This window comes from Podarcis raffonei, chromosome 7 (assembly GCF_027172205.1).
Source record: "Podarcis raffonei isolate rPodRaf1 chromosome 7, rPodRaf1.pri, whole genome shotgun sequence".
Taxonomy (NCBI): Eukaryota; Metazoa; Chordata; class Lepidosauria; order Squamata; family Lacertidae; genus Podarcis; species Podarcis raffonei.
Window position 1 is genome coordinate 11,828,230 of NC_070608.1, and position 288,358 is coordinate 12,116,587.

At 43.9% G+C, this 288,358-nt stretch overlaps 2 protein-coding genes across 8 annotated transcripts; both read left to right on the forward strand.

The window, feature by feature from the left end:
- Positions 1–48,644: 48,644 nt before the first annotated feature.
- ASAP1 (ArfGAP with SH3 domain, ankyrin repeat and PH domain 1) lies at positions 48,645–198,074 on the forward strand. 3 transcript variants are annotated; one of them, XM_053395298.1, is made up of 30 exons: positions 48,646–49,138; positions 90,134–90,220; positions 116,503–116,632; positions 134,955–135,027; positions 136,670–136,815; positions 138,469–138,543; positions 138,880–138,929; positions 140,924–141,053; positions 141,597–141,682; positions 142,783–142,858; positions 144,030–144,116; positions 150,602–150,702; positions 151,617–151,686; positions 162,267–162,354; positions 162,690–162,738; positions 167,015–167,178; positions 167,375–167,508; positions 169,840–169,931; positions 171,949–172,135; positions 172,741–172,826; positions 174,238–174,353; positions 175,208–175,275; positions 175,752–175,859; positions 179,673–179,904; positions 183,337–183,507; positions 188,529–188,595; positions 189,687–189,745; positions 190,576–191,081; positions 194,191–194,313; positions 195,661–198,074. In XM_053395298.1, exons 2-30 carry the CDS (start codon positions 90,162–90,164, stop codon positions 195,733–195,735), a joined length of 3,408 nt encoding a protein of 1,135 aa, XP_053251273.1. In that variant the 5' UTR covers positions 48,646–49,138; positions 90,134–90,161; the 3' UTR covers positions 195,736–198,074. The 3 variants fall into 3 exon arrangements, with proteins under 3 accessions (XP_053251275.1, XP_053251273.1, XP_053251274.1); XM_053395300.1 differs by lacking the exon at positions 183,337–183,507 and having other exon boundaries at positions 48,645–49,138; XM_053395299.1 differs by lacking the exons at positions 48,646–49,138; positions 90,134–90,220 and adding an exon at positions 114,756–115,189.
- Positions 198,075–205,478: 7,404 nt separating this feature from the next.
- On the forward strand, positions 205,479–275,856 carry CYRIB (CYFIP related Rac1 interactor B). Of its 5 annotated transcripts, none has more exons than XM_053395303.1 (13): positions 205,480–205,593; positions 251,246–251,322; positions 254,090–254,123; positions 264,536–264,618; positions 266,847–266,968; positions 268,389–268,494; positions 268,910–269,046; positions 269,719–269,796; positions 269,913–270,029; positions 270,657–270,736; positions 274,070–274,196; positions 274,627–274,697; positions 275,011–275,856. In XM_053395303.1, exons 4-13 carry the CDS (start codon positions 264,546–264,548, stop codon positions 275,072–275,074), a joined length of 975 nt encoding a protein of 324 aa, XP_053251278.1. In that variant the 5' UTR covers positions 205,480–205,593; positions 251,246–251,322; positions 254,090–254,123; positions 264,536–264,545; the 3' UTR covers positions 275,075–275,856. The 5 variants fall into 5 exon arrangements, with proteins under 5 accessions (XP_053251280.1, XP_053251278.1, XP_053251279.1 ...); XM_053395302.1 differs by lacking the exon at positions 205,480–205,593 and adding an exon at positions 224,804–224,979; XM_053395305.1 differs by lacking the exon at positions 254,090–254,123 and having other exon boundaries at positions 205,479–205,593.
- The last annotated feature ends 12,502 nt before the right edge of the window (positions 275,857–288,358 follow it).

The window sequence follows — 288,358 nt, forward strand, 5'->3', positions numbered from 1 at the left end:
CATCATACTGGGTTCATAAGGAAAGGGTTAACTAATTGTAAAATGACTAACCAATGGGAACCCAAGGGGAGGAGTTAGAGTTAGAGTTAGGGTGGTTGAGAAGTCAGTCTGGAGTTAGAGAAGAGACAGAGAGGATAAGTCTGTGGGTTGGGCTAGTCTGATGTGAGAGAGCGAGAGAATCTGTTAAGAGGGTCAGTCAAACAGTTGATATAATCAGTCAGAAGGTATTAGGAAGGTACAGGCCGGTAAAGAAACTAAAGTTAAGAAACTGGCAGGAATATTATCTGAGAAACCATAAACTTGTTAATACTTATAAAATAAACTTGTTTATTTGGTTCACTATTAACAACTGTCTGGACTCAGTGTTTTACCTGAGAGTAACGGGCTGGTGGCAGCGGGGAAGCGAGCACAGTGGTGGCACAGGAATCAATAGACCGTTAAACGTCCGGGGACCCTGTGTGATCGCCACACATTTTAAATGTATTTTTTACAGACATGCTGCGGACTGCTTGAATGAAGGAGCCCTTGCATTTAAAATATATATCTTATCATGGCAATATCAGGGTTGTCAACTTGGAGCTGAGGGCAGAGAGAGCGCAGTCTGCCTTGTTGCTGTGCCTTTAACAGGGTTGATCTGCAAGAATCAGCAGGCGATGTTTTGCATAGCATGGTGCAAAACACGATAATCTGCTAATTACAAGTGCTGTGCTGAAACCTGTCCTCCAATTTCTCAAAATCTTTTTCCACCTGCAGGACTGTCTTAAGCATATGCTGCGCTGAGGTGCAAAGATTTGCCCAGCACGCACACACACCCACCCTGGTTGCCCAGTCCCAGGCACGCAGGAGGGCAGAGCTGGCCGGCCGCCTCAGCGTCTTGCTGGCTCAGTCACCCCCGAACACGCGGCACAGAGCTGCCCGCAGCAGAAGAGCCTGCCGCAGCACTCTGACAGGCTCTTCTCCAGACTCAATTCTCAGGCCCTGGACTCTCGGCCTGGAGCCCCTGAGAGCCTGGCACCCGGGTACCCCACACCTCTAGCACCTATGGGTAAGACGGCCCTGTCCACTTGCAAAAGACACATTTTTCTGCCTCTTTCTCTAGGAATTTATTTATGCTTTCTAGCGGGCGCAGCTTAATTTATTACCAATTAATGCCTGTGGTTATTGTGGGGCTCCACCCCACTCCAATTAAACATTTCTCCAACTATCTGCAGCCTCCCCAGCTGCCATGACTTGCTCCATGATATGCATCATTCCTGCCTTTACAGGACAGCCCAGTCCAGGATGGCCTAGGTTTCCCAGGAAGCCAAGGCACCCAGGAAGGCTGCAGAGTGCAGACTACCAAAGAAATGGGATTTTAGAAACAATCAACATGCCCAACCACCCTGAATATTCGCTAAGTGCAACAAAATCCCTGCACCCCTCCTATAAGAATTTCATCCGTTTCCACCCTTCTTTTGATAGTTTTTCAAATGCAACTGCATGTCACTGTAGTAATTTAGGTCCTAGCCAAATTTGAAGTTAAATTCCATTTAACATAAAGACAAAATGCAAAGAGCAGCTGCCGGGTTACAACCGGGGGAGAGGAGAGATCTAACCCTTTCATCACCTCTTCCTTTATAGTCATAGAATCATAGAATTGTAAAGTTGGAAGGGACTGTGAGAGTAACCTAGTCCAACCCCCCGCAATGCAGGAATCTTTCGCCCAACATGGGGTTCAGACCCCAAGATGGGGTTCAAACCCACAACTCTGGGATATCAGAAAAGTCCCAATACTTCTGATTGAGCTATCCAGTCCTAGTGAAAGTCACTTATTTGAAGATAATAATAATAATAATAATAATAATAATAATAATAATAATAAATTTTATTTATATCCCGCCCTCCCCAGCCGAAGCTGGGCTCAGAGCGGCTAACAGTAAAATAAAACAACATCCTAAAATCATTTCATTATAAAATCAATTCCAAAAAATTAATGGCAACCATTGGGCTAGAGTTCTGTGAGGCTTGCCAAAGGAGGGGGTCAGGCTGTGCCCTGACCAAAGGCCTGGTGGAACAGCTCTGTCTTGCAGGCCCTGCGGAAAGATGTGAAGTCCCACAGGACCCTAGTCTCTTGTGACAGAGCATTCCACCAGATTGGAGCCACAGCCGAAAAAGCCCTGGCTCTGGTTGAGGCCAGCCTAACCTCCCTGTGGCCCGGGACGTCCAAGATGTTTTTGTTGGAAGACCGTAAGGTCCTCTGTGCGACATACCAGGAGAGGCGGTCCCGTAGGTACGAGGGTCCTAGGCCGTATAGGGCTTTAAAGATGCTATTTACACTAGGAGGAAATCTCTTGTTGGTGCCAATGGAAGCTGTCCTCTGTGCAAATAGCAGCTTCGGGGGGGTCAATTTTTGTTAGGACTATGGCATGTGAGGAGATACTTGAATGCACAGGTTCACCTCAGGTGGCAAAATGAGACAGGCCATCCCTAGAGGGTTGTTCAGAAGGGAATGTATCCCTCAGTCCTAGAAAAGCTCCCATACCCTTGCTTTAAGCAGCTTTCGCCAACCTGGTGCCCTCCACATATTTTGAACGACAGCTCTCGTCAGCCACAGACAGCACAGTCAAAACATCTGGAGGGAGCATGTCTGGGAAGGCTGCTACAGATGCTTCCATGGACCCTGGGGAACGCGGGATCTGAACCACAGAGAACTTGAAACCAAGCCATGATGCGGTGGGTGGGTGGTATTCCACCACCCCCACCCCCCGACTCTAAAACACCCATCCTGCAAGTGGGTGTGTTGGTCCTGAGGCAAAGGCTGCTGGTTTCTGGTACCCTGGATGTGAGGAGATCGAGATGCATCACATCAAGCTAGAGGCCAAGGGGATGCTGGATCCTGGCACCTGTGTAAAGTAAGTCTCTAGCTGGGAAACAGTTTTATTAGGAGTGGGAAGGGAAACGTCGGTGTTTTGTTGGTGCATTTTTGAGCACTACCTGGCTTCCAAGTCCTCCGGTGACTCACACCCAATCCGCTCCTGCCGCTGCCAGGAAGAAATGGCGATTCAATCAAAGAGCTCTTTTTTTAAAAGAAGGGGGAAGCTAATAGCAATCCAGAGTCGTGTCTGAAACAGACGCTTCTTAGAGGGCAGTCAAAATGCAAAGGTTTTGGCGCTGCGTTTGTTTACCATTTCAACCTGTAACCTGTCTCCTGTTCCTGTTGCCTTTCTACTCCCACTCTCTGTTTCTTCCCTTCCTGTGGGAGTTCACAGTTTTGGAATCTCATTCGTGCTTATGCTGCGAAGTGCCACGTTTATGGCACCATGTGACACCAGCGTGGATGGCTATAAAAGGGGATTAGACAGATTCGTGTAGGGATAAAGGCTTTTGGCTGCTGTGCTAGCCATGATGTGCTAGCTATGCTTTGCCACCAACTGCCAGAGGCTGAAATGCTTCTGAATACCAGTTGCTGGAAGCCACAGAAGAGGCCAATGTTCTTGAGCATGGGTAGGCAAACTAAGGCCCGGGGTCTGGATGCGGCCCAATTGCCTTCTCAATCCGGCCCGTGGACGGTTTGGGAGTCAGCGTGTTTTTACAAGAGTAGAATGTGTCCTTTTACTTAAAATGCATCTCTGAGTTATTTGTGGGGCCTGCCCGGTGTTTTTACATGAGGAGGATAATTATTATTATTATTATTTATTTATTTATTTATACCCCGCCCATCTGTCTGGGTTTCCTCAGCCACTCTGGGCGGCTTCCAACAGAACACTAAAATACAATAACCTATTAAACATTAAAAGCTTCCCTAAACAGGGCTGCCTTGAGATGTCTTCTAAAAGTTTGATAGTTATTTTTCTCTTTGACATCTGGTGGGAGGGCGTTCCACAGGGCGGGTGCCACAACCGAGAAGGCCCTCTGCCTGGTTCCCTGTAACATGGCTTCTTGCAGTGAGGGAACCGCCAGAAGACCCTCGGCGCTGGACCTCAGTGTACGGGTAGAACGATGGGGGTGGAGACTCTCCTTCAGATATACTGGACCGAGGCCGTTTAGGGCTTTCATGGTCAGCACCAACGCTTTGAATTGTGCTCAGAAACATACTGGGAGCCAGTGTAGGTCTTTCAAGACCGGTGTTATATAGAATGTGTCCTTTTACTTAAAATGCATCTCTGGGTTATTTGTGGGGCCTGCCTGGTGTTTTCACATGAGTAGAATGTGTGCTTTTATTTAAAATGCATCTCTGGGTTATTTGTGGGGCATAGGAATTAGTTCATATATTTTTTTGCAAAATATAGTCCGGTCCCCCACAAGGTCTGAGGGACAGTGGACCGGCCCCCTGCTGAAAAAGTTTGCTGACCCCTGTTCTTGAGCTTGGGTTCTGCTTTTGGGTTTTCCTTGGGGCCACCTGGTTGGCCATGTGAGAACAGGATGCTGGACTAGTTGGGGCATGGGCCTGATCCTGCAGGGGTTGTTTTCTGTTCTTGATGCATGCAGCAGGATGGGTAATGGGATTTTTTATTAAAAAAAATGATACAAACTCTGATAAAAGGTTTTTTTGAGATTGTATCCAAAAGTGAACCAATATACAGTGGTACCTCAGGTTACAGACGCTTCAGGTTACAGACTCCGCTAAGCCAGAAATAGTACCTCGGGTTAAGAACTTTGCTTCAGGATGAGAACAGAAATTATGCTCCAGCGGCACGGCGGCAGCAGGAGGCCCCATTAGCTAAAGTGGTGCTTCAGGTTAAGAACAGTTTCAGGTTAAGAACGGACCTCCAGAACGAATTAAGTATGTAACCAGAGGTACCACTCTAATTCTCTCTCTGAAGCTAAACAGGATTGGTTTCATGAAAGACCAAACTTGATGTGCTAGGGATTTATGTCAGGTGATGAGTTCTAGCCCAATCATCTGATATCTTAGATGTCTGTGTAGAATTATTTTGCTCTGGAGGATATTCCATTCCATGAATCCCAATTGTATGGAGGTTGTCCTGGACTGCCTTGTAACGTTAGGAGACCTGAGTTCAGATAGTGGACCAACAATGAGAAGTCTTTTTCAGTTTGTTCTTGGACAACGTTTCTTTCAATGTGCTGAGCTGCTGGCAACTACATATTGAGATATCGTCTAACACTGTTAGAAGAGGGTTGAGTATAACCTTTGTCAAACTGGTGCCCTCCAGGGGAGAAATCCAACACTGGGCTCTTGTTATTGTTCTATTATTTCAGCTTTCCAGGCGGAACCACTCCTCCCCTTTGCTATTTTGGGGGTTCTCCTGACCCATCCTCAGAGCCCATCTGCAGGGTGCATGGGGCCAGGAGTGAGAGGGAAAGTCTCACTGGGCTAGTGAGACTTGCTGATCTGGCTCCTGGTATTTTGTACTGTAAATCCCATCAAACCTAGTCAGTATGATGGGAGTTGTAGTCCAAAACCACCCAGAGAAGGCTGGCTCCGTAGTGGATGAATTTAAGAATTGAGAGCAGGTCCTGGAGGTAATTTCATTGCGTTGATCAGAATCCACTTCATTACTTGAGCAGCCAATTTGGAAGATGATCTCTACTGCCAAGTAAGGGCAAGTCGCAGAAAACATTATTTGATTTGTGTAGAATTATTGTTAAATGTTGTAACATGGAAAAATCGGAAATAAAATATATTTTTTTTAAAAAAAAAGTAAGGGCAAGTTCAAGTTGGCCCTTTCCCCTATTTTGATCCTCTTGGCATTTTATTTACCGTATTTTTTGCTCTATAAGACTCACTTTTTCCCTCCTAAAAAGTAAGGGGAAATGTATGTGTGTCTTATGGATAGCAGGCTGCGCAGCTATCCCAGAAGCCGGAACAGCAAGAGGGGTTGCTGCTTTCACTGCACAGCAATCCCTCTTGCTGTTCTGGCTTCTGAGATTCAGAATTTTTTTTTCCTTTTTTTCCTCCTCCAAAAACTAGGTGCGTCTTGTGGTCTGGTGCATCTTATAGAGCGAAAAATATGGTAAGCATTTTTACTGTACTCTCATGCCAAGAAAGACTCCCATAAGGTCAATAATGAGCCATATAATAGGGCAAGAACTACCTAAAACAGGTGTGGGGGAACCTCAGATATGGGGGCCAAACACAGTCCTCCAGGCATCTCTCTCTCACCCCAAGCCACACCCTCTTTTTCAGGCCACACCCTCTTTCCCCAAGCCACGCCCCTCCCTAACAATGCCTTACAACCTCCTTGGGTGTTTTTGCCTGAGTAGGTTGTGTCTTGGACCCCGGTTAATGCTTCTAACTTGTCCGGATGGAGAATAGGGAGGTTGTGTGTGAATGAGTTGGAACTAGCCTATGGTTCAAAGGTAAAGACTTGTATTTATTGCTCTGCTCACTTTTGCCTCTGGGTCCACCCACCATCAGCATGTGGGCCAAGGAAAGAATGGGTTCCCCATACCAATCTAAAAGGCACCACACAAAAGGATAAATGGATGATGAGGGAAGAGGAAAACCATGCATTTCATACTTCTGCTGTAATTATTGTCAAATATTACCTGTAACAGTAATTATTTTGGTCAGGTGTCTCAACTGCCCTTGACTTTGGGAATAGCAGGAGTGTGGCAGTGCGGGGGGCGGAATCCCCAGTTCATGGGAAAAGACGGGTTTAAGACATGGATAAGGCCCGGGGGCTGGGTCTGACCCAATCGCCTTCTTAATCCGGCCTGTGGACGGTCTGGGAATCAGTGTGTTTTTACATGAGTAGAATGTGTCCTTTAATTTAAAATGCATCTCTGGGTTATTTGCGGGGCCTGCCTGGTGTTTTTACATGAGTAGAGTGTGCTTTTATTTAAAATGCATCTCTGGGTTATTTGTGGGGCATAGGAATTCATTCTTTTCTTTTTCAAAATATAGTCCGCCCCCCCCCACAAGGTCTGAGGGACAGTGGACCGGCCCCCTGCTGAAAAAAATTGCTAACCCCTGGTTTAAGATTTAGGAACACACAGTTACTTAGAGGGCCCAGCTGAGTCTATAATGTATGTTCTATGCCCACACCTTAATCCCAGTGGCGTAGCGTGGGTTGTCAGCACCCGGGGCAAGGCAAGTAATTTGTGCCCCCTAACCCATGGATTTGCGCCCCCGAACCCGTGGATTTGCGCCCCCTAACCCTAACCCCCAGATGTTGCACCGGTGCGGCCGGCCCCCCCTGCACCCCCCACGCTACGCCACTGCTTAATCCCATTAGAACAGCAAACTGAGATCTAGGCTCCTTGTAATGAAGGTGCAACCCGGAGGGGAAGCATTTGTTAAACACCCAGCAGGGGAAAAATTAGAAGTACATCCTCTTCCTGCCGATAATTGAATGAAGAGCTCCCAGGTATTGCCTTCTGAACAGCAGGTACCAGTCCTTCATGCATCTTTCAGTTCCAGCTCTGGCTCTAAAAGGCTTCTGCACTGACTGCACTGCATTTAAATTCAAACCTCTCCAACTGGGCCCATTCGAAGAAAGCTCTTCAGAACATTCGGAAGCACCCAACTGCAAGCGTTCAGGGGGGCGTTTGCTAGTGAGTCAGGATTAAAGCCTATCTGTATGCAGCCTGAGTCTGCTCCAGTTTGTGCTCCTGGTGCAACTTAACATCTCTGGGCGTAAGGAGAGGCTTTGGAGCTCCTTGCTGCACAAACAGATTGATTTTGCAGAACCTGCTGAGGTTACTCTGCTGGAGAGAGCCAGGATCTCAGCAGAAAAGGGGGCGTGCCTGCATGAATATTGGATCAATTCGCTATTTTTTATTCCCCGCTCCTCCCTTGCTGTAGCTTCATCTTACCCAGAGATGGGAGAAGAAGATGCAAATTGTTCCAGCTTCAAGGATTGCCTTGCTGAGATCAGCGACTCGCAGGAAATTAAAATTTAAATGAGCCAGCCTCAGCATCTATCTACAGTGAGCATCTCAAGGGGTGGTGGTGGTGAGCAAGGCACATTTCTCTAATGACACATCAGTTACAAAGGGGTATCATCTAGGCAAATAATGAACACTTAAGAGAAACCCACTTGTCAGCTTGATCCGTAGCCTTGCTTAATGTGAAGTAGCCAATTGATCCCATTGGGCTTCACAGCAAGTAATATGCTTAGAATCCAGACAGCCCAACTTGGTCTGGGGTTCAGCAGAAGGGCTTCAGAATCCTCCAAATCAGACATAATCATGGCAATTTTCCCTTTTGCACTGGTGATGTTCACCTATGTGAGCAGACAAGTCCCATGGTCAATGCCAATGTCGTCGTCGTCTTCTTCTTCTTCTTCTTCTTCTTCTTCTTCTTCTTCTTCTTCTTGTTTAGTCATTTAGTCATGTCCGATTCTTCATGACCCCATGGACCAGAGCACGCCAGGCACTCCTGTCTTCCACTGCCTCCCGCAGTTTGGCCAAACTCATGTTCGTAGCTTCGAGAACATTGTCCAACCATCTCGTCCTCTGTCGTCCCCTTCTCCTTGTGCCCTCAATCTTTCCCAACATCAGGGTCTTTTCCAGGGAGTCTTCTCTTCTCATGAGGTGGCCAAAGTATTGGAGCCTCAGCTTCACGATCTGTCCTTCCAGTGAGCACTCAGGGCTGATTTCCTTAAGAATGGATGGGTTTGATCTTCTTGCAATCCATGGGACTCTCAAGAGTCTCTTTCAGCTCCATAATTCAAAAGCATCAATTCTTCGGCGATCAGCCTTCTTTATGGTCCAGCTCTCACTTCCATACATCACTACTGGGAAAACCATAGCTTTTAACTATACGGGTCTTTGTTGGCAAGGTGATGTCTCTGCTTTTTAAGATGCTGTCTAGGTTTGTCATCTGCTACCAGATGCTGTAGGTGAAAACGGGATGGAACTCACCTTGTAGCTGTTGGGAAATAACTGGGGAATACCAATTAGTCCTGAGTCCCATGTGTGTGGGAAAGTACAACAAGAAAAGATGACTGACTGACTGACTGAAAAGGCACAGGGCTTGAGTCACTCTCTAGCCAAAAGAGCCCCCAGTATTTCAAACTGAAGTACATGCAGCATTTGAAAAACATAGGAAATACAAATTGTTAGACCTTTAAATGTTCCAGCGCTCGCATTGTGCTCCCCCGCCTCTACGCCTCCCACAGTGAATTGGCCACAAACTTAAGTAAGTTTAAATGCTTTACTTACAGTAACCGGAGGTCTCCATGCATCAGTCATTGCTACAGCAAAGGCAACACAAGTAAAAACTTATTCAATAGAAAATAGAAAAAGTATCTGCAAACATGGATTCTGGGCATGGAGCACCAATCTCATGTGTCCACTCAGTTATATGGTTCAAAGATGAGAGGGGGGAGAGAGAGAAAGGAACAAGAAAAAAGCCTTACTTCCTCCCTCCTCAAAGATGAGGAGGCATTATTAATATTATTAATTATTATTAATTTATTATTTATACCCCCCCCACTCTGGCTGGGTTTCCTCAGCCACTCTGGGTGGCTTCCAACAAAACATTAAAATACAGTGACCTAACCAAGTCTTCTTTAGCAATTTACAACTCTGTGTTCCTTAACCCCTTCATTTACTAACTAGCAAAGGCATGCATTATTAGGTTTGACTACAAAATCTCCCACAATAGCATCATAGGAAGCTGCCTTATATTGAATCTGACCATTGGTCCATATAACTCATTATTATCTGCAGTGACTGCCAGAGGCTCTCCAGAGTTTTCTTTCTAGCCCAGGGGTAGAAAACCTAAGGCCCATGGGACGGATGCAGCCCAATCACCTTCTAAATCCAGCCCACAGACAGTCTGGGAATCAGCGTGTTTTTACATGAGTAGAATGTGTCCTTTTATTTAAAATGCATTTCTGGGTTATTTGTGGGGCCTGCCTGGTGTTTTTACATGAGTAGAATGTCTGCTTTTATTTAAAATGCATCTCTGGGTTATTTGTGGAGCATAGGAATTCGTTCATATTTTTTTTTCAAAATATAGTCTGGCCCCCCACATGGTCTAAGGGACGGTGCACTGGCCCACAGCTGAAAGAGGTTGCTGACCCCTGTTCTAGCCCTAGTTGGAGAATCCGGGGACTGAACCGAGAGCCTTCCACTTCTAAGGAAGATCTTCTACAACCTTCTCCCAATCTCTTTTCATCATACGCAGATCAAGTGCCCCCCATCTGCTGCACTGGTCAAGAGGAGACTTGATCCTTAAACCTTTTCTTTCTTTCTTTTTGCTCACCCTACCATTTCAAATGACTTCAGTGCTCCTTTTCCATTGTGCCCAGATAAGCCAGGACAACTTGGGTTAAGTCACCAACATAAGAATAATAAATTTCTTATTTATACCCTGCCCATCTGGCTGGGTTTCCCCAGCCACTCTGGGCGGCTCCCGACAGAATATTAAAAACACGATAAAACATCAAACATTAAAAACGTCACTAAACAGGGCTGCCTTCAGATGTCTTCTAAAAGTCAGGTAGTTGTTTATTTCTGTGACATCTGATGGGAGGGCGTTCCACAGGGCGGGCGCCACTACCAAGAAGGCCCTCTGCCTGGTTCCCTGTAACCTCACTTCTTGCAGTGAGGGAACCGCCAGAAGGCCCTTGGAGTTGGACCTCAGCGTCCGGGCAGAACGATGGGCGTGGAGACGCTCCTTCAGGTATACTGGACCGAGGCTGTTTAGGGCTTTAAAGGTCAGCACCAACACTTTGAATTTTGCTCGGAAGGCCCTCAAAGCTGGACCTCAGTGTCCAGGCTGAGCAATGAGGGCGGAGACACTCTTTCAGGTATACAGGGCCGAGGCCAAACTCTGCCAAAGATGCATTGGTGTAACTTGCTTAGTTTCAAAGACTTGTTTTCCCTCTGCCAGGCAAGGAAGAGTAGCAGCTGTAGCCCCACTGCTGAAGGATTTGTTGTAACTTTACACCGGTTTAACTCACACTGGATAGCTCCCTTACACTGTTGAACCAGTGTTTGCTCACAAAACCTTCTAGATCTCCTCCTGCCTTCCCCCTCTTATAAATTCCATCGCAGGCTTCTAGTTGGGCATCTTTCCCAGGTGCAGATCAGTGAATCAATGCAAGCTGTTCTTTTGGCAGGCAGCTTGTTCCCAGATTTTTGTTGAAAATTTGGAGTGGGAAGGAAAAGAAGAACAAGCTTCAGCAACTTTTCTTTGGGCTCCGAAGGCCACGCAGGTTCAATCTGCACGCACCTTTCCTTGTTTTGCACCTTTTCTTGCTCACTCACTGGGAGATGTGGAGCTTTTGAACAGGAGCAGAAGAGAGAGCTTTTGTTGTTGTTTAGTCGTTTAGTCGTGTCCGACTCTTCGTGACGCCATGGACCAGAGCACGCCAGGCACTCCTGTCTTCCATTGCCTCCCGCAGTTTGGTCAAACTCATGCTGGTATCTTCAATAACACTGTCCACCCATCTTGTCCTCTGTCGTCCCCATCTCCTTGTGCCCTCCATCTTTCCCAACATCAGGGTCTTTTCCAGGGAGTCTTCTCTTCTCATGAGGTGGCCAAAGTATTGGAGCCTCAGCTTCACGATCTGTCCTTCCAGTGAGCACTCAGGGCTGATTTCCTTAAGAATGGATAGGTTTGATCTTCTTGGAGTCCATGGGACTCTCAAGAGTCTCCCCCAGCACCATAATTCAAAAGCATCAATTCTTCGGCGATCAGCCTTCTTGATGGTCCAGCTCTCACTTCCATACATCACTACTAGGAAAACCATGGCTTTAACTATACGGACCTTTGTTGGCAAGGTGATGTCTCTGCTTTTTAAGATGCTGTCTAGGTTTGCCATTGCCTTTCTCCCAAGGAGCAGGTATCTTTTAATTTCATGACTGCTGTCACCATCTGCAGTGATCGTGGAGCCCAAGAAAGTAAAATCTCTCACTGCCTCCATTTCTTCCCCTTCTATTTGCCAGGAGGTGATGGGACCAGTGGCCATGATCTTCGTTTTTTTTGATGTTGAGAGAGCTTTAGGAACAACAATAACAAAAAAATGACTTTTACTTTCCTTTATTAAATTTATATACAGTCATACCTCTTGTTACGTTCGGTTCAGGTTACTTCTTTTCAGGTTGTGTCCCGCAGCGGCCTGGAAGTACCAGAAAGGGTTACTTCCGGGTTTCGCCACTCGCGCATGCGCAGACACTCAAAATTACATCGGGCGCGTGTGCAGAAGCGGTAAATCGCGAGGTACCACTGTACTGAAGATCTCAGGATGGTTCACAGCATAAAAATACGAAATAGAAACACAGAATGCATAATAAAAACAAAAACAAAATCATAACAATCCCTCCCATAAAACTCACATATATTTAAAAGGACATAGAACGTTAATCAGCCCATGACCTGGCTGAAGAGGAACGTTTTTGCCAGGCACCTAAAGATGTATAATGAAGGTGCGAGGTGAGCCTCCCTGGGGAGAACATTCCACAGATGGGGAGCCACCACAGAAAAGGCCTCTTCTTGTGTTGCACCCTCTGGACCTCTCATGGTGGAGGCAGACGAAGAAGGACCTCAGATGATGATCGCAGGGTCTGGGCTGGTTGACACAGTGAGTCCTGTACTACATTGAGTACATAGCTTGTTCATTGCCAGGGCCAGCCCTAGCATTAGACAGAGTGAGGCAAATGCCTCAGGCATAAAAGAATGAATAAAAATATGTCTAATTAGGAGAAATTCACTCTAACATGGTGTCAAAGTTTCACAAAAGAAAATTATTATGTTTTGCAGATTGCAGCGGAAATGTGGAGTTAATAGTGGGTTTAACACTGGAAAATTGTAAACTTAAAGAACTGAACTGGACATTTTTGTCCACCACCAATTTCAGTGTAGGCAAACTGTGAGTCTGACCTTTAAGAGGTGTGATTGACCCTTGAGATCAATGGTAGATGGTGAAACTGAGTTGCTTAATGTTAAAACCGGAATGATGTAACCGGGGCAACAAGAATAAAAAAGCCATATCCCATCTATCAACCCCTGCCAGACGCATTGCTCAGGGCGGCGACAACATAACTCTGCTATTTTAACTTTTCACCTTTGTTCTGGCTAAATGGGTTGAGAGAGAGGAAGGGTGAAAAAGGCAAAGAACGGTGATGGAAAAGGAGCACTTAGCTTGATTAACGTTTGTTGGCTCGGATCACCTATGCTGTGAAAACGGGCAGGGTGAGGAAGATTGATACCTGCACAAACATTTGTCTCTGCGTTTTTATTTTTAAAACATTGAGCTTCCTTCAAGGGGGAGAGAGAGAGAGAGAAAGAGAGATTTGTCATAGGGAGAAGGAAGAGCTGCAGCTGGTAAAGAGCTGATGTTCAGTGGCAGAGCAGCTGCACTGCATGGAGGTGGTCCCAGATTCGATTCCTAGCATTTTCTGGTGCCCTCCTGGAGAAGATCCTTCTCTAGGTTTTCACCTAGAGAGCTTGTGCCAGTAAACACAGGGAAAGCAGAATTAGATGCTCCAATGGACTGACTCCATGTAAGGCAGATTCCTATGTCCCTACAGAGCTGGAAAAGCCTGGGATTCAGCTAGATCAGCCTTTCCCAACCTGGTGCCCTCCAGATGGACTGCAGCTCTCATGAACCTCAGCCCCGCCAATTCAGTGAATCTATGGCCGTAACACTCGGGTTGGACTAAATGAGTTTGGGGGGGGGGTACTGTTCCAGCCCTGTACCTTTGGTTGTAAAAAAAAGGCTACTAAAGAGGTAAGGGATGCGGGTGGCACTGTGGGTTAAACCACAGAGCCTAGGACTTGCTGATCAGAATCCCCATGACAGGGTGAGCTCCCGTTGCTCGGTCCCTGCTCCTGCCAACCTAGCAGTTCGAAAGCATGTCAAAGTGCAAGTAGATAAATAGGTACCGCTCTGGCAGGAAGGTAAACAGCGTTTCCGTGCGCTGCTCTGGTTCGCCAGAAGCGGCTTAGTCATGCTGGCCACATGACCCGGTAGCTGTACACTGGCTCCCTCAGCCAGTAAAGCGAGATGAGCGCCGCAACCCCAGAGTCGGCCACGACTGGACCTAATGGTCAGGGGTCCCTTTACCTTTTACTAAAGAGGTTGGGTTGGATGGTCAATTTATCCCTGAGGAACCCCTTCTGTTGATAGAAGAGGCAGTCATATTGTGGGATGTAATCCGTTAGTACAGTCAAATGCAGCTTTCCTGATTTCCCTAGAGTGGACACAGGCAGGGGGACATCCAGTCAGAGTAACTTCCTTTTCCACTGGTCTGGAGTATCCTCCCCCTGCATGGGACCTGGGAGATGGACATGGCTCTGGCTGACTCCATAAAAGAGCCAAGTCACACAGCCATTCTCCTCTCTCTTGATCTCTCTCTTCCTATCATCTCTTGCTTGCTGCTCTCTTGCTGCCATGCCTCTGCAGCCATGCTCTCTTGCTGCCATGCCTCTACAGCCATGCTCTCTTGCTGCCATGCCTCTACAGCCATTTTGTTCTCTTAATATGATTTTGCTGTCTGCTGGCCCTCAGCCAGCAGCACATGAGTTCAGTCTCCATATGAGATGAACTCACACTCTGTTTATTATGTAACTACTAAGAAAAGCCTGCCTTTCAAGGATTATATCGCGAACTGAAATGTGAGCAAACTTTTTGTTACTTTACTCAGAAAGACTCTTGTGTCTTTATTCTTTTAAGAGAGGACACCAGGAATAAACTTAATAAGAGATTCAAAATGAATCTGCAAACTAGCTTCCTGCTATACTGCATGTGACCTGGAGGATGGACATGGCTCTGGCTGACTCCATAAAAGAGCCAAGTCACACAGCCATTCTCCTCTCTCTTGATCTCATCTCTTGCTTGCTGCTCTCTTGCTGCCATGCTGCTCCTCTGCAGCCATTTTGTTATCTAATGTAATTTTGCTGTCTGCTGGCTCTCAGCTAGCAGCGCATGAGTTCAGTCTCCATATGAGATGAAATCACACTATGTTTATTATGTAACTACCAAGAAAAGCCTGCCTTTCAGGGATCATATCGTGAACTGAAATGCAAGTAAACTTTTTGTTATTTTACTCAGACTCTTGTGTCTTTATTCTTTTAATTGAGATTAAAGGGGATACCAGGAATAAACTTAATAAGAGATTCAAAATGAATCTGCAAACTTTTGTTGTTTAGTCGTTTAGTCGTGTCCGACTCTTGGTGACCCCATGGACCAGAGCACGCCAGGCACTCCTATCTTCCACTGCCTCCCACAGTTTGGTCAAACTCATGTTGGTAGCTTCGAGAACACTGTCTAACCATCTCGTCTCTGCCGTCCCCTTCTCCTTGTACCCTCAATCTTTCCCAACATCAGGGTCTTGTCCCGGGAGTCTTCTCTTCTCATGAGGTGGCCAAAGTTTTGGAGCCTCAGCTTCCGGATCTGTCCTTCCAGTGAGCACTCAGGGCTGATTTCCTTCAGAATGGATAGGTTTGATCTTCTTGCAGTCCATGGGACTCTCAAGAGTCTCCTCCAGCACCATAATTCAAAAGCATCAATTCTTTGGCGATCAGCCTTCTTTATGGTCCAGCTCTCACTTCCATGCATCAATACTGGGAAAATCATAGCTTTAACTATGTGGACCTTAACTATCTGCAAACTAGCTTCCTGCTATATTGAGGGGAATTTGCTCTGCTACATCACTCACTAGTGTGAGTGAAGGAAGAATAATATTTATTCAATATATCCTTTCCTACACTCCTTAACATTCCCACACATATTATAAATGGTCAAGTACAGGTGATATGTTGCCAAAGAAAGTAAATAGATGGAGATCCTTCAGGAAGGGCATGTGCCTTTCTTTCCTTCCCCCGTCATGAACTGGCAGGATTTCTGGGAGAAGGAAGAGGATCCTGGCGAGAGGTGCAGCTGGGAGTGGGACACAAGGGAGCACACTGGGGAAGGAGAGGTTGTTGTAGACAATACTCATGGATGATGAGGGGGCAGGGGCTAGTGCACAGGAAGCCATAGCAACAGGAACCCTCGCCAGAGTGGCCTCCACCCCCACGAACACAGCAGGTCCTAAGACATAGGGAACAGCGAGTGGGGCACTCCAAGAAGCAGAGGCAGACCAGGGCCTGCAGCCTCATTCACTAGGTGGCCAGGTGGGGAAGGAGGCATGTGATGCCTCAGCTGGGGCAAGTTGAGAGCAGGTGAGGGTCACTTGCCTCATCAAGCCCAGATGCTGCAATCAGCAGGCATAGTATAAGAAGAAAGCAGAGCTGAGGTGCTGTGTCTGCTCAACTGCCCATGTTGACGGACATCGCCTGGGATTCTCTTTGTACCTTCATGGGTTTCTACTCTGACTCTGGACCAGGCTTCCTCAACGTCAGCCCTCCAGATGTTTGATACTACAATTCCCATCATCCCTGACCACTGGTCCTGCTAGCTAGGGATCATGGGAGTTGTAGGTCAAAAACATCTGACCACTGGTCCTGCTAGCTAGGGATCATGGGAGTTGCAGGTCAAAAACATCTGGACGGCCGAGGTTGAGGAAGCCTGCTCTGGACTGTATCCTGACTGCTGAACTCCTATCTTGGCTTACTTGGACTGGCCCTGGACTGCGTTTCCTGATCTTTGGACTTGGCTTGCATGGATTGGCTTCTGGTCTTGGAACTTTGCCTTCCCCTGGCCAGAAGAGATATCATCATACTGTTTGTTGCTGGCATCCATCTTCACCGCCTTTGGGGGCCAAGTCAAACCACTGCATCAACAGCACCAAAGTGACCTCCCCAAGGCACAAACCTGGGCAGTGTGCATGGAGGTCCTGAGTCGTCCAGACAACAAGAGCCCCCCCCCCTCAGCCTTGCTGATGTGCTCCAAAGATGAGCAATATGTTTGGCATCAGCCTGGCTGCAGAAGTTGCCAGAAGGAGGTGTACAAGGCACCATCCAAACATCTTAAGGACTCCATTCTGGATTTGTGTAGGGTTTACTGAATTGTTTCACCCATTTCTGTTGTGGGATCCTCTACCCACAGGTGATAATGCTGGATACATTGGCTGGCTCCTGCAGTTCTTGAATATATAGTGCTCCAACAATTCTGCGGTCTCTACAGTGTCTCAAACTGCTTGCCAGGAGCATACTTCCATAGCCTGAAAGATGGAATCTTAAAGTGGTGCCGCATTCTGCAAACTGTGCCGCTCCGAAGCCCATCAGAAACACTCTGCATTTGTAAATAATGGAAACATTTGTACATTTACATTCTGGCATTGCCTTTTAGCCTCTTCAGACTCTTGAAGATACCTTCCTTGATATAGAACTGGAGAGGCCCTGCAAGTGTAGAAAAAGGAGGTGGCAAGGTAATTAGAAATATAGCCAGATTCTCAGCACTGTGATTTGGGGGAAAGAGTGGTGGAGAAGACTTTGGATTTCAATAAAGCTCCCTTCCATGTAAATGTGTTTGCAATTGCAGTCTAATCAGCGGAGGGCTTGTGTAATCGAGTTTTCTGCACGCAGCCAGATACAGATGCTTCAGCAGGGAGGTTTGCCATTTTCTCGTCCCTGCCCCAAGTAAAACACCAGAGTCGTTTGCATTGTCCTCCAGCATTTTTCGGCAGCGGCTGTGCTTTGTGGCCGAAGGCTTCCTTCCATCCCCACTGAGTTCTTGCTTTATAGCAATTGTGCTGCACTTGTGGAGAATGTCAAGATGATGTAGGGGGAGCAGGAAGGAACGGAGGGGGGGTGAACTTTCGAACTCTGGTTGGGGGGGGAGGACTTTTAAACATTTTTTTTCAATTCATTATGGATCATTTCCCAATACTCTTTTACCCTTTTAAAGGTAAAGGGACCCCCTGACCATTAGGTCCAGTCGTGGCCGACTCTGGGGTTGCGGCGCTCATCTCACTTTATTGGCCGAGGGAGCCGGCGTACAGCTTCTGGGCCATGTGGCCAGCATGACCAAGCCGCTTCTGGCGAACCAGAGCAGTACACAGAAACGCCGTTTACCTTCCCGCTGGAGCGGTACCTATTTATCTACTTGCACTTTGAGGTGCTTTCAAACTGCTAGGTTGGCAGGAGCAGGGACCGAGCAACGGGAGCTCACCCCATCGCGGGGATTTGAACCGCCGATCTTCTGATCTGCAAGTCCTGGGCTCTGTGGTTTAACCCACAGCGCCACCCGCTTCCCTTTTACCCTTTTACAAGTCCTCTAATCTTGCTCTTCTGCTTCCTGAGAGTATCCTGCTCTGACCTTCATTATCTGGCTGGTGCTTTGTTCCTGGCTCAATAGCACTGTCCTAGGCATGTTCAGCCAGAAATAATGGGGCTTACTCTCAGCAGGCCTCTGCACATTTGGGCTACAGCAGCTGCAGTCCTAACATGCACTTATCTGGGAGTGAGCCTAGTTGAATGCAATGGCATTTGCTTCTCGGAAAACACACATAGGCTGGCATTGCGACTTGCTTGCTTCTTTGGCAGAGGCTTTTGTCTTCTTAATCCCAGCTGCCAATTTTGCCTTGCTCACTTCTGGATTTTTTTGATTTGCTTTCCTGCTTTGGACCTTATGGAGTTTATTAGTTGGCTTAACAAAAATGATTACATAAAACAGAGATGGGGAACCTTTGGCTCTCCAGATGTTGCTTCGCCACAACTCCCATCATTCCTGATCGTTGGCCGTGCTGGCTGGGGCTGATGAGAGCGGTCGTCCAACAAGGCCTAAGGCAGTGATTTCCAAAGTGGGTGGGATGGTGGGTTTCCTTAAGGGAGCAGTGGAGATGGCAATTTAAAACTCCTGCTAAATGACTTCAAACCCAGAAACCAGGACACTGGAATCACTTCATCCAGCCTATTCATTGCATTAAGAATTTTGTGTACATGTTAACTAATTGTGTTATCTAAGACTCTTGCTCAATAGGTTATTGTGCTCTGAAAAGCTGGTACCACCGAATCAAGTTGATCAAATTTGTTGAATTAATGTAACTAAACAGTTTAAATTGGATTTTGAATGAATGTGCAATTAATTGTCACTGTTTTGAATTTTGCTGTGTTGCTATCTTCCTTAGTGGGCTGTGCAAACCACTGTTTTGAATAATGCTTTTTATAGGGTAGGGGGGCACTGGGATGAGTTTTTTGGAACCAAGGGGGTGGTAGCCCGATGTCAGGAGTGAGCCAGCAGTAAATCACACCATGTAAATTGGAGTCAACTCTTTATTAGCAAAAACATCATCTGCCCAGACTTGGCGGCGTGTCAGGCATTCCTTGGGTTTTCCCAAGCAATCAGAGACTGGACCTGCATGCAGCCAACCTCTTCTCCACCCTCTTCATGCCTCTTCTGGTTCTGCGAGACTAGCAGGGAGGGGAACCTGATGCAGAAGGAGGGAGAGATGCCTGTGATTTTTCACCAGCCTGAATCATCTCTGCCTCTTGGCCTCCCTCCTCTCCTGTGTCAGCTTCTGCCTCTGATTCTGGACTTTTCTCTGCCACAGACTGGGAGACCAGCTCACTAATCTGTGTTACCTCTTCATCTTCCAACACCTCCTCTTCCCAGTCTTCTCATCCTCCACTCATTGTTGTCTCACCACCACTTCCCTGGCTCTGAGCCTTCTTCCCTTGGGGGTTCCCCAGCTGGTTCCTCCCTTCATTCTTCTGCATCCAACTGGTCCACAACATCGATCTAGAGAGCTCCTGTTTCCCTACACCCAACATAAAAGATTGGTCTATTAATGACTATTATCCACCATATCTGTCAATTGATACTCCATATTAAGGGGAAATATACCTTGGATAACCGGATGATGGAAACAAACCCATAAGGGCCTTAATCCTGGATTCAAATCTAATATTCATAGAATCATAGAATCATAGAGTTGGAAGAGACCACAAGGGCCATCGAGTCCAACCCCCTGCCAAGCAGGAAACACCATCAGAGCACTCCTGACATATTCTATCCACTACTTTATCTTTTGTTGTCTTTCTTCCCATTTAGAGTCTGATCCTATTTTGCAATGAGTCCAATGAACTGTAACTAGCAAGTGAGAGATGATCTCATCCAATGATGTCATTGGGGAGAATGCATTGCTGCCAATGTTCCAGTTAATAGCCATTTTTTAAAAAAATGAATGAAAAGGGGGCATAGAATCAAGTACTTTAGGAACAGATGAGGTTAGTTGAAGTCTTGTCTAAATTTATGTCTGTTTACGAGGGACGGATGAGATGGTTAGCTGGAAGGAAAATGACTTTGTAGGTTGATGTTGGGTAAGTCTAAATAATTAGAATTCCCCTTGTAGGCGCCAGAAATAGAGACACTAAAATATAAGCGTCAAATAATAATAAAAAGATCTGCATGATGCTGCGGCTCAGGATGAGGCTTAGGAATTCTTCAGAAGCTGCCCAAGAATCTCCAACCCTTGAGCAACTGCACCAAGAACACAATCTTCTGTAGGTAGGGCTGCCATATGTCTGGATTTTCCCGGACGCATCCAGGAATCAGGCAGCATTTTGGTGTCCGCATGGATTTTCGCAGAATCAGCAAAATGTCCGGGAAAACCCAGGCGTATGGCAAGGGGGTAAGAAAAAAGAAGAAGAAAAAGAAGTCCCAAAATATAATTTTTTTGTCTCGGTTTTTACTTTGGGGTATATGGCAACCCTAAGTGTAGGTGAAGTTAATCAAGCTTTCAAGTTTGTTTTCTAAGTTTGAAATGGAGTCCATCTAGGAGAAGTAAACTCTGATCCTAAGACTCCACTGCCTTGAGGCTGTACTCATCTGTGAGAAAGACTTCAGGATTAAACCCTGAGAAACAATCAGTACCTACTGCCTTGTGGGACGTCTTCAGGAGCAGAAAAGACTAAGGAGTAAACCCGACACAAATCTGGAGTGGAGTCCCTAAGATGGTTGGGTGGCATATTGTATGCCCCCTTCAGGCAACTCCTACAGCCAAGCTGGTGCCAAACGTCTTGCTCTGCTTTCCTTTGGACCACATCAGCAAGGCTGGGAGGGGGTCTTGGGCAGCCCAGGGCCTCCATATACACTGCCCAGGCTTGCATCCCAGAAAGGGTAGACGGTTGCATGTCTATTGGTAGCTTCTGTCAGGAGCTCGTCCTACACTCGAGTAGGACCCTGGCAGAGACACATGCCCGACTGGCATGTTCCCTCCCTCTTGGTAGATCGTTCGGGAGCTTCAAAAGCTTTCTTCTGCCCGAACATCACAGTGACCGATGCCAACACATCAGCACACTTAGGGATCCGCAGAGTCTTTGCAGCTTGCATGACAGACCTCAGCAACTCAGCATTTTGGCTAATCTACTTTATTTACATATAAACACACACAGAGTACTGCAACATGGCTCCCTCTCTCTCTAGCATCAGACAGCAAAGAGTGAGAACAAAGGACAATAGTCCCACTTCACGGAACACAGTAACACAAACATCCTGTCTCCGTCACTTCCCACTCTGTGGAGTCAAAACATACACCGTCATGTGGTAGACAACAATCCCATGACTGCAAAGGGGAGGTATGAGGAGGTCAGTGAAAGATGTTATTGAAAAATAAGTTATGAACTTTATGTGTTTTTATTATTTTTTTCTTTTTAAAATTTTTCTTTTTTGTGTTTATATAAAATGGAAAATGCTAATAAATATCTTATAAAAAAAAACAATCCCATGACTGCAATCATGGAGCAGGAATTCTAACAGCTTCCAAGAGGCAGCTGTACTTGCAGATGATGGTAGCATTCCCACGAAGAACAGTTACCTTCAAGAGCCTTCCTCTGCAGCACATAACCTCAAGACATTGGCAAACGCGCAGCTTCTTTCTCCTCCTCCTCCTTTCCCACATCTCAGATGCAACTTGCTACAGAATGACAGGATTCATTGATACCTTCCCACTTGCCTCTGAAAGCCGCCAAGAAAGATGCAGCCTGTCTATATTGCGCTGGCACTGAAGAAAAGAGTCTCTGCATCAATGCAAAATAGGTCTGGACAAATGGAATCTTAAACAAAATGTTACGGGGAGCAAACCAGTCGTGCCCTGTTCCAGGGTGTTCTATCGCACCATCAGGATTTCTGATCCACACACACCCTCCCCACAAGACCCTTAGCTTCCTAAGCCAGTGTGGTGTAGTGGTTAAGAGCCAGTGTGGTGTAGTGGTTAAGAGCGGTAGACTCGTAATCTGGGGAACCGGGTTCGCGTCTCCGCTCCTCCACATGCAGCAGCTGGGTGGCCTTGGGCCAGTCACACTTCTCTGAAGTCTCTCAGCCTCACTCACCTCACAGAGTGTTTGTTGTGGGGGAGGAAGGGAAAGGAGAATGTTAGCCGCTTTGAGACTCCTTAAAGGGAGTGAAAGGCGGGATATCAAATCCAAACTCTTCTTCTTCTTCTTCTATGTCCACTGATAATAAGACAGTGCTGTTTAGGGTTTGGTTTTAGTTCACTTTCCCCCACCCCCCACCATACTTCTGCAAAGCTTAGGGTCCCCCCAAGCATATCAATGGCTCCCCTATACAGTGGTACCTTGGGTTAAGAACTTAATTCATTTTGGAGGTCTGTTCTTAACCTGAAGTACCACTTTAGCTAATGGGGCCTCCCACTGCCGCCGTGCCGCCGCCGTGCAATTTCTGTTCTCATCCTGAAGCAAAGTTCTTAACCCGGGGTACTATTTCTGGGATAGCGGAGTCTGTAACCTGAAGCGTCTGTAACCTGTAGCGTCTGTAACCCAAGGTACCACTGTATTTCTCAGTAGCCCTGTTTTAGTTATATAGCCATTGGCACTCAGCACTTGAGTTTTCTATTAGAGGGAGTTACATATTACAAGCATATTTCCCCCCCATTCCTTTTCCAATGTGGAGATAACTCACATTTCCAACTGGGATCTAACCCAGCTGGAGGCAAAAAGAAAGGAATGGCAACATCAGCATCCAAAGTAGCTGTAACAGCAGACTGTTGGGTCAAAGTTCAGTTCCCAGGACCATCCTGTTGTTTGCTCTGTACAGCAAGGGATTCTGGTTCTTTAAAAACATTTTCAAGCCCTCTGGAAACACCCGAGAGATGCTTTGTATCAGCCGAACTTCCCCAGATGCGCCTTTCCTGGACTTCCCCCTTGCATATCTTCCTAATGGCTTTTAAAATATAAATGCATCGATGCCTTCGCAGCCCTGCGCCTTAGATCAGTTTAGCCGAATGCCAATTCTTTGTGGCACAAAATCTCTACCGCTGTGATCCTGGGATTGCTTCCCCGCTGATCTGCAAAGGAGTAGCTAATGATGTTGGCTCTCTTCCTGGCTTGGCCTGAAGACGGAAACAGCAGATGGGCGGGAGGAGAAAATAGCTCGATGGCAGAAGCAGACGTTGGCCACGATCCAAGGCAGACTTGAGCACGCTTAAGCCCATTGAAATCGACGGGCTTATGCGTGCTTAACTCTGCCTTGGATTGCGGCCATTGCAATTAGCCGGGAGGTGGGACTGAAACATTTGAGGTTCAACTCCTTGGAAGGCCACGGTGCCAAGCTACACATTAAGAAGGATCAGCTGATACAATCGTCTGGGAAGTTGAGTCCTAGCTCTGGGTTCGCAGCAGTTTCTTAAGGGCCTAAGAACCTATGTGAGGCACAAAGCAAAATTAAAACCAGCCAACTCTGCCTGCAGGTATACAGTCTAAAAATACACGCAGCTCCAAGATGGAGCTTAGTTCTGCAAAGCACCTGAAAACAAGGGAATCTTGTCTCAAAACAACATAGAGACTGGCTACATTCACAGCACAGTTTATTCCATTTTCCCTGTTATGGTCTGCATTACATTTGAGCTTTCACAGCAGGTAAAAGCCATTTCTAAAGCTATTTAGTTGCTTTAAATTGTTTTTAATGTTGCATTTCAAATTGTTTTTAATCTTGTGTTTTAATGTTGTAACACACACAGACACCCTGGGTCCTTAGGGTGAAGGGTGGGTTCTTCATCTGACGAAGAATGCAAGTTTAGCACTCGTTTCCATGGTATTGGCTTCCGGGGGGGGATGTTTCAAATAATGTGGAAATTGCGCTATATTCCACTAGAGTTCCATGGTATTCTACTATAGTTCCAGAAGTGGTTGTAACATGGTGCAGAAGCTCGAATATAATGTCATGAAACACCATGAAATGGAATAAACTGAAGGCAGCTTGCATTCAATAGGCAAAGCTTGTAATAAATGCATTCAGTAGGCAAAGCTTGTAATAAATGATGGACAGGCAAGGAGAAGAGGCAGAGCAAAACCCGGTGAATCTTGTGCCTCCTGCTCCTCCCTGCCATGATCACAGGAAGTTGCTCCTTCTCCTCCTCCTTGCTGCTATTGGCTTGCTTGCCAGGCAGAGAGAGCCAATCAGCAAGCAGGCTGTGGGAGCTATGTGTGTTCCTTCTGTCTACTATCTCATGGCTTTCTGTTTGAGAGCAAGAAGCAGAGGAGATCAAGCAGGTTTCGATGGTGAAGAGAAGCAGATCAAGGGGCCCCTTCTAGGCTGTGTCAGTGTTTTGCAGGAGGGATTCAAGTGCATAGCAGGAAATATTAGGTTTCATGCCACAAAAGTGAATTAAATTGCTTTGTCCACCCAAGCAGAACAAATCCACTTTGAAAGAGAACCTTACTTTGTGCAGTTAGTAGAGCAACAGGAAAATGCATTGCAAATGTGAGGAATGAGAAAGTGAAATATCTGGGGATTAATATGACATCTAAAAATGGGAATTTATTTAAAAATAACTATGAGAAATGCTGGTTAGAAGTGAAAAAAGATCTTGAAATATGGTCAAATTTGAAGCTTTCCTTGATGGGTCGAATAGCAGCTATAAAGATGAATGTATTGCCTAAAATGTTATTTTTGTTTCAAACATTACAAATTGTGGACAAGATGGATTGTTTTAAGAAGTGGCAGAAAGACATTTCTAAATTTGTCTGGCAGGGCAAGAAGCCCAGGATAAAATATAAGATTTTAACTGATGCAAAAGAAAGGGGTGGTTTTGCCCTGCCAGACTTCAAACTTTACTATGAATCAGCAGCATTCTGCTGGTTGAAAGACTGGCTGCTTCTTGAAAACACAGACATTTTGGACTTAGAAGGTTTTAACAACGTTTTTGGATGGCATGCATATTTGTGGTATGATAAGGTTAAAGCTCATAAAGCATTTAAAAATCATATTGTTAGGAGATCTTTGTTTAATGTTTGGATCAGATACAAGGATTTATTGGAAAATAAGACCCCAAGGTGGTTGTCACCAATGGAAGCGAAAGCCCAGAAAAATCTTAATATGGAGGCCAAATGGCCGAAATATTGGGAAATTTTGGAACAAGAAGGAGACAGATTGAAATTGCAGAGCTTTGAGAAACTAAAAAATAAAGTGCGAGACTGGCTTCATTATTTTCAGATAATGGAGGCTTACAATTTGGACAAGAAAATTGGCTTCCAGGTGGAAAAATCTAAACTAGAAACAGAAGTGCTAGAACCTAAAACTAAGATCATGTCAAAAATGTATAACTTGCTGCTGAAATGGAATACACAGGATGAAACGGTTAAGTCAGCTATGATTAAATGGGCACAAGATGTTGGACATAACATTATGTTTGCTGACTGGGAACACTTGTGGACCACCGGTATGAAATTTACGGCATGTAATGCCTTAAGAGAGAATATTATGAAAATGATATATAGGTGGTACATGACACCAGTCAAGCTTGCAAAAATATACCATTTGCCTGATAATAAATGCTGGAAATGTAAGGAGGTTGAAGGCACATTCTTTCACCTTTGGTGGACGTGCCCATAGATTAAGGCTTTCTGGGAAATGATTTATAATGAAATGAAAAAGGTATTTAAGTATACCTTCTTGAAGAAACCAGAGGCCTTTCTCCTGGGCATAGTAGGCCATTTGGTGCCAAAGAAGGACAGAACTTTTTTTATGTATGCTACAACGGCAGCAAGAATACTTATAGCAAAGCACTGGAAGACGCAAGATCTACCCACTCTGGAAGAATGGCAGATGAAGTTGATTGACTGTATGGGACTGGCAGAAATGACCGGCAGAATCCGCGACCAGGGAGAAGAGTCGGCAGAAGAAGATTGGAAGAAATTCAAGGACTATTTACAGAAATACTACAAAATTAATGAACTTTGAAAGATGCTGGATTGAATTTATGTGGTCTCTAGCTGTTATGATAATAATAACTGGGATTAAAATTGTTTAAGTCATAAAATTTAAAAAGTTGATTGGAAAATAAGGTGTTAGTTAAAAGGAATTTTAAGAGATTAGGATTTGCTGGATTAACAATTTGAACTAGAAAACAAGAAGGGGAGGTATGAGGAAGTCAAAGAAACATGTTATTGAAAAACTGTTATTGAAATTGATTTGTTTTTAATATTTTTCTTTTTCTTTTTCTTTTTGTGTTTGTATAAAATTGGAAAATTCAATAAATATTTATTAAAAAAAAGCAAATGTGAGGAATGAATGAATGGTTAATGGCAGGAAATAGACAATGAGCTTTTTAGGAAGAAAGCATTAAGAGTTAAGTGAAACTTGGTGAAACTAAGAATGTTTTGGTGCACCATGTTAGGAAAGCATTCTTTAAGAAACAGATAAACGTTCCTGGAAGCTCTACCTCTCTATCAAATCAGAACCAGTGAAGGCGGTGAAGGTCCTGTATGAGTGCCTGGAGGCGGTTGGAGGATGGATGGCGGCTAACAGATTGAGGTTGCATCCTGACAAGACAGAAGTACTATTTTGGGGAGACAGGGGGCGGGCTGGTGTGGGGGACTCCCTGGTCCTGAATGGGGTAACTGTGCCCCTGAAGGACCAGGTGCACAGCCTGGGAGTCATTTTGGACTAACAGCTGTCCATGAGGCGCAGGTTAATTCTGTGTCCAGGGCGGCTGTCTACCAGCTCCACCTGGTACGCAGGCTGAGATCTTACCTGCCCACGGACTGTCTTGCCAGAGTGGTGCATGCTCTAGTTATCTCCCGCTTGAACTACTGCAATGTGCTTTACATGGGGCTACCTTTGAAGGTGACCCAGAAACTGTAATTAATCCAGAATGCGGCAGCTAGACTGGTGACTGGGACTGGCCGCTGGGACCACATAACCCCGGGCCTGAGAGATCTGCATTTGCTCCTAGTACATTTCCAAGCACAATTCAAAGTGTTGTTGCTGACCTTTAAAGTCCTAAATGGCCTTGGTCCAGTATACCTGAAGGAGCATCTCCACCCCATCATTCAGCCCGGACACTGAGATCCAGTACCGAGGGCCTTCTGGCAGTTCCCTCATTGTGAGAAGTGAGGTTACAGGGAACCAGACAGAGGGCCTTCTTGGTAGTGGCGCCCGCCCTGTGGAACACCTTCCCATCAGATGTCAAGGAAATAAGCAGCTATCTTATCTTTAAAAGACATCTGAAGGCAGCCCTGTTTAGGGAAGTTTTTAATATTTAATGCTGTATTGTTTTTAACACTCAGTTGGGAGCCACCCAGAGTGGCTGGGGATACTCAGCCAGATGGGCGGGGTATAAATATATTATATTATTATTATTATTATTATTATTATTATTATTATTATTAATTTATTAATTTATTTATTTAAAGGGGGTTCCAGAATTTTCTTTAGTGTATAGAAGTGGCACTCTAGGATTGATTGGTGTCAGGTGGAGGTGCAAATAAAGGGAGGAAGTAGAAGGCTGCAATTTCTGCACAAGGAAAGCACACACACACATTCTGTCAGCACACATGCTGACAACAAGGTTGGAAGTAAGACAATGTGTGCTGCTGCTACTGTGAGTTTTGCTGTGTCAGGGCTGTTAATGACTGGACTGAGATTATACCGTGCTGGAGAGATAGAGAAGGAATGTAAATAGCTTGTATATAATAGTAACAGAAGTGCTTGTGCATCCAGTCAGGCAATAAAGAAGCTCTTGACTGGAGTATGACTCCTGTTCTTGTCCTCAGCCTCCAGGGAAAACTCTACTTCAAACAGTAAGGTTTAACTAGGTGCCACCACACAAGCGGAAAAGCGCAGCAGAAATGCGTGGGCAGTAACCTCTAATACACCAGTCAGCATGGGCTCAATTGGGATCACTTGTCTGGCATGAAGAACCTTAGGAGTGTGTGTAGGAAATCCATTTATTCCTTCCATTCCATCAGTAGTATCAAAACTCAACAAACACCACTGGTAGGCCCTCTGCTAAACCATTTTCTAGACCATTTGCTATCAACCAATCTATGCGGCCTTTGAAAGTACTTGTTATGTACTGAGTTGAATAGGATCCAGAATGCAGCAGTCTGATTGGCCCCAGAACAATAGGATCCAGAATGCAGCAGTCTGATTGGCCCCAGAACAATAGGATCCAGAATGCAGCAGTCTGATTGGCCCCAGAACAATAGGATCCAGAATGCAGCAGTCTGATTGGTCCCAGAACAATAGAATCCAGAATGCAGCAGTTTGATTGGTCCCAGAACAATAGGATCCAGAATGCAGCAGTCTGATTGGTCCACAGGAGCCACCTAATCCAACTCCAGGTGGAAGTGAATCCACAACCTGATTGGCCTACAGGAGAATCCTGGAATTAGCCAATCACGTAGGGCGCATTGTGTAAATAATGCATATAAAGCAGATGCTTCAGGGGCATTCCTCACTACTATAAGCTGAATAAAGAGCATGAAATCCACACTCAACTCCGAGTATATTTCAGTACTTACATTTGACTTAATAATAATTGCTTTTAAAAGAGTTTTGTTGTTCTGTTGGTTGATGTTCAGCTGCCTAGAACTCCTCTGGGAGAAAGGACGGGATGTAAAAAAAATTTTTTTTAAAGCATCTTTAATCAATGGAAATATGTGCTGCAGCTGCGATGAGAATATTGTGTACCGTTCTGCTCACCTCACCACAAAAAGGATATTGTAGAGTTAGAAAAGACTTCAGCAAAAGGGCGAGCAAAATGACCAAGCAAGTGGATATGGCTGTATGCACAGCATTTGGGATGTTTTAGTTTGGAGAACAGGCAAGTAAGAGGCAACATGATAAAAGTTTATAAACTATATGGAGAAAGGGGATAGAGCCGATAAAGAAACGTTTTTCTCCTTCGTAACTCTAAAACTCTAGAAGAATGATGCTGAATGTTGGAAGATACAGGACAGGCGAAATAAAGTATTTCTTAACATGGATCATAGTTAAACTATGGAACTATGGAGGCGGAAATAAATAAATAAATAAATAAATAAATAAATATAAATAATTTATACCCCGCCCTTCCCGGTTCAGGAAACCAGGCTCAGGGCGGCTAACAACAAATTTAAAATACTTAATTGATGCTTTTAAAAAAACAGCATAAAATACGATATAAAACATAGATAACAATAAAATCAAAAATCAATTTAGGGGGGAAATCCATCCAATAAACATTAGATGATCACCAGGGCTAGCTGGCTAAATCAGTCCCACTTGGGCCAGCGAGGAGACCAGGGGAGAATTAGCTGTGGGATCCCAGAGTGGGTAATCTTCGTAAAAAGGGGAGAGGGAGGGACGGAAGGGGAACAAAAGATCAGGCAAGGTTCAAATTGAAAGCCAGGTGGAATACCGTAGTTCTGTCTTACAGGCCCTGTGGAAGGAAGTTAAATCCTGCAGGGCCCTGGTCTCATTGCTTTTTGTTTGTTACTACGATATGTATTTTTGTGCTTTTTATATTGTAAACCAGCCTGCGATCCTCGGATGAAGAGCAGTATAGATATTTAATAAGTAATCATCATCATCACTTCCTCTCACAGTGATGGAAACCAAGCTAGGACTCAGCTGTGCAACTGCAAATGAAATGTTTTCACTGTGTTTTAAGTGCAATATACAATGTCACACTAGAGGGCAATGGTGAGCCTTATGGAAAATTCAATGTATTTTTTAAAAGCATTTTCAGAACCTTTTTTTATATGTGTGTGGATTTCACCCGAGATAGCTTTAAAAGAGGATTAGACAAATCCATGGAAGAGAAGGCTATATACTCTGCCTCTAGAATTGGCAGCAGCAATGCTTCTGAATACCAGCTGCTGGAAATGGCAGGAGGGGAGAGGGGTCTTGTGTTCGAGTTCTGCAGGCTGGTTTTCCATAGGCATTTGGCTGGCCACTGTGAGAACAGGATGCTGGACTAGATGGGACACTGGCCTGATCCAGCAGGCTCTGCTTGTGTTATTAAATGTTAAATACCCATCAAATGGCACTGTGGGTTAAACCACAGAGCCTAGGACTTGCCAATCAGAAGGTCGGTGGTTCGAATCCCCACGACGGGGTGAGCTCCCGTTGCTCAGTCCCTGCTCCTGCCAACCTAGCAGTTCGAAAGCACATCAAAGTGCAAGTAGATAAATAGGTACCACTCTGGCGGGAAGGTAAACGGCGTTTCCGTGCGCTGCTCTGGTTCGCCAGAAGCGGCTTAGTCATGCTGGCCACATGACCGGGAAGCTGTACGCCGGCTCCCTCAGCCAATAAAGCGAGATGAGCATTGTAACCCCAGAGTCGGTCACGACTGGACCTAACGGTTAGGGGTCCCTTTACCTTTACCTTTTTACCCAAGCTTTTATTAAGCAAATCAGGATGAATGTAGGATGAAAGTTCATGGCTTAATAGCTGAGGTCCAGCACGAAGGGCCTTCTGGCGGTTCCCACACTGCGAGCAGCAAAGCTACAGGGAACTAGGCAGAGGGCCTTCTTGGTAGTGGCACCCGCCCTGTGGAACGCCCTCCCATCAGACGCCAAAGAGATAAACAACTACCTGACATTTAGAAGACATCTGAAGGCAGTCCTGTTCAGGGAGGTTTTTAATGTGTGCCATTTTAATGTATTTCTAATCTTTGTTGGAAGCTGCCCAGAGTGGCTGGGGAGACCCAGCCAGATGGGCGGGGTACAAATAATAAATTATTATTATTATATTATAATAGGCTCCCTGCAAACAAATCAGAACAAATGCTGAGCAGAGTCAGTCCTAATCTAACTTCCGCAGCAGCTTTGTGCAAGCAAATCAGGATGGATGCTCAATAAGTAGGTCAAGAGGAGGAGCCCTCGATTGCATTACACGTCATGGAGGTAAATGGAGACAAGGCTGTTCTTTTTCAGCCGTGCGTTTTTGATCAAATTTACTTCTGCTCTGAATACGTAAAGAAAACGAGAAGAAATGAAAAACCGTGCTCGAACGCAGAGCACTAGAAGCCAGTAAACAGACACCAGGCAAATGAGGAGAAATGAGAAAGAATAGAAAGAGGAGGAGGATTTTTTTTTATTTTTAATCTATCTTGGACAAATTTAATTTTAGAAAAAGAGCAGTCATCCTTGAAGAAATGGCAGAAAGGCACGCCGAGAGGCTGGCAATAACAGATGGAGAAAGAAGTGAGCCTCTTCCAACGCAATGTTCAGGCTTCGTGGATGGATTTCTTAACGCAATCAGGAGAACGCCTCCATGTTGCAATATTCCGTGGGGATTAGTCATCGCTGCAAAGATGACTTTGTCAGCGGGATCCGAGTCAAGGGATCCCGTAGCTTCAGCAGAGAAGTGTCTCCGTCCCTGTGTAACATGAGGCATTAACATAATATCTTCTCTAAAGTCAATTCATGAGGTCCAAACATTCCCCTCAGTGAGGACATTAAAAACCACCTAGACCTGAGGGCACCAACATTTAACAACTCCCATCCTCCTTGGCCATTAGCCATCCTGGCCGGGGGTGATGGGAATTGTAGTTCAATTACAGCCAGAGGGCACCACTTTGGCTACAACCAGAGATTATAACCATGTCTTGCAAATAAATATGCAACTGAAAAAAGAGCACCCTACGGAACATTGAAACCTTTTTCTTAAGAAAAGAAAAGAAAAAAAGAATTTTATTCTTCCAGGGAATGCACAACTTCATTAAACGTAATAAATGTTTTACTATGTTTTTATGTATGTTGGAAGCCTCCCAGAGTGACTGGGGCAACCAGTATTATTATTATTATTATTATTATTATTATTATTATTATTATTATTATTAAATAGGATGTCCCCACTTTCATCTGAGCAATGTTGGAGCGTATGGGTGATGATGAGAGGACTCCAATAACACCTGAAAGGCAAGAGATTGCCAATCCCTGAAGAAGAAGAAGAGGAGAAGGAGGAGGAGGAGGAGGAGTTTGGATTTGATACAGTTGTACCTCGGGTTACAGACTCTTCAGGTTACATATGCTTCAGGTTACAGACTCCGCTAACCCAGAAACAGTACCTTGGGTTAAGAACTTTGCTTCAGGATCAGAACAGAAATCGTGCTCTGGCGGTGTGGCGGCAGCGGGAGGCCCCATTAGCTAAAGTGGTGCTTCAGGTTAAGAACAGTTTCAGGTTAAGAACAGACCTCCAGTATGAATTAAGCTCTTAACCCGAGGTACCACTGTATCCCGCTTTATCACTACCCTTAGGAGTCTCAAAGCGGCTAACATTCTCCTTTCCCTTCCTCCCCCACAACAAACACTCTGTGAGGTGAGTGAGGCTGAGAGACTTCAGAGAAGTGTGACTGGCCCAAGGTCACCCAGCAGCTGCATGTGGAGGAGTAGAGACGCGAACCCGGTTCCCCAGATTACGAGTCTACCGCTCTTAACCACTACACCACACTGGCTCTCAATAGTATCAGTTCTGATTGACTGCGGCTCTCTCAGACCTCTGGTAGAAATCTGCCCCAGTCAGGCTGCTTGAGATATTTTTTAACTGGAGATGGTGCAGTCTGAACTGTGAACCTTCTGCACCCAAACCATGAACTCTGCTATTGAGGTCCTGCCCCCTAACTGGAAAGGTGTAGCACAGGGGTCAGCAACCTTTTTCACCAGGGGGCCAGTCCACTGTCCCTCAGACCTTGGGGGGGCGAACTATATTTGGGGGGGGCAATGAACAAATTCCTATGCAGTTCTAGAACAGGGTCAGCAAACTTTTTCAACAGGGGGCCAGTCCACTGTCCCTCAGACCATGTGGAGGGCTGGACTATATTTTTGGGAATTAAATGAATGAATTCCTATACCCCACAAATAACCCAGAAATGCATTTTAAATAAAAGCACACATTCTACTCATGTAAAAACACGCTGATTCCCGGACCATCCGTGGGCCGGATTTAGGGGGTGATTGGGCTGGATCCGGCCCCCGGGCCTTAGTTTGCCTACCCATGGTGTAGTATTTTTTGGATTAAGACTGCGATTCTGCAAGGAGTCACCCATTGGTTTTGTTATGAGTCCTCCTAAATCCATCTCCTAATCTACCGGTAATAATCCTGACAAGTCCATTTTTATTATCAGGAGATCTCTAGGCACCATTGGCTTTTTACATTCCATTAAACACAACATTTTGGGACTCGGAAGTGTTTGAAATTTGCTGACGTTTCTTCCTTTTGGAGAAAAAAGTCCCCTCTTACTCTGCGTATATTGTACATTTATGTAACCGTGCCAGAAACACATGTTTTCCATTATTTCTGCTCATCTCAACAGATTTGTCTTCAATACCAAACTTTTAAAGAACACTGCAGTTTTTAAAAACGGCAACAGCACACCTTTGCTCTGCAGACGTTGCTAGCTACCGATTCTGACATCTCTCATAGATTACAGTTGAAATGAGAAAATTGGGTCACCGTCCCCAAAACTGGAGTGTCACATCAGCCTTTGCAATACAGATGTGTCTTTTTTTAAGATAAATGTAAACAGATGATCTGCGTTAAAAAAATGGAAGCATCCCCGAGACTCCCGCATACAATTTTCCATTTGTTGCTCTTGTGCTCCAAGCCCAGCTCATGTGAAGGAATGTCAGTGAACAAATGAAGGCCAGGATTCTGGCATCAATCCTGCCTCTCCTTGGCTCCTTGTTCTCTCTTGATACTTTTGTTTTTCAAGCCCTTTCTTCCCTGCAGGCTCAGGACATCTCAGGGGGAGGAAAATAGCTGGGATTTTTTACAGCACTGGGTCTTTTCCAGCAAGGCAGTCTTGCCAAAGGGGGCCAATTCTAAAGAGACCAATTTGAGACAGGCAGTCAAAGGCATATGCAGGAGAGAAAGAGGCAACAGGACTGCATGCCCACAGAAGGAAATCAAAGAAGAACCTGCAAGGACAAGAAAGGGGAACTGACCTACAGCCAGGAAGTGCTTTATTGCACAGGCTGAGGTCTGGTCTACAAATACAGCAAAATGTTAAGTTGTGGGTGAACATATCAGACAACACAGCGATTCTTCAAACAGCTCTTGTTTATTCACAGGCCAGAACTGAACTGAAGGGTTCAGCCAGCCTGCTTATATAGAGCTCCACTACAACGCAACAGTAACAACTTTCTGTAACTAGCCAATCACTGAACGTCACTTTCAATTCCTTATTTGCATATGTGGACCTGAGTGAAAACTATCTACAGTATCCCCCCTGCTGGCCCAGGGTGAGAACTTCAGTGCATAACACAAAACAAGGTGGTAAAATGCATGAGAGTCTTGATCTCCGGGTCGTGGGTTTGAACCCCATGTTGGACGAAATATTCCTGCACTGCAGGGAGTTGGATGAGATGATCCTTGTGGTCCCTTACAACTGTGCAATTCTATGATTCTGACATAGGTCCATGAATAACCATAGTTTAGAGGTCCCGGGCCTTAAGGAAGTCAGATTATCCTCCACCAGGGCCAGGGCCTTCTCAGTGATGGCTCCAACCTGGTGGAATGCTCTGTCTCATGAGACCAGGGCCCTGCAGGATTTAACCTTCTTCCGTCGGGCCTGTAAGACAGAGCTATTCCACCTGGCTTTCAATCTGAACTTAGCCTGATCTTTTATTCCCCTTCCTTCCCTCCCTCTCCCCCTTTTATGAAGATTACCCACTCTGGGATCCCACGGCTAATTCTCCCCTGGTCTCCTTGCTGGCCCAAATAGGACTAATTTAGCCAGCTAGCCCTGGTGATCATCTAATGTTTATTGGATGGATTCCCCCCCCCCCAAATTGATTTTTGAATTCTGAATTTATTGTTATTCACGTTTTATACTGTATTTTATGCTATTTTTTGTTGCATCAATTAAGTGTTTAAATTTGTTGTTAGCCGCCGTGAGCTCAGTTTTCTGAACCGGGAAGGGCGGGGTATAAATAAAAAATTATTATTATTATTTATTATTAAACAAAACCTGCTCCTTTTCCCTTATGGGGTATCCAAGAGTCTGTATAGAGTCCTTAAGTGGGTCCCCTATTGGTAGGAGAAAATAACAGAGGCCAACCAGAGAATATTGAGAAGCAAAGCAACTAGTAAGCCTGATCTTTATTAAACTGTTGCAACAGGGTCCTCACTCACCACATGCAGGAGGGAGGAGGAACCCAGAACCATGGTGCGCAAGCCCTTATATAGACTTCTGAAATTGTCAGCCCTGTAGGTCAATATCACCCCCAGGAACATCATACAAACATCACAGAAGGAGGCGGTCTACAACAGAAATCCTGTCTGCCAGGATACCTGACAATGGCAGTGATTGGTTACTTGGGCAGTCCGGCCATTCTTTTGCGATGGTAAATACTTTAATTCCTGAATCCAGGTCACAGGCTCACCCCATTCATACACAAAGATGCCCTAAAGACAGGTAAGCAAAAGACGATGGAGAGCCTTTCCCATTTCCTTCCTCCTTGCAGAGAAACATTTGAAGTCAATTTGGGAGAGTCAAAATGGTTTTAGGATTGTTCTCCTGTACCATTTCAGACATGTGGTTTACCAAGGTAACAGCATGAGTTTGACCAAACTGCGGGAGGCAGTGGAAGACAGGAGTGCCTGGTGTGCTCTGGTCCATGGGGTCATGAAGAGTCGGACATGACTAAACAACAACAACATGTATGTGTTTGCCTTGTAAATTTATGAACATTTAATTTATATAAAGGTAAAGGGACCCCTGACCATTAGGTCCAGTCGTGGACGACTCTGGGGTTGCGGCGCTCATCTCACTTTACTGGCCGAGGGAGCCAGCGTACAGCTTCCGGGTCATGTGGCCAGCATGACTAAGCCGCTTCTGGTGAACCAGAGCAGTGCATGGAAACGCCGTTTACCTTCCCACCGGAATGGTACCTATTTATCTACTTGCACTTTGATGTGCTTTCGAACTGCTAGGTTGGCAGGAGCAGGGACCGAGCAATGGGAGCTCACCCCGTCACGGGGATTTGAACCGCCGACCTTCTGATTTGCAAGTCATAGGCTCTCTGGTTTAACCCACAGCACCAACTGCGTCCCTTAAATTTATATATTTGAGACCTTAAATTCTTATAACAAGTCTATGAAAATGGACTGAACCAACACGAGCTGAAGACAAGTGATCACGTTTTTGCATGGTCCCTGATCCCCATAGGGTGAAGTACAAATCTAATTACAGTCATACCTCATGTTACGTTTGCTTCATGTTACGTTTTTTCAGGTTGCGTCCTGCGACGACCTGGTAGTACTGGAAAGGGTTACTTCCAGGTTTCGTCACTTGCACATGCGCAGTAGCACCAAATCATGCTTCACATATGCACACAAGCGCCAAATCATGCCGCGCACCTGCACAGATACGGCGCTTCAGGTTGCGGGCTTTTCGTGTTGTGACCGGGCCTCCGGAACAGATCCCATTCGCAACCAGAGGTACCACTGTATTATCATCATCCTACAAAAAAGAGGACCAATGCGGAAGGCAAAGGGCCAGGCTACAGATATTTCCCTCCTGATGCCCTAGATCTCGGTTTGCAAGGTGCTTGCTTGCAACCACTACTGGGATGCCTGAGGAAAGCATCCCAGCTAGCTTGTAGGGGCCGCTGTCAAGGGATTTATCCCAATGCAAAAAGTTCACGGCTTCTTGTTGTTGTTTAGTCATTTAATCGTGTCCAACTCTTCGTGACTCCATGGAGCAGAGCACGCCAGGCCCTCCTGTCTTCCACTGCCTCCCGCAGTTTGGTCAAACTCATGCTGGTAGCTTTGAGAACACTATCCAGCCATCTTGTCCTCTGTTGTCCCCTTCTCCTTGTGCCCTCCATCTTTCCCAACATCAGGGTCTTTTGCAGGGAGTCTTCTCTTCTCATGAGGTGGCCAGAGTATTGGAGTCTCAGCTTCAGGATCTGTCCTTCCAGTGAGCACTCAGGGCTGATTTCCTTCAGAATGGATAGGTTTGATCTTCTTGCAGTCCATGGAACTCTCAAGAGTCTCCTCCAACACCAGAATTCAAAAGCATCAATTTTTTGGCGATCAGCCTTCTTGATGGTCCAGCTCTCACTTCCATACATCACTACTGGGGAAACCATAGCTATGTAGTTCACGGCTACCTGGGTCAAAATGCCCCAGACGACCTGACGCTCTGGCTTTCCACATCTGTCTGTGCCAGTGCTCCTCCTGGCTGAGTCCCCTGCTCCTGTGTCACTGCTAATTAGAAATGATGTTCCTCTCCTTCCTCCTTGCTCCAGGCATGTGCCCTGTCATGGACAGAGTTATGTCATCCTCAGCATAACACCCAGCAGTGTTTGCAAGTTTCAAGGGGCACCAGCTGCTGGCATGGGCCGTGGCGCTCGGCACGACCGCAGCACCAGCTGCTGAGCAGAAGCATCTGTGCAAGATGCAGCGCAGAGACGGGGGCCACATGCCTGCCCCAAACTCATTTCATTTCGGGGGGGGAGGCAGAGACGAGCAGAAAACTCTCAGCAAAGCAGAGCACTTCGTGTGCAAAAGGAGATGTAAAAAGTCATCCGCAGCAACCTCTGGAGGCAACTCCTCCAGTTTGTTCTGTTGTGATTCATTACGGTTTGTTTGTTTTTAGAGATATTTTCCTGGTCTTGCCATCTTATTGACGCATTCAGAAGTCTATAGTAACTTTTCCGAACTGAAAACAATCTTTTCTCTCCTTAGCTTGTTTGCATTTTGGCTCAATTCATTATCTCATTGGTTAGTACAGTGGACACTCGGGTTGCGAACATGAACCGTGCGGGATGCACATTCACAACCCGCAGTGTTCGCAACCCGCGTCTGCGCATTTGTGCACGCATGGGTTGCAATTCGGCGCTTCTGCACATGCGCAAAGCGCGATTTGTAATTATAATTTGACTGGACCTAGCTTTCCTTTAAGGAATCTCTTTCCACCAAAGTCCAGCTTCTAAAATAAAAAAACGCTCTCAGATCCAATGAGCTTGCAGGTGCTAACAGGGTGCTAAAAGGCATTCTGATTTTTCTTGGCACAAACAGGAATATTTCATCCCTTGTCATCTACAGGAGTTTAGTCCCAAGAAGGCAGGGCAGATGGACCCACAGTAGGAAGCAATTAGCTGATAAAGCAGGGGCAGAAATTCAGAGCTAGAATAAGTAATCTCTTGGTTGATTGGTTGTTTTCTCTGCCCTCTTGTTTCCCCTAGTTTCTCTCCAGGCAGGATAAAATAGCTTTCCGGTGTTCAATATGGGGTGGGTTTTAAAGGAAGGGATAATCAGGGCTGGTGCATTTTAATGAGAAGCTACCAAATTTGCCCCCCCCCCCTTTAAACAATTTTATTGGAGGTTTTTAAACCTACTGAGCACTAAAATCCAAACACATTAATAAAAAGATAATAAAACTCAGTATATAAAAAAGAAAACTTATGAAAGAGAAAGAAAACGTTAAAAAGCGAAAGAAGAACAAAGGGGAAATAACTAAGGTAATAGAAAAAAAATAGATCTCCGGCCTCCCTATCTGACAATTATCTGTAGTAGTAGTAGTAGTAGTAGTAGTAGTAGTAATTTTATTATCATACCCTGCTATCTGACTGGGTTTCCCCAGCTACTCTGGGGGGCTGCCAACAGAATATTAAAAACAAAACAAAAATCAGACATTAAAAACTTCCCTTAAAGAAGTGTAACCACAATTATTCAAAGTTTGTCCCCTTTGAACCAATATGGAAACTGAAACAGGATTGTACTTTGAAAAATTGCACTTCTACAAATTTCAAGATGCATTACTGAAGCTAAACAATGTGTTCAAAAAAATGCATGTGTTGGGGGGAAGTGTGCATAAAAAGTGTTTGCAGGATCAGGTCAGTGTCCCATCTAGTCCAACATCCTGTTCTCACAGTGGCCAACCAGATACTAGTGGAAAAACCAGCAAGCATGATTCGAACACAAGATCCCTCTCCCCTCCTTTGGTTTCCCAGCAACTTTGGGTGATATAACACAACAACAACGCATTATATTGGGGGGGGGGTGCTTGCAAATATGTGTATAACAAAACTGCATAGAAAAATGCACATATTAGGAGAAATTCGCACGAAAATGCCCACGAATTCCCATGTTGTTGTTTTTCCCTTTCAATTTAGGAATTCCTTTTCATTTGTAGAAATGAACTTAAGACAGGGAAAGTGAGAAATGGAGAAACTGAAAGTGGTGGATTTGTCCGTCTTTATTCCATTCTAGGGTTCCACAGAAGTGCCCAAGAGAGCTGCGAAATCGTTTGCAAATCAACAGCCCTTGCACATTGCAAATTTACCTGTTACAAAAAAATGTTAAAAGTCTGTCTCATGTTTCCGGGCTCCTCCATGAATGCCCGTTGTGTATCTTGCCAGCAATGGCTGCAGCTGCTCCCAGTTCTGGAGAGAGGGGCAGGATTGCCGTGTGGGAACAAACAGGAAGGATGTTTCCATGCGCAGGAGCAGAGAGCCTATGGAGCGCATGAAGGCGCTGAGTCCAAAACCGGGCATTATAGAAGCCAGGTGTCTCCTGCTGATAACAACAGCCTTTCTCCCCCCCCCCCCCCCGGTAATATTTAGTGGTGCAGAATGCATGTCTTGGGTGTGCATTCCTTCCAGTACTGCAAGCGGCAGGAGGGAAATTCATAATACGGTGGTACCTTGTGCTAAGCTAAGTACAGTGGTACCTCGGGTTAAGTACTTAATTCATTCCGGAGGTTCGTTCTTAACCTGAAACTGTTCTTACCCTGAAGCACCACTTTAGCTAATGGGGCCTCCTGCTGCTGCTGCGCTGCCGGAGCCTGATTTCTGTTCTCATCCTGAAGCAAAGTTCTTAACCCGAGGTACTATTTCTGAGTTAGCGGAGTCTGTAACCTGAAGTGTCTGTAACCCGAGGTACCACTGTAGAAAGGTTTCTTTTTTAAAAAAAATTACGGGCCACTTTTCATTGTTTTAGGTGAGGGAATCCAGAGCGCTGCAAACAAATGCAAAGTGTTGAGTACATAAAGCCAAGTTTGTTTGTTTGTTTGTTTGTTTGTTTGTTTGTTTGTTAATGCATCAATTAAGAATGCAACAGCAGCAGAATTAAATCAACCCGCTCAAAGGCTGCTAGGAAAAGATGAATTTTCAAGGGATGTCCTTTTGCTTTGTTTCTGTTGCTAAAACAGTACATCTGTTTGCAGCCTGGGGCTCCTTGCGAAGGAAGGGCAGGACAAAAATTCAATAAGTAAATAAATAAATAAATTTGGGCCACCATGCATGAGGGGGGGGGCAACCTCCATGAAATCCAAATCATTCCGAGATCTTATCAGCTGGGAGGACTAGTACGTTTGCATCATTTGCAAAGGATGTAGGATTCATCTTTTCCTTGCCTGAAAACATGGCTTGCCTTGGTGCAGAATTTCTGCAGCGGGGGGGAGGATTTAGCAGCGAGCACACAGAAGCCTGCCTCTGTGTTTTGTTTTGTTTTGTTTTGTTTTTACTGTGAAACGTTGCACAGGACCAGACTGCTAATCGGGTTAACAAATGCACAGCGCTGCCTTTAAAGGCACCCTTGTTAAATGCCATTTCCGTTGTGCTTTTCTGAATGAGCTCTGGGCAGGGGGGGAAAAACCAAACCACTGGCACATTCATTGCCCTGATACCGGAACTCCGATGGAGTTTGGTGTGTATAAGGGACCCCCCTTCCACCCTTTGCTTTCGTTCTGGGAAAAGGAGAACCAGCAGGGATAAGGCCCCCAGGAAACCTCCTTGATTGCTCATTTGGAAGAAAGTAGCGAGAAGGGGCTCAGCGCTGAAAGCCAGCCTGCAAAGCGACATTGTTCGAAACACAGCAAGGAGCCCTTAAGCCCCTTAAGTGCCGAATATTGCGACTGAAAACTCTGTTTATGCAATAACGGGGCTGTCAGTGTTTACGCTGCCTCTCCCTATGCATTTTTAGTCGATTCTGCGAGAGTTTGCCAACCACCCTAGTGCGTTGTTGTGAAACCCAGTATCTAGAGTCACACGGCACATTTGGAATTTGGCTTTTCATCGCTGTGTAGGTTAGATGGGTAAAAGAGTGTGCAGAAATCGAGAAGCGGGTGGGAACATCTGTCAAGCGAGGGCGTCCATCTCTGCTTAGTCTCTGTGCTCCGAGGGAAGATTATGCATGCTATATTAATGCAGTGCATAGCAATTTTCCTTCTACATGGGATTTAAATGTGTGTGTGTGTGTGTGTGTGTGTTAAGGATTGAGAGGGAAAAGGAGAGAGAGAAAGAACAGGCTGAAATTGCCAGAACAAGAACATCCTGATAGAAAGTTCAGCCCTAACATGCAGTAAACAACTAGGTCATGCCCTCTCCAGATTTTGCAATGTAAAGGCGACCTTGGTCTGGCTGTGCGTCTTCATGCAGAAGCAAAGAAAGGGCAGAATTGGGTGCCAAATTCAGCATCCAGAAATACGGCCCAGCATCTCTGCTTCCCAGTAGCTGACCAGATGTTCCCAGAAATACCATACGTGGCAGGAAAGATGGAGATAGCAGTCCCCAGCATGCATGGGCCGCTGTCAAGGACGGGAGTTCACCTCTCCCTTCTCACCGATAAGAACTAACGAGCATTTGGTAGATCTATAGTCCTTTTATTACAGCATTATGTTGCAAGCACAAACAGGCAAACCTCTGCAAGGATATCAGTTGCCTACTCTGACTCCTCCCCGACTTCCTCAGCAAGAAGCGCCCCAGCGGGAAGTCCCCTGCCCGTGTCTCCTTTTTTCTCTGACACACTTGGACCTCTGAGTTCGGGGGGAGGGAAGGGGTTCCCCCTCACTCTCAACTGATTTATTGCCTAGCTGCTCCCTCCCTTCTGGTTGCTTAGCTACTATCTCATAGCTGTCTAGCTCCTCTCTCAACTGAGCAGCTTCTGTGTCTGCTTATCTCTCTGATTCTGGAAATGCTGGAAATGGGGGGCGGGAATACTCCCCCTTCTCTTCTGTTAGGAGCTGATCTCCCTGCGATTGCATTCCCCAATCTTCCAATCCAGACCAGCCCCTGACAGCCTCAGAGGTATAGTGCCCCTAAGCATGGAGGTTCTCCTTTTTTTTATTTAATTGTGTCCAGAGGAGGAGGATAAAGACAGAGAGGAGTCTGGAGGCTAAAATTTATGAGGAAAGTGCATGGGAACAATTGTGGAATATGGATTTAAAATTTACAGCATGGTCTAAAAGAAAATGATATATTGATGGTAGCTAACATCAAGTAAATTGGCAAAACTGTATAAATCTAAATCAAATAAGTGTTGGGAATGTAAAGAGAAAGAAGGTTCTTTTTGTCATATTTGGTGGTCTTGTAGTAAGGTTAAAGCTTACTGGGAAATGATATATAATGAATTGAAAAGGAGGTTTAAAATAATGTTTCTTTTAAAAAGCCAGAGGCTTTTCTTTTGGGAATTATAAGGACAGAACTACCAAACCTGTACAGAAACTTATTCATGTATGCCAACACAGTGGCAAGAATGTTACTCGCCCCAAAATTGAAAGAAGCAGAAGTCCCAGCGAAGGAAGAATGGATACAAAAACTTACAGAATATGCAGGAATGGCAAAACTTACCAGAAGAATAAGAAATCAAGATAACAAACTTTTTATAAAGAATGGAAATGGTTTGTTGAATATTTACAGATAAATTGTAAACAGATAAGAACATTGGCAGGATTATTGTAATAACCTCCAGTTTCATAAGAGTGTATATTTAAAGTAGATGAATAAACGAACAAATTAAGTTTATTTGGACATGCAGAAGATATTAAAAATAAATTTACAGAACCGCAGAAAGAGGGGGAAGGAAGTCGAGTTTTGAAATGTTAAAAAGATTGTAAAATTAGTGAAAAGTATAAACCTGAAAATCATAAATAAAAAATTCCCAAAAAAACCACACAACTTATGAGGAAAGTTTGAGGGCATTTGTAGCCTCAAGGAAAAGGAAATAAAGAGGTGAGATGAGAGGCATCTTCAAATGTTTAAGGGACTGTCACACAGATGGGGCTGTAGTTCAGTGGCTTAACACCTGTCCTGCATGCAGAAGGCCCAGCTTTGATCCTGGTGATGGGAGAAAGGCTTTGTACTGGCTATCAGGCAATGGTTTGTTCCATTTGTGGCATAGCGTGGGTTGAAAGTACCCAGGGCTGCACAGAGGAATGGGGTGGGAGGTGGGGAGGGAGTTAAACAGGCCTAACATCCCACCAGATGTCAAAGAGAAAAATAACTACCAAACTTTTAGAAGACATCTGAAGGCAGCCCTGTTTAGGGAAGCTTTTAATGTTTAATAGGTTATTGTATTTTAGTGTTTTGTTGGAAGCTGCCCAGAGTGGCTGGGGAAACCCAGCCAGATGGGCGGGATATAAATAATAAATTATTATTATTATATTATTATTATCACTTCCTGGTTCACATGGAGAAGCCATTTTCAATGGAGACCAACAATGGAAGTGCGCAGCAGTAATGGGGCAGCATCAGGTGTTGAAATTTTGCCCCCCATACAATGTTGTGCTCGGGGGGGGACTTCCCTTGTGGGCCCCCCATGCTACACCACTGCTCCAGCACTAGGAATCTTCATAAAGGAGTTCTTGCATTATGTGTATTTTAATGAATTGAATCAAGTGGGAGGTTATGAGTCATGGGGTTGGGGAGAGTGTGTGTGCATGAACTCAACAATGCTTCATTTATTTTCTGGTCACTATTTTGTTAACAAAGCTAATATTGTTTTACAGATTGTTAATGCTGTTGTGCTTTGTGAATCCCACAACACGATTGTGCTGTTTTGCTTATTTTCCTAGTCATTTTGTTAATAGTGTTTTATGGAGTGCCGTTGTTTTAATGGTGATCTATTAATGTTCTGCACCATTTGTTGCATCTGTGATGCTCTGTTCTTGCTGTTTATTGTTTAGAAGATGCTTTGCGATTCGTGTGAAAGGAAAGCGGACTGTAATCCATTAAATCACATCAGTCCCTGGCAACTCCAGGTAAGGATAGGAGAAAACTCAGCTTGAGATTCTAGAGAGCTTCTTCCAGTAATGTAGGCCATGCTGAACTTGATTGACCAATTGTCTGACTCAATATAAAACAGCAGCCAATGTTCCTGGAAAATGATGAAGTAGATTCGTGCTGTGTTGCTTCGGGGGGAGGACCTGAACCAACAGGTTTAAATTACAAGAAAGGGAGTTTCGAATGAGCATGAGGGAGAACTTCCTGACGATATCTGTAATGTATGCACAATTATTTAAATAAGGACCTTTTCAGAGAACCAGCTATGGCCCGGGCAAGCAGCTCCTGTAGAGCTCGCTCAGAGGTGTGGCCTGGCTGGAGGAGTTTGGTTTCTACTGTACACAGGCTCCAAGCAGGAAACTCTCAATCTCAGGGTCATGGGTTCGAGACACACGAAGGGCATAAAGATTCCTGCATTGCAGGGGGTTGGACTAGATGACCCTGATGGTCCCTGTTGAACTCTACAGTTCTGCAATTGAGAATGAAGCTTGATTTTCCATCAGCTCATAAGCATGTTCATATATAAACAGCAGAAGACAAGATGGTATGTGTGGCATTTGCCCTCCTAGGTGTGTGACATGGCGTAGTGGTTAAGAGCGGTGGACTCATAATCTGGTGAACCAGGTTCGATTCCCCGCTCCTCCACATGCAGCTGCTGGGTGACCTTGGGCTAGTCACACTTCTTGGAAGTCTCTCAGCCCCACTCACCTCACAGAGTGTTTGTTGTGGGGGAGGAAGGGAAAGGAGAATGTGAGCCGCTTTGAGACTCCTTCGGGTAGTGATAAAGCGGGATATCAAATCCAAACTGGGTTCATAAGGAAAGGGTTAACTAATTGTAAAAGGACTAACCAATGGGAACCCAAGGGGCAGAGTTAACTGTACAGTGGTACCTCGGGATGCAAATGGGATCCGTTCTGAAGCCCCGTTGGCATCCTGAATGGAACGTAAGACACGACGGCACATCTGCACGTGCGCAGGTCATGTTTTGCAGCTTCTGCACATGTGTGTGACGTCATTTTGAGCATCTGAGCATGCGCAAGCGGCGAAACCCGGAAGTAATGCGCTCTGTTACTTCCGGGTTGCCGCAGAGCACAACCCGAAAGCGCTCAACCTAAAGCACATTCAACTCGAGGTATGACTGTATAAGGTTTAAGCACAGAGGAGTTTGGGGGGGAGTTAGAGTTAGGGTGGGACACGGGTGGCACTGTGGGTTAAACCACAGAGCCTAGGACTTACCGATCAAAAGTTTGGCGGTTCGAATCCCCACGACGGGCTGAGCTCCCATTGCTCGGTCCCTGCTCCTGCCAACCTAGCAGTTTGGAAGCACGTCAAAGTGCAAGTAGATAAATAGGTACCGCTCCGGTGGGAAGGTAAACGGCATTTCCATGCACTGCTCTGGTTCGCCAGAAGCGGCTTAGTCATGTTGGCCACATGACCCAGAAGCTGTACACCGGCTCCCTCGGCCAATAAAGCGAGATGAGCGCCGCAACCGCAGAGTCGCCCACGACTGGACCTAATGGTCAGGGGTCCCTTTACCTTTACCTAGAGTTAGGGTGGTTGAGAAGACAGTCTGGAGTTAGAAGAGACAGAGAAGATAAGTCTGTGGATTGGGGTAGTCTGATGTAAGAGAGTGAGAGAATTTGTTAAGAGGAGTCAGTCAAACAGTTGAGATAATCAGTCAGAAGATATTAGGAAGGTATAGACTCGTAAAGAAACTAAAGTTAAGATACTGACAGGAATATTATCTGAGAAACCACAAAAATGTTAATGTTTGTAAAATAAACTTGGTGGGGTTTTTTGGTTCACTTTTAACAACTGCTTGGACTCAGTGTTTTACCAGAGAGTAACAGGTTAAAGGCAGTGGGGAAGCGAGCACAGTGGTGGCACAGGGGTCAATAGACCGTTAAATGTCCGGGGACCCTGTGTGATTGCCACAGTATGAAACATCTGGCTATGGGAAAAACCACCTTGGAAACTCATTCATTTGAAGTTTTTAAGCAGAGCCCTGCTTAAAACCCTACCACCAATTTTCTGCATCTGTGAGGGGTTGGACTAGTTGACCCTGAAATACTTTCAAAATTTATGTTCCTATAATAGACCTATCCATTCCACATTTCAAGTAACCTATGCTAGTGGGCAGTTTAAAAAAAAAGTCTGAAATACGAACATTAAATAAATATCAGTAAGTCTCATTAACTTGTTGGCACAGGAAAGAATGTGCACATCAGGCCAATTTAAAAACCATTAAGATTCTTAATCTTAAGATTCTCCTTCCATGCTGAAAGCAAAACAACATTACGAGTGAAATCCTTGTGTATTTGTGGCTGCTAAACTTTTTGCACACACACACCCCACATGAATAAAGCAGGCATCTAAATGCTTGAGGATTAGATACATTTCATCCCGAGTAACTATGTCGAAATTCCTGCTGTTTCCTTTGGCTCTTGCCTTTTCCGCTTCTGTTCCCGAACTATTATGCGGCGCTGTTCTGCACAGTTGGACAGCTGCTACAGTCTGGTGACATTGGTGAGGGCATGTGTGCCTTTGCAAAGCAGGGGAGCCTCGGAGCATGTCCTGTATGAGCTACAGAACAAACTGCCAGTTTGTCCTCCCTTCCAAATGGCACGCAGAGCTATTTTTTTTTAAGCTTGAGACAAAATACCCAAAATATAATGGCACCTTCCCACTACCCTCGCACCAGGTCTTAGTGCTCTGGATTTTAGTAGTGCAATAAACATAAGGGCACCCAATGGCCCATCTGAGTCCAGCATCCTGTGCTCACAGTGGCCAGCCTGTGGGAAACCCCCAAGCAGGATTCGAACACAGCACCCCTCTCCCCTCCTGCAGTTTCCGGCAACTGGTATTCAGAACCATTGCTGTCTCCAGCTGTAGCAGCAGAGCAGAGCCATCACGGCTAACAGTCATCAATAGTCCTGTCCTTTGTGCATTTCGTAGAATCACAGAATTGCAGAGTTGGAAGGGACCCCGAGGGTCATCTAGTCCAACCCCCTGCAATGCAGGAATATCAGCTAAAGCATCCAGGACAGATGGCCATCCAACCGCTGCTTTAAAAACTCTCCAAGGAAGGAGAGACCACAACGTCCCAAGCGTTGACAGTTCCACTGTCGAACAGATCTTACTGCCGAGAAAGTTCTTCCTGATGTTGAGTCAGAATCTCCTTCATTAAACTGTTTTGGAAATGGTAGTAAGAGGAATGGGGTCTCCTAACAATGCTCAGCACCCAACAAACTGCAGTTGGCTCTGTGGTCTAAACCACAGAGCCTAGGGCTTGCCGATCGGAAGGTCGGCGGTTCGAATCCCCGCGATGGGGTGAGCTCCCGTTGCTCGGTCCCTGCTCCTGTCAACCTAGCAGTTCGAAAGCACGTCAAAGTGCAAGTAGATAAATAGGTACTGCTCTGGTGGGAAGGTAAACGGCATTTCCGTGCGCTGCTCTGGTTCGCCAGAAGTGGCTTAGTCATGCTGGCCACATGACCTAGAAGCTGTGTGTAGACAAACGCCGGCTCCCTCGGCCTATAGAGCGAGATGAGCGCCGCAACCCCAGAGTCGTCCGCGACTGGACCTAACGGTCAGGGGTACCTTTACCTTTATGCCTGTTTGAAGTGCTTTTTGGTTCAGGATATGGCCTTAGTAGGGAACAGTTAGTCAAATATGTCAACTTCTAGGGGTCTCCTCTAACTACCACCCCTGAGTTGCACCCAGCTAAGTTCTATACAGTGGTATCTTGGTACTCGAACTTAACCCGTTCTGGGAGTCCGTTAGAAAATCAAGGCGCGGCTTCCGATTGGCTGCAGGAGCTTCCTGCACTCAATCGGAAGCCGCGTCGGACATTCGTCTTCCGAAAAACGTTCACAAACCGCAACACTTACTTCTGGGTTTGCAGCGTTCGGGAGCCGATTTGTCCGACAACTAAGCCGTTCGGGAACCAAGGTTCCACTGTACAGAGAGAGTAGACCCATTGAAATGCAAGTTAGTCATGTTCATTAATTTCTGTGGGTTGGACTCTGAGTAGAACTAACATTGGCCACAACCCAAGATCTTCTTTTAAGTGATCTTTCTGGTTTCTTTATGGAATTACTGCAACCGGAACTCCCTTACCCAACACAGAGGGCCAGGAGGATAATAAAATAAATCAACAGGTGACATGCAGAAATTAACCTTTGAGAAAATGACATGTAGGAGCACGTGAAGAAGAGGAGGAATGGTGGTGGAGGGGAGCTACTCTGTGAAATGGAAACAAAGCAAAAAGGAGCCATGGAGGGGGGGATGGACACACTTAGCTAATAAGTATCCTAGCATTCCTTTCCTGCTACAAATCAAAGCTGCATTGCAGGACTGCTTGGCTGGTGGAAAATATTAACCGGCAGAAAATCGCCACGCTTTTAACTAAAATGTTGCCAGGCACAGATTAAGGAACAATGGGGAGGAAGGAGGCTTTCTAACCCCACCAGATGCTAGTAAATTCTGAAAGAAACAAAGAAAGGGGAGGGGGGAAAAACCTAACCACCATTCTGGAGTAATGTCATACCTCAGAGACACACGCAAGCACATGGTGGAACGTTAAGAGAGATCCGGTTTCAACAAAGTATGTCCAATTGAGTTTTGCATTCCGCCCAGAGCAGGGAAGGGTTAACAGGAGAGGTTGCATGTTCACTTAGCAGTGGAGATTATGGAATGTTTATCCAGCATTCAGATTTCCTGTTTAAGTGTTTGGATTTCCTGAAATCTCTTCTATCAGCCCAAGGGGTGTCCAGTGAGTGGCCTTGCTACCCCAGCCCCTTTCGGTAGACTTTCCTTCCTGCTGCCTTACCAATTGTATTTGTGTCTCCTTACCGGCCAGGACTTTTATGGATGCAAGTCAAAAACTTTTAGGCTCCCAGAAAACATCTGTGGATCCCTGGACTTTGGATTTTCTTTCAGTTTGAACCAAGAAATCAAATAGTAACCCCCAATTCCTGGGAGTTATCACTGCAGCAGCGTGGACCATTTTTTCCCTGTTCAACTGCCCGTGGGAAAATAATTTTTAACCTTTAATATGGAATGATGGCCTACATTTTGGCGGGCACTTCTGGAATGGGAGATCACTGTGGACAAGTCTTGGTGAGTTATCAACACCGTCTTTAGGGATGCTTAGTCGAGAGACAGGAGCCGAGCTTGTGTCTCTGCTCCTTATGTATGGATGTCTTAAATTTCAAATCACAGAGAAAGTGCTTGTTTTTGCTATGTTGATTGTCTCATGTTTTAATTGTCTGCAAATGCTTGCTTTTCCTTGCTCAAAATAAATGGTGCTAACTTCTGCAATGTCAGGAAGGATCACTCTGCAGATTTCTACGCTCGGCCCAGAAATCCTTACTCGCATTAACTTTTAAGAACTGCTCTTGTGAGCAAATTTTTTATAGAGCTGGGCTTGCAAAGAAGCCACATGCTCAAACCCATTGTCTTGATACTGGCAGAAAGCTAAGTTTTCCCATTGAGTCTTACCCACCAGCAAAAAAACACAAAAAAACCCCTAAAACAAAAACACACACAACCTTCTTCAAATAACTATATCATTATGGATGGATGTGATTTGCATTCCTCACAGGCCTGTTGCAAATCAACTCCAGTTCAGTTTTAAAATTTCTCCGTAATGTGCATGCCCCTTTTATTTCTGTTGTCTTTTCAAATATTTCAGCGCTAAAAGGGGAGACTTGGATCAAATGCAAGAAGAGGCCGTGAAGGGGCCAGGGTTAGCCACAGACATCCCTGCTGAAGAATTAGACAGTAATAAAAGTGTGAATATAAAAATTAGTTCTTTGGCTAATGGCTCAAAATTGTATCTGAATGTTCGGGTGGGAGTGCTCTTTGCATGTAGTGTGTGTGTATTTTACTAGGATCATTATGAAAAAGATTGGATGGTCTCCCTCTGTGCTGAAAGGGGGTTCTTAGGTCCAATCCTGTGCATATATCATCTATTGTTACCTGCAACAAGATCAGACCCTAATTGTGCAATATTTCACACCATAGAGTTATTTTTTAAATGATATTTTCAACAGTAATCCTGGGAATACTCCTTTTTTAATTTCTATTTTTATGGAATTTCCATTGTCTCTGGATCAAAAGGGGCCATCTGGTAAAGGGTGGGTTATAAATTTAGCGAATAAATAGATGCAAAGTATCTGGTGCCAAGAATGTGCATTTGGTTTAGAGATATCTTTCTTCCACTGACTACCAAGTAATGCTCTCCAAATTAAGGCCACAATCCTAGGCAGCCTTAAGAGGGCAGATTTCACACACGTTGCTTATAGAGTAACCATATGCATTTTCTACTCAGAAGCAGAAGGTCCAGTGAAGTTCATGGGGATTATTGCAGTCATAATGAGCTTCTGGGGTCTTGCCCCCACTGTTTGTTGGCATGCTTCTGTCAAAGACAGAAATGCAGTTTTAGATGAGCCAGCATCAGATTTGGAAAGGGAAGCAGAGCCAAGATTGCATTTGAAAGTTGTGCTGTTTGTGTGCCCTGTAAACAGATGTGTTCTTCCAGAAATACATTTCACACACATACCCACCAGTGTGAAGCCTTGAGAATGATTTTGGGGGGGGATTTCCTCCCTGGACAGAAGTGTGGTGGAGAAGACCTGATCAGGGACAGTGGTTCTAATTTCCATCTCCTTCCACCATCTCAGTTTAGAGACAAAGCGATCAGTAGATGTGGTACTGAGACCAGAATGGGTCTAAGGTTTTGTGTGTGTGTTTTTACAGTGGTACCTCGGGTTAAGTACTTAATTCGTTCCGGAGGTCCATTCTTAACCTGAAACTGTTCTTAACCTGAAGCACCACTTTGGCTAATGGGGCCTCCTGCTGACACCACGCCACCAGGGCACGATTTCTGTTCTCATCCTGAAGCAAAGTTCTTAACCTGAAGCACTATTTCTGGGTTAGCAGAGTCTATAACCTGAAGCGTATATAACTGGAAGTGTATGTAACCCGAGGTGCCACTGTAATGCCTTTTTACAACTTTTATACACACGCAACATACCATATCCTTCATTTATCCCTTTTCCTAGGACTTCCCAGTCCACCTTTCCATGGCATTCTAAGCAAACCTTGGTCAGTTGCAAATCCTGACATTCTACCCGTTTTTTCTCTCAAATCTTCTTTTATTTGATATTATCTTCTGCTCATATGTTAACTCATACATGTAGGTTAAACTGAATAGTGTACCCTCTAAGATATTCTCCAAAGCACTTCCACTCTTATCTAGGACTCATCCTTATGTTTTCGTTTCACAGTCATAGATACTAGTTGTGTGTGTTCTTTTGTAAAAGGTAAAGGTACCCCCTGACCATTAGGTCCAGTTGTGATCGACTCTGGGGTTGCGGCGCTCATCTCGCTTTATTGGCCGAGGGAGCTGGCGTACAGCTTCTGGGCCATGTGGCCAGCATGACCAAACCGCTTCTGGCGAGCCAGAGCAGTGCACAGAAACGCCGTTTACCTTCCCGCCGTTGTGGTACCTATTTATCTATTTGCACTTTGAGGTGCTTTTGAACTGCTAGGTTGGTAGGAGCAGGGACTGAACAACGGGAGCTCACCCCGTCGTGGGGATTCGAACCGCGGAACTTCTGATCGGCAAGTCCTAGGCTCTGTGGTTTAACCCACAGCACCACCTGCGTCCCTGTATAGTTTTGTAGGTACCTCTTTTTCTTTCCATTTTTTCGCATATACCGTTCCAGCTGCAGCTGTCGCATATAGAAAGAGTTTGAGTGCCTTCTTTGAAATATTATCACTCATTATCCCTAGTGGCAAGGCTTCAGGTCTTTTGGGAAATGCAACAAATCAGGCCATTGGTCCATCTAACTCAGTACTGTCGACACTGGCTGGCAGCAACAGGTCTCTGGGCTTTCAGACTGGCGCTACCAGGAGATGTTGGGGATTGAACCTTCAGCAGATGCTACTAGTCATGATGGCTGGGTGCTCTCTCTGTGCGAAGGTTGAACAGAGCTTCAAAATCCCATCCTTAGCAGCAAAATTTAAAGCTTAGGAATGAGGCTGCAAAGTCTTGTTTTGAGCAAGGCTAGTTATGAAGTTAGCTGGCTTTCCCTTTCTTACCATGCTTAACAAAGATTCAGGCAGCAACTTGGGAAGTAAGTTTAAAAATATAATTTACTTACAACCTTGCATTGGTTCGCAGCAACAGCAGCAGTTAAAAACTATGCAGGCAAAATACTTATATCTATATTTATGGTATAGCCAGAATCAGGCAGCAACTTGGGAAGTAAGTTTAAAAAATATAATTTACTTACTTATAATATTAGGGACATGGGTGGCGCTGTGGGTTAAACCATAGAACATAGGACTTGCCGATCAGAAGGTCGGCGGTTTGAATCCCCGTGACGGGGTGAGCTCCTGTTGCTCAGTCCCTGCTCCTGCCAACCTAGAAGTTCGAAAGCACGTCAAAGTGCAAGTAGATAAATAGGTACCACTCCGGCGGGAAGGTAAATGGCATTTCCATGCGCTGCTCTGGTTCGCCAGAAGCGGCTTAGTCATGCTGGCCACATGACCCAGAAGCTATAAGCCGGCTCCTTCGGCCAGTAAAGCTAGATGAGCGCTGCAACCCCAGAGTTGGCCATGACTGGACCTAATGGTCAGGGGTCCCTTTACCTTTAAAGAGATATTTAAAAAATAAGTGTTGCAATTTGAATTCGGTCACAGCATTGAGCAAGCTTTGTAAATAATTAAAGATATAAGAGTAAGCATAGACATGTCTACACAGATGTTTATTATTAATACATTGATAATTCAAGGCAATAGGTTTATTAGAGTGAAAGAACGTTGAAAAGGACGGGAAGTTAAACTACGTAACAAACTTATGCTTTCTTTTACATTTCTTTGAATTTTATCTTGATAATTTGGATATATAGATGCAGTGGACGCTCGGGTTGCGAACGTGATCCTTTCGGGATGCATGTTTGCAACCCACAGTGTTCGCAACCCGGATCGGCGCATCAGCAGAGCACGATTTAGCGCTTCTGCACATGCGCAACCGCCAAAACCCAGAAGTAACCTGTTCTGGTACTTCCAGGTTTCGGTGGGTGCGTAACCCGAAAAAGCGCAACCTAAGCGGCTGTAACCCAAGGTATGACTGTAATGATTTGTCTTGGATGTATGGATGCAATTATGACAAATAAAGCATAAAAGGGGGGGGCACATGGCCAATTTGGCTTAGTGCAAAAGTGTAACCTGGCAGGCCTAAGCAGGCAGTGGATGCTGCATGCCATATATTTGATTGAACCAGCCTGTTCCCTGGCAGAAGGTTTCTAGGGTGTGTGTGGTTTTTTTCCCCTGGGAGGGAGTTTACTAAGTGCTACCATCTCCATGTGTTAGCCCTGATCTCATATCGCCCACACTAATTTTTCAGGAGGGACAAGTGGATGATTCTCCAATGTCCTCAAAAAATAGCTTTAACAAAGCAGGTCATCTGAATGTGGTTGCTTGCTGTGGGTTTGGCATATGGCATTTGGGGGCAGCACAAATGGGAAAGGAGGGGAAAAAAGAGTGTGGCTTGCAGTATAAGCTGTTTTCCTTTCCCCGAAACTTGTGACTGTGCCATTTTTATAGCAGGAAGGGAGGAGAGAGAGCAGCCAGCGCTGTAGATATGGAAAACGGAGGCTCGTTTTTGTAATGGGGCTACTGGAGCGTAAGCTGACACATGGAACTTTGTTCCTGTGTTCAGCCCTGGTAAAACTCTGCAGAATGTCCGTTCCTCATGCCTCAGCAAGAGCCAATGTACACAATATGCTCCATAGCTTCCAACATTTCTCCGGTGAAAATAGGAATGTCCTATTATTTAATAATAATAATAATAATAATAATAATAATAATAATAGGTAAAGGGACCCCTGACCATTAGGTCCTGTCGTGGCCAACTCTGGGGTTGCGGCGCTCATCTCGCTTTATTGGCCGAGGGAGCCGGTGTACAGCTTCCGGGTCATGTGGCCAGCATGACTAAGCCGCTTCTGGCGAACCAGAGCAGCACACGGAAACGCCGTTTACCTTCCCGCTGGAGCAGTACCTATTTATCTACTTGCACTTTGACGTGCTTTCGAACAGCTAGGTTGGCAGGAGCAGGGACCGAACAATGGGAGCTCGCCCTGTTACAGGGATTCGAACCGCCAACCTTTTGATTGGCAAGTCCTAGGCTCTGTGGTTTAACTCACAGCGCCACCCGCGTCCCTAATAATAATAAATAGCAGTGTTTTATTCTGTGGGTACTCAAGGATACGCAATAGTGGTATCTCTCTTTTGTTGCTGTTAAAAAGTGTGGCACCTAATGTAACAACTCCATGTTTTCTTGAAAAACGCACACAGTGAATAATAGCAACTTTATTATTTGTAGCCCACTCATCGGACTGGGTTCCCCAGCCACTCTGGGAAGCTTCCACCATACACGTATAAAAACATAATAACACATTAAACTAAAAAAAAACCCTTCCCTATACAGGGTTGCCTTCAGATGCCTTCTAAAGGTTGTATAGTTACTTATCTCCTTGGCTCTAGGGTCGCATAACTCCATACCCTGCAATAATAATAATAATAATAATTATTATTATTATAATTATTTATTATTTATACCCCGCCCATCTGGCTGGGCCTCCCCAGCCACTCTGGGCGGCTTCCATAAAAACCAAAAATACAGTAAAATAGCACACGTTAAAAACTTCCCTGAACAGGGCTGCCTTAAGATGTCTTCTGAATGTCAGGTAGTTGTTTATTGCTTTGACATCTGCTGGAAGGGCGTTCCACAGGGTGGGCGCTACTACCGAGAAGGCCCTCTGCCTGGTTCCCTGTAGCTTTGCTTCTCGCAATGAGGGAACCGCCAGAAGGCCCTCGGCGCTGGACCTCAGCGTCCGGGCAGAATGATGGGGGTGGAGACGCTCCTTCAGGTATACTGGACCGAGGCCGTTTAGGGCTTTAAAGGTCAGCACCAACACTTTGAATTGTGCTCAGAAACGTACTAGGAGCCAATGTAGGTCTTTCAAGACCGGTGTTATATGGTCTCGGCGGCCGCCCCCAGGCACCAGTCTAGCTGCCGCATTCTGGATTAGTTGTAGTTTCCGAGTCACCTTCAAAGGTAGCCCCACGTAGAGTGCAGTGCAGTGTTTCTCCGATCAAAATAAGGATGTCCTACATAAGGAAGTCCTAGGCTCTGTGGTTTAACCCACAGTGCCACCCGCATCCCCGTAATATTCCTTGGACAACCATTATTTGCTAGCAAAAGATGGCCTTCTCGAGGGATCAGAGGGTCATTCTGGAGGGATGCTGAATATCTGGGGTTCTTCAGAGTCTCTTTGATCTGGAAGTCTGGCAAGAGTAGCCTTTGTACAGGGACAATGCCGAGTGCTTCTGGTTTCGATTAGGCTGAATGCACTGTGGGAATAAGCTTTCTGGTGGTATTTTGGTATTTCCTCTCCAAGTCACACCGTACGAGAGGAAATGTGGCAGAACAGAGTTTACTCTTTTTCTCTCCCCTTGTCACATTTGTGTTCTTTACTGTATGAGTGCAATGAATCCTTGCAGGTAATTCAGCTGTGGAGGTGAGATTAAGTCAGGGCTGGGCAGATAGTTGAGATTTCAAGCTTGTGGAATCTCTTCTTGAGAGGCCTGCTTCAAATTTTTCAGACAGCCATCTTGCAAAGGAATGTGGATGTGGGTGGGGAGAAAACCATTAGTCTCCCGCATCAAATTTTAGGGCCATGGGAACATGCATGCCTTTGACAAGTCACTCTGTCTCTCTCATATGAACTCAAAATGAAAACCCCAAAGTTTAAAAAGCAAACACCAAATCTGGACTAACAAACAACATTTCAGGGGGTGGGTGTCGATCGCTTTCCCTCTTCATCGTCCCCGCCCCCGCTGCTGTTTCTCTTGATTTTGCTCAGCTCTGGAGATCTAATGCCTAGTTTTGGAGATTGCCAAGGCCTTCCTTCTCTCTTTTCCGGCATTAATTCCAGAAACAAGAAACAGGAAGCATGCATGACTCGCCACACATAGGAAAATGCAGTGCTGATGCTGTAGCCATGAATAGTTTCCCTATGGCGAGGCCAGCAGGGAAGGCTCCCCTCCAAATGTGCATATTCATTATCATTTGTGTTCTTGATGCCACCAGAGCAATCATAGCTGTTACCGGGAAAATCCGAGGGCTCCCTTGGACAAAACAAAGACACTAACCAGAGTAAATTGGAGCAAATCAGCAGCCTGTAGGCTTGGCCTTTATTGACTGTTGCAACAGGGTGCTCCCCTCACTTGCAGGTGAGAGGAAAGACACAGAAAAATGGTGTGCAAGACCTTATAAAAACTTTTGAAATTCCCATCCTCTAGGTCAAGCCCACCCCCAGAAACATCATGGGTACATTACAGAAAGGAGGGGTTGAGGGAGGGGTTGTGGTGGTAACCTGAGTGTCCTGTCACCTGGCTGGTTCCCTTCTCCTCCTCCCCATGAGTCATTTTCTGAAGACAAAAGGTAATCGCAGTTTCCTGCCCCCTGAGGGAAGATCTGATCATTGTCCTTTGTTCCAGTCCGTGCTGAATCCATTCCCATATGCAAGTTCTTTGTGATCTTGATTGTCTTCTGTCTAGGACCATCAGGGTTGGCATAGCAACTGGGCAGGGCTCCTGTGGATGTGCTGGGATGGTGAAGGGATTATGGCTGGCCTGTATCAAACCTTCCCCATTTTGTAGTCCTTCCTTCATGGAGTAAAATAAAAGTAGAACAATGCAAATCTGATGCATGGTTGATTTTCTATGAATTTATAACAGAAGAATAGCGTATGTAGTGTGTGAGTGTGAGTGTGTGTGAAGTTTGTACAAACTGAATGATGGGGGGGGTGTTTCCTGCTACAATAGCTAAACTCACTTTCAACACTATTTGTACCTGCAAATGTTTTGAGGATACCATACTTCTTCGTTTTCCATTGATGCATATCCTGTAACTTCCTGATAAAATCTGCTCACTTCTCATACCATAAATGTTCAGGGGGTTGCTTTGGTTTTTCTCCTGCTGTTGTCACTCTATAGCTGCTTTAGACAGCAATGATGTGGCAGCATTGCGGGGGCATTGCAGAAAATCTCCTAGGGAGCAACCCAGTGTCAACTGGAGTGGTAACATTCAATGCTAAGCAGAGTCCTCCTCCCAAAAAAATCAGGTTTTTTTTATTTTCCGCACCCCACCTTTCATTTGACAGCTAGTTTGTTTAAAACATTTTGAAAGTACTTGATATTTTTTAAACCTCTAAGCAGCGTACGACGTGAAAGCCCATGCTGAGGAGGGCAACCAAGATGATCAACGGTCTGGAAGCCAAGCCTGATGAGGAATGGTTGAAGGAGCTGGGTATGTTTGGCCTGGAAAAGAGGAGACTGAGAGGAGATAGGGTAGCCATCTCCAAATATCTCAAGGGCTGCCACATGGAAGATGGAGCTAGCTTGTTTTCTTAGAAAGGAGATTCCGACTAAACATCAGGAAGAACTTCTGACAGTAAGAGCTGTTCAACAGTGGAACGGACTCCCTCGGAAGGTTGTGGACTCTCCTTCCTTGGAGGTTTTTAAGCAGAGGTTGAATCTGTCATGGGTGCTATAGCTGAGATTCCTGCACTGAAGGGGGTTGGACTAGATGACCCTCAGCGCCCCTTCCAATTCTACGGTTCTATGATTCTTTTTTTTAAAAGTTTTTTATTGGTTATTTTCACATAACAAATTATTTCAACAATTGTATTTTTTCCCATTCCCCCCCACATACCCCCTCCCCCTACGACTTCCCTCAGTTCCTCTTTCTGATTTATTTGCATATATTGTTCTCTGCGGGACGCGGGTGGCGCTGTGGGTAAAAGCCTCAGCGCCTAGGGCTTGCCGATCGAAAGGTCGCGGTTCGAATCCCCGTGGCGGGGTGCGCTCCTGCTGCTCGGTCCCAGCGCCTGCCAACCTAGCAGTTCGAAAGCACTCCCGGGTGCAAGCAGATAAATAGGGACCGCTTACTGGCGGGAAGGTAAACGGCGTTTCCGTGTGCTGCGCTGGCTCGCCAGATGCAGCTTTGTCACGCTGGCCACGTGACCCGGAAGTGTCTCCGGACAGCGCTGGCCCCTGGCCTCTTGAGTGAGATGGGCGCACAACCCCAGAGTCTGTCAAGACTGGCCCGTACGGGCAGGGGTACCTTTACCTTTTATTGTTCTCTGCATGTTACAAAAGTGTAAAAATCTCTAGCAAATAGTGCATGTTTATTCAAAACCTGCCAAGGAGTCCAACTCATTTTGTTGTTTTTAAAAATGCTTTGTAAAAGGTTCCCATTCCTCTTTAAAGTCACAGTTGTCCTTATCACATAGTTTGTGCATCAGTTTGGCCAATTCCGCATAGTCCATCAATTTCGCTTGCCACTGTTCTTTTGTCGGGGTTTCTTCTTTCTTCCATCTTTGTGCTATTAAGACCCTTGCTGCCGTTGTCGCATACATAAATATGTTCTTCATTTTCCTTGGCAGGTCTTTCCCTACAATCCCTAACAGAAATGCTTCAGGCTTTTTTTACAAATGTAAATCTAAACATTTTCTTCAACTCATTATATATCATTTCCCAAAATTTTTTAATTTCTCTACAATCCCACCACATCTGATAAAAGGTCCCTTCTTTTTCCTTACATTTCCAACATATGTTTGAACCTGTTTTGTACATTCTTTCTATCTGTACTGGAGTTATATACCATCTATACATCATTTTCATGTAGTTCTCTTTCAGTAGAGAACAGCCTGTTTACGATTCTATGATTCTAAGGCAGCTTCCCAGGTTTCCAGGTTTTTAAACAGAGGTTGGATGGCCATCTTTCAGGGATGCTTTAGATGAGATTCCTGCATTGCAGGGGGTTGGACTCTTGGGGTTGTTGGGATACTGCCCGGGAGATATGGCCCATCATGGCCCCCACGTCGCCTCCGGACGATCCATCGACCTCCCATAGATACAGTATCAGCAATTAGCGACATGAGCTCCAGAAAATAGCTTGCCACATTCCAGAACTGATGCACGCTCTATCAGCAGAATTCGCACAGCGAAAGATGCACGCAGGAGAGTATTATTTAGAAGTTTATTCAGCGTTGGTCAGAACAAAGAAAAGACATGACTGCCTGCTTCGGTCTGCTCAGGCAGAGACTGAGAACGAAAGCATAGACACAACAGAAACATCCTGTGAACAGGAAATACGCAGACTCTGTGACTCACAAAGCCTGCTCCCTTTTAAAGTGGAACGGAAATATCCTAACAGGGGTCCCTTCCATCTCCAGAACTCTATGATTCTATGATCCGTGGCTCTTACCTAGATCTAGAGAGGGGTGTGTAGAAATCTCTGGCTTTTCTGTTGTCTACTGTAAAAGGTCAGACAGATATCTGTGGTTCCACCTACTTATGTCTCTGGCCTCAGTTTGTCCCAACCGCTGTAGATTTCTTATAAGGCACTGCGGCCTCCAGGAGAGCTCTTCTTACGTAAGTGACTATTTACAAGTCTGCTGTAAAGGAATGCCCTTGTTTTTCTAGGAACAGGATGCAACATAAGCTGGCTCCTCCGCCGTATTATTGGAGTGCTACCACTGGCAACTGGAAGGGGGGGGGGACACATTTCTATTGCTCTTTGCTAAAGGAGATTTATGGTAACTGCGACACATGCACATACCACCAGTAGGAATTGAATTGGGAGCTAACCGCCAGTCTTTTCCAAGATGTGGGAAAGTCACTCCAAAGAAGTTGACTTTTAAGTGTTTGCAGACTGAGCAGCTCCCTGGACAGGAAAAGCTTTTCTTTGTGTTGGCAAAACGCAGATGCAGGAAACCGAGCGCATTCCACAGCAACCTCCTGGCAAAAAGATGTTCCTCTTTTATCATTTGGACCAAATCTGCAGTCTGAGCACCCGAAAAGAGCTTGGCTGTTGTTCTCGATTGCTGTGAAATCTTCGTTCTGTCCTTGGTTTGAAGAGTGAATTGAGGAATGCTAAAGAGGCTGCTAAAGAGGCAATGACAAACCAAGACAGCATCTTAAAAAGCAGAGACATCACCTTGCCAACAAAAATCCGTATAGTTAAAGCTATGGTTTTCCCAGTAGTGATGTATGGAAGTGAGAGCTGGACCATCAAAAAGGCTGATCGCCAAAGAATGGATGCTTTTGAATTATGGTGTTGGAGGAGACTCTTGAGAGTCCCATGGACTGCAAAAAGATCACACCTATCCATTCTGAAGGAAATCAGCCCTGAGTGCTCACTGGAAGGACAGATCCTGAAGCTTTGGCCACCTCATGAGAAGAGAAGACTCCCTGCAAAAGAACCTGATGTTGGGAAAGATGGAGGGCACAAGGAGAAGGGGACGACAGAGGATGAGATGGTTGGACAGTGTTCTCAAAGCTACCAACATGAGTTTGACCAAACTGCGGGAGGCAGTGGAAGACAGGAGTGCCTGGCGTGCTCTGGTCCATGGGGTCACGAAGAGTCGGACACGACTAAACGACTAAACGACAACAACAAAAAGAGGCTTGTCGAGGGACAGGGTGAATAAACAAATAGGAGCAGAGGGCTTGAAAAGTCAAGGAGGCTGCTGTTGTTGTCACCTGCCTGTCTCAAGAAACAATAGAGTGCGCCTCCAGGGGTGAAGTCAAAACTGCTGCATTAGCAGCACTGAAGTGACCTCTCCAGGGCACAAGCTTGGTGTGATGGCCTGGGACTCGGGCTCAGACTCACAACCAGAGGAGTCTAAGTCTGCACCGGATCCTTTGCCTCAGACACCATCTGAACCAAGCCTGGGGCCTGATCCTGAAGACTCCCAGTCTGCACAGGTTCCCCTGCAACAAACACCAGCTGGGCCGAGTCAGGGGCCTGAGCCTGCCCTGGCTCCAGATGCGAGGATTACCCCGTTGCCTCCAGCTGGGCCATCACTTACAGCTGCTCCACTACCGGTTGGGTCAGGGAAGGCTGAGGCGGCCCCTGGGTCTAGTAACCCACTGACGTCTCCCGAGCTGCAGAGACTGAGAGTCTGAGAGAAGGAGAGACCTGAGTACTCGCAGGAGGAGTGCTTGCCTTTGGGCGAAACAGGGAGGTGAGTCAATGGGGGGATCAGGACCGGCCGCTACTCTGACAAACATAAAAGGCTGTCAGACCCTGCCCCAGGTTGCGGGAGCAACATTGCTGTATGCTAGATCCTGCACCTGTCCTTGCCTGGTTTCCTGCCTCGTGTCCTGCCTTGGCCCTGTCAGACTAACTCCTAGTGGAACCTCTGGATTCTGGTCCGGTCCTGGACTGCATTTCATGGGTTACCCCCGGGCCCAGAACACCTGGGCAGTGTGCATGGAAGTCCTGGGCTACCCAGATGACAAGACTCTTGGCCTTAATGGTGTGGTCCAAAGGAAAGCAGAGCAAAATGTTTGGCACCAGCTTGGCTGCAGGAGTTGCCAGAAGGAGGTGTACAAGGCACCATCCAACTGTCTGAGGGACTTCACTTTGGATTTGTGTAGGGTTTCCTCCTTAGCCTTTTCTTCTCCCAGTGATATCCCACAAGGCAGTGGAGTTTTAGGGTCAGAGTTTTCCTTCTCCTAGAATGGACTCCCTTCCCTGGTTGACAAGTCACATCTGCCCCTCACGGTACGTAGAGAAACTGCCTCTTGACCATTGGAAACACTGTTGGTCTTGTCTGTTCAATCCACCAGAGCCTGTCTTCACATGCAAGAAAAGTTCCCTGGAGTTACGAAAATAATAATAATAATAATAATAATAATAATAATAATAATAATGGTAATTTATTTGTACCCCGCCCATCTGGCTGGGTTTCCCCAGCAACTCTGGACGGATTCCAACAAAGATTAAAAATACAGTGGTACCTCAGGTTACATACGCTTCAAGTTACATACGCTTCAGGTTACAGGTTTCCACTAATCCAGAAATAGTACCTCAGGTTAAGAACTTTGCTTCAGGATGAGAACAGAAATTGTGCTCTGGCAGCGCAGTGGCAGCCACTCTGGGTGGCTTCCAACAGAATATTAAAATACAATAACCTATTAAACATTAAAAGCTTCCCTAAACAGGGCTGCTTTCAGATGTCTTCTAAAAGTCTGGTAGTTGTTCTTCTCTTTGACATCTGGTGGGAGGGCATTCCACAGGGCGGGCGCCACCACCGAGAAGGCTCTCTGCCTGGTTCCCTGTAACTTCACTTCTTACAGTAGGAACTGCCAGAAGGCCCTCGGCGCTGGACCTCAGTGTCCAGGTAGAACAATGGGGGTGGAGATGCTCCTTCAGGTATACTGGGCCGAAGGCCGTTTAGGGCTATAAAGGTCAGCACCAGCACTTTGAATTGTGCTCGGAAACGTACTGGGAGTCAGTGTAGGTCTTTCAAGACCGTTGTTATATGGTCTCGGCGGCCACTCCCAGTCACCAATCTAGCTGCCGCATTCTGGATTAGTTGTAGTTTCCGGGTCACCTTCAAAGGTAGCCCCACATAGAGCGCATTGCAGTAGTCCAAGCGAGAGATAACTAGAGCATGCACCACTCTGGCAAGACAGACTGCGGGCAGGTAGGGTCTCAGCCTGCGAACCACATGGAGCTGATAAACATAGGAAGCTCCTTATATCACAACAGGCTCTGTGTCCTTCTAGGCCAGCATTGTCTACTCTGACCGGCAGCTGCCCTCCATGGTCTCAGGCAGAAACAGAGACTGTGAGAGTGGGGCGACCTTACACTCCTTCCCACCCTAATACTTCTAACTGGAGATGCCAGGGATTGAATTTGCAAACTGCTGAATCTTCCAAGATCTATTATTTAAAGACAGTCACATTTTTGTGTGTATGCATTGCATGTATGGATGTGGCTTGGTTTTGTTTTCTCCCTCAAAACAAAAAAATTTTTCCTTCCAGTAGCACCTTAAAGACCAACTAAGTTATTTCTTGGTATGAGCTTTCGTGTGCATGCACACTTCTTCAGATACACACGAAAGCTCATACCAAGAACTAACTTAGTTGGTCTTTAAGGTGCTACTGGAAGGAAAAAAAAAATTGTTTTGACTATGGCAGACCAACACGGCTACCTATCTGTAACTTTTCTCCCTCAGTTACTCTGGAATAACTTATTTGATGCAGAAACTCTCTTGGGGCAGATGTCATTGAAGCCTTAGATTAGCAGTACCCGGAGGTCCAGCGGTCCGCCAACCCCGTGGCCAGAGGGGAAAAACAATTCCAGAGACTTCTTGGTCAGAGAAAAGAGATTTATTGAGATCTGCGCAGAGGCAGCCAGTGGAGTCCTCTCCAAAGACTGGCTACGCCCAATTTCACATTTGCAAACTTTCTTATACCTTGAAAACACCCTTCCCTCCCCCAAGCTTCCCCAAAACCTTCTCCAATCAGCTGGCAAGTTTTAGCTTACTCCCTAATATGGCATATGGCTAGCTAAGCCCCCTCCCTCCCTTGTTTGTGTGCTCCTTGTCTCTTGCGTTTCTGCAGCTCCCTGCTAGCCGGCAGAAAGAGGAAGTAGCTCCCAGCTTGCAATTGCGGTTTTTTGCTAGCTGCTTAACCACAACTGCAGAAGTTAGCTTAGGTGCAGATAGTATTGAGATTAACCCTTTCAATTCCCTCCTCTTCTTTTGGACAACCTATCTCCTAGGTTCGTCCTGGTCTCTTGGGTTTATAATCCTGGGGGAGAACAATAAGGGCCATGATATTTTTATTTTTTTTGCATCACACCTTGTAAGCATTGCACGAAGCAGGGTATACAGAGGCAAAGAAGCAGAAGGATTAACAGCGGCCCTGCTAATAATACCACAATATGCCTGAGCCAACTGCCATGAGGCAGCCAGGAATATAACCAACCCCATAGATCACCTCCTGTAGTTTTCAGCGGGTTTCCAGCTATCATTGTTTCCATGTGGTCAATGGTGGCTGAAATATTATCTGGGACATATCTATTTTATTGCTGAAGGGCCCACTGATACTCGTGCTCTATCAGCTGCCTTGCTTCTTGGGAGGTTGTGTCCCACCTCTCTAAGGAGGAGCCTATTATCTTAACCAATTTTCCCACCTGTCCTTGTGGATGCTTAATACTCTCATGATTTCTTCCCAACATACTGTATCCGAAAGGGGCTTCTCCCTCTACATATATTAACATATACCCACAGGAATATATATCCACCCTTGCAGAGGCCTGACACACGGAGTGACCATATCAAAGAGTTCTGGCCCCAATATCAAAAGTCCTGGCGGTGCCTTAAAATTTGCTGGGGAAAAAAAGTCTCTACGTTGGGGACGCTGCCCGCGGGCGTCCCTCCCATCCACTTGTCCAGTCGTCTGGCGCTCTTCTGGAGATGGTTAGCTTCAGAGGATCATCAGGATTTGGTGTAACTGTCCAGTCTAAAATAGCCTTCTTCACTTAAGTGTGGTGGACCCAAGGGGTGAGGTCAGCAACTTCAACAGCAGTGGGCCTGGGTCCACCTGTTAAAAAAGAGAGAAAATCTCGGGAGAATAACTGCACATAATTATCAAACTGCACATTTTGACTAGCATGGGGGGTTATTGCAAAACTGAGTGGACAAAGGCTGGTCCATTGTCAGATCCTATTGACCTAGGTAGCCCATAGCGGGGAATGATCTCCCTAAGCAGGCACCTGGTTACCTCGGACGCCCCCTCAGTTCTGGTAGGCCAGGCTTCAACCCATCCTGTATACGTGCAGATCGCCACGAACAGGTAGCGGTATAGTCCACAGTGGGGCAATTCAGTGAAATCCACAACAAGGTCTTCCAAGGCTACCACTGCATAGCCTGCCTTCCGCTGTCCAGCCTTAACAAAGCTGCTTCCATCCACAAACCATGAAGGCCAGTGGGGGTTTGCTTCATCTTTGAGGTCTGGTCGGCTGGAATATTCTTCATCCATTACTTCAATGCAATCGTGCATCTGCTCCTCACCTTCTCCTACTGGCAACAGGGTAGCTGGGTTGAGGGCGGTGGTGACCTGAAACTTCAAACGCGGATGCAGCAGTAACATCTGGCACTTTCTCATCTTCGCTTGGGAGAGAAAATAGGTACCCTTCATGTCAAGCAGAGCTGGGACTGCATGCGGGGTCACACAAACAGTGTCTTGGCCAAAAGTAAATTTGTCTGCTTTGTTCAGTAGGGTGGCTACTGCCACAACTGCTCTCATGCACGGCGGTAAGCCTTGTTCTGTAGGCGTCAGGCGCTCAGATAGGTATGCCACTGGCTGTTGCCAGCTTCCCAATTTTGGCACAAAACCCCTTTCGCTGTCCCTTGGTCCTCATCCACGAATAGAATAAAGGGTTTCTCAGGGTTTGGGATGCCAAGCGCTGGGGCTTGCTGCAGTGCCCTCTTCAAATTCACGAAGGCTTGCTGTTGTTCTGTGCCTCAAACAAAGGGGTCTCTCTCAGTTCCTCTGGTTGACTCATGTAGAGGCTTGGCAATGATGCTGTAATTAAATATCCATATCCTACAAAATCCTGCAGACCCCAGAAAGCCACAGAGTTCTCTGCAGTTCTTTGGCTCTGGTATCAGGATAATAGCCTGCTTCCTTTCTTCACTGGTAACAAAAGGGTGTTCCACTGTGATTGGCATTGCCTCAAGATCCTATGTTGGAGCAGTCGCTCTAGATGCACCTACACTCCTTCAGTCGCCCTTCGTGGGATGGGATACTTATTTACTGCAACAGGATTGACAAATGGCTTGGGCTTCACAATTATTGGTGGGATATTCTTTGCCATTCCTGGGGGGTTCACTTGTTCCAGAATACTGGCGGGGATGGGTCCCTCCTCTTCTTTTACCATCATGAGGCGCCAGTACTCTCTCAGGGGTGCCTCCACAACCAGTTCCCCAAGTGACATAGTGGACAATGTGGCTTCTCCCGATGGCTTAAAAGTAATTTGGGCTTGCAACTTTACCAACAAATCTCTTCCTAATAATAGAATAGGGCATTCTCTCTTCTAGTGCCCTTCCTGTCGGCAGATGGCGCACTGATTCCTTCCAAGACGGCTTCGCCCTCCTCCCCGGGCACTTCCTCTTTCCTGAGGGGTGGGTGTGGTAGCCTGTAATGCCATCAACTTCCTTGTTTGATACTTCTCCTTTTTTCTCTGGGCTTCCTCATCTCTCTGATTGTAAGTGGTTTGAGCTAACTTCAACATCCATTGCAGCCCATGGTCAATGCACCCCTCAGGCTTCTGGATTTTTTCTTTTGGCGAATATCGGACGCTGCCTGAGCTACAAAGGCAGCCTTTATAATGGGGCGTTGGCAATATCATCTGGGTTCTCCTCAAAGGTAGGGTTCTAATTTCTCCAATTGCACACATCAGCACTTGAAAAAGGCACATGTTGGACTGTATAAGTGCATGGTGGTGCTTCCCCACCCTGTCCTGGGGGGCTGGTGGGTCATACACTCTGCGTAGAGGCATCATTGCAGTCCCACCCTTTTTCTGTGCCTTATGGGACTTATGGAGGGACACCCTGGTTGCTGCTAACAAATGGGAACTAACATCCACTTCTTTCACATAGGGTTGTACATACTGTTGCAATCTCAATGTCCACCTTTTTTCCTTTCTTTGCTAACTCAATTAGTCCCTTCATAAACTCCTCATCATTCTCTTCCTCTTTGCTCTCTAATTCATCAACCTTGGAGGGTTCTGGCTGAGGGCCGGCTCCTCCCTGGTCCTGGGGCCCTGGGCCTCGGGGATTCGCTAGAGGGGCAGTTGGTGGAGCATAGGGTGGCGGCGGTTTAATGACTTCCCCCTCTTCTCCTTCTGGCTCTGGTATCACCGGGGGGGGGGGCCTTTCTGACTTCCCTGCCGGTCAGACTGCACAAATTGTATTTTGTGGGGCGTCGCCTCGGCAGGCTTTCAGCCACGGTGGATTATTTTCTACATTGATTTTCCAGGTAGAAATATAAGGGATCTGGTCTGGGTGGACGTTCAAGATATTTTGATATAGTGGGTTGATTAGTTGCAAATTAAATCTGCCCTCCGAGGGCCAATTAGTTCCTTGGGTGGGCCAATCAACCTCACATAATGTCCTCATCCTCTCTCTTCTCAATTTGAACCCAATCATCATGCTTCGTAGCTGCTTTCCAGTTGGTTAAAAAGCATTTCAGAGGACTACGTTAGCTTGCCCCAGACCCCATTTTTTTTTTCCAGACCCCATTTTTTTTTTTTTTTCAGATACTCCGCTCCTAACCGGGCTTAAGATCCTTTCACACACCAACCAATACAGACTGTGACTTGGCGAACTCTCGTTGCTAAGAAATGCACAGCCCTGCAATCGCTCGGCCAAGGGGACGCTAAGCCCCGGCCCACACTTGACAATTCAGCCACTGGAGTATCTGACATGCAACACACAAAACACACCCCAATATAATTCCAACATGCAACACACAAAACACACCAAAATAATTTTCCCTCTGTTTCCCCTTTCCCCAACCTTACTGGCGGCACTCTACTGCTCACAGCCAGGGGAAGCTGATCAGGCTTCCTACCACGCCCTTTCCCTTGGGCTTACCTGTTCCGCTGCGGACCCCTCCTTCGGCCGTCCTCTTTTCTCTCCCGACTGGGTGTCTCGGCTCAGGCACAGCGTGGCGATCTCCCCCTACAAACTGGCAGGGTGCGCGCTGGAGATTGCGAGCGCTGGTCCTGGTTGCTCACCCGGTCGAGTCTGGCCCCTCGGTCCACCTTTCGTGGGGTGGGGACCCATCCCGGACACGAGCCCCCAAAATGAAGCCTTAGATTAGCAGTACCCGGAGGTCCAGCGGTCCGCCAACCCCGTGGCCAGAGGGGAAAAACAATTCCAGAGACTTCTTGGTCAGAGAAAAGAGATTTATTGAGATCTGCGCAGAGGCAGCCAGTGGAGTCCTCTCCAAAGACTGGCTACGCCCAATTTCACATTTGCAAACTTTCTTATACCTTGAAAACACCCTTCCCTCCCCCAAGCTTCCCCAAAACCTTCTCCAATCAGCTGGCAAGTTTTAGCTTACTCCCTAATATGGCATATGGCTAGCTAAGCCCCCTCCCTCCCTTGTTTGTGTGCTCCTTGTCTCTTGCGTTTCTGCAGCTCCCTGCTAGCCGGCAGAAAGAGGAAGTAGCTCCCAGCTTGCAATTGCGGTTTTTTGCTAGCTGCTTAACCACAACTGCAGAAGTTAGCTTAGGTGCAGATAGTATTGAGATTAACCCTTTCAGTCATAACATTCCAGCCCTTCTGCCAATCCAGCAACATGCATCCGCCCCGTGAAGAAAATTCTCTATTCTCTTGTTTCTTGACTTCTTTACAATTTGTTAAGATATAGCATTTGGAAAGGCGCTTCAGAGTGGTCCCCGCAAAAAAAAATTGAGATTGACAAAATGAGCCTGAAAAATAAATGAATGAATGACACCATAGACATCCTTCCGTTTTAAGTACAGTTGCACCTTGGATCCCGAACATCTGGCAAGTCGAACGTTTTGGCTCCCGAATGCCGCAAACCTGGAAGTGAGTGTTCCAGTTTGCAAACATTCTTTGGAACCTGAAATATACTTGGAGTCGAGAGTGGATTTCATGCTCTTTATTCAGTTCATAGTGGTGAGGAGGAATGAAAGTTCCCCCAGAATGTCTGCTTTATATACATTATTTATACAATGGGCACCACATGATTGGCTAATTCCAGGGTTCTCCTGTAGGCCAATCAGGTTGCGGATTCACTTCTACCTGGAGCTGGACTGGGTGGCTCCTGTGGACCAATCAGACTGCTGCATTCTGAATCCTATTGTTCTAGGACCAATCAGGCTGCTGCATTCTGAAACCTATTGTTCTAGGACGAATCAGACTGCTGCATTCTGAATCCTATTGTTCTAGGACCAATCAGACTGCTGCATTTTGGATCCTATTCAACTCAGCCAGTCAGAAGCTGCACCTTGGTTTTCGAACGTTTTGGAAGTCGAACTGCCTTCCGGAACAGATTCCCTTTGACTTCCGAGGTACCACTGTACATAGGAACTTCAGGCACTCAAAACAGAGACAGACTGTTCAGGGGACCTGGGCAGAGGTATCACAGCCACATTTTGATTTGGTTTTTGAACTCCTTGCAAGTAGAAAACCGGTGCCTCAGCAAAAAAAAAACAAAAAAACAGCACCCCGAATATTTTAGTCCAGCCTGATTATTCACTACGCAACTTTCCTGCTTACATAACAACACCAGCCCAAATGAGAGAGGGAATTGCCATCTGAGGAACTCCAGGGAAGCATGCCTGGCTGCACAGTTTATGAGATGCATATCTCCGTTACGTTTCCTCTCAATAATTGAATGGGTCAGCAGGTGCTCTGCTTATCTCTGCCAAAAGACGGTAACCCAATCTGCAGCGGAGCATAGCAAACACATAACTCGGACAGGGCAGCGGCGACGAATAGCAAAGGGATCTACAACCATCAGCCAACCAAGTGATTTATCATGGCATACGGAGGTGATGATTAATCCTGCCCCAGGCCGAGTTATCTGGAAGTTATTTATTTGAATACCTGCACTTAACGGCAGAGTAATCAAAAGAGCTAAACATCCGGCACGGTGGCTGAGCGATATAGCTATGAATCTGGAGGGCTTCAGCTGTAATCTTTGCCTCCGCCATGAACTTACTCAGCAAGAGGTTCTCTCACAGCCTCCATTTCTCCATCTGTAGTATGGGGATAATTAAATTGTGTTGTCATAGGGATAACATGAAGACAGTGAATGTGAATGTAGTGCGCTGAACATTTTAAAGTGTCCTGTGCAAGGATAGTGCTGAGTACATGTCATATATTTAAAGCACATCGCTCCCAGCCCAAAGAAACCTGGAAACTATAGTTTACCCTTCACACAGCTATGATTCCCAGCAACCCAAACCAATTACAGTTACCAGACTTCTTTGGAGAGATGTGCTTTAAACATATAGTGTTTACTCAGTCATTATAGGTCTGTGTGTGTGTTTGTGTACACACATAAACACACACACACATATATACACACACACACACTACATTTACAAGCATATATAAATGCAGTCTATTTCTATATTTACATTACAGTGGTACCTCGAGTTAAGTACTTAATTCATTCTGGAGGTCTGTTCTTAACCTGAAACTGTTTTTAAACTGAAGCACCACTTTAGCTAATGGGGCCTCCCGCTGCCGCCGCACAATTTCTGTTCTCAACCTGAAGCAAAGTTCTTAACCCGAGGTACTATTTCTGGGTTAGCGGAGTCTGTAACCTGAAGCGTATGTAACCCGAGGTACCACTGTATTTATATTCTGACCTATAGCAAAAGTTTTCTGGGTTATGCTCACATATCAGGTTGCAATATAAATAAAGCAAAGCAACAACAACAAAAAATACAATACTGAGTGGTGCAAGATTCCGGGGGCTCACCCGGGGTTTGTGTTTCCTTTTGGAAATGAGACACAGCATCCTCACCCCTTTGCCATCTGGCACAGAGCCACCTCGCCTTTGTTTTCTTAATGGCTCATGGCGCCAGGCCAATACTTAGAATCATAGAATCATAGAATCATAGAGTTGGAAGAGACCACAAGGGCCATCGAGTCCAACCCCCTGCCAAGCAGGAAACACCATCAGAGCACTCCTGACATATGGTTGTCAAGCCTCTGCTTAAGGACCTCCAAAGAAGGAGACTCCACCACACTCCTTGGCAGCAAATTCCACTGTCGAACAGCTCTTACTGTCAGGAAGTTCTTCCTAATGTTTAGGTGGAATCTTCTTTCTTGTAGTTTCTTGTAGTTTGGAACCATTGCTCCGTGTCCACTTCTCTGGAGCAGCAGAAAACAACCTTTCTCCCTCCTCTATGTGACATCCTTTTATATATTTGAACATGGCTATCATATCACCCATTAACCTCCTCTTCTCCAGGCTAAACATGCCCAGCTCCCTTAGCCGTTCCTCATAAGGCATCGTTTCCAGGCCTTTGACCATTTTGGTTGCCCTCCTCTGGACACATTCCAGTTTGTCAGTGTCCTTCTTGAACTGTGGTGCCCAGAACTGGACACAGTACTCCAGGTGAGGTCTGACCAGAGCAGAATACAGTGGCACTATTACTTCCCTTGATCTAGATGCTATACTCCTATTGATGCAGCCCAGAATTGCATTGGCTTTTTTAGCTGCCGCGCCACACTGTTGGCTCATGTCAAGTTTGTGGTCAACCAAGACTCCTAGATCCTTTTCACATGTACTGCTCTCAAGCCAGGTGTCACCCATCTTGTATTTGTGCCTCTCATTTTTTTTTGCCCAAGTGCAATACTTTACATTGCACTTGGGCAAAAAAAATGAGAGGCACAAAATGAGAGGCACTTCTCAAGAAACTTCCCTGCAGCTCCAACCGAGGAGGAACTGGCAACTAAAATTGATGGAGTACGCAGAAATAGCAAATAAGAAACCAAGAAGAGAGACTTTTTAAATACAGAATGGGGAGAATTTGTGGACCACTGGAAGAATTTCTGTGAACGACTTAAATCATTATCAGGATTGACATGAAAACGTATAGTAAGAATAAAATAAGGGAATACAAAAGGGAAATTAGTAAACGGGGGAAATGCAGTGGTAAAAGATAAGTAACCGCAGAAAGGGGGGAGGGGGCCGACTTGAAGACTGGGCACTTTATATTGACTGTGCAAACTTTTTCTTTCTAAAAATATTTGTAAACTGGGAAAATGAAAAATTACACACAGACATGGAAACTTGCCTGTCTTATATTTTAACATGGCTTTTTTTTAACACTAGCTGTGTTAAAAGGTCTGGCACCCACAAACTTATAACAATATATTAAGCAGATACAGTGGTACCTCGGGTTACAGACTCCACTAACCCAGAAATAGTACCTCGGGTTAAGAACTTTGCTTCAGGATGAGAACGGAAACCGTGCAGCGGCAGCGGGAGGCCCCATTAGCTAAAGTGGTGCTTCAGGTTAAGAACAGTTTCAGGTTAAGAATGGACCTCCAGAACAAATTAAGTTCTTAATCCGAGGTACTGTAAAGGTTAAGGGACCCCTGACCATTAGGTCCAGTCATGACTGACTCTGGGGTTGCGGCGCTCATCTCGCTCTATAGACTGAGGGAGCCGACATACAGCTTCTGGGTCATGTGGCCAGCATGACTAAGCCGCTTCTGGCGAACCAGAGGAGCGCACGGAAAGGCCGTTTACCTTCCCGCTGGAGTGGTACCTATTTATCTACTTGCACTTTGACGTGCTTTCGAACTGCTAGGTTGGCAGGAGCAGGGACTGAGCAACGGGAGCTCACCCCATCGCGGGGATTTGAACCGCCGACCTTCTGATCGGCAAGTCCTAGGCTCTGTGGTTTAACCCACAGCGCCGTATTACAAAAACTCCTGCAGGTCTCCACCACCTTCACCTGACAAAGGAACACAGCCCAAACCAGCAGCCCTTGGAACTTCCTACTGCTCAGAGGAACTGGGAAGCATGAGAGAATGCATTATATATAATGCATGTTGTATATAATAAAACGTATTTTATTACAAGTATCGGATCCCATGACAAGTTAATATAAACACATTATATATTAATATGGCAGTTAATGTAGATCAGCTGAGAACAGGATTGCCAACTTTTCCATCAGCCTCTTTAGCCACGCATTTCAGATGCAGGAATGAGCATGTGGGACTATCGTTTCCTGCTAATAACTGTTGCAGATCAAGCCATGGTGTGCAGCTACAGAGGCCAGCTGAAATGTTTCCAGCCCCTAATTGAAAATAGACAGTCACAATTCCAAATGCAACAGGATATTATTATTATTATTTCTTTTCTTATTATTTTGCCACAATTAATTTTGATGAGCTGGAACATGTGCAGAGAACATGATGATCAAGCGTCTGGAAGCCAAGCCTGGTTGAAGGAGCTAGGTATGTTTGGCCTGGAAAAGAGAAGACTGAGAGGAGATTCATATTGAAGAGCCATCTTCAAATATCTCAAGGGCTGCCACATGGAAGATGGAACTAGCTTGTTTTCTCCTGCTCTGGAGGGTAAGGCTCGAACCCATGACTTCACGTTGCAAGAAAGGAGATTCCGACTAAACATCAGGAAGACCTTTCTGACAGTAAGAGCTGTTCAACAGCGGAACGGACTCCCTCGGGAGATGGTGGACTCTCCTTCCTTGGAGGTTTTTAAGCAGAGATTGAATCTGTCATGTGTGCTTTAGCTGAGATTCCTGCATTGAAGGGGGTTGGACTAGATGACCCTCAGCGCCCCTTCCAACTCTACAATTCTATGATTCTAAGGCAGCTTCCCAGGTTTCCATGGAATGGAAGCTAGTGTCCAATGACATTAGGGGAGGCAATGTTCTCCTTTTCTGCCCTAATAAAATGGTGGTTGTTGTTCTTTAATCGTTTAGTTGTGTCCGACTCTTCGTGACCCCATGGACCAGAGCACGCCAGGCACTCCTGTCTTCCACTGCCTCCCGCAGTTCGGTCAAACTCATGCTGGTAGCTTTGAGAACACTGTCCCACCATCTCGTCCTCTGTCATCCCCTTCTCCTTGTGCCCTCCATCTTTCCCAACATCAGGGTCTTTTCCAGGGAGTCTTCTCTTCTCATGAGGTGGCCAAAGTATTGGAGTCTCAGCTTCAGAATCCGTCCTTCCAGTGAGCACTCAGGGCTGATTTCCTTCAGAATAGACTTCCGGGGTGGCACCATCGGTAATGGCGGACTCCCTCTGAATTGGAGGGACCAGCTCCGCATGAAACGGGTCTTTTCCGCTACGGCGAAGCGGGGACCCTTCTGGAAATCACAGGCGGATGAAGCCTGTGACCGTGGGACTCGGCGGGCACCCTTAGCGCCCCCCCAACCCGCAAAGGAACCCACTAACGGGCTCCGAAGCGACGAGGGGGAAGTGGTGCGGTGCTGTGAGTCAATTGCTTTTTCTGCGGAGCAAAGCCGTATAGCCGTTACCGGAGAGCGCTGCCTTTTTCCTGGGACAATTTGGCATCTAAAATAACCACCTGTGAGTACTAAAACACTGAATAATTGGACTTGAATTAAGAACTGGCGAAATAGAAAGGAATTTGGACTTAAATTTTACTCTAATTTGGTACTGAAACGGGAAGGTCTAAACAGGAAGTCAGCCTTCCGTTTCCTTGTAGCCAGAACAAAGCAAAGACAACGTAAACTAGAGCTTTGAAAATCACTTTTAAAGGATTGGCTTTCATCATTTAAAATCGCTGAACCCCCCTTCGGCAGCAGGAGAAGAAGGGGGATCTTTTTTGGGCTGTTTAAACCTGCAGAAGTGAGTTTAAAGCAAAGTAATTTTCCACCGTTCTGATCCTGGAGCAGGGTGTCAGAATTGACGTTTGAAGCTCATTGACCAGAAACAAATGTCTCTGACAGATAGTTAAGACAAGAGAAACATAGTGATTCCATTGTTTCCTTTCACATTTTAAAAGAACAAATATGGACAAAATATCACAAAAAAGAAACTTTGTTGCTATTGATATTAAAAGAAAGAACAACTAGAAGCTTTCGCCCTAGAGGGGGACTGTGAAATTGTAACTAATTCCTGGGAGCTTGCAGCTGTCTCAGATTACAACCGTGGGAAAGGATTTGTGACCTTGCAGGATAATGTCTTCAGAAGCACTGTTGGGTGCTTTCTGTAAAATAAATGCCCTATTGGATCAGTTAAGCCAGAAGACGGATTTAATGACTAATGCGGCCAGAACCCTTGAACAGGTAGTGGGAAATTATATGGAGCCCACCCAGGAACTAAAACAGGAGTGTGCCATGACAGAACAACTGAAAGAAGAGGATGCTGCTGAATCTTGGGCGCCAGAGACGGAGGGAGCAGCGGCCCAGCAGGAACATAAATTTTTGGAGTTGACAAATGAACTTGGAAAAAACCAGACTCGGAAAAATAAAGTTTGGTTAGGTTTGGAAATGGGGGGCTGGATAGACCCCCCTTTACAGGGAGATTTGGACTTTTCGAGTCTGGCAATGGGCCGTCTGATGTCTGGAGCTGTGGGGGCTCTCAATTTTGGAGGGAATCTGGAACATGTTTTTAAATACCATATGGAGTCCAGTCTGGTCTATGGAAAAGGGGCTGATTTGTTAAAAAGGGTCCAAAACATTACCAAGCTGGAGTTCCCGAGAATGAAAGGAAAATGTGAAGAAGAGCTGCAGAAGGGACATGGAAGAGACTTGAGGGCCTTGGATATAAGGTTACCAGGTTAATGTGCTAGATTAATAGGTTAAAAAGGACTGACAAAGCCCGGGACCAGGAGGAAGGGACGCTGGATGAAGATTGGATTGTTTTTCTCTTTTATATATATATATCTATATATATATATATATCTATATATATATATATAGATATATATATAATTAAGATTGTTCTATAAAATTAATGAATGTTAGAAAAATATTGAAATGAAATTACTTGGCTCTTGTAAAAATGGCTAAAGAATTAGGTAAGAATGTTATGGTTAGGAGAAGTTGGTAAAAATAAGATTTAAGTTTTAAACTTTAAGGTTTCTATACGATAAGATGAAAATAGATTAAGGTAATGTAATGACAGAATATTATGAATTAAGGAAAGGATTTGCTGCGATTATTATTAATCAGGATACAAGAAAAGGGAGGAGGAGGAGGTCAAAGAAAGAAGGTATTGAAAGTGGGGAATCTGAGAATGATGGTTTTATTTTTATTTTTTATTTTTCTGTCTTGTTTTTTCTTTGTGTGTGTGAAATTTTATTTATTTATTTTTTTAAAAAAAACACAACCTTTTTTCCAGTAAATATCATTTAAAAAAAATGATTTCCTTCAGAATAGATAGGTTTGATCTTCTTGCAGTCCATGGGACTCTCAAGAGTCTCCTCCAGCACCATAATTCAAAAGCGTAAATTCTTTGGCGATCAGCCTTCTTTATGGTCCAGCTCTCACTTCCACACATCACTACTGGGAAAACCATAGCTTTAACTATACGGACCTTTGTTGGCAAGGTGATGTCTCTGCTTAGTTAGCCAACCGAAATGTTCTCAGTAAAGATAGCCAGTTAACAAACTGGCTCCCATGTTCTGCAGCAGCTAACATTTCTCACAGTTTTCCAGCGGTGAACCCACAGGCAATGCAAACTGCAGTAATCTAGGATGGATGCGAACCGTGGCCAATAATTATGGGATTGTAAATATTTATATATTGGCCAGACATAAAATTTCTGAGTCAATTTCTCTGCAAGGCATGACCATAAAATATAGCAAATTTGGGACTTACAGCCAGGGATGATTGTATGTTTCTTTCTTTGCATCCAGGAGGACCTATCAAGATGAGCGAACAGCAAGGGGGCCAAAGTTTGTTTCCCAAATTGCATGAGACAAGTGTCCTCTTTCTCTCTGTTATGCTTGTGTCAAGTAATTATTGCCAAAAGAGGGGATAATGTAATGTGGGGGGAATAGATGTGATGACGCCGGAGAACTTCATATACTGCTTTGACTCAGGAAATGTGATCATCATTTTAATCTGCATTGCGGGGTTCAAAACTGTTGTACATAATCCAAGGCAGTGCCTATTAGTGTCAGTTGCTAGGGATTTGTACAACCTGATCATCCCTGTCTCAGTAGCACACATCAGAAAGTCAATGATGATGATGATGATGATGATGATGATGATGATGATGATAATTTATTTATACCCCACCCTTCTGGCTGGGTTTCCCCAGCCACTCTGGGTGGCTCCCAACAGAATATTAAAAACACAACAAAACATCAAGCATTAAAAACTTCCCTAAACAGGTTTGCCTTCAGATGTCTTCTAAAAGTCAGATACGTAGTTGCTTATTTCCTTGACATCTGATGGGAGGGTGTTCCACACGGCAGACGCCACCACCGAGAAGGCCCTTTGCCTGGTTCCCTGTAACCTCACTTATCACAGGGAGGGAACCACCAGAAGGCCCTCGGAGCTGGATCTCAGTGTCTGGGCTGAACAACACTGGCATCATCCAAATTATTTAATTTGGGTACTAGAGGAGGAGCACAACTTATAGAGCAAGAAGATTATAAATAATAATAATAATAATAATTTATTATTTATACCCCACCCATCTGGCTGGGCCTCCCCAGCCACTCTGGGCGGCTTCCACAAAAACCAAAAATACAGTAAAATATCACACGTTAAAAACTTCCCTGAACAGGACTGCCTTAAGATGTCTTCTGAATGTCAGGTAGTTGTTTATCGCTTTGACATCTGCTGGAAGGGCGTTCCACAGGGCGGGCGCCACTACCGAGAAGGCCCTCTGCCTGGTTCCCTGTAGCTTTGCTTCTCGCAATGAGGGAACCGCCAGAAGGCCCTCGGCGCTGGACCTCAGCGTCCGGGCAGAATGATGGGGGTGGAGCCGCTCCTTCAGGTATACTGGACCGAGGCCGTTTAGGGCTTTAAAGGTCAGCACCAACACTTTGAATTGTGCTCGGAAACGTACTGGGAGCCAATGTAGGTCTTTCAAGACCGGTGTTATATGGTCTCGGCGGCCGCCCCCAGTCACCAGTCTAGCTGCCGCATTCTGGATTAGTTGTAGTTTCCGAGTCACCTTCAAAGGTAGCCCCACGTAGAGTGCATTGCAGTAGTCCAAGCGGGAGATAACCAGAGCATGCACCACTCTGGTGAGACAGTCTGCGGCAGATAGGGTCTCAGCCTACGTACCAGATGGAGCTGGTAAACAGCTGCCCTGGACACAGATTTGACCTGTGCCTCCATGGACAGCTGTGAGTCCAAAATGACTCCCAGGCTGCGCACCTGGTCCATAAAGTGAATTCATTCCCTTCCATTCATTCTCTCTCTGTCTCAAGACTTGGAAAACTTCCCTGAAGGAATTGGTGGGCTCTTAGGGCTGCAGGAATATGCCCTCCTGTGATTTAACCCCCTTCCAGATGTACCATATTTACTCGAGTCTAAAGTGCCATCGAATCTAATGAGCACCTCAATTTTCAGAACCTTGAAATAATAAGAATAAAAGCATTTGCTGGCTAATGTAAATGTGCCATCGAATCTAATGCGCACCTTAATTTCCCCTATGTAATTTGGCCAAAAAGGGTGAGTGTTATATTCGAGTAAATACGGTACTTTTCCTTGTGCATACACAATCCGTACTGTTTGCACCTGTAAAAGTTTCAAGGTAGACAAACTGGTTCATTTCCAGCTGGTCCATATTCCAGACACACTGACCTATTGTGCCACAATACATAAATTAATGAAGCGGGGTTATATGTGGACTCTCAAGGAAAAACCAACCACTGAATGTCACTATTATTGTGTCAATCACATGTCACAAAATATACCTGGAGGGGTGGGAACTACCCTGAAGGGGCCCATAGCCTATATTGCCTATTCTGAGTGGTGGTGCTCTCCAAGGTCTCAAGCAGAGGTTTGACCCATTTCCTGTTATTTGACCATTATAGGTGGAGGCAGGGATAAGGAAGAAGTTTGATTCCGATCACATTTAAGCGCAGATTTACCAAATTCACCCTTTCCAGAACAATATGAGAACTGAAACTCCACCACATCCTTCAAAGTCCGCATTTCCCCCAATTTTGCAATGTGGTTCTCCATCACGTGTACGAAGACGCATAGATTTGTGCATTAAAATGCATGCGCAAGTGAAAATCGCTTTGCAAAAAAATTTGTATATCTGACAAAATGCACACAAGCCTGAGGATAAACTTGACACAAACAAAGTCCTAAACTGATTTGGAAACGTGGGAAACTGAATTAATAATAATGGTGGTGGTGGTGGTGGTGGTGTATTTATACCGCCCCCCCCAATCTGGCTGGGTTTCCCCAGCCACTCTGGGCGGCTCCCAACAGAATATTAGAAAGACGATAAAAGATCAAACATTAAAAACTTCCCTAAACAGGGCTGCTTTCAGATGTCTTTTAAAAGTAAAATAGTTGTTTATTGCCTTGACATCTGGTGGGAGGGCGTTCCACAGGGTGGGCACCACTACCGAGAAGGCCCTCTGCCTGGTTCCCTGTAACCTCACTTCTTGCAGGGAGGGAAGTGCCAGAAGGCCCTCGGAGCTGGACCTCAGTGTCTGGGCTGGATGATGGGGGTGGAGACGCTTCTTTGGGTATACAGGACCAAGGCCGTTTGGGGCTTTAAATTTAAGGATGTGAAAATGGGAGAAGTTCTCCCGTTCCTAACACTACACATTCTGTTTGCAAACCATGTGCTCTTCCTCTAAGTTGCACCTCCCCTTCCCCCTCTCATCCCTAGGGACCATCTTACATTTCTTTACCACTTGCCCCACCACTCAGAGCACCAGATGCTAGCCGCAAATTGCATCTCCATAATTGATATTTTCTTTTCATCTCTGAAAATTCCCCACTCCTATGCTCCGACATCTTCAGAGTATAAAATGATGTTTCCACACACACACACACACGACATTTGTTGAAAACGGCAGTGTGCAAACCAGCCGCACTCCAACCTTTACAGACGGAATTGTTTGCTTACATAGAAAGCAGTACTGTAATTACTCGGGGCTTGCATTATATATCAAGGTCAAAACTCTGTGATTCAAGCCATTGTTTAGGGACAAAAGGGAGTTGTTTTTCTGGCACAGCGGCAGACAGTACTGTAGCAACAAAGTTAACATGGGCCCGATACCGTTTTTTCTGTCTTGGCTAACTCCAGTTCAGCGCTGCCAAGAAAGCAGGCTGCTCAGTATTAGAGAGGACAGTAACAAAAGCATTTCCTCTATCTCAGATGCTTAGGCTCTGAGGGGCGATGCTTACGTGGCCAAAAGCCCACTTTCTTTCTTTTTTTCTCCCTCACTGGTTTTTTTTATTAAAGATTTTCTTGATTTACAGAAGTATGTGTAATGTCTCTCGTATTTATTCCATGTAACATTTTTACAAATCAGTTTCATTTGTTGAGACATTAGAAAGAAAAGGGGGGGAGATGGGGGGGTCGGGTGGCGATGTTTCTATTTTGCTTAATGTATGTAGGGTTTGGTGTCAGCGTTGCTCGTGCCGGTTCTCTGCTGTTCACTTGTGTTCCTTTGGTGGTGAGAGAGGTTGGGGTTGGCCTAGGGTGTGGTTGTTTGTTTGTGATTGGCTGTGGTGAACTTTGTTTTCATGTGTGAGTGGGACGGGTGGGAGTTTTTGAGTCAGGTTAGCCATATTGATTTGTATGCTGTTGGTGGATTCTTGTCATTGTCTTGTTGGGCTGTGTATGTGCTAAAGGGGAGCCATACCGGGGTGAAGGTGTCTTCTTCTGTTTGTCCCCGTGTCAATTTCAGTTTATTGGTTAATTTTTCTAGTAGGGCTGTTTCCCATACTATTTGGTACCATTGGTCCATGCTTACTCCTGACAGGTCTCTCTAGTGTCTGGTTATGGTGTTTCTGGCTGCTGAAAGTAGGTGGGTTATGAGTGCTTTGTGGTGTAAATGGGCATTATTGTCTTAGAAGATGTTTAGTAGGGCCAATTCTGGGGTGATGTCTAATATTTGCTTAGTTATTTTACATATTTCTCGTATGGCTGTTGTCCAGAATAGTTGGATTTTGGGGCACTCCCACCACATGTGGAGGCATGTGCCTGTGGAGGTGCACCCTCTCCAGCACACAAGAGCAAGTTTGGGGGGACCCTGGGATTTGCAGAAGTGCAACTGTTTTAAAGGAAGGGAAAACTGAGAGCAGAGGACCCCCAACAACAGCTGAATGAGGAGGGAGGCTAGTCTATAATGGTTTGAAAGGCAGCTAGATTGTTTGCACCCTCCTCAGTTCAGACTGAGGTTGGTTTGGAGGAAAACGCATCCAAAGACAGGATTTCATAAGGAACAATAGGATGAATACAGGCCACCTTTCATTTCAAAGGGGCTGAAATTTTAGAAAGAAAAAACTGTAAAGCACAGATTCAATGAAACAGTAATGAGCAACATCTAAACAGGGACTGGGAATTTGTGGCCCTCCAAATGCCGATAGACTACAATTCCCATCATTCTCAGCATTTGGCCACGATGGCTGGGGCTGATAGGATTTGGAGTCTTAACAACATCAGGATTGGGCATAGACTCCTTACCCCATACAGTGGTACCTCGGGTTACAAACACTTCCGCTTACAGACACTTCAGGTTACAGACTCTGCTAACCCAGAAATAGTACCTCAGGTTAAGAACTTTGCTTCAGGTTGAGAACAGAAATTGTGTGGCGGCGGCACGGCGGCAGCAGCAGGAGGCCCCATTAGCTAAAGTGGTACCTCAGCTTAAGAACAGTTTCAGGTTAAGAACGGACCTCCAGAACAAATTAAGTTCTTAACCCGAGGTACCACTGTATCTGAGAAAGTTCATACAATCTCTGCAAATGAACCCAACAGTTAATAACACACCTGGCCCCCTCTAGACACCCTTTTATTGTTTATTCGTTATTTAAAATGTTTGACGTTTTACTATGCTTTTCTATGTGCTGTAAGGCATATGGGTGCTGAAACCCAGCCAGATGTGTGGGGTATAAATAATAAAATTATTATTATTATTACTACTACTACTACTACTACTCACAATTTAGCTCAGTTGGTTAGAGCATGGTGCTGATAAAGCTAAGGTTGCAAGTTGTTCAGATGTTCTTGTGCGTATGCGTGTGTCTTGCATCCAAGCTACAGTGCAAGGATGCCCCAAGGTTACTAAGTTTCTCCTCCAATAACACCTGGAAGGAAAGAGATTGCTGATCCCTGAAGAAGAAGAAGAGTTTGGATTTGATATCTCGCCTTTCACTCTCCTTAAGGAGTCTCAAAGCGGCCAACAATCTCCTTTCCCTTCCTTGCCCACAACAAACACTCTGTGAGGTGAGTGAGGCTGAGAGACTTCAGAGAAGTGTGACTGGCCCAAGGTCACCCAGCAGCTGCATGTGGAGGAGCGGAGACGCGAACCCGGTTCACCAGATTACAAGTCCACCGCTCTTAACCACTACACCACACTGGCTCCCTAATGCAGCAGCACCGGGAAAGCATCGCAGAAGAACCAATAAGGCTGAATGATGCTTGGACGATCCAGCATAAATCCACCAAACACACAACACGCTGCACGACACATCCACCAAAAACCACCAGTCTAGAGGGGTCCCTGAATATTCCACACAGAGACGTTTGGTCATTGCAGCTAAATGAAGAGGAATAAAACACTCGAATAAGGCCTTGGACCAGATGTCTAGGCAGTACAGATTATGAAGATGTCAAAGAATAGGCGATTGATGCAACCAGTTCTACTTAAGATAGCAGCCTCTGAACTCATGGTAACCTCTGGTTTGCTCACATGCTCAAGGGGTGAATCAGAGGACAAGGTAATCAAAAAAAGAGTCGGCGACTTGACAGTCCTACTGTAAGGGGAAGAAAGAATTTGCCTGTCTGAGGTTTGAGGGATGGCGTGCAGAAATCTTCACAAAAAAATCCCTTTGGCATCATTCAGATTCCTTCCGGTGAGGATGTCCCTTTCTGAAGTAAGGAAAAACTGAGAGCAGAGGACCCCCAGCAACAGCTGAATGAGGAGTGGGGCTGTTTATAATGGTTTGAAAGGCAGCTAGATTGTTTGCACCCTCCTCAATTCAGATTGAGGTTGGTTTGGAGCAAAACGCAGCAGTCTGATTGGTCCTAGAACAATAGGATTCAGAATGCAGCAGTCTGATTGGTCCGCAGGAGCCACCCAATCCAACTCCAGGTGGAAGTGAATCCGCAACCTGATTGGTCTACAGGAGAATCCCGGAATTAGCCAATCACGTGGGGCGCCCATTGTGTAAATAATGTATGTAAAGCAGACATTTTGGGGGAACTTCCATTCCTCACTACTATGAGCTGAATAAAGAGCATGAAAGCCACACTCGACTCCGAGTATATTTCAGAAAATTTAATAAAAATGATATATATAGAACATCCAAGGACAAGAGTGGAACATGACAAGGCTACCAATAGCTGCTATATTGCTTCTACTACCAGAGCAATCTGTTGGCCAGCATAAGCAGCAGCCAGGGCTGATGGGTTCTGTAGTCCAGCAACATCTGGAGGGCCCCACGTTTCCCCAGCCCTGCTATAAATGGGTGATTCATCTAGAAGTAAGAGCTCCAGGATAACAGCCTCCGAGTTTTGATTGCGTAACTGAGCACTTAAATCATGCGCCCTATATTTTGAGAATAAAGCTGCAAGCCAATTAAAAGCTTCTGAACTGACGGAACGCCTTGCCTGACAGCCAATTAATTGCTTACTCATCCAATTAAAATAATTATAAGAACGGCATCGATGCAGAGGATGTCTAGAGATTAGCGGATGAAGATAATGGTTTTCTCCTTTATCGGCAGAACGCAGAGAAGGCATCTGTTCGGTGGAACACCTGAGATCCATTGCCTGAACAAAGAGATGTCAGTGGATTGCTTTTAATAACAGTAATAATTCCTTTAGCACCGAACACCCTTTCCCCGGGGATTTCATTAAAACTGTGTTTTAAAATCCACATTTTACAATCTATGATGAATAGATTTAACCAACTAATGCTTTTAGTGCTGAATTAAAGTGAAAGTCTCCACCCTTTCCCTTGAAACATACAATTATGATAATCAACAAAGATGCAGAAATATGTTCAAGTATCCTATTAGCACTGTAACCTTTCTGCAAAGAACTCAGCATGAGAGAACTTGACTTATCCCTTTTTATACGTACAACAACCCTGTAAAGCAAAGATTGGGAGTCTGAGGGTCTCTGTGTTCTCACATACTCCAGTTAATTCATTGGTTCCTGGTGTGCTGCAGAAGTTTGTCATTACAACTGAACCAGAAAACTGCTGGACTTGATTGAAAGCCAGCCGCAAATATAGTTTGGAAGACTAGAGCAAACCATAGTTTCCAGTTCAGATGTACCATCAAACCCAGAAGTAGCGAATTCATCAAATCATGCCAGGAGAAAGTATAACTTATTGAGCATAGGGGTGACATGAAAACAGGGCTCATTCTCGTTGTGCCAAATTATGGTCTCACATTATCAACTCTGTGGCTACCACTGCTTCCAATCTATCATCTGTAAACCCACTTCAAACCATAATTCCAGTTTCAGGATTGCGAAACAAAACACTGACGCCAAAACTGGCAAACTGTGGTTTGCTGGGCCTCAGTCATCTATGTTTCAGTAACTTTCAGGTTAGACTACTGCAATGTCCTCAACTGATCTTGGGACTGATTTTGAAGACCATCTGAAAGCTTTAATTAGTGGCACAATGCAGCTGCCAGACTTTTGACCGGAGCCAGACGATCAGATAACATTACAGTGATTTTGTTTCCACTTTGCCGACCACTAAATTGTTTCTGGGCTTTGTTCAAGGTATTAGTTTTAGCCTCTAAATCCATAAACAAGAATATCTCAAGAATTGTCTTCCTTCAAAGGAGCTTTCTCTGGTAGCTTTGTTTATCATTTGAGGTCCTGCATCAGGTCCCTTCAACTTTCAGAAATATGTATGGTGTGTCCTTAGGGCCTTTTTAGTCATGGCACCCATGCTGTGTAATAGTCTGCCAAAGGAGGTCTCCTGCTCACTGCTCATTTTGGACAGGCTGCAAAGACTGTGGCATTTTTAAGGCTACTTTCATTGCTTCCAAGGCACCAGTTCTACACACCTTTTCCTGGGACTAATCTCCATTGAACACAATGGGACTTACTTTTGAGTAAACATACACGCGGCACTTTTAGATTTGTGATTGGTTTTATGGGTTTCTGATTTTTAGTATTCTGCATTGACTTGTTTTTTCATTTTAAAGCACTTTAAAGAAAGGTGGAGTATAAATTTGTCAGACAGAGGCAGTAAATACTGCTGCAATCATATCTGCTTACCTGGCAGTAAGGTCATTTGGAGGCCAATGGCATTCGGGGGTCCGGCACACTTCTCCTGCGCGGCTCTGGTCTTCCCCCCTGGGACCTTTGACTCAGCAGGGCGTAAACACAGCGGAAGCAGAAGCAGGAACGTTCTGTCGTGTGGTAATAACTCAGGCTGGACGCAGCAGTCTCCTTATCTTTAAAGTCTTTATTCCTTAGCAAAACACAACATCTATAAATCTCCTGCCTGGCGACAGAGCGCACATTTTGCTGCTCTCTCCTCGGAGCAAACACACACACAGACTGAGAGAACACAGGAAAACCACACCCCTCAGTGTTCTAAACCCGCCCTCAGAATGTGAGGCGTCATCACTCAGAACTCTTAACCCTGTGAGTTCTGAGCCTCTCCTAACACCCCCTCTCGAATCACGTTCTGAGAGGACTTCTGAGTGTTCAACACCTTTCCCATTGCCTTCCGCCCCTTCCTGGCATCGTTGTTAGGCACCTGTTGAACCTCACAAACCTCAGGTTCGCACTGTGCGAAACCAACCCACGCATTTGTGACCTGAAACCTCTCAGGTGGAATTCCCTTTGTAGCCCGCGATGACCGCCTGGGCACAAACTGGGGTGCTCCTTTTGACCCACTGGGGCCAGCATGTGCGTCTTCCTCATCAGAGGACTCCCCCTCTGACTTGACACGTCTGTGAGCTTTCTCCATTATGCGCACAGGAGATGAGGGCTCACTCTTGGACACTCCTTTAACAACCTGTGGAGACGCCCTACTCTGTTCAGGGACCTGGTCTCCACCAGCAGGTTCAGGCTCTAGCTCTCCTTCCTCCTCAGAGTCAGACAGACAATCTGAGTGAACATCAGAGCTCGCTTTGCGCCTTGCCCAACCATCCTGCTCAAAGAACTCAGCCTGTTTACTGACCAGAAGCTTGGTCTGATCACCTTCTGGGTATGCGAATCTCCACCCTTTTGTCGCAGGCTCATATCCACAGAAGATCATTTCCTGGTACCTTGGGCCACCCTCCTGCTGCAGAAACTTTGGTACAGGCACCATGGCTCTGCTACCAAAAGTGCGAAAGAAATGCACAAGCGGCTTCTGCCGATGAAGCAGGAAATACGGGGTGTCACCTACCACTGCATTGTAGCACCTGTTCATCGTGAAATTGGCTGTCTTTACCGCCTCCCCCCAGAAACTTTGAGGCAAACCAGAGTCATCCAGTAGAATCTCTGATGCTCGAACCAGAGCTTTACTCCTAAGCTCTGCCACGCCACTCTCCTGAGGAGAAGTCACCTTGTGACGTATCCCCCTCTGGCGAAAGAAACCCTTTAGAGCAGACCCAGTGACCTCTGAACCTCGGTCACACTTGAACCCCTGCACCTTGGTGGAGAACCTTAGTTCCACCTCTGCAACCCAATCTTTGATAAGTTGTGTTGCCTCCTCCTTAGTTTTCAGCGTGAAAGCCCATGCGTTCCGCGTATAATCATCTGTCAGCACCATCAGCCATTTGGCCTTGCCCAGACTTGGCTGTGGCATATCAAAAAGGTCTGCATGCACAAGCTCAAAAGGCTTTGTGGTTACTCTCTCCACCCTGGGATGATTAAATCCCTTGTTTCTGGCTTTCCTGCAAGCCCTGCAATTCAAAGGTTGACCACATTCTTTTACCCGGCATCCTTTGGTGCACTCTGATAACATCTGAACGTCCTCACAGGACCCATGTGACATTCTCTTGTGCCACACGCAAGCACACGACACATGAGTGTGATCAGTGGCTTTCCCAGTATTCCCCTCACCCTCCAGAGGTGTTTCCAGAACAAAGAGGTTGTTCTGATCCTTTTCAACACTTATGAGCTTCTTCCCATCTCTGGAAATTGTGCAAACATTTTTTTCAAAACTCACTGAATATCCCTCCTGTAAAAGACACGGTACAGACAACAGGCAATGTTTTATCTCAGGGAGAACATAGACCTTCAGTTCATCCTGCAAGAAAGAGATAAACATGTTAGCAACATGGGTTACACGTCCCTGTGAACCTGTAGCAAATTTAACTGTTTTCCCAGTTGAAACAGCCTTGCAGTTCCACATTTGTCCATCAGGTGGCGCTGTGACCAAATGGGCATTCGCAGCCGAGTCAACAACCCAACGTAGGACCCTCCCCCCTCCGGAGTTGTCCTTCTTTGTTGCCTTAGCAACTGACTTCCTGCTGCCCCCGACCTTGGGGCTCTCGCTGCAGGTGTTGTTGTCCAAAATTGCCATCGAAGCAGTCAGCTGATAAGCGTTCCCACGCCTGCCCCCTCTGCAGGCCCAGTTGCCATGGAAACCCGGCTGGTTCCCATGGGAAGCGACCTTGGAAACATCCTGCCCTGTCTCCCTTGCTTTCTGTGGGCAGCTGCGACGCAGGTGTTCAGCCGAAGCACAAACAAAACATCGCCGAGTGGAAAACTTTGCAAACTTGCCTTTGGTCTTCTCTGCCCCCCCAACCTTTCCAGCAGCACTGCTGTTGGGGAAATGGCTTTTGGCTTCTGCTGTGGTTTCTCTGCAAACCCCTTCCAGCTCCTGCCAAACAGCCTGGGCACTCTCAAGACCCTTGGAATGGCCTGCACCCTCACTCTTAGGTGCATCTCTCAGCTCTTCAGCACGCAGGTCATGTGTAGGGGCATTCCGGCAGCCCTCCAACACAGTCCCAGCCCCCTCTGGGCCTTCTGGGCGTCCCTCAGCCCCTGCTGGGCTTCCAGCCCCCTCTGGGCTTCTTGGGCGTCCCTCAGCCCCTCCTGGGCTTGGTGCTTCCTTTGAGTAGCTCTCAGCCCCTCCTGGGCTTGGTGCTTCCTCAGAGCAATTCTCAGCCCCCTCTGGCCTGGCTCCCACTGCTTTCTTCAGTGCCTGCCTTCTCCCGGCCCAGGGCTTGCTCCCGTCCACCTTATCAAAAGGGATTGACGACTTCTGGCTGTCTGCCATGTCTCCCCGGGGCCCGGCCTACTTACGGTACAGTAGCACCTCCCGGTCCGGCAGATCCGTCCCAGCGAGCTCCCTTCGCTCTAGCTGGCTCCAGCTACTCCTTAGCTGGCCTTTGGCTGCTGGCCTCTCACACGCACGAACGTTGCTTATCTTTATTGCTGATCTCCCATAACCTTTGGAGGCCAATGGCGTTCGGGGGTCCGGCACACTTCTCCTGCGCGGCTCTGGTCTTCCCCCCTGGGACCTTTGACTCAGCAGAGCGTAAACACAGCGGAAGCAGAAGCAGGAACGTTCTGTCGTGTGGTAATAACTCAGGCTGGACGCAGCAGTCTCCTTATCTTTAAAGTCTTTATTCCTTAGCAAAACACAACATCTATAAATCTCCTGCCTGGCGACAGAGCGCACATTTTGCTGCTCTCTCCTCGGAGCAAACACACACACAGACTGAGAGAACACAGGAAAACCACACCCCTCAGTGTTCTAAACCCGCCCTCAGAATGTGAGGCGTCATCACTCAGAACTCTTAACCCTGTGAGTTCTGAGCCTCTCCTAACAGGTCACTCAATAGGAACCATTGGACTCAGTAGGACTAAGTCTTCATTGAACTCAGTAAGGCACACAAAGGATTACACTATACATCAGGCATGGCCAAACTTGGCCCTGCAGTTGTTTTGGGACTACAACTCCCATCATCCCTAGCTAATAGGACCTGTGGTCAGGGATGATGAGAATTGTAGTCCCAAAACAGCTGGAGGGCCAAGTTTGGCCATGCCTGCTGTACATAAATGTGATTAGAAAAAAACAAAGGGAAAAAGGGAAATGACACACTTGAGAGGGGACAGAGGGAAAGAGGAATAAGAAAACCTTCCATGTGGTCCTGCTGAGTCTTTAAAACAAGGATGGAGAATCTGAGGCCCTCCAGATATTTGTTGGACTCCAACTCCCATCATCCCTGACACTGGCCATGTCAGCTTTGGCTGATGAGAGTTGTAGTTCAACAAACATCTGGAAGCCCACAAAGATTATCCACCGCTGCTCTGCAACATCATGGCTTCTTTTAGAAATCCTGAGCTTCCTTTACAGAATTACAGTTCCTGGGGAGTCAGAATGATTGTCCAACTGGGCAGTCTCTAGGAGCTAAAAGCTGTGTGTACACATTTAAAAAGCATAAAACTCAGCCAGGTTGTTCTTTTTCTCTGTTGAGAGTCAGAGAATCATAGAGTTGGAAGAGACCCCAAGGATCATCTGGTCCAACTCCCTGCAATGCAAGAATCTTTTGCCCAACGTTTCCGAGCACAATTCGAAGTGTTGGTGCTGACCTTTAAAGCCCTAAATGGCCTCGGTTCAGTATACCTGAAGGAGCGTCTCCACCCCCATCGTTCTGCCCGGACACCGAGGTCCAGCACTGAGGGCCTTCTGGCGGTTCCCTCGCTGTGAGAAGTAAGGTTACAGGGAACCAGGCAGAGGGCCTTCTCGGTAGTGGCACCTGCCCTGTGGAACGCCCTCCCACCAGATGTCAAAGAGAAGAACAACTACCAGACTTTTAGAAGACATCTGAAGGCAGCCCTCTTTAGGGAAGCTTTTAATGTTTAACAGACTACTGTATTTTAATACTTTGTTGGAAGCCGCCCAGAGTGGCTGGGGAAACCCAGCCAGATGGGCGGGGTATAAAAAATAAATTATTATTATTATTATTATTATTATTATTATTATTATTATTACGTGGGGTTCAAACCCATGACTTTGAGATTGAAAGGTGCATGCACTACCAACCGAGCTATCCCTCAGGGGTCGAAGGTGCTTTGACAGTGGAAGCATCGAAACACAACATTTCATCATAAGCGCCAAGGTAGAAAGAGGATAGATATGGATTGTGGCCAATGTCCTGGGTACCCTGTTTACCAAATCAGTGATGGGAGCACACGGGATGCAGACTAAACAGGAGTGTGTACGCAGCTTCAGTCTGTAGTAATTCCCCAACCCACTCGCTTCTGGGCATCATTTTTCTTCATACATTCTTAAGTGTGAAGCGGTCATAATTTAAGCGATTGCTACCATGTTGAGAAGAAAATTGCTGTGTCAACTACAATAGAACAAGTCTAATTGTTTGCTTCAGAGTAACTTTTATGTCAAACTGCTTGGCAGCGATTTCTGTTGCAGTTGCATTTCTGACGCTTTCGGTCCTGTTCCTGCTTGTTCATTTATAAAAGGGGAGATTTGACAAGGGTACGTTGCATGTGTGCTTGTTTGTTTGTTTGTTCTTCTTTATATCCTCTGGTTCCTTTTAATTACTTTGCCCCTCTTATTTTATTTCCCCCCCCCTTATTTGTGTAGGTAACGTTCTTGTGGTGACAGATGAGACATGAGATCTTCAGCCTCCCGGCTTTCCAGCTTTTCCTCTAGGGATTCATTATGGAACCGGTAAGAAAACAAGGGGACGGGAAAAGCCAAGCTGATTCCTTTCTCTTCCTTTTTTTAATATCCCGATAGACTTGCAAAAGTGCTTTGCAGTCCTAACAAGCCTCCCTAAATCCCTGCAAATTTGTTAATTATCGCGCCCATTTTACAGACAGCAAGCTGAGGCATAATGACTGGCTTGCAATCACAACCCGACCCCCCTATGATGTGTTTTGCAGTCCAGTATGAATGAGCCAAGGAGATAAATAACTATACAGTACAACCTTTAGAAGACATCTGAAAACAGCCCTGTATAGGGGAGTGTGTTTTTTTAATGTTTAATGTCTTACTGTGTTTTTATATATGTTGGAAACCACATACAGTGGCTGGGGCAACTCAGTCAGATGAGTGGGGTATAAATATTCAAATCATTACCATCATCATAATCACCATCATAATTGAATAAGACATCCCTATTTTCATCGGATAAATGTTGGAGGGCACGAGTTTAATTTGCTGGTGTAAGAATGCCCCATTCATTAAATCTTTGCAAATTGTACACATTCCTTATCAGAACACAGTCAATGTGAAACATTCTTGAGAATGTCACAAGATGGAGGTTTGTCAAGCCTGCTCCCTCCTCCCCTTCCCACCTTGGAGAATGCAGAACGGCCCACCATAGCCTTAATAAGCTTTTGTGTTCGTTCTCTGAATGGCGTGTGCCCACCCCAAGTCCTAATTTAAAGTCTGTTGTGTACTTTGTGAAAGTCACTTGAGCGACAACCCGCTTAACGTGGTCTTCGCAAACTGACACCCCCTAAAAACAAACAAAAAAGAACTGTAAGCTTGCGATGGGACTTCCTCTGCATTCAAGTGTGAAGTTAGGATGTTTGAGGTTAGGGGACCTTTAAAAGCCAAAACCACTGCCAAAATGTAAAACCAGCACCTTCTGCCCCTAGCATCAAACCCACAAACCTTTAACCTGTTGTCATATGGAACGGTAAAATGAAACAATGTACCACAGAGTTAGAGGGACGCGGGTGGCGCTGTGGGTAAAAGCCTCAGCGCCTAGGGCTTGACGATCGAAAGGTCGGCGGTTCGAATCCCCGCGGCGGGGTGCGCTCCCGCTGCTCGGTCCCAGCGCCTGCCAACCTAGCAGTTCGAAAGCACCCCCGGGTGCAAGTAGATAAATAGGGACCACTTACCAGCGGGAAGGTAAACGGCGTTCCGTGTGCTGCGCTGGCTCGCCAGATGCAGCTTGTCACGCTGGCCACGTGACCCGGAAGTGTCTGCGGACAGCGCTGGCCCCCGGCCTCTTGAGTGAGATGGGCGCACAACCCCAGAGTCTGTCAAGACTGGCCTGTATGGGCAGGGGTACCTTTACCTTTACCTACCACAGAGTTAAAAGGGATGCGGGTGGTGCTGTGGGTTAAACCACAGAGCCTAGGGCTTGCCGATCAGAAGGTCGGCGGTTCAAATCCCCGTGATGGGGTGAGCTCCCGTTGCTCGGTCCCTGCTCCTGCCAACCTAGCAGTTCGAAAGCATGTCAAAGTGCAAGTAAATAAATAGGTACCACTCCGGCGGGAAGGTAAACGGTGTTTCTGTGCACTGCTCTGGCTCGCCAGAAGCGGTTTGGTCATGCTGGCCACATGGCCCAGAAGCTGTACGCCGCTCCCTCGGCCAATAAAGTGAAATGAGCGCGCAACCCCAGAGTCGGCCACGACTGGACCTAATGGTCAGGGGTCCCTTTACCTTACCACAGAGTTAGCATACCCTCCAACTCCCTGTTTTGATGGGACGTTCCTGGAATTACAGAAGCTGTCCCAGTACGTTTCCGAGCACAATTCAAAGTGTTGGCGCTGACCTTTAAAGCCCTAAACGGCCTCAGCCCAGTATACCTGAAGGAGCATCTCCACCCCAATCGTCCAACCCAGACACTGAGGTCCAGCTCCGAGGGCCTTCTGGCAGTTCCCTCCCTGCAAGAAGTGAGGTTACAGGGAACCAGGCAGAGGGCCTTCTCAGCAGTGGCACCCGCCCTGTGGAACTCCCTCTCATCAGATGTCAAGGAAATAAACAACTACCTGACTTTTAGATGACATCTGAAAACAGCCCTGTTTAGGGAAGTTTTTAATGTTTGATCTTTTATCGTCTTTCTAATATTCTGTTGGGAGCTGCCCAGAGTGGCTGGGGAAACCCAGCCAGATGTGCGGAGTATAAGTAATAAGTTGTTGTTGTTGTCCTGGTTTCTGATTTGATCCAAAAATGCTCCAGGATGAATCGGCACTTGCAGATGACCATGGAGCTTGTAATGGTGTCGCACTCTCACGTGAGCCAGCTGACTTGGGTGAGAGCGTGGCACTAAAAGACACACCTGTGCTCTCGCATCCCAATTTTCATCTGTGGAATGTTGAAAGGTATGGGTTTGGCTCTCTGCTGGGCTGGGCAGCCAGAGAAAAATGTATCTCTAGCCAAGGGTGAGCAGCCTCAGGCTGAATGCAGCCCTCTAGGCCTCTGGGTCAGATTTTTGGAGCTCTCCTAAGGACACACCCCTCGGTGGTACTGCTTTACACACTCCTGGAGTGTTTTGGCCTGGCTGGAAATTCCCCTTGCTTGTCAAGATGGAGGATTAGGAAGAGGCCCCTAGGTTGATGTACATACCCTCCAACATTTCTCCAATGAAAATTTTGTTGTTGTTGTTTAGTCGTTTAGTTGTGCCTGACTCTTCGTGACCCCATGGACCAGAGCACGCCAGGCTCTCCTGTCTTCCACTGCCTCCCGCAGTTTGGTCAAACTCATGTTAGCTTCGAGAACACTGTCCAACCATCTCGTCCTCTGTAGTCCCCTTCTCCTTGTGCCCTTCATCTCTCCCAACATCAGGGTCTTTTCCAGGGAGTCTTCTCTTCTCATGAGGTGGCCAAAGTCTTGGGGCCTCAGCTTCAGGATCTGTCCTTCCAGTGAGCACTCAGGGCTGATTTCCTTCAGAATTGATAGGTTTGATCTTCTTGCAGTCCGTGGGACTCTCAAGAGTCTCCTCCAGCACCATAATTCAAAAGCATCAATTCTTCGGCAATCAGCCTTCTTTATGGTCCAGCTCTCACTTCCATACATCACTACTGGGAAAATCATTCCATTATGGTTATGATTATACCCAGCCCATCTGACAGGGTTGCCTCAGCCACCCTAGGTGGCTTCCAACATATGTATATATAAAGCACAATAAAACATTAAACATTGGAGGTAGGATGGCCATCTGTCATGGGTGCTTTATCTGATATTCCTGCATTGCAGGGGTTGGACTAGATGACCTTTGGGTCCCTTCCAAGTCTATGGTTCTATGATTCTATGATTAAAAAACTTCCTTATGCAGGGCTGCCTTCGGGTGTCTTCTAAAGGTTGTGTAGTTACTTATCCCTTGCCTCAGGGGTTACATAACTCCATACCCCCCCCCCCACATTCTCCAATGAAAATAGGGATGTCCGAAGGACATTCTGGGATCAAATCAGAAACTGGGATGGCTTCTGTAAATATGGGGCTGTCCCTGGAAAATAGGGGCACTTGGAGGGTCTGGATGTTGAACCAGCTCACTCTGCTAATGGGAGGTGTGGCCTGGCATAGCGAGCCCAAACCACGATTTGCAAACCCAGTTCATGGTATGAGTTTTATTCTGGTCCGCCAGCTGATCACAGATTCTCTTCTTTGGCAATCACTCGTAGCCGAGTAAGATTATCTTCCATAAACACGGTTTTAACAATGAGTCCGTAAGTGACTGTGAAGGCCGATTCTGGATCCAAATGTCCTTCCACAGTGAGGACATTGGTTTCCGGGCAGGAGGTGACCACGGTGTGGATTTGCCAAGCGTGCCTTCCTCTTAGCACGTTTCTCCCTTGCATCCTGAGTTCGAGTGTCTTCAAAGCCCATGACACCTTTGGTAAACGTTGTTCTCCTATTGGAGCGCTCGCAGGCCAATGTTTCCCAGTTGTTGGTGTTTATACTACATTTTTTAAAGATTTGCCTTGAGAGAGTCTTTAAACCTTTTTTGTTGACCACCAGCATTACGCTTTCCATTTTTAAGTTCGGAATAGAGTAGTTGCTTTGGAAGACGATCATCAGGCATCTGCACAACATGACCAGTCCAACGAAGTTGATGTTGAAGAATCATTGCTTCAACACTGGTGATCTTTGCTTCTTCCAGTACACTGACATTAATTCGCCCTTCCCAAGTGATGCGTAAAATGACCAGTCTAAATTATTGTCTATCAGTGCAAACACCCTCCAAAAGTATCCCTTAACCTTGCTTGGATGAGATGTCTGAGCTAAGCCATTGCATCCGGTCTCCAAGAAGTGACTCTCCTCCCATTGAGGTCCTGAAGCAGCAATCTTTTATATCAAAGCAAACAAACAAGGCCATTAATTGGTGTTTCATTGCTTGGGGTGTATGATCTGGATACTTTCCCAGATACAGATGGGTGATAAATGAGACTGAAAATATTGAAATATTTGCAATATGGCTTGATGAGCTGTCTTGGTTGTTTTTCCTGCACAATCCTCATATACCAGCTGCTTTTCAGCCTGCCAATTATTGCAATATCTTTCGTGGCTTCGTGTGTTGAACGGTAATACATTACTAGCTCTCTCTCTCTCTCTTTTTAATTAAAATGAGTGAGCTGCCCAGGCTCCGGAGAATGTTACTTAAGATATTCATTAACTAATCCCCCGTGTTAACATAGGTACTCTTGATAGTTCCTCCAAAAACCTTGGTTCGGATATTCATAGAAGCAGGTGTGGGAGCCTTTTATCTGAACTACGGCTCCCGTCATCCCTGGCCATTGGCCATACTTGCTAGGGCTGATGGGAGTTGTAGTTCAGCAAACACCTGCAGGGCCAAAGGCTCCCCATACCTGGTAGAAGGAAGGAATCCATAGAATCATAGACCTGGAAGGGACCCCAAATTTCATCTAATCCAGGAATATGGAACTGTCTCGAACGGGGATTGAACCTGCAACCTAGGCGTTATCAGCCCCACGCTCTAACCAACTGAGTTATCTCCACCATGTTGTATATAGTTGCTTCGTGTGTGTGTGTTTTCTTGCATGAGCGGAATAGCAGCACTCGATACAACCCATAATCTGGCAACACTGCCTGCTAGTACTCCCCGCCTTTCCTCTTATCAACAAGGGTTGTTTTGTGCATTACAGTCTCGCCATGAAAGTTGCTATTATTGTTGCTCCCTCTATTACTGCCTATTATTATTATTATTATTATTATTATTATTATTCTCTTTCCACTGCCCAAGGCCCTTGGGGACAAGGAGCCGTGATCAACGGCTGAATACTCGCCCTGCACCATTCCATCTTTTCCTTCCCCAAGCACATTCCTTCTCCCCCGATGTTCCGGCATTTGTTTCCGATTTGCTGTGCTCTCGGTTTCCTTTCCGGATACCGAGGTTCCAAAGCACCAGCCTTACTGCTGATTGTTCTCCCCGCGAGGCTGGCATGCCACAATGCGTTTGTCAGCGGGGCTGGCTCTCGCATGACAACATCAAAACACAAAGGCAAAACTGAATCAGCAGATCAGTCAGTTTTATCACATGCAGCTCAGAGCTTGGCTTCCTTTCCCGGATCGCTTGTTGTTGTTGTTGGGTTTCTTGTTGTTTTTTGTCGCCGGTGGAGAGCAGTCCATGGAACAACACTTACTGTCAGAAATTTCTTCCTAATACAGTAGTACCTCGGGTTAAGGACTTAATTCGTTCTGGAGGTCCGTTCTTAACCTGAAACTGTTCTTAACCTGAAGCACCACTTTAGCTAATGGGGCTCCTGCTCCCACCGGAGAACGATTTCTGTTCTCATCCTGCAGCAAGGTACTATTTCTGGGTTAGCGGAGTCTGTAACCTGAAGCGTATGTAACCTGAAACGTATGTAACCTGAGGTACCACTGTAATAATATTAATTTATTATTATTTATACCCCAGCCACTCTGGCCGGCTCCCAACAGAATATTAAAAACACCACAAAACATCAAACATTAAAAACTTCCCTAAATAGGGCTGCCTTCAGGTGTCTTCTAAAAGTCAGGTAGTTGTTTATTTCCTTGACATCTGATGGGAGGGCGTTCCACAGGGTGGGCGCCAATACCAAGAAGGCCCTCTGCCTGGTTCCCTGTAACCTCACTTCTCGCAGTGAGGGAACTGCCAGAAGGCCCTCAGAGCTGGATCTCAGTGTCCGGGCTGAACGATGGCTGTGGAGACACTCCTTCAGGTATACTGGGCCGAAGCTGTTTAGGGCTTTAAAGGTCAGCACCAACACTTTGAATTGTGCTCGGAAATGTACTGGGAGTCAACGTAGGTCTTTCAGGACTGGTGTTATATGGTCTCGGCGGCCAATCCCAGTCACCAGTCTAGCTGCCACATTCTGGATTAGTTGTAGTTTCCGGGTCACCTTCTAAGGTAGCCCCACATAGAGCGCATTGCAGTAGTCCAAGCTGGAGATAACTAGAGCATGCAGCACTCTGGCAAGACAGTCTGTGGGCAGGTAGGGTCTAAGGCCTGCATACCAGATGGAGCTGGTAGACAGCCGCCCTGGACACAGAATTAACCTGTGCCTCCATGGACAGCTGTGAGTCCAAAATGACTCCCAGGCTGGACATCCGGTGCTTCAGGTGCACAGTTACCCCATTCAGGACCAGGGAGTCCCCCACACCCGCCCACACCCTGTCCCCCCAAAACAGTACTTCTGTCTTGTCAGGATTCAACCTCAATCTGTTAGATATCTAATGATGGTTCATTCTGCCTTCCTTCCTTCTTGCACCTATGCTCCTTGCATTCTCTGCCCTTCCTCAGCCCTCTGACTCAGAGACTTCTAGCCTCTCATCACCCACAGCAGCTGTTTAGCAAGGAGTCTCCGTCCCCACCCTCAAACTGGCATTTCAAAGAGTTAGCATTAGTGAAATGTCATGTATCGTGGGGAAAACAATGGCCTCCTTCTGCAGACCTCCTCCTTTGCGTTCACGTTAAATGGGCCTTTCATTCACGGTCCCGCTTTACGACTCAAACACTCCCAATTTGGCACTTGGCAGTTTCCGAAATAGCACGCCCGTTTCCCTGCATCTGATTGTTAAGTCCCAACCCGCCCCCCCTCCACTCCCTGTTCCACCACCTCGGCTCACCCCACCACCACCACTTCCCCGTCCCCTGCAGATCAGTGCTTTAAATATCAAATCAGCTGGTGGGTGTATCTAAAATAGGCACACGCCGAGAAAAAGAAAGTTGGGGGTGTTGTTTCTGTGGCTCATGCTGAAGCACGGCTGGAGACTATTTCTTACCAACACATGGCAGGTGCAGAGAGCGCTCAGCCAACCTCAGGGGCTGCATCACAACGGGGGTGTCATGCGTTAGTGCAGGGGTGGGTCGCGTGCTGCCCGAGGACTGTGCATGGGTTAATTTCAAGCAGTTGGGGGGGGACGGGGGGGAGAAGGAAGGGAGGAAGGTGGATATGTTTTGGGGGGGGGGGGAGGAAGCCAAAACAGGTGGAAGGGTGCAAAGATGCGTGGAGGAAAGCCCTCTGAAAGGGACCAGCTCACAGCTCTGGGCAAGAATAATCTGTTCTTTACCCCCGGCATCCCACAGGGTAGAAAAGGAGGGGGAAGAGAGAAGAGGCTGGCTGAAAGAGCAGGGTGGCAGGGAAAAATAAAGGTAAAGGGACCCCTGACCATTAGGTCCAGTCGTGGCCGACTCTGGGGTTGCGGCGCTCATCTCGCTTTATTGGCCAAGGGAGCCGGCGTACAGCTTCCGGGTCATGTGGCCAGCATGACTAAGCCGCTTCTGGCGAACCAGAGCAGCGCACAGAAACACTGTTTACCTTTCCGCCTGAGCAGTACCTATTTATCTACTTGTACTTTGACGTGCTTTCAAACTGCTGGGTTGGCAGGAACAGGGACTGAGCAACTCCCCATTGCAGGGATTCGAACCGCCAACCTTCTGATCAGCAAGTCTTAAGCTCTGTGGTTTAACCCACAGTGCCACCCGTGTCCTGGCAGGAAAAATAGCGAGCCCTGTTTGGTTTTGGCTCTTTCCTGACCTACTGTCAGCATGTGTAAACCCTCCAAGTGTCCCTATTTTCCAGGAACAGTCCCTGATTTACAGAAGCCGTCTTGGTTTCTGATTTGATCCCAGAATGTCCCACTTTTCCTTAAGACGTCCCTATTTTCATCCAAGAAATGTTGGAGGGGGGGCGTTATGGAGTTATCCAACCCCCGAGCCATCTGAAGGCACCCCTTACAGGGAAGTGGTTTGGGTTTTTTAATGTTTTATTATCTTTTTATATACGTTGGAAGCTGCCCAGTGTGGCTGGGGCAACCCAGTCAGATGGGCGGAGAATAATAATAATAATAATAATGGAATAAGATGTCCCTGTTTTCATTGGAGAAATGTTGGAAGGCACGCATGCAGCCCCTGACACATTGCCCTCAAGGAAATGTGGCCCTTGGCAGAGAAATCGTTCTGGAGAAGAAGCTATTGTATGGCGCTGGAGGTGAAGTCTAGGGTCGTGGAGGGCCCATTAATTCATTCCAGATATCTGTTTGTAACCCGAAACTGTTCTTAACATGAGGCGCGCTTTCGCTAATGGCTCCTCCTGCCGCTGCCGCACCACCGGCGTGCAACTTCTGCTCGCACCCCGGGGCAAAGTTTGCAACCAGGAGCATCTACTTCTGGGTTAGCGGAGCTCGTAACCCGAAGCATTCGTAAGGTACAAGGTTCCACTGTAAAGCTCTACAACTTTGAGCCACCCCCCCTCCAAAAAGCTCAAGAATTTTGGGAATATGGCAACCCTACTCTAGGATAGGGGGACGCGGGTGGCGCTGTGGGTAAAAGCCTCAGCGCCTAGGGCTTGCCGATTGAAAGGTCAGCAGTTCGAATCCCTGTGGTGGGGTGCGCTCCCGTTGCTCGGTCCTAGCGCCTGCCAACCTAGCAGTTCAAAAGCACCCCCGGGTGCAAGTAGATAAATAGGGACCGCTTACTGGTGGGAAGGTAAACGGCGTTTCCGTGTGCTGCACTGGCTCGCCAGATGCTTTGTCACGCTGGCCACGTGACCCGGAAGTGTCTCCGGACAGCGCTGGCCCCTGGCCTCTTAAGTGAGATGGGCGCACAACCCCAGAGTCTGTCAAGACTGGCCCGTACGGGCAGGGGTACCTTTACCTTTACCTTTACTCTAGGATAGCAGGGACCCAATTGCATTCAGGAGAAATTGTGTTGCTAGCTCATTGCATCTCGCCTTTCCAAAATACTAGGGCCTCAGTAGGATTGGCTGCTCTATCCAGAACCGGCCCTCTCATTAGACAGAGTGAGGAAATTGCTTCAGGCAGCAGCTACCAGAGGCCAGGATCCCCACCCATTTCCTGCTGACCTCAGGTGCAATGGAGGAAGGTATTCCATTGCCCGTGGCAAAGTAGGATTCAGCTGCCACTCCATTTGGCTTCTGAGCACAGAATGGGGAGGAGCCATCTTGCCCTTTGCCTCAGGCAGCAAAATGTATTGGGCTGGCCCTGGCTCTATCAGCTGGAAAATTATGTTGCTGGAATCTGAATTTCAAGCAGCTGTCGATGCTCTCTGTGTATGCTGCCTTGAGAGCAGCTATTTCAAGAGCTGCATTTTTAAACGTTCCATAAACAAAGAAATAAATGGGACCTCCCTGCACGCCGGCTGCTTGTCAAAATAATGGGCATTATTTAGAAGGCAAAGAAGAATCATATGAGGTGAAGGGAAAGGAGCCCTTGACTTGTCAAAAGCCTCCTACATTTTATGCACCAAAGGAAACACTTGCAAAGATATCCCTAGAATACCCAAATGTCAAAAGTCTGTGCAAGAAGTCATTTCGCAACGTATTTCTTCGAAGTAAATCAACGCTGATGTCAATAGTTGGTTTTGGCTTTAATAGTTAGCATTGGGTTGGCTTTTGCTCAGCAAGTAAGTTGCCGGTTTGAAAAAAGCCAACATGCTTTATTAATTTACCATTTTTTAAATTTTATTTTGGTCATTGCACAAGGCTCAGCTCATTGGACAGGCTGGCACACAGAAAGTGAAGTGTCGTATTGTTTACGGGAGAGTAGTCTTCCACATTGAACGGAACTGGCAAAGAAGTCTTTGGTAACTCACAGTGAGTGTGCCTCTCCTCTCGTGTCAGTGTTCAGCCCTGCCAAGACCTGGAACCTGACGCCTCCTTAAAGGGGGAACTGAAGAAACACACAAGCTCCACTGATCTCCAAATTGCCAGGGACCCCAAAGAGCAGTTGGATCTGACTGTTGCTGATGCAGTCCGGACTGTGGTCCCCATAACAGCTGCCGGCTCAGCTCTCAGACCTACGTCACCTCCCTCTGGACTACGGGATCAGAGGGTGGCCAGTCAGGCAGGAGTTTCAGGGCTGCCACTGAAGTGTCCATGATGTGGGGATGTTAAGGATAGTAGGAAAGGATATACAGTGGTACCTCAGGTTACAGACGCTTGAGGTTACAGATGCTTCAGGTTACAGACTCCGCTAACCCAGAAATAGTACCTCAGGTTAAGAACTTTGCTTCAGGATGAGAACAGAAATCGCACAGCGGCAGTGGGAGGCCCCATTAGCTAAAGTGGTACCTTAGTTTAAGAACAGTTTCAGGATAAGAACGGACCTCCAGAATGAATTAAGTTCTTAACCCGAGGTATCACTGTATTGAATAAATATTACCCTTTATTCACTCACGCTAGTGAGTGATGTAGCAGAACAAATTCCCCTCAAGATAGCTGGAAGCTGGTTTGCAGATTCTTTTGAATCTCTTAGTTCCTGGTGGCCCTTTTGATCCCTCTTAAAAGAATAAAGACACGAGAGGCTTTCTGAGTAAAGTAACAAAAAGTTTACTCACATTTCACGATAAGAGCCCTGAAAGGCAGGCTTTTCTTAGTAGTTACATAATAAACAGTAAAGGTAAAGGGACCCCTGACCATTAGGTTCAGTCATGGCCGACTCTGGGGTTGCGGCGTTCATCTCGCTTTATTGGCCAAGGGAGCCGGTGTACAGTTTCCTGGTCATGTGGCCAGCATGACTAATCCACTTCTGGCGAACCAGAGCAGCGCAAGGAAACGCCGTTTGCCTTCCCACCGGAGCAGTACCTCTTTATCTACTTGCACTTTGACATCCTTTCAAACTGCTAGGTGGGCAGGAGCAGGGACCGAGCAACGGGAGCTCACCCTGTCGTGGGGATTTGAACCACCAACCTTCTGATCGGCAACCCCAAGAGGCTCTGTGGTTTAGACCACAGTGCCACCCGCGCCCCATAGTAAACATAATAAACAGAGTGTGAGTTAATCACATATGGAAACTGAACTCATGTGCTGCTAGCTGAGAGCCTGCAGACAGCAAAATTACATTAGATAACAAAATGGCTGCAGAAGACCAGCATGGCAGCAAGAGAGCAGCAACAATAGAAAGACAAAACTAAACTGGACAAGAGACTGAGAAAATGGCTGCGTGACTCGGCTCTTTTGCGGAGACAGCCAGAGCCATGCCCATCTCCCAGGTCACATGCAGGGGGAGGACGCTCCAGACCAGTGGAAAAGGAAAATAAGCTGACTGGATGTCCCCCTGCCTGTGCCCACTCTAGGGAAATAAGGAATGTTGCATTTGACTGTACCAATGGATTACTGTACATACCACACATGAAGCTACTTCAGAGAAGGGGAAGAGCATGGAAGCACCTCTCTGGATCAGAGCCTGGCTGAGCGCCGGAAATGAGGGGAACCCCCAACTTTTATAGACGCTCCGAGTCTGAGATGCTTCATTACTGAAGCAAGAACCCTATCTCCGGTTTTCCTGAATGGGGGGCATGGACACCACGACTCGCAAAGGCAAAATCAACGAAGCCATCCAAATTTGCATGATTATGTGGGCTGAAGAACTGCAGTTCCCTGGGGCTGGATTTTTTAAAAAAATCTTTGCTAGAAACCTATTAGTCTTGCAAACGTGGGAAGGAGAGGGGGGGGTGTTACACAGCTCAGGTGACTGGAGGAGGAAGAAAACAAAGATGAAGAGGTATATTGCAGTTCACCTTGTGTGATCCCAAACATGAAGCACCCCGTTTTTCAAGACAGATCTATGCCCAATTCTTCAACAGGGCAAACGTAGCAAAAGGGTGGGGTGCAGCACATTTGCATGTCAAGTATTTAGCCATGCCAGATTTAAAAAATCAATCCCTTTTTCTATTTCATTTGCAAAACAAACAAACAAACAAACAAACAAACAAATAAATAAAAAATTCAGGGATTAGAGGGGCTATCTATGGGAGGAAGCCACAGCAGGACTTGATATAGTTTCATGCAGAAATTCCCTTAATCTCAGGGTCGTGGGTTCGAGACTCACATTGGGCATAAGATTCCTGCATTGCAGCGGATTGGACCAGATGACAATATTTTATTTATTTATTTATTTATTTATTTATTTATTTATTTATTTATACCCTGCCCATCTGGACGGCTCCCAACAGAATATTAAAAACATGAATAAACATCAAACATTAAAAACTTCCCTAAAGAGGGCTGCCTTCAGATGTCATCTAAAAGTCTGGTAGTTGTTGTTCTCTTTGACATCTGGTGGGGAGGGTGTTCCACAGGGCCTTGCTTCTCGCAATGAGGGAACCGCCAGAAGGCCCTCGGCGCTGGATCTCAGTGCCTGGGCAGAACGATGGGGGTGGAGACGCTCCTTCAGGTATACTGGACCGAGGCCGTTTAGGGCTTTAAAGGTCAGCACCAACACTTTGAATTGTGCTCGGAAACGTACTGGGAGCCAATGTAGGTCTTTCAAGATGACCCTCGGGGTTGCTTCCAACTCTACAATTATTCTATGATCTGCAGTTAAAGGGGACTGGGCAGCAGGTAGTGGGAGAGACCTCCGCCTGGGAATGCCCCTCAGTCAGAGTTGACAATGCTGGGTTTTAAAAAACGAATGGCTTGGTATAAGGCAGGCTCCTTTTGTTTCCCTGGGAGAGGAATATGGAGCGTAAAGCAATGAGGTCTCCAGTGTATAGCTGATTAATTGATTAATCAATTAAACACAGGAAACTGCATCACACTGAATTAGACCATTACTCCATCTAGTTGTACACTGTGAACACTTGACTGGCAGAAGCTCTCCAGGGTTTCAGGCAGAGAGAGGACATTTGCAGCCGGACCTGGAGATGCCAGGATTTGAAGCTGAGACCTTCTGCATTCTCCCACAGAGCTGCAGTTCTTCTTGTAGCTGATGTTCATGAATCGCTGGATTTTCAAGCAGAATTAAAGCCTATGCATGGAAAATGGGATGGGAGACAAATTTGGTTCACTTTGCCTATTAATCTGAACCTACCTAATTCACACTTTCTCAAACCATAGGTGGAACACAGGGGTGTTTTGTTTTTTGCAAATTCATACTTCTCTGAATTTCACAATGCAGTTCACCAACCATAATAATATGTACAAAAATGCATATATTAGTGGAAATAACCTCAGGTTACAGATGCTTCAGGTTACAGACTCCACTAACCCAGAAATAGTACCTTAGGTTAAGAACTTTGCTTCAGGATGAGAACAGAAATTGCGCGGTGGAGGCGTGGTGGCAGTGGGAGGCCCCATTAGCTAAAGTAGTACCTCAGGTTAAGAACAGTTTCAGGTTAAGAACGGACCTCCGGAACGAATTAAGTTCTTAACCAGAGGTACCACTGTATAGCATTTAAATGCTGATGGATTTTCAAGGCAACTTAAAATAAATAAATCACAAACTGATGCAGAAACATGGCGAACTAAATTTAAGGCTCGTAAAAATGAGAAACGGAGAGAAATTGAACCGGACAGATTCATCCATCTCTAGATGGAAGAAAAGTGCAATTACCCAAAACAGGTTTCATCTCGTCATGGCAACAGGGGAACGTCCTGCTGGGCTATTGATTGCTTGACCTGCATGAAATGAAATGGATGGTCCCAGCTGGGTCCAAATGAGCAAGTGAATTACAGTCCCTTCTCATCAGCCTAAGATTGACATTAATGAATATGACCACCTAGTGCTAATTTCTTCTGTCTTCTACTCTCAGAGTGGAGATGTGCAATAGGGTCAAAAGGACATTTCAAGAAGAAATGTCCCCCAAATATATCTCAATATCTCCCACAAGCTGCTTGCCTTTTTTATTTCCATTGCATATGACCAACCAAGAGCCCTCTAGGAGTCTGATAAGCACTCATTTTCTGAGTACATCAGGAACAGGAACTCTGGATGTTGTTGGACTACAACTCCCATCAGTGTCATAGCATGCGGGCTGCAATCTCCTGGGTAACATGGACCCCATTAGGGAATTGAATGCAGATGCATACTTTCCACCCCGGCCCCAGGTGCTGGCAACCCACGCTATGCCACTGAGTGTCCCATCAGCCAGCATAGCCAATGGACAAGAATGGTGGGGAGCTGTAGTCCAGCAACATCTGAACGACCACAGGTTCCCCAACACTTTCTGGATGATAACCTTGGCTGAATAACAGATGTACGCATGTGTGCTAGCTTTTAGTGAAGGTGCACATTGAAGCCAAGGTCTATTTTGGCCCAAGGAGGGAGGGATGGCAAAAAAAAGTAATTAAAATAAGTAAAACAACAAAAACAAATCTATTAAAATACGTAGAATAAAAACAGCAGATCACTATTAAAGCTCTTTCCTTAAAAACAAACAAACAGTTCCCAAAGTCCTGTTGGAATAAAACAGTCCTCACCCACCAGTGGAAGGACAGCAAGGAGGGAGACACTCTAGCTTCTTTAGAGAGGGAGTTCTAAATTCTGGGGCAGCCACCAAGAAGGCCCTCTCCTGTGTCCCTACCAAGAGTACCTATAAGGGTGTTGGAACTGAGAGAAAAGCCTCCCTTCAAGATCTCAGATCCCAGGCAGGTTCATATGAGAAAATACGGCCCTTCAGGTAGCCTGGGCCTAGAATTTAATACATCCTCTCTCACACACACAAGAAACCCTGTTAGTGGATGCAAACGCTTGCAAAATGTGTTTCTATAACTGAACACAACAGCTTTGCTTCAAAACTCTGCCCCAGACAAAGTGCTTTGAGAGTTACTACCTGAAGCTTATGTGAGAAGGCAAATAGAGGTTTGAAAAGCAAGCATCAAAGTATCTTCTGTTACCACTCAACACAAAATTTATATGCAAATGCATGCATGCAGTCAAATACATTAGGTGCACAGTGAATCATTTCTAGCCCACCTCACTCTAAGGGCAAGTTACAACACAGAAATAAAATGTGCAATGAAATCACTCCCTGTCCTAATTTTAGTTACTCTGAAATGAGCTCTGCTCATTTCAGTGGAAGCTACTACCATGAAAGTTCCTGAGAACTATGGTTTTTTGCACAGATGATAGAGGGAGAATCTGTGGACTCCAACTCCCATCAGCTCCAGCCAGCATGGCCAATGCTTGGGAATGATGGGAGTTGTAGTCCAACAACATCTGGAGGGCAGTAGATTCCCCACATCTGGGCTAAAATCAGCGACAGTGACAAAGTACCGGTAACCTGCGGGATCAACAGCTGTATATTGAGAAGCAGCACAGATAAGGAGAGATCCTCAGGTCACATGCAGCATCATAAGTTGAGAATTTGGTTGGTAGAATGCTAAGGGGTTAGAGGAGAACGGTAAAGGAAATCGATTTGTTCCCCCCTGCAGGCCCTGCATTTGGCTACCTGCCATACACCTGATGTCCTATATGAAGTCAGGTGTAAGACAGGTAAAGATGCGACTAGAATGAAGTGGTTTTTGCAGGCATCACTGACCTGCTGACCCGTCCTGTATACACTGCGACCATCAGCTGATTGTTAGGGCTTGCAATGTGCCACACGGAGAGCTAAGCAAGTGATAAGCTGATATTCAGGACTTCTAACTGTTCAAAAGTCAGTGGGTGGGTGTGCATAACTAGAGAGATTTCACAGACACTAAGAACACATGGTTTGAGTGACTAATCTCTGAAATATTTTGAACGTGGCCACCCATGACTTATCTGCAGTATTGCACAACTGAAATAGTTGAACCTCCTAAAGTATTTTCCATTGGTCGACGCTTTTTCTTGTTTCCTAGAAAACATTAATGAGAGTCTTTGGCTTCCCTAAATTGCCAGTTGTACACTCCAGAGTTACTTAGAAAAATAATTAGGAACTATGTTATTTCCTAAGAACTTCTGAAGACCATTGCTAGATTTGACCAAATGCCTGTCTAGTCTAGTCTAGAATCCTGGTTTTTACACCAGCTGGCCAGATGTCTATGGGATGTCTCAAAGCTCTCTTATACTGTTGTTCCCCAGCATAAGGTATTTAGTGTCCCGTATGAAAACACTCTATGGCTGTGTATGTACTCCCATATATTCTGCAACCAGTGGTGAGCAACAAGCCATGTTTATCCGGTCATTTCTTGTGAAAGACTGGGTTTCCCCAAACCAGCTTCAATCCAAAATAAGGAATAGAACACCCTAGCTGTGTTTAAGTTGGAAATGTGCACACAGCCTGTGTGTGATGTGGTTGTTGGGGAAATATAGTAGTGGACAACTCTGCAGGTTGGGCTAGTGAAGGGATGCGGGTGGCGCTGTGGTCTAAACCACTGAGCCTCTTGGGCTTGCCGATCGGAAGATCGGCTGTTCGAATCCCTGCGACAGGGTGAGCTCTGTCCCAGCTCCTGCCAACCTAGCAGTTCGAAAGCACACCAGTGCAAGTAGACAAACAGGTACCACTGTGGTGGGAAGGTAAATGGCGTTTCCATGCACTCTGGTTTCTGTCACAGTGTTCTGTTGAGCCAGAAGTGGTTTAGTCATGCTAGCCACATGACCCGGAAAGCTGTCTGTGGAAAACCCCTGGCTGCCTCAGCCTGAAAGCGAGATGAGCGCTGCAACCCCATAGTAGCCTTTGACTGGACTGAACCTTCCGGGGTCCTTTACCTTTTAGCTTTACTTAGGTTGGGCTAGTATTGTAAGTCAGAGCATCAGGATAATTTTTCCAGAAGATTGAAGTGGAATCTAGGTGAGAGAATTTTAAGCTTCTTGCCTTACTGGTTCCCAGCAGCATAAAAGAGCCTGCGGGACTTGCAATTGCATGAAAGTCTTAATCTCGGGATTGTGGGTTCTAGCCCCACGGTGGGCAAAAAAATTCCTGCATTTCAGAGGGCTGGACTAGCTGACTCTCGTGGTCCCTTGCAACTTCTCAGTTCTATGATTCTGTGTATTGTAGGTCTCACATGCCCTTTCAGGTATATGGGAACCAAAGATTGGCATGAACTTCAAGTGTGTTCCATGCACAGTCTTCCTCCTGTGGCTTCATCCTGCGCACTTAGCACCACCCACAGAGCTTTAGCTGAAACTCTGCTCTCCCACCTCCCGCAGCTGACTTTTATCTCCAGTGTCAGAATCCCACCCTTCCAGAAGTCAGGGAGGAAATGCAGGTGCTCTTGGGTCCTAGCTTCCTCCCTATTTTCTAACTTCCACAAGGTGGATTCTTCTTGCTGTCTCTCTCTCTATCTTTCTGTCCATCAGCTTTTTATCCCACATTTCTTCCAAGGAGCTCAAGGTACCAAACATGGTTCTCTTCCTCTCCATTTTATCTGCACAACGACAACCCTGTGAAGTAGGTTAGGCTGAGAGGCTATCACCGGCCTGAGAGGCTATCACCGGTCACCCACCAGGCTTCATGGCTATGCAGGGATCTGAACCCTGGTCTCCCAGGTCCTAGCCTAGCTCTCTCCTCAATATGCCACCTGGGTTCTTCTGAACTAGTCGCTAGAAGAAGCAGTGCCTTGCGGATGTATTTAATGTGGTTAACTGAAATGGAAGCTTCCACACACCCCTCTATTTTCTTTAAGTTGCAAAAATACCATGGACAGAATGCAAAGCCCCAGTCCTTTGCGTGTTGACTATTTATTGAGCTCCTTTTACAGCCGTGTGTTTCTGGCGGCTGCTGCTGGCACTTACAATGCGTGGAAAACCTCTCTTCAGTTATCACACTTGATTCCCACCCTATGTTTAGGTCCATTTAAACCAATGGGGGAAATGAAATGAGATCGAAATCTTTACTGCTCTGCACAGGGAGGCCAAGAAACAATGATATATATTTGCATTCACGTGTGCGAGACCTATCAGGCATATCTGAAGCTTGCATCTGAAATACAGAATGCTGGCAAAGGCTCAGCCTGCATCGTATTTAGCAGGCTTTGTTGCACTGAGTTCTTGCATCTCGGAGGAAGCTGTGGTGAGAGGGCAGTAGTGATTTCTGTAACATCTAACTGCTTCAAAAATAAATGTGTCACTTTCTGTTTTTTGATGGAAAGTTAATAAATGATGTCAGCTCTACCCCACAGCAGGTTTCAGAGTTTGTCCTGGTGACTGTGTCGCATTTTGCATTTTAAAAGTTCTAAGGACTTGGCGTGCATTTATTTCAATAGCTCTCTTTCAGTCCTTATGATATAACCCAGCAAGGTAAAGGTAAAGGGACCCCTGACCATTAGGTCCAGTCGTGGCCGACTCTGGGGTTGTGGCGCTCATCTCGCTTTATTGGCCAAGGGAGCCGGCATACAGCTTCCGGGTCATGTGGCCAGCATGACTAAGCTGCTTCTAGCAAACCAGAGCAGTGCACAGAAACGCCGTTTACCTTCCCGCCAGAGCGGTACCTATTTATCTACTTGCACTTTAACATCCTTTCGAACTGCTAGGTCAGCAGGAGCAGGGACCGAACAACGGGAGCTCACCCTGTCACGGGGATTCGAACAGCTAACCTTCTGATCAGCAAGTCCTAGGCTCTATGGTTTAACCCACAGTGCCACCCACATAACCCAGCAAGGTTGGGCAGTATTATCACCACTGGATTGAAGACTGGGGGAAGATAGGGCAGGATTCTGGCCACATCCACATCAGAGTTGGCTTTTCCATAAGGCAGAGTAAGGCAGCTGCCTCAGGCGGCACATTCTGAGGGGCAGGCAGTGGCTAGAAATGTGTGCTATGCGCTCTGCCCTGCAGCCCCTAAGCTAGCTTGCTGCACCAGGGTGCAATGGAGAACTCTGTTCCACCACAAGCACGGAAGCATGCTTGAATTACCAGTCTAGCCAGATTTTGTGCAGAAAACAGGGGGTGCACCATCTTGTCCTTTGCCTCAGGCACCAAAATGGCTCAGGACACTCCTGACCAACCCTCTTAAGTACTGTGATACCACTTTAACAGTCATGGCTTCCCCCAGAGAATCCTGGGAACTGTAGTTTGTTAAGCATGATGACCTCACAGACCCAGGAGACTCCATGGTTGTTAAAGTGGAATAAGAGTGCCTTAACCTTATGATGTGGCTGCAACCTGAGATAGAATGGCTTATGATGGGATGATGGGAACTTATTTATTACATTTATAACCCACCTTTGCCTCCAAGGAGCTGAAGGTGACATACATACTTCTTCTCATTTTATGCACACAACAACCTTATGATGTAGGTTGGGCTGAGTGAGGATTTGAACCTTCTTCTAGTAAATGAAATTCTTCTAGTAAACCCATTTTTTGTACGTAGTCTTGACAAATATATGCATCTTTTTGCAAGCAATGTCCCCTACTAGAATGCATTTTTGTAGGTTTTGTTGTTGTTTAGTCATGTCCGACTCTTCATGACCCCATGGACCAGAGCATGCCAGGCCCTCCTGTCTTCCACTGCCTCCCGCAGTTTGGTCAAACTCATGCTGGTAGTTTCGAAAACACTGTCCAACCATCTCGTCCTCTGTCGTCCCCTTCTCCTTGTGCCCTCCATCTTTCCCAACATCAGGGATTTTTCCAGGGAGTCTTCTCTTCTCATGAGGTGGCCAAAGTACTGGAGCCTCAGCTTCACGATCTGTCCTTCCATTGAGCACTCAGGGCTGATTTCCTTCAGAATGGATAGGTTTGATCTTCTTGCAGTCCATGGGACTCTCAAGAGTCTCCTCCAGCACCATAATTCAAAAGCATCAATTCTTCGGTGATCAGCCTTCTTTATGGTCCAGCTCTCACTTCCATGCTGGTGAGCCTACGTTCTATTAAAATCCATGAAACTTCATGTTTAAGTCATAGTCTCATGTGTTCCAGTGGGGGGGGTGCATACTGTTCTCTGGATTGGGTCCTTAATGCAGGAGTGGACTTTGGGCTTTCAAGTTTCAACCGCGCCCTGCGCGAGACCAAAAACTGGCTCAGCACCCAGTGTGGCAGAATTGGTTGCACTGCCCTAAATCTGCCTCTGCTCAATGCTGCCAATCAAATTACGGAGCATAAATGTACTGGGGTTTCCTCCCTCCTTGGTTTATTCAGTCTGGAACAGGTGAGGCATACACAATTTGCACATAACAAAAGGCAATATTTTACTGGCCCGTTGAAGAAAGGAAAAAAAAAACACCTGAGACCTTTTAAGGATGTACTGTGGGTGGAAGGACTGAAGGATAAAGGCACCCCTATCCCATTTCCATTCTGCCGCTGCGTTATCTCCTAAGGTAAATCTGTGAATTGACTGTGAAGAAGGGAATGGGGAAAAGGAGAAAGCCACTTTAGCAGGGGCAATTTATAATGCTGTAAAATGGCAGGCAGGCAAAGGGTACCAGCATGAGTTTGACCTCCACTGCCACTTCTAGTTGCCTCCTCCTGGTGCTGTTTTTCCTGTTTAAAAGGGTCATGAGGCGACTTTTGCACATGCTTGCATATATGATGTGCTCTGACCCTAACGTACCGCAAACAGGGAACAAAAGGGCAAAACCGGGTGTTGCAGATTTATTAATTATTTCCTCCTCGTGTTATTTGCTTGTGGCATTTGCACCCCACCATTTCACCCCCCCCCCAAAAAAAAAGGCTCTCAGAGCAGCTTCTGAAGATCAGCTGCAAGGCAGGCCCTGTCCTTAGGACTCACAATCTGGAAAAGGCATGACACAGAAAGGGTGGGAGGAAAGAAGAGCAAGCTCAGTCACAAGTCCTTAAAGTTACAGTGGTACCTTGTGTTACATACGCTTCAGGTTACAGACTCCGGTAACCCAGAAATAGTACCTCGGGTTAAGAACTTTGCTTCAGGATGAGAACAGAAATCGTGTGGTGGTGGTGCGGCAGCAGCGGGAGGCTCCATTAGCTAAAGTGGTGCTTCAGGTTAAGAACAGTTTCAGGTTAAGAACAGACCTCCAGAACGAATTAAGTTCTTAACCCAAGGTACCACTGTACAACCAATGTCAGTGGTGGTTTTGGCTGTCCTGCCCTCCAGAAGAGCATTTCCCCTGAAATACTCTCCCATCCCCGAGATCAGATCCAGGAGCACAGCTGATGACAACATCCAGGGCTGGAGAACAGGGCAGCTCTATTTGCAGTGGAGTTCTGTTCCTCATGCAGCTTCCTTCCTTCCAATACTGTATAGCATTTGCTGCTGAAAACGGCAGTGTCTAGTTTCCCCTGCTCTCCTCTCTGCAATGTATCATGAAACTTGCAACATACCGTGAAACTGGCCAGGTGATGTGATATCATCACCTCGCCTTACTAGCAGCAGCAGCCAGTGACGTGGACTGGAGTCCAGAGAAACTCGCAGTACGGTGATGTCACTTTCCAGAAGGTGACTTACACTAGATGCTATGTGGGATCAGCGAAATGGAATAGGGAGGAGAGATCGTGGTTTCTGCGGCAGCCACGTGTCTGCTGCAACAACTGCATCTCTCCTGCTAGGGATGGGTGACTCTGTCGATTTTAGTTTCTCATTTTCCCAGTCTGAAATTCTCAGTTACCCATGTTTTCACATCTGTCTGCTTTAAAAGAACGAAAAGAGGCCATCACACAAATACACTAGTACAGTCATACCTCGGGTTACAGATGCTTCAGGTTGTGTTTTTTTGGGTTACGGACCGCCAAAACCCAGAAGAACCAGAACAGGTTACTTCCAGGTTTCGGCGGTCGCACATGTGCAGAAGTGGTAAATCGTGCTTTGCGCATGCGCAGAAGCGCCGAATCGTGCCACTGCAGGTTGCGGGCACTGCGGGTTGCGAACATGCATCCCACATGGATCACGTTCGCAACCCGAGCGTCCACTGTATTTTAGTGTGACTTTCTCTGAATACACAAGTTTGAATGCAATTTTGCCTCATCGACACAATTTTGTAGATCAGCGTTCCCCAATACAAAATGTTGCATCCCTTAATATCCCTTAGCATCCCTTAATATGTGCATTGTTCTGCACGCTTTAGGATATGCTTTCTGCAGACGTTGCAAAATTTGGGGAACTGTAAATTTTGAAGGTTTCAGTTTGCATATTGTTCCGAAAGGGCAAATTAGGTAGCGGAGAACCTTTAAATGTAAACTGACTTGCGTTTTTCACCTTCCCTTTCTGCCTACTGCCTGTTAATCAGCCTAGATCCAGTATGGGGAACCTGTGAGCTGCCTGATGTTGTTAGACTCTTGCTCCCATCAATCCCAGCCAGCATGGTCCTCATGTTGTGCAAGAACATCTAGAGGGCATGCAAGGCTGTGATGCTGGAGCCATAAATGCACGTCTTGGCACCTCATCGGGCAACCGGTGGACACTTCCTTCTTTTCAAACTGGTGCAAGAGCAACATTGCACCTAATGACATCCTCAGATTTTCTCAGGTTGGATTGCACAGGTTTGGGGGCACAGGCTTCCTAGTCAGCACTTCCCCACAGCAAAGAGCTACTGCAGCTGAGGCTTATCTTGGCTTGATTTTCTTTTTACCCAGATCCTTTAAATCCTTGTTGTTCGGATTAGCGAGGCTGGGTGCCTTCAGACCCCGCCCCCCAACAATAAGGGATTGGAACAAATCTGCAAAGCAAATGTGGGTCAACCTGCTTAAAAAAAAATGTCTGGTGTGACAAAGGAAAAGGAAACCTCTTGGCATTTCATGATATGCCAGTGGTTGCTTTGACATTGGACCGATATGGCTGTTACACACACGAAAAGTGTGTACACACACACACACACACACTGTGAGTGCTGGCGTTTTTTCCCTGCTTTCTCTTAAAAAAATATCCAGTCAAGATTAAGGCAAGGAACCAGCACGTTCACAAAGGCTACCTTCTCTGGTAGCAGAAGGTTTTGTGGCCCACAAAACAAGTCACAAGGAGATACTTCAAACAGCAACAGCAAGTTCTTTCCTCCTCGTTCTGACTTCTGACTTTCCCCATGGGGGAAAAGGGGATTCCAGGCCTTGTTTCACCTCGGATGTTTCCTCCTCTACCGTTTAAGTTCCTGCATATTTAAAGCATATGCATTTAAGCATGCACCTAACATGTGGACGGGGGTCAGGTGCATGTAGTATTTTAAAGTTGTCTGCTCCCAGACGACACATGGAGATGTCAAACTGGCTCCCTCCTTGTTGTCCCACCTCTGGCAGGTGAATACCTTCTTGTCCCAACAAGGCTTTGGGGGAACTGGGTGCTTTTAATGAAAGGGCTGGTGCCATGCTGTTTTCGATTATTATATGTACGGTTTTAGCAGTTTATCTGTTTATATAGCAATAGATTTGATACACGTGCTCACTCAACTGCTCCCATAGGTGGAACTGGGACTCCCGCAGGTGCCGCACATTCGTAAGAACTCAACCTTTAAGCGTGGAAGCAGCTACACTTCGGAACTCCCTGCCTGTTGAGGTCCATCAGGCTCCTTCACTTCAATCTTTTCGGCGCCTGCGAAAAACATCCCCGTTTTTAGGCGAGCGTACCCAGGTGCTTAGAAACCTGGGGTTAACTTTAATCTGTTTTAGTGCTTGTTGTTTTATAAGTGTGTTTTTAAAGTATAGTTGTGAATTTTTCTCGATGTCATTGCCTTATCCTTTTGTAAACTGCTCTTAAGAAAACCAAAAACCAATCAGGAGGTGTATAAATTTTATTAAAAAATTATAAAATATAGAGAGAGTTTTGACTTCATCAAAGTTTAATTGCTTTTTTCCTTTTTTTTTTAGCAATTCTCATTTTTATCCGTAAGCCGCCTTGATCCCCTGTCAGTGCGGAAAGTCGGGCTAAATAAATAAACAACTTCTTCTTCTTCTTCTTCTTCTTCTTCTTCTTCTTCTTCTTCTTCTTCTTCTTCTTCTTCTAGAGGCTGCCTGCGTGTCTCTGCATGGAACATCAGCCTCCGCCGCAAGCTGCCTCAGCTGCGCGCGCTCACCCCACAGAAAGGCGCGTGCGTGCATGCGCGCGAAAGAGAGAGAGAGGAGAGCCATTGCGTACGCCTAGGCGCGTGCGCAGGGCTACTTCCTTGTTTTCCTCACGTGACAAGCCTCCTCCTGAGAGAGAGAGAGAGAGAGAGAGAGAGAGAGAGAGAGGCGGATGGTTGGTGGTAGGCGGAGCCAGCGCGGGAGGCGGGAGAAGGGGGGGAAGCAGCGTAAGGGGCGATTGGTCCGTTCGACGGGTGATTGAAAAGCGGGCTGCGGTGGGTCGGACCGGTCGGGCGAGCGCCGCGTGCCTCTTTCCCCCTTTCTCTCTCTCTCTCTCTCTCTCTCTCTCACACACACACACACACACACACAGACACCCGTCAGGCGCGAGGGCGTGTGCGCGCGCACTCTCTCCCCTCCTCCTCCTCCTCCTCCTCCTCCGTCCTTCCTTCACTCCCTCCCTCTCTCTCGCGCGCTCCCGCCCCGGGAGGAGGAGGAGGAGGCGGGAGGAGGCGGCTGCAGGAGCCTGCGCGAGAGCGAGCTGCGCGGAGGGAGGAGGAGGAGGAGGACGCGCGTCCAGCAGGCAGGCAGGCAGGCAGGCAGTCCAGGCTGGCGGGCGGAGAGCGGCTCGGCTCCCTCCTCACGTCTCGTCTTCCCGGGGACTTGGACCTGGACCCCCTCAGCCGCCGCTGCCGCTGCCCTCCGCCTTCCTCCTCCTCGCCGCCGCCGCCGCCGCTCCTCCGCCTCCCCGCGCCGACCCTTCCCTCCTCCTCCCGCCCCCCAACTCCGGCTTGGGGAGGGGGGGCTCTCCGCCGAGAAGGGAGGGGGCCGCCTGCGCAAGTTAGTAGCCCTCTGAGGAGAAATGGGGGGGGGCTGAGGGAGGAGGAGGAAGGGGGTTTTCCTCCTCTCTTTTTATCATTAGTATATTTTTTTGGCGGGGAATGACCTCCCACCCCCCACTCACGCCACAAACACTCCCCCCCCCACTTCACTCTTGAGGGGAAGCTTTGTGGTTGTGGGTTTTTGTGTTTGTGCATGGGTTCACTGAAGGCGCTTTTCTGCCCACTTTCCATCTATTTTGGGGTGTGTGTGGTGGTTTTTTGTGGGGGGGGGGAGGGAAATAAGACCTGGGATGAGGGAACAGCCCCTTTTTTTTCCTGAGGGAGATGTCAAGAGGATGTCTCTATCCCACCCCACCCCCTGCACCAAAAAAGAGAGAAGATAATATGAATACGGACTTGGGGAGTTAAGCTTTCCTGGGGTGGGTGGTGGTTGCTTTTTTTAATGGGGGGGGACTGTGGTTTCCCTCCCCCCCTCCTCCATTCACTTTCCTGCTAGGAAAAAGAAAGATCTGGTCAGGAATTTCGCTTTCTGAAAGGCAATAAGAAGGAGAGAGGGTGTTGCAACAGAGAAGGCTCGGATGCTGTGGTTCAAAAGGCTCTCTGAGGTTCCAGAAGATGCACCCTCTTATTTATTTTTAAAAATAAGGAATGGGCAAAACAGTTGAAGAAGATCCCTTACAAAGTGTAACAAGAGTACGCCGGTGTTTGCAGCTTGGAAGCCCACTCTTTTGGGATCTGGTGTGGAGATGGTTGGTGGTCTAACCTTGGGATCGCCAGTCTGCACCCCTCTCCTCCCTCCCCACCCCTCACCCCCGAGCGGGCACTAATGTAGCCTTTAGGATAATTTTGAGGATGAGTCAACTGGATACCCTGTTTTCTTAAGTGGGAGAATCGAAGGAAGTCTCGAACTGTGGAGGAAAAGAAGAGGCACCAAGGAGATGGGATCTATGAGGCAGGGTTCCCCATGGAAATACTGTGTAAGGAACTGAGGTGGAGAGACCCCATCGTTTCTTCCTTCAAAATAAGACATCTTCGAAAGAAGTGAGCCTAGTGATGATGGGGGCAGAGACAGTCTGATGAAGGCATCTCCTGTCTTCCCACCCACCCCCCTCTACAGAAGCAGGCTGTGAACTCTATTCCCCAAAGGGTGCCATGCAGTCAGAAGAGAAACTAGGTGCAGAAAGGGGTGGTGGTGCGGATTACTTACACGCCTCCCTCAGCTAAAGCTTCTTTGCCCTGTCTTGTGTTTAATGCTCAGTCTCTCCTTGTCTCTTCTTTCCTTGTCTGTGTTCATCTGTTTCTGCTGGGCAGGATCATGCCGGACCAGATCACTGTGTCGGAGTTTATTGCTGAGACCACAGAGGATTACAATTCCCCAACCACATCCAGCTTTACTACCCGGCTACAGAACTGCAGGAATACTGTCACGCTGCTGGAAGAGGTAAATAAACACTTGTCACCTTTGCTTTCTGTGTATGGTTGCATGGGGAAGCCAGTTGACATGCATATCGCCCTGCTTTCTTCATGACTATAGCGTGGATGCTCTTGGGGGATGATTGCACACAGTGCTCATGTCTATGAATTCCAAGGGTTTTGGTGTTAAATGAGGTTGAATATTGTCTTTTCTGTGTCTTGTTATAATGTGTTGCTTTCCTGATGTCAGTAGTGTTGACTGCAGCAGGATTGTTTGATGACATGATTTATGCAGAGCAAATGGTTAGACAGAATGAATGAAGCTTGATGTGTCTTTGGCACAGATGAAGCAGTGGATAATTGGTGGCAAGGACAAGCTGTAGAGGAGATCTCTTTGAAATGGGAGATTGGTGACAAACATTTTGGGCTATGATGTTGAAAGGGGAGGAATGCAATGCAAAATGATGCAGTCATGCCGTCTCTTGGATGGTAGAGCAGCTCTGCACAGCCTGATTCATGTCACCCATCTCAATATTAGCAGTTGCATGTCATTTTCAGTCTAAGTCAGGCAACATACCTATATAGTTCCTAATATTTTTGAATATTGTACTTGATGTGGGATGCATTGTTATTTAAGAATCTGACATTGAATTTTGTTTGCGTGGTGATTAAAAAGCTTGTGGAGATCACAGCAAGGTTAAAATTGGATTTTCATATCATGGTCCACATGGCTTCTTAAACTAAGTCTTGAGTTTCCAGTTACCTTATTTTTCAAAAGGTGTTGTTCATATTATAATGGTTTTGTGCATATTGTAACAGGCAAGATAAACTAGCTTTATTGAAATTGCAGAAGAGCTTTCTTTCACACATTCACAATAAAATTGTACTGATCAAGTTTGTGCTCTGGAGGACGCAAAATGCCATTCCAAAAGATTAGTTATAATTACTTCCTTATTGAAAGTAATCTTGTATATCAACAGCCTGAGTGCTACTAAGTAATTGGATAATAGAATTGGAGGATAAGACCAGTTGTTTGTGAATATCTTGTTTTGAAGTGACATTGATTCAAGCTTGCAGATTTGCCACACTGTTGGTTTGTAGTTGCCCCTGCAAGAGTACTCTCAAGTAAAATTTATCCCAGTACTGTATGTAGTTAAACATTGCTGTCAGCTGTTCATGTGACTCCAGAGAGCACTGAGATGGGATGCTACTGCATCTGGTTGTGGAAACAATGGTGACCTCTTCTGTCTAAAGTGTTGCTGGCCCTTGGAAGTCAGAAAGCTATCTATAAGCTCATATGGCATTGCCTAGTGCTAGGCAGTTTAGGACTGTTTGCTTTCATATCAGACTATGTGCCTATACTTCAGGCTTTCTTGTTCTTTAAAGAGTTGATAAACTTACAGACAGAAGGAAGTCAGAGCTTTGCTTGCAGCCTGACAATCACTGCTGGTATCTCCCTCTGGCTTTCAGATCCAAGAAAGGGACAGGGAAATGTGCTCTGTACAACACACAAATAAGCACAAAAAATATATTTTAAGGGTCCAGGTGAAGAGATGGGAGGGATCTTGACAACTGAGTGCTGTGCTGAGCAGTCACTAATTTCACTCTGGTGTTCATTTTGAACAGACATATAACTTTGAAATACTAGTACTGGAGCTTCTAAAACAACATGTTGGTAAAAGAAAACTGGCAATACGGTCTCTCTGTGTTATATGTAGTCTGGCTGCATAAACTGGTAATCCGTTGAAAACTTGTGTTCCGTTTAAGTTTTTCCTAGGCCATTATGCTGAATGGAGGAAGCAGGCTACTAACTTGTATCAGAATGTCGTTCAAAAATATGTATTTTTTCAGCGCTGCAGTCCTTAACACACTTAGTGAGGAACAAGTTGGGTCCACTATGCCCAGCATGTATTCAGATGTTGGAGAATTTTCAAAACAATGAATCCAGGGAAGTGTTTTTAGTGGGGAAACTGCTGCAAGTGAGAATGTTCAAAAAGGCTGTTAATCCACAGTAGGAGGACTAGGCCAGTAGGGATCAGCCTGTTTTTGTTCGGTACCCTTCCAAAAGTAATTTAATCCCTTTCCTTTCTTTAGTAAGTCATTGAATCAGTGAGAATGTGACAAAATATCATTTTTATTTTGTTTCCACATTCCTTTATTCTAGCCAACAAGACATCACAGAGATGAATTCCTCATTTTCATGTCATAACAAATGGAACAAATTCATGAGGGGGAAAGGAAGTGATGGAATTCATTGGCTTTATTGATTATAGTTTCCTCCTCTTTTTCCAAGTAGCAAGCCAGATTGCTGATTATTCAGGCTTTATGCTCACTTCCTTATGACTTTATATAATGCTAAGTATAGCGCATCTTGCCTTGCTGGAGGAAGCAATCCTTAGAATGGTCTTTTAAAGACTGTATTCAGTGAAAAGGCTGGACAATATATTTCTATCAAATGGCTGCAGCAGTCAAAATCCCCCCTGGCAGGTTTTTAGAAGGGAGCCTGTTAATAAAGTACTAGCATCTTTCAGAAAAGAAACATCAGAGATCGAGTTCCTGAAGAGCTCTTGTATAGCCAACTGGAAGCATACTTGAAAAAGCCTGTATCCAGTGTTCAGTCTTTTTTAAAGCGGAAAGAAAGTAACACACAGTTGGGTCAGGAAAAGGTCAAATTTGTAGAATAATCAGAGGTATTTTTTATCATTGCTCGTATCATCAACTGTTTTTATTTTATGGAATGCTGATGAGCTGTAAATGCTCATGGGTGCAGCATAAAGTAAATACAGTATAAAATAGTAAAGGGAGGTAATTTTGCAAACGTGTCTACCTTCTGCTTATCAAAGAGGAACAGCCATTAACTGGCATTCTGTTGCACTGTTGGAGTATCGAATACCTGCTCCAGAAGGAATGGAGAACCTCAGCCTTGGGGACCAATGGGCCCTCAGAGCATCTCTGTCTAACCCTTGGAACTCTCTCTGAGCCATACCTCTCACTGGCCCTGATTTGCACCCTCTGGAATATGTCCCTGAACTGTGATAATGTTTCATGCTTGCCTGGAAAGGAGGGTAGAGAGGGAAATGTGAGTATGAACAATCTTTTTTACTGTACCAAAGGTAAAATTCCCATTTATTGCTCTGCTTATTTATTACCTCTGTCATGCGATCCAAGGAAGGAAGTGTGGCCATTGGGCTGAAAAAGATTCCCTACCTCTGTGCTGCAGTTTTTGAACAGAAGTAATTTTAAGTCTGGATGGCAGGGAAATGTTTTATTACGTGGAAGTTTTGCCTTCAAGATTTGATCCTATCATCTTAAATAGTTAATAGAGTATAATGTTTGAACAAATGGCAGTTCTATTGGCATGGCAGTGTAGTTCTGGGATGAATGTCAGCATAGACAGTTCTCAAATGAGAATCTGTATGCCGTTTCTCCAGGTTCTTCCTTGAATTACTGTGGCAGTACTGGCTGGTCGAAGGACTCCTCTGCTACTATGGATATGCAGTTAATTGTGCAAGGATTGTTAAAGTTATAAACTGATTTCCAGCAAAGTGGTTTTATAGTCTATTTTCCCTTGATGCTCAAGCCTGGGGGTTGTCTCTCTGTGTGCACATCTGCTGCTAAAACAGACGTCCAAGGACTTCTCCTTACTAACCAGAATATATTGCACATAAGACCACTAACAGTGGATAGACCATTTTGGGGAACTTTTTGTGTGAGAGAAGGGAAAATCACCTGACTGAACTTAGATGTGGGGTAGGGTAGATCCATCAGGAGTTCATTTAGAAAGGATAAAAGGAATTGCAATTTAAGTTGACTTTGGGAAGGTAACTGTGTACTATTAGCTTGGATAAAATAAAAGCCTACTCCACACAATATCTAATCACAGCTGTTCGACAGTGGAATATACTCCCACAAGAGGTGGTGGACTCTCCTTCCTTGGAGGTTTTTAAGCAGCGGTTGGATGGCTTTGTGTCATGGATACTTTAGCTGTGATTCCTGCATTGCAGCGGGTTGGACTAGATGACCCTTGGGTCCCTTCCAACTCTAAGATTCTGTGAAAGCCTCTATGAAACCTGTATTTATTCTAAGTGCACTCTCAACACATAGGGAAGTTCAAAGAGGAGAAGGCATTCTTTGAGAAATGTGTCCAAGCCATTTAATACGTTAAAGAGTATAATTGGAACCTTGAATTGAGCCTGGGAGCCAAGGCAGACGCTACAGTTGAGCTGGGATCACTGAAATGTGCTTCCTGTAGTTAGTCAGTAGGGCTTGACAGGCATCTGCATTTTGTACCAGCTGAAGCTCCTCCAGGGGCAGCCTCATGTAGAGTTTAGTAAAATAATCCATTCCAGGGTGTGTCCCATCTATGAATGGTGGTGGACTGATCCTGATAGTTGAGATGCAGTAGACAATTTATCAAATGTAAGTGATAAAAAATATTCCTTGCTGCTGCAGGCTGATTTTCTGACTGTGGAAAAGCTTAACCCCATCAAATTTAGGTTATTTTCTTCTCCTTTAGAGATCCCCTTTTATCCTTGCTTACTAATTTTTCACTAAGTGCATTTTCTGTTGCATTTTCAAACTTATATATGCTTCTTTAATAGGTGCAGAAATACTTTTTTTAAAAAACAACAACACCCATGTAAAAGTAGGGTCCTTGGGGAATCTTAATAAATTTGCAAATGTCTGAGGCAAGCTGCAGGCAGTATTAATCTACCTGGGTTCTAAAGTGTACTGTATTATTTTTACCAATAAAGGAAGGTTACATGATAATCTTTACTAAAGCTAAAATAATGGGATTATTTCTGTATTTTATGTCCTTGCTGATTTGTTTCAATAATAAACAAAGGTCTTATTGCTCTTCTTGTATTGCATTTTTTTTCTTGCTAAAAATATATTTTGAAATTTGATAGAGGCACACAGCCACACCCTACACATTAGTTCTGTTCTGTTCATTCATCTAGTTTTATTATTTTGCTACATGCCTATACCACTCAAAACATAAAATGTAATGGCCCCTTTATTTTTCACTTAGCACTAGATATACATTTATGATTTGTAAGTGTCTGTGAAGTGCACTACAGTGGTACCAAGGGTTACAGATGCTTCAGGTTACAGATTCTTCAGGTTACAGACTCCGCTAACCCAGAAATAGTACCTTGGGTTAAGAACTTTGCTTCAGGATGAGAACAGAAATCGTGCAGCAGTGATGCAGCGCGTACCTAAAGTGGTACCTCAGGTTAAGAACAGTTTCAGGTTAAGAACGGACCTCCGGAATGAATTAAGTTCCTAATCAGAGGTACCACTGTATTGCAGTCAGTGAAATAGAATAAGAGAGTTCTAGTTAAACAACTCTGAGCATATTGTTATTCCTAGCAATCTATTATCAGATTATTTAATTTGTCAGTTATAAAATATTCTGGCTATTGCTTCCAGAGCACACCAAAACCTAGTTAGTCCATTATTTCATACAGTGGCCAGCCAGGTGCCTCTGGAAAGTCTGCCTATAGGTCTAAGGGCTGTAGCCCTCTTCTGCTATTGTTCCATAGCCACTCTGTTCTAACTCTTCTGCCAGTCTGCTTCATCGAATGGCTGTGGGTTCCAATACAGGGAGAAATGCAGGGTTCTAATAGAGGGAGAAAAACATTTTGCTAAATCATTTTGGTGCCTGTTCTCGCAGCTGATATATATATTTATGGAGTTATTCACAACCCCTATTAACCACCTTAATATATAGTTTATATGTGTAAGATCTTCAGCATGTTTTAAAGCACAAAAGCAGGAATATTGCTTATTTGTGTCTTCTATAATAGCTGAGGGCATAACACTTAAGAGTTTTGGTAAAGGAAATCCTATCTCTGAATTTCTGCATGTCCTTTAAGCAGCAAGGTGGGACAAAAGAATGCAAAGGGGACATTTCCTACACGACAGCTGACTTTCAGAAACTGATATAGGGAGCAATCCTATGCATGTGAAGCTGCTATAAAGCAACCTGGTGTAAAGTTACACCAGATGCAAACTCTGTTCTGCAGCAAGGCTACTGCTCTGCTGAAGCCTAACAAGGAAAACAAGCCTGTAAAATAGTATTCTATGCCGGGTTGCCAGGTCACATGACCAAGCTGAATGGACTTGGGATCTAGCCAAGTCCCCCTCTCTGATCACGCACCTGCTGCCGCTGCCACCCCTTTAAGGGAGCATACACCAGCCTCTGTTCAGGCAGGATAAGCAAGATACTGTATGCTGGTGTATCTTCGGCTGAGCCAAGGTTGGGGACTTAACATTGGCTGAGCCACAGAACTTTCAGCTGAATTGGAGTTCTGCTGCATTCTTACCTTTGTAGAAGCTGTGTTGGGTCATCTTCAACTAGACTTGTTCATCTATATGTATCATAACATTGTATTTAATAACACTTTCCACCAATTAGCCAGGAAGTGACATTAAGCTAACTGGCTTGTATTTCTCTGGATCCCTTGTTAAATTGGCTGCTTTCCAGTTCCTTGGAGACTGATGTTAGAAGATCAGTAATTTCATATTTCAGTTCTTTAAACTCTTGGGTGGATACCATCTGGCTCTAGTGACTTGTTAACTGTCATTTTGTTGATAGGTCCTGGAATTTCCAATCTCTGTCACCACAATTTGTCTCAGTTGTTCAGAATTTGTTCTTCAATATGTCCTGTTGGGCACAGGTATAAAGTATATGTGTAGAATTATATATATTACCTTTCTATATAATACCGTACAGGTAAGTCAGTCCTTCTGTTCAGTAGAGAGAGCTCAGGGTGGCTTTCCTTAAAAGATTTTCACCACACTAGAGTTGAGGCCAGGAACATAGGTTTAAATATTCACCATGTTCTGCAGCAAACTGCTGGCATGAACTTAATACAGTATGCAGTGTGGAGTGCTGAGGGAGTAGGATACACAGATGCAAGCTCTTAGTTACAATTTCATCTAATGACATGAGTAAAAAAAGGTGCCAAAAGTTGCGGGGCTCTGCTGTGTTAATGGAGTGGTTCTGTGTCTCTTTTCTTTGATTCAGCTGGATAGAGCAGCTGTTGCCAGGTTGATGAATGGAGGTGCTTGGCTTCTTGACAGAGCTGTTGCTGGATGTATTTAAAAAATAGTTATGTTAAGACGAAGATCAACTTTTGGAACAACAGTGTTAAGCCAATATAATGTAGTGGTTAGAGCATTGGACTAGGGCCTGGGAGGTTGGGGTTCTACTCCTCACTCAGCCATGAAGCTCACCTTGGGCCCATCACTGTCTGTTAGCTTAACCCTAACCTATGGTACAGGGTTGTTGTGAGGATAAGTCGGGGAGAAGGAGAACTATGTCTGCCACCTTGAGCTTGTAAAAAGATAGGTGAGATATAAATGTAATAAGTTTATAACAAAACATGGTTTACCAAACCTTATACCACAATTTAAAGTACACTTGAATGTATATTAACTTGCAGTCCATTGGAGTTATTAAAATACAGTGAATTTAGAACAAAAACTGTTGTGATGTAGTATGTGTGGGGTTGCCCTTGAAAAGAGTCTGGAAACTTACTGGCCCAAAATGTCATTGTCATGGTTGACAGGAGCTGGCAAAACGCCAGTTTTGCACTATCTCCTTTGGTTGTCTTTCTGGGCCCAGTTTAATGAAGTGTGTGTTCTTAACTTTTAAGCTTCAAATGGCCTGAGGCCTTGGGGGCTTGAAAATCGCATTCTTCTCTGTGTTCTCTTCTGTAGGCATTGTTCAGTATCTGAGGCCCTGCTCCATGTTCCCTTGCTTGCTGGAGCTCAGCCATTGGCAGCAAGAGATGGAGTTGTTTCAGTCTTCCCATAGGGGCCTAAGAAAATGTGGAAATTTCAGAAGGCTTTTGGTGGTAGATAAGTGTTGATTCAGATTTTTGCTGGTTTCTTGTTTTGCCTTTCATCTGCTCTGGACATGGTTTATTGTTATGTTTGGATTTTTTTGGAATGTTTCAGTTATATGATTAGTTGCCTTTTCTTTCCTACAAAAGAAAAGTGGGGTTATTAACTCAAGTATATTTTAGAACCGAGCCCTTGATTAGTAAATATATTGAGGGCTACAGTTAAGAAGAAAATGCTTATAGGGATAAAAATATTTTCAAAATCGTTTATTGAGCATTTGACAGCATTCATTTCATGGTATTCAATTTAAAGTTTTTCATTTTGCTTCTGTGGATTACCTAGTGCCAACTGAAAAGTGAAAGAAAGGGGAAGAGTTAAACTGCTTATGCATGCTTGAGAATTGAGTGTCAGTATAATGCCTCCCCAAACTTACTTTGTATTTATGATACAACAATTTCTGCATTCCATATTCTAACACAGGGAAGCATTTTTCTTTGTTGGACTGCATGCAAGCTGTGGAGTCAAAATTGGGACCCCCCCCCCCCACTCCTTCCTTGCTCAGTGGGCTGTCAGGAAAGGAGATTACTCTCACCAGATACTTAAACCGATTGGTGGCAGAAGGCTTTTCTCATTGGAGATTGCTGCTCCCTCCACTGATCCATCTATGTTGGCTGCCCCTCCTGCCCCCACACCTGCAAGACATTAAGCCGAGGGCAACGTGTAACCCACCCCATTCTAAAAAGTGACATCTTCTGCAATCATAGCAATAAAATAAACACTCGGTAGTGAGTTGAATGAATATTTTTATGGCGATGAACAAGGTTGTTAGATTTAAAAGTAATGCATTCTCTGTGTACTAGAACGTGTGCAGTAAGGTTAATGTAATACCACTGGAGAGCTTCAGCACAAGTTACTCTTAGGTGTAATTAATGCTTTTGAATAAATATCAGTAGTAAGTGTCATTGTATTGTACGCATTGAAACTAAATGCAGAATAAGAATATGAACATCAGTACTTCATAAGTTTAGTGATTTTTATTCAGGGGGCTTCCACCCTGCTAATGGATGTGTTAATGTTGGAGACCTATTGTGCAGTAAGGTAAAGGACCCCTGGATGATTAAGTCCAGCCAAAGGAAACTATGGGGTGCGGTGCTCGTCTTGCTTCAGGCCAAGGGAGTCAGTGTTTGTCCACAGACAGCTTTCTGAGTCATGTGTCCAGCATGACTAAACCGCTTCTGGCGCAACGGAACACTGTGACGGAAACCAGAGTGCACAGAAATGCCGTTCACCTTCCTGCCGCAGCGGTACCTATTTATCTACTTGTACTGGTATGCTTTCAAACTGCTAGGTTGGCAGAAGCTGCGAAAGAGCAATGGGAGCTCACCCCATCGTGCGGATTCGAACCGCTGACCTTCCAATCAGCAAGCTCCCATTGTTAGTGAATCTGAGTGAATAGCAAAACTGACACAATTTGACTGGGATAAAGCAGTAAAACAAAAGCCTGCCTGTAATTAGAGATGGACTGAGCAGCCAAATTTATCCCTGTTCAAATTTGGTAGTGCTCAGTCATAGGCCCATCACATATTGTGTGGACTTTTTTGAAAGAACGCTCCCTCTCCAAACCTGCATTTAAATTGTGCCCATTTTGTATGTAAAATACAAACAAATTTGTGAATGTTTACATAAACTTTTTTTTTTTAATGTACATTTTTCCGCACAGTGAGAATGTATCACAGAATCTAGATAAGCATGTAATCCGATTGGGAGTGGTGTTCTAGTCTGCAGGCAAGTTCAGCAGCATTAGATTGGGTCAGTCTTCTGAAAAAAAGCAGACTAAATGAATTCTTCTTCCATTTGAATCAGTGTTGTGAAAGTGGACAGTCTTCTGGTGTCATTTGTAAGAGATGCTGGCAGAATAAAGGTATTAGAAGCCTGTCCCAGGTCCTCAGATGTTCCAACTGCCACTCTGCTGATTAATTATGCTATGGTGTTGGAAACAAGATAGAGAATCCAACAAGGGTGGATTTCCAGCACTGCTGCTGTACATTGATTTTGAGGCTCATTCTGGATTAAGAGTCTCTTTGATTTTTGCTTCTTACAATAATCTAGTTTATGTTTGACTCCTCATAGTAATTCCATGATGGTTATGTAGCACAGTGCATGTTGCATTATTTCACAGATGGAAACTCCACATTGATCTTACTCAAGAATAATAGCATTCGTGATTATTCAGTGACTATAGTGCTATTCCTGTAGATAGAGCTTGCTTTATAGCAGACCCATAGTAGAAATGGCTATTTTTATACTGAAGAATCACTGAGCCTTAAATACAACTTATTACATTCAGCTATTTATTTTTCTGATTATAACTGCTGGTTTAAAAAACCAATATCCAGAAAATTGTATTTTGGGAATCAGTTTGATGTGAGGTTGTTGTTTTTTTATAAGTCTGTAGATGTAGAAGAGAAAGTAAGCAACACCTGAATATATCTCTTTCAATATCGCTCTCCAGCCCAAACCTCTGATGTTTCCATCTGGTTGAGCCAGTGATTTGAGGTAACGGGAACATAAAGAAACAGAGTAGTGTATGAATTTCATGAAACTCAGCTAGAGTTTGCATCTTCTTCTACTGTACTCTCCCAGTAGCAGCCTTTCATTATTCCACCGCTTGTGGTCAAGTATGAGCTGAACAGTCAGCTACTGTTGGAGAGGGAAAAGACCTTGTTTCAAAATGAAGTTGAGTTTAACTGCACTTTTAAAGGAAAATGATTCATAAGGGCAACAAATAGAAGGGGGAAATGCTAAGTCATGCTATAGTTAAAAATAAATCCCAGAGGGTGCTTGAACTTCCATTTTCAAGCTGAATACATTGCCACATGCCAAGTAATCCGTTTCACTAAAGTACAAACCCCAGATGACCTTTTTGAGAACAACTCCTGTTTTCACCCACGCCACCCACATCTGGAATTTTACTGTCCTTCTGAGTCTGGGTTCCACCCAAACTGCTTTAGTAAGCTTTCCCACGCTAAATTTGCAATCTTACGCACGCTTACCTGGGACTGTATTGAGTAAATTTACTTAAGATCAGGCTGTATAGTTCTTTTAAGAACATTGAAGGTGATGTCACGAATGGATCATAATTATTTATTTATTTTGGTCCTGGTGTTACTTCTGGTCAAACAAATATTGTAAAAACCCGTTAATTGGAGACAAAAATAAATTGATTTTTAATTCATTTCAAGAGGAATTATGCTTTCTTCATACTACACAACAGTTGCTGTTCTGAGGGGAAAGACTAATTTTTCTCCATGTTGCCTGCCTTTTTAGGCTGATGCAGACTTAATGTGGTATATCTCTTAAAAATGGTTATGGGGTTATGGAATCATGTGCACATTTACCAATTACTTCTCTGTTAAGCATGGACTCCTACTACTACCAGACTCTACAGCTATTACACAACCAGCACTAACTAATGTTTATCTTAACCAGCATTTGAAACTGGGGTGTTGTCTTCAGGAGTTTTAAATAGTTACAGCTAGTGGGTGAAGACTTCATAGCTTTATTTTGTTTATTAGTCTCTGCCTTGTTTTGAATGTTTTGTGCTTTGTATACAAGCATGCTCCTCCCTTCCCTTCATCAGTGTGACCACAAAGAAGGAAATTAGTCTTCTTTTTCTACATGCAACGAAGCATCTATTAATATTTTCAACTAACAGATAGTTTTGTTTAAACAAGAACTAATGGTGGTTGGTTTACGTTATGGTTTGTCCAAGTAAAAAACAACATTCTGGCTTGTTTGGGCAAGTGCAAACTAATCAGAGTTTGCAATTTCATCCAAAGTGGGACAAACTTCATTTGAAAACGAAAGCAAATGCTTCCATTCTCCTTGCAAGCACACTGGAGGAGGAGGAGGAGGAGAGAAGGCTCCTCATAAATGTTGATGCTAAAATATTTTGTTTTAACACAAATATCTAAGATTTTGTTATAGAAGTTCATATGCAAAGTTTGTCAAGCAAAGATAAGTGTGTTAATCATAACAGCAGTGCTAATGCATTTATTAGGTTGCTAAATAAGCAATACTCTTACCTCATATTGGAAAAGTTGTGAATTTTTCAACATTTGAAATTACTTGAAATTACTACTACTGGACCCAGGAGTGCAGTCTGTGAGTTTGCTGAGCAGATTGTTCCTATGCATTTTGCTTGGCTCAGAATCTTCCAATCCAATATCGAGTGAAATAAACTGATGAATGTTTTAACAATATAAGTGTACAATGAAGAAATAAACTAACTCATAAATAAATTGAGAAGCTTGTTTTGGTATAGGCAGCTGGCAATGGGGGTGCAACATTGCAGGGAGTTGGACTAAATGATCCTTGTAGTCTATTCCAACTGTATGATTCTAGGAACATAGCTGTTGTGGTTGGTATTCATTGATAGCCTTATTCATAAGGACTGTTGCTGCCATATGATTCCAAAGTAGCAAGTATGGACAGTTTATTTCCCCTTTTTCCCTGTTATTTCAACTTAATGGTAACAACTTCACAGTAACTGTGGCCCACACAAACGAGGTTAATGAGTGAAGAAAGAAGAGCAGGGAAGACTTGGGCAGCCCACAATATTTCCACATACACCCTCACATCTCGTAAGTTCCTGCTTCTCTCTAATGAGGCAGCAAGTGGCTTGAGCCCCACCATGCACAGAGCTTATACTTGGCATGAATGGCTAGTATAAGCAGATGCATAAGCAGATCGTGAGTCACTTCCCTAGGGGAGTAGCAGAAAGTCCAGAATTAATATGCCTGTGGTCTGTTGTGGTGCTATGCACATGAAACAATAGCTGCTGTACCTGCATCAGTGTGCAATAAGAATAATTGCATTAAAAAACATAAGTGGACCTATAACTGGTATATTATTCTTAATTTTTGAATTGCATTGACGTTTTAATGAAATGTGATGCTGTATATTTGAATTGTCAAGATTAATATATGCTAATGTCGGCATGAGTTAATAGAGAATAACCTGATTTTAGATTTTCAAATAGGCATTTAAAGAGAATTAAGAGAAGCACTCAGTTGCCCTTTAAAACTTGATAATTCCTTTTGTAACAGGTAGCAATAAGTTTTCCTTCTTTTTCTTCACAATTGCAAAGAAAATGATTCATTTAGTTCTGTGATTATCGAAAATCCATAGGCAAAATACAGCTGAAAGCATTTTCACGTGTTTGGGGGTGGGAGTCGGGGAGTAATCTACCACTTTTGGTGTACTGTTACGTGCTTTCTTAAACTGTTAGGTACTATTCCTTAGCTGCAGACACACTTCTTTGCTTTTTGGCTAAAAGTTTTACACTTCAAATTCTGGATATTCCATATCATGTTGAATTTGAAGCCTGCTACAGTGGCCATGTACTAACGTCATGTTGACCATAGCCATAGTTAGGGAAATCAGCCTGTGAATGGACTGTGAGCTGGTGTATGCAGCTCATGTCGTTCCTGTTTCATTTCTCCTCTGCTAGAGTAGGGAAGCAAGCGGTGAAGTGGCTGGCTAAGTGTTGCATGTGAACCACTGCTTGTGCTCCCCCCCACCAACCACACTGTGAGAGGTAAGCAGAGAACAAACTTTAGCTGCTCTGAGCTAGGTAGCTGATGTTTAGAAATACGTATTAAACCAGGGTTTAGTAATTTCTATGTGAGCAGTGCAAAACCTTAGCCCTGAGATAAAAGGGGAGGATTAATTCCACTTGCTGCTTCTATCTGGCCATTAACTCAATCTTCTTATTATCTTTGGCTCTATTCTGTGTTCAGTTTGCTAGATAAGGTTGTAACTAAGAAAAGTGATGCTTTGTTCTAGAGCGAAGGAAATCAGCTGTTCTTGCAGAGACAGCAGTAATCATGTATTTAAAATCAGTGGTTTGGGGAAAATAAAACTTTTAATTACTAAGTACTCTGCTATTACAGAAAATGTGATTGATGCAAGTTAAAGGGAGACTAATCCATCAAATGTTTGCATAGGATTTTTATTTGCAAATATAACACAGAAAGTGGGGGGTAACCCACATCCCCAGCTGACATGAACAATAAAAATGTTATTCCAGTAATAAGATAAGCAGTCCATATGTCCAAATAGGTATCTAAACGAGATTGCTGTTTATAAGTCATGTGTACAAATGTAGAAAGGGCAGTGAGAACTTCAGACCACTGGGTACTAGATGGTGAATGTTTGTCATTCCAGCCTTGCAATATCTTCTTCTTTGGGGATCACTTGCAGCCGAGTAAGATTGTCTTCCATAAACACGGTTTTAACAATGAGTCCGTAAGTGATTGTGGAGGTTAATTCTGGATCCAAACATTCTTCCACAGTGGAAGGGTGGTAGTTGATCATGGTGTGGATTTGCCAAGCGTGCCTTCCTCTTAGCACGTTTCTCCCTAGCGTCCTGAGTTCAAGTGTCTTCAAAGCCCATGACACCTTTGAAAAAGGCTGTTCTCCAACTGGAACACTCGAAGGCCAGTGTTTCCCAGTTGTCAGTGTTTATACTACTTTTTTTTATATATTTGCCTTGAGAGAGTCTTTAAACCTCTTTTGTTGACCACCAGCATTACACTTTCCAAGTTGGGAATAGAATAGTTGCTTTGGAAGACGATCATCAGGCATCTGCACAACATGACCAGTCCAACAGAGTTGATGTTGAAGAATCATTGCTTCAACGCTGGTGATCTTTGCTTCTTCCAGTACACTGATATTAGTTTGCCTGTCTTCCCAAGTGATGTGCAAAATTTTTTGGAGACACTGTTGATGGAATATTTCGAGGAGTTAGAGATGGCGTTTATAAGTGCTCCATGTTTCACAAGCATATAGTAAGGTTGGTAGTACAATAGCTTTGTAAACAAGCATTTTGGTTTCCCTGCGAATGCCCCATTCCTCAAACACTCTGCGCTTCAATTGGGAGAAAGCCGCACTTGCAGAGCTCAGGCGATGCTGGATTTTGGCATCAATGTTGGGCCTTGTGTAAAGATAACTGCAACAAGACAAGATATCTATCTTAAGGGGATTGACTATAGCCAGAATCTTCCTGCCATTGTGTTTTCGGGGTCTGCTTCAGAAATTACTAGGACTTGGACTTAAATATCAATAGTACTCTTGCTATAGCTACTTTGCCAGCTGCTAGTAAGTACTTTTAGAAATAGATTATAGTTTGTTCTCTTTCTGTCTTTGCTGCATATATATGTATATGTACTGATAGACAGGAGAGAGTATATCACTCATTTCTGTTTCATATTTTGCTGAGATACTTGTGAGTTTGAGATGCAGAGATTGTCACCTGAGCGCCTGATGTCATTTGACACACACACATTGGCTTGTATTCAGTGTTAGTCATTCTCGGAATAAATCCATACATATTAATGGACATGACCAACTTTGGTCCATTAGATTTAATTTGTCTACTCTGAGTAAAATATAGGTGGATACAGTGCAATCTCTATGCCTCTTCTGCATTTTTCATCCGTAATCCTCTTCCATCACAGTTCTGTATTTTTCATGTGGATTAAAAAAAGAAGGAAAGAATATTTGTATTTATATACATACTTTAATATTTATTTTATAATGCATTTCCCCTCAAAATAAGCATTGAAAAAGTATTTATACAGTTCCTGAGCTGTACTGTCAGAACATTTGAGAAGTGTAAGAGCTGGTGGATGGATACACACATTGGTTAGAAGGGGCAGATCAGGTCAGCTTTTTATTAGAATTCACAAATATCAAATTCCTCAAACATCCTACCCTACTTTAGTCACACAGTACAATCTGTGCTAACCCTTACAACGATGTATAATGGGATTGTCTTCCACAGGAATGGTATCTCCTCATGTGGTGAACAGGGAAAAAATGATTTGCTGTATACCAGCTGAGACACAACTCTCTGTAAAAAGGAAAATGTGCTTCAAAAAGAAATCAAAGCTTCCTTCTGGGTCCTGGAAATTCCCCTATGTTGTCAGTTTAACAAACCTCATTGCTAAATCAGTTGTTTCAGGCATCTTGTAGAGCCATCTTTTTTTTACCCAGGTCTCCCTGACCCATAAAGTCAGGCTCTGTTTTTATTTGTTTGAATGCCTGTTTTTTATGTACTTTTAGACAACCGTTTTTTACATTATTATTTTTTAAAAAATAAAAATCACTAACAAGGAAAGTTTTCAGTTTTTCTTGTGGAAATGATGTATTCAGGCTTTTTTTTTTTTTTAGTTTAGTTTATTTTTCCGCCAGTTCACAGGTTTATTGTTCTAGCCAAAGGCCATGACAATCTTGTAGCAATAATATCAATAAAATAACACAGAAATGAGAGTCAGAGTTGGTTTAAATGGTGGTATGACTGATGCTTTTAAAATGTTTTAAGGAGTGAAACCGGGTTGCATTCTGGATCCCACTCCTTTTAACTTTTATATTGATGATTTGATGCCAATGCAGACTCCCCCTCCCTAGTAATTAGGAACAGAAAGATTTTAATTTAGATGTATGCTGATGATTTAGTGCATCTCTCTCTTTCTCTGTTGAGCCTCAAAATCTCTTGGGAGTTTAATTTAAAATGCAATACAGTGGTAACTTGGCTTACAACCATAATCAGTTCCGGAGGTCCGGTTGTAAACCTAAACAGGTTGTAACTCAAGGCGCGCTTTCGCCAATGGCCCCCCCCCCAATAGGTTGTAATCCGAAAAAAGGGACACGCACTTCCGGGTTTGATTTGGTTGTAATCCAAAATGGTTGTAATCCAAAGCAGTTGCAAACCAAGGTACCACTGTACATTTCACTGCACAGCAGTTTCCATATTGAAAATGACATTTTGGGGTGCATGGTGAGTGCAAAGCAAAATGCTTACATGAACTCACAGCTCTCATCTAAGCCTCCAGAAAATCCCTACATGTTTCTCTCTCTCTCCCCCCCCCCCATACCAACCCAAGAATTACATAGCCACCAGAACAGGGAATGCCCAAGATCGAGTGTTGACCTTTATCAGACCAAAGGGCCCAAGCGATCTCTCTCCTCTGTCTCCCTCTCTCTCTGTTGTCCCCCCCTCTCTCTGTTGTCGGTATTTCAGACTTAAACTCAATAAAGAAATATGTGAAAGAAGGAAGCAAAACACATTTTGGCAATTTTCATTAGTATATTTTAGTTTTTCTTCCTGAGAGAGGGGAGACGGATAATTTCAGGCACCTTTTATAAATCTAATTACTGATATGGTTAATTCTGATTGTAATTGTTTTGTATTTTTAATATATAATCTTAGCAGTGTGTGTGTTTTTACAGTGCCTTGGGATCCTTCAGCAAACAAACAAACAAACAAGTTGGCAAACCTCATTTAATTTTCATTCTATAAGTATCAATCATAACCCGTATCTATGGTCAGTAACATTCAGCCACCATTAAGATGCCTTTTTCATTCTTGGTTACTTTTACCACTGGTAGAAATGAACTGAAAGTGTTAAGTCACTTCACCTCAGACACCAGACACCCAGCAGATGGTAACATTTGTGAATTGTTGTTGATCTGAGCAAGATTAGTTTGGTGACCTAGAGGTGAAAGGCTGTCTATCACATTACTATATCCTAAGACATCAGATACCCTATTTTGTTTCAAGAACCAGCAAAAATGGAAGACTCGTAGAGAGAAACCAAAGCTACTTTGATAAATACCTGTTCTATATTATTTTGTATGCATTGATATTCTTCCATAAATAATGATAATTCTTCTTTCTGTCTTGGATGCTGCTAAATTGTGATTTTAAAAACAGAATTTTTTAAATCATTCATAGGGCTTTGCGAAATAGATGCCATAATTTATTTGCCACTTAATATTTGTTAACTTATTATATGTACATTTTTTCTAGTACGTCTTGGAATTTAGTGTTTTATATTTGTTTATCCTATGCTAAAGCTGCACATTTCTCCCAAGCACATTTACTATGGTGTAAATCCCACTGAACACAGTGGTGTTTACTTCCAGGTAGACATGCCTAGTATTCTGTAGGATGAAATACAGAAGAAAAATATTTATGTATGACCTGACCCTTACGTTTGTTTTGCTTGTTACTCTGCTTTTGTAGAGCTACTTTTTAGTAGCTGAAGTCCGAGAAATGCATGACACTTAAAATATGACACTTAAAACTGTGGAATTTCAACTGAGATAATAGTGAAACTACTATAAACTTCAGTATATTTGTTTGATTTCAAGCTGACCATATAGCACTACCTCCTAGGTCTGCCAAACTATTTTCAAGATGCTTTTTTGCCTCAGGAGCTCTTTAGTTCAGAGTTCTTTAATTGACTTGAAGTGACTTGAGTGACTGAAGACCTCCCTAGAGGGTAATAACAATGCCGCTACTATACGGTGCTGGCAGCTCCTGACATTACTCGGTATTTGCTTACAAGAGCCTCATGTTCAGGTTCAGATGTACAATTCAAAATAGAAGTAGCTTGCCTTTGACATGGTCTTTCTTTTTCTGTCTCTAGGCGTTAGATCAGGACCGAACTGCACTACAAAAAGTTAAAAAATCTGTAAAATCTATATATAATTCTGGGCAAGGTAAGCTTTATTTTTCTTAATCATAATAAAGAGTTACTCACTGTTAATAGTTTTTGCAATTTTACTCTTTTTAAGATTCAAGAAATGGCTGTCTATGGATAAAAAATGCCTATGGATAAAAAAATCCAGTTGAAAGGCACTAGCGATTTAATGGAGCTTTGTATTTTTTTTTTCTGAACTAGAGTTTTCCAGTTCCATTTATCACAGCTTTAATTGTTTTGCAGGTTGAAGTAACAATGCACGTCGGTATATATAATTTTTTGTGAGATTTCAACCCCCCCCCCCAAAAAAAGCATAATCTGTTGCTCAGAACAATATTTGGCTGTCAAAACAAACACAATATCATAAAGATTATTCTGTTCAAAAAGAAGTGTTTCCTCTTGGCTGTATCGTGATTGATATTTCTTAGTTCATTGGCGGACTGTTGAGTTTGAATTTTGAGAGTACTTTTCTTTCTGTACTCATGATTTTAGACTTCCGTCACTTCCTGTCTGCCCCCCGCCCCCGGTACTTTTTCCTGTCCTAAAAAATGCATGTGAATGAGGCGAGTGTGATTCAGGATTCCATTAATCAGTTAAGCATTATTTATTTTGACTAGGTTCTTGTCAGTGCAAAGTGAACAGGAAATAGATGACTTTCCTAGAATATATTTAATAAAAGTATGACCTGCAAAGAAAATAACTGCTAAATGAAGTATTTAAATCAAGTGGTCTCTTTTAAACGTAATGTGTGCCTATGCCATCTTCACATATTTTGGTCTATAGTCATCTTTAAAAAGAAAGAAAGAAAGTTCACAACATTTTGATGTGTCTCAGTTGCTGTTCCTTTTCCTCATGGCTCAGGATTTTAATGAGCAAATTGAGCGTGTATATTTGGAACACCAAATACGTTTACATCCTACCAAGCCCACTCTCTTTTCTCTGATAAGCAATGGTGCTGCCACTATGACACACTTGTGTCATTATCAGTATGTTAAGAGCTTAAAGAAGTGCCTACCCATCATCGTGTAATACAGTTTAGTTGCCACTTACGACAGTCCAAAGGCGGATTTGATTAGTGTTTTTGTGTTTATGTTTTGTATCTTAAAGTCATGCTGTCAGCTGTTCCAGGCATAGCCAAGAAGCTCACCACTCTTCCTGTTAACCATCAGTCACTGGCCACAAATACCAAACTTCTGCCACATTCTGTAAAGCCATTTAGCCACAGGGGGATGTTCACATTTTTTTTGTGGTATCAAAACACAGTAGTTGCAGACATCTTCGGATGACCTGACTATATAAATGCACTGTGATGCTTAGTCCAGTCACATTAAAACCTTTATGACAAGCAATTCCTGTGGTTGTAGCAGTGGTGCGGCTTCTTACACAAAATTCTTACATTTTAGCCATTTTTCAAATTCTTGTTCTGAAATTAGCTAGGTGAACTCCAGCACTTGTTTAAGGACCAAAGGACTGACTAACAGGAAAATAGGCATCTCTCTCACTGAAATATTATTCAGAGTGGTAATCTTGCTATCAAAACTTTAATAATGCTACAAGCAAGAGGCCGATTTAAAGTTGTTTTTCTTAATGTTATTGTTAGTGTTAATATTTTTTCTCATTCGTAGGAAAAAAACACATTTCTGTATTTTTTTCCCTCTCAGAACATGTCCAAAATGAAGAGAACTATGCACAAGTACTAGATAAATTTGGGAGTAATTTCTTAAGTAGAGATAATCCAGATCTGGGCACTGCTTTTGTAAAGTTTTCTACATTGACTAAAGAATTATCAACACTCCTGAAAAATCTGGTAAGGAGTTTCTAATGTTTTGTTTCTTCATAATATTTACATTTTAAACAAGTATTTGCTTTGCTTTCATTTATGTAACAAATTGTCCGCTCTAGAAAAACTTTTCAAATTTTCTGTAGGCAGCAGCATGTGTTTGGTTCTAGCTGCAGATAAAGACAGGGAGAATATATCATTTAATCGATACTACACCATATTTTTGAATTATGGTGAATTATGGTGCTGGAGGAGACTCTGCAAGAAGATCAGACCTATCCATTCTGAAGGAAATCAGCCCTGAGTGTTCACTGGAAGGACAGAGCCTGAAGCTGAGGCTCCAATACTTTGGCCACCTCATGAGAAGAAAAGACTCCCTGGAAAAGACCCTGATGTTGGGAAAGATGGAGGGCACAAGAAGAAGGGGACGACAAAGGACGAGATGGTTGGACAGTGTTCTTGAAGCTACCAACATGAGTTTGACCAAACTGCGGGAGGCAGTGGAAGACAGGAGTGCCTGGCATGCTCTGGTCCATGGGGTCATGAAGAGTCGGACACGACTAAATGACTAAACAACAACAGCAACGCACCATATTTTTAGGCGTGAGATTTTCCTAGCTCTGCAAATGACAAGGAATGTTTTAAACGTGTGCTGCAGGGGTGGCATTCAATGCAGTCTGTGCTTGAATGGAACAGTAAAGGAGCTACTTAATTAAACCATTAAGAGCTCATAGACCAATACAATGTCATCATTGTATGTTTCTGATTTATTCAAACTGCTTTGTAACACTAAAGAAATAGTCATAAACCTTAAAAGGTCTTACTTCATTTTTAGTGCTTTTTAAAAACACATTTAACAGGGAATTATTTACAATACTAGAGTGGATTGTGATGATTGCTCATGGAACAGAGCTCAGCTGCCTCCTCTCCACCCCCAAAAAAGCTGTTCCTGATTGTTGGAGAAATGTTTGAGAATGGCATCGGATATTGAATAGAGGCTAGAGTGTAGAGTTGACAGAAATCATGGACATGCCTATGGTTCTAGCCCATTGTATATGATTTTTAATGGACACCTTAGTATGCTATTTTTTGGAGCATATTGCAGAATAGAGAGCTGAAAGGTGTCTTGTGTTTTGTTTCTCTTTTTTTGTCTTTGCAAAGCTTAGATCTGTTCGCACTTTACTCTCCTAATGAGAGAACAATATGGTTTATGCTTCATCATTAGCCAAGCCTCAGGCTTATGTGCTTTATGACTCTTCTTCAAGAATAACCTTTAAATAGATCTATTTGGATGGTACCTGACATTCCTTCCAACCCGCAGTGTAAAAAGAGAACCTGTTCTTCCTCTAAAAAGGAAAACTTTCTTGTTCTAAAAGAGAGAGAGAGAGAGAGAGAGAGAGAGAGAGCAGTAAAGCTCAAAACACTTTGAGCCATTTTCAAGAACAAAATGACTTTTTACAAAGCTGTTGGATTTTTTTCCTGGTTTCATGCATTGGTATAGTTTCCCTTTGAGGACCCTGATGATACGAAGCTTGATAAAGGGCTTATTTCAAACAATAATCTAAACTTTTGCAATAGGTGTAAATGCCACATTAGTAGAAACAAGACATTAATGGATATTTGTAGCTCACTTTAAGCTCATACTTTTAAAAATTGAATAACACTGCTTTTTCTTCTTAGCTTCAAGGATTGAGCCACAATGTCATCTTCACATTGGATTCCCTCTTAAAAGGAGATTTGAAAGGTGTCAAAGGGGTAAGTTTTTTGCTTGAGAACTATAATAGTATTGCTGACTTTGTTGCATGGGCTTTTGCTGCTTTCCCATCAGTGTTCTTGTGGTGACATCATATCTGCATAAAATTCTGTAGAATCAGCTGTAATTGCATGCTTTACATTTCATGCTCCTTCTTCAAAGCTTGAGATATATGTGCCTTAAGATCCATGGGAAAGAAATTCTTAAAGTTATAAAAAGACAAGCCTTTCTTTCTTTTTAAAAAAGTAAATTATAATCTTGAAAGAATATCTTAAGTATATACATTTTAACATAGCAGTGTCATAAACTTATTTTAAGTGCATTTTCTCTTTCCTAAGGATCTTAAAAAGCCTTTTGACAAAGCCTGGAAGGATTATGAGACCAAATTGTAAGTATTGTTCACTCTGGGTAAACATTTGAGCAGCGTTAAGTGTGTGACCTAATCATTTCTTTCAAGCCTTGAGCTTTTCTGGGGATGTCTGTCACTTTCTTCAGTGTCAATGAATGATATGGAATTATTTAATAGGCACATAGTAAACTTACGCATTTCAGCGATGCTCGGGAATATGTTCTTGTGGATTGACAAACCTGGTTTACTATAGTATATTCCTCGTTTAGTGAATATGCATGCGATAACAAATATTAAAAGAATGCCACTGGCCTCATTCACACTGTGGCTTAGCATTATGTGTGCGCCACACCTCTGTCTTCTTCTTGTAGTGTAAGCATAAGGAAATGGGATGAATTTGCTTCTGCTTTCAGCTTACAATGATTTGTTATGCCTGAATCAGGAAAACTGCACTTTAAGCTATAGCTTGTCCATACCAGCAAGGTTTGTAAACTATCGTTTGAAGCTGGCTTATTCAGGCAAGTCTTAGTTAAAGCTTTGGTTCATACATAAAGACAAACTGCAGTTAGTTGAAAAAGGATGGATGTTCTTCCTTCCTTCCTTTTTCATTTATTTTGCTGCACTGGAGTAGTGTGGGGAATTGGCTAAGCATGAGATTCATTCAGATATTATTATGTCAGAATTCAGCCACTGAATTCTTTTTTTATGGGGCCCATTTGTTAGCAAGGACAGGAATGATACCTTACCCAGTTAGGAATGGGGGCAAGCAGATCACCCACTGGCAATTTGGTATAAATGCAGTCCTCTCGAAACAGAGCTTAAAACGATCTTTGGTGGGAAATACCATTGTCACATTCATTGAATGTTGAATTAAGACTAGGGAGACCCAAACTCAAAATTCTTGCTCGGTTACAATATTGCTTAGATGATGCTAGGCCAGTCACACACACTCAAGCCATCATATTTCACAGGATTATTGTGTTGATTTGTGATTTTCTTTGGAGGAGGGGAATTACACATGGTGTCAACTCTTTATGGGAAAATAAATATGTAATCAAATAATTCATTTTTTTTAAAAAAATCTACTGTTTCCAACAATAGATATATAATTTTATTTGTAATTAGCATAATTGTTAACAGATTTGATATTTCACTGCCTGAAAAGATTACGATGGAAGATTACGGTCAGGAACTTCGTATAACCCAGTTTCATTTGGTTTTGGTGGATTTCAGTTGGACTCCAATATATGTTTTGTGCATTTGCTTTGTGTATTTGTAATACTTGGAAAAGAAATGATACAGCAGCAATCTCTAGTTCTGAGGAACAATTCATTAATTTGTAAAAGTAGCAGCTGATCTAACAACTTACACTTGAAGGAATTCAGCAATGCAGAGACTTGTAGGTCTTTGATAGACTTTGGTGAGTTGCTGGCTGCATCCATACAGTATTGCTGTAAAACTGGAGAAATGGATCAATATGTTGAGCAAAATGCAATGTTTGAAACTGAGTGCTGAACGTATAAAGGTGGAATGTGGATAGAAATAAACTACGAAGAATATCAGTAGTAGTTGAAGGATGTTGTTATGGCAAAGTTTGGTTTCTGTTTTTCACTTTCTGGTTTATTCTGTATGCTTCTTGTTTACTTTGGCTTCCATCCCATGACTCATGTAACAGAAATAATAATTAAGCAAAAAGAAAATGAAAAAGATGTGTTTATTAACACTTTTGAAAGGTGGAGTCATATACAGAGGATAAGAAAACAGGATTTGCAGCCATTCAAGATCACCTCTATAATATTAGTGACAGTTGTGCTAAGTGAATTGAACACTGGTTAAATTTCCTTTCTACATGCTTCAGACAGCTGTCTGATTTATTTTTGTTTTTTAAGTGCAGCATGTACTTCATCCGTTTTGAGTGTTAATTTCTGCCTCTCACTTTTTGAAAAAAGAAAAGAGTATTTAAAAATTGATAGACTGTGCAGGAAAAGTAAGAAGTGACAATGTTTATTGAATGTATGCTTTTGAAATTTCAGCACAAAAATCGAAAAGGAAAAAAGAGAACATGCAAAACAGCATGGGATGATACGAACTGAGATAACTGGAGCTGAGATAGCAGAAGAAATGGAGAAAGAAAGAAGGCTATTTCAGCTCCAGATGTGTGAAGTAAGTAACAAATTGTTTGAAATGTTTTTATCCAAAATTCTACTGAAATATTCTAAAAGTCCTGTTACAAAATGTTGCTTGGTAAGAAATAGTACATTGGACAACTCAGTGGCATAGCAAATTTTCTTTTCCTATTAATCTGAACGTCACATAAAGCTTCATCTAGCCAATTCCATGTTGACTTTCAGGGCTAATTCACACTTAAGGCACCATTCAGTTTTAAGAATGGGTTAGGAATTGTGGAGAGGAAGAGGAAACCAACAGCTTCAAACAATTTGGGGGTGGGGACCATCTGTTTATCATGGTGTTTGTTTTTAATTACTTCTAAATAAATTTTAAGTTTCCTATGCCATACTGATCTATTTTGTATACACTAAAATCTTAATCACTGTATTGGTGGAGTGGTTTCAGATGTCAACTGCAAGGCAACCTCCAAGATAATTGCTGAATTTGTTAAACAGATCTGAAATAGTGCTTTTATTTGAGCACAGCTGAAGCCCCAATATATAATTATCTACTGAGCTTTGGTTTTTCTTTCTACAGTATCTCATTAAGGTTAATGAAATCAAGACAAAAAAAGGTGTGGACCTTCTACAGAATCTTATTAAGTATTATCACGCACAGTGCAAGTAAGTATAATTATTTAGCTAAAACCGATCTTACTTTTCTGACTTGCTTTGGTGTTTTCTGTTGCTATTTTATAGTAGATTTGCAAGATTTTATTTTTCTCCGTAATAAATAAAATTATTTCTACTGCAGTTCAAGCCACCCTTTGTAATAAGTGTGCTCAGTTCTTACTATTACCACATGGAAGTCCAAATTTTATTACCCTTTCAACTGGGATATAAATTAGTTTTAAAATTTGGCCTGTCAGCAGAACATTTGGCATCTCTGTGGATGGAATTTTTCCAGAAAGAGGGAAAAGGGCAGCTTAGGAAAAAATCTGGCTTTGTAACAGGGTGTGTGTGTGTGTGTGTGTGTGTGTGTGTGTGTTTTACCTCTTTTGGCATTTAGAAACCAATATTCCTTGCAGCCTGACTTTCAGAAGGTTGTGAGCTGATGCGTAGAACTGTCTGAGGTCTTTTCAGTGGATGTTTTGCCCCAAGATTCCAGTCCTTTGACATGTGTTTACTTCCATGTGGCGATGGGAACAACAGAGCTTTGCATGAATGCAGAAGCCCTCAAGTTCATCAGTTGATTGCTGATTTTTAAAGGGCTGAAAATTGGCCAGTAGGTGAAACTATTCAGCAAGATTCAATCTTTGTTGTATTCCTGCATGAACATATTTCCAGTAGGTTGTATCGAATGCTGCATATGTTCTGCTTGTGCAATGAGACTGCCCCTTTCCTCTACGATACCTGCCTCAAAATCTGTTTCAGAGGTTCTTCCAACCCCAGAACAGATTTTTGGGGGGTGGGGCGAGGGGAGGGCTGCAGAGGAGAAGAGGAAGTTTCATTGTGCAAGCAAGAAGTCTACGAGAGTGGAACAGCAGTGTTGAATACAGTCCAGTGGGCTCACACATCTGTTATGCTTCTTAATGACCAAAATCAGTGCATCCCTGAATAAAGTGTCTGCTTATATTTGTGAGAAGACTGTAAATGTCAGGTTCTGAAGGAATTCATTATTACAGCTAAATGATATGCAGATGGGGAGAAATGGTCAATAGACGTCAGAAGGGCAGTGGGAAAAGTACTGATTTGCTGATAATCACAAGCATTTTCCATTGTAGTTTCTTCCAGGATGGCTTGAAGACGGCTGATAAACTAAAACAATATATTGAAAAACTGGCTGCTGATTTATATAATGTAAGTCATTCATAAGACAGGAATATTGCCTGCTTGGATTACTGTTTTTTAAATATTTTTGCTAAAGAAATGGAAAAGCATTTCAGTTTTAGGCACCTTAATATACAAAATAGTTTTTTACAAATCTAGTTTGAGGCAGCAACCTTTCAAACATTTAAATTAGGCTAGTTATTATGTACCCTAATTAGAGTTTTGTGATTAAGCAATCTATATTTTTTCCTAATAAAAACTATGTAATAAATTGGTTAATGATTTCAGTATGAAGTCCAGTAAAATAATTTCCCCTTTGTACCATTATGAGCCACTTCTCACAATATTTGAAAAAGAATATTCTGACTAATGGTTTGAAAAAGCACCATCTTTTAGTAGCTTGGTTCAGTTAGTTTCAATATAGTATAGAAATGAATAAATCTTAACACATGCATATAGACAAAAGCAATGCAAACACACACTTTTACTTGGAATTTAAAATGGAGTGTCTTGGACCTTTTCAAGAAAAGCTGGACCTAGGATATATTAATATGTATAATAGGCACATTATATATGATGTTCTAAGCTACATCAACTGAAGTATAATGTCCAGATCAAGGGAAGTAATAGTTCCACTGTATTCTGCCTTAGTCAAACCACAATTGGCATACTGTGTCCAATTCTGGGCACCACAATTTAAGATGGATGTTGACAAACTGGAACATGTGCAGAAGAGGGCAACCAAGATGATCATAGGTCTGAAAACTAAGCCTTATGAGGAGTGCTTGAATGAGTTTGGTATGTTTAACCTGGAAAAGAGGAGACTGAGAGGAGATATTATAGCCATCTTCAAATATCTTAAGGGTTGTCCCATGAAGGAGGGAGCAAGCTTGTTTTCTCCTGCTCTGGAGGGTAGGACTCGAACCAATGGCTTCAAGTTGCAAGAAAGGGGATTCCAACTAAACATTCAGAAAAGCTTTCTGACAGTAAGGGCTGTTTGGCAGTGGAACAGACTCTCACGAGAGATGGTGGACTCTCCTTCCTTGGTGGTTTCGAAGCAGAGGTTGGATGGCCATCTGTCATGGATGCTTTAGCTGAGATTCCTGCATTGCAGGGGGTTGGACTAGATGACCCTTGGGGTCCCTTCCAATTCTACAATTCTATTTAAAAACTGAAGTAGTGTTTGGTCATTTTACTCTAGATAAAGCAGACACAAGATGAAGAAAAGAAACAGCTCACTGCACTCAGAGACTTGATAAAATCTTCATTACAGCTTGACCAGAAGGAGGTAAGGATCTTAAGCAAACTATTGGTTAGGGGCTGAACTTATCTGAGTTTATTAAAAGTGCACAGTTACATGTACATTAAAGTACATAATGCCAGTGTTTGGATGTCCAAACTAACACTCACTCTTGGGTTTGCCAGGTAATACATGAATGAGCTTAGCTTCCTCCTGGGCTCGTGTGCTTCCCTCCTTTTCTCCTCCCAGTCATGCAGGCAAAGGTGTTCAAAAGCTTTTTATTAGGCCCTGTTTGTTTCATCCACATAAGGGGAAATGGTCTATTGCTATGGCTTTTTTAAAAACAAGAACAAAAGGGGAAGGAAAATCTTACTTACAGTAGGTCCCATGCCTTTCAGAAAAATTATTGTAGGCCCAAAAGCTTTCAGAAAATTATAGTTTCAGGGGCATGCTTTTTTATAAACAGTTCTCACATCCAAGAAAAACTGGTGATAATTGTTTATAAAATGTGCCCTTGAAGACTTTTTAAAAAACATGTTGGGCCTACAATACAGTACATTTCTAGTACCTGGAGTGCTCATCCCCTCCCTTCACAACATTTTTATTGCCTGATCAATTGTGCTGTCTCAGTTTTGTGGTGGTTTCAAAGCAAGCCAATTTTAACCCATGTTTTATGATGCTGGCTAACTATGCTTCATGTTAAAAACTTAATCCCTGGTTTGGATGAAATTCAAGCTGAGTTAGCCAAAGTGAAAGCTTCCAAAGTAGTTCTTCTTGGCTGTAGAGGAGGAGAGGGAGGAATGTGTGGACCCAAAAAGAGGATTAGACTCATTCACATAGCACTAAATTATACAGCACTGAATGCACCTAATGTTCTCTCTCAATAAGTGCATGTAGTTCACAGTTGGTATGATGTGGATTTATGATAAGGATCTGCCATGTCTGTTACCCAGTGGATCTTTTTCTGTGTCTGGTGCTTGCTTTGCTTATTAAGTACTGCTCAAAAATAATGTTCAATTCAGTGGAGATTCAATTTTCAGTAGTGGCACTATTTCAGATACTTAATATTCAGAACACATACTCAATACTCAGAAGCCAGAAATGCCCACTGATGAAATCATACAGATTAACTAGTCCAGGAACTTTAGAAAGGCTGTTTCATACACGAGGCCAGCGGTTTCCCCAACTTTCACACACCCCCGCCCCCTCGGACCACTTGAAAATAGCTGAGGGTCTTGGTAGACCACTCAATGATTTTCTGTCTTTTGTAGCACTTGCAGTGCACTATCCTGGATGCTGTATACTTTTTAAAATTGTAATTTATTGCTTCTTTTACTTCTTATATATTGTATTTTCTTGTATTACAATGTAAGAAATAAAAGAAGCCAGCAAAATTTAATACAATACAGTGGTACCTTGGTTCTCAAACTGAATCCATTCCGAAAGTCCTTTTGACTTCTAAAAACGTTCGAAAACCAAGGCACAACTTCCGATTGGCTGCAGGAGCTTCCTGCACTCAAGTGGAAGCCGCAGAAGCAGCGTCAGATGTTCAGCTTCCCAAAAAAGTTCGCAAACCGGAACACTCACATTGCGGCGTTTGGGAGCCAAAACGTTCGAGTCACAAGGTGTTTGAGAACCAAGGTACGAATGTAGTTGTGCTGTGTTTCATCTTTAACTACAAATCCCCAGATACACTGCAAACTACATGATGAAGCTTGCAGACCAGTGGTGAACCATAGACTCCAGTTTGGGAACTCCTATACTAGGCCATATGACCATGATGTTCAGAAGTGTACCACCAGCTTTGTTACCCAGAAAATCATCCTACACAAATGCCATTTTTAACTGCACATTTTAAAGGCAGCCAAAATGTATTTTGGGTTCTATGCACAAAAAAGTATACTAATTATTCTTGAAGCAGATGGTCTGTTTATTTAACCATAAAGATTACATCTTTGTGAGAAGTTAACAAATGTCCACCTCTCATGTTGAAAAAACGTAAACTTGTATACTTGACATTGGAATTTCATTTTCTCTTATTCTTACCATGTAAAGGAACCGCTGTCCCACAGGCTCATCTCAGGGGGTCCAATTGGACCCACAAGGTTGTTTTCCCCAAACCACACCCACCTGCCCTTAGCTGACATCAGTCATGACATCAGTTGGTGGGCATGAGGATGGAGTTAAAATTCTGCTTTGGCTCAACTGAGATCGCATGCATCTAAGGGACGCGGGTGGCGCTGCGGTCTAAATCACTGAGCCTAGGGCTTGCCAATCAGAAGGTCAGCGGTTCAAATCCCCGTAACGGGGTGAGCTCCCGTTGTTCAGTCCAGCTCCTGCCCACCTAGCAGTTCGAAAGCCTGCCAAAGTGCAATTAGATAAATAGGTACCACTCCGGCGGGAAGGTAAACGGCGTTTCCATGCGCTGCTCTGGTTCGCCAGAAGCGGCTTAGTCATGCTGGCCACATGACCCAGAAGCTGTCTGTGGACAAACGCCGGCTCCCTCGGCCTATAGAGCGAGATGAGCACGCAACCCCAGAGTTGTCCATGTCTGGACCTAACGGTCAGGGGTACCTTTACCTTTACCTAAGGTATTAAGATTTAACCCCGCTCATAAACTGATGATCAAGGATTAAATCTTGTTCAGTTTCTAGGATATTATGCAAACGCTTTCCAGATTCAGGAAAGGGTTTACATGGAAACCGCTGCTCAAAGGAAGGTTTATTCCTTTTGTTTAAGCAGGGGGTTCCAACGCAAACCCCTTTCTTATTCAGGAGGGTATTTCCATTGGAATCTTGCTTAAAATGAAGGGCTGTCAAATGGCTCTGTTGGGAACAGGGATGTGCAGCCCAAACAAATATTTAACTTCCCTCTTGACAGCTGCCAAGCAGGGGTTAAATTCTGTTAAATTCTTCAGGAGGATGGGAGAAAGCTGTGCTTTGCCAACCCTATGATTGGTGCTTCCAGCTGGCTCTTTGGGTGCATTGAAACCCAGCATATGGGATTTTGAGAACTGAGTGGTCCTGGTTATCTTCAAATTTGGCACGTGAGTCTGAGCCTAATGAGGAACTAAATAGTTTCCCCACCCCAACACGGACTGAGCTAAGTAAATAACTGTTTTAATTTAAGTTGATTAATAGTCCACAGACCTTTAAATGACAAAACAAAACCTTCACAGATATTTGATTCCATACATTTGAGTGGAAAGAACCCCTAAAATACAGAAAGACCTTCCAACAGAATGATTAAAAGTTAAATATTATGATGGGAGGTAGTCCAACAATATCTGGAGGGTCACAGGTCCCTATCCTTCCCCTAGCTATGTACTATAGCATTGGCAGCTTTATTGCGAATCCTAGTAACATGTATACACACTTTAAAGAACACTAAATTTATTTAGTTAATAGCTAATTAAAATTAGCAACATAAGGGTGAGGTTGTGAACCTGGTCGTTGCTAAGATTATACACCAGATACTACAGTACTGTTACAAGTGACCTGTAATAATTGATTGGCATCTGTATGTCAGGCAGATTCTTAAAGTATACTTAAACTGGCTTATTTCTTCATAAAAGAGCAGTTAAATTAATAATTAAAAAGAATTATAAATGAATATAATGGATACATTCACATCTGTATTCCGAGTTTCTTAGTAGGATGAATAGGAGGGGTGACCTCAAGATTTTGCTCTGTTTTGTGTGTGTAATTAAAATCTATTTAGATTTTCAGCAGTGGTTGCAACTTTCATGAGAACAAATCGGAGTAAGATATACTTGTTTACAAGTATATCATTAGAATGCAGCTATAAAATAAAAAACCAATCTTGTGATATTTTGTTCAGTGACAGCATTATTGATTGTGCTTCTAAATTATGAGCATCATTCTTCATTTAATTCTGCAAACAAAAGAGCAAAATATCAAGCTGGTGCAATATACAAAACATTTCTTGGAAGTATGTTTTCCACATGTATAATTCTCTCTAATTTCATATTAAAATTTGGCATTTAAAAACTATAAAACAATGGCTTAGTTGGAACCTTGTAATCACATTCAAGTACATTTGGAGCCCAGGGAGAAAATTTAATGTAAGGAAACAAACTGCTTTGGGGCAGAGGAGTTGGGCCTTCTATAGAAACACAAACAGCAAGAGCCATGTTAAAGGAAGTAGGAAAATTGTAGAAGAAAGACTTGGTGTAACCTTAGGGACACTTCACAGTACACTGATGTGTGTGATTCCTAATTGACGTGTTTCAAAATTGAAAGCCTTTTAGTGAGCAAGAAAATTCTGAGTTATAAAATGGCTCACATGAAAAAGGTTAAGCATCTGTTCCTCAACCTGGGTGTCTCTTTCTCTCACAGTAGTATTCTGCTGCTTTTCATTTATTTATTTGTTGTTGTTGTTGTTTTTAAAAAGGTCAGGGTTTCATAACAAACATTTGTGTGTATTTTGCCCCTTAATTATTCTTTAAGGTAGTCAACAAATGACTTTACTCATGAGATGTTTGTAAAAAATACCCTGTAATACTGAGCCAGATTTTGTGGAAATTTGGAGAGGCAGTGATCAATTTTAAAGAAACATTTGTTTATCATTTAGCTAGTATTCTTATTTTTTCTAGTGATTAAAGATGTGCATTTTTAAGGAAAGACCTTGTTTGGTGTTTTTCCCTTAAAATGAATATTTTTTTATAGACAGTGTTCCATTATGGCTTTATGGCATTTATACAGTAATCAGAATAATGGATATTGTCCTGTCAATTTGTAAAGAATTAATTTGAATTAGGTATGGTCTTTTTTAAAAGAAAAAGAAACCCCCAAAGCTTTAATCCTAGATTTCTAGTGGATCTTCCTTTGCTGCTTTGCCAGCGTTGTTCATGCCCCTTTTGTAAAAACTCTTTCATCCTATCCCATAAAGCTATTCTTTTCCACCATAAGGACAGAGCTCCTATATACGTTATATTGACCTTTGGGGACTGCATGCCAGCAGTGGGTGTGGCCACCCCACATCCTCACATGCACGCACAGATGCATCTCAACTGCACCATGGAATCCTGGTTATATGATTGGCACAAGGTCACCCAGTGAACTCCGTGGCCGAGTAGGGATTTGAAAATCTCCCAGGTCCTAGCTCTAATCACTATACTGGTTCTCAAACATGTGGCCCCCTGGGACTGAACTTCCATCATCCCTGATCATTGACCATGCTGGATGGTAGGGCTGATGGAAGTTGGAATTCAGCAACATCCATTCAGATCCATTTTTAGGTTGTTGTTGTTTTGTTTTGTTTTGTTTTAAAGAAAAAGCTTTTGATTGTATGGGCAGATTGCTTTCTGAGACCACCTCAACCCAGTATTGCTCAGTTTTTATAGAAGGCCATAACTGCCCATAAGGAGAACATCAGCTGATATGTTATATAGCACTTGCAAGCTATATTTTAGAACCTAGTTGTTCACCAAAAGTAAGAATTTGTAAATTAATTCAGATGCTACTTTCCACTTGATATTAAGGAACTTAACCCAGGAAGAGCATGGCATATTAATATCAATCAAAACTTGAAGATGTGGAATCTCTTCGGCTTTGAGCCTTGCTCTGCTAATGGAATTGCAGGAATTAAAACTTGAGGAAGAGAGGTGGTAAAATATAGGCTGAATATTAGTAGAAATAATCTTTGTTTCAGATTCACCAGCAGCTTTATGAAAACGCTTTAGCTGCGGAATGGTTATCCTTCGTTGCTTACCAAGCTAGTCCTTCTTTTTCCCTTTTTGTGAGGAGTTGTGAATCATTTGTCCATTACCCAGCAAGCATTAGCTATGAAACATCTAAACACAGCTATTTCTACAGATGCCTATCTGTGCCTTTTCTACAGACTGAAATGTTGGAATAAAGAGACTGCAAAATGCACATGAATATACTCCTTTTAACAAATGCTGTCTTAAAATATTCTACTTTTTTCTTCCTATGCTGCCTTTGCCTTTCCTGATCGAAGTCTAGGAGAGTAAGTCAACGCTTTAATGAATCATTGCTTATTGTAGTGAATTTGTACAGCTTTTAGTAGCTGCATTCATTCATTCATCGGCGGTATATGTGTATCTATATATGCATACAGGCATGCACACACTTGTATACATTGGATTTCATTCCACCCCTTCTAAACCATCAGCTAAACCAATTAATATAATTTGGTAAAGCTAGTTAAATAATGAAAATATTTGCATTACAAATACACTTTGGGTGTATAGCTTACTTGATTCTTCTATGTGCAGTGTTTTGCCAAACATTTTTATTTTTCCGCAAAAACGTTCTGGATTTATTTTTTTTAGTAACACCTTCATCGCCTTGTGAAAACATACCATTATCCTTTACATGCTAAAGAAAACTGTCCATGTAAAAAGTTGGGACTGTTGTTCAAAGCAAGATAACTGTGTTTTTGTATAGCGGTTCTATAAATGGAGGGATTGAAATGGTATTAAGAAAAGAGGGCTTGAAAACTAATAAGGAAAAGGAGAAGCATTATTTGTTCCTTTATGTTCTCTCTAGGATTCACAGAGCAGGCAAGGAGGATATAGTATGCACCAGCTTCAGGGAAATAAGGAATACGGCAGTGAGAAGAAGGGTTATCTTTTAAAGAAGAGTGATGGGTAAGTACTTAAGAGCACAGTATTTGATAAGTGGTATCAGCCAGTGCTGTAAAATGTATGGTGAGGGCCCCTGCTGTACCGGCATAAGTCTTCTATTTTAGCTTATGATACAGTGGTGCCCCGCAAGACGAATGCCTCGCAAGACGAAAAACTCGCTAGACGAAAGGGTTTTCTGTTTTTTGAGTCGTTCCGCAAGACAAATTTCCCTATGGGCTTGCTTCACAAGACGAAACGTCTTGCGAGTTCTTGCGAGTTTGTTTCCTTTTTCTTAAAGCCGCTAAGCCGTTAATAGCCGCTAAGCCGCTAATAGCCGTGCTTCGCAAGACGAAAAAACCGCAAGACGAAGAGACTCGCGGAACGGATTAATTTCGTCTTGCGAGGCACCACTGTATTGTGAAACATTACATTACAGTAATACCTCCGCGAACGTCCGCCTCGTCTAGCATCCATTCCGACGAACGTCCGCAGCAAACCTGGAAGTACCGGAACGGGTTACTTCCGGGTTTGCCGCATGCGCAGAAGCACTAAATTGTGCTTCACGCGTGTGCAGACACGGCGCTTTGCCCTGCTTCCATTCCAGGGCTCCAGAACGGATCCCAGCCCCAAAGCAAGGTACAACTGTACTTGAAAACTGACTTAAGCTGAAATCTTCTGAAGTGCCCAAAAGTCTTGTAATTGTCCAGGGAATGACCTATTAATTCATTTACCATTCAGAAATGAACGGAACTGGGTGATCTTCACAATATTTTGCATGCCATATCCGTGCTGCTGCTATCATGTGAAAATTATTGATGTCGTTTTTGTCTTAAGGTACTAGGAAAATTAAAGGATCAAGCTTTAAGTACAACAAGTAGTTGCAATAATATTCCTAAAGCTTTCCCCCCCCCCCCATTCCACATTCCTTCCATATTTAGCCTACGGAAAGTTTGGCAAAGAAGAAAATGCACTGTCAAAAATGGTATTCTGACCATATCACATGCAACCGTAAGTAGTCTTTTATACTGCACCTTTTATATTCAATTATACCCCAACTGCATTCTGCTCCAGTTAAGGCTTGCACATAGATCTAAACTATCTTCTTGTATAGTTTGGTCCCTAAAATATAATTAGCATTACATTGAAATTTACACAAATTTTAAATTTAATATTCCACTCTGTTGGGTCTCTCTCAAAACCGCTAAAAACACACAAAGTAATGAGACATTTTTATTTTGTTGTACTTTTTACGTTAAGGATGGTGTTTTTAAGTTTCCCAGCCTTCTATGAGCTGGTAGCTTGCCTCTCATTGAGTACACCTTGAAATTATATACTGTTGGTAAGTCTGCTCTCTAGTTTTGGTAAAACTCTTGAAACAGCTGCTTCTTCTATGTCACTTTTCTCAAGTTAAAGAGGGTTTTATACTACCCAAATTCTGTCCTCCAATCTAAGTAATTAAAGGTTTGGAGTGAAGCTTCTCCCTTACTCAAATAGTTTGGATCTTAACGGTGGTGGATTTTCTTCTTCATGTTGCTTTTCGCTGACAAATAGGAACTTTTTGAACAGTCGTCTGTACCTCTTGCCATTTAATTAGTGGTTACCCTCCACCACTCATACTACTATTTCATTCTGCATCTTTAGTTTTGGTATAGCTTTGTGCGTTAATAGCAAATGTGAAGCTCCATCTGAATGTACGCCTGTGTCCATTACTGATGGTACCAAATCTGGTTAAACACTGTGGCCTTTTAATTAGCTGTAATCAGACACAGGTGGCTACAGATGCGCAAGTGTCTCATGATGGCTGCTTAATTGGAAATGCTGACTTCACAGGGTGAGCTGTTAGTCTGGTGGAATTTGCAACATAGTAAAGTCTAGTGTAACCACATCACTGATCACCCACCTTAAATGTGCTGAGGCAGTGCTTTGGCAATAGCAGATGAAATGAACAGCTCATTCTGGCAGATGATAATGAACAGCTCATGTGACAGAAGACATCCCATGGATCTTTTTTTAAATTCCCATCACAGGGTTGTTACTCATCTTTATCCATAATAAATAAATAAGCCAGCTTTTCTTCAAGGAGCCTTTTCCTTTATGGTACAGTGTTCAATAAGAAAAGTGATTTCTTTATATGCCTTCCCTTAAATGGGTTCTAGTCATTGTACCAAATGTCAAATGCGAACATGGTTGTTTTCACAACATGTTCATACAGCAGCAGATTTTTTTAAGTCTACAAATCAAGTGTGTAGAATTTGTACACGCAGGTCCCGCTTTATGAACGCTCACTATGCAGAAATTCACTTATCAGAACACAAGGAATTGGTACCCAAAGCTCACTATATACAATGCACATTCAGATATCCAAATAGAAAGCATTTTTCTCCTTCCTTCTTTGCCTTTTGCTGGTTATCCAAGGGGGGGGGGAGAGAATCGAACAGCATTTTTTCAGGGGTTTCTGGGTTTTTTGTGTGCTTTGGGGTCAAAGTTCCATGGTCAGAAACACATTAGAACTTTTCCCATAGGAATTAATGGAAATCATTGACTCATAATGTGAATGCTCACCCATTGAATGATTTCCAGGGAACACATGGTGCTTGTAAAGCGGGATCTGCATGTACATTTGACTTAACATGGTTTTATTTTGCTGATGGGATTACATGACAAATTTGCAGAACTTTCAAACTGATAGGAAAATATAAAATATATAATTAATTTAAAATTTTGCTTTGCTCCAAAGAGATGTTTACTTTCACCAGAGTTAGATTGTGGCTTGATTCAGGTTTAATGCCAAACCACGACTTGTTATTACAAGAATGAGCCTTATCCTCTTACGTTGCCCCTCACCTCACATGCTTCACTTTACATCAACCTTGGAGAAACCATAGTTTGTCATTGCATCCAAACTAGCAAACAATTGTTTGTGCGAGTCCTGCGAACCAAGTTGGAAAACCAAATTGTAGTTCGCTAGTTCAGAGGTTAGTTGGATACTAGCAAGATAATAATAAAGTTAGTAACCTAGCAGGTGCATTTTATGCTAGAAAGTTTTGGTTTGTCATTGCTTCTGAACAAGCCCTTGGTCTTTTTAAATCTCTGAGATCATGTTTTACATTTGTTAGCAAGATAACTGGCAGATGATTTTTGGTTGAATCATCCTTTGCCTCCCCCATTTTTTTCTTTCGAATAGAGAAATCTAAGTGGTCTTTGGAATTAGAAAAGATATTCAGAAGTAAGTTGTTGTTTGTTGTTCGTTTTTATATTCCTTGAGTAGTCATGTTTCATGATCATGGAAATTAAGATTTTATAAACTTAAAGGCTGTATAATATAGCCATGGATGAGAGATCAAGTGCACCCCCTCAGGCACACATTCTGTTCTTCCGCTCACTCAAATTCCCCTCCCTTTTTCAGTGCTAACTATGGTTGTGTCTGCATTCCTGGATGCCAAGCAGAGTTAATTTTCAACCAGAGTTTGTAGTTCTGAAACAACATAAGAAAGCAGGTTTTAAATGTAAAATTCAAGCTAGCTGTGTGGAGCATTAAACTTGATGCATATCTAACACTTGTCATAATTGGCACTAAAAAAGGAAAGTGGGAAACGTGAGCAGGAGATGGAAGGATCAATATACATTTGTGAGTGAAGGAGGTAAAAGTTATAGATGTTTTTTAAGAGAGTGGGGGAAATTGCATCTATTCCCAACCCATAGTCATCTGTAGTCATTTCTGAGGTATTGGCCCTTCTTCCAGAATCAGCTTTAAGATGTGGCATTTACCATCTTGGAGTTAGACCCAAAGGGTTGGATCCAGACACACTCAGAAGAATTCCACTCTTCCTGGAGGAAGAAGTGGCAACATTTCCCAATTCTTCTTTTCTCTTGAAGCCCCTGGTACCCTCAGGAAAGCTGCTGAGAGGGCCGTAGAAATATTATTGAGCTCAGCCTTACTGTCATTTAAATGTGCTCCCAGCAGAATGACTCAATAAATCTCTATATTGCCTGTAAGTGGTATATCAATCAGTGTTATATCAAGGCAAAAGTTTGGATTTTGATTGATCGATTGATCAGTGATGGACTCTTGCTGGCTATGCATAGGGGTGTAAGATGTCCAGAACATGTAAATGCCTGTCTCTTCCTAATTAAATAATACAAGGCACACTCTTATTTGGTCTACTTTATGATTCCCCATGCTCTACATCAAGCCCTGACACACCTCTGTATCTCAGGTTGTCATGCATGAGTAGAAGTTTGGATATTTTAATAATGCTTATTCCAGCTTTACAGTATTTTCATACGTGAGACATCTCTTGCCTTACTTTACACCTGGTTGTTATTAATACAGCAGTGAGGCATTCATGATGCAGATGAAGATCTTTGTTAATGTAGTCTTGACATTGTTAGAACTGTTGTAATAAAAACTCTTTTTTAAAGTGGTCATTTGTGAAACAGGCTTCTCAGGTGTTTGCCCAGTGCAGGACTGGATGTTTTGGTGTAGACATCTGTAAATGAAATTTTGGACAGTGCCGTATTTATTTTAAAGTTCTTGAAAATAGGGTTATTGGTAGCCTGAAGTGGAAAGGTTTTCTGATAGTTTTCCAATAAATAGTACGACACATTCCTTGTTTCTCTTCCCCTCCTGCTGCCTTTAAATATCACTTAGATGACTACTTTATCCTATTTTTTCTCTGTGCTTATGAAATGAATGCCAATATCTCATCCCTCTAGTCTTACGTAACTTGACTTTCATGATTTGAATTCAAAGGGTAAGGGGGAAAGATGTTAAATATTATAAAGCCTGACAGATTAGAGGCCACGAAGAGGGAGGTAAAATTGTAGTGGGCAGATTTTTCTGGCAAATATAGAAATAGCAAGTGGTCATTTAAATACCAAAGATAAACATGCCATTCTTTTCCCACAGCAATAATTGTTTTCTTTGCCATTTAAACTCACTGATGACATTGCTTTTAAGATTTTAAAACCAAACAATAAAGCACAATATTCATAGTTGCCAGCTATTTAAATTTTTGTTTCATACTTGCCAGGAGATGAAATTGAAGTGACATATGTCTGTTTTGCTCTTTTCTAGCACAGCTAAGCATTGAAATAACTTTTTGGTAGTTAGTCTTTTCTGGAATAACTGACCAAACGGTGACTTTTCATGACTGAAAGTGATGGTTAGTATCTCAGTATCTGGGACACACACACACACACACACACACACACACACACACATATCCATTGGATGGTGAAGTATGCTCTGATACAGAAAGCTTATGCTGTAATACATTTGTTGGTAGTTTAAGGTATCATGGGTTTATTTCGTCATTGTTAGATACAGAGCTAGATGCTAGGTGTTGAGCTGCTTAAGAAAACCTAACATTATAAGTAGCTTGAACCACCCAAGACAACACATTTAACTCAGTTTTAAACTGTGCCCTGGCTTACATCCAGTGACTCTAGCTGTTGTTGGTTTGGATAGCTTCTGAAGCTACCTATGGAGAGCTGCTTCAGCACTATTGACTCCTTAACTCACTCACCCTTTGTATTCCTAGAAGTAGAGGAAGTGATTCTTCTGTTTAGATCTCCTCTGTGAACAGTTTATGGCACCAGGACCTCCTGATGGCAAGAGAAAGAAAACGTTTTAACCTGTTTTTCACATAATATCACCTTTCACAATTTCCAACATAGAAATAGCTTACAGCTGTTCAAATATGAGCAGTGGGTGGTAATCAGTAAAGTTTTACTTAACATAGACCCATTGAAATAAATGGACTAGACTTATTAATGGTCATTAATTTCAGTGGGTCTGCTCTGAACAAAACTTAGTTGACTACCACCCAGTGTATTTTGGTGTTTTTACAGATCGGAGGTATTAGAATTTTTCATTTTCTTCTGATCATGCGTGTCATACAACCCCAGCTTCTCCAAGCCCTGTGCTGTGGTGCAGGCGAGGGAGTTCCTAGCCAAGGTTGAGTGTATTCCTCTGCTCACCCACTGCTCCCTTTAGACCAAGGTGTCCCAACTTTTCATACCAAGTGGGCAAGGTCAACATTTGATGCCTTTTCATGCCTCCAGGACCCTGTCAGAGCCCTCCTGCCTCCTTCCCAAAGCCCATTGGCTCACTTACCCAGCTTTGGGAAGGCGGCACGAGGGCTGGGGTGGGGGAGTATCAAATGTTGTTGAGGGCCACCCAAAAAGACCTTGAGGGCTACATGCGGACTGTGTATTGGACTGCCTTCTTTAGACTTTTGCACTGCCACCAGGTAGAAAAGTTATTTTATTTTACCATACTGTCTTATTACCAAGGCAGCCTAAAATCTTCTTTGTTTCTCCTCAAAAACTACTCAAGGTTTGGGGTGTAAATTAATGAAGCAGAGTTAAAAGTTTGCTAAAAAGATAAAAAATAGTACCCTGTAGGGAAAAGGTTTAACCTGCCAACTTATGGACCAACCCAGCTCTGTAAGTGTGATGTTTGTATGACACTTCTTGATGCCCTTCCCCCTCCAGTGTGTCTCCTTTTTCTGCGAAGATGGCACCTTGAGGAGAAAGCCAAAAGCAAGTTCACATAGCCTGAGGCTATGTCAAGTGCGATCAACAAATTCAGGGAAGTTAAGGGGGATTAATCCCTATATACCAGGCATGTCCAACTTTAACCTGAACCCAAAAAAAGGGGGTAGATCACTGCCAGTTTATAACTCTGTGAGTAGATTGCAGTGTCTTGGGAGCTGGCCACCCCTCCTATATACAGGTAGAGCCTACTTTCAGACCATCTGGTCTTCAGTGAATTAACCACCATCCAATCCGAGTCCTCGACACATCCAGTTTAACAAGTTAATCCCGCCTGACTTTACTCCAGAAGTATCCAAAGCAGTTTACAAACAGAAGATAAAAATTCCTTATAAAACAAAAACAACATTAAAAAAATAGATAACGGATGATAATAATATAGTGCTGTGATACGGATTTCCGCAAAATAATATGTGTAAAGCACCCAGGGAGGTATTCTCCTTCAAAGGCTGTATTAAGTGGCATGATTTTTAAGCCTGTCTGGTTAAAGCATAATTTATTTTATTGTTTGCTTTTGTTGGTTTTCTTCAGCAATTTGTTTTTTATTTTTGTAAACTGAGGCTGTTTTAAATTTTAGATGCGTATACTTTGGAGTTCAGGAGGGGTAAACTAGAAGCCAGCATAGGCTTTGTCAGGAACTTGACTGTACTATACTACCCTAATTTTCTTCGTTGACAAGGTCTTATATCAATTGACATCACTGAGGCTACATTCCTATACCCACTTACCTTGGGAATAAGCCCCACTGAAAACGGCATGAACTTCTGTGCGGCTGTGTATATGATTGTGCTACAAGCTGGTCCAACGTGATATTTTCTTTTAAAAGCCCAGAGCAATACCATAAAGAAAAAATGCTATTTGTACAAATCTTTCCGACCGTGTTTATATGTAACATTTTTTGCTTTGAAACAGCAGTGTCCTTTCTCCCCAGCTGCGTATATCCATTATTTCCATTTTCTTTGGACTTGTCTGCTGGCAGTAATTCATTGAAACATCTGTGGAAAATAACCTCTGCAGACTTGTCAAGAAAGCATTTGAACATACATTGTTCAAGAGCCAGAGGACCGTAAACCGAAGAAGAAAGAACGTCCATGCAGTTCTGTGTGCAGATACCTGAGTCCTGAGATAAACCTACACACACAGCTAGTGAGGGTGGACATTAGGATGTGCAAGGTTTCGTACATCTACGTTAAGAAGAAGGGGACTTCGGATATGTCTTTGACTATTTTATTCATACAGACTGTTTGCATGGATGTATTTCACAACTACTCTCCAGGCAGAATCTCTTATTCTGTCACATGCAAGAGATCTGTGCCTGCTCAGAACAGCATTGAGAAATATCTAGATCCACAGCCCTTCATCACCTTGCGCAGGGAACTTACTCCCTTGTCTCTGATAGCTCAGAGAGAGATCCAAGGCACCTTCCTCAGTTTCTTTGTTACTGTTGCCTGAGTGTCATAAGTAAGCTTTCTTGAGAACCTCAGAATTTTTTCCTTATCTATGCCCTGAAATGGGACATGAGTGGCACTGTGGGTTAAACCACAGAGCCTAGGACTTGCCGATCAGAAGGTCGGCGGTTCGAATCCCTGCGATGGGGAGAGCTCCCATTGCTTGGTCCCTGCTCCTGCCAACCTAGCAGTTCGAAAGCATGTCAAAGTGCAAGTAGATAAATAGGTACCACTCTGGCGGGAAGATAAACGGCGTTTCTGTGCGCTGCTCTGGTTCGCCAGAAGCGGCTTAGTCATGCTGGCCACATGACCCGGAAGCTGTACGCCGGCTCCCTCGGCCAATAAAGCAAGATGAGCTCTGGGACCCCAGAGTCGGTCACAACTGGACCTAATGGTCAGGGGTCCCTTTACCCTTTATGCCCTGAAATAATATCTCTCATATCCCATGGTAGATCCTCCATTCTCCCAAGCATCTCCGTTTTGTGATTAGCCATACTTCAGCCCTCTGATTTTACACTATCAAATTCCGGTTCCAGACAGATCAGTCCCTATAAGGATCAGGCAAATGATTGGTGTGTGTGTGTGTGTGTGTGTGTGTGTGTGTGTGTGTGTGTATATATATATATATATATATATATATATATATATATATATATATATATTAGTAATATTTTGAATCCCAAGCTGGAATTAAGATTGCCGGAAGAAATATCAACAACCTCAGATATGCAGATGACACAACCTTGATGGCAGAAAGTGAGGAGGAATTAAAGAACCTTTTAATGAAAGTGAAAGAGGAGAGCGCAAAATATGGTCTGAGGCTCAACATCAAAAAAACGAAGATCATGGCCACTGGTCCCATCACCTCCTGGCAAATAGAAGGGGAAGAAATGGAGGCAGTGAGAGATTTTACTTTCTTGGGCTCCATGATCACTGCAGATGGTGACAGCAGCCACGAAATTAAAAGACGCCTGCTTCTTGGGAGAAGGGCAATGACAGGCCTAGACAGCATATTGAGAAGTAGAGATGTCACCTTGCCAACAAAGGTCCGTATAGTTAAAGCCATGGTTTTCCCAGTAGTGATGTATGGAAGTGAGAGCTGGACCATAAAGAAGGCTGATCGCCGAAGAATTGATGCTTTTGAATTATGGTGCTGGAGAAGACTCTTGAGAGTCCCATGGACTGCAAGAAGATCAAACGCATCCATTCTTAAGGAAATCAGCCCTGAGTGCTCACTGGAAGGACAGATCGTGAAGCTGAGGCTCCAGTACTTTGGCCACCTCATGAGAAGAGAAGACTCCCTGGAGAAGACACTGATGCTGGGAAAGATGGAGGGCACAAGGAGAAGGGGGCGACAGAGGACGAGATGGTTGGACAGTGTTCTCGAAGCTACAAACATGAGTCTGTCCAAACTGCGGGAGGCAGTGAAAGACAGAGGTGCCTGGCGTGCTCTGGTCCATGGGGTCACGAAGAGTCGGACACGACTAAACGACTAAACAACAACATATTAGTAATATTTATAAGCAGCAAAAGATCACAAAATATCTGTGTCATACAACATTCTATTTTCAATAAATAAATAGATAGCATCTTAAATCAGATGCTACCCATGAGTTAAACTCATCCTTCGGGCATCCAGTGAAATTTGTTACATCGTTGGAGTCTGCCTTAACTTCAGTGGGCGGTGTAATCAGCAGGATAGGTGGTACTGTTCTGAAGGACCCAGTCTAAGCTACCATGGAATGAACCTCCGTCAAACGTGGCACAACATAGAGGGCTTTTGCAGAAGATTACAGGCAATGACCAACTGACATGCGACTCTATGCATCACGCCAGACCCGGAAGTTACTTTAAAAATGGATAAATGGCCCTAGAAAAGCCCAGAAAGGGGGGGGGCACTCAGACTGCACCTAACAGTCCCGCAAACCTTTGCAAGTGCAGTTAGTTGCAGGAGCCCTTGCACTAGCCTTTGAGACCTACGGAGAGTTTGAGCAATGAAGTTTGGAGGGAGCAATTGTGATGTTTGCAGACTTTCCCAGTGGCGTTTCAAACATACACAGTTTCACTGACACTTGCGGTGGCTCAGAACGTAACCCCTGCATAAATGGGGAGTTGCCTGTATAGCGAATGGGCAGATACAGAGAGAGGACCCCTCCGATATCTTAGTCCCAAATTGTATAGGGCTTTGTGCACTAACGATAAAACCATAAATTTGGCCCCTGACATATTGGCAGTGAGTGTGGTTCCCTCAGCACTGGTGATAACATGTTGAAGGAAGGAAACCTTAGCCACAAGTCAGATAACGCTTTGCAGTAACTGCAGCTTCTGGACCAAACATTACAGCTCCATGTGGTGCACGTTTCAGTAATCCTAATTGTGAGATTGCCAATGCGTGGACCACTGCAGCTATTAATATTTCCGTCCAGGAAAGGCTGGAGCTGGTATTCTTACGTTAGGACAGAACAAAGAGAGAAAATGAGTATCCTGTTAATCCCCAAATATCTAAATATTTGGGCACCACCCAAAGACTTTGACCTAGCCCGTGAAATGCTTCCAATCAAAAGCATTTTTAAAAGGTTATTTTTGTGTTGATCAGTGCTGCATTATGTAATAGAAACTTTATATTCAGAGGGTCTAGAATCTGCACAGTCACACAAGTCTGTATTTGGGAACACCAGCTGCTGCTCATGTCATTGTGGATTTTTTTAAAAAAAACACACACCCTAAAACTGCATGAATTCGAGATAGAGATTATCATATTTTTGATCAAGTATGGGAAAGTAGAGAAGGAGTGAAAAGAAGGCATATAAATTGCTCCAGGGAAACATTTGCTGGGCATGTGAGACAAGATTGCAGTAGTTTGATTCCTTCTGATTTACAAATCTTTACTAGACATTGCCCCCCATGTGTTCAAACTTGCTTGCCAAACCAGTAGATACATATACTGTAGCTTCTGAATTCAGTTCTAAAAACAAAATTGAAGAACTGTTTGATCAATGCATTGATGCTTGATATGGTAGATGTTTCTCCTATACAGTCTTTAACAAAATACGTCATATGCACTACTTTGTATACTACATGCTGCATGCAAATGTGTTTTGCAGAATCTCTAGGGCTCCTTTTTCATCCCCAGGGAGGCAGCAGTTTGGAGAAAAGGGGCTCTTCTCTTTCCCTGTTCATCTCTTTTGCACCCCAAACAACCTTTCTGGAGGCAGGGTTTTTTTAGGGTTGTGGGAGGCTATCAGCACTTGATTACACTTTTTTGCATGTCACATTATAGTTAGGTACAAGCTGAATGAGACTGAAAACTAAAGCATTCATAAGGGATAACATAGCCAGAAAGTCATAACAAATGGATTACTCGGTGTTTTGAATCAAAATAGGTTTTCTTCTGATAAATTTTCTTTTAAAGAAGTTTGAATGAGATGGCAAATATGCAGTTCTTCAGTTCCATAATATGCTTATATTTCAGCATGTAGATGAGTTGCTGCACACAAGGAACATAAAAATGCATGGAAGAAAATGGAACATCTGTATATTGTCTCTGAATCAAGAATGCTATAAATAACTTTTCTCTTTCAGTCAAACAGGCAACCAGCTAAATTGAATTTGCTAACCTGCCAGGTGAAACCAAATGCAGAGGACAAGAAATCATTTGACCTGATATCACGTATGTTATCTGTAAAGTTAATTAGCCTATGTATTGTAGATTTATATGAATTGGGTTCTCATGCATAGTTATTCTAAGTTGCATATTTGCTTCGAAATCAGCCCCTCCAGATACTTCTTATAAGTGAGCTAACTTGTATATTTCTTAATGTGATCAAAACGCTGTCTTCTGAAGTAGATATTTTTAAGGGTTGATGATTCATTTCAGCGTATGTCCTTGGTTGCCAAATAGGCTTGGCTAACTTAAGGCATGAAAGCTTCAATAATCTAATGTAAAGCACAGTGTAGAATTCATTTCATATGTTCATTAATTTTCTTTATGTGTTTGTGTTCCAGATAACAGAACATACCATTTTCAGGCAGAGGACGAGCAAGACTATGTTGCGTAAGAATATTTTTGTTCCTTGACTCAGTGCAAAATGTTTGCTTGCAAAACTGGTTTTAAACTGGAGGCAATTGCTTACTACGTGCACCTCTCCCAGCAGAAAACCAATGGGAACTGCTTGCCAGCCACATTTGCCATTTTCTCTTTACGCCTTGTATCAGAGGAAGCTAAGAACCCAGCCCATTGCAGCACACTCTATTTCCAGTTCTACCAGAACTGGTTTTCAGGGGAGAGTTGCCACTGACACCTGCCAATCCCCTTAAGAATATAATGTCATGAATTTGATAGCCCTTTCCCCTCAGGTGATTGTACTGATGCTTTCTTTCATAGTATGAAATCGTATTATTGCTTGTGCATAATTTTAATGATTTTTTTTATAAAGAAAATGATGTTCAAGGCTCTCCGTTAATTGCCTTGTGCTTTTACCAAGCCCTTCATTACCAGTTCAGTTATTTATATAAATTAAATAAATAAATAAAAATAAATGCAGTTGTAGAACACACCATTCTGTTTCTCTGCCAATAGTACCAGAGATAAAATCGTTGGTGGAAAGCTTTTAAGTCCCGTTCCCTCCCTTTCTGAGCTTTTCTCTTGGGTGGAATCTACACACGTATAAAAAAAGTTTTGAAAATGCTTTTTTTTTTTTAAAAGGTTTTTAAAAATGCATGGAATTTTCCATAAGGCTCACCATTGCCATCTAGTGTCACATTTTATATTACACTTAAAACACACTTAAAATGTTTTATTTGCAGCTGTATAGCTGAGCCCCTAGTCTTTGTTCTAGTTTTTCAGATTGTTGCTTATCTCATGCCCTTGATCTGCCACCAGTGCTTGCAGAAGCCGGTTTTTAGGATGCTGATTTGCAGCCAGTGTGTGCGTGGGCTATAGACTGCTATAAACTGGCTCACGTCATTGCCCTTCAGAGTTTAGCACTTGGTATCTGTACTGTCAAAGGGAAGTTCTCCTCTCATGCTTAATAGCCTACTATGTTGGCAATAACCTGAATTTCATTACTGAAGCACACACGTTTATTCTCCTGTTACTCTGCAGTGATATATACTCTATAAAGGATGAATCATATAATTTAAAAATACTTTCAGTAGATCGATTTTTTGTATATTTCATAAGGGGGGGGGTAGGAAATCATATTCTTCCCCAGCCCGATGTCAAATGAGTCATGCCCCTCCTGTGGCCTGCAGACATGATTTGATTCATTGGCATTCATCTGTCCATTTTTATGCCTGCTTTCCTTCCTTGTGAGGGACGCGGGTGGCGCTGTGGGTTAAACCACAGAGCCTAGGGCTTGCCGATCAGAACGTCGGTGGTTTGAATCCCCACAACAGGGTGAGCTTCCGTTACTGGGTCCCTGCTCCTGCCAACCTAGCAGTTCGAAAGCACGTCAAAGTGCAAGTAGATAAATAGGTACCGCTCCGGTGGGAAGGTAAACAGTGTTTCCGTGCACTGCTCTGGTTCGCCAGAAGCAGCTTAGTCATGCTGGCCACATGACCCGGAAACTGTACGCCGGCTCCCTCAGAAAATAAAGCGAGATGAGTGTCGCAACCCCGGAGTCGGCCACACTGGACCTAATGGTTAGGGATCCCTTTACTTTTTACCTTCCTTGTATCATGGGCAGTAGACCCTTCTGAAGCAGGTACTTACAGGAGCAGTTTTGAGTTAACGCTTTGCCTTTACTGTTACCACTTTTTCCCCGAGGCTAGGACTAGTAAATGGGACTTCATAAGGTGTAAATTCACCATGTGATTCCTATTCTCTGTCATCTGTCATTTTGGGTTGCTGCAACAGACAGCCTGGGCCTGAAACAGCTTTCTTCCAGTCATACAGAGAGAAAATGCCATAGCTTGTGCTTGCCTGAGCCCACCTACCCTTTGTCCATATATAGTTTTGCATGGAAACAGCTTTTTGTGTTCTGTGGTCCCTCTGAAACAGGAAGCTTGGGCTACACTTCCTCTTTCCATACTTCTAGATTAATGTGCAAGGGAGGGGGAGGACGCTACAGGGAGGAGATAGGGGGAATAACCTGTTAGTTAGAATTTCCATCAAAGAAGAAGCAGAAAAAGATTGTTCAGCTCGCCATGAAAACTCAAGCTAGTGTAATTTCACATTAGCTATAACACAATCCAACAGAACAAAGTAATGGCCATTCCACTGTATCTGCTGTGGGTGTTTCCTGCTCAGAACAGTGTTTAACACTTTCGATGCTACATTGGCCGTTTTAGACTTGCCAAATAAAATTAAGGTGCGTGGTGAATTTAACAGCAATAAATGAATCAAAACTAATAGCACGTTTCTGTCTCAGAAATTTAACACATTACAGAGAATTGCAGTGCTGTTTGTTCAGCTCTATTTTGTTCGAGACAATTACTTATAAATGAAACAAAATGGCATCATGTACCTTTTGTGATATTTTGTTTACCTGGTTTGCAATATGCTCGATTATTATTTGGAAATGAGTTCAGTTTTTTAAACATTTCATGATATACCTCATAAAGTAATAGGGCAGCTAAAATGTGCCTATTAAAATGAGGTTAGATTTTTAATTTGGGGATGGACTGGTTACTGACCAGGGGTCAGCAAACTTTTTCAGCAGGGGGCCGGTCCACTGTTCCTCAGACCTTGTGGGGCGCTGGACTATATTTTGGAGGAGAAAAAAAAGAACAGATTCCTATGCCCCACAAATAACACAGAGATGCATTTTAAATAAAAGGACACATTATACTCATTTAAAAACACACTGATTCCCAGGCTGGATTTAGAAGGCGATTGGGCCAGATCCGGCCCCCAGGCCTTAGTTTGCCTACCCATGGGTTACTCAGTTGGAGAAATGTGGCAAGTCTGTTTTAGCAGACTTTGCTAAGGTTGGTGTCCACGTATTCTTGCTCGCTCTTCTTGAGTATGTTTTGGATTTTGTACACTTTTGTTTAGTACTCCTTTTCATGTATCCCAGTACATTAGTTTCCTATTCTTTCCCATTTCAACAGTTCTTTCTGGCAGTCTCTTGTCCTAGCCTGGCCCAAGCCCAGATGCCTCTGGCAAATGTACTTTTCTATTAAACTAGCAGATCCCACCTATATAAGTAAATATATTTATTCATAGTAATTAAAATATAACACCATTAAGTATGGTTAGTTACCATGCAATCCAAACCCTGATCCACTGTGCTTGATGGGGCACCTTAGCACACCTGCACAGGTGGGCAGACAAAAGCTTCTGGTGATAGCCAGAAGAACCCCCCAAAAGGGGCATGGGTTGGCAAAGGATCTACTGGATCCTGAGCCAGCCCTTCTGCCAATAACATGGGCCTGATCTGGGCTTCCCTGCTGCACCAGCCTCAGAGCTGGCACAGTTTAGTTAACATTAAAGTTAGCTATCTGTAGTGGGAATTGGGGTTGCTTATGCGTAAAACTCCAAACTGCTCCAAGCGGATTGTATAGCTAAACCTTTCCATAGTTTGACAGCCCCTTACAAGGCGACTGTCTCAATCACTGGCAGAATCCGTCAGTGGGCGTTTCCTGAACTTCTTCCAACATAAAAATTCCTTGACAGCCAGTCTCCGCCTAGCTTCTCTGCGTGGAAGCCTTCTGCGCAGAGTAGGCGTGCCAAGCGGAGGTCCTGCGCTCTCCCCACTGATCTCACTGGAAGAGTCTCGGAGCCTTCCCTCCAAAGTACTCTCAGCCTCCCCTTTCTTCCTGGTGTCACCTTGGTTTCCTTCCCCAGCGGAAGCTCTCTCTCTCTCCTTGCTAGTTCCCTCCCCTGCATCATTGGAGTGACTTCCCTCTCCGCTAATCTCTGATGTCAGTTCCCTGACACTATCTCTTTAACCTTAACAAGTTAATGAACTGGTTTATTCCCAATGACTGTTATTTGCATCATAAAATCTTAGTTACAAGCATTCCTGCTACTTCAAGACTGCGTCTCCTGACACACCATATGTTTAGCAACCGGAAGATCTGAGTTTTTAACATATTCCATAACTGCAGTACTTTAGTGGTTAATATTCTGCTGCACAATGTTGTCAGACTTTTTATTTAGTCCTTACTAAATATATATTCCCCACATTTTCTACTACTTTTCCTACATGTTTTATTTCTAACCTGTTCCATTTATTGTGTTGTCTTTTTCTACTGTTCAGATTACTGTTTACCATTAGCATGTGCTATAATTTTCTGCTCTTTCCTGCCTTCAGACAATTGTCTTTTATAGATTTTTTTCATTGGGAAAAGACTTTGAAAAACAACCTCTTTGTATTTTAAATTAGATGGATATCAGTATTGACCAACAGCAAAGAAGAAGCTTTAAATATGGCATTCCGTGGAGAACAAAGTGCAGGGGAAAATAGTTTAGAAGATCTTACAAAAGCCATTATTGATGATATTCAGAGATTTCCTGGAAATGATGTCTGCTGTGATTGTGGATCGCCAGGTATTTTTTACGTGCATTAAATATATTTTTCCTAATGTGGAAACTGTCTGCCCAAATGTTTTATTTCTAGGGATTTATTCGTCACACAGATTCAAAGTTTAACAGATGTATAAAATATCAATAGCTGTCCTGCTGTTATAAGAAGAAAAACGCTTTTTAAAATGCTGTTTGTTTTTTCTTCTGTTTTTTTGTTCAGATCCAACATGGCTTTCAACGAACCTGGGTATTTTAACCTGTATAGAGTGCTCCGGAATACATAGAGAAATGGGTGTTCATATTTCTCGAATCCAGTCTATAGAGCTAGACAAATTAGGAACATCTGAACTCTTGGTAAGCAACATAAAATTCACCAGGCTTAGAATTAACATATCTGGGCAGTTATTGCTAAGCATAATGTTACAAGGATGTGGAAATGGCAGTGTGCATGTTTTGCATACAGAAGGTCCCCGGCATCTCCAGGCAGGACTAGGAAAGACTTCTATCTGAAACCAGATGGACCAGTGGCCTGGCTTGATATTTTTTTTTATATACACACACACACACACACACACACATATATATATATATATATATATATATATATATATATATATATATATATAATGTTGCTTCCAGACGGGCTTATATACAGTCAAGACAAAACAGTTCCTAACAGTTCCTACCTACAGGTTTACAGCCTGAAATAGACATAGGCAAACTCGGCCCTCCAGATGTTTTGAGACTACAACTCCCATGATACCTAGCTAACAGGACCAGTCGTCAGGGATGATGGGAATTGTAGTCCCAAAGCATCTGGAGGGCCGAGTTTTCCTATGCCTGGCCTAAAATAACATGACATATAAGGGGGAAAGGACCAGGAGGGAATGGGACTTTGGATATGTCTTTGACTATTCTATTCATATAGACTTGTTTGCATGGATGTATTTCACAACTACTCTCCAGGCAGAATCTTTTATTCTGTCACATGCAAGAGATCTGTGCCTGCAGGTTGAGAAAGGCTGATCTAGATCCACAGCCCTTCATCACCTTGTGCAGGGAACTTACTCCCTTTTCTCTGATAGCTCAGGGAGAGATCTGAGGTACCCTCCTCAGTTTCTTTGTTACTGTTGCCTGAGTGGCATAAGTGAGCTTTCTTGAGAACCTCAGAATTTTTCCATTATCTATGCCCTGAAATAATATCCCTCCTACCCCATGGTAGATCCTCCATTCTCCCAAGCATCTCCAATATGTGATTAGCCATACTTCTGCATGCTTCAGCCCTCTGATTTTACACTATCAAATTCCGGTTCCAGACAGATCAGTCCCTATAAAGATCAGGCAAATGATTGGGGTTTTTTCAATTAGTAATAATAATAATAAATTTTATTTATATCCCGCCCTCCCCAGCCGAAGCCGGTCTCAGGGCGGCTAACAACAATAAAACAGTACAAAAGTACAGCATAAACAACATTCTAAAATCATTCGTTATAAAATTAATTAATTCAAGCCACTGGCAACCATTGGGCCAGAGCTCCGCGAAGATTGCCGAGGGAGGGAGTCAGGCTGTGCCCTGGCCAAAGGCCTGGTGGAACAGTTCTGTCTTGCAGGCCCTGCGGAAAGATGTCAAGTCCCGCAGGGCCCTGATCTCTTGTGACAGAGTGTTCCAGCAGATCGGAGCCACAGCCAAAAAAGCCCTGGCTCTAGTTGAGGCCAGCCTAACTTTTCTGTGGCCTGGGACCTTCAAGATGTTTTTATTTGAAGACCGTAAGTTTCTCTGTGGGGCATACCAGGAGATTTATAAGATTTATAAATAGTAATATTTATAAGCCGTGAAAGATCACAAAATACCAGTGTCATTAAACATTTCTATTTTAAATCAATCCATCAGTCATAAATCAGATGCTACCCATGAGTTAAACTCATGCTTCTGGCATCCAGTGAGGGATGGAAGAGGGAAGAGGGAAATCAAAACTCCAACACCAGTGTCTAAACAGTTCCTGTAATGACCAGCTGGCACAGTTCAGGGGCAGGAGGTGCCCGATGGAGCTGGGCCCTCGAGCAAAGCTGACTCAATGAGCCCTGCTTCCTATCTCCTACTGTGGCAGTCGGTTAGAATGGCTGCTCCCAGGTGAACCAGTTGTGGGAGCAGAAGCGTAATGGAGCTGGCCTGACACAGCAGAGCTGATGAAGTGAGCTCTGCTTCTCTGTTCTCCCACTGCAAGGCAGTTTCCTATATCCCTGATAGTACTACCATGTTATTTTTTCAGTTCTGGTGTTCAGTTCTGGTGGGTATCTTGATTTTTGTACTACAGTCATACCTCGGGTTACAGATGCTTCAGGTTGCGCGATTTCGGGTTGCTTCCGGGTTTTGGTGCATGTGCAGAAGCCCTAAATCATGCTTTGTGCATGCGCAGAAGTGCCAAATCGCAACGTGCAGATGTGCGGGTTGCGAACGCTACGGGTTGCAAACATGCATTCGCAACCCGAGCGTCCACTGTATTTGCTTGAGTGCAAAATGTTTGGTAATGGCAGACTACAATTTCTAAGGAAAAGGTTTCTCAGAAGGCCTATGCTGTTCTGCGGGGAGGGGTTATCTGGCTGTGTCTTTGAAAATGCAGTATACTTCAAATGCTACGCATTAAAAGTCTTTAGATGAATATTCTTGTTCTGTATCTTCCACAGCTGGCCAAGAACATTGGAAACAATAGTTTTAATGAAATTATGGAGGGGAATTTACCAAGTCCTTCTCCAAAACCTACTCCATCAAGTGATATGTAAGTCATGGGGAAAAGTATTGTATGCGGACAAAATTAATATACGTCTTGTTTCATGGACCTAGAGAGACTCTGATAAAGCAAAGCCAATACATTAATTTTCTTGAGAAGCAGCAAATGTTGAGCAACTTTTCAGATGGGTAATGTGAAAGAATTGATGGGGAAAACCTGTGGATTGCCTCTTGTACCTGGCCTTGCTTGGACCACAAGTTCAGAGCTAGGGCAGAGATTTCTTTCCCCACAATAAAATTTTGTCCCATTTCTGCATGCACACTGAAAATAAAAGACTTTTTTTGATTCTGAGCTTGCTAATAGAGGTGCAGTTTTCACATGGCTGACAGACCTTTTTGCTACCAATTAAGACATTGCAAGTTTGCAAACAAATGATTGAATTTGCTCTTAGATGCTTTAAGCTAATCCTTTTATTGTCCTCTAGTTCAGGCAAAGGCAAACTCGGCCCTCAAGATGTTTTGGGACTACAACTCCCATCATCACTAGCTAACAGGACCAGTGGTCAGGGATGATGGGAATTGTAGCCTCAAAACATTTGGAGGGCCAAGTTTGCCTATGCCTGATCTAGTACCATCGCTTCATAGTTTAATGCATTTTCCTCAACAAATTGCAGTGAATTTCTAAAGTTTTGTTCATGTTCCCAACCCAGTGGTTCTGGGCGGAAATTGTTGCACAGCTAGTCTTGTTATTGTTGTTCGATTATTTTGAATGATTTGTGAAAAGAAAAGATCAAACTTTCATGCAAGATTTACAAGCTGACATTTTTATTAGCCTGCTGGTAAAAATCTAATAATACAGTGGTGCCTCGCAAGACAAAAAGAATCCGTTCCTGGATTCTCTTCGTCTAGCGGTTTTTTCGTCTTGCGAAGCAACCCCATTAGCGGCTAAGCGCTATTAGCGGTTTAGCGGCTTAGCGGCTATTAAAGGCTTAGCGGCTAAGCTGCTAAAAGGCTATTAGCGGCTTAGCGGCTTTGAGAAAGGGGGGGGAAGCGGGGAAAAAATGGCAAGACTCGCAAGACATTTTCGTCTTGCGAAGCAAGCCCATAGGGAAATTCGTCTTGCGAAGCGCCTCCAAAACAGAAAACCCTTTCGTCTAGCGGGTTTTCTGTCTTGCGAGGCATTCGTCTTGCGGGGCACCACTGTACACACTTTCTGAATGATATCTTGTGATGACAAAATGCAGCAAATTACGTCCCTTTTTGTTTACTTCCTGAGCTGCGTTTCTGCCTACAGCACCACTTCAGGCCCATCTAATTGGATTTTTTTTAAAAAAGAGTGCCATTGTGTGGCTACCTCCTATTCTCCAGTTACTCTCTTAACCAATTCTGATCCTCTTCTGCCCTTAATGATTCCATGCTCTCTTTCATTCTTTAGTTTTACTTCTCTCTTTCATCTTTTGGCTCATCCCCTCCTGCAGTTTCAAGCTATCACTTTCTGTGTGGCGTTTGGACAATTACATATGCTTACCTGCCATAATCTGGTCTTGAAAGAGGAATGTTACATGGATTTGGGAGTACCTGGGGACCAGTCACATTTGCCTCATTGGGTCAATTTAGGAAATGTTGCCTAGGACACTCCATGCAATCGTCTTAAGATGTTCTTCATAGTTTTGAGGGTTTGAAAATACGCTTTAAAAATATAAGCTAGTTATCTCAGAATTTTAACACATAGCCTGCTTACACAAAAAATACTTTTAGTTAATATGTTTTGGTTAGCATTTCTAGACCAAACTGGAACTTGGACATTTATAATACATAGGACTTGGTGCGGGGGGCAATTTTTGATTTAGAGGGCTTTTTTGTAAAAGCATCGAGCAAACTATAGTCTCTTTAGAGAATAATAGGTGAACAAGTTACTGTTAAATTGTTCAGATAAGGAATACCTTTTTAAATGCTTTAAATTGAATTTGTGGCCTTAAATACAAAATTAAATTTCATTGTTGGTTTTTTTTAAAGCATTCTGCTAATTCCTATGGGACTTCTAGTAATATTTTCCCCATTTTCAGGACTGCACGTAAAGAATTTATTACTGCTAAGTATGTGGATCATAAGTTCTCCAGAAAGACTTGTGCATCTGCAGCAGCTAAACTGAATAAACTACTTGAGGCTGTTAAATCCAGGGATTTACTTGCACTACTCCAAGTCTATGCAGAAGGGGTCGAACTAATGGAGCCACTGCTAGAGACTGGACAGGTAAGATACTAGTCAAAATATGAAAGGTATGAGCATTATAACAACACATAACACTATACAGTGGTACCTTGGTTTGCATACGTCTTTGTTTGCATACATTTTGGATTACAAACACGTCAAACCCGGAAGTGCGTGTCCTGGTTTGCAACCTTTTTTTGGATCACAACCCATTTTGGGGGGATTACGAACAAAAAAAATTTGGAGGCCGCATTGGCGAAAGCGCACCTTGTGTTACAACCTGTTTTGGTTTACAAACGGACCTCCGGAACGGATTATGGTTGTAAACCAAGGTACCACTGTAAATAGATAACATGCAGCAGAACAATAGCTAATAAGGATCAGCTATGCAACTCACCTTGGCACATGTTTCTATTATACTGAATATTATTTTGTCCAGAGGAAAATTTACATTAAATTTTAACAAATTCTTGTGCACGCATGAGATTAGTAGCTCGTTGTATCTACTCCACTTTTGATGTAGTAATTCTGTGAATGGCTTTAATGTGTTCTGGCTGGGAGAAATAATTTGTGTCATAACATTTTTACCCAGTTGGAATGAACCTGAGAATCTTTAATCCTGCAACCATTTTTTCCCCTATCCTTAGGAGCCGGGTGAAACAGCCCTTCATTTAGCAGTCCGGACTGCTGACCAGACCTCACTCCACCTGGTTGACTTCCTGGTACAAAACTGGTAAAGGCCACCTACTTGACTCTTGGCTGCAAACATAAAAATCAGTTTCCACCAGACTTTGAAAAGCTAATTACGCCTGATACTCCAGTTAAGAAAAGTCATGCAGCTATCACACCAAGGGTTAACTACACTTAAAACGGGCAACTCGCTTTTTCTTCTTTTTACAAAAAGCAGCCATACAGGGGCCCATCTTCCCAACATTGTTTTCCTGCCATAAAACACCCCAGGTTGCCCCCCGAAGTTATTTTCAATCAGCAGAAATGCCAGCATTTCGGGGGCTTCTGGTGGGAAAATAGTATGGAAAGGACTAGGCCAGCCCACTTTCCTTGTGCTGCAGGCACACTCAACGCATTTGTGGGTTTTTTGTTTGTGTGTGTGAGAGAGAGGGAGAGTGAAATGATGATGATGATGATGATGATGATGATGATGATGATGATTAATGAATGTTCCAGTACTTTAAATTTGGCCCCCATTTGATATTTTAATGGAGCTATCTAGCACAGCTCCAAAACAAACTGTTCACCACCAGTTCAGAATGTATCGATGTAAAGTTGGAATTTATTTTCTTTTGCTCCATCATGCATCACACATTCTGCCACATGCACTCGTCACCACCTCTCTCTCTCTCTTTTGGGCTCTGACATGGCCTCAAATCTCCACCTTCCTGCTCTTGTAACAATTTCTGAATACAGTCATACCTTGGTTCTTGTATGTCTTGGTACGCATACATTTTGGCTCCCAAACACCGAAAACCCGGAAGTAAGTGTTCAGGTTTTCAAACGTTCTTTGGAAGCCGAATGTCCGAAGCGGCTGACGCAGCTTCTGATTGAGTGCAGGAAGCTCCTGCAGCCAATCGGAAGCTGTGACTTGTTTTTCGAATAGTTTCGGGAGTCGAACGGACTCTCGGAATGGATTAAGTTCAACAACCAAGGTACCATTGTATGAGCAACCTTGACTGCTTATCCTGCCACCACAAGGTTTAGCTTAACCTTTTTCTAGAAGCTGCCACAAGTTGTTTTTGTTTTTGTATTTGTGGAGGGGAATAGCAATACACCCAAGTCTGTCAAATTTGGGGCAGGGTGTGGGGGCAAAAAGATTGCTTATCATAGTATTTCACATTATAGAAAACTTGCATGCTAGAGATATATTACAGATAAGATGGGGGAACAGGACGGCTTCTATTATTGAAGTACTTCAATATTGGAGTACCTTTGAGTACCCCCAAAGGGTACTCCAAGTACTGAAAGGGTCCGAAGATCTATCACTATTCCCCCCCCCCTTGTTAAATGCTTTTGTCAATATAGAATAATATACATTCATGTGTGTGCACTTGCATGCAGAGCACACAACAAACACAATATGAATTATTTGTTAAAAACCACTAATGTTGTTTTTTCCCTTTGCTTTTTAGTGGAAACCTGGATAAACAGACAGCATTGGGGAATACGGTTCTGCACTACTGCAGTATATATAATAAGCCTGAATGTTTGAAATTGCTTTTGAAGGGGAAGCCAACTATAGATATAGGTGAGCAAGTCTGTAGCTTCAGAATATTTTCAGTATTCCATACAGAAAGGTTTTAAAGGATAAAATCTTTAAATGGGGGTGTGAATAGTTCACTACCCAAGAAAAAGTGTAGCTGACCAAGAAGGAAATTGTTTAACTTAGACACAGACTTGAAGTAATTAAAAAAAATCTTCCTCGCGTAATTAAAAAAAAGCCCTTGGTGCAAATCCCTTGGTGGTTCCTGATTTGCATTTTTCTCATATTTCAAATGCACCTTTGATCATTTGACTCAGTTATATTGCCTTTGATGTTAACTTGTTAAAATGAGATACTGCTTTGCTCCTGCTTTCACAGATAGTGAAAATTCAGAGTAACGTTTACAATTTCAGCTTACATTTTTTAAAATGTTCCTTCTGAGCCTTTGGACTCTCTGAAGATTCATAACTATACAGCTTTACAACTGAGAAGTAATAGTTGGGGTGTCATTGTAGTACTCCCAAAATAAAGAGCATTTCCAGGATCCGGCAAGAATAGAGCACTCCAGGATCCCCATATCATTCTTTTGCTTCTAGTACCTAGCTCTCAGCTGCTAACCACTGCACATCAACATTGCTTCCAGAAGAAAAGCAATAAACCCCCTTTCATTCTGTACAACAATCTAGCTAAAACTGAATTCCTTAGTTCTGAACTGTGGTAATTTCATAAGCTTGAATTGTTCCCATTGTTCAGTGGGTTCTGCTGTTCTCCAAGATCATTCTTGTTGTGCATATCAATAGCTTGGTTTTCATATTCTATTTTTAAAATATAGAGTCCTGGATTTATTATATTTTTTGCAGCACTGTTTGACTATTTAATATCATATTTCCATTTTCTAGTAAACCAAACTGGAGAGACTGCTCTGGACACAGCAAAGAGATTGAAATCTATCCAGTGTGAAGACTTGGTAAGGGGCTGGGGGGAATGCTATGTTACACAAATGGAAATGAGAGGGGAAAGGGTCTGAAAATTCCTCTAATCATTCAGTAGAATGGTTCCATAGATCCTATTAGTGAAGTTCTGCTCATGGGAGAGCAGGGTGGTTTTCACCAGTTGGAGAACTCTCTGTACAGCATGGGAGGAAATGGGGGTGTCAACAAAAGTTAACTCCTTGTCTCCCTTTTGTGAGTGGCAGCCTCTGCTGGCCTCCCAGACCAACTCCACTCACAGAAGGGTGACTCTGTAACCAAGCCTGTAGGCCTAGTCCAAATCACAGGGTTCTGGGTCTTTTATTTTTTAAAGCAGACTCTGAAAACAAGAATTTAGGGTTTTCTGCTTGCTGTTTACCAAGTCAAGCCATGGTAAAATTGCCCCTGGAAAGGACACAATTAGTCTTTCTTTAAAGAGGTAAGATTAACATTTCCAAAATGCATGTCTTTTCAGCTTTCTCAGGCCAAAGCAGGAAAGCTAAATCCACATGTACACGTAGAGTATGAGTGGAATCTTCGGCAGGAAGAAATGGATGAAAGCGATGATGACTTGGATGACAAGGTAAGGAATAGTCTTGGATCAAAGTATTACACATTGAATTTTGGGGGTGACTGCACTCTTAGTGCACCCATCATTCCTCCCTGGTCTCTGAAGTCTGAAGCTCTGTAAGAGCTGTTGCTTTGATCTAATAATTTCTCTCCGTCTATTGTTTTTAAGAGGAGTTCTACTTGTTCCTCTTCTACTTTCATTAATATTGAATCACTGTTCTAATCAATTGTTCTTTACATATATAAGTAGGCTGCACGTAGGCAGTTGTGTGAGAGTCTTAATGTGCTTGTCTGGGAATAGATGGTTCGTGCTGCATGGAGGAGTGCAGAAGGAGGAAGTTTAGAAGCCGAGTTTGAGTCCGAAAACGTTGCTGAAGGAATGCTAAGCTTCTCCAGGAGCTGTGGAGAACAATCAACATGTTAGAAAAGAGTAGCTATAATTGCATTAAACCAGTGTTATGTAGTGTATGGATTAGTAACTGATCTTAATCTCACAAATAGATATTTTCAATAATTTGTAAATCAGTGGTGGGGAATCTCCAGCCTGCCAGGCTTCTCTATTTAAGCTACAGCATGGTGTGACCCAAACTATGCTCACCTCTTCCATTGCATGACATCATATTGTCAAGAAAGAATTGAGAGTATATTCTAAGGCTGCTCCTGATTCTTCCTTTGCAAGCCGCAGGTTCAAAGTTGAACAACCTGACATCACACAACATCAGGTGCTAGTTTGGCCATAAAGAAGCTTTTAACTAGTGGGCCATGGAAGGTTTCAGACCTACAATTATTATTATTATTATTATTATTATTATTAATTTATTTATTTATACCCTGCCCATCTGACTGGGTTTCCCCAGCCACTCTGTTTAATTCATTTATAAGAACATTTATATACCACCATCTGATGAAGAAAAATATCAAGACAGCGTACAATAAAATCATTAAGCCATCACAAAATCATAAAATATAGAACAAATGACTAACACAAAATGGGGGAAACTCTCAAGCCCTTGAGAGGTCTATAGACATATTGAAGATACCAGAGATCTAAGGACTGGAAGAGACTAAAACATTTACCTGGCATTCAACGAATCATACAAAATTTGTTCTCAGATACAGAATAGCTATTTGTGGTTCGAGGACCCGACCCCCGCAATGTGGAAAGAATACACAAGGACACGTGGTATAAGGTTAATGGGCAAGAAAAGGCCACAACTTTATTGATTACAGCAGTGAAAAGGTATTGGCTTAGGCATTGGATGTCTAAAACAAGGAGGGTTTATTCACCAGTAGGTGGAGCCTGTTGATGCTAACCCAACTATAGGCTCTCCCCTGATGTCACCGAGGGTCGTGCCATGGCCTCCCGCCAAGCAGGCATCGGACAGAATACACGACCGCCAGATTCCTTTAACGGAATACCCAAAAAATTGAAGGCATAGGCGATGGCCACACCTAGCTCTTCGACACCACAACACATTTTTCCAATGCCTAACCTACCCACCAATACCACAAAAGTTGTGACGATTGCTACGAGGTAGGCGAAAAAACCAAAAAAGCCTAATGCCAAATGGAAAAATTCCTTCACGGCCCCCCAGACAACCGGGGCGACCAACCTAAGGTCCATAGCAAGGCCAAAAAACCTAGACCCTGAGCTCAAAGGGAGTGGAGGGTGGGTGACTCGCGACGGGACGATGGAGAGTGAGGCCGAGGAGGGGCTGGCGCCGCAGCATATAGGCTGCTGTAAACGCCCCCTCGGAGGCACCTGGTTGGGTGCCTGCCGATGGGCGTAGGCGCCAGCCAGGTGAGTGGGGGTGGCAGGGGGCTAACGCCCCCTGCTAGGGGCGGAGCTTGGGCTCCCGCCCACAACCACTCCCCTCTCTTCCAGGGAGGAGAGTCTTTAACTAAAACTGTCAACAAGTTACTGGGACTTAGAAGCAAGCTACACCATGTGCAGACATATATAATAGAATCCTGCTGTACACTTTCCCCCTTTTATTTCTTTTTTGAAATAATGGAATGAACAAACTTTGGATCCAACCCTCAGAGCAGAGAAGTGGGAGGGGAGTGCTTAACCCTCCTTGTACTTTTCTCCTTCCAATTTTCTCCTTCCAATTGCTCCCTCTCCTCATAAGGATCTAAACCTAAAATTTGAAACCTGCAGTAGTGGTACACAATTTGGAGTAGAAACAGCATCTCCCCCATAGGGTTCAAAATACACATTTTCCTATGGACGTTAAGCACTATATCTCATTAGCTCCTTCTCTGACAAATTCCTCCACCAAAAGCTTCGTCCACCAAAAGCTCTTTCTCATCTTTTAAAAAATGTTCATGCTCCATTATATATGTTGCAAAGCTATGTACAAACAAACAGAACTGCATAGTTAATAAACAGAGCTATATTTTGTTCAAGTTTGAACATTATGCTACAACTTGTTTCACCAAGTGGTTTTAGAGAATTTCTTTTCTGCTGTTGGGAGCAGGTTTGCTCACATAATGGAAAGTATACTGCAAAGCTGTGTGTGTACATTTAACACTGATATTCTTAAGTACACAGGAGATCAATTTATACCGTGGTACCTCAGGCTGCATACGCTTCAGGTTACATACACTTCGGATTACAGACGCTTCAGGTTACAGACTCCGCTAACCCAGAAATAGTACCTCGGGTTAAGAACTTTGCTTCAGGATGAGAACAGAAATCGTGCAGCAGCAGCGGGAGGCCCCATTAGCTAAAGTGGTGCTTCAGGTTAAGAACAGTTTCAGCTTAAGAACGGACCTCCAGAACGAATTAAGTACTTAACCCGAGGTGCCACTGTATATCGTTGGGTTGCATGAACTTTTTTCAATTTCTTCCTTGGCAACTTTTTGCATCTGTGTTAACAGTACAGTGGTACCTCTGGTTACAAACTTAAATCATTCCGGAGGTCCGTTCTTAACCTGAAACCGTTCTTAACCTGAGGTACCACTTTAGCTAATGGGGCCTCCTGCTGCCACTGGTACGTGATTTCTGTTCTCATCCTGAGGTAAAATTCTTAACCCAAGGTACTACTTCCGGGTTAGCGGAGTCTGTAACCCGAGGTGTTTGTAACCCGAGGTACTGCGGTATTCATATATTTCTAAAACAGACAAACAAAGAGGGAACCATGTTGGTCCTTATGAAAAAAGCCCAAAATCCACATTAGGGACCAACCAAAATGACATAAAATAATGAGCAGGCTTTCTGGCACTCCCGAATTCTTCGTCAGGTTGGATATTACAAAAAGGAGGAGGTGGGAAGATGAGTGAGGGGGTACCCAGAAGTATAAAAAGTACAAAATAAGGCTGAACATTGTGACCATGAGGTCTGCATTTAGTCACCTAACTGAGATTGGGAACTGAGTGAATTAATCTCTGCTAGGTGCCGAAGGTATCAGGTTACACCTAATATTCTGGGACAAAGAAGCAGTGGCAGATCCCCCTTTCTTCTTTTTTTCTTTTTGAACAGATCACCATTTTTGAAAACATAAAGGCCTACAGTTACCCACATCTGTCTCAGGCCTTAAGCGAAAGACAGTTTCCTGGTTAGACAGAAAGCCCGAAGTAAAGAGAAACATGGCAGTCCGTATATTAGTGAAGCTGGAGATTGATTTTGGGTTGTCTGCTAGGTAAGAGTCAACTGAAGCCAAATTGTATAGTGCTGCCTACTGGTCAGAGGGATTGCAAAGTCTGAGAAGCACAGATATATGTTTGTGTAATAGTTCTTTCTCTTTCATCAGCATTACCCTTAAAACAACAACAACAACTGGATGGTGCACAATTCTAATGAGTCTATTAAATTTCCCCACAGCCTAGTCCGATAAAGAAGGAGCGTTCTCCAAGACCCCAGAGCTTTTGTCACTCCTCCAGTACTTCTCCCCAAGACAAAATGGCTCTCCCTGGTCTTAGCACGCCAAGGGACAAACAGCGACTCTCCTATGGAGCCTTCCCCAATCAGATTTTTGTCTCCGCAAGCATAGACTCCGCAACTTCTCCGACAGGAGTAGATGCCCCTCCGCTCCCTCCTAGAAATTCTGGTAAAGGTATGTTATTCAATACCAAACACTTGTTGTAAAACTTTTGTGGTTAACTGGGATTTTCCTTTTTAGAAATGTTTTCAGGGCTCAAACGGAAGGTTTATAATTTTCTTTCACAAATGGACAATAATACTTTGAAGGCTATTATAAACCTCTTTTGTTAAAGCACCAAGTATCCAGCAGTGCTCATGTGCTTGCTTAACTTTAAGAAACAGTTGCCTTGAGTAAGGTTTGGTTAATGCTCATTCTGCCCACAGTTCTAATGCTAAATTGACTAAGTCTTGACGAGATAAGTACATCAGACTCTCCATCAGATCACCCCACCTAATCCAGACCATGGTGGAAACAATCAAGTAAAATATTCCATTTCTAGTAGAGCAAAGATGAGCAGGTAACCAAGCGGTTCTCCAGAAAGTTAGAATAAAACTAGGACTGAACTGAAAGGGAGAAGGTGACTTTTTGCAAACGGCTTTAGCTAAATTAAAGCTTTCCTTGCCCATGGTGCTCTGTCGCTACATTCCGGTGATTTTTCAGTGCTTTGAAGGGGGGTGGGGTATGCAGGAATTAACCTATTTCAGGATTGCCTCCAATGACATCTGTGGATATTCAAATCTCCTTGGCTATGTAGTATTGAGGCATCATTCTTTCTACTATATAACCCTCAGTTGGCTGGGATCAGCCACATGACTAATTCGGAGCACATTTTTGCATAGCAAAGAGTTTCTTCACTAGCTATTTTCCTGAGTCTGGAGAAATATCACCCACTGGAGCCTGTATCTACCAAAGCAGATGCTTTGCTGCTTTAAGTTGTCAAGCATCTTTGGAGCTATGGCAGCAAACCAGTTGGCGTGGTTTGACTAAAGCTGCAATCCTATACACAGTTAGCTTGAAGGGAGCCCCATTAACCTCTGTTGGGCTTCATCCAGACTCATTTTGCACAGAAGTATTACTGGGCATGTAAGAAGGTTTATATGAATTATTGTTGTAATCTTCATCCACCTCTACTTGTGTAGACATTTGATTCTATGCTGTTTTGTGTGTTGCGCTATTTATTCAAGCTAAATTTGACTTCAGTGTTCCCTAATTGAAATTTGAATCAGCTGTGGTACCCATGGCGTGCACTTGCCTCCGAAATGTGTATGCAGCTGTTTAGTTTGCAGTGCAACTTAATGAGCAGCTTGTGTTTGTGATAAATAATAGGTTTGTCTAACTGTACTTGCACCTGTTTTCTCTGGATAATGATAGACCCTTAGACTGTTATGATAGATTTCTCCTTTCTGAGGTGGTGCAACTTTTAAAACGAATATTTGCCCATTTTCACTCTTTAGCCAGGTAGATTGCAAGGTAAATATTGAGATAAACAATAATATAAGCAATACAGAGTCAGAACAATGACTAACATAATATGCAATGATAATCCCTGACCTTATGCAGGATGTCACAGTGCAGTGGAACCTCGGTTTTCAAACGTAATCAGTTCCGGTAGACCGTTCAACTTCCGAAATGTTTGAAAATCGAGGATCAATGGGCAGTCAGCAAAATCCATTGAAAAAACTGAAAAAACATGCAGCGGAAGCCGTCAACTTCGAAGGCATGTTTGAAAACGGAAGCAATTACTTCCAGGTTTTTGGCGTCTGGGTTCTGAATCATTCATCTTCCGAGACACTCAAAAACTGAGGTTCCACCGTGTTGTTACATAGTCAAGTGTCTGCATCTTGTTTGTTTTGATTCAAAACAAGCTAAAACATTTGTACTTTTAATAAAAGCCATCTTCTAATTTCTTCTAAGATTCAGTGCACTTATTTGTATCATCTACTTTGTATTCAAAGGTATGTTTTGTAGTAGTAATAATAGTAGTATGTGTTTCACTTTATTTCACATTTACCAATGAGAATTTTTAATCAACCAAGGCGATTTTTGTATCTCAGAATTTCAGCATCTTTTACTGCTAGAGCATAACATCCACTTCATTACTTATATGGCATTGATCTTATATGACAGTATATTCTCTCTCTTTTTAACATTTTAATGACAAATTGCATTTATGTAATGTTAAGCACTTCACAGTGTTATTGTAATCTATAAAACAATCTAGTACATTTGCTATTATCAGTATTATCACCAAATTAATCTTTTAGCTATGTTTCTTATTTATTTGTTATGGTGTCTATATAGGACACCCAATAAAACTTATGTTTAACATGCTTTTAAGGTTTAAATGTTAAAATAGATGGAAGCAAAATTATTGTAATTTAGATACGCAAGTTTAAACCAAGTTTAAACCTCTTTTATGTATAAATGCCTAAACAGACAATGCATTACCAATAGTAGGATTTGCTGTACAGAAAGCCACCAAAGACAGTACAGTAAGCATGCAACTTACGCACATTTAACTTGTGTGCATTCAGCTTTACATGCATGTCAAAATAAATAAAAAAAGATTAAAAAGGGGCAGAAAGTAGGCCGAGTTCCTCTCCAACCAGGCCTTTGGCTTATTAATATTCTACGACCTTTTAAATGTATTGGGTGGGGGCCTATTGTTTTCTTCAGTTTTAACTATTTATTTTGTTCTTTTATACTGTATTTTTATCTTGTAAACTGCCCTCAGATCCTCAGATGAAGGGTAATATATAAATTTAATTTTAAAAAATGAATAAAATTACTTTGGCAAGCCCACCCGCCATTGAACCTAGTGAGTATTAACTATACACAATTTCGGCTTTAGGCTCAATCCCTGGAATGTACCCCTTGCCTAGGTTGTTGGCTTACTGTATCTGCTTTCAGTGTTGCATGCTTTAGCAGAAAGTAACTTCCAATCCACATCTGTTCTTTTCCTCCCTCATTTATTGAGAGCCAGTGTGGTGTAGTGGTTAAGAGCGGTAGACTCGTAATCTGGTGAACCGGGTTCGCTTCCCTGCTCCTCCACATGCAGCTGCTGGGTGACCTTGGGCTAGTCACACTTCTCTGAAGTCTCTCAGCCCCACTCACCTCACAGAGTGTTTGTTGTGGGGGAGGAAGGGAAAGGAGAATGTTAGCCGCTTTGAGACTCCTGAAGGGGAGTGAAAGGCGGGATATCAAATCCAAATCCAAACTCTTCTTTATTTTAAAATAGATAATAATTAAGTAATTTAAGCCCTGTCTGCTGTGACTAAATATTAAACTGAAATTCCTTTAGAGTGCCTTCTCTCTGATATGCCAAGTGTGTGTGTGTGTATACGTGTACTGTTCCAATCAAAATACTTACAAAGCCAGAAAGGCTTAGAGTGTAATAAGAGTGTTGTTAAAGTTTGGAATTGCTTATTGTTGCTTTTCATTCCTTTGCTTTAATGTGGTCTGGTGCCTCCCCCCCCTTTTTTTCTTTTTTGGTAGTTCCTTTTGTGCTGCTTTTGTGCTAACCCTTCTGTGTGTTGGTAAAAGGCTGTTTGTTTGATTTTACAGGTCTGCCTGGCCCTCCTTCAACCCTTCCTTTAAGCACTCAAACCACTAGTGGCAGCTCCACTCTGTCTAAGAAGAGGCCCCCTCCCCCACCCCCTGGACACAAAAGAACCCTCTCTGACCCACCAAGCCCACTACCTCATGGACCCCAGAATAAGGGCCAAATTCCTTGGGGTGAGTTTTAAAACACTTAAGACAACACTCGGGTGAGAGGGAGATGCTCACAGTGGCTCAGTTCAGACATCACACTAAACCTTGGCTCAAGTAGGCTATCCAAGATTCAATGGAATGTTGGAATTGGGGGGGGGGGGGACATAATTTACAATTGGCTGGCAAAATTGCTTCCTACAGGGTTAGTGCAATACCATGGCTGAGTATGATGCATGAATTGAACCAGTCGCTGCTAATTATAAATGAATCTCTCCAGCTGATAAGCTTTCTGTGACTTTTCCTGTGTCGTTCCAAAGGCTCATAGCTACCTTAAAAGGGTAAAGGGACCCCTGACCATTAGGTCCAGTCGTGGCCGACTCTGGGGTTGCGGCGCTCATCTCGCTTTATTGGCCGAAGGAGCCGATGTACAGCTTCCAGGTCATGTGCCCAGCGTGACTAAGCCGCTTCTGGCGAACCAGAGCAGCACATGGAAACGCCGTTTACCTTCCCGCCAGAGTGGTACCTATTTATCTACTTGCACTTTGACGTGCTTTCAAACTGCTAGGTTGGCAGGAGCAGGGACCGAGCAACAGGAGCTCACCCAGTCGCGGGGATTCGGACCGCTGACCTTCTGATCAGCAAGTCCTAGGCTCTGTGGTTTAATCCACAGCGCCACCCGCGTCCCCATAGCTACCTTGGTTATTTCTGTTGGCAACAATGTGCGGAAGTAGCTAACACAGTTACCAAACATGTTGAGCTGGGTTCAGCTAAACCGTTGTGCTATTGGGAACCCACTCAACAAGTCTCACTAGCTCAATGGGGCTTATCCCACCCACCCCCGGGGTGCCCCTACAGAATTGCCACTGTGGATCAGGAGACACCCACCAACCATGAATTGCATGTAGGGGGAATAGAGGGAAGATAATTCCATCTGGCATCCGCTGATGGAACATTTATAATAGGGCAGTTAATTATTTCCAATATTTGTTAGCACAGTTCTGTTTAGATTGATAGGAAGGTCCTCTGGGGCAGAAAGTGGGAAATCAAACCAATTTATGCAGAGCTTAAGGTGTTTGCTTGAAACTACAAAAGCACACCCTTCATAAGATTTTAACGCTGCTGCTGTCCCTAGGCTACCATGTTGCCTTGTACTCTGCTGAAAACATTCTAGCCTCCATAGTCTGTACTTTACTAAAGTGCAATAACTAAAGCAGAATTTTTTTTCTGTGTCTGGCCAAGTAAATTTCAGGTTTTTGTAAGATTCTCCTTTACTGTCGTGCAGTCCTGTACATGTCTACTCAAAAGTAAGTCCCATTGAGTGCTTACTCCCAGGTAAGTGTGTATAGGATTGCAGCCTAAATTACTTTGCCGCTGGCTTTGTTTGCATATCATAGTAAGCCACAGCCAGTAGCTTACTGTGAGCATACAGATGGCTCATGTTTTACTCCTCCCCTAGTGGGGCCAACAAACCACAATCCCTAACTTGGCATTGTGCTTTATTTTGCACCAGATAAACTACAGTGTGAAGCCATTGCTACATTTTAGCGTGCCAGTTATGGTTCTGGTGTAATGCTATGTAGGGATCATGGGTTATTGCTTCCCCTTGCGCTAAGGAAAGAGCGAAGCAAGAGTGGTTTCATTTTCCTGGCAAACCATTAACTATGGTTTACCATGATGCACAAACTGGTCTTGTGTGACATTTCTATACATCAGGTTTGCCTGACAAGTCTACTTTCAAAGCCCTCGACTTTAGTTCTGAAAGTGTTCTAAGGAATTACTTGACCTATATTTTCAAATATGATGATGGGTTTTGACTGCAATGGCAAAAAGCTTTAACCTGAAAAAGTCTACAATTTGATTTGTACTCAGCCTTTAGGAAAAAAGTATGAGATTTGTATGGTTTTCTTTGGGACTTATGTCCCCCCCCCAAAAAAAAAACACAATCCAAGAACAGTTAAATAAGCGGGAAATAGGTGTGTCAGTTTATAGATCAAAATTCCCTTCAACTGTAAGTGGGTGAGCATTGTTACAGGGTTGTTGCAAGTCACAGTGACTTGTCATTTTAGGAAGTGAAACTTTATTTTTGCGAATTTCTTCAGTGAGGAGGTTTTTCTATGCAATTTTACACGCAATTGACTTACCAAGCAAAGCTAAACTACATTAATTTAATCTTTTTAGCTCCCCTGATTTTTGGAATTTGAAAGTCAAAAAATTCAGCAGGCCCTGTCACGTCCATGTAAACAAGTGAAATTCAGGAATAGGGGGAAATGTTTCTGGCCATACAAAATAGCAATTTGTAAAGGTGGCCATGCTGTACTTTTCCTCAGACAAATTATAAGCTGTAACAAGGTTTGTGCAATGGTTTGTCTGGAGAAGGCTAAACCATGAGCCCAGACGATCCTTCAGTTCAGCACAGTAGCAGAACAACTGGTGAGGAGCAAGGCAGCTATGATTCCCCTCTCTGGGAGTCCACATGCTTGTTCACTCTAAGCCACAGTTTGGCTTAGTGTTACATGCAAACAAGGACTGTGGCAGAGCTAAACACAAATGCATTATTCTCTGGGGCTCCCTTTCTAGCTGGCATAGCCAGTAATGGATTGTGCTCTTGTTTTTTGTGTTGAAAAGTTAATTAGCTGATGCATGACAAAGGGAAGGCCTATGCTTAGTTAATGGCCCTTTATTCACTAAATTTATTTATGTGTTTGCATCCATGTGCTGCTTATAACTATAAATCTTTGGCTTGCCTCTCTGGCTTGTGTCACCTCCAGACAGAGTCAACAAAGATTCCTGCGACACGTTAAATACTAACAAATGTATTGTGGCAGAAAACCATCCTGATTTCGTTTAAGTGGTTTTGTTGTTGTTGTTGTTGTTGCAACAGTCTATAACATTCTCTGACATTTCTAAATAAGACAGAGATGGCAACTGTTGATTAAACTATAACAGAACTATAATTTAAACCAAAAATTTTTTTTCCTTCCAGTAGCACCTTAAAGACCAACTAAGTTAGTTCTTGGTATGAGCTTTCGTGTGCATGCTTTCGTGTGCATGGTGTGAAAGCTCATACCAAGAACTAACTTAGTTGGTCTTTAAGGTGCTACTGGAAGGAAAAAAAATTTTTGTTTTGACTATGGCAGACCAACACGGCTACCTTTCTGTAACTAGAACTATAATTGTTGGAAAATAACTGGGCAACACATAACTCTGCAACAGATGAGCCGAGTAAGTGAGGTGCTGGGCTTTGAGAAGGAAGTGCGAGGGCTCTGACAGGGTCCTATATTCCTCTCGCCTCCTTTCCAAAGCCTAGCTAGTGCTTTCCCGGTTGTGGAAGGGAGGTAGGAGGACTCTAGGACCTGCCACAACCTCACACCTCCTTCCCCAAGCCTGGTGCCTTGATTATCTTGGCCTACCTGCCCCACCCCACCCCAGCAACAAGGCAGTGTGCGGTCCACATGTTCTGTGTCGAAGTACACTTGCAGGCCCACCTGGTATGAAAAGTTAGGCCGCCTTGATCTAGAACAGGCATAGGAAAACTCGACCCTCCAGATGTTTTGAGACTACAATTCCCATCATCCCTGACCGCTGGTCCTGCTAGCTAGGGATCATGGGAGTTGTAGGCCCAAAACATCTGGAGGGCTGAGTTTGCGTATGCCTGATCTAGAACAATAAGAACCTTTCTAGCTATAAAAAGCCTTGGAGTTGACTGCACTCCCAGTTGTGTCCTTTAGAGGGTAGACAAGAACAGGATAATCAAAATAAGGCTTCTTAAACTGGAGGGGATGGGTGGGGACAAAGGAACAAGAGTTACTTCTAAGTGAGGGCCTTGCCCCACTTATTGCAACATACCCTTATCCTCTCCATGGGGCACGGAGAGGCTCGTACCTTCCTCTTGAATCTCCAGATTTCCAGAACTTTTGGCTTTTCTCCTTGCTTGGGTGGCCACTAAAGGTGGTCTGTTGTCTTCTGCTCCTCACTGTGAAGCAAACCGCATGCTAAATCACATTTTGGCTGCCCCCATCCAACCTTTGCTTGCTGTTCTGGCCAAAGGTTTTGATTTCTCAGCTGGGAAGAGAGTTGGCTCAAAGAAGAGTTCTTTCCTTGGGCTGCCTGAGGCAACAGGGCATCTAGAATGAGGCACAATTCAGGAGGCAACTCATTCACCCATCACACCAGCCCTTTTCTTTGCCAAGAATGTGGTTTCCTTTTATACTATCAATTTAACTCTCTGAGGACCAGTTCACACACAAACTCTGTGCCTCCATTCAATGCGATCGCCATTTGTGTGAATAGGGCCTTAAACGTATTAAATTCTTCACTTGGGTTCTTAGGGCTGAATTGCACACATCTTCAGAAAGGTTATTTGCATTTCTTCATTCGCATCACTAGATTAATTGTTATCAACAAATTCAGCCTCTCTGGGAGAAATTAATTTCCAGTTTGTGGTGAAAGAAGGTGATAAAATTAAAAGTTCTCATAGAAACAGGGTGTGTTTTTAGTATCAGAATGTGAAACCTCAGCAATATAGCTAGTGCCCTACAATAGTAAATTAGAGTTCTACCTTCAGCTTCCTAGCACATTTTGGTGTAAACAGTTGGGTGAGGTTTTTTAAAAAACCAAATATTACAGAAATAGGAAGTTCTATATAAGGACTGAAGTGTTAACAATTTTTCAAAAGAGAAAATGCCTCAGATCACAAAGTTTTAACTCTTGCCTAACTTCTTTCATAGCACCTTGGCCACAAACACATGCATAACGCACAAACACAGTACAATGCACCTCCTGTACAAACATGCTATTATAGTATAATTCTTTTAAATACTTTCCCTTACTAGCAGACGGACTTAAATTGCTTAAAATTAACATTGCATAGGAGGCCATATGCTAGATTATAAATGCCTTTTCTGGCCTTAAATCACTATGCATAAAAAAAGGTAGCGGTGAGATCCTATAGCTTCTACTTGAAAAGTCTTTACATTATTTATGATATCTGCTACTTCATCCAATTTAAAATTAAAAAAAAACTTATTTAACGTTTTAATCCATAGGTAATGATTTGGGTCCTCCAGCCACAAAGACTGCAAACAAGTTTGAGGGGATGTCTCAACAATCAGGGTAAGATTTTTTTTACATTTCCTGTTCGTTCACTGAGGCCAAACAATGATATTAATCCAGATTTTTGTGAGTCAGTAGAAAATTGTTCCTTTAAAAAAAACAACAACATATTTATAGTTGAACTTAACTTGTTTACATTTCACCTTCTCTTTTCTTTTTAATAGCTTTTGCTAGGCATACCGTCAGGGTTTGTAATGTAAAAGTCAGTATCATGTTTTCTTCAGACAAATCTGTGATACAGCCCCACGTGCATTGCAGTTCTAGCCACTCTTATCTAAAAGAAGAAGAGGATGTTAACAGAGCTAGAAAAGCTGTCAATAGAAGGAGGCCTGATTTCAGAAAGGACCCTGTTGACATCACGAAAAGCCTTTTCTGGCACATGTTTACACGGCTTTCCTGACCCATGATATAAAATTCTAAAGCACCAGTGAACTTGGAGGTTTTCAGCTTTAAAAAAATCTTTTTTAAAAAGCTATTGCAGCACTAGCTTTGAGGAAATAGGCTATGCAGACATCTCCTCTCCACTCCAGAAAAAGACAATGCAGTGCTTTCATGTGCTTAAACTAGCACTGTTTCAAAACCTTTAGAGCAAATTTCAAATGTCTCATTTAGTAGGAAATAAGTCCTGGAAATGTGGCAATCAGTGCAAATCTTCAAACATGTCAGGTACAAGAGATCATAATGTGGCATATATATATTCTTAGTTTTTAATATTATCCTTGAGTTGATCATCCAGTGCTGAAGTAATTCAGAATTCAAAGAACCAACATCTCCCCTGCCCCAGTTCATGATTCTTTTTCAGTTCTGTTTTGACTTATGATTTCTGTTCCAGTGGTGTCCTATTTGAACAGGTCAATATCCATACTCTTTCAGTAGCCTATTTCAAAAACAAGCTTAGAATAATAGAATCCTTATATACAAACATTGTTATATTTGAGTAAAGGAAGCCCACAGTCAACACCCCTGTGCGGTTTTGAGTCTGTTCTATGGAAAGTGTTTGTGCTGCTAACGTTGATGCCTGGTACTCTAAAAAGGAGGCATTTTGGGTATTTCATTATAGAGATGTAAACCATTATGTGTTTGCTCATCAGCACTGGGACTGCTAAGACTGCACTGGGTCCAAGAGTTCTTCCAAAACTACCTCAAAAAGGTAAGTATATCTCTGAGCATGAATGCATACAGAGCTATGTTATACTAAATCAGATCATTGAACCACTACTGTTCTGGTCTACTGTTGACTGGCTGGGGTCTCTGAAATCTCAAGTATAGATTTTCCCCAGGCCGGTCTCTTCCTCTCTTGCCTTATTCACAGCATGTTTGTATTTATATTGTGAAGAGTTGTTTGAACAACATAAAGTTTCAGCATAAGAAACCTGCCTAATCCTGGGATGCTTTGTAGGTTTCAAGACATAGGAGTGGCAAGAACTAAGAATATAGTTGCTGCAGTACTCTGTTTTACAAATGTCTCTTAGACTATAACAGGGATGGGGATTTCAGGCTCAGGGCCAAGTTCACACTTCCACATCTCTCTGTTTTATTTATTTAATTCCATTTATGAATCCCCACAAAATGTCTCAAAGCAATTTCATGGTAAAAACAACAACAAAGATAATGAAAAATAAATGCATATATGCAAATGGAAACTATTTCATTTGTGAAAACAGTTTGAAGGCAGACTGGGATCAATATATCCACTTAAGAGGCTGGTTGAAAAAGGAAGGTCTTCAACAGGTGCCAGAAAGGCAATAGAGATCGTGCCTGTCTGATAAGTAGAGTGAGGCATTTCCAAAGGGTTAGTGCTAAAATTCCTATATTGTGCAGAACACAATCAGGTGTTATCCTCAAGAAGCTTTCTCCTGTTGAGCACAGTGATTGCGTATAAAAGTATAGGACCTTGTGTGTGGGACTTTTATCTGTTGCAAATAGAGAAATAGCAACCCATTCTGAAATTAATTCCATTGTGTTTCCTTTCTGTTTCAGTGGCACTAAGAAAAATAGAGACGATTCACCTTCCTTCAATAGACAAGCCCAGTCAACAATCGGAAACCTTTCAGAAGTCCATTTCACTTTGTATTGATCTGCCACAGAAACCACAACCTGGAGATTTGCCCCCAAAGCCTCAACCCATGGAACTACCCCAGAAACCTCAGATTGGAGATTTGCCCCCCAAGCCAGGAGAATTACCCCCCAAGCCCCAGTTAGGAGACCTGCCACCAAAACCACAGCTCTCAGACTTGCCTCCGAAGCCGCAAATGAAGGACCTTCCTCCCAAGCCTCAGCTAGGAGATGCTTTGGCTAAAACTCCTGTTGGAGAAATGTCACCGAAGCCTCAGCCCTCGGAGGCAAATCAAAAGTCTCATTCTGTGGATCTTTCTCCAAAGGTACAATCGAAAGAGGCCGTCCAAAAGCAAGCATCTGAAGACTCCAATGATGTAACCCATGCACTGCCAGAGACCCCAGTGCCACTTCCTAGAAAAATTAACGTGGTGAGTAGATAGATGGTTTGTTCTCTTATAGGGCAGCGAGGGTTTGTTGTTGCTGCCAACCCTGCTTTGGGGTGTGCAGAGTTCTGTGCAGAAAATAACACCGGGGGAATTTGAGGTACACAGCGAAGCTGCTTGAAGAAAACAGCTTTCCTGGTGCATTTTGCGCCCCATGCCAATACCTTTCTGTTGCTTCTTGGCTGACTGTAATCACTTGCTGCACAGTCACAATCATGTATTTCAAAATAGCCTAGCTGATAAACTATGACCAACACAGGCAATTTGAGGACAAAAAATTGCTCCCTTCTCATGATTACTTGAATGCCGTTGTTGGGACATGTGCAAATGAGGTGTCCGCTGCCCCATCAAATCTTGTTTTGTGGGATCAGCCTGATTATGTGGACAAGGTGCTTGCAGTAATTTAACCACGTGCTCTTTATCCTTGCCCATCAAGGCTGCTTCAAGCTAGCCAAGGGGATTTGACTGAGCGTGGTCCAGGCTATGATCAGTGTGTCGCAGAGCAAGCAAGTGGCACTTCTTGTTGTTGTTTAGTCGTTTAGTCGTGTCTGACTCTTCGTGACCCCATGAACCAGAGCACGCCAGGCACTCCTGTCTTCCACTGCCTCCCGCAGTTTGGTCAAACTCATGCTGGTAGCTTCGAGAACACTGTCCAACCATCTCGTCCTCTGTCGTCCCCTTCTCCTTGTGCCCTCCATCTTTCCAAACATCAGGGTCTTTTCCAGGGAGTTTTCTCTTCTCATGAGGAGGCCAAAGTATTGGAGCCTCAGCTTCAGGATCTGTCACAGCATTATTCTTATGTTTTTATATTATTATTATTACTAGTACTACTATTATTATTTATACCCCACCCATCTGGGTGGGTTTCCCCAGCCACTCTGGGCAGCTTCCAACCAAAGATTAAAAATACATTAAAACATCAGTCATTAAAAACTTCCCTAAACAGGGCTGCCTTCAGATGTCTTCTAAATGTCAAATAGTTGTTTATTTCCTTGACATCTGATGGGAGGCCACTACCGAGAAGGCCCTCTGCCTGGTTCCCTGTAACCTCACTTCTTGCAGGGAGGGAACCACCAGAAGGTCCTTGGAGCTGGACTTCAGTGTCCAGGCTGAACAATGGGGGTGGAGACACTCCTTCAGGTATGCTGGACCGAGGCTGTTTAGGGCTTTAAAGGTCAGCACCAAAACTTTGAATTGTGCTCGGAAACGTATCTGGTCTCGGCGGCTGCTCCCAGTCACCAGTCTAGTTGCCACATTCTGGATTAGAAGCCAGGCAGACAGGCTAGAGGACCATGAAAATTGAAAAATAAATTTCATCTAAGTTCCCAAAGTGTAAAGAAAGTACTGGGGGATAAACCTGTCTCCTTAATCCCTATAAAAATGCAACGCAGGCGGTTACCATTTTTGGTGCATCCAATTGATGTGCAGCCGCCAATGTGCAGGTCCTTTTCGACCCAGAAGAGGGAGGAGTGGGGGCAGAACAGGGGCCGGGGCAGATTTTTGCGTGCTCCACCAATGTGTGCTTTGACCAGAAATGCAACCCCCGTAGAAACGGGGAGCTGCCTGTCTAGAAGAACTTGGACTAATATTTCAATTGAGCCACTTTCACAAAGGCAAACTCTCAAGTGCCAAGATTGCCTGGTAAATTGTCTTTATATAACTGCCAGTGGCAAAGCATTGAAAATGTTCCCTTCTATCTAGTAATGTATAATGCTGCTAGATAGATTTTGTTGCCCTTGCTATGTTCTGGCTTTCTGGGGTTATTTTTTTGCATGTCTTGATATGTGTTTATTTAGGGTGAGATCCAATGAGCACAAACTGGTGTCTGTTTCTGCAATAGGGCTTCTTCTTCCTCTCCTGCCCATATATGGAGCAGGTTTTGTGGGGTGTGTGGGAGGCTGGAGGGCAGAGAAAAGAATTCCCCAGTTCCATTGTGCAAGTGGATTTTCTGTTGTGCAGAAAAGCGGTTATCATTGGATTTGGCATGAGTTGTTTTAATGATTGGGCTATTGTGAGTGAGGGTGGTTCCTTTTGTTTTCCCCCAAATCATTCATGATTCGTGAGCAGATCAGTTGAAGGGGAAAGTGGGATAGAAATTTCAGTGTAAATAAAATCTATATATGCAACTGGGTTGGCCAACCTCTTCAGCCTGGCAGCCCTCTCTTTGCTGCCACAACATTATGATAGTGAGCTACTCAGCCAGAAAATAAGAAATTGGTCCTAAATCTCTTAATAGGCGCTCTGGATAATGGCCATAAAGGTTTTAGTTGATATTTATTATAGACTCTCTATCCTCTTGCTCTGATAAATGCAAGGGTAATGTATCTACACATCTTGGTGAGCTGCACATGTCAGGAATGGGACATTAGGAATAAATACTGTTGGCTGGGATCCAAGTGGCCTGGCGTGGTTTTGCACCAGATCCTCTTTTCCATTTGTTTTCTGTCTTTTAGAACGTAAGCCTGGTGGCAGGGACTGCCTCCTTTGTTCTTACGTAAGCTGTTCTGGGAGCCTTTTCAGGTGAAGAGTAGGGTATAAAAATACAAAAAAAGTAACAAAACATAACCCCCACCCAATCACATATGTATGCATTGTGCATCCCATGGATGTTGCTGGAGCACACCTTCCATCGCCCCTGATCACTGACTATGCTGGCTGAGGCTGACTGGAGTTTGAGTCCAGCAACACCTGGAGCGTCACAAGTTCTACATACCTTCAGAAACATCTGGGGAAATAAAAATGCATTCACCTAGTGCCTCCAAGACAAATGGTGTATTCCCTGCTGCAGCCTTGCTGGGTACACCTGCATCCTCTTCTGTAATTCATCGTACATCAGGACCTTTGTTTCTTAAATGTTCTGTGGGTAGCTTTCAAAATCCAGTGTGTTAGGAGTTTTTTTTTAAAAAAAATTGAAAACGTTAAATTACTGAACACATACATGGAAATTTTTGAGGGCTTTAGGCCTCTGTTGGTTTAAAGTATTTGAAATGTTTAAACGTATTTGTAGCATTCAGTGTTTTTGCTGTTATGTTAAAATTTTGTTCTGTAGTTGGTATTTTCCTGCCTTTTAGCTATAATGTGATTTACGTTTTAGGGAAAGAACAAAGTTAGGCGAGTGAAGACAATCTATGATTGCCAGGCAGATAATGATGATGAGCTTACATTTGTTGAAGGAGAAGTTATCATTGTGACAGGTGAAGAGGACCAAGAGTGGTGGGTATGTACCTTCCTGCTTTGAAAAACCGAATCCAGTTTTATTAAGTGGTTACAGATCTGTGAAAAGCAAAATAACACCAAGGTCATACTGTTTCTAACATTAAATTAAATTAATCTTCCACCACACAACTCAGGCATTGCCTAACACTTATTTTAATGGTGCGGCAATATAGTTTTAGCATGCATTGTGTTACTAATTGCATTTTAAACCTTGCTTATAACTGCTAGTCTTTTTCTGTAATTAAAGTATCAAGTGCAGTTCCATTAAAGAAGAGTGCACATTTTGCCACAGATTTAAGTGGGGAATGGACTGAACCCAAGTGATCTGATCCTACACAGGCTGTATAAGTCAGAAAGTGGGCTAGGCTCAGGTACAAGATTCCTTGCAGCAGAGCAGCTGCATAGGTCATGGTGTTATCCTACTAGCCCAGGAGTAGCCAACATGGTGCCCTCCTGATGTTGTTGGACTGCAGCTCCCATCAATCCCCAGCAGAGTGACCAATGGCCATGGATAATGGAAGTTGTGGTTAAACAACATCTGGAGGGCACTAGGTTGGCTACCCCCGTCTCACCGCAGCAAAACATTGCAGCAGAGCAGCGGTTGATGACTGCGAGAACAAAAGAGGCCTTGCACAGAAATAAGATATTAACCCTATCCCTATCTTAACAGCTAGGAGCCCGCTGTGTGTCTGCAGTCCTGCAAATTTAGGCCAAACTAAAAAAACTACAACCAATTTCATCACCCACTGGTGCTTTTGGGTGTGCATTCATAGCACGGCAAGTCTGCTTGACCAACTGGGTTTTGAAACTCAGCAGATGGCTGTAAAGCCCTGCTCAAAAACCTTTAGTGAGGGAGGTTGTTGTTTAGTCGCGTCCGACTCTTTGTGACCCCATGGACCAGAGCACGCCAGGCAGTCCTGTCTTCCACTGCCTCCCGCAGTTTGGTCAAATTCATGCTGGTAGCTTCGAGAACACTGTCCAACCATCTTGTCCTCTGTCGTGCCCTTCTCCTTGTGCCCTCCATCTTTCCCAACATCAGGGTCTTTTCCAGGGAAGTGAGGGAGGACCCCCCCCCAAAAAAAACCCCACACCAATGTAACCGCATAACTGTTACCCACATAAGGATCATGGCTGAAATATTTGGTGTTTCCCAGATCTCAGGTATCTATTAATTAGACTTGCTTCCATATAAAAGTGGCCAAGTTCAGAGTGAAGATATCAAAGCATAAAACTACCAACTACCAAGCACATAATACACATTATTGCTGCATGTGGGATAGCAAATGCGGAGGTTTGAGGGTGGGAGGCTGATGCCTTCTGAGCCAAAATTGTTTGTTCTTCTCTGCAGATCGGCCACATTGAAGGCAAGCCAGAGAGAAAAGGGGTCTTCCCAGTATCCTTCGTCCATATTTTGTCAGACTAAGTCGAATCGGAAACTTGAGCATTGCACATCCTTCCTGCAAGACGGGCTTTTAGCACGAAGCAAACAGCTGCTCCCTCCCTGTAATTCTGTGCACAACTGTGGATATATATGTATATATAACTGCTGTTACAGAACAAGAACTCATTTACGGCTCACCCAGCGAGGTGACTTATACTTGTATTGTACATAACGGTGTTACTCTGCCTTTGCCAGTATTACGGTAGCCTTGGGACCTGGCATGCCTTATTGGGTTTGCTCAAGCCATCCTTGGCATCAAAGCACTTACATCTCTTTGTCTGTGTGTATGAACTACCAGCTCCCTAAATGTGGTTGGTCTCATCCGGTCCTGTTTAACTACAGAAATTACCATCTCTAATAAATCAGTATTCCTAAAATAGATAACTAGCAGAGAGTTAGATTCAGTTTTCGAAATGAACTGCTTTGGCTCATTTACAGCCCTGTTTACAGCTACCAATGTACACACTTTACAGCTTGCGAAATCTACTTCCTTGGTATTGTCAAAGAAAGTGTTCAATGTACACATCAAACAAAAGAAATATTCACTGATGCTACAGATTAACCAGTAGTCTTTTGTGGTGTGTTTGTGTGAACAGGCATTTCATGTTTGTATTATGTCGTTGGTGTTTCTCCCTCTGATATTTACCTCACCTAACACCATCTGAAAGTCTTCAGTTAAAATTGCTCTGTCGAATGAAGGAACACTTATGGGACTTTTGGCTGGAGGTTTCCTTTCACGGCACCAGGGTCTTAAAAGATTAGCAGCCCATCCCTATCTGCTTATTAGCATATAACTCTCCCTACAACCTCTGTTTATGCAGAAACGTTAAAAGTGTCTGTCAGCTTTTTCAGGTTTTCACACAGTGCACTCCTGTTACAATCTGGTTGCCACACAGACTTGAAAGATGAGTTTACTTGAGCACTAGCGTGTGCTAACAACTAATTGGCTCATTTAGAAGACACCTTTGCTGTTGGGGGATTTGAGCCTTCGACCCACTGGAGCTATTAAGTCATAATGCTCTCTTAGTTCTGTCGCCTGGAGAAATAATAATTAAAAAACAAAACCCTGCCATCAAAACGAGTGAAAGATGACCTTTCATGCAAATTATCACCTGTTAAATAATGACGCCAGACTGTAACATCTGGAATTAAATTTGCTTTTGTGGAATCCTAATTATGGCTCGAGGTTGAACTTTCAGAATCTGCCAACAATCCTGAAACCACTGAGCTGAACTTAGGAAGGATATGTTTTGATCTGAGATGGCTTTGGAGTTTCCACCCTCCATCACTTGCATCTAAAACACATTCTTTATTCTGATCAATGTATTAAGGATATATGCTCATTTCAGATATGGTGTTTCATTAATTTATTTGTTGATCTTTGTTATAATATGCAAAGCAGAATGTTCTAGTTTTGCTTATGATTCACTGAATGTTTTACAGTGTGGCTCCATGTGGTTTCCTGGGTTCACCTGGCTTAAAGCAAGGCTGGCTAACCTGTGTCTGCCCCGATGTTGCTAGGCTACAGTCATCCCTGATCACTGGCTATGCTGGCTGGAGCCAATTCGAGCTGGAGATAGACGAATCTGCAAAGCCACTAGTTAGCCACCCCGACTTTAAACAACTGCTTTTGCAACAGCCCAAATTTATTTTTCCTTCACAGCAGATTCTCGTGACTCCCTGTCAAAAGGTTTCCATTTCACGAAAAGCACAAGTTCACATTAATCACTCCGAGGCTTTCGCTTTTGATGTTTTACAAACCTGTAGTCAGTGAATATTTATTTTTATTTAAATGGTTAACATACAGAACATAATCAACTTAAGAAATCTTGCATGAAGAAGAGCAAAATATTTATCAGCTATTATTGGAAAGTGGTTTTTAAACTATTGCTTCATCTGTGTCATGACACATTCTGTTAAAAAAGATATAAGCTTTCAAGTGAGTGACTGAGCCTACTGGCATCGACTCTGCAGTGTTACCGATTTCAGTGTTTTCTCAGACTCATGCTGTTTATATGAAAGCCAGAACAAAAAAATGAATTTGCATTCCATATTGCTCATCAATGCAGTGTGCTTCAGATGCATTAAAGAACAAAACTGATCTACCTTTTTTGTCAAGTATATTTTAAAATGATCTCGAAATCCACTGGTTGAAAGAGAGAGAGAGAGAGAGAGAGAGAAAGCGCAACCCATATAAAGGAGATCCAGATGTGTAAAATGATGTAGAGTCAAAATGTCTATTATTTTGTATGCTTTTTTGAAGTAGTATAATAATGAATTTTTTAAAAAATAAAATGAGTTCCATCAGGAACAAGAGTTGACTATTTGGGTGATTTGAGAGTCCATAGGAGAATTAAAATACCATGTATGATATATAGGTTGAGTTTTAAGTACAATATTGTATTTAAACTCAGAGCCACTATCTGCAATTTTGTACATGACATATTTGGGAAGTCTTGTTTGTTTTGGGTTTCTTTTCCCCCTGGGGAGAGGGAAGTATGTTCTGCGAATGGTGTGTTATTTTACTGTTGAACAGCAATTGCTATTTATTTTTTTATGACATAGTGCATCAACATGTATAGAAAGCAGATCTGGTTAGAGCCACTAGTTGGAAACTGAAGTCTCATTTGAATGTTACAATCATAATACATCAGTACACTTGTCTCCTCACGTGTTTAATGTGACAGTTTGAGTACTGTATGTGTTAATTTCTACTTTTTTAATATTTAAAATTGCTTTGAAATAAATGTATTCAGTTGATCCCAGGCATCTGAATGTCCTTTTATCAACTGGAGTCTGCTATAGGAGGAAAAAGTAGATCTCATTCACATACAATTATAGAGCATGTGTGTTTTCTGATGCTCATGTTCAGTTTCTATTCAGTAAAGAGATAAGAGCACCAGATAAACATATACATTCATTCTGGTGTTCATACAGATTTGCGCACAGATTTTTTGGGGGTGGAATCTGAATGCACTCAAGTACTTCTCTTTTGGTCTCTTACTACATTGTTTGCAGGTAAAGGTAAAGGGACCCCTGACCATTAGGTCCAGTCGTGACCGACTCTGGGGTTGCGGTGGCACTCATCTCGCTTTATTAGGCGAGGGCCAGTCATGTGGCCAGCATGACTAAGCTGCTTCTGGCGAACCAGAGCAGCGCACAGAAACGCCGTTTACCTTCCCGCCGGAGCGGTACCTATTTATCTACTTGCACTTTGACGTGCTTTCAAACTGCTAGGTGGGCAGGAGCTGAGACCGAACAACGGGACCTCACCCCGTCGTGGGGATTTGAACCGCCGACCTTCTGATCAGCAATCCTAGGCTCTGTGGTTTAACCCACAGCGCCACCCGTGTCCCAGGTAGTTTATACTAAACAGTTTCTCTTCTGATCCTAATATGCAGCTCTCAAGTGTTAAATGCTAAGACTTCGTTGCTAGTACAAAAAGCGTTGCTTTTCAGTAGCATCTTTAACTTTTCCACCTGTGTGCACATGCCATGAGGTAGAGAATTGGGGGGTGGATAGATCTGTGGTCACCTTCATTAGTCCTTTTATTTCCACTCTGTTTAACCCTCATTTTTAAAAGATTTCTGTGCAACTGCAGCTGTTACGCTTTAAGGTTGAGCAGCTGCCAGATTTGTGTGCATATTGCCTTTATTGTACAAGCTGCCCAACTCTTAAACAGAGGTAGGCTACTTTGGTGGGAGAGGCTCAAGGGCCACAGAGTCCCTTCAGGAAGTCGCAGAGAGCCACATCCCAAAGATAATGAGCAGGACTAAAGCAAAATATGGGGAGGGACACACACGGGTTCTCTCATGTATTTACATACTCATTCACTAATCCAATCATTTTCCATGGCAGGGTAGGGGTCCTGTACAGAAAAAGCTCACCTGTGAACATGCTATAGCTCTGGCATATCGGGCCTGCCCCTCAATTATCTAATCCTACCTCAGGTTCCCTTATTACATTTAAAGAATAGATGATAACCTCGCCCCATTAGTTTCTTGGCTAGGTAAAGGTAAAGGGACCCCTGACCATTAGGTCCAGTCGTGACCAACTCTGGGGTTGCGCACTCATCTTGCTCTATAGGCCGAGGGAGACGGCGTTTGTCCACAGACAGCTTCCGGGTCATGTGCCAGCATGGCTAAGCCACTTCTGGCAAACCAGAGCAGTGCACAGAAACGCCGTTTACCTTCCCGCCAGAGCGGTACCTATTTATCTACTTGCACTTTGATGTGCTTTCGAACTGCTAGGTTGGCAGGAGCAGGAACCGAGCAACGCGAGTTCACCCCGTCACAGGGATTTGAACCGCCGACCTTCTGATCGGCTAGTCCTAGGCTCTGTGGTTTAACCCACAGCGCCACCCGCGTCCCAGTTTCTTGGCTAGGCGTACACCAAATGTCTGGATTTCTGGTACCTTTTATACCAAGCAAGGTTGCTATTTCGGGACGCATCCTTGGAAGTGTCTTTTAAAGTGAGCAGCTTAAAGCAGTGATGACAGGATAAACATTGCCTACTTTTCAGGTGCATTTTTGCATCTGCTTATTTTCATAGGCTAAGGGTTTTGTTGATCTGTTCATTTGCTACATCCTACATTTGGCCTGGAAATCATCCCAGACATTTTCTTAGGAAACATACAGCTATTAACCTTGCAGAATTGCAATTTCATGTAGAATAATGTGTTTGCTGATGTTTTAAGCAAAAGAAAGGCATCCTATATGCTTCCTCTTGAGTACCATTCAACCTCAGTGATGTCAGAGAACCAAAGGAGCAGGCATTGCACCGAATTCTTAGATTCAGACAACAAAAATAGCAGATACTAAGTGCTTTGTTACACAGATTGCAGTTTTTCAAAGAAAAGTTTTACAGGACTCTGGTTTTTAGTTTGCACTATTTGTTCACTGCCTTGTGTCCTCATGGGCTAGATTTTCAGTAAAGCCAGGGAAACCATAGCATTTTCACTAAAACCACCGGGTTGCAGAATAGACAGGAATCTCTGTGATGACTGCTCTCCATGTGCCAAGAGCTTGTAAACACACAAAGCCATTTTTAACTGCTCCTATGGTTTGCACACTTACAGCTCCTTGACTGTGCAGTTCTACACTGAGTTGGATTTGTGCGCGTGCGCAACCCATCACCACTTCTAGATCTCACACGTCTTGGATCTCAAACCTTTAGGGTCCCTGCTCTGCTTTTCTCCTGCCTCCCTCAGGTTCTCTAGCCTACAACCTTGTCGAGAATGAAGCTCTCTTCCTGGTCTATTCATTGGCTCTGTTACACCATGCCACTGCTGCCATGTTGCAGCCAGGATCTTGCTCAGAAAGATGTGGGCGTCCTGCTTGCATGACCTGCTGCATTTGACTGTAAGGAAAGTCTGCCTTGTTGACCAACACAATGAAATCCCTTCTTCAGAATTGGGTACTGGCTGTACCCTTTCACGGGAGACCTCAGCCTCAGATTCTCCAGCAACGCTTGAAAGCCACAGACCTACTATGATGTACCAGCAAGTTTCAAGGTCACGAAAGGTGGGTGTGGCCTCCCTTATCTCTTTGGGCTTCCAATGTCCATCAGTCCCAGCCATCATGGCCAATGGAGAAGGTCTAGTTCAGCAACATCTGGAAGACCCCAGGATAGCCAATCCTGCATTAAGAACCAGTCATCTTAATAAAATCTTGCTCCCTGCCCTTCTCCTTCTAAAAAAGATTGTGTACCCACCAACCTTGGGCAGCAATAATGAAGTATGTTCAAACAGAAGAGTTAAAGTTAACAAGTTGGTAACACACACAGGATAAGGAGATCCTTTGCTGTCTTGCTTCCTTGAGGAGGAGACATAATAATAATAATTTATTATTTATACTCCGCCCATCTGGCTGAGTCTCCCCAGCCACTCTGGGCGGCTCCCAATCGAGTGTTAAAAACAATACAGCATTAAATATTAAAAACTTCCCTCAACAGGGCTGCCTTCAGGTGTCTTTTAAAGATAGGATAGCTGTTTATTTCCTTTACATCTGAAGGGAGGGTGTTCCACAGGGCGGGCGCCACTACTGAGAAGGCCCTCTGCCTGGTTCCCTGTAACTTGGCTTCTCACAGCGAGGGAACCACCAGAAGGCCCTCAGAGCTGGATCTCAGTGTCCGGGCTGAAGGATGGGGGGGAGATGCTCCTTCAGGTATACAGGACCGAGGTCATTTAGGGCTTTAGAGGTCAGTACCAACACTTTGAATTGTGCTCGGAAACGTACTGGGAGCCAATGCAGATCTCTCAGGACCGGTGCTATGTGGTCCTGGCGGCCACTCCTAGTCACCAGTCTAGCTGCCGCATTCTGGATTAATGGCAGTTTCCGGGTCACCTTCAAAGGTAGCCCCAGGTAAAGCACATTGCAGTAGTCCAAGCAGGAGATAACTAGAGCATGCACCACTCTGGCAAGACAGTCTGCGGGCAGGTAGGGTCTTAGCCTGCATACCAGGTGGAACTGGTAGACAGCCGCCCGGGACACAGAATTAACCTGCGCCTCCATGGAGTCCAAGATGACTACCAGGCTGGGCCCACTAGGCTGCCTCACCTAGACACCTCCTAATGTGCCCTGCCTTATCTAGTTGCTCAAATTATATCCCTCCCTCCCCTCTCAAAGGAGCTCAGGGGGTCTTAAACCCATTAAGCCTATTCACAGCAGAGGAAGCTCTCTAGCGACCAGTTGTGAAGTAAGATTCAGCTGCAGCTTTTGCAAGTTAGCCACAACCCTTGACATCATTGCGCTTCCATCTTACGTGACTCTCAATGGCAAGCAAAGGAAGTGCCGTTTCTCAGTTCTGCTTCCTCGCTACACCCTGTCAGATGGAAAACAACTCAAGTCAGTTATATGACTTGTTAGAGGTTACATCCCATGTGTGTGTGTGTTTGTGTGTTTTCACTCAATCTAGGGTTTCCCAAACTTGAGTTTCAAGCTGCTTTCAGACTACTACTCCCATCACCCCTAGCTAGAAGGATGATGGGAATTGTAGTCCAAAAACTGCTGGAAACCCAAGCTTGGCTTAATCAGAGCTACTCAGCCTTTAACTGCTCCATGTCAAGTAGAAATTGGTTAAGCTTGTATTGGCCGGGGGGGGGGGGGGGATGATGATAAGAAAAAGCCTCACCTGCTGTCTTTCAGCCTCCTGACAGCTGTGAAAGGCATCCTAAGCTGTAGGAAAGGGCAACTCTATCCTTCTCATCTTCAAGGCAGCAAGATCCTGGTCCATAGCCAGTGCCAGATTTACGTATAAGCTAAATAAGCTATAGCTCAGGGCCCCACTCTCTTTGGAGCCCCATAAAAAATTAAAGGAAAAAAAAGGATGTACATTTCCAAAATATAAGATAAAAAACAAATAAAATAAAACCTACATACAGCAACAGCGTTTTGTGTTGTGTAGGCTCCTGGGATGTAAGTAATGGGCCCCGCCTGCTAGCCTGCTCCCTAAAATATCACTGGTTTGCTCATTTCTATATATAGGGTGTCTACATTCTGTATGGGCAAATGGCTTTAGATACCCATTAGGTCTATAAATTACCATATAGCATATATTCAACGCAAAAAACAGTGACAATTTGTTGTTGACAAAGGACAGCTGGACATATAAAGGGCCCCATTACCTTCAGTAGCTTAGGGCCTCATCAAACCTAAATCCAGCCCTGCCCATAGCTATGGACCTCAGCGTGATGCCACTCGCCCTTTGAAACTCCCTCCTGTTACATATCAGACAGGTGGCATCTCTACTACTCTACTTTGGTGGAAAGGAATCCCATAGCTTAGATATCAAATCTCGTGGGGGCCTCTAGGTGCTTTTCCTCCAGAAAGGTTCAAAGCATAGGTGTCTATAGACACCTGGCAAATGTCGCAGGTTTTTCTCCCTCCTCCTAACACTAGAACTCGTGGACATCCAAGGAAGCGGAAAATATTGGAAGGTTCAGGAAAGGCAAGAGTACTTCCTCACCGCAGTAAAAGGTAAAGGTAAAGGTACCCCTGCCCGTTCGGGCCAGTCGTGTCCGACTCTAGGGTTGTGCGCCCATCTCACTTAACAGGCCGGGGGCCAGCGCTGTCCGGAGACACTTCCGGGTCACGTGGCCAGCGTGACAAGCTGCATCTGGCGAGCCAGCGCAGCACACGGAAACGCTGTTTACCTTCCCGCTATAACGCGGTACCTATTTATCTACTTGCACTTAGGGGTGCTTTCAAACTGCTAGGTGGGCAGGAGCTGGGACTAAAAGACGGGAGCTCACCCCGCTGTGGGGATTCGAACCGCCGACCATGCGATCGGCAAGCCCTAGGCGCTGAGGTTTTACCCACAGTGCCACCTGCGTCCTCACCGCAGTACATAGTTACAACTATGGAACTCACTTCTGCAGGAGGCAGTGAGAGCCACCAACCTGGGTGGCTTTAAAAGAGGATGGGACGAACTCATGGAGGAGAGGGCTCATACCCATACCCAACATTTCTCAGATGAAAATAGGGACGTTCTCTTCTACAACAGGAAGCTGCTCCTGCGTTTGGTCTCACTGCACACATATATGTCAAATACCATATATGTCAGTCACTTTGAGCCAATTGCAACCTTTCCACAGAACCTACCTCATAGGGTTGTTGCAAAGAAAAAATGTGCAAGGAAAGGGATCCTGCACCTTCCACAGGAAAATGGAACAAAATAAAATTACAGTGGTACCTTGGGTTACATACGCTTCAGGTTACAGACTCTGCTAACACAGAAATAGTACCTTGGGTTAAGAACTTTGCTTCAGGATGAGAACAGAAATCGCGCGGCGGCAGTTAGCTAAAGTGGTGCTTCAGGTTAAGAACAGTTTCAGGTTAAGAACAGACCTCTGGAACGAATTAAGTACGTAACCAGAGGTACCACTGTATAGCTGTAAGCTCCATTTACAATAAAGGAATAAACACTCCTAAGAAATGGCTGGCTGCTGAAGCATTTAAAAAATTTAAAGAGGATTTTTGACCTTTATTCTTCAAAATTATAGAAAGGGCTTCATACGCCCCCTTCCTTCATTTGGTGCAGGTATTTTATTATCAGTATAAACACACAATCACACACACACAGACTTTTAATTGTTCTCCGAGAAGTGGAGGGGAGAAAACTGGAAAACAGGGACATCTCGGGGGGTCAAATCAGAAACCGGGATGGCTTCTGTAATCCCGGGACTTTCCCTGGGAAATCGGGGATGCTCGGAGGGTATGAGGGGCTGTCAATGGCTACTACTAGCCATGACGGCTTATGTTTATGTTCACAGTTGTTGGGTTCTGAAAACCAGCTCCTGGAAACATCAGGAGGGGGAGAGGAGGGCTCTTGTGGTCGAATCCTGCTTGAAGGTTTCTCACAGGTATCTGGATGGCCCCTGTGAAGTACGAGATGCCCCTGGCCTGATCCTGCAGGGCTGTTTTTACGCAGATCCTCCCTCCCTTTCCAAACGCATGGCACAAAGCTAGGAAAAGCTTTGCTCGCGTTCTGCCGACCGTGTGTCCAAAATCAGCCTTTACTCCCAGGTAGATGCTTTCAGGATCGGGGCACGGATCGAGCATCTCAGAGGTAAACAGGGCTCCCTCCTCCTCCTCCTGCTTCCCCCTGACGGGTCCCTTCCTTTTATAGCTATCTTTTTTGTCTCCCGCACGCATCTTGCCGCCTCCTCTTCCTTGCAAACCTGTAGCAGTGACGTTGAGACTGACCAACCCGGAAGCTCCGTTGCCTTTTTGCAAAAGAGGCTGCAGAAATCTGGTTCCTTCTCCTGGCCGCCACCCGTTGCAATTCGGCGGATCGCTTGGCACCCACCCCGCTCCCTCGGATCCGCGCGCGGCGGAAACGGTGAGTGTGACCTGGTTATTAATATTATTACTCTTTTTGCATTATCATTTATTTGGCATTGCATTGATTTGCAACACCGTCGCGCCTTCCCTTCGCTTCCTCGCCCCTCTCTCCGTCTTTGAAGTCATTCAAACCGGTTTCAGCGCAAAGCGAACGCGGTGGAGCATCACTATGGGGAAAGGGATCGAGGGATCGGGTGGGGAGCAGCGGAGCGTTGCGGCTTCCAGGCTGCCTCATTTATAAGGGGGAAGCAAAATGGGGAGTGGGGGGGGCACCTTTCCCAATGAATGGGGGGTGACAAAGCAGCGCAGCCTCCCTCCCCTCCTATTGGCAAGGCCTTTCTCAGGCCCCGATCCCCACGCTGATGTGCGGTCGTCGGGGCCCGATCCTCCGCGTGCGGATTCCTCGTCAGGAAGTGTCGCTCAGTGGGTGCTCTTTACTCCCGGGGGAGCCTGCGTGGGGTTGTGGCCTCGATCCTTGGCGGTGTGTGTGTGTGTAGGGGGTGGAAACTGCATGCATGCTGTTGTGCGGCCCGATCCTCTGCCTGGTGACTCCGGGAGGATGCATTTATATTGCTAGGGAAGCGAGCGCAGGGTTGCAGCCTCGCTCCTTGCGTACGTGCGACCCGATCCTCCGCGGTGCGGCTCAATGGGGGGACTCTGACCCCGTGGGGTGCAACTCCTGACAGCGTAGATCTACTCGGAAGTAAGCCCTGTTGACGTCGGTGGGGCTTACTCCCAGGTAAGTGGGGTTCGGGTTGCATCCTTCCTTGCCTTGCAGGGTGCAGAATTCGATCGGTTTGCATGGGTAGCCTTTTCTGATCACCTCCTAGCAGGCGGCAGAATAGAGGAAGAGCAAAATATTATGGCTGTTTCTTCTTCTTCTTCCTCCTTTGGTTCTGGTGGAGGCGGGGAGAGGGAAGTTGAGCTCCGTGTTGGAGCATCTGCTTGGCTGCTAGAAGGCCCCCAGGTACAGTCCTTGGCATCTCCAGGTGAGGCTCCTACCTGAAACTCCGGAGAGCTGCTGCCCACCTGTGTAGGCAGTATTGAGCTTGATGGATCAAGTGCCTGCTCATGATTGTAGGGGACGATAGCTAAATGGCAGGGCACCTGCACTGCATGCAGAAGGACCAGGGTTCAATCCAAGGCATCTCCAGATGAGGCTCCTACCTGAAACTCTGGAGAGCTGCTGCCGACCCGTGTAGGCAATATTGAGCTGGATGCATCAACAGCTTGCTCAGTATTGTAGGGGGACGATAGCTAAATGGCAGGGCATCTGCACGCAGAAGGACCAGGGTTCAATTCAAGGCATCCTCAGGTGAGCCTCTTACCTGAAACTCTGGAGAGCTGCTGCCAACCCGTGTAGGCAATATTGAACTGGATGGATCAAGGGCCTGCTCAGTATTGTAGGGGGACGATAGCTAAATGGCAAGCTACCTGCACTGCATGCAGAAGGACCAGGGTTCAATCCAAGGTATCTTGGAACTCTGGAGAGCCACTGCCAGCCTGTGTAGGCAATACTGGGGTACATGAACCTAGTGATCTGACTCTGTATAAGATAACCCCCTTAGGCCAGTTTCAAATGTGGCTCAGAAGATGCGAACTGTCCCAGATTTGTAGGAGGAAGTAACTGCAGCTGCTTTTTCCGTCCCTTTGTGGTGTATTGGTTAGAGCGTTGGGCTAGGACCCAGGAGAGCAGGGTTCGAATCCCCACTCAGCCACGAAGCTCGCTGGGTGGCCTTGGGCGACTCACCATCTCTCTGTCAAACCTACCTCACAAGGTTGTTGTGAGGAAGGAAATGGAGAGGAGAACTGTGTATGGCACCTTAAGCCCCTTCAAAGATAAAGGCAATTAAGTAAATTATTCAATGCATTCATCCTGGGATCTTGATTTTAGAAGACATCTGAAGGCAGCTCTGTACAGTATAGGGAAGTTTTTAATGTTTAATTTTATTTTTGTATATGCTGGAAACTGCCCAGAGTGGCTAGGGCAACCCAGTCAGATGGGCAGAGGCTAATAATAATAATAATAGAAAAGGGAAATAATTTATTTGAATTATTATGAGTTTGTATTGAACTGCACTAACTGCTCATTTAAATATTTGGCATTATGGTTTGATTACATTAATGGAAATGTTTAAGTTCCTAAATGCAAATGGCTTTGTTGTAACAGTGGTACCTTGGTTCTCAAAAGTATCTACAATACAGTCTTATTTATTTTATAGTACAGTGGTACCTCGGGTTAAATACTTAATTCGTTCTAGAAGTCCGTACCTAACCTGAAACTGTTCTTAACCTGAAGCACCACTTTTGCTAATGGGGCCTCCTCCTGCTGCTTCGCCACCAGAGCCCGATTTCTGTTCTCATCCTGAAGCAAAGTTCTTAACCTGAAGCACTAATTCTGGGTTAGCGGAGTCTGCAACCTGAAGCGTATGTAACCTGAAGCGTATGTAACCCGAGGTACCACTGTACAGTGTATTGATTATTGCTTTCATTTTATGGGTCAATGGCCTTGTTAGATAGTAAAATTCATGTTAGATTGCTGTTTTAGGGGTTGCTTTTAAAAGTCTGGAATGGATTAATCCATTTTGCATTACTTTCTATGGGAAATGCTTTGGTTTTGGAACAGACTTCCAGAACGGATTAAGTTTGAGAACCAAGGTACCACTGTACAGTCAGCTGCTCAGTGTGGAGCGCACTTTTGTTGGGAAAGCGCCATACAAAGATTAGATCAATTCTTTTAATGGGTCTTTAGACCCCACACAGTTATCCCTACAATCACTGAATTGCAGAGTTCGAAGGGTGAACCAGGGTTATCAAGTCTAACCCCCTGCAATCTTTCCCAACACGGGGCTCGAACTCTCAACCCTGAGATTAAGAATCTCATGCTCTCCTAGTAGCTGGCATTGCTCAGGAACTCCCAAGGAGCCAAAAGTTCAGAGCGCTTTTGAAATCAGCAGTGAAAACTGTTGGGAGCTTGGACAATGGTACCCAAAAAAGAGACTGAGACCTGCTCCTCGATTTCACACCAATGATCTCTTAAGTGCTGTTCGTATGTACAGGGAACAAACAACTTTCCAAAGCACAAAGCAGTTTATGCGTACAGTGGTACCTTGGTTCTCAAACGCCTTGGTACTCAAACGCCTTGGTTCTCAAACACCGAAAACCCGGAAGTAAGTGTTCCGGTTTCCAAATGTTTTTTGGAAGCAGAACGCCCACTGCGGTTGTCGGCTATTGTTTCCAGGGCGCCTGCATCAATCGGAAGCTGCGCTTTGGTTTTTGAACATTTCGGAAGTCAAACAGACTTCCGGAACGGATTACGTTTGGAGCTTTTGTTTTTGCTATTTATTTTGCATTTTTGCTTTTGAGGGTTTTTTGGTTCATTTGTTTTTGTGACCGTGTGGAACCCAGTTCAGCTACTGATTGATTGATTGATTGATTGATTGTGTGACTGTGGAAATGGATCAGAGGCCTCCCATCCAAACAATAACTATCATCAGTGCAAATAAGGGGGAAAAAATAATAATAATAAATAATAAATTTTATTTATATCCCGCCCTCCCCAGCCGAAGCCGGGCTCAGGGCGGCTAACAACAATAAAACAATACAAAAGTACAACACAAACAACACTCTAAAATCATTCATTATAAAATTAATTAAATTCAAGCCACTGGCCACTATTGGGCCAGAGCTCCGCGAAGATTGCCGAGGGAGGGAGTCAGGCTGTGCCCTGGCCAAAGGCCTGGCGGAACAGCTCTGTCTTGCAGGCCCTGCGGAAAGATGTCAAGTCCCGCAGGGCCCTAGTCTCTTGTGACAGAGTGTTCCACCAGGTCGGAGCCACAGCCGAAAAAGCCCTGGCTCTAGTTGAGGCCAGCCTAACTTCTCTGTGGCCTGGGACCTTCAAGATATTTTTATTTGAAGACCGTAAGTTTCTCTGTGGGGCATACCAGGAGAGGCGGTCCCGTAGGTAAGTAATTTTAATTTTTATCATCTACAATGCTCTTATTTATTTTACAGTACAGTACATATTGCTTTCATTATATGTATCAGTGGTCTCGTTAGTTAGTAAAATTCATGTTAAATGGCCGTTTTAGTGGTTGTTTTTAAAAGTCTGGAACGGATTAATCTGTTTTGCATTACTTTCTGTGGGAAAGTGCGCCTTGGTTTTGGAACGCTTTGGTTTTGGAACGGACTTCCGGAACAGATTAAGTTTGAGAACCAAGATACCACTGGATGCGGTAGGGCTTTCAATGTGTGTGTCTAAAGCAACCATCACAAAAGCTTTTGAATCACACTGTTTTTGTTAGGATTATGTGCCATGTGGAGCTGCAACCCCACAGCCGGATCCTAGTAGCCACCCCTATTTTTATTGCACCTTTGTCCCCTATGCCATGCAAAGTGTGCATGAGATTGTGGGCCGTTAAGAACAGAAGCTTGGGCCTGTTTTGCATTCATAGGAGACGGGGAGGGTAGGATAATGGGAATAGAGGGAAAGGGTGTTGGCAGTTTGATAGATGCCCCTTCCTGATTTATAGGGCCTTGGCTGTTCAGCCTTGGGAAACTGGTGAGGATTCCCAGCTGGGAGGGGGAGGACTGGAAAGAGGAGGTGAAATGGCAAAGTGGCTTCAAGAAAAGTCTACAAGGCATCTCAGTGGGATGCGAGTCTCTTCCGTCGCTTGCTTTGGGAGGGATGCCTTGTTCTCTAACTTGAAAAAACACGCAAACGTAATAGACTGCATGATAACCATTGCAAAGTTATTTACTAGAAACTTGGTTGCAACCACTGAGCCTAGGGCTTGCAGATCAGAAGGCCGGCAGTTCGAATCCCCGCAACGGGGTGAGCTCCCGCTGCTCAGTCCTGAGCCTGGTTTTCTGAACCGGGAAGGGTGGGGTATAAATAAAAGAAATATTATATTAATCCACATATTCACCTGCTGTCACCAAACATCCCTTGACGTGACGAAGTCAAGACCTGTATGAAAGTCACCTCTCGAATAGTCCTTTTGCTTTTTCCAGTGGTAAAATAAGGGCGACAGTATTCACATATTAGTTATTCTGAAGCATTTCCCCCAAACATTAAGAAAATATATGTGCCATTTGATTGCAGGACAACCTCTGAGCCCATGGTTCCCAATGTGTGGCGCCCCCCCCCCCACAGGGGGGCAAATCGAGAATGAGTTATTAACAGTTAATGGCCTTTTAGGCTTCCTCCACGTGAATAGGAGTTCACTTTTTGAATAATAAGAATTATATGTCCCGGGGGGTGGGGTGCAATCAGGATTTTAGAGATGCTTAGGTGGGGCATGGCCAAAAAAAGAGATTGGGAACCACTGCTCTAAGCGGTTTACAAGAAAGATTAAAGGCTACCAGTAGAAACTGTTTAGTAACAACTGAAGACTTTCCAGTATAATTAAGATTAATGTAAATACAGTGGTACCTCAGGTTACATACGCTTCAGGTTACATACGCTTCAGGTTACAGACTCCACTAACCCAGAAATAGTGCTTCAGGTTAAGAAATTTGCTTCAGGATGAGAACAGAAATCGTGCTGCGGCAGCAGCAGGAGGCCCCATTAGCTAAAGTTGTGCTTCAGGTTAAGAACAGTTTCAGGTTAAGTACGGACCTCCGGAACGAATTAAGTACTTAACCCAAGGTACCACTGTAGAGAAGTGGGATGCGGGTGGCGCTGTGGGTTAAACCACAGAGCCTAGGACTTGCCGATCAGAAGGTTGGCGGTTCGAATCCCCGTGACGGGGTGAGCTCCCGTTGCTCGGTCCCTGCTGCTGCCAACCTAGCAGTTCGAAAGCACGTCAAAGTGCAAGTAGATCAATAGGTACAGCTCCGGCGGGAAGGTAAATGGCGTTTCTGTGAGCTGCTCTGGTTCTCCAGAAGCGGCTTAGTCATGCTGGCCACATGACCCGGAAGCTGTACGCCGGCTTCCTCGGCCAATAAAGCGAGATGAGCGCCGCAACCCCAGAGTCGGCCACGACTGGACCTAATGGTCAGGGGTCCCTTTACCTTTTTAAATAGAGAAGTATACTGGCAAAGGAACAGCGAGACTCCCACGAAATGTGGTTGACTCTCCTTCCTTGGAGGTTAAGCAGATTTGGATGGCCATCAGTCATGGATGCTTTTGTGTTTGTGAGGCTCACATGTTTGCAATAGTGGTACAGCCTTGGCCAGAAATTCCACATGCTCTTTGCACTTCCTTCCTGCTGTAAAGACATGATGGGTGTCACTGGAAAACAACTACTGGGGAATGCAAATGGCTTTTCCACTTGCAAGGCAGACAGAACCTGAAAGCTGTTGTGAGATCCACTGGGGATGGCATTTAACTTGAGTTCCGATTTAGAATACAGTGGTACCTCGGGTTAAGTACTTAATTCGTTCCGGAGGTCCGTACTTAACCTGGAACTGTTCTTAACCTGAAGCACCACTTTAGCTAATGGGGCCTCCTGCTGCTGCCGTGCTGCCAGAGCACGATTTCTGTTCTCATCCTGAAGCAAAGTTCTTAACCCAAGGTACTATTTCTGGGTTAGCGGAGTCTGTAACCTGAAGCGTATGTAACCTGAAGCGTATGTAACCCGAGGTACCACTGTACAAACACGCCCAAAACCTAGCAGATGTATTCAGGACTAAGCCACGGGCGGAGACAGAACGGGCCAGCCACCACCCATCCCCCTAAATAAATATGATTCAGACTGCAGAAAACTATTATGGTACAGAATGTGCCCACAGTAGCACGGGTTCAGGATGACTCAGGGAAGTGAAGGAGCCTTGGGATGGGCACTGGAAAGGAGATCTGGTTGAGATCTTGCCTTGGGACCATGGAAAGTGAACTGCTTTGCCTTGAAACACTTTGGGTGTGACCCACTTCAGCTGGGATCTGATGCCTAACTCTTGGAAAAACTGAGGCTTCTTTAGCATTGGGGATCCCACCCCCGGTTGTCGGAAATGGGCAAAAATGGGGTGAAATTAGCCACCCCTTCTGGGAAGCCTGCCAAATGTCAGACAAGTAGGTTCAGGGGCTTCTGTGCTTGGTGCCTGTAAAACTTGCTTCTTCTTCTTCCTTGTTGTTGTTTAGCTGTTTAGTCGTGTCTGACTCTTTGTGACCCCATGGACCAGAGCACGCCAGGCACTCCTGTCTTCCACTGCCTCCCGCAGTTTGGTCAAACTCATGCTGGTAGCTTTGAGAACACTGTCCAACCATCTCGTCCTCTGTCGTCCCCTTCTCCTTGTGCCCTCCATCTTTCCCAACATGAGGTTCTTTTCCAGGGAGTCTTCTCTTCTCATGAGGCGCCAAAGTACTGGAGTCTCAGCTTCATGATCTGTCCTTCCAATGAGCACTCAGGGCTGATTTCCTTCAGAATGGAGAGGTTGGATCTTCTTGCAGTCCATGGGACCCTCAAGAGTCTCCTCCAGCTCCATAATTCAAAGGCATCAATTCTTCGGCCATCAGCCTTCTTTATGGTCCAGCACTCATTTCCATACATCACTACTGGGAAAACCTAAAACTTTTCTCATTTCTTTGCAGAAGTGGATGAAATTTGCAGGCAACCACTTTCGCCTTTTTGTTGATAGTCAATGGAGCCAAATGAAAAGTTAGATTAGATGAGGATTTGGGTCTGAGTTGAAGCAGGATGAGCCTAATGGGATGAACTGAGATCTTTGCTGCATTTTAATTTTGATGTGACCATTTATAGCCAAGTCACTAGTCCTCATCCTCGCTACACGTCCAGTGTGATATGAGAATAACAGTGTGGTCCAGTTTGAAGGCAACATCAAATAACGTGGGGGGGGGACATCCAAATGTGTCCATCCATTTGCACAACAGGGCTTTCCCCTTTCCCCATCCCCTTGCATGGCTCCACTCCTGAGCAGATTTGGGGAACTGCAGGAAGTGAGGGGAAATCCTAGTCTTGCAATGTTGGGTTTTCATGCAAACTTTAGAAAGTGCTTTTCAAATTTAAAAGCCCCATAGAAACCAGGAGTGCTAGCTAACAGTTGTTCCTCTTTTTATAGGTGGAAGCCCGAAAATAATTATGTGGCTGCCCTGCGGATTTTAATCTAAATCTGCCGGGTCTCCCGTAATAGCTGGTTATGTGCCACACTAACTCTTCATGATACACAACAGCCCAGGTTATATCAGCTACTAAACTGCGTTAAGCTGTGTGTAGTTGTTTCACAGTGGCTGTAGGTTTGCAGCCCAAACACTGATCCTCCTCTCTCTTTTTAATGTGTTTCTGGTTGTAATTATCCATGTGTTAGCATCCACCACATGCTAGGCTACTTATCGTAGGTTGAGCTGGTTAGATTTCATTTGGACAAAAGCAGATTATCGCCTTATGTCACAGCAGATGCCGGGCCCCAAGACTTTCCAGTCTTCCCTGTTTGCATTTCCAGATTCCTATATCTGTTGCCGAGATCCAACAGCCTCGGTTCTCTGTTAAACATGGGTCAGGCTGGCCTGCAAGTGGACATGGACTTGGGCTTTAGAGCAGGGTTAGAAACTCAGATATATAAGCTAATCGCCAAAGGAACACCCTAACCCTCATGGAATCCTAGAGTTGGAAGGGACCCAAGGGTCATCTAGTCTAACCCCCTGCAATACAACCTGCGTTGCAGTCACCACAACGGGAATACAGTCATACCTCGGGTTAAAGTCACTTCAGGTTGAGCGTTTTCAGGTTGCGCTCTGCGGCCACCCGGAAGTAACGGAACGGGTTACTTCTGGGTTTCGCCACTTGCGCATGCCCAGGTGCTCAGAATGATGTCACATGCAGAAGCGGCAAATCGCGATGTGGGCACCATGTGTGAAAACAGTCAAGATCTAAGGATCCCCAGGTATTCATCTTCCACAACTTTGATGCTCGCCCTTTTTGGTAACCTCTGTGTGCTTGTGAATACCTGAAATACTGTCTTTAGGTTCCCACGTTACTGCATCAAAATAGTCTCCCCATCAGACTGAAACTCTTGAGAACCCTCTCATGGCTTTTGCACCAACCATTTTCAAGGTGGTCAACACCATTGCAATAAGTTCCCTTTGTGGTGTGGTGTGTAGCATAGCAGCAATTGAGCTTCATTTCCCCTCTCTTGGGTGTAGTTTTCTGACAGTTGTGCCATAAAACCAGAAGTGGAATATTGACAGTTTGGACATCAGTTATTCCTTCCTCTCGGGGCTTTCCACTTTATCCTTACAACAGCCCTGTGGTGTAGGGCAGTGTTAAAAATTACCCATGTGCCAGGCACATTTTGCAACTGGTGCAGGTCCATCAGATGTCAAGGAAATAAACAACTATCTGACTTTTAGAAGACACCTGGAGGCATGTCTAGGGAAGTTTTTAAATGTTTGATGTTTTATTGTGTTTTTCTTATTCTGTTGGGAGCCGCCCAGAGTGGCTGGGGAAACCCAGTCAGATGGGCGGGGTATGGATAATAATAATAATAATAATAATAATAATAATAATAATAATTATAGATCTCTGGATGCCAGATGGCAACTGGGGAAAGCAAAATGTCCCTTAGAGAATGATCTGCAATATTTTCCTTGAAGCTTGAATTTGTTTTATTCTGGATGCTTTTATTTGATGTTTTAATGTGTTGCCAACCGCCTTGAGGGTTGTTCTTTAAAATATAAATCGGCACAGAAATGAAATTAATAATAATGACAACAGCAGCAAGCTTCAGTGAGGAAAAAATGGCACCTAGGCATTCCATTATAGCGACAATAAACTAGGTTTAAAGTGCCATTTGGCGATTATATCAATAAAGATCCTTTAATAGGCATAGCAAACCACATATTATCAAACAGACACCCTATACAAACTGTGCAAAATACGAACTCAACATAACAAGGTTTGTCCCAGTCATATCTTTGACTCCAGAGAAAATCAATTTGGATTATATTATATATCTGAGTTTCTAACACTGGACTGTAAGGTCAGCCGGTGAGTTTCACGGACACGTGAGCTAGGTTGAGAGCTTTGAGAATTTAAAGGAGAAAAGTCTAGGGACACATATATATTGACCCATTCCGACATTCATAATGTAAGAATATTTTTCACAACGGTGAGCAAGGCAAGGGGTAAGTGAAGACAAGCAACAACAATTACCTATAACGTCGTTCACCACTCATGCTCAGGCTGCTCAGAAAAAGCATTTCTGAAATTCATTCCGATTGTCCGGACGAAGTAGAATGGATAGAATTCCACACGTAGGGTATTAGTGCGTGGAATGAGTCCAGATCCAAGGATCCCCAAGTATTCACCTCCAGATGGTGCCCATGTCAGGCTCCATCCTGGCATCTTCACCTGGTTTCAAGATGCCCATAGGGTAAAGGTAAAGGGACCCCTGACCATTAGGTCCAGTCGTGACCGACTCTGGGGTTGCAGCACTCATCTCGCTTTATTGGCCTAGGGAGCCGGTGTACAGCTTCTGGGTCATGTGGCCAGCATGACTAAGCCACTTCTGGCAAACCAGAGCAGCGCACGGAAACGCCGTTTACCTTCCCGCCAGAGCGGTACCTATTTATCTACTTGCACTTTGACGTGCTTTCGAACTGATAGGTTGGCAGGAGCAGGGACCGAGCAACGGGAGCTCACTCTGTTGCGGGGATTTGAACCGCTGACCTGATTGACAAGCCCTAGGCTCTGTGGTTTAACCCACAGCGCCATCCGCATCCCTGCAAGTGGTCCATAGGCAGGTGCAAAATGCACCTGGCTAATTTCAAACACTGCCTAGGAGGCAATGGAAGCTGCGCTGGTGCCTGCGGATAGCAGGTGTTGGCAACCCCTGTGCTAAAGGAGCAGGAGCCATTGGGGAACAGGTGAGCCTGAGTTCCAAGTTTCAGACGCAACAGGTGCAATATTCATGCAGTTAGGTACCTGCGTGAATGTTAACCAGGTAAATAAAGCAGCAGCAGCAGCAGCTGCTATTTGCATTGCATTTTCCCACCCCATGCAAATAGCTGCAGGAGGGGGACCACCTAGATCAAGACTCTGGCAGCACTGGCAGAGGAAGAGGAGTGTGGGGGGAGCGCACCGCCCCTGGCAGCGCAATCCTGGCAGGGTGCCATCGCGGCTGGCGATGGGCGCCCCGCCCCCAGGACGTGCACCAGCTCCGCCCCCGCCTGCTCTCCGCCCCCCCAGTGCCGGAGCATGAAGCTTCACCACTGTCTGGCACGTCAGAAGTAATAATAATAATTTATTTATACCCCACCCATCTGGCTAGGTTTCCCCAGTCACTCTGGGCGGCTTCCAACAAAACACTAAAATACAACCTATTGAAAGCTAAAAGCTTCCCTAAACAGGGCTGCCTTCAGATGTCTTCTAAAAGTCTGGTAGTTGTTGTTCTCTTTGACATCTGATGGGAGGGCGTTCCACAGGGCGGGTGCCACCACCGAGAAGGCCCTCTGCCTGGTTCCCTTTGCTTCTCGCAGCAAGGGAACCGCCAGAAGGTCCTCAGAGCTGGACCTCAGTGTTCGGGTAGAATGATGGGGGTGGAGACGCTCCTTCAGATATACTGGACCGAGGCCATTTAGGGCTTTAAAGGTCAGCACCAACACTTTGAATTGTGCTCGGAAACGTACTGGGAGCCAGTGTAGGTCTTTCAAGACCGGTGTTATATGGTCTCGGCGGCTGCTCCCAGTCACCAGTCTGGGTGAAAGCCTACCCTTCTACGTAGAGCTTCTTATCTGGATTTGCAGTGCGTGTGCCACTGCTGCTATTTTCTTAAAAAGGAATACAGCCATTAGCATTTGCATGAGTAACGTTGCTTCTCTGGCTAGGAGTAAAGGGCAGGAACTTGTGGGCTGCAGATTGTACCAGGCTTGGGCTTTTGGTAGACCTGCCATTCTTTTAAGGTCTGAACCTGTCAAGCGTTGGGTGCCCTGGAAGTATTCTGGGTTCCTCCAGTCAATCGGAGATGGCAATCCATTTTGCTTGCCAGCAAGGCAATAGATCAGCATGTTGCTCTTGAGCCAAGTGAAGCTAAAAGAGGGTTATTCATGCAGAAATGAAAGCCCAGAGCATCCAAATGGCAGCAATGCATTAACACTGGCAGAAACAGAAGCCATTGGGGGGCAGGGAAAGCAAAAAGAAAACCCTGATTGCTTCGTGTGGGAGGTGAAGAGGGGAGGTCACAGTCTGGATGGCGAGACCCTAGTCCTGAAGGATTGTGCTGCGAAACCACTCATATATTTACTAAGGTAATGTTGCCTTAACTGGGCAAAAGGCCTGCAAATAAAATAAATGATTTTGCCATGGCAAGGATTATGCTTTGTAATGTAGTACAGCTGGGAGCTGCGTTCGAATTAAACGCTGCTGAGCCGTGAATTTCACTGAGGGACCTTGGGCCAACATCTCTTTGCTTATCCTTCCTCACAGGGTTGTTGATGGAGGGGCTTCGTGAAGGAGGGATGGGGCACCTGTGTGATTAATTCTACAAACTTGCTTTTTCCTTCAAACCTTTTGCCTGCCGTTATTTACAGAGAAGACCCCTTTTTCCTGAATGCACAGGAAGTCGTCGCCTGCGGAGTCAGGTCTTTAATAATAATAATAATAATTTATACCCCGCCCTCTCCGGCCAGAGCCAGGCTCAGGGCGACTATCACTAGTAAAATTACAGTAAAAACATAATAGGGGAAAAACAACAACCACAATTTAAAATACAGGTTAAAATGCAATTTAAAATGCAGCCTCATTTTAAAAGTAGCCCATATCAAAACCATAAGGGGAGGGAAACATAAAGGTCAGACTGAGTCCAAACCAAAGGCCAGGCAGAACAGCTCTGTCTTGCAGGCCCTGTGGAAAGATATCAAGTCCCGCAGGGCCCTAGTCTCTTGTGACAGAGCGTTCCACCAAGTCGGGGCCAGTACTGAAAAGGCCCTGGCCCTAGTTGAGACCAATCTAACCACCTTGTGACCTGGGACTTCCAAAATGTTGTCATTTGTGGACCTTAAGGTCCTCCGCGGGGCATACCAGGAGAGGCGGTCCCGTAGGTACGTGGGTCCTATGCCACATAGGGCTTTAAAGGTCAAAACCAGCACCTTAAACCTGACCCTGTACTCCACCGGGAGACAGTGCAGTTGGTAAAGCACTGGATGAATGTGATCCCGCGGCAAGGACTCCGTAAGGAGCCTCACCGCGGCATTCTGCACCCGCTGGAGTTTCTGGGTCAGCTTCAAGGGCAGCCCCGTGTAGAGCGAGTTACAATAATCAAGCCTGGAGGTGACTGTTGCATGGATCACTGTGGCCAGATCAGGGCGAGAAATGTAAGGGACCAACTGCTTGATACAGCGGAGATGGAAAAATGCCCCCTTTGCTGTGGCTGCAACCTGTGCCTCCATGAGCCCATGGAGCCTAGTAATGTCCACACGTACCGGTAGTGACTCTCTGGGGTTTTGGGCAAGGGTGCCAAGAGATGCCAGGGTTGGAACTAGGGACCTTTCCTTTAGCATGCAACACATGTGCTCTGCTGCTGAGCTTGCAACCCTTCCCCGAAGCACAGCTTACACCGAAGGAGGAGGAAACGGCGACAGGAAAGTAGTAGTGCAGACAAAACAACTCTGCCCAAGGTCAAAATGAGCTCACATCTAGCTGGGGATCTCTTGGGTTTTTCTTGATAACTGCGGTGCCAAAGAACTGAGAACAGCAAAGGGGTCCAGTGCTGAAGTCAGATTTACTCCAAAGGGCCCTTCAATGTAACTCTTTCCTCCTGTGGTTTCCTTGTGGGAGAAGAAAAGGCTAACTCTACACAAATTTGGAGTGGAGACGGTTGGATGGCGCCTTGTACGTCTCCTTCCTGCAACGCCTGCAGCCGAGCTGGTGTCAAACGTCTTGTTCTGCTTTCCTTTGGACCAGATCGGCAAGGCTGTGAGGGGATCTTATTGTCTGGTCAGCCCAGGACCTCCAGGCACACTGCCCAGGCTTGCGCTCCAGAGGCTTGCTGACTTCACCCCAGGAGGCACACTCCATTGTCTCTCGAGACAGATGGATGCCAACAACTGGTAGCAAAATTGGAACATATCCATCGGGTTTCGTAGCCATTCATAGCCTGGTCCTCCCTGAATCTCCCCAGTCCTATTTTAAAGCCGTCCAAGGTGGCGCCGCCTCATCTTGTGGGATTAAATCCCATAGATTTATTTGGAAGTGCTTCCTGTTCTCTGGCTTGAATCTCCTACTACAGTCACAAAAGGTAAAGGGACCCCTGACCATTAGGTCCAGTCATGACCGACTCTGGGGTTGCAGCGATCATCTCGCTTCGCAGGCCGAGGGAGCCAGCATAACTAAGCCGCTTCAGGCGAACCAGAGCAGCACACGGAAACGCTGTTTACCCTCCTGCTGGAGCGGTACCTATTTATCTACTTGCACTTTGACGTGCTTTCAAACTGCTAGGTGGGCAGGAGCTGGGACCGAGCAACGGGAGATCACCCCGCCGCGGGGATTCGAACCGCCGACCTTCTGATCGGCAAGTCCTAGGTTCTGTGGTTTAACCCACAGTGCCACCCATGTCCTTATACTACAGTCATACCTCGGGTTAAATATGCTTCGGGATGAATATTTTCGGGTTGCGCTCCGTGGCAACCCAGAAGTAACGGAGCGCGTTACTTCCAGGTTTCGCCGCTTGCGCATGGGCAGATGCGCAAAATAACGTCACACACATGCGCAGATGTGGGTTGCGTTCGCTTCAGGATGTGAACGGGGCTCCAGAACGGATCCCGTTCACATCCAGAGGTACCACTGTATTCTTCTTCATTGGATAACCTCGGGTTGTACTATTATCCGAGACAGAAAAATGTCCATCTTACCATTTTTTTAAAAACCAAATCAACCAACCAAAGAAACAAGAAAGTCACCCAAACCTTCCTTTTAAGGGACTTGATCCAACCTTGATCGTTTTGGTTGCCCACTTTTGAGATATATACTACAACTCTCGTTGTCCCAGACCATTGGGCATGCTGACCGGGACGGAGGCTGGAGAGTTGGAGCCCAATGAAACCTGGAGGGCCACAGGCCACCCACACCTGGTTTAGAAATGTCAAGCTCAGCTCCTCGGATTGAGCCATGCCTCTGGTAAGCTGCACAGTCTTGTTTCCGGACGCCGTTGGATGGGTTTCACCATCTTGACCTAGTTGTAGCTTCTGCAAACTGGCTGTAAATGGAGAGTAAGGGATGAGGAGACCAAGGTTTGGCCTTGAGGGCATCTTGCAAGTTCATGGCTGGGGTGAAATTTGAAAGGGGGTGTGTGGAAAGGGATTCCATGCCCCTGCAGTTAGCATCTCTGCTGCACCAGCTCTCTCATTAAGTGCAGAAAAGCTCCAGAAGGCAGCCCAAGCCCCAATGGGACTACTTTCCTAATGCCATATATGTCGGAGACAAGAGCGAACTTACAGAGATCAAAGAGACTGACTAATCAAACCTTGGAGGTATCAAAAAATAAAATGAAACGAAATAATGCTGAGCCTGTCAGCTGCTTCTGCATTGTAGAAGGTATCCTTCCTTTCTTTCTAGAACAGGTTGCGTTTCCTCACTTTTAAGTTCTTGCAGTCATAAAGCTCAATTTCCCTCTCTGTCTCCCCTTTTATAACAGCCAGTAATGTTTATAACAACCGACAAGTTTCCCCTGTTCCCTTTTACTTATGCATTGGGGACGATGAGAGGGTCCCCATTAACAACTGTCCAGGCACAACAATACACCAGATTTGCAGTTGCTCTGTAATAATAATAATAATAATAATAATAATAATAATAATAATAATAATAATTTATTATTTATACCCCACCCATCTGGCTGAGTCTCCCCAGCCACTCTGGGCGGCTCCCAACCAAGTGTTAAAAACAATACAGCATTAAATATTAAAAACTTCCCTAAACAGGGCTGCCTTCAGATGTCTTTTAAAGATAAGATAGCTGCTTATTTCCTTCACATCTGAAGGGTGGGCAGGCGCCACAGGGCTGGCGCCACTACCAAGAAGGCCCTCTGTCTGGTTCCCTGTAACCTCACAATGAGGGAACCGCCAGAAGGCCCTTGGCGCTGGATCTCAGTGTCTGGGCTGGACGATGGGAGTGGAGACGCTCCTTCAGATATAGAGGATCGAGGCTGTTTAGGGGTTTAAAGGTCAGCACGAACACTTTGAATTGTGCTCGGGAACGTACTGGGAGCCAATGCAGATCTCTCAGGACCAGTGTTACGTGGTTCTGGCGGCTCTGTAGAAAATATGGATCAGCCTCCCATATACTCACACATAATATCTCCTTATGCCGTGTTTATTTTTGCAGTGCTCCTGGTTGCTGTTCCTTAAGCCAGTGGTATGAAGCCTATGACCCTCCAGATATTATTGGACTACAGTTCTCATCATGTCTGGTCGTTTGACATGGTGATTGGGGCTGATGGGAATTGGCATCTAACATTTGGAGGGTCACAAGGCCCCTGCCTGTGCCTTTTAACTGCTTTTCAGTTGGAGGGTGGGTTACAGTGATGCATTGCAATTGGTGCCTAGGCCTTCTCTCTCTCTGACCCCGTTTCCAAGTACCGTTGATGAAATCAGGTCGGAAATATCAAATATGCAGTTTGAGCCGGGGGCATCTTTCTGATTGAAAATTGTAGAACTACAAGCTTTCTTGGTGCTGCACCCAGAGAAATCTCCCTGTCTAAAGATAATGAGGTTGCTGGGTCAGTGAAACTATTAACGCCTGCCACTGGTGCGATATTGCACCAGCCATTTGGGATTTGCAAGTTATTAACTGCAGGAGATACAAACCTAGAAAGCATCTTAAAAAGCAGAGACATCACCTTGCCAACAAAGGTCCGTATAGTTAAAGCTATGGTTTTCCCAGTAGTGATGTATGGAAGTGAGAGCTGGACCATAAAGAAGGCTGATTGCCAAAGAATTGATGCTTTTGAATTATGGTGCTGGAGGCGACTCTTGAGAGTCCCATGGACTGCAAGAAGATCAAACCTATAAATTCTGAAGGAAATCAGCCCTGAGTGCTCACTGGAAGGACAGATCGTGAAGCTGAGACTCCAATACTTTGGCCACCTCATGAGAAGAGAGGACTCCCTGGAAAAGACCCTGATGTTGGGAAAGATGGAGGGCACAAGGAGAAGGGGACGACAGAGGACGAGATGGTTGGACAGTGTTCTTGAAGCTACCAGCATGAGTTTGACCAAACTGCGGGAGGCAGTGGAAGACAGGAGTGCCTGGCGTGCTGTGGTCCATGGGGTCACGAAGAGTTGGACACGACTAAACAAACTGCAGGAGCTGCTTGAGATGCCAGCGGTGGGTTGCCACAGTTTGACTCCTCCATGCCAGAGCTCCTGTGCCGTTATCAGTAGCAGGGCAGGTGGAAATGGAACAGGTGAAGCAAAGCTCAGCCTGGCGTTGAAGACATCACCTGTTTGATTTTCCGCCAAGCTCACCTGTCAAAGAAACAGCAGGGACGTGGCAATCCTAAATCAGCCAATGATGCCCTGATTTATTATGTATTCTTGAGATTTATTATTCACCAAAAGGTCCAAGGGTGGGCGGCGAAGTATCAAAATACAAATAAAGCCACAATAAAATCACGAGACGTAATAAAAACAGCAGCAAATCAGTGTGGCACAACGGATGGAGATAACTGAACTTATTCATAGACGAGGCAGAGAAGTAAGTACTGTCATTTATTCAATGACACCCTCTCATGTGGTGCTTTTATAACAGAATGGGAAACTCGTGACCCACTAACCAGCATGGCTGATGGTCAGGGATGATGGGAGTCCAATAATATCCAGAGGGCCACCCTATCCTTGGGCTAAAACCAGAGGCTGCTTAATACTGTACCCAACATGCAGATGTGTGGAATAGAGCCCTGGTGCCATTTGATTAAATGAAAAGCTGTTTGGGAGAGGAGAAGGCTGTTTTAAGTTTTGCCAAGTGGGCAAACCTGTGGGAAGGGATGTAGTTTTCACCTATCTTTCTCTCCCCCCTCCCCCGTCTTCTATGTTTGGGGATTCCACCACTCCAAAGCATCCAGCCCTTAGCCCCAGTTCACCTCCTCAGTGAGGACTAGCCCCTTGAAAGACCTACACTGGCTCCCAGTATGTTTCCGAGCACAATTCAAAGTTGGTGTTGACCTTTAAAGCCCTAAACGGCCTCGGTCCAGTATATCTGAAGGAGCTTTCCACCTCCATCGTTATGCCTGGACACAGGTCCAGCGCCAAGGGCCTTCTGGCGGTTCCCTTGATGCGAGAAGCCAAGTTACAGGGAACCAGGCAAAGGGCCTTCTCGGTAGTGGCACCCGCCCTGTGGAACGCCCTCCCATCAGATGTCAAAGAGAACAACTACCAGACTTCTAGAAGACATCTGAAGGCAGCCCTGTTTAGGGAAGCTTTTAATGTTTGATGCATTGCTGTATTTTAATATTTTGTTGGAAGCCGCCCAGAGTGGCTGGGGAAAAATTATTATTATTATTACTTGTTGGGGTTAGTCTTGTGATTTGTTGGGGTTAGTCTTGCATCTTCAAGTGGATGGACAGCTGCCCAGAAGAAGCAGGCAAGGGGTCTAGCTGGGGAAGTTTGCCTGGCATGCAAATATCCTCAGAGAGCGAAGTTTTTTTGTTTGGTTTTTCCACCTTTTCCAAAACTAAACCAATCATCGCTAGCACTTCCCCTTGGAACATGCAATGAATGAGGCTCGTGGCTGGAAGATGCCGGCAACCCAGCTTTTGCCATGTGCTCTCTGCACAGGCACAGGAACACACATGTGCGCTCTCCAAACCGTTTGGAAAGAGGGAAAATTGAAGCTATAAATGCAAGATATAGATACAAAGATTTACCCACACGCACAGTTTTAATTCTATTAATGTTTCAATGGATTTTTTATAATAATTATTTTTGAAAAAAATTAGCATAATATGAAATATTATTAATTTTAACCATATCGTTCAAATCCTCTCCGTTTTAATCAGGTGTTGCGGGGTGTGTGTGGAAAGCCCCACGCGATTCCTTCCCGAAATCATCCCGAGATTTAACCGCTTTTAAGAGAAAACGGGTTAGAGGGACTAATCCCGCCCGCCCGCCCGAGCCGAGAAACATAAAGATCACCTGCGGGCGCGTTTCTTTTTTATGTTTTAGGTTGCCGCGCCGAGTGAGCATGCGCAGTAGCGTCGGCCGCCGCCGGCGACCCGTTGCTGCCGCCGCCTCCACAGCGAGCCCGCCCTGCCTAGCCCGGTACATCCGGGTCACTGCGCGGAGTGGGCGGGGGGGGCGCGCACGCGCGTGACGCACGCCCGGCGGCGGTTGTCGTCTCCTCAGCAGCCTCCTCAGCCTGGTCCCTGCGGGCACTGCTGCTACCGCCGCCGCCCCACATCGGTCCCTCCCCTCAGCTTCGGGGGAGGGGGGCAGCGCGGTGAGTATTATCCGTTAACCGTGGGGAGGGGGGAGGAAGGGGGGGAACCCTTCCCTCACAACCGGCCCCCCCCCGCCGCGCGCGCAACCAACCGCCACCCCCCTCAGTGTGTGAGCTGCGCTCGCTCCTGATTGGCTCGCTTCTCAGGGAACGCTGCGTCGGCTGGCCCCGCCCACCTTCCCTCCCTGCGCCGATCGCGCGCCTCTTCCTCTGTCTCCATGGAAACCGCCTCCTCGCCCCTCTCCCGCCCTCTCGCTTTCCACGTGGGTCTGTTTCGGATTTTTTTTTCCGCCTCGTGGCTCCGCTCCTCTTCCTTTTCCTCCCCCCCCCCAATTCCAATCCCTGATTTTCTCCTACGCGCTTTCTGCGTTACTACATCCCTTGGCGGGGGGGGGGGGGCATTTATCAAGCGTTCATAGATTCCCTTCTAATGGAGGATACTGGAATAAGTTAGTAGAACCTCTGCAAAAGAAAGAGAGTCTTGGAAGCCCAGCCTTCTCCCCCGATGGCTTTTTAAAAATGATGGTTACCTGGGTTTGTGTCAGAGGATCTGAAAGATAAAGGAGGCAAGTGCATAACTGGAATGTGACATCCAGTGCTCTTTTAAAATGTGGGGGTTTTTTTGGGGGGGTGTTATTGGGTTGTTTTCATTTTCCTTTTGAAAATGTATTTAGTGTTTCTATATCATGATTTCCACCTGTGAACCGCCCTGAGACCTGCAGGTATTGGGCGGTATACAAATCTATATTCTTATTCTTATTATTAATGTAATGATAATAACAGCCTGCCCATTCCCTAACTTTGGACAGAACCCTTCCTCCTAGTCTTCTTATATTATCTATTTAGGATAACTGCATAGACCCCCCCTCTCATTTTCCTAAGGTCCCTATACACTTCCTCCTTCTCCATATCATTTCTCCTCCTCTCCTCCTGTTACTATTAGGATGTAACCCCTTATCAGTTTACTAGCAAATAAGTTCCATTGAATAAATTGGAGACTACTTTAAAGTAGACATGCTTTGACTGCCTGCTCCCTCCCTCCAGGTAGATCTGATCCCATTTGCCCTCTGCATTCTCCCTATTTTCCAATGCAAAACAATTTCTTATCTCCCTCTTCAACCCCACACACTCCTTTGCATAGATTAAGGCGACAGTATGTACTTTCCCCTCCCAAAATTCAAGTTGTTTCTCCTTCTTTCCCTGTCTCTTGTAGTTGTGTGGCCTGTCTGTATTTCATTTGATTCCCTTCCCTTCCTCCGATAACTGTAGGTGGATCTGACTTTCAACCCCTCTCCTCCTTGTACCCTGCCACACCTGTCATGAAGATAAATCAGCCAGAAACGATAAAGCATTTTGCATACTGGAATGTGTTGTTAGAAATCAATGGTCCCAATACATCTGTCTTCACCCCAGTACTTTAACCCCAGTTTAATGCCAGCAGCTGGCTGTTCAGTGTTGTTAAGAATCTAGGACTCTGAAATGCCTCACCTTGTGCCCTCTATTAATTGCCACATGATTTTATGACTACTAGCTTAGAAGGCTATTAAAGAAGAAGATTAGATAGCTTTACCAGCAGCTATTAGGGGTTGTATAATTCTGTCAGAGGATGAGTGCAAACAGGGAGCGGCTCTTTCCACATCCTTGGGAGAGGCAGCTGGCTAGTATTATTGAGAGTGGTAGACTTGGTAGACTGCTTGTCTGATCCAGAAAGGATATTCCTATGCTCTTACATAGGCACTGCATGTATAATAAAAGTAATGCACTAATTATATTGTAAAGAGAGCTCAGAAAAACCTGGGTGCACAGCTTGAGCACATAGAAGTATCTGAAAATTGAATGCCAGTAATATTGATCCCCCCATGTAGTTGTTGTTTAGTTGTTTAGTCGTGTCCGACTCTTTGTGACCCCATGGACCACAGCACGCCAGGCACTCCTGTCTTCCACTGTCTCCCGCAGTTTGGTCAAACTCATGTTAGTAGCCCCCATGTAGTACAAGCATCTAACTTTGTACTGTATTACCATTTTAAATGATGCCTTTAAAATAGAAATTCAAGTTGTCACTTACATCTAGACTTCTGTAATGCTTTCTGGGTCTGCTTGTTATCTCTGTTAAGCTTTTCTGTTGTTTTGTCTAGAGAGGCCTTTCTTGAAACTTAACTCTTTCCTATCCACTTAGGATTCTGTGTTTCCTACCTGTGGCTTCTGAATTCATTCTCTTCTTTTGGTGCCTACTTCCCACAAACAGAATTGAGTGAATGCATTGCTTTCTTCCCATATGAACTACTTCAGTTTTCTAATTACTTTTTGCTCTTTCTGCGTTCAACCTCTTGTGGCCACTCTGAAGAAATATTTCACAAAAAATAATAAATATATGGTTAACTATCTTGATAACAGAAAAGTCCAGATTTCCTTTTGCCAACAGTGAAGAGCTAATACGAACTCATTACTTCTGTACTGTTTTGAAAGAAGCTAATAAGATACGTGGAGCCACAGGACAGAGATGATCTGAAAGTCATGCAACTCAGCCTCCTGCCCTTGAAAGGGTTTCCCATATCTTAGTCCCATGGCAGATTAACTTTCATCATTTTAAGACTGCTAGGAGTCCAAGCTTTGCAAGGAAGGGTGGGTTCCAAGTGTCAAAATAGATGGCCTGAAAGAAGTAGAATCCCCCACCCCCAATATCCATTCTGATATACAAAGGTAATGTTTATTCAGCACAGGCAGTCAGACAAATGGCTCTTTTCAAACCTGATTCCTTCTTCTTAACGTCATGAAGCTGTTGAGACCTGGGCAGAGGGCCTTCTTCAATTGCAAAACTCTGCATATGGTTTCAACATATTATCTGATTGGTTTTAATTGTGGTGTATTCTTTCTTACCAATTTTTAATTTTCTTAGGAGTTGTGAATAGGTGGCATACAGAGACTATTAAAAAGTTGCTCTTAGCACAAAAACACAACTTTGTAACAGTAAGCCTTCCTAGGAGTGGTTATCCTATGTCCTGACTACTGCAGCAGCTCTACAGACCACCTGATCAGACAGTCCATGGTACTTTGGGGAAAGTATTTAGTTCACCTATTGCTTTTTGATGTGTACCAGAGGTAGCTGTAGTGATGTATGGAAGTGAGAGCTGGACCATAAAGAAGGCTGATCGCCGAAGAATTGATGCTTTTGAATTATGGTGCTGGAGGAGACTCTTGAGAGTCCCATGGACTGCAAGAAGATCAAACCTCTCCATTCTGAAGGAAATCAGCCCTGAGTGCTCACTGGAAGGACAGATCCTGAAGCTGAGGCTCCAGTACTTTGGCCACCTCATGAGAAGAGAAGACTCCCTGGAAAAGACCCTGATGTTGGGAAAGATGGAGGGCACAAGGAGAAGGGGGCGACAGAGGACGAGATGGTTGGATAGTGTTTTCGAGGTTACCAGCATGAGTTTGACCAAACTGCGGGAGGCAGTGGAGGACAGAGGTGCCTGGCGTTCTCTGGTCCATGGGGTCACGAAGAGTCGGAAACGACTAAACAACAACAAGAGGTAGCTGTTAATTTTGTGGTCTGTATCTGATCTTTGTCCAGAGAGCAGGAGAGGATAAAGTGAGGCAAGGGGTGGTGAATTGGTAGGAGGGAGACTTTGCAGACATAGTAAGAATAGTTATTTGAAGGTAGAAAAGCCAGTTTGTTGCCAGATGCAGGAGGAGAACATAGCACAAAGGCAGGTGTGAGAGGATAGGACACAGTATGGGGGCTAATTGGTTGGCAAGGTGGAGAAAGTGAATTAGGCAGAGGTGAAGATTTGGAGATCTAGGGGTTTGAAGTTTTACAAGAAGACCAATGAAGAACTAGCATGGGTATTAAAAGAGGGACCCATGATTAGTTAAAATGAACTCTTCCGCAGTTCTTTCAGCTTACATTGATATGTTAAGTTGCTGTGTTTTCCGGTGAAAACTCAGCTTCGCTTCACAAAGTTGTGCTAGTGTCATGAAGTGGAGTTGTCCACTTCTGTTCAAAGACATTTAATAGAGGGTTTCTAAAAACCTGGCTTTAATATTTTATTTCTATGTGCAAACTCCTGGTGCCTTGTCCCACCCTCCCTTTGGTCTTGTCCTCTTTGTATTGGTTTGGACCATTCCCTTGTTTCAACAACCTTTCCTAGGAACCTCCATAGCCTACATTTTTCTAACTCCTGCCTTTTCCTTTCCTAGGCTTAGTCTGTCTTTGTTGTGTCCTGACTGCCTATGTTATTAAGCTTTATTATCTGAGCACCTAAGCAGGATCACAGCAGCTGATCCAGTAGCAACCCAGAAGCCCCTCTGACTGCCCAACCACAGCTAATCAATCCCCCTACGCTTCATCATAATGAATGCCACATTAAAATGTTAGTACATTATTATATATTTTTATCTTCTGGACACTTTGTTTTTTCAACATTGGGCTTCTACCTGTGAGACCTGGGAACAGATCCCTGCTGAATCATTAACTCAGAATTGATTTGCCAGCAAATAATTCAATTTTGCCCTCATTTCTCTTCCATTGCTGAAATGGGGATATGATTAGGGAGGAGCAAAAATTGTGAAGAATGTAAGAGGGACGGTGAAAATGTAAATGATGATAACTAGTAAGCAGCAGAACTTGAGTAAGCTGTTCATTTTATTTTATCACATATTTATGTTGCTTGCTGCTCAGGAGACCACAGTCATATTGGAGGTAATTCATATAGCTTTTATACCTCACACTTAAGGCCAATTCAGTCTCCAGGAGCTTTTTTGCAGTAGCCCTCGGTCTTTAAATGGATACTGCTTGCAAATTCCACAGGGGATGTGGATGATCTGTTCAGCCCTAAAAATGTATGGATGTTCTCAGCAGTTTAACTCTATTGCAAGACAAGATGGCATGTAATTGCATACTCCATTAAAGATGCAAAGGAACCTGACTCCACTGCTGCTCAGGAACTGCTCTCCTTAGCTTGAAGTGTTAGTTAACTTAATTCCTCAAGCACAGTATGCTATTTCTGCTGCAAGCTGCTTAAATATCTGCATCAGGGTCTTTGAAAATTTTTGTCAGTGTTACAGCACTGTGTTGTCTGTGCCTGCAGAGAGTAAAAGGAGCTGATTGCACCAGCTGAGTATAATTTTACCTTTTCTGTAAATGTAAATTCACCTGGTTATCTATGGCATGTAAGAATCTCCTACATCTCTTAGCCCAGAGATGGAAGGAAGACAAAGTCCCTACCAGAGAAGAATGGGAGACCAAGCTGATGGACTATGCAGAGATGGCGAAATTGACTGGGAAAATCAGAAACCAAGAAGACCAAAATTTAAATAAAGAATGGGGGAAATTTATAGTTTATCTAGGAGACCACTGTAAGCAGTTGAACTCTTTGGCAGGATTTTAAAAACACTTGTAATGTAACAAGAATGATGGATATAGTGGAGTATTTTTAAAAATGGAGTGACTTAAAATATGCAGAGGAAAAGGATTAGTAATGGAACCTGTGGAGAGGTGGAGGAAAGTCCAAAGATTTGGGGGAATCTTTGTGTATTTCTCTTTATTTCTGGTTATGAATGTAAATTTTAATTTGTAAAATCAAATAAATAAGTTATATATAAAAAAGACGTAATGGCATCTGGGGGGAAAAACTCCAAGTGACCATGCCTGTCAGTGTGCATGCTAAGTGTTCGGATTCTTCTGTCCAGTAAGTAGTCCAAATTCCCAGTCACAAGTGGCAGCCCAATGAAGATTTCCTACGCTGCTGACATGATTTGCTAGAAATGTGGCTTGCCCTGTGTAATAATAATAATAATAATAATAATAATAATAATAATAATAATAATAGATTTGTACCCTGCCCATCTGACTGGATTGCTTCTATGTGCAATAAAGCTTTTTGCTAAGAAATGTTGTTGCTGGTTCCAGAAGAAACAATTTGGTTGTCTCTTGCATAGCTCCATGGCCCTTCTGTAGCCCAAGTATTTGGAAGTGAGTTCTACCAAAACAAGGGAGACGTATTTCCAATGTAAACGTGATAAGCTTCAGGACAGAAGTCCATCTTGAACTTTCATTTATTAACTGCCCTGATTTGAGCTGCTGATGATTTGGTTTGTAGGGCCATGCGGTTATCTTGCAGCAAAACCCCGTCAAGTCTCCAAATTGTAATCTCTTAGGTAAACAGCGGGTTATTCAGAATCCACAATAAATTAAAGGCAAAACCCATTGATGATTAAGGGATTTTATTAATCTGATTCTCCTGTGTGGATAGACCAGTCCTGAATAATTACCACTGTCAACAGTGAAAACATATCCACATAACATTATTGGCGTTCACTTATTTTGGTTTTACTGGCTGCACAAAGGGGATTTGAAAGTGAAATTACTTTTACTTCCTTCATTTAAGTCACAGTTCTGCCTCCCTTGCATTCTCCGGTTACAGCGATAAAACATATTAGCGTCCCACTAGTGTCCCACTTCACAAATGAGGAAGCACTTGCTCCTCACAAACACACTTCAGGATATCAGCAGAAAGTTTCTGATTTCCTCCCCCCACCCCCTGCTCAGTCATCTCCTGATGTAATGTACTTCTGTGTCTTTTTTTTTTAAAAAAAGTTGCTGATACCATCATGTTTGTGCCTGTCTGTTTTTCTAGATTTCACACACCCCCTTTCCTCATATAAAGCAGCAGGGCTGTGGGTGGTGCTGTGGTCTAAACCACTGAGCCTCTTGGGCTTGCCAATCAGAAGGTTGGCAGTTTGAATCTGCGGTGTGGGGTAAGCTCCCATTGCTTTGTACCAGCTCCTGCCAGTCTAGCAGTTTGAAAGCATACCAGCATGAGTAGATAAATAGGTACTGCTGCGGCGGGAAGGTAAATGGTGTTTCCGTGCGCTCTGGCACTCATCACAGTCCTGTTGCTCCAGAATCAGTTTAGTCATGCTGGCCACATGACCAGGAAAGCTGTCTGGGGACAAACTCTGGCTCCCTTGGCCTGAAAAGCGAGATGAGCGCTGCACCCCATAGTCACCTTTGACTGGATTTAACCATCCAGGGGTCCTTTACCTTTTGTTGTTGTTGTTGTTTAATCGTTTAGTCGTGTCCGACTCTTCGTGACCCCCTGGACCAGAGCAGGCCAGGCACTCCTGTCTTTGACTGCCTCCCGCAGTTTGGTCAAACTCATGCTGGTATCTTCAAGAACACCGTCCAGCCATCTCATCCCCTTCTCCTTGTGCCCTCCATCTTTCCCAACATCAGGGTCTTTTCCAGGGAGTCTTCTCATCTCATGAGGTGACCAAAGTATTGGAGCCTCAGCTTCAGGATCTGTCCTTCCAGTGAGCACTCAGGGCTGATTTCCTTCAGAATGGATCGGTTTGATCTTCTTGCAGTCCATGGGACTCAAGAATCTCCTCCAACACCTTTACCTTTACCTTATATAAAGTAGCGTGGACAAGTTAAGTTTTATCTTTACATCTTAACAGATTTTTATTTTTGCATGGTGTGATGCTTATGAAGCCAAAAATGAATGACTAAGCAGTCTCCAGAATTTTCATTTCCTTAAGGCCAAAATCTTTAAAAAATGATTACTATCAGAAACATCAGAGTTTTGTGGTGCCTTAAAGATTTGGAAATCTGTTGTAAGAAAAAGTTTTGGGGGCTCAAGCCCCTTTAATCAGATGCATTGCCACTGTTTGCCAAGTTGTCCTCAAGTATAAATTAAGGTGATCATTTTCACTAGTATGGCAACACTGCATTTTTGTATCCATTCTAGTCGTTTTTATGATTTCTAATATCCTTTCCCCCCTTTTTTCTTTTTTTTTACAAGAAGTGGACTTTTGGTCAAGTTCTTTTTTTTCTTCATTAATTATGTTGTCCCAGCAGCTGAATGGAATAACTTCATGATCTAACAACAGTCTTTACTCATGCCATTTTATAAATAGCCTTCAAAACATTTAAAGAACTTACTTCAACAAAGGCTCTTCCACCTTAGGCGTGTAAAATTGGCCCCATGGGATCAAAACATTTCCAGCAATTATAAAATGAGCCCTGAAGATTTTATTTCTCCTTATCAACCATGAAATACCACAGGATGTTCTCTTGCAGTCAAAGTCTGTTTAAATATGCTGTGGCCTGCACTGTGAAAGCACAGTCCAACTTCCCTTTTGTTCTCCTTGTGTATGTGGCAGAAGCTGCATCACAGCTCCTCATCCCAGCCTGGTTACTATCAGTGTGAGATAGAGTGCCAGCCATCTGAAACAACCTACCTGCTTTGCATGTCTGTGCTTCATCAACATGGTTAGTGTTGAAATATTTGAATTTATGCGGAGTGGCTCATATTTAAACATAAACAAGCCTAGTACATTGCAGCATTCTCTGAATCAGTTTCTGATGGCCGCTTGGCTTGGCCATGAACACTTAATTTGACTCCTTAGCCTAGGCATGTCCAAAGTCTGTTTTGGGGGCGTAATCTGGCCTGCTGGTCGGTTTAATCTGGCCCCTGTGGCAGTTTATTTCCTGGGGTAAAATCCAAAAAAACCCTCGACAACTTCAATCCCAAAGAAACAACGTTGGGGTAAAATCATAAAAAAGCCCAACAACTACTTCAATCCTTTAAAAAAGTCAACAACTTTTTTAACGGCCCTCCACTTCATCAAATCTGGCCCTCTTTGAAAAAAGTTTGGACACCACTGCCTAGCCTAACAAATCAACAAAAAGCCTAGGTTCTAAATTGAAGTTCAGTTGCTCTGGCAATGAGTAACATGGCCAGAAAACAGGTAGAAATTTGCAGATACAAATCTGGTGAGTTTCATGGGATGGGTTAGGTTGCCTTAGACAATCATCCTTCTGCTCCCAGGCAACAATTTGGGATAATAATGCTCACCCAGCTTAAGGGTTGGAGTAGGCTTCTAAGGGTTACTAAAGTTGTTTTGTGTGGGAAACATGTCATACTTTCTAAAGTACTATACAAATTGTAGCTACAAAAGTTGTGGGTAACAGGTGACTATGCACTTTTATTCTGATGCCTAGGAATTGGAATTTTCCAGTCCTGTTGGTAATGTCTGTGATCTTTAGTCTGAAGCCTCAGTGCTGAGCTGGTTATGGCATAGCAGTTCGTCATTCAGGTCAGACATAAGGGCACATTAGTGTGCTGAGTGAGGAGATGCTCAGCGTGTTGCTTCTGTTTGAGAAGAGCAGTTTGCTTGCTGCTAGCAAGAACAGATGATTTTAAAGAAAGGGTGGACTTCAGTCTCATGGAAAGCTACTGTGAGCTAGAAGGCAACAAACGCTTCACATTTCTCTGTATCTCTCTCTCTTAATGTGGACAACAGTTACAGTAAAAAGGTTGGCTACCAAACTGCTGTTGCAGCAGAGAGCATGCCTTGTCAGCTGCATCTTGCAGCCAGCTGGAGTCACCCAGAGGCAAAGTTTAGTATGCCTTGCCTCATTCTTTAAAACGGCACTGAGTCTTTCAAACAAACCACTGCCTTCTTGATTTTTAATCTTAAAAATGCTAGTAAAATTCTGGCAAAAGCAATGTTACTTCCCTTGGTTCTACCTGCATCCATCTCACTTGGTTGCGTTCATCAAGTGAGTCCAATGATTTATTGGGGGGTGGCGAAACAACCTTCAGTACATGAGATGTATCACCATCATCATGAGCCTGGTCCAGAAACCTGGTTCAGTGTCCTTATGGAATTTCTGGAGAATAAGTACTGCAATTTAGGAATTTGCAGATTGCTTTGCTTGGTCATACCTAATCTAGTCAGGGCCAATCAGAAACCTTTGAGAGCTCAGAAGCAGAACAGAAGCCGCTCTGAGCCCAGCCTTGGCTGGGGAGGGCGGGGTATAAATAAAAAATTATTATTATTATTATTATTATTATAAAGTAGAGGGAGCTTTCCCCTATTGTCTGTTCTCTACTACCTGGTATTCAGCAGAATACTGCCCAAGTATATGTAAGCTCCATATATCTATCATGGAAAATAATTACTGATAGTAATTTGTCCATGAGTTTGTCTGATGCTTTAAAAAAAATGTCATCCAAGCTAAACGACAACCCTTCTTTGTTCCAAGGTCCAGTCCCTGGCATATCCAGGCAGGACTGGGAAAGATGCCAACCTGAAACCCTGGAGAGATATTGCCAGTCAGTGGCATGCTTTTCACATAATACTAAGTCTTGGTTTGTTTAGTCTAACTATGATTTATTTACATCTGTGAACCCAAGCCTGCACACTACCCGTGGTTTGCTTTCTGCCAACAAACTACAGTGCGAAGCCCCTGTTTGTTTGCTTGTCTGTGAACTGACTTGTGGTTTGTTAGAGAAACCATGGTTAAAAACAAACCATAACTTAATGAACACAGCCAATATAGACATTACTAAGCTAGCTGGACCAATGATACAACCTGATCTAAAGCGGCTTCCTTTGTCCTTTTTCTCTCTCTTTCTGTCAGCAGCCTATCAGTGCTTGGATTAAGTTCCAGAGATGCTACTGCTTTTGTGGGATCTTCCGTATGTAGGGACCTCCTAGATCAGAGTGAAGTTACTCTTGTTATGTAAATATCCTTTTATTAAATCATTTGAAAGCTGCTGGTGGTGTACAGTATTATTTCCCCCTCTTAAAATTGAAGTTTAAACTCTACAGCAAATGCTGGCAAGACTCCCACACTCTTTGGCAAAGGTTTCCCTCCCACAACTATTCCAGGCAGATTTTATAACTTCATAGCCTTGCTGTGTTGGAAGGCACACTGAAGTAACAGCAGGGACTTCGTTCTGAAAGATATGCCCTCCCTGCTGTGGGTTTTCAGCAGGTGTAGGCAATTGGTGGTTGGAAACCAGCATTAAGGCTAAATTTGTGCAGCATGGCCTTGTGGATATGATTAGCATATCCACAGAAATATAGGGAGAAATATAGGAGTATTTCCAATGAGCAAGAATGGTATTTATAAAAGATTCCATTTATACAGTAAATTACAAGGGAACACAATGAATTTTGACATATTTCAATTTTTTATCAAGAGTCAGAAAACAGGATTATTTGTTCTCATTTAACAAATGTAATTGAATGGATTAAAACTGATAGTGATTATCATCATACAGTGCAAAGAGAGAACAAGCTTGGCAACTTGGTTGTTTGGTATAGCTAGCATTTAAACTGCCATAAACAAGCTTTTGATGCGTCTGCAAAATTGTTAGGCTGACATCTACCTAGCCATGAGGGCTGACTTTTGACACCAGGACATTATTAAAGCTCAACATCAATTCTGAAATCAAATTATTAGATAACTGGCCCAGAAGAGGGTAGAAATCTAAGTGATGAATCAAGGTAGTTCTGGCCTTTGAAGTTGCCCGGGTGGGAGTCTGCATTAGAACCTATGTAAACTGCTGTGCGCTTCCTTTTAGAGAGCTCAGCGTAGTCAGAAATAAAGTTACATGCAATGGAATTGCCACCGGAACTGGAGAAAATTCTGCTTTTTTCCAAATTGCGGAAGGTATTGATGGTGCTTAAAATGGCCTTGCTGAATTGGACCAAAGTCCATCAATACCAGCATTCTTTTTCCAGCAGTGGCCAGTTTCTGGGAGCTCACAAGCAGCTCACAAGTGATCATGTTCTGTTTGCCACCAGCATCCAACATACAAGTACGCTCTGAACATGTCGGTTCTATTTACCCGCCATGGCTAATAAGCCTATCCTTCAATAGAAATACCTATTTTCAAACCCATGTTTGCCGGTGATGGCTGCCACATCTTTTGGTTGTAGATTCCAAAACTGCTTGTGTGAAGAAGACCCTCTTCTTCCTGTTTGTGGACTGGGGATCTGTAGAAGTTGAGTAGTTCCTCAGGTGCCACTCTTTTAAAGTGTTGTGCGTAGATTCTTGGTGAGGGCTCTGTGCAACTTCCACTTCTTTGATACTTTGGGTGAATTTTCTGTGGGGTTTTTTTAAAACTATACAATGCAAGGAAAGGTAGTATAACTTGTTTGAGAGGGGGATTAAAATGTGCATGTTAAAACACCACACTGGGCACAAGGTGGGTGTAGTTGGCATTAGGAGTAAAAGAGAAGCCTATCACGCTTAAGCAAATTTATTTCCCTTTGAATTCTGTAGAAACAGTAGACTTCTGAAAGGGGCTATGGGGCTTTACCATTTTTTTTGTCAGCCGCAGCCCCACCTGACAGTGATTCTCATGCCAAGACTTGAACAGAAAAATAAATGAATCTCTGTTACTTAGTATTTCTGTAGGTCTTCTATAGAATGCTTGGAGTAGCAATGTGCCGCATATAACATTTGCACAGTTACAATCTTAAGAAATGGAAAGAAAGGGAGTAGGAGGGAAATGGCAGGTGAGTTTGGGAATTCCAAAACTAAGAGATGGCTTCTTAAACAGGTATTTCAACAGGCCAGTGGACTCTGGGAGGGGTGAGAGTTCCAGGTCACTGCATTTCATATTTGTTCTTTTTGCTAGGAAGCCAAAACGGACGCTTAACCATGCCTAATGAATCTCCACCTGGCTTCCCCTATTTCCTTTGTTGGAAGGAAGCAAAATAAAAAAAAATCCTTCCAGTAGCACCTTAGAGACCAACTAAGTTTGTTATTGGTATGAGCTTTTGTGTGCATGCACACTTCTTGAGATACACAGGAAGCAGTTCACATATACAGAGGAATGCTTCTTTGGAATGGACGCTCCATTGAGGTGGATGGGGCATCTCTTACAAGCATGAGTGATATAGATGGGACTCTCCATCCTGTCAACTGTATCCAGAGTATCTCACTTTTTTCTTTCTGTTCGTTAATGCATTGTCTTCATCCAATTCAAGGAGCTTCCATGAATAGTAGAGGCTGAATTGCTAAGGCCAGTTTCATTTTCACATCAAAAGAATATATACTATGGAAGGGTGTGCAGTCATTCATCATGAATTCTATACTAAATCTATACGGTTTCATTAAATTCACAATTGGAGTTGCATTTCTTTCAGCATGGTGGAAGGTGGGTTCGTAATTCTGACCCAAGAAGTTTATATGCTGTTACTTCTTCTTCGCCCAGCCTTCCCAGAAAGCAGATACAGAATGCCTTTCCTTCAGCCGCCTTGCCAAATTGCAAGCTGTCATCGCCTTTCATCTGGGATTGGACTGTGCACAGGCATGCATGTGTATCTCTGTGCTGAACTGTTATTCTGTGGGAGCACTGAAAAAGCACAAAATAGAAATATGTGCAGTATTCAGTTCACAGATAGCCCCCACTAAAAACCATGTGTCTGCCCATTTGGACTGCAAAAGATATGCTTAAAAGTTTGTAGGCAATGCCTATCAAAATCTTACAAACCAGGGAACTAGCTCGATTCCCAGTGGTCTGGAATGGGGCTTTTATGCCCTGCATAGTTCTTTGTCTGTCTCCCATAACTAACAACAGCAGAATAATGTATGCAAAAAGAAATTATGCACAATTGCTGAAGGTACATATTTTGTACAAGGTGCAGTATTCAGGGTGCTTTTTGGAGCAAATCTTGATCATCACCATTATTTTGTAGTGAAGAGTATACACGGCACTGTCTACGGATTGTGGATTCAGCGACTACTTAGGAATTTTTTTCCACCATCGTTTGAGAAAGCTGAGTATTTGTACAAAGAGTTTGGCAGGCGAAGCAAATTGCTTTCCCATTATTGGGGTCAGAATTGTAAGCAGTGTGCCAAGAACCAGAAAAGGGGGAGGAGCAGGTGAAGGGGCAAATTGAATGAATGAATTTTGTGAGCCCAGCAGGGCAGCCTTTGGTCTTTTCTAGTGATACAGAGAAAAATGGAAGAGCATGGAGCTCCCAGGAGCATCCTTGTGGGAGGGGTGCCTCTTTGGGGTGGCATTTTCTTTGAAGCTGAATGGAAGTGACCTCTCTTATCCCCTTTCAAATTTAACCATTTGAGTCCCAAGGATGGATGGCATTTTGGCTGGGTTTCCAGTACACCTGTAATCCTCCCCAGGCCCACATCTAGTTCCGGCCTCCCCCTCTAGGATAGGGCTTGGCAGACTTGAGTACCTTCCAGTTGCCTACCCTGTTTAATGATGACTGAGCTTGCTTACCATTCAAATTCTTGTATGAACAAAATTCCCCCGTTCTTTCTTTAACGGGAAGTACAAAGATGAATATGATCAGAACGCCAGTTTGCTTCCCAATTATACTCTTCTAAAAATGGAACATTTAATATAGCACTTCATAGAAGAGTGTCTGAGTATAGCCCTTAAAAATAGGATTTGTTTGAAGAAATGAGCACACAATTCTCACTTCCTCATACAAAGCACACTAATAAAAAACCAGTTTGGCTAAAAAGATAATGTTGCAAAGTCTTTTAAAATGATCATTTGTGTCGATGCTGTGTTCTGTCTAATGCTGGGTGATCCTGATTATCATAATTTATATTTCTGTGCAAAGCTGTGTGGCAATTTAAGCTAAAATTGTAGCTGTGACTGTCTCCTCACCCCCCACCCCACTTTTTAGCAATGCAGGAAGACATTACAGAAGGCTCCAATGTTGTTTGGTGAATCTTTTGGGACATGTGTAGAAACTTTATCCTCCGCTGTAAGCTTCTAGTCATGTTCTCCTATGCCAGCCTTTCCCAACCTGGTGCCCTTCTGATGTTTTGGACTGCAACTCTCCTCAGTCCCAGAAAGCATGGCCAGTGGTCAGGGCAACATTCAGTTAAACCCACTGAATCGGGAATGGGCTTTTTCTCTCCTGGGAGTTTTTTTTAGCGTGCCTGGGGCAACAATAGTTAGCGGCAGTCTGCCGTTGTAGGACACTGATAAAGAGCATGAGCTGTGCGCCGGAAGGTGCAGTTCAATTTTCAGTCATGAAATCAAGATTTCTCTATTACAGGGATGATAATAATACGAGTCTTGTCTTTTGGAATAGTGCAGTGATAGTTGTGGTAACATACATGAAGCAGCGAGGAAGCGGCCATCTCCCATATAAATGTATGCAGAATTGCAGCCCTTGCCTCTTAATGTAGCCTAGTTGCTTTTAAAAAAGGGAAACAAACTGGAGGATGTGACTCAACCCAGTAGAAGGAAGGAAACATTAACTGAATGCAGGCAGAACTTGTGACAAGCCTATTGCGGTGTGCAGTTGCTTCTGAACATAGCTTGTTGCTTACAGGACCAAAATCTTTCACTTGCCAGCAGTGTTCAAGATGGTTGTTTAGTGCAGCGGTAGGTAACCTTTCCCAGCCCTGCAAGCCATATTGAAAATACCTTACGATCTGCTCTCGCAGCCAACTTGTTTCTTTCAGTTGTGTGATTGGCCTAGCTTGTAACTGATAAGACATCACACTTTCAGGGTGTTCTTATTCTAGAAAGGTTAGCCTCAATACAACACACGAGGCAGAGCTTGGGAGATCTTGGAATCTTGATTTGTACATTGTAGCAGTTGCGAACTAGTTAAGGAGTTTTATTTCCTCTTTGTGCTTGATCCGTTAGCATTTGTAGCATCCTACTTTTAATCCTCTGTGCGACATGAAGTTTAGAAACGTGCGCATGTGTGCTTTCGTCTCAAAATTTACATGAAGCGGCAACCATCAAACGCTTTGGATCATAGAATCTTAGAATTGGAAGGGACCCCAAGAGTCATTGTATAGATATATTGTAAAGATGTGTCTTTTTCCTCGGGCTGTCCCCTGACCCTCGTGGTTGGGCCTTGCTTTATTTGCTTTTTTATGCTTTCCCACACTTTTATATTACTGTGCTGCTGGTTTTAGGTTGTATTTGTTTTAATGATACTGATTGCTTTTTTATATTATATGCTGCTTATATTAAGTTGTTTATAAATGCTTTTCAATATATAAATGAAATGGGGACTTTTGGAATGCTAATGTTTACCTGTAAGCCTAAGCAAATTAGCCTTGGGCTTCACTTTTCATTGCTCTTTGAGTCCTTTGTTTTGTGTTGTTTGCATGTTTTGGTTCCTAAGCATGTGGACTTGTCACCAAAGAACCTATTATCCAGAGATGCGGTCAGACAAAGTGCAAGCTGCAGTTGCTGTTGTTTAATGAACTGTGAGACTGTATGTATAGTGAGTGCACTCTTAAAAATGCTGGGATATGCTGACGCTGAAGGGTAGTATCTTTTCCCGTGCCGACTAGTTTTCTACTACGTAGAACAGCATGGTTTTGCTACACTTAGCTTTTCACAGTTGACTGGAGGCAATGTATGTGCATGAGAGAAAGAAAGGATAGTGTGTTCTTAACATTTCAAGATCCACCTCAGTTTGTGATTCATACTGGTATTTCTATATAATTTTCCATTGCTCACCATATTTATGATATTCTCTTGTGGGTCTTGGATAGAATGAAATCACGAGGCCCTGTCCTATGATCATTATTAGTCCAGTATCATGATGGATTATATTATTATTTTTCATACTGTGATTTCATCTCATTGCTGTTATTATTTACCTGAGTGCACCACAGACTATTGCTTGCCTTTCTCCATAGCTGGCTTTTTACCTAGCGATGGCCCCTGGAAGCAAAGCTACAAAGCAATAGTTTAGTAAGAGGAATAAGTCTGTTGCCTGCTGTCCATCAATGGTAGGTAGCTTAAACCAAACACATGAAGCCATCTGGGATCTAAATAGCTGCACACTGTGCCACTTCCTACCACAGCCTTTGTGTTTCTCAAAAACCAGCTTCTCAAAGTTAGAGACCTGCCAGAAGGGCATTTGATGCAGCACAAGGCATTCTAGTCGGAAGAGGAAACCGCAGAGATTTTTGTGCACATATGAATGCATGCATGGAAATTTAAATATTGCTATTCTGAGATATGGGGCTGGCTCATTAGGTGCACCAAACCTTGTCTTCCAGGCTCGACATAGAATATATTGGCTGTTGAAGCTTGTCATATTCTGTTGGGCTATCTGTTTCCTTGTCTTAACCTAGAATTTGCCAGCATCTGGTTTGTGTGGCTTGTCATGTCATCCAAACCAAGAATCTCCAAGCAAACCACAAGCAGTTACCAAGATTTGGTGATAATAAACCATGAGCCTGGATTTGGAGAAAACTGCATGCCAGACACACTGGGTGACAAGTACCAGGGGTTTGTAGTTTCAGGCACAACCAGTCAGTGGCAATAAAAATATAAAGTGGGTTTCCATTACTTTTTATCAGTGTGCTATTAATTGGTAGGAAATATAGAATTGTTGAAATATTGACTGTTCTATTCAAAAGTGAGAAAGGAATCTTAGTACACCATTGTTACTTCACAGCAAAATGGAAACCCGATCAAACAAAGCTTACAGGAGAAGGTATTGGACGCGGGATGCACTTTCAGTGAGAGTGTTAGTCTAAAATTGGAACACGCTAGGGAGGAGGTAGAGTATTTGCAGTGGCATTCAGGAATGTGGTTGCAGAATATAAGGCTGCATTTACTCTGTATATTCTTCCTGCCTGCCTCCAAAATTTCCATCTCTCATCGATGGCTGTATAAAGGGAAAACTCCACACCCTTGCATTCCACCGCATGTGTGGCCAGGCTTGTTCTTTGAGGAGAGTTGGTAGCTATTATAAGGAAGGCAGCAGTTTGCTAGAAGAAAACATATTTCATTTTTAGGAAACGGGATGTCTTGGATACTACATACTACAAATCTCAGTTTTTTCCTCCCTTATGAAGGGTGTCCTGACAATTTTGATACCTCTGTGGGTCAGCCAGTCAGGGGGACTCAAACATTATTACGTAAAATGTATATTTTTGTTTGTGATGGCTAGTATATTTTAACTTTGAAAATTGAAAGATAAATGGATATGAGGTGGAAAATAAGGGTTGTGCAGACAAAGTGCCCGTACCATTTCCTTCTGTGATTCTTCTGTAGTTGATCATGCACGAAGCTGTGGGTCTTAACACATCCTTCATCAACTTTCCCAGGGCAGCATCTGTGGTTTTCTAAATATGACAGGGTTTACTTTGATTGAGAGGCCTCTCATTTTCCTATCTTGATATTTTTTGCTTGAGTTGTCCAAGACCAAATTCTACTTGGAAAGCATTTTTAGTGCTCCTATAAAGTTCTGATGCTGACTCAGTATTCAGACTATAGGAAAGAGCTCTTACATTTTGCAGGTGTGCCAAAGAGCAATTGAACTGGTTTGCAGTTAAGCAATACAGCAAGTCTTGCACATAATCCACTGCAGTGGTTCCATTTACTTTCCTTCTTACTTCCTCTAATTTTTTAAAGTTCCTTTAAAGTACTCATCTGTGTACAAAAAACATTTTATCTTTGTGTCCTTCTGAAAGTGAGTTATTTCTTACACTAGTATGGTTTTCTGCAAATGTACTGCTGTTGATGATCATTAACTTCTTCTGGCAGCCATCGACTTGATTCCATTATGACAAGATGCCTCGCCGTGCCTAATTTGTCAGGCACAATTCTACTGGAGCAGTCTTCTATTTTGTACTAAGTGGGAGAGTGACACCTCACCCTTCGTGATCTCATGCGTACAAAGAGGAAGAAAACTTTTGAATACCAGCTGCTGGGAATCGCAAGAGGGGAGAACACTGTTGCATTTAGATCCTGCCTTGGGGCTTCCCATAGGCATCACGTTGGCCACTGTGAAAACAGGATTCTGAACTAGATGGGCCTTTGGGCTAGCTAATCCAGCAGATCTTCTCTTGTGTTCTTGTGATAGAGTGGCGTCTGGGTGTGTGTGTATGTGTGTCCCCTTTTCATTTGGCATCCAAGCTTTTCTGGGGGTTTTTATGACAGCAACACACACACACACACACACACAGTCTCTGATTCTAATTGCTTTCAAAATTTGGTGTGAATTAATTGACTTCTTGTGCTCAACTCTTTGAAGGTATTATTAGAGTGTCTGCAGAATGGGAGACTGACCTCTCCCCTCCCCCCCAAGTCCTTCATGTGTGCTGGAGAATTTGGAAGGGGGCAGACTTGTGACCAGTTACGAATAATGATTGACTACAGAGGTCAGTCAATATTTGTGGGCTCCTGGTCATTTGCATCAATCTTCTTCCAAGGAACTCAAGAGTTGTCAACATATGGTTCCTGGTTAGTTTTCCATCCAGGTAATGTACAAGACCAATCTTGCTTAACTTCAAGTAATAGAATGACATCAAGTGTGACTATAGACCATTTTGCTGATTTGCAAAGCAGTTAGGCGAATTTACTAGTTAGGGAAAAATCTCGTCTCCGTAATGGGGTGCTAAAGAAAAATGATTTGTGAGCCAGTGAGTTTTTGTGGTGTTGATTGTTCTTTGATTTAAAATACATTCATTGCTAACATACATGTGCAGTGCTATCCTAGGACATTCCATCTTGTATGGAGTTTCCAGACGCCTGGCAACAAAATCGACTTTCAGAAAGCGGATGTTACACCAAGCCATCTTTGAAACTGCCACACATTTATTTCAAGTCTGATGAGAAAACTGATTAATGTGAGGGGGTTTTTTTCTTCCTATTTTTGCAGCCATCTACATAGCACATCATGATGTTAGTAATGCATTGTGGGAGGAGCCTGCTGGGAAATAGCCATTGCCCAGGCAGTGTTGTAATGTTTTGAAGCTAAGGCATGAAACTAAGATCTCAAGGACCGCCACTCCTCATATGAACTGACCCTGTGATCATCATCTCAGACCCTTCTTCATGCCTTTCATGAACCCTTTCATGAGAGGTCCAGAGGGTGACAACACGAGAACGGGCCTTTTCTGCAGTTTAGGGCTGGGTGGTGTATCAATATGATGTGTTGCGAATCATGATGTGCACACGCACTATGTTAAAAATCACAATGTGGGGGAAACTGTGAAGCCAGCCACTGCTTCTCTCGCGATTCCTGCTGCCTCTCAGCTCTCCCCTGCCTCTTGCAGGAGTCAGTGAGCCACAAGAGCAGATGCTGAAGAAAGCAACCTATCTGGGAACTTTCCTAAGTAATATAGACACCACAAGCTCCTTGTTTTAAATACAGGCACCAGGCTGGTTGGTGGCTGAGACCGATGCTAGTCTCCATTTCTTGCTGGGAGCACCTTTCCCCCTACCCTTCTCTTTGGGCTCTTTCTGCTGGCAGGGGTGCCTCTTGATACCCCAGCTCCTCCTGAGTCCCAGACCCCACCGGGGCCCCCTCAAGACCAGAAAGCCCTTTCCACCTTGCCTACCAAAATCCCCATGTTGCTGCCCTGTTGTTTAAACCTCTTTCCTCCCTTCTCCTTTCTTTTTTTCCTTCAATTTTTTTAATTGATTTTCCACATTTATAACAGATATAACATATAAAACACACAAAGAAAAAGACATTACAATACTAAAAAAAGAAACAAAAATATAAACATTACTTCTAAGACCCCCTTTAATTTTGATTGTTAACTGACTTCCTCGAATCCCCCCTAACTGAGTTTCATTGAATCGCCTTGTAACAGTTCTCCAATATCTTCTTTCTAATAAAATTAACTCCTTCACTTTACTATCTTCTTCTCTTTTCATAATAAACTAAATCCATAATGTTTTACAGTTGATTCTTTCCTCCCTTCTCCTTTCTCTCTCTCTCTCTCTCTCTCTCTCTCTCTCTGTGTGTGTGTCTCCCTCATTTTTATGTCTCCCTTCTTTTTTTTTAAGAAATATTTATTAAAATTTTCCATTGTATGCATTAAAAAATCAAAAAAGAAAAAACAAAAAAGTTTAAAAACACATAGAATTCACAATCCTTATTTTCAATAACATATTTCCCTGACTTCCCCACACCTCCCCCTCTTGTATTCCAATTCAAATTGTTGGTTCAACAAGTTCTTATCCCTAATTTTTAACCTTTTTATATTTAGTTCATTTTAAAAAACCAATTTTGCCTTATAAACATCAATAGTGTTACATCAGTGCTTATTCTTAAAACCTTTTTCTAAAGTCGGCCTAAATTCCCTTCCACGATTTCCTCAATTCTCAGACAAATAACAAAAGTAAAAGCAAAACAGATTATAATTATACACCCTTTGGATTCCCAAACTCCACCTCCCCTTTCCCGGTTTCAATCCCCAACAAACGCCCATCAATCAATCTACTATCAGCCTGGAGACCTCACGTCCGAGGCTCTTAATTCTCTCTCAGTTCCTCTCTGCCGGTTTTTTTGATAGTCCTTGGTATTAAGCACCAAATCTCGGAGAAGCACTAATCCAATAGGGTCCATGTTCCTTCCAGCCAGACCTCCATACTTAAAAGTGGAGCCTGAATCTTGTTTCTTACTCCTTTCAAGTCCAAATGTCCCCAAAGCTCCAACTTCCACCTTAATCAAATTTGTAATCCTTGGGTCTTCCGATCTCCACATAAGGAGATCTCTCCATTCTTCAGTCTCCAATTCAGACCAAATTTTCACCATCAAGTTCTTATTTTCCTTTGTAACCATCATGTCAGGCCTCTGGCCCTCCTTTATTTTCTGTAACATTACATCTCCTTCCTTTTCCTCAGGAACAACATATATCTCTTTCTTCACACTCTCAAAACTCTCAAGTTTCTCTTCTTGTCCAGCTGCATGGGCTTCCTGAGTCAATTCCTTATCAAATTCAATGGATTTGTTTACTGTTAAGTCCAGAGTTGCAACATTTGTAGCCAAAACATCAATTTGGCCTTGTAGCTTTCCCAAGAGAACAAAGACTCTGTCCAATTTTGCTTGAATTTTCCCTCCTTCAGCCATTCTTGTAATGACCCAAAATCCCCTCTAGAGGGATTTTGGTTACTTAGTATTCCTTCCAGTTCAGATCCAAAAATCAAATTAGTTTGTATCAGTTCTTCCTTATTTTCAACAAAGTATAGTCAAATTGTAACAAATATAGCCAGCAGAAGCAGCAGAAACAAAGTTCTCTTTTTCCGTCTTGACAGCTAATTTGACAGCTGTCAAACTCTTCAATGTCTTTTCAACAGGCTCTCTCGTGGATCACTCCCGGGTCCGGGGGGGGGGGTGGCACTTCAGCTCCCAAAATTAGCTCTTATCCTCCAGTAAAATTTCTTCTAGTGCCAAATCGTGAAATTAATGTCTTTTACCCAATAATAAAAGAAAGAATTCTCTCGACCTTAGTTAGCAGGTCCTTGCTTTAGATTGTTTACAGGACGGGGAGACGGACTTCCTGTTTACGCCTTCCCCGATCGTGCCTAATTCACAAAAAAATAAAATTCCTTAAAAATCCAATTTCTGTAGTACTCAACGGGTTGTTATTTTAAAGTCCAAATCACAAGAAGAAGTCAGCGCTCTCCGGCCATGGCATGCGGCTTCACTCCGCAGGAGAAGCAGTCGACTCTCAGCACCGCACCGCTCACCCCGTCCCCCGTTCCGAAGCCTTTAAAAAGGCTCCTTCGCAGATCGGGGGCGTGCAAATGGTGCCCGCCGAGTCACCAGGTTCACAGGCTTCACCGCCTGTGATTTTCAGGGGTCCCCGCGTCGCCGCAGCGGTAAGACCCTGATCCTGTGGAGCCAATTCCCTCCGGAGCTCGGAGGGAATCCGCCATTAGCCAATGGCGCTAACCCGGAAGTGTTTATGTCTCCCTTCTCGTTTCTCTCCTTCACTGTGTTTGTGTCTGTGTCTGTGTGCTGTTTCTACAGAGCCAAATACCCGGCCAACTCCATTAAAAGAAAAAGGGTTGGCAAAAAAAAAAGATTTAGAGGAAGAAGAGTGGGCAGGTGATGGATTAGCACCATTGTCTGTACTGAAAGCAAGAGGAGAGCCACAAGACTATATGGCTATGCAAAGAGTGAATTTTGATGAATTCCCTCTGATGTGGTGAAAGGCACAAGAGGCATCCTTTCCAATGTTGAAGGCGCTTGGAAAGATTTTTAGAGGTTTTTAGCTATCCCAGGAACAAGTGTGCCATGTGAAAGTGTTTTCAGCATGGCTGACAATGTTCTTCAAAAGCAAAGGGTGTTTCTGTTGCTAGAGAATGCTGAAATGCAAATTTTTCTGGCATTTTAAAAAAAATTGTCTTAAGAATTTTTTGTTCTGTAAATTTTTATCCATTCTTTCTAGTTTGGCCTGGTATAGAAAATTGACAATCAGTCAAAAGAACTGGTGGTGTGGGATGTATACAGGTAGTCAACTAAGACCCGATAGTGAATTATATTTGAATATCTAAAAGTGTGACACAAAATTGGCTTTTTTCTTGTTTAGTAATGTAATTAAATTTTTAGAAAACATTCTCTCACCTTACCTTTGATATCTACAGCTTTTAATTTTAGAGAAAATGTGCTAATTTAAAAATGATCTGTACGTTAAAATAACAGTTGTAGCAATATGTTAAAGATAATTAAAACTTTGTCATTTTTAGTTCCCTAAGTAGTAGCAGTTGCCAAGACATTGTTGCGTTCTCCTCTACATAGTTCCATCCTCATTCCATACATTGTGATATATTGCTGTATCACAATATTTACCTGGTGATATATCTCCATGTTGAAAACCAGACATCGCCCACCCTACTGCGGTGGTTCTACATTTGTGGAATGCTCTCCCAGGAAGGCTAGCCTGGTACTTTTGTTAAATATCTTTGGGTGCCAGGCAAAAAGATTCCTTTTCTCTCAGGCCTTTGGCTAATTAAAACAAATTGATGGTGTTTTAAATGGTGTGGGGTTTTTTTGTTACTTATTACTATATTATGCATTTTTGTGTTTTCATATTGTACACTGCCCTGTGATAACCTCAGCTGAATGGCAGTATAGAAATTTAATTAATAATAATGATGATGATGATGATGATGATGATGATGATGATGGTAGTACTGGGACAGACCAATCTCCTCCCTCTCTCCTTCAAGACATAACGATTTGGGATGGGAAGGGCCTTGGCATCTGTTGTGCCCAGTGCTATGCCTCTAAAAGAAATCTGCTTTTCAAGCATTCCCAGATTGATTACAGAGAAATAAATATAGAAAATTGGTAATGTAATATCCTTCTGTAGAAGGATTTTGTTCCCTCGGTGCAAGACAATGCAAATTGTCAGTTTATACAAAGCTCTTCATGCAGGAGAACAGAATGTCAGTAGACGTCAGATCTGAAATGTCAACATGCTTGATGGAGTCACTAAGCAGTTATTCTGTGGTTTCCTGGGATAGTGGGTAGAGGGAGAAAATACAGTTCACTTCCTTGTTCATTTCAGACATTCAAAGTAGTGCTAGTTTGAATGTCTGTATGAAGGCTCTGATGTCCTCCCACCCCATTATTTTGCACTATTCATCTTCAATGAGGAACAGGGATTTTTTTGATTGTGACTCTGGGACTGCAGAATAACTTCAAGTGGTGTGGTTTTGTACCACAGTCATGGCCTTTTGGGCAGCTAAACAAGACCCATTTGCACAGGGAGGCCTTTGGGCAATAAATGATAAAGACTTTTTCTGAACTGCTTATGATCTAGAATTTGTTTTATGACTATTTTAACGTACTGCAGATACTGTTTTAGTTGGCTTTATTGTTGTTCTTGGGATACTTGCTTTTTAAAAAAAAAAAAACCTATGGAAATGGAGTTTTCCATTTGTGGTGATGGGGTGTGGGGCTTTGGTTGTTGAATTTCAGTATAGGATTGAGTTGGGGCTAGGAAGTCCATCCTAGAAACTGTGCGGAGATCAAACCCACCTCTGACCAGAGGCAGCTGTTATCAAAAGTCTGCTGCTGAATCTTTAGCAGACGGGTTCAAACTGTAGTTCAGTTGGTGAAAAGGGTAATTAAGTTCCAGTTGATGTAGTTGCTGTTTTCCCTTGGGGTAACCCCAGAAATCTCTGTTAATAACTGGCTGATGTAATTACAGGGCTGCTACACATGGCAATGTACATTCTACCTGTGTTGATTTTGGTTTGACTGGTACCTGTTTGTTTCTTTCAAGCCAAGCATTACTAAAGTAGCATAAAAATTTACTGATTATGGGAGAAGCTTTTGTGGACTATACTTTTTAAGGTGCCTCAAGACTCTTTACTGATATACAGTGATATACAATGTATATCCAGTGGTACCTCTGGATGCGAACGGGATCCGTTCCAGAGCCCCATTCGCATCCTGAAGCAAACGCAACCTGTGTCTGTGAGGGCGCGGGTCGCGATTCGCCGCTTCTGCACATGTGCGTGACGTCATTTTGAGCGTCTGCGCATGCACAAGCGGCGAAACCCAGAAGTAACGCGTTCTGTTACTTCCGGGTTGCCGCGGAGCGTAACTTGAAAACGCTCAACCTGAAGCATATTTAACCAGAGGTATGACTGTACTGATATACAATGTTAGTCATACTGGCAGTATGTAAGACCTATTGGAATCAATTGACTTGACCCATTGAAATGAATGGCCCTATTCTGTGACTTAGTTATCACCCTTTGTTGCTTTGCTGTAAGAGACTAACATAGAAACCATGCAACCTGACTTCCAGGCTTTCTTATAAGATTGGTGCCATCTTCTTGTAGGAACAGCAAAGGATGGTGCTTGGGTGCTTGGGCACTACTTACAAAATTCAAAGAGGAGTGTCCACAATTTAATCTTTTATATCTTACAGCTTGATCCCCCACCTCTGGTCCTATACAAATTAAACTATATTCAGGCTGACTACAACTCCAGATTTGCTCAGCCTCCAGAGGCTGAATTAAATGCTTTTCTAGGTCATGGCTGGCTCATGTATCTGTACTGTTTGGCCATCCTTGTGTTGTAAGCAAGTTAAGTAATCCTGGGACAAGTGGGCTGTCCTCATGAATCAAATAGTAGGTAGTTAATTTCTCCTGTTACTCTGTTACCTTTTGATGTTTTGTGCCCTTTTCTCTCTCATTTGCACACTGCTTTTTGAATAAATAAACTGATGGCCATGCTTTTTATAATATGTTAAGGAACTCCCTGGCCTTACTTTTTACATACCAGAGTAGAGAAAATGTGATCTAATATGGATGGGCCTATTATGGGTACAGTAGAGCAATATATTTTAATTACTCATTTTTTCCTGATTATAAAACAGATAAACTAAAAGACACTTCAGCACATGGTGTGTTTAATCCCCACTGGTTGTGGGAATTGTACTCTGTGTTTGTGTATCTATTTAAATTGGGGATATCCAACATCACATTAAGACTTTTCCTCTCAATCCCCCTGTGCCCCCATCTGCGTGGAGGGTTCCCTAACACTGCAAAACAGATTTGGGGAAGGGGAAATCTGTTGTGCAAGGGGGCTGACAATGCTTTATGTCACCCATATATTTCAATATTTTATTAGATTTGGTCACCTGGAATTGGTTATACTTACTTCTCTGAGTGACAAATACCAGTATGTCTTAGGCTGGGTTGTCTAGTTTTTCATATGTTCTATTCTTTCATCTTTTCAGGTGTCACAGATAAGCTGCTACGCCTGCCTTTTAAGGAGTGAGAGTCTACAGAAGTTTCAAGACAATATTGTCACCTGGTAAGCGTTTGTTAGATGTTCTTGCCTATAAATATCTTTTCCTCACTCTTTGTGAGAGACTTTGATTTTTACTGTTCAAAGCTACACATAAGCTTGCTACCTTACTTGCAACCATTCCTTCTATGTGGGGGCTGGATTATTGTTTCCTAAAAGGGAAAAAAGCACGATATATCTTATGTCTAGAATTTAAAGGTATATCTGCCTTCATGCCAATTTAAGAAGCAGGGATTCTTACAAAGAATTCTGGGAAATTTAGGTTGGTGATAATGTAGATTCTGCCTTCCACATATTTTTAGAGTTGTATCAGAAGCTGTATGTGTGGACTTCTGCACATGCAAGAGGACTTTCCTCTTGTCTCCCTGCATGCCCCCAAAATCTGCTCCAGGGGGTTCTTAAGACTAGATTTTTAGGATATGTTGAAGGAGAGAAGGGGGGTGTTCTGTAGCATGAATAGAAGTATTGTGCTAGCAGAATAACTAATGTTGGATACAACACTTTATTTCCAGGGTTCCTTGGTGAGAGGATGGACTATTAATTTAGCAATCCTGTTTTGACAGCAGATACAAACCATGGTTTGCTCTGTTCGGATGTAATGACAAACTGGTTTCTGTGAAATAGATTACCTACTGGTGAGCTTTCAGACCACCCTCTGGAATCGTGATACAGCCCAAAGACCATTTTGTAAAATGGCCAAACTGTGGCAAGTAGCCTTGCCTGTGGCAAGTTAAGATTCCCTTTGAGCAGCCGAGCAAGAAAGCTCTTGAAAAAATGGAAGAATACACTTTCTTTTTTCTTTCAGGCTATCGGTAATGCCACAGATTACCAACATAGGTTTGTTTGGGTATGCAGACAAGTTCATATTCTTATGGGCTAGGAATTTTTGTAGACCTGTTTGTCAAGTGTGATAAAGAATGGGCACACTCATTCCTCCAAATGTTACAATTTCCAAAACATATTTCCTGGTGATTTGGGAGGTTGATTTTTTTACTCTCAAGTTTCAGCTGCTCAGGTAAGCAGGCCAGCTCCCAGCTTGTGCAGGATTAGCAGTCTCTTTGCCCAGAAAGCAAAGCAGTAGCTATCCAAGGAAACCAGGGCAGTCTTTGGGTTTTCTGGCACAGCAAAACTGCCCCCTGCCAGTCTTTTCGCAAATGAAATGAGAAAACACCGAAATACATGATGTAGTAGAACATGGTCATCTTCTGTGGTTTAGCATTCACAGTGGCTGTTCTCAAGAAATAATGATGGCAATTGTTTACAGTTGACATGTCCAAATTGGTTGGTGCTTTTCTGACTTAATGATGGGTTTCTGATTGGGCCCACATCACTGAACAGTGGTGAACTGTGAGGTTGTCTTTCCCCCCCCTTGCATGTTCAGTTACTTGTGACAAGATATTTGTTACCTTGTAACACTGAATTTTATGTTAAAACCTCACAAGCTAAGATGAAGCATCAGATATGTCAGTCCCTTAGTCAACAAATTACTTGTAATAGGGCCTCTGATTCCAATTGAGAGGACTTGGAGGCTTGGTAACATTGGCTCCACCTGCTGACTCACACAAGGTGCTGTTAGGCGGCTCCTGTTAACATTCATTCTCTCTCTCTCTCTCTCTCTCTCTCTCACTCACTCACACACACACACACACCGCTATCTGAATAGCAACTGTGGCGTTAGCAGAATTCTTGCCATATGCATTGCAGCTGCTCCCACTTGTTGCATATGTGTTTTGGATTCTACCCAGGAGCGAGCAGCTGAAGTGCATAGTAAGGAGAGAACTCTGTTGGAGCCTCTGTTGCAGTTCATTTTGGAAGGGACAGGGTCAATGAGCCCATCGCCTATAGGTTGTTTCTGTGCGATCAAGCACTTCATATGCACAAAGCCCTCACCTCCTTGGGACCTGGGACTTTGATCCTCTGGGCTACCAGGCCCCACATTTCTTATGCGTATTTGGTGTGCAAGAGAGATATTCAGAAAGTGTTCAGGGGCATTAAGGTTGTTCTCTGCTCTTTGCTCGGAAGCATTTAGTCACTGGGAAGTGTTTGATTAGGAACAGGTTAAATTGATACTTTCAAACTATTTCAAACCCTTAATTTTTTAAAATAAAGAGATGTGGATACTAGTGAAAGTAGGCTGGTATTTAAGCAGGGGCTTAAATACACTACAGTGGTACCTCAGGTTACAGACGCTTCAGTTTACAGACTCCACTAATCCACAAATAGTACCTCGGGTTAAGAACTTTGCTTCAGGATGAGAACAGAAATCGTGCTGCGGCGGCGCAGCTGCAGCGGGAGGCCCCATTAGCTAAAGTGGTGCTTCAGGTTAAGAACAGTTGCAGGTTAAGAACGGACCTCCGAAATGAATTAAGATCTTAACGCGAGGCACCACTGTACTTGCTTTCTTTAAGAGCTCTTAAGGATCTTCAATGCACAATTCAGTATTGTAGTACCCTCTTCAACCTCTCAGTGGCTTTTGATACCATTGACCATGGTATCCTTCTGGAGTGGCTGTTGAAGTTAGGGGTGGGTGCCACTACTTTGTGGTGGTTCCGGTCTTGCATGGATGGTTATTTCTGGAGGGTGACGCTGGAGGAGTGCTCTTCAGCTCTGTGGAACCTTCAAGGTGCTGTTTCTTCAAATCTTCTCCCTTTTTCTTTAGAGGTGCTTGCATGGATCTATATCCCCCCCCCCCCAGTTGAGTGAGAAAATGCATGAACTGTTATGTGAAATTTTACTGGAGATGGTTTCACACGTTCTTCTTTTATGTTTTTAGATTGGGAACAAAAACAGAGAAGCACTGGCTATAGGTGAGAATTTAATTTTCTCTGTCGCTTTCTGTGTTTGTGTGTGTGTGTGTGTGTGTGTGTGTGTGTGTGGATCGCACCCAGGTTTTGGCTAAGGCAGCCTTCTCCATCAGGGTGTCCTTCGAATGTTGTTGGGCTACAACATCTGTTACCGTTGACCAACGGTGCTAACTGGGAGTTGGGGGCAGTTGTCATCCAAAACATGGGGGGGCCCAGGTTCCAAGACTGGCCTAAGGGAACTAAATCACTGTGTATGTTGTTCACAAGTCACTTCTATGCATCATGCTAACATTAGAAATCCTTTGGACAGAAAGGCAGGATATAAGCACTGCCCTGCTCCTTTTCAGGAGTGTTGGCACAGGTGTTCACGTTTTAGTGCTTCGAAGGTATCTTAAAGGGCTCACAGATATTTGGTCTGCACAAAAATATTGTCTTCCTAAATATTGATATGAGTTTCACATGAGCTGCAGTCATCTGTGTGTGTAAGTGTCCACTTTATGTTATAGTTTTCTAATGAAGTTTATCACCTAAGAAACAATCTTGGTTTTCGTAGTACCCATAAACTGGTATGAGAGAACTTTATACGATGTCCCTGGTGAAAGAAAGTTTTTTTTCCTCCTGAGATACTAGACAAGAATACTAAATAAGAAAATGCTCTCTCATTTATTTCATGTCCTTTTCTTTTTCTGTAGCGTGCTTTTGAATAACACAAGAGACCACCCCAATGTAATAGGCTTTACTCTTGAGTTGTCGTGTATAGGATTATTCTGTTCATTAGTCACCTACTTGATAAGACAAGCAGTCTAAATACTGGGTCCAATAAATGTCCTGATGCTGCAGTTATTGCTGAAGCTAAGTGACTGTGGGGTGTAATCAGTTACCTGGATTGGAGACCCTGGGGAGACCCAAGAAAAATGGGTTAGGAGTATAGTAATATTTAGTATCTATTTAAATACAGCTTAGATCAGAGCTTTCCAAACTTTTCATGTTGGTGACACACTTTTTGGACATGCATCATTTTGAGACAGAGTAATTCAGTTTTTGGGGACGCAGGTGGCGCTGTGGGTTAAACCACAGAACCTAGGACTTGCCAATCACAAGGTCGGCGGTTCGAATCCCCGCGATGGGGTGAGCTCCCGTTGCTCAGTCCCTGCTCCTGCCAACCTAGCAGTTCGAAAGCACGTCAAAGTGCAAGTAGATAAATAGGTACCATTCCAGCAGGAAGGTAAACAGTGTTTCTGTGTGCTGCTCTGGTTTGCCAGTCATGCTGGCCACCTGCTCCCTCGGCCAATAAAGCGAGATGAGCGCCACAACCCCAGAGTCAGCCATGACTGGACCTAATGGTCAGGGGTCCCTTTAATTCAATTTTACAGTGGTACCTTAGGTTACAAACACCTTGGGTTACAAACACTTCAGCTTACTGACTCCGCTAACCCAGAAGTAGTACCTGGGGTTAAAAACGTTACCTCAGGATGAGAACAGAAATCGTGTGGCGGGGGCGGGAGGGCCCCATTAGCTAAAGTGGTACCTCAGGTTAAGAATGGTTTCATGTTAAGAACGGACCTCCATAATGAATTAAGTTCGTAACCAGAGGTACCACTGTACTTGCAAACTCGAGGTTAAACTAACCCCTTTCCAGCCCCGGAAGGAGTGCAGGGAGTGTTCGTGTGACACACCTACACACTGCAAGTGACACACTAACGTCGCAATACACAATTTGGAAAGCTCTGGCTTAGATCCATCCCATATGTCCACAAGCCTTTTCCCGCGCTTAGTTTTGCCTTGAGTTCCTCCCCCCACCCGGAGCTGCTTTCATTATTATAAATATTGCACAACATGTTGATATCAATTTCTCCTCACTGCGAAGAGTAGAGTTTCGAAAATGCATTCACTTTTGACAGCTTTTCAGAGAGAACCATTAAGAAGTATTATTCTATTTGCAGCTCTGACCTCCTAAATTATGTATTACTTTGGGCAACATGAGCTGGCATACTTAAAATCGACCACTAGATGTCAGCAGTACAAAAGAGAAGGCTGAATGATGGGGTAGGAATGACAAACATGACTCAGAAGAAAATTCATAAAATATTTTCTCATGCTCACAATAAATGTATAATTACGGCAGTTGCATTCTTTCCAGTCTTGTACATGCATAGAAGTTAATTTCAGTATCCCCTAAAATCTGTTTCTTATGTCATATCTGGTTACGTTGACTTTAGAAAAGAGAATCTGGTGACTTGTTATTCAGTCTCCTGAATAAAAGTGTATGTATAAGATTTTGTATTGCCAAAGCAGAGGGTTGGATTAGATTATCCTCATGGCACCTTCCAACTCATTGATTCTATTAAAAGGTCTCCTTTATCAATATGCATTAATAGATAAGGTCGTACCTCCGCTTACGCATTCCTCTGGATATGTAAACTTCGGGTTGCAAACGTGGCAAACCCAGAAGTATTTTTCCAGGTTTCGCCTCGCGCGCATGCGCAGAAGCAGTCCTCCAGTTGCGAATTCCTCGGGATGTGGCCGGACCTCCGGAACGGATCTCATTCGCGACCGGAGGTGGTACTGTATATGGAGATTGCTAAACTCAACTCTGTGAATAGGAAAGGGAAAGGAAAACAGGTTATCTTCCGGTGTCCAGTCTTTTCTGCTGTTACATGATGGCCGTTGCCGGAGAAGCTTCTGGGAAGGGAGGAGGCAAGCAGTGGATTGGTCCCAGCAAGGCTCCTGTAGTAGGCCTCACTGTTGCAAAGAGCTCTAGTGGAATGGTGGCTGATAGAGTTGTATGTTATGGCTTGAGTAGACCTCTCCAGATCCAAGCTGTTGCATGCCCCTTAGTTTAGCAGGGGCAAAACAGCAGTAGACTAGAATTGGATGTTATTAACTAATGTGACCCAAAATTTGAAGCATGAGGAGAGAAAAGCAATGCAATTCTAGAACCAGCATGGCATAATGGTTGTAGTATCTGACTGGGACCAGAGAGACACGATTTTAAGTCTCCACTCAGCGATGACGCTCACTAGGTGACAGTAACTAACTCTCTGGTGAACCTATTTCAAAGGGTGACTGTAAAGATTATTATTACAGTGGTACCTCTGGTTGTGAACGGGATCCGTTCTGGAGGCCTGTTCGCAACATGAAAAGAGCGCAACCTACAGCGGCGCGTCTGCGCATGCGCAGGTTTGCAATTTGCCACTTCTGCGCATGTGCATGATGTCATTTTGCACTTCTGTGCATGTGCGAATGGCAAAACCTGGAAGTAACCCTTTCCAGTACTTCCGGGTCACCGCGGGACGTAACCTGAAAGAACGTAACAGGTATGACTGTACTATTATTATATATTGAATTTATATACTGCCCTATACTTGGAGGTCTCAGGGCGGTTCACAGAACAAAATCTAAATATAAAACTACAAAATATATAATCAAAATAAAAACAACAACCCAATACCCTCCAAACCCCACATTTTCAAAGGGCATAGGATGTTAATCAAATCAACCAAAGGCCCAGTTAAAAAGGAATGTTTTTGCCTGGCGCCTAAAGCTGTGTAATGAAGGTGCCAGGTGAACTTCCCTGGGCAGAGCATTCCACAGACAGGGAGCCACTGCAAAAAAAGGCCCTTTCTCAAGTTGCCACCCTCCGGACCTCTCGAGGAGGAAGCACATGAAGAAGGGCCTCAGAAGATGATCTCGGGGTCTGGGAAGGTTCATAAGGAGAGAGGTGGTCCTGAGCCTTTTAAGGCTTTATAGGTCAAAGCCAGCACTTTGAATTGGGCCCAGAAACTAATTGGTAGCCAGTGCATTCGGACCAGGATCGGTGTAATATGCTTAAACCATCTTGCTCCAGTGAGCAACCTGGCCGCTGAATTCTGCACCAGCTGAAGTTTCCGAACTGTCTTCAGAGGCAGTTCGTATAATGCATTGCAGTAATCTAACCTTGAGGTTACCAGAGCATAGACACCAGTAGTTAGGCTATCCCTGTCCAGATAGGGGTGTAGCTGGACCACCATCTGAAGCTGATGGAAGGCACTTGAATGTACAGGAGGAGAACCATGTGCGCAGACTTGAGAACCTTTGGAGGAAATGTGGCTTTAAAATAAAATAATTGTGGTGCATTCTTTGGATTTGACTTACGACACGGTAGTGAAAAGGAAAACCAAAGCCTAGTCACCACTGACTACTGTGGCCCCTGATTCATAACATTTTCAGGCATTAATCCAACTACAGTACTTACCAGTCAGCATAATAAAATAATGCTCACACTAAGGGTCAAACCAGATGTGACAGGGCCATAGTGATGTATGTTCCTTATTTGATTATTATTATTAATGTATGTTTATCTTGGTCTTCCTCTTGAAGGAGCCTAGGGCAGCCATACAACATCTCCGTTTTAATTTTTTTTTAATTGTCTCTCTGTGTGTGGTTCAATCTGCTTTCTTTATCTGAAAAGAAGCATTGGGTGCAAGAACAAACCTCCATTGCCATCTCTTATTGCACTCTGTTGCTTTTTAAGCTCATTTTCTCCAGCCCATTTCCAATACTGAGTTGAGGAGACGAAAAATGACTTAAAAGTTTATTTCCCTCCCCTCCCTTGTGCCCTCCATTTTGTGTAAAGAGTAAACCCTCCCCCTTTTGTATAAGTGTGGAGCAGGCATTGTATAAAAATCCACATGGCTTGCCCTATCACATCCAGTTTGGCCTGGAGATGATGTTTTAGTGTGTTTGGAAGTAATTGTGAGTTTTTATATTCTCTTTGCTATTCGATTCAACTTCAGCCTCTCCAAATGTGTTGGGATTTTTTTGGGTTGGTTTTTTTTTGGCCGATTTCTTGCTGGAAAAGGATGAGCGCTAGTAGCTCACTTCGCAAGACTGCTTTCTGTGCACTGCTTTCATAAGTAGCATGCTTGGATATATAAAGAGAACCAGTTGGCTGCTCAGTTTAGGATGCTGCCTGTTGCTAAGGGCCATTTTACCTGACTAATCTTATCTGTGTTAAGAATCTCTTCTTAGCCTGCAGCTCAGAGTTGTGGCATGCTAAGAGAGGATGTTACCAAATCCTGTTCCCCTTAGATGCCCGGCAATCAGTCCTTTTTATTTCAGTATTCAGATTGACTTGCTTGTCTAATGTTCCTGGACATTTCAGTGTCATGCAGCCAGCGCCTTGGAATTTTGTGCTAAAAATATGCATATTTTAAGGAATACATTATGAAAGTCAAGCAGGTTTGCACAAATTAAGTTTGCACACAGTCACTGCCATCTTGATTCCAGTAGGAGTAAATACTAATCAGTTAATTATTTAGAACTGGAAAAACTGAGTGATGATTTTCCTATGTTTGAAGTTATATATCACCATTCTAACTTGACAGAGCTGTGCAGCTTGAAAGCTACAGAACTCTGTAGCTTGTGTATTGTTAGAGCAGAGCCTTATTCCATTTTCACAGATTGTAATATCATAGAATTATAGAGTTGGATGGGTCACAATGGTCATCTAGTCCAGCCCTCTGCAATGCAGGAATCTTTTGTCCGTTGGTACTCAAACCCATAGCCCTGAGATTAAGAGTCTCATGCTCTACCGACTGAAAGGAAGAGGAAACCACAATAGTGGTGTGTTACCTATGGCCAAACAGTTTTATTCCGCTTTAAAAAAAAATACTCAAAACAGCTAATACAAGTGGCAATAAAATACATGACAAATGACTAAAAATAACTTTAAAAGCTCCCTGCAACCAAAGCACATCAGTTTAACGAACATCCTCAAACTACTTTTATTAAAACAGAGTATTAGGTGCAAATGGTTGGGTCTATAACTGTCTCATGATGAGAACTGGATCAGGGCCTTAGTTGCTTTTTTGCAGGCAGGGGAGAATTTCTGTGTGATTCCAGTTTATTCTGTACAAGTTTTAACAGGATTATCTCCAAACAGACATCTGCTGGCCCAGTGGGAGTTCACCTCCCTCTCCCCACCTTGCAACCCCCACAAGCCTCCAAACTCTGCGCTGGAGGCTGGGGTACCCTCAAACAAATACTGGGAGGCTGCAGTGGGAGGAGAGAAAGGGGAAATCTGCTTTCATAGCATTGGATTTCACTCTTTAGCTTAAGTCTCTTGAAACTCTGCTCCTTTGAGAATTAATAAGGAAAAGGCACATTGTAGAAGTCATGCCTCCTTCTGCGGTCAGAGAATTAGCTCTAAAATCATGCTATCTTTTCTGGTCTGATTTATCGGGATGTTCTTTTATTGACTTTGATCTTTTGCATTGTTTTTTTTCCAAGCGAAAAAGCACAACAGTCCCCCCCCCTAAAAAAAAAAACTCGTCAGTTCTTGGCGGTGAGGAATTCTGTATCTCTGCTTGTTCCTCCATAAATATTGAAAACGAGGGAGCGAGGTTACCACTCACTGAGCCGCGAGTCTTGTTCACCAGTTGGGAACAAAATAGTTATTAACCTACTCTTACCCCTGAGGGGAGTAATCTCTGGTTCTTGGGAATTTCTACTAGGTACATCCCGTAATTCTCTTTCGTTTTATCTCGACGGAGCCCAAGCTGAAATGTGCCTGGGATTTTTTCAGAATGAAGGCCATGCGTGCCAGTGTTGTTTTGAAAATATGCCTGGGCTTTCCGCCTGTCTGAATTTGACATGGCACTCTGCATCAGACAACCCCATAAGGCTGTAATGGGCAGAGTCATTGTAATCAGATGTGGCATCCCGTATGTCTTATTCTGCGAAAGTAGGTCAAGTTGGAAGCAGTGTTTCTCCGTGATTCCCACAACCTGGTTCCACAGGGCCTGAGAGAGCTGTTTGCTGATACCATAGAAACCGCTGGGAGGGATTAGGAGATGCTAAGCAAGGGCAGTCAAGAGTCTTTAGTACACAACCACTAGAAACCGAAGCTGGCAAAAAGCATTTAAATTTGATGCATTATTTTTAGGCCCTGGAAGGGATCCTCGGTGTAATAATCTGCTCTGACTAGTGGTGTGGCTTCACACGGCTGCAGGCGTTAAACGGGCTGCAGTTCCTCTACAGAATAGCATCAGATATTGAAAGTGAGCCCAAAGAAATAGACAAAAGCTAAGAATTAAAGTTAAGTAGATACATGTGTTTTGAGCTTAAGGGGAGGGGGGGGGGAGAGAATAAGCAAGCCTTTTTTGATTTTTTTACAAACAGGAATTATTTACAATCCTTAGAAACTATTCTTTAATATGTGGCATTCACATATTTCCCCCCTCTGTTGCTGAACATCAGTAAAGGACCGTTCAACTTGATGAGATATGAAAAGATGTCTCTGCTCATTCTAATTGATTTCTCAAGTGGCATCAAAAAATGATGATACAGTTCATTGCAATTACCGTATTTTTTGCTCTATAAGACTCACTTTTTCCCTCCTAAAAAGTAAGGGGAAATGTGTGTGTGTCTTACGGAGCGAATGCAGGCTGCGCAGCTATCCTAGAAGCCAGAACAGCAAGAGGGATTGCTGCTTTCACTGCGTAGCGATCCCTCTTGCTCTTCTGGCTTCTGAGATTCAGAATAGTTTTTTTCTTGTTTTCCTCCTCCAAAAACTAGGTGCGTCTTGTGGTCTGGTGCATCTTATGGAGTGAAAAATACGGTATTTGTACCAGTGCACTGTTTGGTTCCCGCGGTTGCTTGCTTTGTGTATATGTATGTCTTATGGCCAGAACAAATTGACTGGATAAACAGAGCAATCCAAGCCCCCTTCTCCGGCTCTCTTGGCTGAGCCGACCTGGGATTCCAAGACGGTGTTACTGCCATTGCACACCATCATTTGGGGCGGTATGTGGAACTAGCAGCAATAATGACAGAAACGATCATAAAACAATAGAATCTCAAGTCACATAGCAAGAATTGCTGGTTTTTCAAATGCAATATGACAGGTACATTGAATAGCTTTTTAAACTCTTAAGAAGCCCCCCAGACACAACAACACATCCCCTTCCTCTCCTGCTTTTGCAGTCCGCCATGCCTGTCCCACCTCCCCGAAATCTGGAAATTCATTCTGCAAGGAAGCTGACCCCATTGGATGTTATTCAAGAGCATTTGCTGGCAGGAGATGAAGTGACTGGTATATTATGTTAGTGAGGCTCTTCCCTGCTTTCCCTCCCCCCACGTCAAATAAAGCAGTATTCTTAGGTAGACGGCATCGCATCTAACAGGCATCAGCTGAACTTTAATTTTTCTTCCAAGGGGAACTCATGGGAAGCGGGCTTAGAAAGTGAAATTCTTATAGCTGGATACGAAAATGAATTAAATTGTCATTGCCAGATTATTTTATTTATTAAATTTGTATGCCACCCTTCATCTGAAGATCTCAGGACGATTCACAGCATAAAAATACAGGATAAAAGCACAAAATGCATCCTAAAAGCAAAATGAAGAAGAGAACAAACCAATAACCCCTCTCCCCTCCCCGACAATTCAGGTGTGGACTCTGTTGAATTGGTGGAGGGGAAAAATTGGTGATGCTGTGATGTATTTGGGGAATAAATCTATCTTGGTATGGTATGGCAGTCTTTGTATTGCAGGGCCTTCTGAAATACAAACTTCTGCTGTAAAAACATCCAAGCTTACAGCCTTGCCAGTTTTATTGAGGGCCAAGTACTTTATCCTTCACACACCAGTAATTGCTTTTTGAACAGACGATTTCATGCACCGTTCAAGCTACACTCTGCTGGCTTTCCAAGAATATCTTTCTTTTCAACGTGATACCTTGGAGCACAGACTTGACATCTTGTTAAACTGTCAGCACTTGAGATTCTTAGATCTAAAACGAGGCGTTTCTGCGGTGCTATCCATCTTAATGGACCTGTAGCCCTTTTCAAAATGTAATAACATGCTTGCACAAAAATGGCCGCCGACCGTTGCGTGGTTGAAGCAGAGCAATTTTTGTAGCGAAGTGTCCAGACTAGATACAGCAGAAAACTATGTTTTATCCCATATGTCTCAGGAAATATGAATAAACCCCTAGTGTTTAGTTTCCTACATGGAAGGAATCCTTTGTCAAAAGAAGAGTTTGGTCACGTGGAGCTCGACTTGCCTTCTGAAGATGTGCAATCTAGATATGTATTTACTCCCTCAGTGAGAACTAGGCCTGGGTTTTCTGCTGCCATGAATGACCGGAACTTTTGCAATTCTACTCTTGGTATATTGTTGTGCCGTCGAGTTCATACGTCTGTGTGGCAGTTACTTTGTGTTCATTGGTTTGCATTCTGCCTCTGCGTTTCAAACCACTCAGCTGCATTAGGAGTACCGACCATTGCCCTCAAGAAACATTTTATTGGCTATAATAAAAGCACAAACAATCAAATCACAATAGACATGACCCACCTTTCCCTACCTAGCACAATTTTTGGGGTGGAGTGGGGAAGGGAGTTCTAGGGAAGTAGAACAGGTAGCTGCATATACCAGGGATCTGCAAGGCTTACTGGGTATGGGCCCAATCATTCCCGTGGAGATCCTCCATGGGCCGGGCCGGCACAGTGCGATGCCGAGAATTGCATCTGTGGTGCCGAAAATCACTTCTGCACATGCCCAGACGCTGAAAATCGCGCCTGCGCAGAAGCAATTTCCAGCGTCTAGCCATGCGCAGAAGCGATTTCCGGAGCCGCAGAAGAGAGGTGCCGCGCTGTGCTGCGCCGGTTTAGTGCAGCACACGGGGACTCGCTGAGCGGGCGGCTCGGTTCAAGGGCGGCTCATGGGCCGGTTAAGCAACCCTCATGGGCCGCTTCTGGCGCATGGGCCTTAGGTTGCCGACCTCTGGCATATACCAAGAGAAGAGAAGACTGAGAAACGGAAAATGCTTTTTAGGTATTGCTGAGTATCTGAAATGTTCTTATAGACTAGAAATGGGGAACCTGCAGCCTCCAGATGTCTCTGAACTACAACTCGCACAATTGCTGACCCTTGGCCATTCTGGCTGACTGGAGTCCAGCAACATCTGAAGGGCCACAGGTTTCTCACTCCCATTTTGGACTGGGAGTTTTGAGTCAATTATAACAAAGCAGAAAAGGTTGTCAAACTTTGCTATCATCCATAGATATTCTGAAGTGAAACAGTGTGAGTAGAGGGTGCCTGCGAATACAGCCATCTACTACAGAATTGGATTTTTTGAAATTCTAATTTATGCACAGTGTTTTATGGGCATCTGACTTCTATGAGTACAATTGGGGAGCTACATGGTGTGAGATTTTCTTTTGCTTTCTGATGGATACTCTTCTATCTGCTATTGGATAACCCACTTTTCAGCTGTTGGATGTGTTGGGAAGTTGGAAACAATGCTCCATTGCTTGGATCATACCAGGAACTGAAAATACAGGAGTACCTGGAAAGTTAATGCATTCCCCCCCGTTAATCTCCCATTCTTTTTTAAAAGAAATATTCTTTGTCTTTTCTCATTGTCTCAACAGGTACCTTAGCATGGGGAACCTTCTTAAAGTTTTGACGTGCACAGACCTTGAGCAGGGACCAAATTTTTTCCTTGACTTTGAAAGTGAGAACATTTAAAAAATATGTATCTTTTATCTTGTGCCCTAAGTAGTCCAAAGAGAGTCTACCAGTTAGACTCACTTTTGCATATATTTTTATTTGTGTGCATGTTAGTGCCTCTTTGTAAACACAGCATCAAGTTTGGGAGCAACTGCAGAGGTAGCATGTGAACGAAGGGGGTCTAAGTAGTTGTTTTTATAATTTACAATGTTTAATATCAATTTATATTTACTGCTGTGAAAATCAGATGCTGCTGTGCTTCTGGGCCTCCTTTGATGAAGTCATAAAAGACTCTGCCTGTTGCCTTATGCCTTTTGCATCTTAACACCCAGGTCAGAAGATGAGAAGATATCTCATCTTAATAAGCCAAGGGATGCACAAGACTTTTGTCTCAGATGTAGCTCCTTCATGGCACACCTGGGGGAGCCAGAAAGTCTATAGTTTCCCCTTTCATCTGAGTGGGGAAACTATGGCTAGCAGCTTCAGAACAAGCCAAGGTCTTAAACCACAGTTTAAACTTTGTTTAAGACCCTGACTTGCCCCCAAGCTACTTCCGAGTTCAGATGAAATTGGAAATGGTGATGATTTATAAGGGGGCGTTTGAAGGGTCCATGTGTTCAGGCAAAAGGCCTGTGAATATCAATGGAAATTAAACGGAGCGGCAAACATTTGTTTGAAGTCTGTGAGTTTCTAGCTCACACTCAGTTGCATGTAGCTTCAACATTGCTTATTTTAAATGGTCATTAAGATCTCTTTGGAATTGCCTTTCCTTAAAGGAGGTATCCTAATGCCACATGTATTCATTGATGGAACTGTTTTAAAATGGTATCCGACTTAAGTCAGGACTCTGAGCTAGATCTACCGAAGCTAACTTAATTTGATTTCATATGCATTTTATTTCATGATTGCATGAGCTATCTTGTTAGGGCTATCCCCTAAGAAATGGCCTTTTTATAAGGATGCAATAACAGCAACAACGGCTTTTCTCACCAAAAAAATCTCCCTTGCGGTAGCAGGTATAATTTTGCTGTTAAATAGAGACATTTTCTAGAATGGCATGTGAATTCCAGATCTTAAATAAGAGTTGGTATTCAACTAGGTTTTACTCAAGAGCAGACTCACTGAAATTAAAATTAGTTTAACCCAAGGGTCTTGTAAAACTTAGCTGAATACCACCCAAGGAATTTTTAATAGAACAGATGTTGTATCAACATGGATTTGAACAGCATTAGTATTTGATTTTGTATTCTACTCCTAAATGCCACTCATGACATCTGACCAAAGGTCTGTGTGCAGGTTTTATCCAGCTAGGCACCTTCTCTTTTTCATCTGGAGCACTGATAAATAGCCCAGTGCCCAGGACTCAAGCCCTGTACACAAATGCCACACAGTCCACATACCTGTTGGTATTATTTCATAGGAGCAAAGGAGCCTTCCTTCTGCTGAGCTAGACCTTTGGTCAATCTTAGCCAAGTATTGTGTACCCTGACTGACAGCTGCTCTCCAGCATCTAAGGGTCTTCTCCATCATCTGATGCCTGGGATCCTTTTAATAGAAGATGCCAGAGATTAAACATCAGGCCTTCTGTGCACAAAGCATTTGCTCTGATCTGTGGCGCTTCCCTTCTTGTGTATTGCATGACAAGGTAGATTTAAATTGTAGATGCCTATTTATTGATTTTGGATATTAAAAAAGATTTACTGATTCTGTGCTTCATGTTTTCACACAAAACCTGTATACAGCTGATAAGGAGGTTCCTCACTTGCCCACAGCTGTGATAATTACTATCCACATTCTGTGAGCTTTTGCTTCATTTGCACCTCTTCCCAAAGCTAGAAAGCCTATTCTAGGGTTGTCATATTTCAAAAACTGAAAATCTGGACACACAAGTTTTAGGAAATCAACACTTCTGACATGGGTTGCCATACACCCGGGTTTTCCCAGACATTTCCCCAATTTTCGGAAATTCTGTTTCTCTAACCAGAAGGCTTTGTGGATTGTGAAAGGCTGAACTGACCAAAGCTGTTTTGACAAACAAGGCTTCTAGATATTCCAGTTGCATTTAGACATAATGCGCAGATTGCAAGTATATTTTGATAGGAAAAAGAAACCCAAACCATGTATATATATTTAAATACTATTTTCAGGAGTATATTCAAGCACATTCAACATGTTTATATTTGAAAATTGCGTAACTACAAATATGACTTAATATGCTGTCCTGTTGTTTAGATGCTCAACCTACAGAATCAGAAAAAGAAATTTATAATCAGGTAAATGTAGTGTTAAAGGATGCAGAAGGAATCCTGGAAGACTTGCAGTCATACAGAGGAGCCGGTCATGAAATACGAGAGGTAAAAAGCATAATTGGATGGAGTATTTTGTAATCAATTTAGTGATGCTACGTATCATACTTTGCATTAGTGATTATGACTTTAATAAAGGTAAAGGGACCCCTGACCATTAGGTCCAGTCATAACCGACTCTGGGGTTGTGGCACTCATCTTGCTTTATTGGCCGAGGGAGCCGGCATACAGCTTCCGGGTCATGTGGCCAGCATGACTAAGCCGCTTCTGGCGAACCAGAGCAGCGCATGGAAATGCCGTTTACCTTCCCGCCAGAGCGGTACCTATTTATCTACTTGCACTTTGACATGCTTTCGAACTGCTAGGAGGGCAGGAGCAGGGACCGAGCAACGGGAGCTCACCCTGTCGCGGGGATTCGAACCACCGACCTTCTGATTGGCAAGTCCTAGGCTCTGTGGTTTAACCCACAGCGCCACCGTCCCATATGACCTTAATACAGATCAGTTAAAGGTTCAGTTTCTGCCAGAGTCTCTATAACTTTTAATAGTATGCTCTGTGTGCAAGTAATTTTTACTATCTTGTTTTCACTGCCCTCTCGGCAGCCCTGAAACAGAGGTCATTTTGGACCCTTTCCGGATAATCAGATTTATATTGCAAACATGCAGTGTGAATGTTTCTCACTTGTTGCACCAACACCCACATTTTCTTTCCTTGGCGCCACAATTCTATTTCAGGGTATCCCATCTGTAATATTTAGTTCCGGGGGGAATCCGTCACCCAGAGAGTGCCTGACATTCTTCTGATATTGTTGCATGACATGTAGTCGTGCAGGAAGCTTGGGCTGCACCATTGCTCAGCAGTGGAACATGAAAACTGCACACAGAAGGCTCCAGATTCAGCCCTTGGCATCTCATGTTAAAAGGATATCAGGCACCATGTCTGGGAGAGACCTCTGCCCTGAGACCTTGGGGAGCAGCTGCCAGTTGGTGGAAGAATGATCTGACAATAGTACGAGTCTCATTAATCAGCAGTGCAATTTCCCTTCTTCCCCCCGCTCTTGCCTTTGCAATGAGGTGATCCTCGTTCTCCAGGCTGCAGGCTATTGACATGAGAGTGAGACTTGTGTACTGCGAGAGCTTCACCTAGGCTTTTTTTTTCTCCCCGAGCTCCTCTAGGGCACTGTTTCCCAACCTTGGGCCTCCAGATGTTTTTGGCCTACAACTCCCATCATCCCTAGCTAGCAAGACCAGTGGTCAGGGATGATGGGAATTGTAGTTCAAAAACAGCTGGAGGCCCAAGGTTGGGAAACACTGCTCTAGGGAATGTGCATGGTCACACAGAACAATGTCTCTGTTTTGTCGTCTTATGGCTTGGTTGTCCCATATATGATTTAAATGTAGAGGAAACTATACTGTAAAGCAAACATTATTATAACGCAAACATCCTTGCTTGTGTTTAATTGTTCCAGGCAATACAGCACCCCTCTGATGAGAGGCTCCAGGAGAAGGCATGGGGTGCGGTTGTCCCTCTAGTGGGCAAACTAAAGAAATTCTATGAATTTTCTCAAAGACTTGGTAAGTGTCAGTAGTAACTAATTGATTGATTTGCTCCATATTATTCTATGATCTACCATGTAATTAAGGCCAGGATCCCACGGTGTTAACTATTTTAGCATGGTCAAATTTGTTGATATTAGTGCTAATGACTTGTATTGCTAATTTACTACCTACACAGAAATGTTGACATTTACTGCTAATTTGCTGGGTTTGTTTTTTGTTGTTTGTAATTTCTAGTCTAATGTATCTTGGCACCGATACAAACTGCTTTTGAGGAAGGTTGAAGGACTCTCCTTTTTGGGGGGTAGTCCACTGGCACCTAGGATTTTATAACGCCTCGATTGTGGCCTGCTTTTGTAATCATCCAGAACGACAGGACGTTCAACACATTCACACTGTTTTATGTAACTGTCCCCCTTGTTCTTGCGTGCAGAAGCTGCATTACGAGGTCTTCTTGGGGCTCTGACAAGCACTCCATATTCTCCCACGCAGCACCTGGAGCGAGAGCAGGCTCTTGCAAAACAGTTTGCGGAAATCCTTCATTTCACACTTCGTTTTGATGAGCTGAAGGTAAGTCCAGAATTATCCCCACATAGCGCTTGTCCAAACTGAACGGTCGCAAAGCAGCTCTGATCCGTGTTACAGTGTTGCACAGTGCTTGTTTGTCCATTGATCCGATGTTGCTGTAAACAAATATGGAAATCCCTTTCCATTTTTGCTCCTGGATGGCAGCCAAGGACTGTTAACCCTGATCTTACTGATTGTTCAAGCTCGTCACTTCACTAAGGACATAAGAAGAACACTACTGGACCAGAACAGAGGAGCATCTTAGTCCAATTACCCATTCCTCATACTGGCACAAAATGCTGGAGGTTCTCCATGCAGGGACAGTATGGCCATATCTATAAGTATCCAGGCAGAGCTACCTGTCCTGCTAACAGCGGCAACTAATGCTTGCCCGATTCGGCTGCTACCTATTCCATATTACTGTATTAGGCAACATACATGAAATCACATGTGTTCTGTAGTATTCTGGATATTTAATAGCCTAGTTATGCAGGATTCTGCCTTGACAAAATAATATTTAGGATCCTGCCCTAGACCACCACTTCAGTGCAGGACCTCAAGATGCTGGCCTCATTTCCCAGGTCTTCACAGAACTGAAATCCCTGGCCCCTTCAGAACGAGTTAGGGTATGATGTGCACTTGTCACCAATACATCCTCCCCCCCCCCCTTTCTAGATGACGAATCCTGCAATTCAGAATGACTTCAGCTACTACAGAAGAACCTTGAGTCGTATGAGGATCAATAACGTTCCAGTAAGTACCCTTCTGTAGAAGTGAAGAAGGTATTTCTATGTGACCCTTGTACCACTTACGCTGTTTATTCAAAACCAGTGAAGATTGTGATTTTTTAAAATTTTATACTTTGGTAGGCAGAAGGAGAAAATGAAGTAAATAACGAATTGGCCAACAGAATGTCTTTATTTTATGCCGAAGCAACGCCAATGTTGAAAACCTTAAGCGATGCCACGACAAAATTCGTTTCAGAGGTATGTGCGTGAATAGACCTCCTTGTTAGGAAAACTGTGGAAAATGCAAGTTTGTTGCGTAAGACTGGCTTGCACTGCTAACGAGACTCCGTGTTACAGACTTTTGGGTGCATCTTAATGTTGAATTTCACGTGTCAGCAGTGTGATTTGAAGGTGTTAAGGGCTGTAGAATTGATTTAGTTACAGGAGAGAGGCTTTGGAATTTTATTCAGTAAATCTTGTGACTCGTCATAGATGGCAGCATCTCAATACAACTCAGTAATGCTCAGCTAAAGTCTGCTCCCTCCCTACCCCACAACAGCTTGTCTGCCTTTTGCACTTGGCTCCTAAAACTATTGTCACTGAAGCTTCTCCACCAAGGGGAAGAATATTACTCTCAACACGATCAGTGTTTCTCAAGCTTGGGTCCCCAGCTGTTGTTGGACTACAACTCCCATCATCCCTACCTAGCAGGACCAGCGGTCAGGGATGATGGGAGTTGTAGTCCAGCAAGTTAGAGAAACACTGATCTACGCCAGTAGGTAGTGGTTCTCCAGGGTTTGAACAGGAGACATTCTCAGTCCTACTTGGAAAAATTGGGTTGCTGCTTGTATTACAGTAACTATGTATTTCTTATGCCAATTACAGAACAAAAATTTGCCTATAGAGAACACCACAGACTGCTTAAGCACCATGGCCAGCGTTTGCCGAGTTATGCTGGAAACCCCGTAAGTACCGAGGCTACTTCAGACATAACTTTTAATCAAAACACCATTTTATTTATTTGACAAACATGGGCATCTCCCTAAGCAAAGCCTCTTTGTTTTTTACTGAGAAGTTTCAAACACTAAGAAGGAATCATACTCTGATCACGATAAGCCATAGATAGTAAGTCACAAATTCAGAGTTAATTTGCCGAAGGTATAAACAATTTGAGGAAAACCAGAACCTAGAATTAAGGAAAAATAAGATAAGAACCTGGTAGTTCCTTTCTGATATGTACCCAAGTGCAGGACTGCAGTCGTTTTGAACTAGTAAGAAACTTTTGTAATATGGCAGATAGAGGAGGGAAGGGGGTGGAGAGTCTTGGTCATTGAAGACGGTGCATCATGCAGAGCAAGGAGTGAATTGGACCATGCCATTTTCCTGACTGAACACATCTGACCCAGATGTTATGGTCCGTTTAGGGTCAGGGAAGGAGCCTGTGCCCCACAGGGTGGGCTGTGGAGAAGCGATTCCTGCCGTAACAGTCTCCCAAGTGCATTTTACTTTCTTCCACAGAAGTGGCTGCTATTGATAGTGCTCCTTTGAGATGACAGATAGGGTGCTTTCTCTGAGAGGTCTCGACACTTCCAGTTTTGTAGCGCCTTTTTCAGATTAAGCTGGACGTGCGCCAGATTGCTAGTTCTTGCGGGAACAGTTCTTTTTAATATTTCAACACCGAAATGTATCGGAAGGCATCTGTACGCTTTGGGAAATGGTTTGATCTCATGCATAAATCAGGAAGATATAAGAACCTGGAGCGTACTTTGCCTGCATCTTGAGCCTCTTTTCCAGGGTTGACCCCCAGTGCTTGATCACCCTAACCTGCCACAAATGGTTATTGTGCAGCCAGATATCGCGGGTGGTTTTAGCAAGGCGTGTTGCGCTGTTAGGGAAAGGTAGGAACGAAACCCCAGCACCAGGCTTCAGGATTTGCAGTTGGGAAGGAAGAAACTTTACCCTGAGAAGGCTGTTACTTTTGGGGATGGCATTCCGCTGAGACACTTGCTCTAGTTATCTCTCGCTTGGACTACTGCAATGTGCTCTATGTGGGGATACCTTTGTTTTTTTTTAAATAAATGTTTATTAAAGTTTTACAAATCAAAAAGTTCATCATTTCACATAGATCATTCCATTAAATAAAGCTCACAGAAAAAACAAAAAAACAAAAATATATAACGAAAAAAGAAAAAAAAGAAAAGAGAAAAATCCACTTTTTAAAAAAATTACAAAATTCCATCCCCCTCTGTCCTGACCTCCTCACATCTCCCTTTTTTGTGTTCCTCTTTATTCCAATCAAATTCAGCAAGTTCAAACCCTTATTCAAACCATGCTTAAATTATATTCTTCTAATTATTATGTCCCAAATTTTCATTATTTTAGCCCATTCCTCATCTTATATACTATGACATAATTTTATTCTGTTCATAACCCCCTTCTCCTTTTTAACATTCTTCTTTTCATTCACATTTAACCAAATCCCACAAGCCCTGTTACCTTCACTTCCCACATCATGTTAACACTCAAACATTTTGCAGTATTTTTGTAAATAGTCCTTAAACTTTTCCCAGTCCTGTTCCATCAATTCTTCTCCCTGGTCACGGATTCTGCCAGTCATTTCAGCCATCTCCATGTAGTCAATCACTTGCATCTGCCATTCTTCCACGGTGGGTAGATCTTGTGTCTTCCAATACTTGGCAAGAAGTATTCTTGCTGCTGTTGTTGCATACATAAAAAATGTTCTATCTTTCTTTGGCACCCGTTGGCCAACTATGCCCAAAAGGAAGGCCTCTGGTTTCTTAGGAAAGGTAAATTTAAATACCTTCTTCAGTTCATTATATATCGTTTCCCAGTAAGCCTTAACCCTTGGGCACGTCCACCAAAGGTGAAAGAATGTTCCCTCAGCTTCTTTACATTTCCAACACTTATTGTCAGGCAGGTGATAAATTTTTGCAAGCTTGACTGGGGTCATGTACCACCTGTAAATCATTTTCATAATATTCTCCTTTAAGGCAATGCATGCCGTAAACTTCATACCGGTGGTCCACAACTGCTCCCAGTCAGCAAACATAATGTTATGACCTATGTCCTGCGCCCATTTAATCATCGCTGATTTAACCGTTTCATCCTGTGTATTCCATTTTAACAGCAAGTTATACATCTTTGACAAAATCTTAGTTTTTGGTTCTAACAGTTCTGTTTCCAATTTTGATTTCTCCACCTGGAAGCCAATTTTTTTGTCCAAATTGTAGGCCTCTCTTATTTGATAATAATGAAGCCAATCTCGCACTTTGTCTTTTAATTTCTCAAAACTCTGCAGTTTCAGTCTGTCACCTTCTTGCTCCAAAATTTCCCAATATTTTGGCCATTTGGCCTCCATATTGAGCTTTTTCTGAGACTTAGCTTCCATAGGTGACAACCACCTCGGGGTTTTGCTTTCCAGCAAATCTTTATATCTTGTCCAGACATTAAACAGAGCTTTCCTGACAATATGGTTTTTAAATGCCTTATATGCTTTAACCTTGTCGTACCACAAATATGCATGCCACCCAAAAACATTATTGAAACCTTCTAAATCCAGAATGTCTGTGTTCTCAAGAAGCAGCCAGTCTTTTAACCAGCAAAATGCTGCTGATTCATAATACAGTTTGAGGTCTGGCAGGGCAAATCCACCTCTTTCTTTTACATCAGTTAAAATTTTAAACTTGGAAGGTGACCCGGAAACTACAACTAATCCAGAATGCGACGACTAGACTGGTTACTGGGAGCGGCCGCCAAGACCATATAACACTGGTCCTGAAAGACCTACACTGGCTCCCAGTACGTTTCCGAGCACAATTCAAAGTGTTGGTGTTGACCTTTAAAGCCCTAAACAGCCTCGGCCCAGTATGCCTGAAGGAGCGTCTCCACCCCCATCATTCTGCCTGGACACTGAGGTCCAGTGCCGAGGGCCTTCTGGCGGTTCCCTCGCTGCGAGAAGCCAAGTTACAGGGAACCAGGCAGAGGGCCTTCTCGGTAGTGGCACCCGCCCTGTGGAACGCCCTCCCACCAGATGTCAAAGTGAAAAATAACTACCAAACTTTTAGAAAACATCTGAAGGCAGCCCTGTTTAGGGAAGCTTTCAATGTTTAATAGGTTATTGTATTTTAGTGTTTTTTTGGAAATCGCCCAGAGTGGTATAAATAAATTATTAGGGTATAAATAAATTATTATTATTATTATTATTATTATTATTATTAATTTAGAATTCAGCTTTGGATAATCAAGTGTTTACTGCTGTGTCTTTGTTAAAATCCCAGGGAATACAGAAGCAGGTTCACCAACGAGCAAACGGTATCGTTCTGTCTGAGGGTGATGGTGGGCGTCATCATTCTCTATGACCACGTGCATCCAGTAGGCGCGTTCGCTAAAACGTCAAAAATTGATGTAAGTTCTGGGGCTGAGTGAATTACGCTTCCTTGTGGTGGGCCAGCTGGGTGGGGTGCAGGCAAGAAGGAAACACAGAAGATAGTCATTTTTAAAATATGTATTTTTTAGCACATCTGCATGTCAATAAATATGATGCGGATGATTCAGTGCAAGTTCCCATGTTATGCCAGCTAGGCTGCACTTGTGTGAAAATGCTATTTCTATGAATCATGGGGAGTGTATCTATGGCTGCCTTGGCTTCCTTCGAGGGCTGTTGTTTTTAAAGTCATTGCTGTCCCACTGATTGAGCTAATCGTATTGACATGAGGGGCTGGATCCTTTCTGAAAAGTGAAATTGCAAGTTGTGTCATGGTTATGTCCAACGCCGGTTTGTTGTAAATTAACGTGTGTTTCCTGTCTCCCCAAACCCTTTTGTATTGATTTCCAGATGAAAGGATGCATCAAAGTTCTCAAAGATCAGCCTCCAAACAGTGTAGAAGGCCTTCTAAATGCTCTCAGGTATCTAGCTTTTGAACGTGGAATCACTGTAAGTGCCAACTCTTCTTTCTTGGAAAACAGTGGTTAGCACTGGTAAATAAGGACCACTGGCACAGTGTGAAGGCAGGTACAGCATTTTAGAATTTTTCAAATGCCTACGTACACAGGGATTCAGCAGGAACACCCAGCCCAGAGCTTCCCTCCACTGCACTGCCCCAGGAATGCCCTCTTATTCCCAAAATAGTCTTTTTTAAGGATCAGACTGTCAGAGATGTACAAGGCCATAGAATCATAGAGTGCATGGTTTTTACACACTTTTATTTTTCCTTTTTAGGTACACAACAAAACATTTGAATGATGAGACTACCTCGAAGCAAATTAAATCTATGTTGCAATAACAGTTACCTGGAGATTATGCTCTGCTGTAAACAGTATTCTGCAATGACGGAGATGCACAGATCTTTTTTCTTTTTTTTAAGTGATTGCAACTACTATCTTGTTCAGTCTTGCTTTTGATTTTTCTCCTCTTCTTGTCTTCTCCATTAAAAAAAAAATCACATTCTTGTTCTTGAGTAAGCTGATAACTTCTTTTTCTGTGCCAAAATCATCGAAAATTTTATCAACCCTGGGAGGTGATTTTTTTATTTTATTTTTTATTTTGCCTTTCAGAATGGCCATTCTGTGGCAGCTAATTCTGCATTTTGGATTTCTCTGGACTGGAGAAAGTTCTGTGACTTGAACTAAATATTTTTAAACGTGGTTTTTTTTCTTTTTTTGAAAAACTAATATTTAATATTGCTTCTTGTGCATGGCGAAACTGCCTATTTCTGCTATTTAAAAAGAAAGAAAGAAACTCTCAGTGACTTCATTTTGTATTGCAGCTTTTTTATGTGCAACCATGAGGAAACTTAAGAGCAGATTTGTTTAAATTAACTGTGTTTGTACAAATGGTACCCAACACACAAAGGTTTTTTTTAAGAAAAAAAATAAATAAATGAGTAAAACTGTTTGTTTTAAAAAGTTAAGTTTGCATTTTGACTCATTTTTGTAAGGATGTCTGTTGTATGTTTAATAACTAACGTTTAAAAAGAAAAGTGGTGTGTGCGTAGCCAAATTACGTATGCATGTTCGTGTCAAATGATTGGCTGTGGAGACAACAATAAAAAACGGCTTTCATTTTTCTAAGTGTGATTTGTTTTACCAGTGTTGTTGAGAGGCCTGTGGTCAGTAGCTTTTTGCTAGGTCCCTGAGCTTTAAAAATGAACCCCCATGGAACTGGGTCCTGTGTGTGTTTTCTCAGAAATAAGTGTTGATGTATTGGGTGCTGCTTACTCCCAGGTAAGCATAGGATTGCAGCCTTAATGTGCGCTGCTCTGTTCCAGAGAAAGTTAGTCATAACAAAGTCCCCTTGAAACCAAAGCAGCACGTTAGACGTTCCTAATTGCTTTCTTTGGAACTTAGCTCAGCTGGTTAGAGCGTGGTGCTGATAACATCAAGGTTGCAGGTTCGATCCCTGCAAGGGACAGCTGCATATTCCTGCATTTCAGGTGGTTGGACTGGATGATCCTCAGGGTCTTTTCCAACTCATATGATCCTATGATTACCACCTTTAATAAACCTTTGTGCCTGGGCTTATTTCACTGTATAAATTACCTCGAGGTTTTCATCCTTGATATGACAATGAGATTTTCTATCCACTCGATTGCAAAGCTTCGAAAAGCTGTTTGCAAACATTTATACCTTGGATGGTTAGCAAAGGTTGCTTTAGTATGTTGGGGAATCCATCCTTCAGCTGGTCAGCTCCTAAACTTCTATCTGAACACCTTCTCTCTTTCTTTTTCTCTCTCTTAAAAAGGTATTTTCTTTCCTAAACTTAGTCTCCTAGAACTTTGCCAGCCTACCATAAGGTAAAAGGAAAAGGTGAAGGACCCTTGGACAGTTAAGTCCAGTCAAAGTCAAAGGGTTGTGGCGCTCATCTCACTTTCAGGCCGAGGGAGCTGGCGTTTGTCCACAGACAGCTTTCCAGATCATGTTGCCAGCATGACCAAACCGCTTCTGGTGCAACAGGACACCGTGATGGAAGCCAGAGTGCGCGGAAACACTGTTTACCTTCCCGCCACAGTGGTATTTATCTACTTGTACTGGCATACTTTTGAACTGTTAGGTTGGCAGGAGCTGGGACAGAGCAACAGGAGCTCACTCCATCGTGGGGATTTGAACCGCCAACCTTCCAATCAGCAAGCCCAAAAGGGACAGTGGTTTAGACCAGGGGTCAGCAAGGTTTATCTTGCCTGGGCCGAATCGGTCCCACGGAGATCCCTCTGTGGGCTTGATTGTGATTTTCGGCACCGCGGAAGCGAGTCCCTGTGCCGCGCTGCACCAGTTTTAGCGCAGCGCATGAGCGGGCAGCTTGGTTGGTGGCTCGTGGGCTGGTCAAATGACCTCCACAGGCCACTTCCGGCTCATGGGCTTTAGGTTGCTGACCCCTGGTTTAGACCACAGCGCCACCCATGTCCCTGTTCAGCCTATCATAGGGAGCCTGTGGCTCCCATATGCCATTGGACTCCAGCTTCCATCATCCTTGACTGTTGGTCATGCTGGCTGGGGGTGATGGGCAGTGGACGTCAGCAACATCTAGGGAGCCCATGGTTCTCCATCCCTGCCCTAAGTGGTTTGCAAGTTTGCATCTCTATAGTTGGACCATCCCTCTTTGTACAGCAACTGATAGTCGCTGCTACGGGAGGGTGTGTTTCTTCCTGGAGCCATCCTGGGCCTGGCTTCTTGTAACTGGTGCCTTGCAAGCTTGCCCTAGAGTTGAACTCCGTTAAACTACCCCACGCAAAGAATTGTCTTCCTTCAGACCCATTGTTTCAGCCAAAGATAATTCCCCCATAGTCATGCAGCTCTTTGAAAGGCAATAATCTTTGCAAGACAGAAGGGGCCATCCACTTTTTATTCAGGGCTGTTGCTGAGTCAAGGTTGCTTGCTCCCCGCATCTCGTCTCTTTGGAGGGAGCAGGGCTCTTAAGCCATTGACAGCTTCTCATTGACTACAACTTTGTAGGATGGTTCTAGCGACAACTTTTCGGGTGGCTACATGGATGTGCCATATTCCGGGGCAGTAAACGAATATCAATTGCTGGTGGGCACCAATATCTGAGGGATGTGGCGGGCAAGGTATGGTGTATCTTTGGCTGAATCAGGGTTAGGGACTGACTGCTGGCTAAGCCAGGAAATGGCTAAGTGGGCCTGAGACGCATTGCGTCCTAAACTGCTCATCCTGGTGGATTGCTTCCTGAGACACTAAACTATAACAACACAGCAGATAAAAGCACCAAGAGCACAGATTCGCAAAGATGAAAATGCCTGGGTAAATAAAAATATTTTTGTCTGGTTCTGATGGCACGTTTGGCCGGCTTGTGGCAATGACAGGCGTTCGTCATGAAAATAATAGTGTGTTGGAGAGCTCAGCCTCTGAGAAGACCTATATATGTTTGTCTGGATTTTAATTTGCTGCTCGGCACACAAAGACTACTTCTACTGCCACCTGGTATGTCATTCTTTGCATTTGGGATAACTGGGTACCTTCCATATCGCTGCACAAGTTGAAGTTATCAGTTCAGGACTGCAAGCAAAACTGCCTGCAAAGCACTGGACGAAACTCCCAGCCTCTTTGGGATATTCTCTCTCGTGAACAAACGGTTTCTTATCACAGTGTCGAGCCAGCAATGCTGATAGAAGACCCTTTACTCCTTTCTCTGAAAATGCCTACACAAAATGCCTGTTAGGGCCACACCTTCCTCCCCAGCGTGCCTGTTCTGTGAATTAACCACTCGGCTGAGTTATCTCCTTCAGCCCAGAAGAGTCCTGGGCTGAAGGAAACTGGGCTGACAAGCAGGGCTGTGGCTCTGCAGTAGAGCATTGGCCGTGCATGCGGAAAGCCGCAGGTTCAATTCCTGGCACCTCCTGGTAAGGCGGGGAATTTGTTCTGCCTGAAACCCTGGAGAGCTGCTGTCGGTCACTGTAGATTATACAGATAAGATGCCCAAGGTGGCTTCCAGGTGGTGTGAGGGCTGGTAAAGGTAAAGGTACCCCTGCCCGTACGGGCCAGTCGTGACCGACTTGGGTTGCGTGCTCATCTCGCTTAAGAGGCCGGGAGCTGGTGCTGTCCGAAGACACTTCCGGGTCACGTGGCCAGTGTGACGAAGCTGCGTCTGGCGAGCCAGCACCAGCGCCGCACACGGAAACGCCGTTACCTTCCCGCTATAAAGCGGTCCCTTTTTATCTACTTGCACTTAAGGGTGCTTTCGAACTGCTAGGTTGGCAGGAGCCGGGACCAAACGACGGGAGCTTACCCCGCTGCGGGGATTCAAACCTCCGACCTTACGATCGGCAAGTCCTAGGCACTGAGGTTTTACCCACAGCGCCACCTGCGTCCCCCATGAGGGCTGTTAGCACTGCGCAAATTATTTGAGCACAAGATGAACCCTGTTGGATCAAACTTAAGGATCCATACACACTACATTTTGGGTAACTGTTGTTGTTTAGTCGTGTCCAACTCTTTGTGACCCCACGGACCATAGCACGCCAGGCATTCCTGTCTTCCACTGCCTCCCACAGCTTGGTCAAACTCACGTTGGTAGCTTTGAGAACACTGTCCAACCATATCGTCCTCTGTCATCCCCTTCTCCTTGTGCCCTCCATCTTTCCCAACATCAGGGTCTTTTCCAGGGAGTCTTCTCTTCTCATGAGGTGGCCAAAGTCTTGGAGCCTCAGCTTCAGGATCTGTCCTTCCAGTGAGCACTCAGGGCTGATTTCCTTCAGAATGGATAGGTTTGATCTTCTTGCAGTCCATGGGACTCTCTTGAGTAACATTGGGTAACATTACACCACTCTAAACCATCATGGCTTCCCAGGGTAACAGTTTCAACTGGCCGGCTAAACCAGGTAAAGGGTAGCCGCCAATGGGTCTCAAAACCTGGGTGAGTTAGGGACTTTCTCTGCAGACAGGCCCTGGGGAATTGAACGGATGAGACCAATAGTGGGTCCAAAGGCCCAGAAGGCAGTTTCTGCATGTGCTGTAGTGAGGGGCAGGTGGGGCTTATCCACCTGGAAAGGCAGCCCGAATAGGAGAAGGAAAACTCTGGTTCTAAACCTCTGGTGCCTTGTAGGACATCTTCGGAAGAAGAAAAGGCTAAGGAGTAAACCCTACACAAATTCAGGGTGGGGTCCCTAAGATGACTGGATGATGCCTCTGAGCTGTAGTTTGTAAAGGATGCCGAGAGTTGGTAAAGGTAAAGGGACCCCTGACCATTAGGTCCAGTCGTGGCCGACTCTGGGGTTGTGGTGCTCATCTCACTTTATTGGCTGAGGGAGCCGGCGTACAGCTTCTGGGTCATGTGGCCAGCATGATCAAGCCACTTCTGGCGAACCAGAACAGCGCACGGAAACTGGGATTAAACTGGGTTTAACCACAGAGCCTAGGACTTGCCAATCAGAAGGTCGGTGGTTTGAATCCCCGCGACGGAGTGAGCTCCCGTTGCTCGGTCCCTGCTCCTGCCAACCTATCACTTCGAAAGCACGTCCAAGCGCAAGTAGATAAATAGGTACCATTCCGGCGGGAAGGTAAATGGCTGAGAGTTGGTAGGAGACCCCTTATTTCTCTCGCAGAGCTGCAACACACAGAATCCCCTGGGAAGAGTAATTGCTTGCAAAACCAGTCTTGTGAGAGCAATTACAGTGGTACCTCTAGTTATGTACTTAATTCGTTCCGGAGGTCCGTTCTTAACCTGAAATTGTTCTTAACCTGAAGCACCACTTTAGCTAATGGGGCCTCCCGCTGCTGCCGCGCCGCCGGAGCACGATTTCTGTTCTCATCCTGAAGCAAAGTTCTTAACCCGAGGCGCTATATCTGGGTTAGCGGAGTCTGTAACCTGAAGCTTATGTAACCCGAGGTACCACTGTATTTCATTCCAGCTCCTATGCCAACCTGTTTTCGGTCAAGGCCCTTCTTCATGCGAAGAAAATCTAGGTTTGAATCCCCCGCTCTGCCGTGAAACTCGGGTGACCTTGGGCAGTTCAGTCTTTTGGGCTAGCCTTCCTCACAGGGTTGTGTTGAGGATAAAATGGGGAGGGAGAAGAACATGCATGAGCTCCTTGGAGGCAAGGGGAGGTGGCAATGTAATGAATAAATGATTTGGTAGATCTTTAAAAACAAAGGGAAACAATAAGAAATAGCTACTAACTGAATGAGTAGGTGACACGATGCACACAACAAAATTAGTAGATGCGTTTTCCGCAGAAAAAATGTTTCAGCAGTTTTTTCTTTATCCTTTGCACTCGCATTCTGTAGCCCCAGCTTTGCCAGGTTTCAATAGCATGGAAACCAACATTTGTTCTTCCTGGGGCACATGGTTCCACCTCCCTGGGAGATTTCTTAAAATAAAAATCCACAGGCGTTTGGGTTTCAGAGGGCACTTGCAAGAGGCTGGAATGCGAAATCTGCTGAGAGCTGGCCCTAGCTTTTATAGGCTCCTCCTCTCCGTGACTAATTCCACCTTCCTGTGATGCGATCAGCTTGCTGAAAGGGATTTTTGAGCTAGCTCCTATTGGGTTTTAAATTCTATACTGCTTAGGGCAGAATTCACAGGACCTTGGAAGAGGAATAAGAGCCCGGGATGGAGATGGTGGGAATAAGATGGAAGCTGGGACCCAGGTGCACAAGAAGACATGCAAAGAGTGTTACGGAGAGTGTGTCGGTATTTTAGGGGTGCTGCCTCAATAATGTCTTAGAGATGAGCACCCAGGACCCTTTGCAATGCTGCAGGAATTTCTGGCTCCCGACTTTAGGGTCATATACAGCAAGCAATAGGTGAATACAGTGGTACCTCGGGTTAAGTATTAATTCGTTCTGGAGGTCCATTCTTAACCTGAAACTGTTCTTAACCTGAAGCACCACTTTAGCTAATGGGGCCTCCTGCTCCTACGCCCCCGCTGCACGATTTCTGTTCTCATCCTGAAGCAAAGTTCTTAACCCGAGGTACTATTTCTGGGTTAGCAGAGTCTGTAACCTGAAGCGTATGCAACCTGAAGCATATGTAACCCGAGGTACCACTGTATGACCAATTCAGTTTATCATTTTTCTAATACTGGCTCATGACACTAGATGGCGAACACATGACAGTTTTGGGCTGCATTCCGACAGAACTTCATTCCGTTTTCCTGACGTTTGCTTGTGTGACAAATTCCCACGTTTTAGGTGATCTTTCATGCAGCATAAAAAGACACTTTCTGGAAGAGCAGTTCATCTTCAGAGCCAATTGCTCAAAGAGGTGCTGGGTTTCCTTTTGCTTGAGGTTTTCTTGCTGAAGTTGGACAGTGATTTGTTGGGAATGCTGGAGTGGTAGGTCTCTTGCACCGAGTGGGTTGGTGGTGGGGTTTGAATGGGACTGAGTGCCCCAGAACTCTATAGCTGTATTATTCTAAAGATGGACCATCCACATTAAATAAGGACAGTGACTGCAAGTTTACTGTGCATTCTGAGTGGCTGAAATCTTCATACTTGGTCCAAGTTTGCGGCCAAGGAAAACTTGTCTCAATCACACTGAGACTTATCTAGTCCAAGGCAGGAATCTCAGCTAAAGCATCCATGACAGATGGCCATCCAACCTCTGCTTAAAAACCTCCATGGAAAGAGAGTCCGCAACCTGCCGAGGGAGACCGTTCCACTATCAAACAGCTCTTGCTGCCAGAAAGTTCTTGCTGATGTTTAGTCAGAATCTTCTTTCGTGTAACTCAGAGCCATCGGTCCGAGTCCTGTCCTCCGGAGCAGGGGAAAACAAGCTTGCCCCATCTTCTGTGTGCCAGCTCTTGAGATATTTGAAGATGGCTCAGCCAGTGATTAAAGAATGGCTGGTTAATATTTGGAAAGCTGCAGAAATGCATACAGTTACAGAACCACTTTCGATTGCTCCCACTGATTGCACGTATGAAAAACATAATATGGGTGCTGACAAATATACAGTGGACGCTCAGGTTGCAAATGTGATCCGTGCGGGATGCACGTTTGCAACCCTCAGCGGCACATCTGCGCATGCGCAGGTTGCGATCCAGCGCTTCTGCACATGCGCAAAGTGCGATTTAGAGCTTCTATGCATGCACGACTGCCAAAACTTGGAAGTAACCCATTCCGGTCGGTACTTCTGGGTTTCAGCAGTCCGTAACCCAAAAAAACGCAACCTGAAGCGTCTGTAACCCGAGGTATGACTGTAATAGCTTCTCTGCGTGGTAAGGCTGTGAGAATTGCAATGATTATTGATTGTGAACACTCACAATTTATTTACGGCTTGCCTACTGACACCAGGGTTGCTCTTTCAATGTATTATTTCCAGGGTTTCCCAAGGCCTATTCCGACACCTCTGATCACTGCACCATGCTGACTCACATACATGTGCAAAACTGTTTTATATGGCTTGCTTTCGACTAGCATTTACTCAGTGCAACTCACTGAAACTGATGTCCTAAGTCAGCGGTTCTCAAACTTTTTTCTCCGAGCCACACGTTCAGAATAAAAATTTGTTCGTGCCACACAGAAATTTTCATCAATAGGAAATACAGAGGAAAACATGGGCTGTTGGGAGGGGGGGTTCTTCCCTCCCCAAGTCAATTTGGATGGGCGGGGAGGGGGGGTTATGAACAGGGAGGAAAGTGGGGGAAAGCCCCATTGCACTAGCAAAAATCCTTTGTGGGCTTCTGCTAGCAGGACCTGTTAGCTGAATCCTGCCCTGAAATTGCTTCAAAAATCTCATACAAGGTGATTGCTAAATTCATATTTATAGTAATCTATACACATAGTGAAATTCAGTATTAATATCCATTGATTTTTTTAAGTACAGTGGTACCTCAGCTTAAGAACTTATTTCATTCTGGAGGTCCGTTCTTAACCTGAAACTGTTCTTAAGCTGAGGTACCATTTTTGCTAAGGGGACCTCCCGCCGCCGTTGTGCGATTTCTGTTTTCATCCTGAAGCAAAGTTCTTAACCTGAGGGTTAGTGGAGTCTGTAACCTGAAGCGTCTGTAACCTGAGGTACCACTGAACAGTAGAACCTCGGTTCTCAAACGAACATTTCGGAACCCAAATGCCAAAAACCTGGAAGTAAATGCTTCCATTTTTTAATGTGCCTCAGAAGTAAAATGGCTTCCACTGTGTTTCTCAATTTTCTCTATTGAATTTGCTGACTGCCTATTGTGCCTCGGTTTTCAAATATTTCAGAAGTCGAATGGTCTTTCAGAACATACTACGTTTGAAAACTGAGGTTCCACTGTATACAGAATATTAAAGGTAAAGGGACCCCTGACCATTAGGTCCAGTTGTGGACGACTCTGGGGTTGCGACACTCATCTCGCTTTACTGGCCGAGGGAGCCAGTGTACAGCTCCCGGGTCATGTGGCCAGCATGACTAAGCCGCTTCTGGAGAACCAGAGCAGCGCACAGAAACGCCGTTTACCTTCCCGCCGGAGCGGTACCTATTTATCTACTTGCACTTTGATGTGCTTTCGAACTGCTAGGTTGGCAGGAGCAGGGAGCGAGCAACGGGAGCTCACCCCGTCACGGGGATTCGAACCACCGACCTTCTGATCGGCAAGTCCTAGGCTCTGCGGTTTAACCCACAGTGCCATGGACTTACTATTTGATGTTTTGAAATTATGATAAGTATACTTTGTTTTGTTTTGGGGTTGTTGTTTTTGGTTTGTTTAAAGAAGGTCATTGCTAAAGGTCATTGTTGAAACATCTCCATCATTCATGGAGGAGTGGACTATTGATGGCTACCAGCCATGTTGGCTGTACTCTGACCCCACAGCTAGAGGCAGCCATGCTTTCTTATGTTCTTAACTCTTCTGCTTTGCCCATGGTGGGATCTGCTTCCGTCCCACACATTCCATCAGCCAGAGCGGACATGATTTCCCCAAGAAGCCGGTGAGGCGGTAGATGGCAGCAGAGGCCCATGAATCTGGGTGGCCTGGAAGAGCTAAGCTGATCTCATCCTCTTGCCTTTCTCGGACAAGCTACACACTGGGAACTGCTCCAGTCTCCGAGCAAAGCAGCTGCTGTTGCCTGATGAGGCCTCAGGGGAGGTTAAGTTTAAGGAAGCTCCGTGCATTTGTGTGTGTGAAAGAAGCGGCTGCAGCGACTCCGACTTTGCTTCTCAGGGAATCGCATGGCGGGATATTAGAATCGAGGAGGGGAGCAGACAGACTGCATCGCCAGCAGGTGTGCACCTAGTCTGTAACTTTTAAAAATAAAATCCAATCGAATATCACAAACACAATGCCAAGAGAAGGTTAATTTTGCAGCCTGTTCACATTATGCAATCAAGGAAAAACTGCATGCATTTGATCATTTATTCCATGGAGAGGAGTAAAGAGATAGTGAACAGGAAATCTTGGTTACATGCTTTCCCCACAATCTTACTTAGACTGAAGCATGTTTAAGTTCAGTGAAATCAATCAGCTTAAGTGCACCTTGCTCTGAATTGAACTAATAATAATAATAATAATAATAATAATAATAATAATAATAATAATAATAATTTATTATTTATACGCCACCCATCTGGCTGGGTTTCCCCAGCCACTCTGGGTGGCTTCCAACAAAACACTAAAATACAATAACCTATTAAACATTAAAAGCTTCCCTAAACTCATCAGAGACATGAGATCTAGGAAACTTCTTTCTTTACAACAACAACTACAACAACAACAACAACTATAAACATGCAATTTTAAGAATGCTGAAACGTTCTTTCTTTAAAACAACAACAACTACCATAAACGTGCAATTTTAAGAATGCTGAATTCTGCAACTCCTATCATATTCCATGCTGATATGTGGACCTGATCGATGATCACCGCTGAAGTTTTAACTTTAGATTGCACACTGGGTTGTATGGATTCTGCATGCTCAGAATTGCACTTGGGCAAATGTTCTCCCCCATCCCCAGCCACCTTCATAGAAATATATGTATTTTCCAGCCAAAAGGAGTAGAAACTTATTTACTAGCCCCGATGGCTGCAAATGTGCTCTTGAAGAAAATACACACCGGTAAATTCTTGGGGAAAAGACTTGTTAATAGATGCATCTGCTCTTCGGCTCTGAATCAGCTGCAGCTGCTTAATAAATTGATTTGAAGGTTTATAGGAGAAACCTCCATGCAGATTTAAGGAGGGGAACCAGAACACCAGTAAGCCTGTTTTCGGCTGCTCTGGAGGGTAGGTCCCCAACCAATGGATTACAAAATAAAAAATGGAGATTCCAACTTAACATTAGGAATACCTTTCTGCCAGAAAGAGCTATTCGACAGTGGAATGGCTTGTTTCAGAAGGTGATGGAGGTATTTAGACAGAGGATGGACTGTCATTTGTCTGGGATGCTTTAGCTGTGATTCCTACATTGCAGGAGGTTGGACTTTGGGTCTCTTCCAACTTTACAACTCTTATGATTCTCTAAGCTGACTGGGCACATTTTTTTAATGTCAGCAGTAGTGACGCACATCATAAAACTGGCCAACAGGTCTAAAAATAAGTCAACTGAACTTTATTCACCCTCTTTTCTTGGAAAGCATGCTTTCTGCATTTCTTTTTACACCTTTTAAATCTCTCTCTCTCTCTCTCTCTCTCTCTCTCTCTCTCTCTCTCTCTCTCATATCTATCTATGTCTATCTATCTATCAGTCTGTCTATCTATCTATCTATCTATCTATCTATCTATCATCTATCTATCTATCATCTATCTGTCTATCTATCTAGCTATCTAATCTGTTTTTGTTTAGTTGTTTTGTCATGTCCGACTCTTCGTGACCCCATGGACCAGAGCACGCCAGGCACTCCTGTCTTCCACTGCCTCCTGCAGTTTGGTCAAACTCATGCTGGTGGCTTCGAGAACACTGTCCAACCATCTTGTCCTCTGTCATCCCCTTCTCCTTGTGCCCTCCATCTTTCCCAACATCAGGGTCTTTTCTATCTCGATCTAAAAACTGAAGTCAGGAGAGATGACACACAACATTTGCCTTCCACAAAGATGGGCCAAACACCATGTGCATCACCCACTTGAACCAGATCTCTGGAGTTCCAAAACAGTCTCGTCAACATAAAGCCAGATCTCTCTGTGCACATCAGCCAACACTTGCATCTTTCAGATGATGGTAACGATTAGGATTGCAATGTTCAGACAAATAATCGTTGACTGTAATCAAGCTTAAAATCTTTTGAGCCAAGGAGGGAGGTGCTTCTGATGAACTGGAAATCAGGTTTGTGATTTGTAATAATAATAATAAAGCAATTTTAATATTTGTTTATTTAATATATATTTCAGTAACAGCAAGGCAGCTAGCATTAAGCACACAAACACACACAATAATAATAATGGTGTTGTGGTTAGAGTGTTGCACTAGGACAGTATTTTCCAAAACTGGATCTCCAGCTGTTTACAGACTACAGTTCCCATCATCCCTGACCACTGGTCCTGCTAGCTAGAGAAGATGGGAATTGTAGTCCAAAAACAACCGGAGGTTCAAGATTGAAAAACACTGCACTAGGACCTAATGCCAGGATCAGCAGCTGAATCCAAGCTCTCGTTCTGGCTATTCAAACTGTCTTCAGGCCACATCCACTCCCTGCGATGTACCACAGCCCTTGCACTGCACCCTCATTGAGTGTTTTAGCTGAGTCCTTGAACTCTGCTCCTGGATGCAGGGCAGAGAGGGGGTGTCTCAAAGTGTGTAGAAACTAGCCAAGTAGCAACTTCCCTTTTGGATATTGGAAATGTTTAAATATTGTACGTGTAGGAATTGGCAAGTGGATAGCTGGTGGTTAAGGATAATACATGGAAAGCAACAAAGAATTATTGTAATGCGAGGTTAATTGCAAGGAATGGAATGTGAATTAGAAATACAGTTCATACCTTGGATCTTGAACGCCCTGGAACTCAGACGTTTTGGCTCCTGAATGCCGCAAACCTGGAAGTGATTGTTCTGGTTTGTAAACATTCTTTTGGAACCCAAATGTCTGGTGGGGCTTCTGTGGTTTCTGATTGGCCGCAGGAGCTTCCTGCAGCCAATTGGAAGCCGTGTCTTGGTTTTTCGAGCATTTTGGAAGTCGATCGAACTTCTGGAATGGATTGCGTTCGACTTCCAAGGTATGACTGTAGCTGGGAAAACAATGCAGCAACGAGAGGAAACTATGGACACATGGAGGGCATAGGGCAGGAAGCCAATTTTTGGAAAAGATTGCATTAAATTTGCTTTAATTTGTGGTTGGCCTGTTAAAATTTGGAAAACCAACGAAAATGATTTGGGCAAAGAGAGAAAGAAAGGAAAAAAGAAACCAGCCAAGTAGTCAAAGGCAAATTTTTACATTTCTTGCTCTGCCTGCTTTTGCCACCTACCACAGTGGCCCCCTGGGTGAACATGATTTGGACATCCTTGCACTAGGGTTTCCGTAAGCAGGTTTAGCGGTGATACTGCTCTGGGTGCAAAAGGAGCGAGCGGCTGTTTCAACGGACTGGGTGAAAGGTGAAGGAGCAAGTGTGTGTTATTGGCAATGAAGCCCAAAAGGAGCAAAGAGGAAAGAGAGAGAGACATAAATTCTCCTGTCAGAGTTGCATCCTCCTGTGGCTTGGTCGTTGGTC

What these genes read in the sequence shown, in the direction of transcription:
- ASAP1 (XM_053395298.1), top strand. Translation starts at nt 90,162, where the DNA reads ATGAGATCTTCAGCCTCCCGGCTTTCCAGCTTTTCCTCTAGGGATTCA. An exon ending in CCTACTCCATCAAGTGATAT is followed by an intron (nt 169,932 to 171,948) that starts GTAAGTCATGGG and finishes CCCCATTTTCAG; the next exon opens with GACTGCACGTAAAGAATTTA. An exon ending in GACTTCCTGGTACAAAACTG is followed by an intron (nt 172,827 to 174,237) that starts GTAAAGGCCACC and finishes TTTGCTTTTTAG; the next exon opens with TGGAAACCTGGATAAACAGA.
- CYRIB (XM_053395305.1), top strand. Translation starts at nt 264,546, where the DNA reads ATGGGGAACCTTCTTAAAGTTTTGACGTGCACAGACCTTGAGCAGGGA. An exon ending in TTCGTTTTGATGAGCTGAAG is followed by an intron (nt 269,047 to 269,718) that starts GTAAGTCCAGAA and finishes CCCCCTTTCTAG; the next exon opens with ATGACGAATCCTGCAATTCA. An exon ending in CGACAAAATTCGTTTCAGAG is followed by an intron (nt 270,030 to 270,656) that starts GTATGTGCGTGA and finishes TGCCAATTACAG; the next exon opens with AACAAAAATTTGCCTATAGA.